This window comes from Nipponia nippon, unplaced genomic scaffold (assembly GCF_047370975.1).
Source record: "Nipponia nippon isolate SJK-2023a ecotype South Korea unplaced genomic scaffold, ASM4737097v1 scaffold_5, whole genome shotgun sequence".
In the NCBI taxonomy this organism is placed as follows: Eukaryota; Metazoa; Chordata; class Aves; order Pelecaniformes; family Threskiornithidae; genus Nipponia; species Nipponia nippon.
The window spans coordinates 33,969,777-34,258,134 of record NW_028262369.1 but is presented as its reverse complement, the minus strand read 5'-3'; the positions used below and the strand labels follow the sequence as shown (position 1 = coordinate 34,258,134).

The 288,358-nt window shown below is 37.9% G+C and overlaps 6 protein-coding genes and 1 long non-coding RNA gene across 50 annotated transcripts; 2 read left to right on the top strand and 5 right to left on the bottom strand.

Annotated features, from left to right (window-relative positions):
• Window positions 1-16,396: 16,396 nt before the first annotated feature.
• Window positions 16,397-35,340, bottom strand: LOC148052125 (uncharacterized). The gene is made up of 5 exons (XR_015699073.1): window positions 35,283-35,340; window positions 34,942-35,025; window positions 34,076-34,219; window positions 30,664-30,734; window positions 16,397-16,520 (listed from the first exon to the last, which is right to left on the bottom strand). It is a non-coding gene; the product is annotated as an uncharacterized LOC148052125 (long non-coding RNA).
• Window positions 35,341-79,392: 44,052 nt separating this feature from the next.
• GIPC2 (GIPC PDZ domain containing family member 2) lies at window positions 79,393-107,396 on the bottom strand. 2 transcript variants are annotated; one of them, XM_087734744.1, is made up of 7 exons: window positions 105,187-107,396; window positions 96,919-97,104; window positions 93,722-93,902; window positions 93,622-93,645; window positions 90,307-90,416; window positions 89,480-89,561; window positions 79,393-81,107 (listed from the first exon to the last, which is right to left on the bottom strand). In XM_087734744.1, exons 1-7 carry the CDS (start codon window positions 105,421-105,423, stop codon window positions 80,953-80,955), a joined length of 975 nt encoding a protein of 324 aa, XP_087590870.1. In that variant the 5' UTR covers window positions 105,424-107,396; the 3' UTR covers window positions 79,393-80,952. The 2 variants fall into 2 exon arrangements, with proteins under 2 accessions (XP_087590870.1, XP_087590871.1); XM_087734745.1 differs by lacking the exon at window positions 93,622-93,645 and having other exon boundaries at window positions 105,187-105,572.
• A 138-nt stretch (window positions 107,397-107,534) lies between these two features.
• Window positions 107,535-140,983, bottom strand: DNAJB4 (DnaJ heat shock protein family (Hsp40) member B4). 3 transcript variants are annotated; one of them, XM_087734743.1, is made up of 4 exons: window positions 140,881-140,983; window positions 121,524-121,810; window positions 118,058-118,632; window positions 107,535-116,441 (listed from the first exon to the last, which is right to left on the bottom strand). In XM_087734743.1, exons 2-4 carry the CDS (start codon window positions 121,732-121,734, stop codon window positions 116,208-116,210), a joined length of 1,020 nt encoding a protein of 339 aa, XP_087590869.1. In that variant the 5' UTR covers window positions 121,735-121,810; window positions 140,881-140,983; the 3' UTR covers window positions 107,535-116,207. The 3 variants fall into 3 exon arrangements, with proteins under 3 accessions (XP_087590869.1, XP_087590867.1, XP_087590868.1); XM_087734741.1 differs by lacking the exon at window positions 140,881-140,983 and adding an exon at window positions 140,642-140,781; XM_087734742.1 differs by lacking the exon at window positions 140,881-140,983 and adding an exon at window positions 121,963-122,090.
• A 35-nt stretch (window positions 140,984-141,018) lies between these two features.
• On the top strand, window positions 141,019-178,408 carry FUBP1 (far upstream element binding protein 1). Of its 18 annotated transcripts, none has more exons than XR_015699328.1 (23): window positions 141,019-141,263; window positions 142,474-142,564; window positions 143,554-143,616; window positions 144,464-144,502; window positions 144,853-144,892; window positions 145,714-145,763; window positions 145,856-145,927; window positions 146,211-146,268; window positions 147,851-148,013; window positions 148,093-148,191; window positions 148,275-148,376; window positions 149,038-149,140; window positions 149,223-149,323; window positions 149,938-150,079; window positions 151,332-151,492; window positions 152,346-152,500; window positions 152,588-152,667; window positions 155,555-155,683; window positions 156,363-156,437; window positions 161,931-162,076; window positions 164,586-165,673; window positions 166,967-167,053; window positions 177,288-178,408. XR_015699328.1 is itself a non-coding variant. In XM_087734733.1 (22 exons), exons 1-22 carry the CDS (start codon window positions 141,150-141,152, stop codon window positions 177,303-177,305), a joined length of 2,001 nt encoding a protein of 666 aa, XP_087590859.1. In that variant the 5' UTR covers window positions 141,019-141,149; the 3' UTR covers window positions 177,306-178,408. The 18 variants fall into 18 exon arrangements, 11 of the variants coding, with proteins under 11 accessions (XP_087590859.1, XP_087590853.1, XP_087590855.1 ...); XR_015699332.1 differs by lacking the exon at window positions 177,288-178,408 and adding an exon at window positions 163,615-163,712 and having other exon boundaries at window positions 164,586-164,633; window positions 165,534-167,182; XR_015699330.1 differs by lacking the exon at window positions 166,967-167,053.
• Window positions 168,048-191,066, bottom strand: NEXN (nexilin F-actin binding protein). Of its 14 annotated transcripts, none has more exons than XM_087734718.1 (14): window positions 190,815-191,066; window positions 183,274-183,351; window positions 181,885-182,076; window positions 181,662-181,743; window positions 181,427-181,575; window positions 179,997-180,038; window positions 178,674-178,868; window positions 178,421-178,594; window positions 176,577-176,762; window positions 172,236-172,436; window positions 170,800-171,021; window positions 169,470-169,655; window positions 168,646-169,006; window positions 168,048-168,540 (listed from the first exon to the last, which is right to left on the bottom strand). In XM_087734718.1, exons 2-14 carry the CDS (start codon window positions 183,298-183,300, stop codon window positions 168,527-168,529), a joined length of 2,031 nt encoding a protein of 676 aa, XP_087590844.1. In that variant the 5' UTR covers window positions 183,301-183,351; window positions 190,815-191,066; the 3' UTR covers window positions 168,048-168,526. The 14 variants fall into 14 exon arrangements, with proteins under 14 accessions (XP_087590844.1, XP_087590842.1, XP_087590845.1 ...); XM_087734716.1 differs by having other exon boundaries at window positions 183,274-183,355; window positions 190,815-191,065; XM_087734719.1 differs by having other exon boundaries at window positions 172,236-172,433; window positions 183,274-183,355; window positions 190,815-191,058.
• A 1,110-nt stretch (window positions 191,067-192,176) lies between these two features.
• Window positions 192,177-235,236, bottom strand: MIGA1 (mitoguardin 1). Of its 3 annotated transcripts, none has more exons than XM_087734738.1 (16): window positions 235,097-235,236; window positions 234,019-234,189; window positions 231,011-231,188; window positions 230,332-230,468; window positions 229,946-230,072; window positions 229,340-229,476; window positions 228,451-228,574; window positions 210,270-210,370; window positions 200,491-200,609; window positions 200,236-200,308; window positions 199,813-199,899; window positions 199,591-199,689; window positions 199,125-199,259; window positions 197,611-197,664; window positions 195,709-195,825; window positions 192,177-195,511 (listed from the first exon to the last, which is right to left on the bottom strand). In XM_087734738.1, the coding sequence occupies exons 2-16, from the start codon at window positions 234,115-234,117 to the stop codon at window positions 195,293-195,295; spliced, it is 1,806 nt and encodes a 601-aa protein (XP_087590864.1). In that variant the 5' UTR covers window positions 234,118-234,189; window positions 235,097-235,236; the 3' UTR covers window positions 192,177-195,292. The 3 variants fall into 3 exon arrangements, with proteins under 3 accessions (XP_087590864.1, XP_087590865.1, XP_087590866.1); XM_087734739.1 differs by having other exon boundaries at window positions 235,055-235,194; XM_087734740.1 differs by lacking the exon at window positions 199,125-199,259.
• Window positions 235,190-280,960, top strand: USP33 (ubiquitin specific peptidase 33). Of its 9 annotated transcripts, none has more exons than XM_087734709.1 (25): window positions 235,190-235,325; window positions 241,641-241,704; window positions 242,266-242,377; window positions 243,450-243,503; window positions 245,592-245,654; window positions 248,164-248,316; window positions 250,598-250,697; window positions 252,688-252,757; window positions 254,097-254,210; window positions 254,957-255,035; window positions 259,061-259,481; window positions 259,896-260,036; window positions 262,906-263,018; window positions 264,365-264,537; window positions 264,640-264,743; window positions 265,330-265,363; window positions 266,200-266,245; window positions 267,032-267,212; window positions 268,498-268,624; window positions 270,640-270,809; window positions 272,251-272,332; window positions 274,628-274,736; window positions 276,649-276,751; window positions 277,518-277,586; window positions 279,964-280,960. In XM_087734709.1, the coding sequence occupies exons 3-25, from the start codon at window positions 242,297-242,299 to the stop codon at window positions 280,119-280,121; spliced, it is 2,745 nt and encodes a 914-aa protein (XP_087590835.1). In that variant the 5' UTR covers window positions 235,190-235,325; window positions 241,641-241,704; window positions 242,266-242,296; the 3' UTR covers window positions 280,122-280,960. The 9 variants fall into 9 exon arrangements, 8 of the variants coding, with proteins under 8 accessions (XP_087590835.1, XP_087590833.1, XP_087590834.1 ...); XR_015699326.1 differs by lacking the exon at window positions 235,190-235,325 and adding an exon at window positions 235,388-235,691 and having other exon boundaries at window positions 241,623-241,704; window positions 274,628-274,744; window positions 279,964-280,032; XM_087734707.1 differs by lacking the exon at window positions 235,190-235,325 and adding an exon at window positions 235,389-235,691.
• The last annotated feature ends 7,398 nt before the right edge of the window (window positions 280,961-288,358 follow it).

Here is a 288,358-nt window from a genome sequence, read left to right as displayed (position 1 = left end):
AAACTTTTAAGAGACTCCAATATGAATTCAGTTTAAATTCAAGTGTATCAGAAAGAAAGAAATACATCTAAAACAGCAAAGTACCCTCTCTTCTCTATCCTGGTTGCTTCTCTGAGTTTGCTTTGATTTTGATCTTTAGCTTCACATTTCACATTGATTTTCATGTTCAAACAAAGGCATAATCTTACCAAGTTCCTCTGCAGATGATGTTAAAACAGAAACCATGTAAATAATTTAATTTTTTTCGTTCAGTAGCCAACAGAAAAAAAAAAAAAGTTAGTGGTTATTGTTTTGGATCCATCCCAAACTGAAATGTTTCCACATACTCAGCCAATTAAGACAGACCATTTGAGATTAAACAAAACATTTCATTCAAGCAGAAGCAAATCAGGCAGACTTAATAATGCCAGCAAGCCAGAGTCAGAAAGCAATCAAGAAAAAAACAAAAATTTCATGTCCCTGACCCTGTGTACCAAAGGTGGTGATCCTTTTGCTCTTGGATTGCAGATGACTTGCAAGCGGTCCAAGAACGGCTCCCATGCCAGGCCTGGGTATGTGAGGGAGCAGGGCTGGCTTTTGCGGGAATGTGCTGGCTGTGTCCTCCAAACCCTTCTCTAGGAGAAGAAAGGAGCCAGCTGTGACCAACACTGCTTGCCTGGATCAGTGACAAGTGACATGTTCAGCCTCAGGGAACTGTTGTCAGCTCCTGCCTGTGAACTTCTTTCAGAATTTCCTCTCCTCAGCTTTTCAGTTACAGAGTTTTGCTCCTTGATTATGTGAAATAAAGAACATAGCTCACAACAACGTTTCACCTTTTCTGTTGGAAAATCATCCAAAATATGGGTTACCTGAGCATTAACACTGCCCTGTTCACTCCAAGAAGAAGTTTTACTCTAGGTCTTCATCCCATGAGTAGACCAAAGCAGTAGGCCAGGACATTGTGAGACCAAACCCCGTTCAGCAGACTTTGGTTTTATGAATGGCATCCAAATCTCTTTGTTAATCAAATTCAGATATCAAATGTTTTTTGGAAATATTACAATCGTTTCCTGGGCCATATTTTTCTTTATCTTGTACTGTCTGAAATAGTACATTTTGAGAAGTAAATTCTTCACCAAAAAAACCAATGTTAGTTAGATATTTAAATTTCTAAATAATTTCATGCTTTTACTTTTTATGAAAAAAATTTGGATGATCATGTTGAACCTCCTTCTGAAAAAACAAAGTAAAACAGTCTTTAAGGTTAAGTATAACTATGGGACTGATCCTCATTTTTCCTCTTCCTATACAACTTTTTCTTGAGAAGAAAAGCCTTGAATTTTAACATATAAATTAATGACCACATAGACAAAAAGTAAACACAGTTAGTAAGACCGGTAATGGAACCACCATCCACATGAAGTGTACGTGTGTGAGCCACCAAAAAAAGAAAAAGGTTAGTACATCTGTTTTTTTAATACAATAAAAGACACCATTCTTTATTGGTCATTCCTTTCAGAAGTGCTTCTGACAGCCAAGTTTTGTCAAACTGTTGAATTTAATAAAAACAGGGGAAACTACATTTTTAAAGTTCACTTAACGCTCAAAGTGCAACGCAGATGTTTAACTCACCGCAAACATCAACATTTTGTTTATTTAACAAAGAGCTTGAGGAGTTCATGTGCCTCTTCTGGAGTCACGTCGTACGCTCCTTTCTGAGACTACTCCCACTGATGTCAAACTCTCCTGGCTTGTAAATTTGGCTTGACACTGACTGCACTGCACCAGCTGAGAGGAGGAGTGTGAGGCTGTAGGCCTGTGAATAAAACAAGGTATGCTTCCACATCCGCAGATAGCAGTTGCCTAAAAAATAACAGCAGGGAGATGAAGGAGAGAACTAGAATTTCTTCAGGAGGTTAAACCTTCTTTTGCTGGTACAAAGAATATATTCGTTTTTCCCCTTCTGAAATAAAATTCAGTAGCGATTCAGAGTTGTATAATTAGAATTATCCAATACCAGGGTAAGTCAAAAGGCACAAAAAAAGGTGACAGTTGTAAAAAAGGCAGGCAAATTTTCCATCGCGTTTCACCTATCAGAGTCTTTGTGAGCCTCTTCTCCTGTACCTTTTGTCTTAAAACTTTATGTAGGAAAAAGCAAGTCCTACTCACCCTGCTTCTTTTGGACAAACTGCTTCTGTTCTGAAGCCAAAAGTATATGCACAAGCACATTGTACTTGTTTCTTCTATTTATTCTCCAGGTCCATCTTCAGCCTGGAACCTTGAGCTACCAAAAATAATTAGTAAGTCAGAGGAAAATCCTAGTGGGATATTAATCATTTAAAATAAATGAATAAATGGTCCTTGATCAGGACAGCCTTCAACTGCCCAAAGTGTTTCTGCAGTGGTGTACCACACTGGTTGAATATCAGGCAGTAATCCCGCTGAAATATATGAAAAACATTAACAAGGTGATAACACCGCTTCACAACTGTGAAGATCAGTTACCAGGATTATGTTCCTAATTCAGATTCACCTTACAAAGGAGCTGAGAGGAAAGCAGCCTAAGAACAGACTCTTAGTTACGGCAGCAAGCGAATGCATGCTGGAACGCTACAAGCTTTTGGTTTTGCTTTGCACATAATGGAAATGTTGCTTCAGAGTTGTTGAGCAATCTCCTGTAAGGAAATTTGTGATTATGAGAAACCTTTTCCTAAGGGATTTTCGATGTTTTGGAAGATGTTATATGCTTTGATTTGTGAGGTGTTTGAACTTGAAAATGTTAGGGGGTGGGGGTAAAAGCTTTTTTGTTTGAGTGCTTGTTTATTTTGGTTTTGTTGTTTGGGAAATTTTCTGCACTGTAAGCCCAATAAACAGTTATTTCTCTAACTTTCCCCCCCCCCCAAGAGAGGTAGCTTCTGTTTTGCTATGGCCTCCTCGACTGCACTGATAATCCAAAACCCAGCATAAGATGCATAGCTGTACATCGCACAATTTCAGGCACTTTTGGGATGCCACCAGACTGCAGCTGATTCGGAAACAAATGAAGTCACTGGGAACCTTTTCCCTGACCTCAAAGGGCTTTGGGAAAGCCTGTGAAGATCATTTCATTAATCTAGTAATTTCTCTTTTGAACGTCACCAGGAAAGTTGAAGCACACAGGTATTAAGATCTCACACTAGAAATAATGACAGGTTCACTGTTAAAGGGTAAGGTAACATGCCTCAGTCAGTCTTTCTGGTCCCCTCTCCAGTTCCTCATGTTTTGGGAATCTTCTTTTTTGGGGCTCTGATTGTGTCTTTTTGTCACTATAGGGCGAAGTCCCATGTGGGAATTGTTCAGCATGAAAGTGTTTAAATGAACACACTTCTACTTGGTCTGACAAGTGCCTCCTCTCAATGTGGTTTATTCTCTGCTTGTGGTAGTGTCCAATTAATAGAGGACACTATATTGGACTACCAATAGAGGTAGTGTCCAATTAATAGCAATTTAATAAAAGTAAGTTTGCAGTTATGTTTACACAAAAATGGCAAAGTATTTTTTGCTTCTCAAATTGTTTTAATCACTTCCTTTCCAATAGGAAATAGGATCCATAGCATTCTTCCTTTCCAATAACACAGTAGAACTCATAAAACAGTAAATAAACTGTCTCTTGTCTACTTGGTAGAAAAAAAATATTGGACTGCTGCCATCTTTTGCTTACACTCTACAATAATTGCCATCAATTAGAGGTTGTTTTCTAAACCACACACAGGAATAAAGTATTCTCAAGACATTTATGAGTTTGTTGTGGTAAAGGGAATTCTCTAAATAAATACAAATCCAGGAACATTTTCTCTGTAGCCACTAAAGTTTCAGAATCAACTTTGGTGTATTTGTACAAAGATCTATAGGAAGACCTGCTTGAGGCAACAGAATCTCAGGACACTTGAAAACAAACAATAGATTTTAGATTTTTTTTAATTACAGACTCATCACTAGATAACTTGTGATCCTTGGTTTTGCATTTCATTCTTCACTTTGTAAAACTATTTTGTATTTCACCACTTCCATGAATATATAGCTGTATTGTCTGAAGTCTTTACCAATCTGTCCTTATGATGTTTGGGACTTAATATGTTCTCACAGACCTGAATTATCAGAAGCCTTGAATGCTGGCTTCTCTGATGCATCCAAGTTAAATGGCAACACGTGGGCAGAGTTAGAGACCATAGAGAGAGTAAGCACATGCTCCCCATTGGTTTTGCCTTTACGTCAGCCGATGAGCAATGACTAAAACTGCAAGCTTCTATCACTGGTCCAGCTTTCTCGGACTGGAAATACATTCAACAGCTGTTTCATTTAGGAGACCAGTACACAGTTAATGCAAGGAATACAGTTTACAAACAATTTAGCAGCTGAATGAGTATAGCTTGCAAATTATCATGTCAGCTGGAGAGTTTCAGAAAGTGTTCAGGAAGATGTATACAAAGCTACTTCTCTTAATTTCAGTGAGAAATCAAGATGAGAGCCTCCTACTTCTTGGCAGTCCTTTGATAAACAGCAGAAGAGATAAAAAAAGAAATTATTGCAACAAAGCTGTGGTTTCCTGAGATTCTGTGATAATTCCTCTAGTCCACACTATCTGCAGCTGGAATTTCACAATATAGGGACAGAACATGCCTTGTCACGCTCAAGGTGCAGAATATTTACCACTTAGCCTTTAGCAATATATAGTCTACCATGCACCCAGCAGGTATCTCCGATTCACCTAGAAAGATATGTGTATGTGGTACATATATCCTAGTTAGCTAGCCAAGACAGTATTGACCCCAGTTAAGTGTAGGCAGATGTGGACACCTGATACATCTTTTGCACTCAAAATCAGCAGGAGGACAAGTAAGTTAGCATCATTCAGTGCATGAAACCATTTATATATTATGGGGCAGCTGAAAAGAACTGATCAATGCCAAAAGCATTTCAAAGCTACTTTTTTAGTGTGCCTGGAATATGATGGGATTAGTTTTATTACTGTTATTAAATATACATGTTAAGTTAGTGCCCAAAAGTACTAATCTAATCAGTTGTGGAGATGCTTGTGCTTGGTAGTGCATAACCACAGGTTACCTATATCCTGCCAGGCTTACAGTCCATTTGATCAAGACATTTTTGTTTCATCCATGAAGCTATAAAATGCAGTATATTAACTAAACCCTTATGTCACTGATGAGGAACCTGTGGCACAGGTCAGAAATGACAAACGGTGCTACAGTCAATGGTACGCAAGCACAAATAAAATGGCCATAGCTGCGGAACAGCCTCTGGATGCCAAAAGAAGCAAAGGTACAGAGAGTGACCTGGAGGAATTAGGGTAAGAGGCAGGGGAATATTTTGCGCAGATGTAAAAAGTCTTATCCATCACCGATTAATTCTTTTCCATCTATCTGGAAGCTTTCCCAAAACTGACATTTAATTTCAAGGCTCAGAAAATATGTTTCTTTCTAGGTAATTACTTTCTCTAGTAATAAATTTAATAGTAATAAAGTTAAATACAGCAAAAAATCTTCAAATATCCCCCAAAATTAGTAGGAAGCAGGCTTTCATATATGGCTCTAGATACAAAGCACTGGCCTATCCCAGCCTGTATGGAGATACAGAACTCACTCAAAGATAGGTGTTGCACAGAAAATGCCAGCATGTCTTTAGGAAAACACAGATTGAAAATATCTGTAATATATATTGCAGTCCTATAATATGCCAGTTGTACTTATTTCAGTGTATATAAACTCACGTATTTAAAATATATAATCTACCTGACCCATTTGATGGCTGCACCAAGTACACATGCAACTTGCCCCAGCCAGACCAAGGCAGTTGTTGATGACACGCAAACAGGAGAGAATTCCAGATCCAGACGTCCGTGCCCAGTAGTGACACCAGCTGTTAGAAAATAACATCTTTACCCTTTTTGAACTGGGCAAAATATGTTGTATAACAATCAAGGACATGAAATACAGATATTTGCAGTGGAGTCTTCAGTGTCACTTCTCAGGGTATAACTGTGCTTTATATAGTTGAAGAGTTCTACCAGTGAAAGAACAGAAGTTTGATATAGCAGCTTGTGACTCTACAAAGGAATAAACAGTCTGCACTCGCCATCAAGCTGTGATATGTTATTATAACGCACTACATTCAAAGAGCAAAAAGCAGACTTGCTGTTAATTTCAAACCTAAAGAAGGACAAGATGAATTTCTCTCAATAAGGAATGAATGCTTTAATGATGATTTTCCTCTTTAATTTCAAGGTTCTGGGAAAGACTTCTATGAATTTTCATAGAAAACAGAAGAGGCCTTTTGATATGGGAGTGGCCCTTAATTTAAAGTATTTTTCAGTTTAAAGTATTACTCAGCCAGCACTGTAGAGACTACCTTTGCTTTAATCATAGAATCATAGAATCATTAAGGTTGGAAAAGACCCTTAAGATCATTGAGTCCAACTGTTAACCTAGCACTGCCAAGTCCACCACTATACCATGTCCTCGAGCACCACATCTACCCATCTTTTAAATACCGCCAGGGATGGACACTCAACCCCTTCCCTGGGCAGCCTGTTGCAATGCTTGACAACCCTTTCGGTGAAGAAGTTTTTCCTAATATCTAACCTAAACTTCCCCTGGCGCAGCTTGAGGCCGTTTCTTCTTGTCCTATCGCTTGTTACTAGGGAGAAGAGACCGACCCCCACCTCACTACAGCCTCCTTTCAGGTAGCTGGAGAGAGCAATAAGGTCCCCCCTCAGCCTCCTCTTCTCCAGACTAAACAACCCCAGCTCCCTCAGCCTCTCCTCATAAGACTTGTGCTCTAGACCCTTCACCAACTTCGTTGCCCTTCTCTGGACACTCTCCAGCACCTCGATGTCCTTCTTGTAGTGAGGGGCCCAAAGCTGAACACAGTACTTGAGGTGCGGCCTCACCAGTGCCGAGTACAGGGGCACTATCACCTCCCTGGTCCTGCTGGCCACACTATTCTTGATACAAGCCAGGATGCCATTGGCCCTCTTGGCCACCTGAGCACATTGCTGGCTCATGTTCAGGCGGCTGTCAGCCAACACCCCCAGGTCCTTTTCCGCCAGACAGCTCTCCAGCCACTCCTCCCCCAGCCTGTAGCGTTTTATGGGATTGTTGTGACCCAAGTGCAGGACCTGGCACTGAGCCTTGTTGAATCTCATGCAGCTGGCCCCGGCCCAATGATCCAGCCTGTCCAGGTCCCTCTGCAGGGCCTTCCTACCCCCCAGCAGATGAACACTTCCACCCAACTTGGTGTCATCTGCAAACTTACTGAGGGTGCACTCAATCCCCTCATCCAGATCATCAATGAAGATGTTGAACAGGACCAGCCCCAGTACTGAGCCCTGGGGAACACCACTCGTGACCAGCCGCCAACTGGATTTGACTCCGTTAACCACCACTCTCTGGGCTCGGCCGTCCAGCCAGTTTTTAACCCAGCGCAGAGTGCACTCATCCAAGCCGTGAGCAGCCAGCTTCTCCAGGAGAATGCTGTGGGAGACAGTGTCAAAGGCCTTACTAAAGTCCAAGTAGACAACATCCACAGCCTTCCCCTCATCCACTAAGCAGGTGACCTTGTCATAGAAGGAGACCAGGTTAGTGAAACAGGATCTCCCTTTCATAAACCCTTGCTGGCTGAGCCTGATCCCCCAGTTGTCCCACACTTGCTGCATAATGGCACTCAAGATGATTTGTTCCATGACCTTCCCTGGCACCGAGGTCAGGCTGACAGGCCTGTAGTTCCTCGGATCCTCCTTCCGACCTTTCTCGTAGAGGGGCGTCACATTTGTTAGCTTCTAGTCATCTGGGACCTCCCCTGTTGACCAGGACCGCTAATAAATGATGGAGAGAATATAAGACTCTGTGTGAATTTACCAGGTTGTGTTGTGGATTTCCTTGTAGTGCACACCCGCAAGGCTCACGCTGGCCATAACTGATGCAATGGACTATGCCTTCAGAGTGGACATGAGCTTGATATATGTTGAATACTAGAAATTAGACAGTTCATAATACAATTTACACTACTTCAGACTGTTCAAGTGGTGCCTACAATGTCTCTTCTCCATAGGTCTATAACCGGTCACTGAGCCGACAAAACAAAATGGCTTGGTGGCACATTTCTGAACATGGCAGTCTTAACCACTTTGTTTCAAGTCACCACAGCTGACATTGATGAACTGGCATTACTGCTGAGGAAAAGCTGCCCAGATGCACAGCTGCAGGAAACGCTTAACACAGCTTGGGATGAAATGGGGAAAACAAAAGAGCCATTTGCAGCTCTCAAATCTTTAATGTGGTCTACAGCGTGATTTGAAGTAGTGGCCACATTTCTCTCCCTTACCCACAGACCCCAACTGGGATGAGGAAAAATATGGTTTAGAGCAAATTATTTTTGTTATTATTGGGTTAACTACCTCTTGCCCCAACTGAGAGGACCTGTCAACTTTCCAAACATCAGTGGTACAGAAGGACTGACTGGGGCTCTCAAGCACATCTCAGGACTTTATAAAACAAACAAACAAAAGCAAAGAAAAATATACAAATACACAACATTACCCTTCTCAGTATCTCCCATATTCGTATCAGCTTGACCAAAAATAAAGATCTAGACACACATGCACTCTTGGAAGTAGACAGTGCTTTTTGGTCTACTGCTTCTCATGGTTTTCCTGCTAGTGACTGATCTAATATAGTCTGCTTAGCTGGTACATAAGCACTAGTTCAGCTCCTTCCTCACCTGCTTTCCTCCATCTACATCTACAATTCACAGATGCCCTTGAAGATTTTGACTCATTTGCCTGCATTTATAACAGAGCAAATACTAGTGTGCATCGGTTATATGTATTTCATATGAGAAGTTCTCTTGCAAAGGGCATTTGAACCTGTAAAGTTTGAGTTCCTAGTAGAAACTCTCTTCTTAGATAAAGGAAGTTCTAAGTAAGAACAAGGTTTGACTCTTTGTAGGTTAGGATACTGGAGACCGTTTCTTTCCGTTTTACTCTCTCCCACTGACCTGAGACAATTAAGAAGCAGGTTCAGAATCTAACCCAACCTGCAACAGTGTACAGCTGCAGAGCAAAACTGCTCATGTTGATTGGTGGCCAAGAATAAATAGGAAAATGGAAATAACTCCACCTATGTCCCTCAGAGTACTTAGTTTTTGTGGAAACCTTTTCCTATATGAGACACTTGCTTCTGCTGATTTACTGAGAGTAAACCACAAGCATTAGCAAAGTGATTTGTGCCATGCTATGAAATCACAGTGATATATAATGGTCTAGGAACAAAAAATTGTCTAGGAACAAAAAGCATTATACAAACTTCAGAGCTCTTTCTGACCACAAGTGAAAACCCACATTTCTTCCTGGTGACAGCAGTGTTATGCATCTGTACTTACAGAAATGTATAAGAAATAACTGTCAAATTTGGCTGACATTGAAGCAAACACCTCCAAATACAGGGGGTGGGAGAAAAGAGAGGGGAAGAACACCAAAACGTCTTTAACTGTTGAAAGTACCAAAAAACCTCAGTTCTACATCCTCCTGAAATATATGTCTGGTCTCAGTTGATATAAAAATGACAGGACATGGAGCTTGGGAAGACCACAAGCAGTCGTCCAGACCTTCACCCTGTGCACCGCCTCCATGCTGTCTTGGAGTGGTGTGTCTCATCTAGCAATGCTTTCCTAGCACATCCTAGAACAGATAGCTGCTTCCTAAAGATATCCCAGACATGACCTAATTAGTTCTGAGCTTCTTAATTCTAAGATATTTTTGACTGAATTATTGAGCTATAAAAAGCTGAATTGCAGCCATGAGCTGAATTATACCAACCTCCACCAAACAATTCTCTTCTTTTCAATCCTCCATCTTTCAAAGGATGAGGGCCTGCCAACCTCTGGAAACCAGTTATGTCAGAAAAAATAGGAATGAAGCCCCAAGAATACTAGTGAGCACAGCATGCAGCGCTTTCACAGAGCCAGGGTTGTTTCTTGCATCAACTTGAATGAACGAGAGGGGTTTTTAACATAATCTTGTAAGCAAATGATACAAATTCAAAATATCACAGAGAATGCCACTGAATCTAAAGGATACCATTAATACGGCACTATGAGAGTAAAGGAAAGAAAGAAAATTAAGAAATAAAACTGCAAAACAAACAACAAAAGAATATGGAAGAAAATTACTGTCAGAGGAGAAAGCATTTTGTATTAGTAGGTCACGTTCATTCCCACTTGCTTCTGGGCAAAGCAAGGTCTTCTGTGCTCTTTTCCAGTGGTGCCTGCAGAATTGCAATGCATCTGCCAAAGCCAGGCTCCTTGGAGTCGTTCAGTATTTTGAGTGGGAACACAACGCAGCAGAAGGCAAATGGGGGGATCACAGGAACTGACCAAGCATCCTGCACTACAGCAGTTCAAGGCCTCTGAGCAACCCCAGGCTGAGCCTTTGTCTAACTCAGATTAAAGGCTGCAGCAGCCTCTGGAGCAGAACAGAGACAGTCAGAAACACCACGATTTTATCGTTATAGCAAAGGATTATCCCACGTCTTCCAAAAGCACATTTGGGGATGCTGCTCCCTCACGCGCGCTTTCTCTCAGCACTCTGTAGCAGACCTTACTGGTAATGCACCGAGAAAGGAAACTGCTCCAAAGACAGAACATTGCACAACAACATTCCACTTATGTGGTATTGATCAGATGCCAATTATGTATCATGAAGTATTGTGTTTGGGTAGTAAATCGGGCAGACTCAGCTAAAATAACACAGCTTGTTTTACTAAGTCTTTATGTAAATAAAACTATTGTACTCTTCCTATTCCATACTTATTGCTTCTCCCTATGGGCCAGATTCTGCCTTTCCTCTACTCAGTAGAAACCAATTTCATAAGTTTTTCATTAGTTTCACAATGTACATTTCACAACATAAAATAGTCACAAATTTGACCTTTCTCCAGCCATTTTCTGCAAAACATCTCTCATTCTCTGCGAGATACAACCATTTCTTCATCACTTTCCCTGAAGGCAGAATAAAAAAGACACAGATCATATGTCATTTACTTCCAGATATACAAAATGTTTCCCCAGCTCCTAAATGCAATGCCATGACACATCAAGGATCCAGAAGGACTAGTGATGCTGTTGTGGTCTATCAAAGTGCAAATGCAGTCCAAAGTCAGTGCAAGCTGTAGATAAGTATACCAACCATCTTTGTAACTGAACAATTAGACATCAATGGTAAATGAAATCCAAATAAACTTAAATTAGGAAGTCACTCACTAGCAACTATTACCAAACCAAGAAGGTTCTCATACATTCCCCAAAAATCAACAGGCATGGATATCTAATGTCTGTACTAACCTCTTTCTCCAAATTGTGACTGAAAAAATGAGCATAGCTGGCTTTTTGGAGGGGCTGCCTTTATTTATACAGGTCAGTAGGTTGAATCAGTCAACCAAGCACAGAACATATCTTTTGACCAGGAGACTTACCTGTGCAGGTTTCAGTAAGTACTGCCAACAGCCAGTTAAGAAGGTGGGCATTATCTTGCAGAATTACGAAAGTCTTCAAGGAACACAGTGTAAAGAAACCTAATATCAACTGACTGCAAACACCATAACTCAAATCACATAGTTTGCACGCCCAATAACTGTGAAGAACCTGCAAGAGCAAATATTTCAAAAATATGTGTTGAAGAGACAGAGGAGAAATAAACAAACATTGGAGAAACTCTTTGTATCTGTCTTATAGCATACAGAGCATTACTGAACATGGTCCTACCTGGTGACTTTGTTAACTGTTCATTTGTGTGCACTGTTGTGACAATAGGTAATTAGCTTCTCACTGTATGGGCACTGCTTTCCAAAGTGAAAGTTTGCTTTAGGGAGTTTGGTGATGGAAATGAAGGAGACTGATCACGACACATACAGCAAAATCCTTCAGCCCAAGCATAAACTCAAAATTGCGAACAAAGCGACCACTCTAGGAAATGAATGGGACTTGGCAAGAGTGATATTTATAGCACTGACATAAAATTAGACCTCAGGCAGACTCTGCTTTATATCAAGAATCATTTGTCCCATTTGTCCACTGACAAAAATTGGAACATAAACATTGCATTAGACTCACTCATTCTACTCGTAAATCTCACGATATATGAAAAACTGAAACAATCACATTTAGTAAAAATACTTGCCATTTGAGAGGTATATTGAGGTGTCTTCAATACACTCTTGGATGTACTCTTCAAGCAGAAATGTGCATATACATCCTGTGTAAATATTGGTAGTGAACAGTAGTGGAATCCCCCAAAAAACAGCCAATACACAGAGTTGGTCAGACTCATTAGAGGTGCATGCAGAAAAGGAAAAGATGAAGAAAATAAATGTTCATATGCTTTAAAATACCTATTTCCAGATCATCGTGCATCAGTTCAGACTGACCATTACTGAGATGAAAGGTAAAGTTACTTTAACACCTATTTCCTCCTGTCTCTGTCTCGAACACTTCCTGATGACCAAATCTCCAGTTATTTCACTTTAAAGCTCCTCCATATAATTAATTTTCAATTCATTTTACATATATTTTTTTTACTTCTATTCACCACTAACCAGCCTTTGATTTCTTTTTTCCATGAACCTCCTTTGTTTTGTCTTCCGTTACAAAAGAATGTCACACTATGCCACTTGTAAGACAGTAAACACCTCTGCCAAATGCAACTTGAAAAAGAATTAAAAAATTCCAGCACATTTTAGAATTAAACTTTTGGACAAAACAATCTTTCCTGAGAATGCTTTGCATTATGAGTCAGGTCTTTAGGTCTCAGTCAAAGACCTAAAAACGTGTGACTCTCTTCAAGTCAAATTTATATCAAGCTAGGATCTTGCATCAGACTTGGGTGCACTTTGCTACATTTTTTGTATAGACAGCAATATTGACACAGGAAGTGTAATGATTCTCAATTTCACTCATGCTATGTCAGGTAAAGAGACTGTCTTCTGGACAGCTGCTCACAGTCCTAGAACAATTACAACAGTTCATAATGAGCAATAATTGTATTTCAAACTGTTCTTAGTGCCATTTGGCAGTTAGGAAATATTTCCAGGTCATTTCAGGGATTTCAGATAGACCCATTTAGTTCTGGGTTGCTGCTAGCGATTTCAGCGTATCCCATGCACAGATGTAGTATTTCTAGCAGAGATGATGAAAACCTTCCATTTTAAAATATGATATTTCCGCATTTTGGATATTACGTGGTAATCTGAACCACATTAAAGTAGAATATATGTTTTATACAGAATTTTATTGACATGCTTGTCTCAAGAAGGGTAAATACTCATACATCTTTTGAAATCTTTTCATGGACAATGAAGAAAATGGTTGTTCCAAACTGCAGGATGAAAAATGAGGAAAAAAAGGATGAAATAAAATAACAGAAAGGTCAAATTTAAATGTATCTAAAAAGAAGTCAAAAGAAACTTTTAGGAGCCATTTATGGCTACTAGATGTAAGTGATAAAGATGGCAAAGCATAGGATACATTGGTAGATGCTAGAGAATAATTTTTCCCTGTAAATACTCACCTGTATACAACTGGAATTACACTCGTTTCCTGACATAGCATTCTGAGCATCATCCTGAGTAGATATAGCAAATAGCTTCTATCTGAAGTTTAATCAAAAGCATGCTACATATTACCAAGGGTTAAACATCTGGAAATATCTGTTGTATCCCGTATGCAATATCACAAATTTTATTCCAGGAGCCTACAGAGCACTGGAGAAGTCACCTGAGAGCAGAGCCAACATTTGCTTCAGGTAGCTACAGTATTTCTATGGATCTTAGTGGGCACCACATCTGCTCGCAAAGAAGCCAGCTGCTGCTGGCTACATTGCTCAGAAACCTGTTAGCCAAGACTTTCTGGAGGTAGGAGCAGGGGTGAAGAAATAATGTTGGCAGCTTTATCTATAAGTTGGAGCTAATGGTACACACTGAGACTCACTATGAAGGAACTTGTGAAGACACATTGGCTGGTGGTGGTAAAACAGTTGAACTGGAAGGCAGTAAAAAAATTACAGGGCATTACTATATTGCCCAACTTCCAGAGAGTTTTACCGAGCTTCTGCAGTGGTTAAAAACTCTTATTGTAGACCTAGGCAAAGAACCCCGTTAGTGTTTGGAAAGAATATCTGTCCTTTAAATATGTTTTCATTTTGTTTGACAAATGTAATCCTCCTGCACTGTTTTGTTGTAATGCACAAATGAAACTGGTGAAGCAGAAGGAGACTTTTTTCATTAGGAAACATGGAAAAAAATTCAGCTGAAAACAGTCATTCAGACAGCATAGTCAAAACCCATATTCAAAGGACAAATAAAACCAAGAAACAGAAAAGGCTAAAGTGGAGTTAAAACCTAGCAGAAAAATTCAGCATCTCTACCTTTAGGACATGTATTAAATATAGATGATATTCAAATGCATTTTTTTTTAAATGGCTTATACTAACTGTATGTGGGGAAATTGTTTGGGGTTTTTTGTAGTGTGGAAGCATTTGTAAACAAAATCCCAGACTCAGCAAAAGCATCCATCTGGATCCCATGCTGCACAAAGCTGAAGCTGGATGTTCATGGTTGCGTAGGTTTGCGCAGAAGAGAAGACAGGGCCAGGCAACAATTGTATTCCTGAATTGGCCTTCTCAAATTAGACATTTGCTTCTAATCATAATTGTAAAGCTGTAATAAAAGGAGAAAAATAAGAACTTTTAAACAATGCAGTACAGCCATGTAAAAATTTTCTTTTACTTATAGAACCTTGCTCCCAAATCCTCCCAGGTAAGGAAAAAGAACTAGAACATCTAGAGTTTCTAGCTGCCTCTCAGAATGACCAGTTGTGCAATTTTTCTACCATGCAAATAATTTTTTTATTTTGTGCCTCTGTTCCAAAGTTGTAACATTCCCACATAATATTTGTGACAGATCTGATGGGTTTCATTAGCTTTGTGTTCTCATGCTCTGAAAAGTTTAGAGAGTTAGACTTGAACAACAGAGATAAGGCACAAGAGCAACAGGCTCTATCCATACCCAGCAAGAGCAGGATGCAGCAGTAAATGGAGCTCTTTTGCGGCCATGAAGAAGTACAGACCAATTAAAAGGAAATTGTAACTTCAAACTGAGCTACACTTTTCCTTTGCACATCTCTTGCCATGAAAAGAACGAGTGTAGCTTGGGACCTTGCCATTCTGTCACCCTCTAGGAAGAAAAAAAAAAGGCACAAAATTATGTAAAGGTAATTCAAATATCAGGTGCAGGACTGAGAAAGAGCATGGTGATATTCCAAAGAAAGGCACTTGTAGCAGAGGAGAAGCCAGACTGCAGATCATTTGCTTTGCCTTGTGCTGCTCAGTTGCATGGCTTGTAACGGTAGAAGAATTCATTCCACCAGGCACGTGTCCTAGTACACGCAACTTCTCACAATATCCTCACTGCACCCACCTGAGGAATAAGAAACAACTTACTTGAACATGGAACAATTGTAAATTAACATATAGTAGCCAAGCACAGCAGTAACACACTATCTGTTTCCCTGTCTCAGTTACAGAATTCCTGAGGGCAAGCAAAATAGCTTACAGCTGATGGAGGTCTGAAGGCTGCATATGAATCATTCCCTGTCTCTTGAGCGTCCTGAGTCATCTTCATTGTGAACAAAACAATGTTATTTATTTATTGCGCACCACTGTAGCATCTGGGTGCCATGCAGGGTCTAAAATCAATATGCTGGCAGGCAGAGCAGTACAGCACAGGCTCTAGACTATGTCAGATGGTTGTTAGATGTCATTGTTGTTAGCACCAGATTTTTTTGCTTTGCTTTGTCTTTTCCTTCTGCTGCTGTCACTCTGGCAGTTACAGTAAGTTGTTGAATTTGTCCTTGCTTTCCCATTGTTTGAGATTCTGGATGAAGTCGGTGACTATGCAGAGCTGAGAGCTCAGCCTTGCAGATAAGCAAAAAGCAAGAGCTGGGGAAAATGGTATGGGATTTGTTGGTAACATAGCTCCAAATGCTGTCATGTTATCAGCTACCATTTTCATAGCATCAAAGCCAGTTTCTAGTTTCTGTTGTTTCTAGTGTATCATTCACATGTATTTTAATGGAAAGTGAGTTTTCAGACAGTGATTTCCAATGCATTTACCTTTCACCAGATAAACCCGTTATGCATTTAGTCATTCACATGATTATGTGAGTAGTTAGAGAGCTGCTTTTTCTCTAAACAAATCTTTCTGCATTTCCTTTGGCAATGATTCTCTCCTCCATAAACAAAGAAAACCATGTAGAGAACATTTTACTTTACTAAAAAAGGGAACACACCATACCAAGAATGGATTTCAGGACTTTTTCCCAACTTGACATCTTATTAATTTTTATTTGTTGGATTTAATCTTCTCAGCCTTCAGATTTCAAGTCAGTTGAGATATATACTTCAAGGTAGAGATGTCTTTAAAAAACGTGCTAAGTATCTGTAAAAAACAGGCAGGACAGAACAATAGGACAGTAACCTTTACAACATTTCTAATAGTTCTTGCTTCTAGCAAGTCTGAAACTTAATAATCTCACCAACTTTCAGTAGCTCTCATACTTGGGATATCTGAATTTTGGAGTGCTCTACATGAATATTTACGATTTGTTTCCAGAACTGCTCAATCCTGCTGAGTTTAATGGAAATCCCTAAGTATTACATTCAAACATGTCAACAGATATCCCAGTTAATCACACATACACACATTAAAAAACTCAATACACTCCATACTGGAGGACACTCAAAAAATTTGGACATAAAATCATCCAGTCCTCAGAACAGACACTGACAACCCACAAGTATGAGGCCGTTGGAAATGCTATATATGCAAGTAATGATTCTCCACATAGAAAGTGCAAGAAATCTTACTGACTATTCTCTGTGATTTTGAAGCCTGGAAATCAAGCAACTATTTAAAATCGTTGAGCAAAACCAACATTTCAACAACAAAAGAAATAATCCTGTGAGATTCACAACGGGAATTTTTTGCATTTTTTCTTTTAATTTTCTTTTCTCCTTACTTCCTTGCTTTAAACAGCATGGCCCCCATTCTCATATGATTTATTACAAAAACCTAAGAGCCAAAGGGTTATTCTGGTTATCTTGGTTAAGAGCTTTAAAAGGGCACCCAGAAAAATCACAGCTGGAGGAGCCCTGAAATTCCTGTGGAGAAACGGCAGCAATTTGGAAAGGGACTGCATTGGCAGATAGCTCCACTAAATCTCTAATTTCTGTTCCCCCATGAATACATCATTGTTTAACTTCTCCCACAGAGGGGAGTACAGGGCCCTAGTTGTAGGATTTAATTATTTTAACAATGGCTTCTCTCTGCATTTAATTACATTAGCACACAAAATATACTATCACCTGAAGCAACTGTCACCTTATCTGTTGGTCCTAAAGGCAATGTAGGGATAACTGGTTGGAAATAAATTTTTCTGTAACAAGCTATTAGGCAAGGACGTGAGAGAGAGAGATTTCTCAAGAATACAGTTACATTATACAGTCTCTTCCATCCTTTCATCAATGTGTCTCACAGGAAGGTAAAATGATACATAGAAAGCACATCAAATGAATATAATTTCAGAAGAGCCTTCTGACTTACAACCAGCTATTTCACGCAGTGAGTTCTCACTTATTGACAGGTATCAAAGCAAGGGATACCACTGTGACCCTAATGCCAGATGAGTAATGTCAGCAAGAAGAGCTTTGTCAGTATGTCAAAAAATTAAGCCATTCAAACTTCCATCAAGGGAGATAGAGGGGAAAAAATTCTCTGATCTTGTTGCTTTAGATGCAACCACTCCATGTTCCTGCACTCCAAAGGTTGTCTAAGGAACTGGGGGAAATGGAACAAGTTAGAAAGCATGGTAACAGAATATGTATTTAAAGAAAGAATAAGCTACATTTTCCTTAATGATTCCCACCAACTCTATCAGCATTCCCTTTCTACACACAGCAGAGCATTGCTCCTCTGCACATCTCCATCCACCAGCTCCCCCCGGGTGCTTGCAACTTGGATCAGCAGTGACCAACACAGTTCAAGGGCTTCTCTGCAGCTGGTAGATCCAGTTCGCAGGGGGCTGCATGGATTGGTGCTACCACATCATCCAGTTTCAAAGTTCATTAAGGAGCTGTGCAGACACAAAATCCCTAGAATAATCTCACTTCTGCTGCTCTCTCATCCATTATATCTCAGGCTGAAGTGGGTCTAAACCACTCCTCCCCCAGTACAAAAAAAAAAAAAAAAAAATCAAACATGCTTAGGGTCCTTCTGCAGAATCTGACCGTTCCAAAATGACTACTTCATCATCTCCTTCAGCCTCTGTAGTGCTCCAAGGGAACATTATCCTCAAAATCCAAGTACATTAGATGATCCCACCAGAGGACTCTGCCTAGGCATGCACAGCTCACCATGGCTATGCCTTGCTGCCAGCCATTAACACTGGTAGCGCATACAACACAGCTGTAGTAAGGTTTAAGGTCAGTCCTTGAAACCTACCATGAAGACAGGATCCAAAATCAGCCAGCCATCCTGGGCAAACTTCAGCTCCTTGCATGTGGTGGGTAGATTGTCAGAGGCAAAGGAAAAGCTCAGGATGAACACCTAATATCTGAGCAGCAGTAAAGAATTACTTCCTGGATGACCTCTCATCCAGACCTCTCTCTGCAAGGGCTGCCCTCTGTGCTCCTGCAAAGTCAACTATTACCCACAGTTCAAGCCAGAGGCAAGAATTTACACAGCCAATTTCTTTGCAGCCTTTCAGCTATGATTCAATGCCTCCTAACTGAGACATATGCCCAATATATGCCTGATACTTTGGACCAAACAACAACTGGCCAGAAAGCTTTCTGACCACAATTCACAATTCAGTTTAAAGGCGGTCTTGCAATGGAAGTTTAACTTATAGCTATGCTTTGCCCTTTTAAATAGGAAGAAGACTGAATTCTCTCCCATTCAAACCACCAGCAAAATTCAGAAGAAATCTGACAGATTAGATATTGTTTGCTGGACTGCCATTTTTCTCCTCTTTAATACACCTTGAATTTTTTCTTGACTATTTTCACATCATATTTTGAGTATAAAAACACCACAGTGCACAGAAAAAATTTACAGATACTACAATTTAAATTTATCTTTTCAGTTATTATAGTTTCAGAGCTATATCACACTCTATTATACACACAGCAGCAGACAAAAATTGAACCCACTGATTCTGTGTAGTCTTCAGCCACCTAAAAAAAGTAGATGACTTGAACCAACAATTCAAAATTTATTTTCCATTTGGTTTCAAGTTCAGGTTAAGGAAACCTCCTTTTAGGAACATCGCAAAGTAAATTTTATTCTTTCTGGGAAAAGAACTTCCTGTGCATGTTAAAATATGCCAAACCTCTAGCAACTCATATATCCTGTTCCCACCATGTGGGAAAATTTTTCCTTACTGTCATTTAGGAAAGTATTTTCTTTCAATTGTTTAATTATATTCAGAGGAACCACATTTTGGCAATTTTAATTCCTTGATTTCTGGAGCAATTTCTCATAGGGCATACCAAAAAAATGAAAATTTAAAATACTGTAAAGCACACCATTACCTGACAGAAGTTAATGCATAATAAAGGGAAAGAATTGCTGCTGCGCATGCGTATAAGTGAACTCAACCAAAGGCACAGATAGGGAAGTTAATGTAATGAGACATTATTAAAAAAGGCAGATGATCCTCAAGAGCTTAAAGACAATTGGTGGCTCTTACTGATCTGAGGTGACTCTTCAAATGAAGCTTTCCAGGGCAGTTTCTTGGTGAAAAATTTCATATGGCCAGAGAAGGTAAGGCTTTCATGCCAATTGGTGGAGATAAATCAAAGATTGACCAGAAAAGTAATTTTGCAATCATACGAAACATGCTAAAGTATCCTAAGAAGAGACAAAACAATTATATTCTGCAGAACAGTATTTTAATGTTTTGGGTTGATCTAAAATTTTCAGTTTCGTTTTTATCTATTTATACTTGGTAATACATTCTATTCCTCTTAACTGACAAAAACAAATCTAGAATTTCCATTTCAAAAACGTTAAAAAAGGTGGCAAGCAGCTACATTTCAAACTGAGTGTGCCACTGGATTTTTAACTGAATGTAAATAAATGCAAAAATACCTCATTATCTGCATCTCTGAATAGAGCATGCAGTTTCTGGGATTGCATATGTATGGTAACTGCATGCAGAAATGATCAAAGAGCTAAACAGCTCTACAGTAGGGTGCTCAATTACTCACTGAAAAAGCGTGATGTAAATTGGGCTGCATGAGCCACAAGTGCCAAGAGCTTGGCTCAGACCACATCTCCTGTTCAGGCACTGTTTGTACTGAAACATAATTAGTTTGTTATATTGTTCATCTTCTAAACACTGTGTGTCCGTTACAGAGTTATGCCCTCTACACTCAATGTTCTCTTATCTGTTGTGCTCTTGTTCTTTATTACCGAGTCCTGAGCACTCTATTCCATCTGTCAACACCAAATATTATTTGTGTTATGTAAACCATAAAAGCAGGTTCAGTCCTTTCTGCATTCACTGTCTGTATTCACCTCGTGATCTATGGATCCACTCAGAAGTGAATTACTGCTGAATAGGTTAGTGGTTTGTGCTATAGCACCTATGCTACCTTTCAGGGTATCTGGATGGATATCTCAGTGTGTAATTTGCATATGTTATGACAAATTATGTAAGATAAATACTTTTCTTTAAAAAGAAATATAAAGGAAGGGTATTCAAATGAAAAAAAAAAGAATATAAACAGGCTATTTCTATTTTAGCCATTACTGGACAAATAAAAAAATTTAAGCATGTGGTTCTGAAAATGTTTTATACATACATAGAATTTTAGTATTTTATGTAAGATGTCATGTTATTATAGGATGTAACTTTAAATTGCTTAGAAAGTTTAAAACTTTTTTTAAAAAAAAATCACTGAGTAATTTCAATATTATTGTGCTTTGCTTTTATATGAAAAAGACAAAAAGTTTGACATAGTAACACATTAAAAACTTGATGGACAGCTTAGTAATGAGAAGGAAAGCATACTTAGGAGTTTGTAATTCTTCATCATCTTTAATACTATAGATCTGAAGGTGCCAGATCACCTAAAACAAAACCTCAGCAAACAAAATAGAGTAGTGCGTATGGAAAAAAAAGTAATGCAAGGTCACATTTCCACTTGATTTGTTCAGAACATCTTTAAAATCACTTGACTTCCAGTTAATAAGAGTAGGCGGTGTATGGTCAATTACTTGCACAGAAACTAAGTAGATTAACATTGGCAGTATTTGATTGTGAAATCAAATCATGAAATCAAGTCATGAATCAAGTCATGAAATAGCATTAACCCTTGTTATGTGTTCTTAAAGAAGAACAGTGGAAAAACAGATAGTTTAGAAACAATGCAAATGACAGACAGAACTCAGACAAAAATTTCAGTAGTGCACTATCAGCCTTTATAATACAAGGGCTGTGCTATCTGGGAAGAGTAACTAGTATTAGAAAGAAGCAGTAAGTTAACATATACATCCCTATATAAGGCTGTTCTGCAGCATCTGTTTAGATATCTGTAAACGAAAGCCAAATAGTCGTGAAAAGTTGCTGCAAGTATATTTACAAAGTTTGCCTGGAGCTGGTTCCTCAGTAACTGACGTGACAAAGGCAACTAAGAAAGCAATGAAAAAGGCAACGAATGCATTTAGAAAGTGTATTAAAATTATTAATTAAAAACCTGAGGCTTCGCTGTACATTTCCTAATTCAATCAGAAGAATTTATAATAAAGAGCAATTTTCTGTATTACCATTCCCTGGCAGTTAAATGTTGCAAATAACACTGTGATACTGTTGTCCATCCTCTGCTTCATTTTTCATTATTGTTTCGGTTTAAACACACAAGTCATTACTATATGCAGTAATAATAAAACGATGTCTCTAAATTGTAAGATAAGTTTTCCTTTAATAGAAAAATTCCATCTTCAATTCTAGCAAACCACACTACGAAGGCCAGCTGCCCTGCAGCACTGTCTCCAGCCAATCAGCACACTTGCTCTTACTCGTGCTTGGTGGTTATTGATTAAGCTTTTTTTTTAATCTGGTTAAAAGACTGCTCCAGCACTCAGCAGGCATCCCCCCAAACACACTTCTGTTAGAAGAAAGGGACCAAGCTTTGCTTTTTGTGCTAATCTTCTTCCACCACCATGTCACAGTGTCCAGGTTGTTCTAAGATCAGTGTGCACCAGTTCTCCCTCTCTCCACTGACGGAGGCTGCTGCACTGCACCACCAAGCCCTTTCTCAGGGCTAGCTCCCCAAATTCTGGCACTACCTTGGCACAAGTGAGTACAGCAAACCAGTGCTGACTACTACAGTGGCCAGAAAATTAGACACAGCCCAGATGAATATACCTGAGACGCCTGCAAAGATAGCTACATGCAGAAAAGAATAAATCTACAGCTGAGGACCCAGAGGACGACCTGTACTAACAGTATCCTGTGACTCCCAGCTCCCAGTACTGTTAGGACCAGTATGGTATATCTGACAGGATGCCTACATCATTATACTGCACTGCCGGCCACTCTCAATCTACAAGGACTTCTCCCTCACAAGTACCAACTCACAGCCAAACATTTTGATTTGGACAGATCTTCGAAAGGAATTAAATCCAGAGACTATGCAGGATGAACAATTACAGATTTCTTGGCTAGTCACACTATTCCACATCCAGGAATTCTCAGCAGGAATAGATGATTTAAAGCAGTGTTTTCATGAATAACACTGAACACAACAAGGAAAGCAAAACAAAACCATAAGATGGGTAGAAATCCTTTACTAGCTTAAAAATGCCTGTGTCCCCAATTGATCGGTTAAGGCTTCTTTTTCTTAGCTTCTGGTGTATTTTTAAATGACAAGACATCAGTCTTTGTGTCATAAGCAGGATTGTCAGCAGGAGAAGCCAACCTCAGATTCATTCTTTTAATCACTTTTGGACAGAGTACATTTCTGTAGCATGTTCTAACAGCTTTGAGTACAGCTGGGTAAATGCCAGGATGCTTGGTAATGAAAATTAATTTCATACTGTATTCTGTACTTATAGCGTCATTTCACTTGGAGAAAATGTTTTCAATGAAGATATCAACTTCTGCAGAATCTTTTCTAACACAATTTCAGCAACTGCATTTCAGTGGTTTGTTATGGGCTCGAGTTGTTCTTTCTTGACTTGAGGAGATATGATCTCTTCTAGCTTTCAGTGCTGGACTATGGAAAGTGCTCAGACCATTTTTTTCCAGAAAGGCGTAACTTCAGCCCAAATGAGCTAAGCAAATTGCGGACATAAATTTCTTCACTTGCACCAACTCATGCAGCACTTACCTCTAATCATGCCAGAGAAGAAAAGCAGTGCAAATGCAGAGAGCTGAGCAGCATAGTTGGCGCTGCACCAAACCATTATAGAATCAGCCTAGTGGAGAAGCTAAAGGTGGGCTTATACTTTATTTCAGATCCAGCCAGACCAGTATGAGAGACAATTACCCCAGCTGCCTGTTGGGGCACTGGGTTCTGCAGTGAAAGAGAAGCTTGCCTCCGGGTGCTCCGTGATTAGCGTCAAGCAAAATCAGCAGTGGTTAGAGTTATCTTGGCACGTTTGCTTTAAGAAGAGAGCAATCACATTACCTGTGTGACTGGCAGAGAAGTCGAATCAAGAATGATGAGTTAGGGGCCAGAGAGTTCTTTCATTGGCCCAGCTGGACCAAGAAAAGAAGATTGTCTTAAGCAGTAGAGATGCCCTTGATCCTTTCAGCAGTGTTCCTTTTGAGTTAGACGGATCATAAATCTCATTTAAACTCAACATTTACAACTTTACCACTATTCAAACTGAAGGATGAAATCCCCTGCCTGAAGTCAAGTAGCAGGCTGCACATGTATCACAAGGGGAACTAGGGTTCAACAAGCAGATGACGCTGTGTCAGCCCTGGAAATTGCATTTGTTCTACCTGTGACAAATATGGAATTAGTGAAGTAGCAATGGACAACCAACCATATATAAATACATTTATAATATATGTAAATATGTTACAAATATTTATGTGTGCACAGTTATTATTTTGATAACACATTTTTTTATCATAAATATCCTTTTTTAAAAATGTCTTTTGGGCCAACTTTCAAATACTGTTGTATGGTAAATAACTCATCATTTCTTTTTATCAACCATATTAATTTTAATTTATTTTTATAAATAGCTCTCTAATATATTACTAACTTACTATTTAGCTGGTAATAAGAAAACACTGTGTTCTGCAGCCCTTTCCCACAGAGTAAAATGGACTTTAAATATGAAAAAATAGTTGAAAATAGTGAATGCGAGCCAAGAAAAATATTACTGCTATGGAGAGAAATACAGACTTATCATTTTGCTTTTTAAAATCCTTTTTTTCAAACTTAAAATATATTGGAAAAAGGGAATATGCTAAACTAATCAAGAATTCACAGTGAGATACCAAATGACAGAAGCAATTCTTTCTATTCCCAGAAGGGACTGGTTATTAGACAAAACTGGATGTAGAAAGAAATTTAGGCGGGACATACAGCAGGAGAATTGATGTGCATTTAAAACAAAGTTTGGGGGTAGATTATATTTTCAAAAAGAGGAAGAATAATTCATCTTCTCATTTATTCTTTGCTAAGAATTAGGGTAATCTGAGTAATAGCTACACATTTTTAGTAAAAGCAAAGAATAGGTATTCTGTGCGAAAGGGACAATGTCCTAGAGACTTTTGTACCATGGGTGACAGCATTAAAAAAAATTGCCCAAGCCTGCGGTTGCAAAGCAAACTTCCAAAATGCAAATAATAATGCAGACCTGAAACAATGATCCAGGACCAGTTCCTCATATAAGTCTCAGAGAAATTATTTCTTTCTTGCGAGTAAAACATACATAAAAGGAGAGGAACAACCCCTTTATGTTTGTCTGTCCTGCCTACTGTGACTAGAATCCCACAGTGGTGTCAAGAGTAGAGAGAGCTCAGTCTGTTTGGAGCAGAAGAGTACCGTTGGTTTTACTATTTCAAAGTTGTTCCGTGGTCAGAGCAGTAGAAAATTGCATTGTCCCTACCTGTCATGTGTTTATAGGGAGTCTAGAACTGGGAATCAGGGGGGTTTTGGCCTAATACCTCAAATCACAAAAGCATAACCCTTTCAATTCAGTTGGTGACTTGTACCTTTTATCATGGCAAGTGAGTGCCTGTCTTTGCTTGAAACTTTAAGTGATAAACATAGTTTTAAGCATATTTCAAAATGGTAGAAACAAGATGGAGTGCTATGATGATTATGGAAAAAAGCCACTGACTGGATCTTCAGTGACACATTATAGCAAAAACGGGCATCACACAATCATTCCAAAATATTAGCATAAAACCCACACAGCAATGAAATATAATTCAAGCCATGTGAAATCACAGGAACAAACCACAATAGATCATACACCATATAAAAAAATTCAAACCATTCTATTGGCTTCATCACTACTCAGAAAAACATAGCTGACTTTCTTAGAGTTGCTCAACCTAACTGTCACGTCCCTGAAGATGTAGCCACAGACATCAACATGGGCTGGCAACTCTTAGACAACATAAGCTCTCCAAGAGTAGTGAATCCATAACCTCGGTACTGACACATGGCAAGACATGGGTTACCACATCTCTGCTCTTCTTTTGTAAGCCACGTTAATTAGATTAAACTACTTTGTGTACACAAAGTCCTTTTTACCTCACACCATTGTTTCACTGGGTGGACAGCTCCTCAGACCGATTATCTGTGGTTACACTGCTTGAAACAGTCACACCATTGGGTACTCCTTCCTTTTTGCCTGTAACAGATCCCAGGTATACTCCTGGTATTATTAACATTACCCCTGCTATCAACCACAAGGAGGACAGCGTTTGGAGGATGAGTAAGGACAGCGGAAAATGACCAAGTTGTTTACTGTTGTATCTTAACAAGGACTTGTTGGCTCTATTGTGGTTGTAAAAAAAGATAATTGCCTGGTCCAAACATGAGATGTCACTATTTTATTTTATTTTATGCACAAGCTGTGGATGCCAGCAAATCAAAAAGGTTTGCAGTCCCCAACCAGACCTACCATCTGATCAGAGCAGCCTAGTCCTTCTGGACAACTTCACAACACTTAGCACGAAGACAACAAAAGGAATTTACACGCCACATTTTGGTCATATTAACAGGTCTTTTAAGTACAGATTCAGCTTCCGCCTGCAAATGATATTCTGGAAATGGAACATGTGTAGTTTTACCACTTTATAATGTCTCTGGGAGAAGGATGATAATAGAGACATTTGCTTTGCACAGATGCCACCTCCTGTAACAGAAGGACAATGATGGGATGGGAATCACTAGGCTAATATATGTTCCATGAAGTCCATTAACAGCTAAACGGCTACCAGTGCAGGCATCTTTAGGAGGCACTGCACTGGTTTCTGGAATGGGTCCTAATGTCCACACATAGCTTTATTAACAAATGGAGCCACATATAAACTGTGGAGTGAGTTCAACAACTGAGAACACTGTCCCCAGAGTAACATGAAATATTATATACTTCAGCTTTCTAGCAATATCATTCAACATTTCTTACTTTCCTCACCTTTGCAGTTGATTCTTTTAATCTCCGGACAATTTGCCTGTCTAGGTAAAAACCAGATTACATCTCACTTCCACATTAGGTTCCCATCCCCTATCTGAAGGAAAGTATTCATCTCTAATTTGAAAACACAAATATTTCTCTTAGTATTTAAAACTTTTAGAGAAACATCTGCCTTTGATGCCTGAAAATTCATGTTATATAGCACAGTGCCCACCTTTTCCCAACAAAGATGAAGTTGTCCAAAAAGAAACCCTGCAAAACTGACGCTTAGAAAATACCCAATAATATTAACTTCTCCAGCAACTGGGTCAATGAGTTGCAGAAAAATAATGCTTTCTTAAGGTCATAAACTTCAGCACATTCCCAGCAATCACTCTGGGAGGCACTGTGACTCAGAGACGCGCCTAGGACACAAATCACTTCCTTGGCTTCCTTTTGCTCAGGCACGTGGCCATTTACTTTTAACCCATCACTGTAATCCTGCATTTTCTCAGTTCTTTGGTCCATGAATTAAAAAGCAGGGGTCAACTCAGATCACATCCTTGACAGGCAGCTGTGTTCTTTAGCCCACACATCATCACCTTATTAAAGAGTTAATAGTATAAATACTAAATCTTATCAAGAGCCCACTGAATTTAACAAGACTGTAGCTTTTGGTTTATCTGGATCTTGGGTGCAACTCCGAGATCTGTGGAACTCCCCAGTACAGTAACTCAGTACTACACGTGGGAAAATATAAAGTCAGTGCAATTACTGCGGGGTCCCAAAATCAATGAGTAAGTCCTTTCAGGAAGAAGCAATGCTATGGCAGCTGTTCCACAACCCAGGGTGGGATTGGTTCTGTAAGGCTAATAGAGGTTAAACACACTAAAAACCTCACTTGCTCATTAAAATAAGCATCTGTTACTGGGAACTCTAACAGCAAGTAGAAAAATCATGTATCGTTTCCACACAGAGACTTTTCAGAGCAGATGAAAAATCATGGAGTTCATACTCTTTCTACTTCTACTCTTACACAGCAGTACTCTACAATACTTTCCCATATCTGGGAAAATCCATACCTACTATAGCAACAGAGACATATCTTGTGATTCTTGCTGTCCTCATAGATTTTCTTTCTTTTGTCTCTGACAAAAGGCATTTTTTGACCAATATGAACAATGACTTAAATGATTCGGTCAGCTGATTTTCCACCATTTCAATTTCTTTCCTCATACCAGTGAATGAAAACTGGTGTTGTTCCTTTTCAGAGGTTCATACAATTTTTCTGTTTCCCAGTGTAAGTTAGGCAGTAGGTTATGTAACACGAATTCACATTTCAGAGAGAATACAGTCAGAAATTTGAAATGCAAGATAAGAACACCAGATCAAACTATAAGGTACTACACAGCTTTAGTGAGCTGTACACAGTTTAGATATGTACACAGCAAACCCTAAATAATTCTGAACTGGGTCCAGATTCATTTCCCTATTTTGCAAGCCAAGAAGATCTTTTCAACAATTGTGATCTGACTTTGGAGATAATTAAAAATGTCCACCTTCTTGCTTCATTAAAAACATTTTGACACAGATTTTCATACTAAAATATGAATAGTATTCTCATGTCATGTTAGACATTCAAGCCAGCATTAAAGTCTCCAACCAAAATCTCTGCATTCCCAACAGATTAAACTCCATTATGTTGCAAAGTCTTTGTAATGAAATTTTATTGAATAATTCTACTGTTTGCCAATTATCAGCATTTCCTGTAAGCATGTTGTTTGTGTCTACTGAAACTCCCTCAGTGTAGACCATATCCTGTAGCCAGGCATCTCCACCTGAAATTCCAGTTAGAAAAAAATAAAATAAAATAAAGAGTTTACAGATCTGGATTCTGACAGACCGAGGACAGAAACTGTGGGGACTCTGGAAAGTTTTTGACCAGCTGCTTTCTTTCTCAGACCAAGGAAGTTCCAAATCTCCATTTCCTGTTGTCAGTGGATCACTCCTGCCATTATTTCAATGAACACATCCTACGTGACTATTGGAAATACTGTATGCCAGGTTTCCTAAGTAATTCCTGAAGCTTCATTCTCATTTCTTCCTCAGTCCCTCCCTTTTCTCATAGTAAGGGAAGTGCTTAGCCTCTTTTGGGTTATGATTCATATTGCATGTTGCAATAACTTCTTTTTTTCTTTTTTCTAAATATAATGGCCCCTTGAATCCATAGTCAAAATATACCTTATCACTGGTCTAAAGCATTCCCCACAAAAGCCAAGTATGGTCTCTTACAACTTCCTACTACTGCATTTTGCCATCAAATTCATTAATGATTCAACAATGATTTCTGTGGCACTCCTTGAATTACGTCCTCTCCCCTCTTTTCTTCTTCAGAATGCCTCATTCTATGCAAAATTTAGAGACCCTACATTTCCCCCTCCTTGACACCTTTGATGCGGTGAACAATGGAAAAAGTCCTTTATGGAAGGCTTGTCACCGCTTGTATTTCATAGCTTGATCTTCTCTTGTTTCTGCTCTTCCTTTTGTTCCATCAATTCCTCTTTCCATAGATCTTTCATATTTCAGACCCTTTTGATTTGAGATCTTGGCAAATCATTCAAACTCCAAGCTGGTAACTTCTCTTCCCGCCTCCTGTCCTGCCCCCACCCCAATTCTGTGCTAACAGTAACAGCAGAATAAAGCAACCAGGTAACATGCTAATGTTAAGAATATAATTAAAAGCCATTAAGACGTTTTGGTTGGCTTTCTTCCCAGTTTTTAACAGTAAATCAGTACATTTTAAACATGAAAATAATATATTACCAGTTTTCAAGAGAAGTGCTTAGCTAAAATAAAACCATAGCCACAAGGATATTAGCACAACAATTTGACTATGCACAACATATTTGTTATTCACAAAATTGTCGTACCATAAAAGACACAGTGGATGAATAACACAAGAAATTCTAATATCTTCTGTATGGTAACACAGGTACTAAGAATTATTTGATCATTGTGTATAATAAAAGTATAATATATTACACATCTTTATTTTTTTTCTAAAGATTTTTTTTTAACTGTTGAAAAACTGACTTAGACTAGAAAATGAAGACAGCATCACATTAAGATGTAAGCACAGAGCATTCTTAGTTGTATTAATACTTATCATCTTACGACAGTGCTTTGAAACTTAAATTTTGGCAGAGCTCTCTGACTACTTTGATACCAATAAATAAACAGGTCAGGGAAGAGCATTAAGCCCTCACCCACAACCACTCATGCTGTTAAATTCCTAGCATGCCCCCTGGCAGAGTTTTGACCTTCACAAATTAACCCCTTCCCAGGCAGCGCCTGAGTGAAAGACCAGACACAGCCCATGTTGGGGACCACTCCCAAAATGCAATTTGGATGCTGCCACCCTGTTTTGAGAAGGAAGTCAAATTAAACACATGACATGATCTGTGCCACTCCAGTTGGTCTCAGAGAATGGCCTAATTTTCCTTTTTGGAAAGACAGTCTATTGTAGTAGGTAAGATACATGCATAGACCAAGAGACCACCAGGAGAGTTTACAACTTAAATACAGAAACCTCAGAATTAATTAGAAAGAAGCATAACCATCCATTTTAATGATCTCCTAATTTCTGGTCCAAGGTTTTAATGGCAGAGCCATCTTCTTTGATTTGTCTAATACTTCCCATTGTTTGCAACTCTGCCAACGTACAAGATTTTCCTATTTCTATGTTTGACTCGGACTTTTATATTATTTATGTATATCTACATGCCTATATACACACACATATGCATATATTTCCTTTATACATAATATATTTGTGCTTGATCCTACCAAGCACAAATAAAAAAAAAACAATCCATGAAATCAAGGTTATTGCAAAACATCATTGAAATAAATAGAGGTACGATACCTGGAACTAAATCTCATACTTCGTGTGAAATAGATTCAGCTGCGAGGGTTTGATTTTTGTTTTCTGTGCCACTGAAATACAAATAAAACAAAGTGCTGGAAATAGCTTCATCTCCTTTGATTGTACCTGTCATTAATACATTATTTAACAATTTTCAACTTTTTTTCAACATTAATGAGGACATCTTAGGTAAAAGGAGACAGGGAATACATAATCAGAAGACTCAACAGCTCCCCTCATATGAGATGAGCTGTAATTAAAGAATGTTATATACTAAATTGAACTAAATTTAAAGAGCAATATTCTATTGCCAAGACATTGATATACAAGGGATGGCTCTGAATTTGCAATTAGCCATTACCTTGCATATCTGCACAAGGAGAAACTCAGACACTAAGATCTATTTAATTTATTTTTGTAGGAAATTATTAAAATATGAATTTCCCTGTTGTTTAATCCACTCTAGGATATACCATTATTTAGATATGGCCCAGTTATTACCATGCCTGCCTCACAGCATCCCTTTTAAGTAATTTTTTAAGCTCACCAACCTTATATCATAGAATTATTTTAATGTGTGGTATTATTGTGGAAGTTTTGCCACGAAAAATAGCTATAATAGGACTGCTCTCCTCTATAGCCACAGAGGTAAACACATTTAGCAGAAGCCATGACCTTTAAACAGAAAAGCATAGCAATGGACATTTAACAAAACTAATCGTTAATTATTTAGCAACACAGGACTATCAAACTGAGTATGTAAATTTACACTATACTAATAGAGAATTATCAACATTTCAAATTTAGCAATACTATAAAAAAACCAATGTTATGAAAATAACTGATTTTTTTGTTCACTGGCTAAAGCAAAGAGAAAAAAGCTATTTTTCAGAATCAGTCTGATGATAAAAAATTATTTAGAGGTTAATCAAAACATTTAATTCTGTTCAGTGTTTCTTTTTCTTATGTTTAAGCCACTATTAAGCTTTGCAATTTTTCAAATAGTATGTCATTTCAAAAGTAATAAATACTGAAACATTTTGACACATCTTAGCTAGCGTTTCTTCCCACACACACTTGAAGAAAACTATTCATAACATTCAACCCCAAACCATAAATAACTGTGAAACTTACAAAACTGTGACAATTCAAAGAATCTGGGAAATTCCTGATAGGGCTGGAAAGTTAAATGGTGACATGGGTTTATTAACAGTGGAGAGTTTCAGAGAGAAGCTTCTAAATTGAAGGAGGCAGAGAAATTTTTAGGAGCAGTGACCTGTTCCTGTGTCTCCCACTACCAGGTGGTACCTTTACTACTAAACTATAATTTATGCTTCTTTGCTACATGAATCTCAATTTTTTTTTTTTTAAAATAGCTTATCTTTATAGAAAAACTAACTTTCTTAGAACTTTTTCCTCAGAAGCTGTTAGTTCAATTCCCTTTATTCAAGAGAAAGAACTAAACCTAGGTTTCTTATTTTTTTATTAGCTGCTTGGTGCTGTACTAAAGTACATTTTCAGTATCAGCAGTAGCAGGATGCACTGTACATACCCAGAAGAGGCAAGTCAGCAATTCAAACAGCATTTATATACTGTTTTTAAGGTAGCTGGCATTACAGAACAGCACTTTGTTGCAATCCTGCACAATCTTTGCATGCAGGATATTTTCAAACAAAGACTGTTATTAAGAAAGCCTCAGAAATTATGTTAGATTTCATCAGTTGAGAACTTCACTTGTATAGCTAGTTTATCTTGCATGATGTAATAATAATAGCCTTAAATTAAGTCAGAAGCAGGTTAAAGTGAAATATCAGACCATATGTGGAATATTGACAGAATATATTTATTACCACAGACTGGAATTCTATACAGCAGTATAGATTAAAATAGTACCTCTCTCAAAGATTAAAAATAACAGTGTGGTCATAAAACCTATGCAGGCAAGGAACAAGAGTCTTTGAATGAGTTACAGAAGGTAGCAACCGATGAATTTCACAGGAACTGCAAAAAAGTACACGATTTCAAACCACTATAATCACTGAAAGTAACGAAATAAAGAATTGCAACTATATTCTCTTCTAAAGCAAAATTGCCACATAGATCAGCGAAAACTTTCTCTAGGGAAAAACTTGAAGTACTGGAACAAATTGAGTACATATTTTTGAAAAGCTTGTTGAGAAAGCAAGAAGAAATTATTTGATATTTTCAAGGTACCAACAAAATCCTTACACAGAATTGTTTTGAAAGCTTCAAATTACTCCCCCCCCCCCCCTTTGCACAGTTCGCATAAGGACTTAGCAAAGTGAAGGCCATAATGACTAATTAAGTGAAGATGGAAGAATAAAAATAGGCCTCAAAAACCTTTTATTCCCCAGTCTAAATAGTATTTTAAATTAAGGAATCACATCCGAATTCAAGTGTTGTTAAGGTAAAGTGAGGGCATTCCCTTTAATAAGAGCTTTAAAATAAATTTGGCCCTGAAAAAGCATTGGGAAAGTAAATGGAATATTTCTGTGGAATCCAGGGTGCTGGAGTGTGAGTGCAGGGACAGCAGGCAGTCCTTTTATTTTCTTGATTCACAGGCAACTCCAGTGATGACTAACAAACACACTCATTTAGATTCTGTCCTAAAGAGTACAGTTATTTACATTGCTCTTTATCCACTCACTCCAACAAAAGCCATGGTAGAATTCCCACTTTAATACAGACAGACAGCTGCCCTGCATGTTGTCTCTCTTTTCCCTTTATGGCTTGACCTTCAAGAGAATCACTAGACTGCAAAAGGAGAGGCCAGCACAATAATTTGTAGTTAATAATTTTGTTCCAAATTCATATTCTTGACACAAAGCAGCAAAATGAAAGCTAAATGCCTGGCACTAATTTTCTGTTGAATACCCAGGAAATCTAACAAAGAAAAATGTAGTTCTCTGATATCTTGCTGACCTCTCCATATGTCTTCTCCAAGACTGAACCATTGCCACAAACCTGGGTAAATCCAAAGCTAAATAAGTGCAACCAATAATAAATTCAAGCAATAAAAGGGGACCATTCCCTCTCGATTCAACATGTATAGATATGAAAACAGGGGATTTACGTTTATGCGTTTGTTAAAGAAAAAACAAAAGAGAAAATCCTGCAAGGCTAAAACAAGGTGGTAGGATATGTAATGCAGAGAATCCACTTCTAACTTGCTGCTACTCATAGCCTAACCTCAAAATGAGCTCCAACTTTTATTTTACGCATGGCACAATTGTCTTGTGCAACTAATCTCTGTAAGGCATCATAAATATACAGAGATGAGTAAGGCACACCAGTACTTTAGTAAGGTACATGAAGTCAAAGTTTCAAGAACAGCCACTGCCAAAGAGAATAAAAAGATTTTCAAAGTCATCCCTAAGTCTTCAAGGCATACCTTGAATGAAATGTCCGATGTGCAGCTCTTGACTCTTACAGAATCTCAGCGTGATGAAACAATGATTCTTCATTTGCTTCAATAAGTCATTTTTTTTATTGAAGTCTCTCCTGCTTTTCCATTAAAATCCCCTTGGAAAAAAAACTGTAAGAGTGTTTACAAACTCACTTATCTTCAAGCTGTTAAAATCAGTTCCTTATATGCCTGAGGCTAAACACATACAAAATATTTGCAGGATTAGGGATTTAGAGAACTGCTGGATAGCTATAAAAATTGTTTTAGCACTTAGTGAAAAGTGAGCTTTAACAATAAGGTGAAAAGGAACATTCTAGATAATGGCTTGCTCTTTTGAAATAAGAGATGATAATTCCTACTATCATTTTATGAGGCAATGATCTGATTTTTGAGAGCATAGTCTTGACATTCTAAATCTGCATCATAAAGCCTCCCTGCTACAGCTGCGAATTTGCTTTCACTTCTTTTCCATTCCCGTGTTTTTTAAAAGAAAAGATTCTTACTTTACTGAAATGACTACAACATAAAAATGTTTAGCTATTAGACCATGCTACCAACAAGTCATTTTTTATCTTTTAATTTCTCCATGGAGCTGCAGTTTGATGGATGCAGAATTTTTCTCCTGGGACATTTCAGAAGTACCAGTGAAAAGAATTACTGAATTCTTCAGGGACTTAATAAACACTTTGTGAATTCAGTTTTTAAATGGTGACCTATCCAAACCATCTGCTCCAGCTGACACAAATGGCATCTTCTTGGTCTGGTTATGAACACTCAAAATTACATTTGAACTCATTATAATTGCCCAATATTTGAGCTGTAAAATTCATAGTCTCATCCTCATTACTTACCATGAACAAATTTTTCATCAATCCATTACTTTAAATGGATACAGCTCACATGCAGAGACATTTTAATCACGAACAGTTGTGAAACTATATACGCAGTAGACAAGTGCATAAATTAATAAAAGGTATTTGCACCAATTTAAAAAAAATAAATATCTGATAGCTTTGTATATACATTACATGCATATAGCTACAATTAAAACATACTTCTGTAGCCAATGCTTAAAAAAAAAAAAAAAAAAAAAACACACAACAAAAAAACAGTCAAGTATCTGTCTATGGAGCTAGTTAAAACAATTGAAGATATTTCCCCAAGCTAGTGTCCCAAGCTAGCACCTCCTGACCTGCAATAGCAGACTGGGTGAGCATTTCTTATCTGCTTCCCTGCAAAGACACCACAGCTTAAAAAACCTTCAGCTGAACTTTAAAGGCTGATGAAAGGAAATTTAAGCAAAGCCAACCAAATTGGTAACAGGTAACAGTAACAGGTGAGAAGCTTTCACATGATCCCCTTGTCGAGGTCCAGTTAATAAGTGTGGTGATCTCCATCTGGCCATTTTATACCACAGCAGATGCTTCTAAGCAATTGGTTTTTGTAGTTCCCCTTTACAAGCTTACATCAAAATACTGTAACTACAGCAGTTATAATTTACACATTCTATTTTCCCAATGGAAGTTTGCAGATAAAAATTTAGTTCAGGTTAACCTTTTCCAGTCCTTGTCCAGTTTAGTTTAGTACATTTAGTTTAGCACATTCGAAAAGTAAATTATTATAGGATCAGATAGTAAACACAAACTTAGCCCAAACCAAGAAAATGTATGAATAACTACTGAATACATTAATCTAGTAGAACTTTTTAAGGAGGACAATTACAAACTTGTAAGACAGTGATGATGAGAACAGCGAAACCAGCAACTGCTTCAAGATACCACCCTACCCCTTCTTCAGCCATTAATCTCCTTCTCTTGGAGTTCATCATCCCCACTGAAGATCTGCCAGACAAGGAGTGCTCACACAAAGCACCCTTCTTCAGTACAGCCAGTAAAATTAGATAGCTTAGGCTGATCATCTATTCCACTCTCAGCTATTGCTGCAGCAATCCTGCTTCTCCGGCTCACTTGGACAAATCTTAAGCTTTGCATATCATTCTTGCAAAAAGTCATTCTACACTGTAATGGTGCAAAGCAGTACAAAAATACCTACTTATTGAGTAATGTACTGAATCCATAGCTAGCACTAACTGCATGCAAAGCTAAGTATTAATATGTTATAATTATGTTCACTATCCCAGATAAGACACATACTAGGATCGCTGCCTTGTCAGCAAACACTGCCAGGTGGGGAAGAACAGGACACTGACTTTTCTTAGGACAGGCTGGTCCTCCGAGTTGCAGAATCATTGTTCTCATTCTCTGCTTTCTTCCTAAAAAGGAAGAAAGCAGAGAATTCTTCCTTTCTTCTTAAAAATAAGTTTTATTTCATTTTCATGTCAGACCTTTTCCTCTTGAATCCTTGACCTGCTATCTGTGATATGTCCAAAATTACACTTACAAATTTTTACTTTTCTTACTTTGTGTGGCTTTATCTCAAGTACTTTCTCACTCCTTAACAAGAATTTTCCCATTGTAACTCATCCAAGTTCCCACAGCTTAGCTGGACTAAAAAGCCTTGAATCCCAGCTGAACCCCAAGGATGAGGGTGGAGGAGCTGGGAAGCTGACCCACAAACCTTTCTAGGAGGCAGCCTAAAAGCTAGTCCAGATCTCTGAAATATTTATGTCCCTTGCTGGTATCACCTGTGACTTTAGCAAGACCTTTTCAGCTCCCCTAGCCTCTGTATCACAATGAATCAGTGTAACGATATTTAAGATCTTGAGCTGGAAAGCACAACTGAAGTCCTGTAACTGACATGTGCCACTCTTCACAACATGAGTTCAAAGTTTCCTGGAGTATCTCCATCTTCAAATATTTGTTTTTATACACACCAGTGAAAAATCCATTATATTACTTAAACTGAAAGCCTTGATGAACATAGGCATCACTGATCATCTCTGAGCTTTTTCAAGATCAAATGAACTTTTATTAGAAGAAAGTTCTTTCTCAGAACTGAAAAGTGCAATTATACTTGTAGGAAACAGGAGTTGTTTCAACATCATTCCCCTCCTCCTATCTGTTTGCAATACCAGATGGAGATTTATTGGAGCTGAAAGTATAGGGAGAGCGAGGGACAAGCTAAGGAGAAAGCAGGTAAAATTCAGTACATTTTTTAATACTGATAACATAGCTCCAGGCTGAACAGCTTATAGCAAACAACAGTATAGCAGTAGAAGTAGAATACAGTAGAAAAATAGGCAACATGCGTTTCTCCACATAACAGCTTTGCTGTTGAAAAGAAACTAAAAATGTTTCAGAAGAGTGTTTCCTCTCAATGGTGTTTAATTCAAACTTCCAGAATACACAGACCACAACTGCAGGCCTGATCCAGGCAGAAGTATGCAATTAATCATTGCAGTAATAACTGTATCATTGAATCTCCTTTACAGAGTTTATTAAGTTCTTAAAACTGGGGTCTGATAGTGTTTTAAATAATGCTAGTAATAAAACTTCTGCTTCATTTGTATTAACCATAGGCTAACTTTTTTCCTTACTCAACCTTATAGCCAAAAGACAAACAAAAAAACCCTAACAACTAATACTCTCACTGGTAGCAGTTGTACCTCTGACATCTTCCTGCCCATCCCAGCATTGTGAGGCTCTCATCATTTCACACTCAGCACCTGTGATAGCCAAGCTGTCTTTCTGTGGCTACAGAGGTATAGAAAGGCAGGGGACGGATGGCTTGATGTGCACCCAGAGTGTCCCTTAACACAGGGGCAGAGGCAAAATGGTGCCCACCCAAGCCAAGGAAATAAGTAAACACAGCAGATGGGGTGACCAAACCACATCTAACCATAGCTAATATGTGCTTTCACGGGCCTTTCTCCATCAAAGCATCAAGTATATATTCATTTTAACACACAGTCAAAAGTAATCATGATGCTTTGCTGAATTAAGTTCATAATACATAGAACAAGACTTTGGGACACTGTCCCCCAAGTTATTTGTCAAAGCTCCTTCCATAATCATGGAAAGAATTAAGCCCATCAGAGTGGATCCAAAACAACCAGCAAACTGTGAAACTGGCTTCTTGTGTAGCCAGGAGGAGTTCCAGGGAAGAGCCTCCAGAAAACCTCCCCACTCATGGGCTGGATAATAAAATCCATTCAAAGGAAAGGAATTCCTAGGAACTTATGGTATTAAGAGCTCAAAGACTCAGACCTTTGGAAAACAGAATAAGGAGATGCAGACGCATCCATCTCCTTTCAGAACGCCCCTATCTCTCCTCCAGCATTGTCGCTGAGGGCAAGGCATAACCAGGAGGGCTGTGTCAGGGCTCTGCGCAGGCAGTGACTGTGAGGGAATAAATTGTCTTGAGGAAGCAGAGACTGTCGCATGCTGGGGAGGACAAGAGGAACAGGAGGTGCAGCAGGTGAAGGCAGAGGTGGCTGCTGGTCTGAGAACAGCACATGAGGTGCATACTCCTTTTACGCAGACTCAATTTTCTGTCAGACATCAGCTTTGGTAAATTCTCCCAGAAGCTGCCCTAAATTAAATTCCAGGACACATCAGTAATGTCCTGCACTTCATGTAGCCAAGGTCCCTTGGAACCATGCCCTGAAGTTACTCCACATGTTATCTAACGTGTTTCATATCCTGGAGGAGAAACCGTGCTACTTTATCTGTGGCTAATCAAACAAATTGGTTCCAGAAATGATGGTCACCAGAAATGCATCTAGTACAGAGTGGCCGATGCCTCCTGTCTGATCAACAAACCTGTGAAAAGAGGAAATCAAAAGATGCAGATATAAACATCTGCAGGGTTCTGAAGTAAGCACCTAGATTCCACTTCAGTCCCATTTTAGGAAGACAAACCTCTGTGGGGACTCATCCGTATTCCCTAACAGATCATAAAATTTACATGATATTCCCCAGCACCAGCTGACTCAGTAGGAATGTTCAGTCAAGCTTCTCCCAGACAAAAGCCAGCCATCCTCATTTAGCAGGATGAAAACACTGAACACATTTGTGCAGACAGTCTTCCCTCCAAATCAGTACACTCCAGACCCAGGCAGCATGTGAACCTTGTCCAGATGTGTGAAAATGTTAGGTATTTGACACAACATCATCGTATTTCTGCATCCTAAACAATGCTTTATAAAAACACTGGTTTTATACATTTTCTTTCAGCAGAGCTTAGATATAAGCTGTACTGCAGCAGGACAACATGCATACTAACTTGGGACTTGTTTCCAATAGGCCATGAAATTACCATGATTATTCATCTCAAAGAAAGTGGAATCATGATCTTAAAACACTATTTTAAACTGAAAGTCTCTAGGGGAAAATTTTCCAGAAATGCTTTATTGAACCTTAAAGTTTTCCTGTGCAAACATACACAGGACTTTTAACATGGGCCATCTACAGCTTCTTGAAGTTAAACCCAGGCTCTCTCAGGCACTGGACCACAGCAGCGCTCTCTCTCTCACAATAGCTGTTGGACTAGATCAAGTTCCAGCAGTGCTGAGCTTCTCAGATTACAACATGGTGGCTAAGAAAATGCATCACTGTACCTCATTCCAGGAAGTCAGGGGTTGCCCCATTTAATTACTCAACATTTTGGCTAAACTGCTCTTCCCCAGACAACTTTAGTCTTTCCCTACCGCTCAGATATATTTATCACCTAAGATAGCATCTGGATTTTACATCAGGAATGTTGCAACATCACTGAGGTCATAGCTGACAGAAACCTCTGCTTGCTCATTGAAGTTCTCTATACTGGCTTGAAACAGTGTGTAAGTCCAGAAATGTATTTTAATCATGAATTTAAAATAATTTTACAAACACAAAGGTTGTTCTGAAAAAGCTACATCTCAAGAATAACTTGTCTGCCTTCATTCATCAATGTATTTTCTTTCTAAAGTAGACCTCCAGATTAAAGAAGTAATGCAGTAAAATCCAGTTGGGGGGGGGGGGGGGGAAGCAGGTTTTACTCAGGTTTTTTGCTAAGATCTGAAAAAGGAAAAAATGGAAAAATTCTCATCACAGTAATTTTAATAATCTACCTTGCTCAGAGGTACTGACATAGACCAGCCACCTCTGTTGTAACTCCTTTGTTGTGTGAAGCTTACTATTCAGTGACATGAAAATGGTATTTAACAACTGTTCTGGTAATGCAGTGACACAAATAGTCTTTCATTTTTCTGATTGCTAAACTTTGAATTTTACAGTGTTGTCTGTTTGCTGCTGTCTTTATTAGCTCCGCTGAACTGATTTTACATTCAGTTGTTAGAAATTTATTACGACTCATCTTATACATCTGTCCTGGTTTTGGCTGGGATAGAGTTAATTTTCTTTCTAGTAGGTGGTATAGTGCTGTGGTTTGGATTTAGGATGAGAATAACGTTGATAACACACAGATGTTTTAGTTGTTGCTAACTAGTGCTTACACTCGTCAAGGACTTTTCAGCTTCTCATGCTCTGCCTGGTGCACAAGAAGCTGGGAGGGGGCACAGCCAGGACAGCTGACCCAGACTGGCCAAAGGGCTATGCCATACCGTATGGTGTCATGCTCAGTATATAAACTGGGGGGAGTTGGCTGAGGGGGCAGTGATCGCTGCTTGGGGAAAGGCTGGGCATCAGTCAGCAGGTGGTGAGCAATTGCATTGCGCATCACTTGCTTTGTATATTATTATTATTATTATTATTATTATTATTATTATTATTATTATTATTATTTTCCCTTCCTTTTCTGTCCTATTAAACTGTCTTTATCTCAACCCACGAATTTTACTTTTTTTTTCCCGATTCTGATTAAGTAAATGCAGTTTCACATGGGCACCAGAAGAGAAGTCTTTTAAGTGACGTACTGTTCTTTCTGTACTATCTGAGGAAAAAAGCACCCCACCACGTTTAACAACATCACTCCAAAGAAATTCAAACTGTTGAACCACAGAGGCCTGGCGTTTACAAAACCAGATAGAAATCCAAATACATGTTTTGCAGAGCAGCTTTGCAGCACTGATCACTCACTAAGGGGTGAACAAGTCTTTCTTTCTTCTCCCTCTGAAATGCAAACATTCTTTTCCTTTTAGAGAGAGACACACCAATAAAAAAATAACAAACCCTCCATTTTTAAAAAAATATTTCCCTTTCTTATCAGCAGTATGTCAGCACTAGTTAGCTTTTGCCAGCTGTCATAGGTTGCCTTTGAAATAGGTACCTCCTCTCATGATGATTTGGAAATGCCAAAAGAGAATCCTAAATGTAAAACCCAACAAGAATATATATGAAACCAGAGGTAGCAGAATACCTGCTTTTCTACTGTATTTTTGTTCAAGAAAAAATATTAGTCTGCCATGACTAGGGAATTAGAAAAGCTCCATCTTCCAGTGATCACTAAAGAGATAGAAAGCCTCTTCCCTACAGAGATACTGGAGAATGAAGGGAATAATCCACCCATGAAGCTGCAGCACTGGCTTTACCATAGCCCTTAGCTCTGCTGATCCCTTCTTCAGCTCCTGCTGGCTAACCCACAGCCACAGGGAGGGCATTTCCTAAGCGCTGGACTCTGGCACACCTGAACATGAATACCAGAAAGCCTTTATCTCTGTTCTCTGTTACTCATCTCTGTCCTACAAGGGACTTCATTCTCTGGATGCAGACTAGGCCCCTAGAGGGTAAGAGGAAAAAATTTCCCTTGTGATTACACTTTCTGCAAGTTGTTATCTTGCTGAAAAATTTAAAGCTGAAAACATGCCCCTTCCTTCATTCTCAGATGCCTCAGATACACAATTTAATGAAAAAAGTCAACAACCTACTACATTTCATATTTGTGATCTGTTTTTTCTTAAAAGAAAGTAAAAGGCACATACTGCGGCTTTCAGGAACAAAGGAAGCTGTCAGTAATAACCATGCACGGTATTATATCCAAGGATTAGCCTATTTGAGGCTTTATCAGGAAACTACACGATAATTAATTGGCCACAACACTGAGTTTTGAAACAGAGGTTGAGTCATGTTACAAGAAGGAAAGCAGAGTTAGTTACTGCTCCAGAGAGCTCTTAAGTCAGTAGGAGACTTTAGATCCTTATCCCTTTAACATAAAACTGATTTCCCACAAGTTGTATATAAAGACTGTTCTGTGAAATTAGCGGTCAGACAGGATTTGTATGTCACCCTGATATTTTCCAGATGTAGACTTTGATATTACCAAGAAAAAAACTCAGCTGATTCAGGGGATCCTCAAACTAAACCTCAGTGCTGCTTATTTTCTAATGTCGTATTCCTTTTGGCAATACTAACTTAAACTCATAAACAATAGTGTTGTATCCCAGAGAATGCAGCATGCCCTCAACCACAACTGAAAGCAATAGGAGCAGAGCATGCTGAGCACCTGGCAGGAAAAGTCCTTAATTAGCACCATTTGGAAAGCTGTAATATGAGATCACTCACTCTTGGCTCTTAAGAAAGAACATGAGGTGGTCCAGAAGAGAAAATGTACCCAAATCAAACACATGTGTTGACATATACCATTACCTTGCTGATTTAAATAAAAAGGGTAAGAATTTATTCTTAAAACTATTCTAGAATTGTCCTGTATTTTAGGTATAATTCATGTTTACGCATTAACACAAGTTCTGTGCAAACTACTTGTGTTCTGTTGCATGGATTAGAACCATGATAAACGTTGGTAACTGTGTCTCATTTTAAAAAAGCCATACTTAATTTGACATGACTGTCCTTTTAAAGTTAATGGCACTGTTTATGCTCTTATGCGAATAAGAGCAAGAAATACAGAATCATTTGCAGAGTCACTCTTTGCATAAATGAAATGACCCTTTCTTGTTAAAAAGAGGAAAAACAATTTGAAAGGAAGAAACACTTTGAGGTAAACCATAAACAGACAATGGCTAGAATTTCTTCCTTGTAATCAGTTTGTAATTGAAAACTCCACGAACATGACAGGCTGCTTATATTCTGAAGAAACCTCCTTCTCCTCTCTAGTGCAAGGTATATAATTGAGTGAAAGAAAATACCTTCGACAGTCTCAGACCCTCTCTTCTACCATCTTTGATTGTATTTCATTTGCATTGAGTAACCACTTTCCATCCTTTTGCTGAGACCGTTTATCTCTCCTTTAGTCAGAGCTCAACTTCTTCCTCGGGAATGCAGCACACCACAGCACAGAAGTTACATGCAAGCATTCATCATGCCAGTTTAAGTGTCCAATGTTCAGTTCTGGCCAGGAAATTCCTACATTTCATTCAACTTATTAATGCATGTATGTTGTATGAAAAACAGTTAATATTTCTTCAAGGCTAAGAAAACTTACATGATTCTAAAATCAAGGAACAGAAATAAAACATGCTGTGATTGCCTATGGCTCTTTAAAAAATCGATCTGCAATACTTGTACTTAATAATACCTCTCACTGACATAAAAGAGGGGAGGTTTTTTAGAAAAAAGTTTCACATAGTTTTTTCAAATTACATTTTCTAAGAGGAAATAGAGGACAAAACAAAGCAACTCTAGTTGCAATTTTGTCTCCCTCAAACCTTCATACAACTATTCTCCTGTGCTATGTTCCTGATTTCTACGATGACCACCACCATCATGTGGATAATAAAACAATGTTACTTGAAGTAATATGGTAATTTTTTCAGTATGCTGCTTATTTTGACCAACAGACTGCAGTAGAGCCAGTTTCTCTATAGGCTAGGTGATGGCTGGTTTTGTGGGTTTTGTGCAATGATTAAATGATTCACTGGGTCTCTCCTCCTGAAGCAGTTAAATAAAAAAAAAAAGTTCATTTGCGAAAATAGATTTTTTTTTATGCCATATATTATGTTTCACATTACCAACTTAAGATTATAAATCTGGCAAAGGCCATTGGCCATCTTGTCTAGATGCAGCCAAATCCTCCTGCTTAGATATGTTCTCTTACAACTTCACATGCTGCAATGCAATCAGCAGACCCAACCTCACACCTAAGCTAGTATCAGTTCTTCTCATTAATGTTGCACAGTGTCCATTTTGAGGCTAATACTATGAAAAGACAATGTAAATGCACACAGGGTCATCTTTTAAAATAAAAATGCAAGTACAGATAAGTCAGTTCAGCAAAGCATAATTTCAAGGTATAAAATGTAACAATCTTAACAAGCAGCCTGCTCCTATAAAACCTGGAATCTATTCAACCTCCAGGACAATGCCACTAAAAAATGCCATCTTAAGGATCCCAACAAGAGGCTACACACTCCTATTTAGAGGGTTTTTTGTTTCATTTTGTGTTTGGTTTGGGTTTTTTTTTGAAGAAATGATCAATAATCAAATATGGTGTGATTCCAGTTCCAATCAGGAATACTGTTGTCATTGAATCCAATCTGGGAATGTATTTTTCATAAAAATACCTTCAACCTTATTTATCATTGCCTTACTCACTAACTCAGTTGACATCTATTGCATCAACTACTGCAAAAGCAAGAATAAAGCAGGACTCTCAATATCATCATCATCATCTTGGAAATCTCAATACTGCTTCATTGACTTACTACCATGAGCTAGCCACAGACCTACCTAAGAGTCAGCTAAATACTGAGCATCCTAGAGACAGCACTGACAAACCAGATTTAATTCTGAAGACTATGTAAGGATGAGTAAAAGGGGGAGAATGGTACATATCAAAACTTATGTCGTGAAAGAAAACAGTTACCAGATCTATAAAGTGGTCATACTGGACAAGCAGGGACACAATATATTCACTTGCTCTCTTCCACAGGAAGAGTATGGAGGAAACAGAGTAAATAATTGGTTTATAAGAATTCTTCACATCACTCTTGAAGTATGTGCTGGTTTTGGCTGGGGTAGAGTTAATTTTCTTCATAGTAGCTAGTATGGGGCTGTGTTTTGGATTTATGCTGGAAACAGTGTTGACAATACAGGGATGTTTTAGTTACTGCTGAGCAGTGCTTACACAAGAAGCTGGGAGGGGGCACAGCTGGGACAGCTGACCCCAACTGGCCAAAGGGATATTCCATATCATATGACGTCATGCTCAGCACAGAAAGCTGCGGGAAGAATAAGGAAGGGGGAGATGTTCGGAGTGATGGCGTTTGTCTTCCCAAGTAACTGTTATGTTTGATGGAGCCCTGCTTTCCTGGGGATGGCTGAACACCTGCCTGCCGATGGGAACTAGTGAATGAATTCCTTATTTTGCTTTGCTTGCATGCATGGCTTTTGCTTTATTTATTAAACTGTCTTTATCTTAACTCATGAATTTTCTCACTTTTACTCTTCCAAATCTCTTCCCTATCCCACCGGGGGGGATTGAGCGAGCGGCTGTGTGGTGCTTAGTTGCCAGCTTGCAAATAAATCATTTTCCTATATAAAACAAGGAGACAATTGTGCTTAGCACTGGGAAGACTAACACACACACACACGTTGGCTCTGTTAGTGTTTTAATTACATGACCCACATGATCCTGACATTACTGTCATGATAGAGCTCTATCAACCCCATACAAGGACCTCCCCAGATTGTTTCCACTCTCGCACTCATAGTATTCCGTTCTCAGTCATTGCAACGGGGCTTTTCCCAGTAGGGGAAGGGAGAATTATCGCACCATGAGATCATGGTAACACAGCCACAAAGCAATGCCAGTACTCCTCCACTGTTATGACATCTTAGGCTAGGATGGATATTTCAGATTTCAGAACTATGGACACTCAAGTCAACTGGCCAGATGTTTCATGACTCCTTTTGGATAAGCTCCCAGATCAAACCTAAGCAGCCTAAAAGAAGAAACTTTTTTTTTTTCTTTTTCTCTTTTTTTTCTTCTTTTTCTTTCTTTTTATTTTTTTTCAAGTGGAATGTCCTTTACCAGTGTATCCCTTTTCCTAATTGGCTTTCTAACTCTAAAAGTATTTGATCATAGTGCATATAAACTGGTTTAAAACATTCCCACTGTTTTAACCAAGTTGAACTTTGTGAGAGTTCTTTGCAAAGTTGACTTATATTTTTATTGACAAGGTAGTTATTGATCAGCCTTGTGTGTCAGAACACACATATTATGCTAAAAATTGAAACACTTGGAGCTCTAGCAAGAATGACAAGTTGCTGCACAACACCATTGTTGTAAAGTAAAACAGCCCACAAAGCCACAAGTAACTTGGAAGTTTGTAAGGATATGAAATCAAAGACATCAGAAAAATTCAATGTCAAAATAAACCTCCAGAGCTTGTTTTTGCTGAATGCAAAGGCAAAACTCGAAAATACAACTAAAAGGGTCATAAGAGAGAATACCTCAGATGGCACAGGATGGGCTTTTCTCTTAGCTGAGTGCAGACACAAAATACAGTGCACTGGAATCTGTAGATCAGACAGTTCTTGTCTCCAAAGAAAAAAGCAAGCAGAAGAGAACCAAAAACATCTCTAGAGTTTTACCCAAAAGGCAGCAGGAGCACATCTTGAATTTTCTGCTTCATTTGAATGATCTTTTCTTTAGTTTGAGAGAAAACACATTTGAGAGGTAACGTAATAGGAATAAACAGAACACTATTGCATGAATGCTAGAGAGGAGAAAAGATTCAAAGACCAATTTAAAACTAAATTAATTAGCAAAAATTTTCATCTTCAAACCTTCTTTCACTTAGTTCTTGACTCCATAAATATTTTTTTCATTTGATTATAAATAGACAAAGTTGTTATAGAGATAGAAATCAAGCAAATGCATCTTTTAGCACATTCATAACACTTTGAAAACCACATGCTTCAAAGTGAGAAAATTTTTGTCAGGAGCTGCCAGGTAAGCCTGAAATTATAGCAAACAGCACTGGCAAAAAAAAATATGCATAACCTAAGTGGAAAGGAAAATAATGGTTTTAGATGCTAAAATGTGAAATAATTCTGTGACTTCATATTTAATTTCCATCTACTGACCTTTTCCTATGAAGGGAATACAATCCAGTTTCTCTTTATCTCAAGAACTATCTTCAGACACTCTATTTTTAGTGTCTGTCTTGTAGAGATCTTTTCCAATTGGAATAATTTCATTAGCGAGGACATTCAGCTTATAGCCAGGAAACCAAGACACTACGCCTTAACTTTGGTTTGGTCTTTGGCAAATAATGAAAACTTGACAGCTTCAGTTATCCAGCTGTAAAAAAGAATTTTTTTGAGGCTTTAGAGGAGAAGTGCAAGACATTGATTGTGTATATTGATTTATATCATCTAAAAATAGGATTAGAACCTCTCCATTGAGCAAAATAACTTGTTTCCCCTACCTATTGAAAGGACAATTATCTCCTCTCCATCAGTTCTCTCTTTCCCTCATTTACCTCTTCATGATCTGGAGGACTCATCCTTTCTCAGTTTTGCTCATTCTTCTGCCTTCCTTTCTGTAACAGAGAATAGTGATGATGACGTTTGCCTCTTGAAATGAGGAGCAAAGGAAGGTGCCTGCTGGGAATAATCTAGTCCTTATCTGCATGCATAGTAGTTGTACCCTCAGGTTTCATCTGAAAATTATTTTGTCTGAAAACTCAGTCATCTTCCACGGGTGCTGCTGACATTTGTGCCTTCCTCCAGAGACGAAATAATTCTTTTCAAAATATTCAGACAATCTCATGAAACAAATTGGAACCTGCCATGTTTCATAACACAAGACAAATATACTTCCACTAACTATACTGGAATCTCTGCTTAAGGTGCTTGGAGTGAGCCTTCCTAAGACAAACGGAAGGTTCTGTGGAAAATTAACAAATTGACCTTTAAAATCGTATTTAGAAAACAAGACAGCTGTTGAAATAAATTCAGTCTAGTTACACTGTGATTTATTTAGCTGTATAACCTTGCAGTATTGCACTGTAACCACTAGAATTGTCTTTATCTTTTCAGATATAATTGATAGGCCTTTTCCTTCACTTTACTGATGAATGTCCACCTTACAGCAGCTTTGCACTAATACCTTATTGATATAAATTGGGTCTTCTTTCTTTGTCTTTATTAAAATTTCCAAATTCCAGACCACTTTTCTGTAAAAATAGCTGCAAAACAAAGCAACCTCTGCTGTTATACAAGTCATCTAACATGACTCAGGCTCTCTTGAGTCTTCAGGTCAACTTCCACGATCCATTCTCCCTAAGTCTGTTTGGCCTCATCCATTGTTTTCTCTGTGTCCAGAAATATACTGGACAGTCAGTAGACTGTCTATTGAAAAAATTTCACCAAGTTCACTTTACTCTCAAAACATTATACCACTTCTCTTTTCCTCCAGTCTCAGGCACAAAGCAGTGGGAGGAAGCACAACAGTGAAGCCTCCTTAACGGCACAGTGTAATTTGTTGTTCACACAGATTTTCTGCTGTCATTGTAAAGATGAGCAGGTGTCAGTCAAGAGAGCACGTGAAGAAAGGATGGAGCCTCAGAGAAGTGATGTTTTCCCCTTAAACCAAAGATCCTAGGGAAATCCTCAGGATCCATTTCTTTCTACTACTTGTGAAGTAAACTGAGAGATGCTGTGGCAGAAACCAGTCTTTCCAGGCTTCCTCCAGCTGTAAAGTATATGGTACTCAAACATCTTTGCAAGCAGCAAAGCATAGCAAATGATACAAAGAGAGAATTAATCTCCACCACTGCTAAAAATGTTGTGTCTTTGTTGCTATGGTTTTAATGCCTTAATAATGATGCCTCCTCATCTCCTCTAGTAACAGATTTGCCATTATGTATAGTACAGCACTTTTAGTTCTGAGTACAGACCACCTGATTCCTCCACAATACAGACATGATTTCCATACAACAGAGTTAGAGCTGCTGTATGACCTGGGCTGCAGCTGTGAGCTGGTATGCTGTGCAAAGCAAAACTTTCTTCCTAGGCATCCAACCACCATATCAACTCTTCCAAAATCATTGCATTAAGCTTCCCACAGTTTTTGACCTGGACAATATTGTCTATCAAACTTTTGCATATATGAACAGCAGAAAAACAACCTAATGACCTCATTAAAACTTCCATTGCTTTTAGAGAGCAAAAGACTGCGCACATGAGACAGAATAAGCACGTTTACAATAATATATTAAAATATAAGGTGTATTTCAGAATAGGACTAAAAATACAGATCAGTCAATAAGCTGCAAAACACCACAGACAGAAGAAATTCACAAAAAGTCAAGATCAATAATAATTGTAATACCTAGTATTTATAAGACTTTCCTCAAGATGTGCGAGCATTTTAAAATAAGAATTTACTTTTATTTAATATTGTTATTCCTAAGTGGCAGAGAAATAGGCACCATATAGATTATCAAATATGATATAATTTGCAGAGCTAGAAACCTAGTTCCATGCCTCAAAAACAAGCTTAGTGAAAACAGTTCACATAAAATTAAGTTTTTTCCCATAATCAAAACACATTTTACTTCTAACTCATAGGAAAGTTAAGTTTATTTCTGGATTATTTTAATTTTCTTCAGTCTTACTGACAGAGCCTTTGTGGTACCTGCTGTAAACAGATAATCACATAACAAAATCCTGTTCATGAATTCAAACTCTGTCTCCACAGCTGGTCCCCATATTCCTGCTCTGGAACCTCAGTCAATGTCTCATTGTTGATTACCTACCTCCCTGCGCCCAGGAGGAGGTTTCAGCCATCTTTTCCTGCATGGATTTTTTTTTTTATTTTGTTTCAGGTGTTCTCCCATCCTGGAACTGAAACTATTCTGAAATGTTTGAACAGAGCAGTCATATCTTCACTTTATCCTCACTTGCTATCTAAACAACTTGAAATCTTTTAGTATAACTCATCAAATATTATCTCTTTTCCTGTAATCCAGTCCCAGTTCAAATGAATCTTTCTTAAGCAACAATTATAAAAGCAGCAGATACCATTATTGTGTATTACCTGACATGTACAACAACTTGAATATTTCCTTGCCTTAATCAGCAATGCCTCCCTTGGTATTTCCAAGGAAGACTTTTGCTTTTTCATGGCTGTATTACATTCTTGGCTGAGTAACTTTGTGAGTGAGGAATAGTCAAGTTTTCCTTTTTGTCTGCCATGAGTGTGTCTGGCTATTCCCACTTTATAGAGGAAAATCAAGTACACAGACTTTTGCTTTGCTCTATTAGATTTCTTCCTGTCTTTATTATGCCCATGCTAAAGGACCACCAGTTCTTCTTTCATAATATTACTACTCTCTTATACATCTTTTATCTCTTTCTGACTTCCCTTGGCTTTCAAAAGTAATTTTAAATCATGCATTAAAATAACAGAAAAGTGTCAGTAGTTGTTTTAGGTACCTTCTAGCCTTCTAGACCATAGGTCATATCTTTGCTATATTTTAGCTCTAGTTTAGCAGATTTGTTTGAGAACCAGCAGATGTTCACCTTAACATGCCAGTTTTTCCTGTGTGCTGGGGAAGAGCTGGAATCACTATGCCTTTCCTATATGTGACCCTAAGGTTAGGGTTAGGAGAAAGAGACTATGTAGTTAGAAAGTACAACTCAAAGCAAACTAAGGGATGATGCTACTATTTCCTCTGAGCAGTATTTAATCTCTCAGCAGAATGCGGTCCCTGGCCTATAAATCACCTTGGAGTTCAGGCTGAAAACAAATGAAAGTCCAGAGCTACATTTGCAACTGGGAATGAAAATGTGCTGCAAAATGAAAGTGAGCTGCAAAAGTAATTCTGCAAAAAGAGACTGTCTGTTCGCTTTGAATACATTAGCTCTGTATATTAAATTTATACCTTGCTTCCAGCTGCAGCAGCATCTGTACTCTTATTTTTGTCTTTCTCAACAACCGCATTCACCCTTTCAGCAGGGCTAACATAACTATCCCATCTTTATGAATTATGACCATGCCTAAGTATTAAGTCCCTTAGTCACAACCTAAATGGATTCAAACAATGCAATTTACTTGGGCATAAAGCCATCACTGTTAGCAAACTCTAGCTAGTACAGGACACTCCAGCTGGTCTCCTCAACAACTGAAGCAATAGCAACCATTCTTCACAATCTACATTTATTTGTCATAGAACAGAGAGACAAATTCTAGACCTGAGCTCTTCTACTCCAGGCACTCGGTTTCCCAAAATAACATAATTAAAAGATCACTGAACATCTTTGAAAACATGTTTGAAAGATGGTACTCCAGCTCCTCATTTTAAGATATTCCTTAGAAATAAATGACCTTTTCCTAAGACCAGTCCATACCTGTAACCAAAAGATGTCACAAGCCTCACCGTTCCTTACTCCATTGCAAAGTATACATCTCCAGCTCACATTCTCTAAGAAATACTCAGTAAAGTTATATTAAAAAACTATAGATATTATCCCTCAAGAGGATGGCAGGAGAGAAAGATAAAAACTACACACCAGCTTAGCCATTTCATTTAACAGGATACTAGAAGTATTTGGTTACAGTGGTAGACACCTATTTAGTTACACAGCTGAAAAGAGTCATTGTTCTTCCTCAAAAGGATGTAGCCAAATTTAAGTGCGTACGCACAAAATTATCTTCACCTTTTTGAACTACGGTGGTCCAGTCCAAATTCTTTAAAGCCAATGGAAAGGCTCCCACTCACTTTAGTCAATTTAACTTGTCCCTGGACTTCTCTTCCACAGTTTGTAAGTGAGTGGAAAAGAAAAATAGATTAATACAAATCACATGCTTGTACTAAGTAGACTTCCAAGTCAAAATAAAAAGCTGTCTGTAATTAAAGAAAAACAAGAGATAAACTGGAACTTTCTTGGAGTCTAGAGGCTCCAAAATAGCAGGACAAAGATGCCTGGGGCATTAGAGAAAGAACAGCCTAAACAGACTTAGGGAAACTGTTCTTTCTGGACCAAGAATGCTAGATAGAGTTTATAAATCTGTCCAAGTCATTTTCTCATAGGACTACAAGTGCAGGCTAAGAGTTTTGGTTCAGTTGTGTTTTTCAACTGTAGGCAGATTAAGGAAAACCTTTCTCTCAATGTATTTTATTGAAGAAAAATTAAACAATTCTTCTTAACACACAAACTTATGGTATTTCAGAAACAAATGAGTAATTTTAGAAATACAATAAGAAATCTTAGTTCATATTACAAAAGTGCAGAGTAATAAAACTGTGCAGAAGTTCTAGGATATGGTCTTCATGAAGTGACTTGCTTTCAGAAGCAGCTCAACTTCGGTGATGTGCTGAATAGATTTTTGTCTCTGGAAACAATCTTGCATGACACAGGTTAAACCCATCCCTTGCCCTAACCCGTTTCCCCTTCTCATACTTCCGTGTATGACATTACTAATACAGCTACCAAACAACTGAGGCAAGGCAGTGCCCAAATGTTTTGTTTGGATTAGGCAATGGTAAGGTCTGAAAGTTCCCAATATCATGCACGTTCTCCACTGGTATTCACGTAAACCGTAACTTAAAAATGGACAGATAGCAATTTATCTGACTGAGAATTCAGACATGTTATTTTGCATTTAATCTTCAGAACATGTTTGTTAACAGAAACATCAAGACAGAAATTAGCATTGGAGGGAAATCAGCAAACACAAAGTATAGAAGTGAAAGAGGACAATATAGACACAAGCATTTTATGTTGGGTGTTATTGTAACTTAGTTCTTTACTTCAGTTAGATTTACTGGAAAGAACCCTGAACTTCATTCAGGATAAACATCTGTTGTACCATAATTACCTTCCTTGTTAGGTGACAACCGTAGATGAACTACACACAGAGAAAAAAACGACATTACTGAGGTTGCAAAGCCAAACTCTCAAAAGTTAAGAAATGCCAGATTTAAGGTTGCCTAATGCAGCTTCTGTATTATGATACAAGCTTTAACTATGCAATTGCATTTTTTTCCCAGACCTCATGCACTGCGCAGGAAGGATAGCTCTTCTGTCAGAATTTCTTCAATATTATGTTTTCTACATATTTTTTCTGACATCTTTCCTCATGACTTTACTTGATTATAAAGCCTTCAAATGTTTCATGAAATTACCATTACTGCACTCTAAAAAGAAAGATGCCATCTTACAATGACAGACACATTAAGAAAGGAAAGCAGAAAGGTTAAACAGCAAGAGCCAGACCTGCAAAGTGATTTCACTCATTTAAATAAATAGGAATTTAAGCACGTAAAGTAGGCAGCTCAAAATTAAATTAAGAAATTATTTATAAAAAAAACACCAACAACAACAAACCCCCAACTAACATCATAGGATTTGGGAACTTAAAAAATTAAAGTTGAAATCTATGCTATTACTTAAAGTTATTTATTCTAGCACATTTCTGGAAGAGAAACCATGTTATCTTGTTTTTAAAAGAGGTGTATAAGAACTGCTGTCCCAGCACGATTCAGTGCACAGGAGCAACATCATTAGTTTTGTCTGTGCCCTGCTTCTGAGGGCTGCTTCCCCTCTGTTTTGTCAGAAAAGTGACAGGTCTGAAGTATCAGGCAAGTTTAACAAGTGGTTTTCAGGCAGATCAAATGACCCTGCGATAGAATAGAAACCACGCTGCTTTTTAGTTGAGATTTTGAATTTCCTTTTTTTCTTTTTCCAATGGTCAAATGTAGCCATATCTTGAACAATAATTTGTACCTTTGACATTTAAATCTCTGTAGCCTTTAAAGACAAAGCCCAATGAGGCAGGAAGGAGTCAATATTAGCCATTTGTTGATCTAGTGCTTCTGACTGAGAACAGCCCAGCTGATCAAACGCTGCAGAAAGTGGAGCCAGAGTGAGTAAGGGTGAAGCAGAATGTGTTTGCCTCCTGAAAAAGCACATTAGACCCTGTCTCCATCCATCATTTTGAGACCCATCTTACTTTTCACTTAAAAAAGCTTAGCAGAAGCAATTAAATACTATGATGTTAAGTATTTACAGTGAAACAATAAGCCTTCAGAAAGTTACACCACCTGCCAAGTTCTGATCTTTTCACTGGTCATACAAGGTGAAATAATGAAAGAAGTCGGTGTTCTTGGGAAGGTAAACAGCCCATTTGCCTTTTGCACTAGACACTCCCAAGGTAACCATATCTGAATTTTTGCTCTCGGTTCTAAAAGCCTTACATCTTGTCAATAAATCAAGTGAAAGGAATAAAGCAAGAAAATGTAACTGGAAAAATTATAACTTGGAAGCATATCAGACAATAATTTGTGGGTATGCTCAGCTCTTGCAGGAATAAGATCAGAGGTAGTTCTGCCATTCCACTACTGCATGCATAGGGGAAAAAAATGAGAAAAATATCTTCTCCTGTTCTAAACAGTCAGCAGCTTTATTGGTTGCTGATCTGATATTGACTAATCAGTCCATTGACTGTAAATGAGAGCCAAAGGGGGCTAGAAGAATGCTGCAGCACTGTGCCTGCACATAGCAAGCAATGTACTTTTCAGTCAAGAGGTCACAAGGCAGGGCAGCAGGCAGTTGACAGCTTTTTACAGGGTCTGAAGTGTGGTGGGCTGTAATGACCACAGCTCCAAAGGGAAGGAAAAAGATCCACTAAGGCTGGGGATATTAAATGGCTGTTATACAAAGCATTCTTAAAGCATTCAGGTCCCACCATTTCTGCCAAGCTACTGAGATTTTTGAACTGGACTATGACCAGTCTGGATGGCAGAGGTCACTCTTCTTTCTCAAGACTGCCATATACAAGTGGTAGTAAAGTAAGATCTTTTTCTTCAACCCAATATTAAATATACTACTAAGCACCACGGCAAAAAGAAAGGCTATCTCAGCCTTCACTCTGCAGAGCTCCCCATCCATCCAAGCATACTCTGCGCCTTCTGAAGTTCAGCAACAAATTCTGCAATGTTGCTCAACTGCCTTATGCTGAAGAACTGGAAGAGAATTTCCTGAGGGTAATACGTCTCATTAAAGGTCCCACCTCGACACACACAGCCTCTTGAAGAGGGGGAGCTGGTGCTGATGGGGAGCTGGCAGGGTGAGCACACTCGGTGCTGCTCGCTAGGGTGGCCTGCAGCTGCAGCAACTCCTCCAGGATGCTGCGGGAGCAAAACACAGAAGTGTCATGAAGATAGCCAAATGGAGAACTTGGCTCTTCCAAGTAAATGAGTTAATCTCATGATAATGATTTCTTACTGTATCTGTATGGGTAAAGACAGATATGAAAAAAATAGCCTGCCAAGTCACATTTACACAGACAATGTTGCTTGTCAGTTCATACTGTTCAGAGGGCTAAATGTGACAGCCATTTAGCTTGACTAATTAGCAATGAGATCTTACCTGAGTACCAAGTTGGCCTTGCGCTTCCTTGGAAAAGTTTCAAAACCATATCTACATGAAATGAGATGATAGCCACCAGTGCAAAGATGATGCTTTTCATTTTTTCTTGTAGCAAAAATAATTTAAAACCACTGAAGCAATGAACGAAAATAATATGGCTTTGCCAAGTCTCAGCTAAAAAAACAAGAAATCCACTGATAAAAATCCCATTGAAGTAAAGCCCATCCAGTGAGGGCAAGAGGGCCTCACAGACCTATAAAACAAAATTTTATATCCCTCAATTTATATCCCTCCATTTAGAAATGTTCTTCCTGCTAATTGTAGTGAGTCAGCCTATCTGCCTCTCTGTGTCACTTTAATTATTTATATTATAATTAATTGTTTTCTTTGCTCTTCAGGTAAGTAAAGTATATTTGCACCCCTGACTAAAGAGGAAGGTCTGATTTATTGACTTTGTTGCTACATGAATATGTAGCAGCATTAGAAGAGGGAACGAAGAAAATGAAAAACAGAAGAGCTATAAGATGATCAAGGAAGTTTCAGAGATATAAGCAAGACCATATTCTTTATACTAGCAGATTTTGTGCTGTATTTAAAGGATGTGACACTATGATTCAATATCATTGCCAAATTGGAATGATTATGCCTGTGAATCACTCATTTCAAAACATAATTCCTACTTACCTTGAAATGCAAAGAATGGAAAATCTAAACAAATAAGGGCATGTGGTTTCCTGGTATTTTTCCATAACACGCAATGCATTGGCAATCAAAGACATGACAAAGCACAAGGGACACAGAATTTAACACCGCCAAGGAGAACTAAATTTCAAACGGGTGTGGAGGGTGCAGAGTCTGCCGGCTATAATGACTTAGGAGAACACATGTCCTTAACACAAGGCCTCTGAAACCCCCATATAATGGGATAACAACAAACTGTAAGAAAACTCTCTTGCTCTGCAAGAGAATAGGCTGTTGTTCAGAAGGCAGGAAAGGCTGTTCGTTGTGTCACTCAGAAGAGATGGACTAAGAGCTGGCAGAGGACTATTTTAAGGCAACACCTCAACAGATGAAAGAATTGTGGAAGCCACCCTGAAACTGTTTCTGCTTTTGCTAAGCAGAGCAAAAAATGTTGCTCAGCCTAGTGTTAAAAAAAATCTGCACAGCAGGAGTGGTTTGTTCATCATATATTTCCTGACTCTGCTTGGATATTTTTTAATTATTATTTTATCTACTGGATGTCCAATTTGAAATTTATAAATAGTCCCAGGAGATAAGCCAGGACTCCTACTTTTCCTTTGTCATCATCCCTAATCACTAGCGAACTAGACTCCTTTTTTTTCCTTAAAAGTTGAGAAAAAATTAATTCAACAATTGTTCTTCATAAAACAAGTCACCTCCTAACATAAAAAAGATTTCTTCACAAAAAAGAATCCACTAAAAAAATACATCGAGAGTAATTTTAAGAGGTTTGACTCTATTTTTAAAGACTAATTTCTGCATCTCCTTGATGCACCAGGGTGAGGTTCTTTTCCAAGGTTTTTTTTTCTCCCCACAGTTAAATTTCCATAAGTTACCCTTATATCTACTTGAAAATTCATTTTCAATGCCTTCATGTAATTCAAAATCAAAGTTGGGTTTGTTTTAAAAAAAAAAAAAACAAAAACAAAAACAACAAAACAAAAAGAGAACTGCATCTGGTGTCAGAAGGGAAATCTGCTCAAAACATTTATCATACCAAAATAAAAAAATTGCACAAAAATTATTTCTGCTAAATCTAAGCACAGCTGAATAAAGGCACAACATGAAGACAAATGAAAGTCAATAATGGTAAATGCAAAGAGCTGTAGGTGAGGAGGAATTCTCCCAATTACTTCTAAACGTTGTCAAGTTCTATACTGATCATAAGTGCATAGGCAGAAGATGAGGTAGTCACTGTGCACAGATTAGAGTATCTGCTCAGTTTATACCACATATAGAAAGCAAAAAAAAAGTAGGGTTCATAAGAAATGAGTTAGCAAATACTGGTTTTAATATTATAGTACTGTTATATAATCTTTATATTCGTTATATACACCACTATGTGAAATATTAGGAGGCATTGTCATCTAGCATCTAAGCTGGGTTGCTCAAATTAGATCAGGTTCTCTAAGTTCTCCGTGTGAAATGGGTCTTCATAAGGTCTAGAAAGAATAGATGTTTACCAAGAGCACAGGAACATACAGAGTAATATAAGACAGGATGGAAAACAGAAAAGATTATAACAATCCCTCACCTCTTGTTCAAATTGCAGTGAAACTAGTGAACAAATTTCTTTCATTTCAGTGACATTGTGATCAAGATGCAAAGCATAGATGAGTCACCACTAATTGACAGCAGATAGGAAGAACATCCCTGACTTCCCCCGAGCCCTGCCCAAAACCAAAGTCACCTGTTGTTCATTATTGGTTTCTTGTACAAAAGTTATGCATAGCTTTTAAAAAACAAACACAGGGCAAATTATGGTATTTGTCTGATCTGGTAAATCAATACTGTGTTTCGCATGACTGATTCCATCTACTGAGAAATAAAAACTTCAACCCGCATTCAAGACTAACACTTTTATTTGAGCTTGTGATTAACTAACCGCATTGTTCAGTCTGTCTCTATGTCCTGGGTCTACCCAGAAATAATCTACAGAAATGTTATAATAAAGCTTATCCCCATTGATTATCTTTAAATCTAGTTGATGGAAAATGCAATGTTCTAAGGGGGAAAAAAAAAAAACAAAAACCCTCTCTAGGGAATGCCATTTAAAGAATTTCAGTCAAATGTTGACTGCTGCTCCACTCCCCCAAAAGAAAGTACGTACCCAGGACACATTCACATAGCAGATCCTCTGCCAGTTTGGTCATGTCAGAAAGTTCCCTGGGAAAGATAGAGCATACATGGCCATACCACCTCCCTTAGTGAGCCAAAAATAAAAATCTGAATAACTGCAGCTCCAGCACAAGCATCAATAACAAAATATTTCCAACTGATCTTTTCAGTTCTGGACATTATCTGATTGCAGATTGAAATAATTTTTCAGTACTGTATAAACCTGCAATGAATATCCTGCAATTTTCTTCAAATTTTTGTTCTATCAATCAGACATATGAAGTCTGAAAAGGATCAATATGCAGGACTTCAATATTGTCACTGTCTGGCCTGCTCCACCTAGAAAAAACAAGCAAGCCCCAAATTTGTCAAATTAAATCTCCGCTCCAAATAAGAAAAAATTATAATCCGTAAGAAACATAAATGAAATCCAACATTCCTTGACAATGTGCGAACAAATTACTGGGAACAATTTTACTAAACTCTTTCATCTTCCCATGTTTTCTTTTGTTTGTCTTAATGTCTAACAGCTTTTATTAAATTCACCTCTAACTGCTGTGCTTTCCATGATAGCATTTGTTTTTACTTGAAGCTAGCTTAAATGAAATCAGCAAATATCAAGCATTTCTGACCAAACCACATGTATGACAATCACACTTACTAAGCAAAGGGCCAAGTGGCAGATCCTAGAGTCTGGTGCCATTAAAACCGTGACTCAGGCATGCTGATCCAGTCTAATACCAGAACATTTGGCTTTCTAAAATTAGTGATGTTAAATCCACGTTTCAGATATTGCCTCAACTCAGTAAGGAGGATACAATTATTTTTATTGACTATAAACCTTGCTAAAAGAGGTCAGAAATTGCTTTTTCCTTGTTATTGCCAGATATCTAAGTTAAGATGTATGTGCAACATTAAAAAACATTATTATCCATTGGATTTATGAACTAATTAGTATGAACCACAATTAAAATAAACTGAATATATTTCTAGAAATCTAAGTTAGGATTCCTGCTGCTTTTCATTATGAAAACTAGAGTCACAGTTTGAAGGTTCAAAAGATCCATATTAAAACTTACATACCTTATGTCTACTAAATAAACTATTTCGTAAGTAATACCAGAGACCAGTTGCAAAGCAATCTCTATAAAGGGACAAAAAGATGTCTCTGCACTTATTCTTGCTTGACCCAGAATATTTCTTTTAAAGCATCGGTTTTAAAATCCAATCTTGATTTTAAAATACAGAAGGGAGAATCCACCAATGTTTTTTATGTCATAAGTAGTTAATTAACCTCAAAACTGGCAAGATACATTTTTCTTTGAATCTGAATTGACTTTGATTAACTTTATCCTTCTCTCATTAAAAACTTTTTTGTATGTTTTATCAAAACTAGACTAGCAAATCTGTTTTCTTTGTGATCAAATTAAAGGGGTCTTCACTTCCTCTTTGATCTGCTGAGTAGGAGTTCCTAAACCTTTTAAACAGAGTAATGGAAGACAGACACTCTCTTCTCAGATATTTGCCAATCTCTAAAGTATTGAGAAAAGTAAACATGTAGTCCGTGAATAATTTAACATTCCTTTTCAAAAGGAGCTAAAGATTACCTAAATAGAAATAAATTATTCAATGAAAAATTTCTTATTGCCAGCAATTGCAAATACTGCAAACCTACAGCATGTGCATGCATTTGGTTCTTGGAAAACCTGTGAATTTATGGTAACATGAACAGTTAGGTCAAAACAGGCAGCATTATACTAAACTCATGAAAAACATACCTCTTCAGGCACTCACACTCTGTAGCCTTTATAGGTCATGGATTTACAAGCCACGATTTTATTGTTTATAAGAACGATATAAGAAATCTGTGTGCATTTCATATCAGATAAAATGGAAACAACTAGATCACTATCATGTTTTGTGTGATTCCAATATACACAGCAATTGCTTCTGCTGCTTGATTAGGACAGACAAAATTTAAGGGTCAGGTGGGTACTCCAGCATTGATAAAGGACATCCAGAAAAACTAGGCAGTTTCAATGTTAGACTGGACCTGACTTCACGGAACACCATAGGACTGATCTTTCAACCCAGTTCAAGAAAATGAAACTAAAAGAGACACTGGATGAAAAGCTAATGAAGAGTACAGTCATACAATCTGTCTAGGTATATCAGCACCCAGGGTTAGCAGTCTACCTCTTTATTGAGGGAGTACAGGCTCCGAGCTTTGGTGTGTACCAAAATTAGCTATGGAAAGCTGGTCAATCAAACCAATGACCTCATAAGGAGCAGGCATGAAATAGCTGGACTGTTATATATTCACATCTGAGATTATTCCTATATTCTTTACAAGAAGTTTACATTTAGGTCTAAATAAATGTTACAAAACAAAAGCGGCAGGTAGGCAATGTACCTAATCAAGGACAAAGCCTGTAGTCAGGAATAAAGAAACAGGGCATTTAGTTGCAATAAACCAGAAAGCAGCAGTATTTCCAGCAGCTGCAGAAAAAAGTAATCTTCATCTGAAGGAATTCAAGGGTGCAGAGAAGACAACAGTCTCCTGGTACTAAAACTGCAGAACAATGAGCAGGAAGGAAACTTTTCTTGAAGAAGAAATGAAGAGAATTCCCTCTAGTTGTGAAATGCCTGGCAGCATCGTCTCCTGCATGCTGAAACATGTCTAACTCAGAAAGTCTAGGAATACGCAAATGAGTGAGAGTCATTAAGATTAAGTATCAGTTCTTAAGGCAACATAGGATAATGCTAATCTTTAAGAATTGCACTATATTGCGCTTGGAGTATCAAATGGAAAATATTTCAAGTAACTAAATTATGTGGTTTTTTAACCATTAATTAACCTGTTCTAAATGACATTTCTCCACTTAAATTGTTTTTAACATTTATTTAGCATAACCATGTCTTTTCCAAATTTGCCATGGTTTTTTGAGGAAGTTTCTCTTAATATCATTTTCATTTGCAGTCTGCAATAGCATAGCTTTTTTGTAGTAGTGAACTAGTTTTGATATTCCAATAGAGCAGAGAAACCAAGCAGAGAGGAGCAGCAATGCATTAATGAAGGTTGAAATATTGTGTACATTTGCATTCTGCTAGATAACCCACGGCAGCAACCTATACTTTCCCTGTTACTTAGCAGTGTCTGGAGGTAGCTTGTTGTCCTGGTTTCAGCTGGGATAGAGTTGGTTTTCTGCCTAGTAGCTGGTATAGTGCTGTGGTTTGGATTTAGGATGAGAATAATGTTGATAACACACAGATGTTTTAGTTGTTGCTAACTAGTGCTTACACCAGTCAAGGACTTTTTAGCTTCCCATGCTCTGCCCGGTGCACAAGAAGCTGGGAGGGAGCACAGCCAGGACAGCTGACCCAGACTGGCCACAGGGCTATGCCATACCGTATGACGCCATGCTCAGTATATAACTGGGGGGGAGTTGGCCGAGGGGGCAGTGATCGCTGCTTGGGGAAAGGCTGGGCATCAGTCAGCAGGTGGTGAGCAATTGCATTGTGAATCACTGGCTTTGTATATTATTATTATTATTATTATTATTATTATTATTATTATTATTATTACTACTACTACTACTACTACTATTTTACTTTATTTTATTTCGGTTATTAAACTGTTTCTATCTCAACCCACGAGTTTTCTCACTTTTACTCTTCCGATTCTCTCCCCCATCCCACTGGGGCAGGGGGGAGTGAGCGAGTGGCTGTGTGGGGCTTAGTTGCTGGCTGGGGTTAAACCACGATGCTTGTGCAGGAAGAGTTCGCAGACCAGCAGTTACCATTACTCAGAAATCAGCTGTATGAAGCCACGTTTGTACTGCCTCAAGTCAAAAGCACACTAATCCCACCGACGTGGATTTTTGAAATTGCAAAACGAATCTAGTAATCGCCTTTTTCATTATTGCCTCATGCTGGTTCAAGGTATATGAGCAACATTAAACACATTATCAGCTCTTAGCCTTATTAACCAATTCAATGCAATAAAAACAAAAGAGTTAGGGCCACCATTCCTTTTAATAAAAAAGCTAGAATTGCAACAGAGAACTTGAGAGCTCTCTGTTAAATTGATATACTTTGCGTCTGCTAAAGAAATAATCCTTTCACATGACGAAAAGTGCACAGACCAACCACTGAGCAATTTTTTTCACAACAGAAGGATAGAATGGGCCATTATAATCTTCCAGTCTGACCTCCTGAATAAATTGGGCCATAAGACTTTTATGTATTCATCTTGTTTGAATTGGAGCATTTCCTTCAGAAAAGCATCCAGTTCAGGTTTTAAAACGTCCAATAAGGGGGAATTTATTACAGTCTTTATTAAATCATTCCACTGGCAAATCAGTCACACTGTTTAAGATGTGCCTGCTTGGAATCTAAATCACCTAGACTTAAATTTAATTGCACGGATCTCATTATACCTCTGCCAGCCAGACAGGAGAGCTGCTTGTATCAAATCTCTGCTTCACATACAGTCAAGCTGCTCCTTTATCTTCTCGTTAATAAACTTTGCTGGATCCCACTGCAACGTTTCCAAAAGAAACGTTTCCAAATCTCAGAGTTCCTCTCTTAGACCTCCCTGATTAATAAACTTCCAGACCTGCATGTGATATTCCAGTAACCATTGTACTGTGGGTAATTACAGGTTGAACAATTTCCTATTCCTCTGTTCAGACAGCAAAAAAATCACCTTTATAATGTTGCAGTGGAAGCTCCCTCTCCCCCAGAGGCCTTTTCTGAGTCATTGCTTCCCAAGACAGCCTTCCCTCATAGAAAAAACACTTTCCTGTTATGTTTCCAGCAGCATGATTTTAGTCTAACCATATCAAAACACGTATTGTTTGCCTATGCCCAGGGCAAAATGAAATCATTATGTGGTTGTGAGGTTGCAATAGGCTGTACAGACACTTACACATTACCTTATACCTGGGAGCACACGTCACATCGTGCTATGGAGAAGCTTCTCAGGGAAGCCTTGCAAGAATAAAGCCATGTCACCAAACAGACCACATCATCCCAAACACCCGCCTCTTCAGAATCCACCGTACTTTCAATCTTTGTGTAGCCTCTGTTCATTATTTGTAATGTTTTCTACCTAATCACTCCTGAAATGTTAGAACCAAGGACTAAGAAGCATCTTTGGACTCACACAGCCGCTCACTGGCAGTAACCCACTACCAAGCACACACTGAGAGCAACCAGCCAGCTCTTCATCTCCTAGTCCACGCTGTGCTGATTTCTCCTTTTGCTCCTACAGAAGGGGTGACCATATTATATCAGTTAGTTTTCCCTTGATCAGATTTAGAGATGTAAATCTGCTGCACAAGAAAAGCAAGGAATACACCAAAAATTACTTGAGAAGCACGTCCTCTGTTTGCTCATCCCACGCCAGGTCAGACCTGCAACTTCCTAACTCTGCACCCAGGGGCCCAGCAATGTGCTCGGGAGAAGAGAGGAGCTCCTGGGGAGCAGGGCAGGGGAGCAGGAGGGAGCAGGGAAGGCAGCAGGCTTTGACATGTTTATGGCTGTGGAAAACACACTTCTCCCAGTCCTTTCCCTAATGCTTTGGTGGAAACCCAGGAGAAGGGCAAGGGCAGAGGGTTGGAAATCTCCCTGATGAGTATAAAGAGCATATGAGTCTAATTCATGACTGGAAACAGTATCTTATAGAATTCTTGTATCTTATACAACAATTCCTAAGCAGAATTTATTGTCTTGACAATGTTGCACTGATACAAGATGATTTGGAAACAGCTGCAAAGCGTTTGCTAAGGATAAAGCCAAAACAAATAATTAACTAAAGCATGAGCTCACAAAGCTTTGTCTTCAGAATTACAACCTTTAAAATGTAGTAGTCAACTGCAAATATGGGAAAATTTATGGGGGCCTGAGAGGAAGAATTTAGAAAGAAATTGAAGTTTCTGCAGTACATACTGGCTGGCACTTTTGTTAGTTACTTACTAAATCTCAACTTAACTTACTTATTTCAGAGTTTCAAATGTGTTCTGATCAATGAATTAGCACAAAGAACATAGTCCTGGTGTATTTATGAAATAGCTAAGTACCCAGTCTTTCCATTTAATTAATGGTCAGTATACTTGCAGTTAAAGGTAAACCTGCACTGCATGTTAATGTATTTATATGTAGTTTTGCCTATGAACACATCTTCTAAAAAGAGGAGAAAAAAGACTGAAAATAGAAAATACAAGATTTATTGCCTTTAAACATAAAGGAGAGATATATAAAATGGGCTTAAGAAGTAACCAGAAATTTCTGCAGATTAAAATGCCTGAAACGTGGAGAGACTCTCACTCTCCACTACCATTTAAACTAGCTTTTATATGTATTCACTGTGTTGTAGATATCCATAACATAATTTTAATGCCTGACAAATACTGAGACCTAAAAGACCCTGCGTAAGTAATGGAAATCATTCTATGGAACAGAAATACGGCTCTAATAGTATTTTTAATATTCTTTAAATTCTTTAAGTGTTGATTCTGAGAGAAAATATTTAAAATATTTTAAAATATTTTAAATCTTCAGTCTTTCAAATAATTTTCAGCTTTTATATATATAATCTTGGGAAAAATTAACAAGGATATGCATATCTGAGTATTTCTGGTGAGGACAGGGAGGGGGGTTAATATCCATAGTAAACAGAACAGCTGTGGCCTTGAAACCATCATGTGAAAATATACATCAGGACATGCATCCTCCAGCAAAAGAGTCTCCAGATCGCAAGGAGGCTGTGCAATAACTAAGCAGCACTGTATTCCAGCATACGTCTTTCCAGCTCTCTGGACTCTCCCCGTACGCATCCCTCAGAGGCAGGGCACCGCTTTGACACTCCTGCTTTCCTCAGTGTTGGGGGAATAAAGGGAAACATTCAGAATGAGCATCAGTCATTTTTCCCCAAGTATAATCTCACAGCCAGCACAAGAGAAGATGAGATCCATTCGCTTCAACTCTCCAGAGAAATAAACCCCATTTTGCCAGAGAAATGTATTGACTAATGACAATAAACAAAGAAGATCTGAACTTATTCAAAGTAAACTGCTGTTTAGCCGCCACACCTGAATCAAGAGCTTCCTCGAAGAATCACTTGGCTGTTTTTCTTCTATTTTTTATTTAGATTTGGATTAGTACATCTGATCTGGTTTTATTTAAACAAGGCCAAGAACAAAGGGATGATATAACCATCACAGATTAAGTCAGAAACGTTCAGTTCACATATTCTGTTGAAAGCAGTTGTAGTTACACTTCTGGGATACAGGAACAAGTATACATAAATGTAAGGCACCAAAATAGAAGCACTATTACCTTTAAATCATGAGACTTACACCAGCTTACACAGGAAGAAGACATTTCTCATAATAGAAAGAGCCACAAGGAAGCTTATGGATAGGTCAAGAAATGGCACTTCTGTTGTTTGAGGTTTTTTTCTTTAACTGAAGAGAATTGACCCATTAAAGCACCTTACCTGGCAAAATAGTAGAGCCTTCATCTCCTGAAGCCCTTTATATCGCTATCCACACATTTCAGAGATATGCTAAGAGCTCAGACAGAAATTACGAGATGGATGCCAGAATTACCAGATCAGTACTAAGGTGTTATGCAAGAGGCTAGAATTGCCCAACTTTCAAAAATGACTGAAAGTCATTTTATTGCTCTGACTGGATCCTTGATAGTATTTCTGTTAAGCTGGCACATTCAATGAACCAAATTGGAAAAATGGACTTTTTTTCCATTTCTTTCTTTACATTTTGGCAAGCTCTCTGCTCTAATAAAAAACACACCTTTTTACAAACATTTTTCTCTCAGAGGCTAATAAAGATTACCTTGTATGGCAGTTGTTCAACTTATCCAGCCCTGCTATTAAATTTCTATGTGGTTCACTTTCACACATTTGGCAGATTGTCCTTTTTCCAGACCATATTTTTCTAATCGTCTTTTGTGCTTTTGATGCTTCATATCTTTCTAATCTTTCTCCTATTTTCCTTTTCCTTTGTCAATGGTTTGGGTCCCAGCCTTTGGCTGCAGCATGTTCCCAAAGCTGTTTCTCGGAAGATGTCCTGATATAATCCTGGGCTTTTGCCCACATAGTCTGCTCACATGGCTTCATAACAAGAGCTGGGTATGAAACTATGTCTAAAAAAAGAGAAAGAAAATAAAAATTTTAGGAGTATTTCTACTCTAAATTGAAACAACCCCAAGATCTTATCAGGGAGACAATTACATATTCTACCAACTTGCTGGGGGGTATTTGGCAGGGATATGACCAACCTGCCTCCGGACCCTCTTTTCAACAATTACAATTAGGGAATTGAACCTCATTTTTCCACTTCGGTTAAGTGCACGTCATTAGGCCTTCTAGGTAGATTGAGCTATTCTGCTTTTTACAAGTAATAAAATATTTATTTCATCTTCTTGACTGTGTGCCTTGCAATGAAGTGATTGGCTGTTCTCTGGCTGAAGGAGTGCATAACTCCCTGTATAAACAGAACATCTTCAGCTATCAAACTGAATCAAATGGTTTTAGAAAAAGTTTTGATTTTGACAAATCAGATTCTTCAGTTAAAAAAAAAAAAGTCTCTCAGACCAGATTTATCAAAAGAATAAATCTAGCTTACCCGTAACCATCTCAACCATTATCATTTCAGATAGGGTGCACTGCAGCCCTTAAGCATGTTTCAGATATCTTACTAAATAGGCATTGTCACTTAAGAATATGGGGAATTTCACTTACAGTACACAGTAGTTATCTGCATGCATTTTAAATATTCTGCTGCCTTCACATTTATAATCCATTATAACTCATTTTGTTTTCCTTTTTCTAGCAATATATTAACAATTTGGCAGTAAAAATTCCCGTCTTACCCACACAGAGTAAAATTGCCTTTTCCTCTGATTCAGTCTGATTGCCTCTGTGAGATTGTTACTAAGCCATTTACTCCATCACTGCCTCAGCTGCATGATGTGTAGAAAAATGATAGCGTATAGCAAGATTTACTATGGAAAAGGACTGTAAGATTTAATAGAGAAAACATTTTAGAGGGCAAATTGTACAGGGTATGAATTTACATAACCCGCTGTTAAATGATGCATTTGTATACAGCATGCAAAAGATTTGATTGATACTGCATTCATTCAATGATAAGAGAGGTGAATGAGAAAGCATTCCCCACCACACCAAAAAATGCTTTTTTGAACTTGAGTTGAAAAATCCCGTTCCTCTACTGCCAGAGAGCAGGCTGCACCAGAAGGGATTGACACGAAGAAGACAGGGAGTACCTCAGCCTTTCCCACATCCTCCATCAGCAGGCACTCCCTGCAGCCCTGTCCTCCCTCATGAGCAAGGTACCATCTTCTGGAGCTCACCATCACCACCACCTCCCTGAGGCGATCGGTCCCAAAGTGGTGCCCCTGGGTTCCCAGCATGCCTTTTCACATCAGTTGCTGCATTAGCTGCCTAGTCCCTGTTTGCACACCCCATGCACAGCTCTCTGGTGAACAGTAAGCCGGACCCAAGCCTCCTCTCTACCGGTCCCACACCCTGATTGCCTTCCCAGCTGGCTTTCGGTTCCCAGATGGAATACACCCACCACATGAATGGTGATTTGGCCGCACGCTCCTTTGTCCAACGCCATGCTCCAAGCAGGAAACCTAGGCAGAAGCCCCACACGGATGCAGAAGCCCAACATTCGCCCTGGTTTTGCCGTGTGAACATTTTCACTCAAAAACTTCAAGGAGAATCAAATATATTAAATATTTTTATCAGAAGCTGGCCCTCCTTGCCCCTCCTCTAAGATCCTTGCAAGAGAGACTGCTAGTATTGACCAAAACACAGGAGTCACTGAAAAACTTCAGAGTGCTGCTGGCTATACCCCATCTGCACAACAGCACCTTTCCTCAGGCACTCTGGACAAGGCCTTATAATGCTACCTCATGCTTTTCCGGCCACATGAGAGCTGAAACCACGTCATTTGGGAGTTTCCTTGTGGGGAAAAAAAAAAAAAAAAAAAAAAAGTACTCCAAAAGATCTCCATAGTGCAGATCAACCTAGTATAGAAGACTCGAGATTTTTTTTTTCCCCTCCAGAAAAACCGATGTCATCATTGTTTTTTCAGTTTCATCAGCCATAGTTAAAACAGATTCAGGCAAAGAGGTAAAAAAGTTTTACTCTTGTGAGCATGAACTCTTAAAGAAATAAGTAAATCCACAGAGAAACTAGAAGTAGGACTGATCTCTAGGAAAGGCAAGTAAGTACAAATCAGGACACCGTGGAAGACACTGATGCCTCTTGCACTGAGACTAAAGCTCAGAGGAAATATTCATACAGTGGCATACCTTATTTTAGCCATTTTTATACTTTGTCATATGGGCTTGTTGAAAAAAGAAAGGCCTACATTTTAAATTTTTTTATTTGCTTTTAATAATGTTGTTTTACTCTTGTGCTCTGCCTGGAAGCAAGACACGTATTCCACTGTGAAAAAAAGAGCATTAAAAAAAAAAAAAAAAAGAGGTGAGATACCAGATCAAGGTTAAAATAAATGAGGCCCAGTGGAGATATTAGCCAAGTGATAACTGCTCTAATGAGCTGAGATTTTTTCCTGCAGGGTATGAGTTACTCTGTGAGTCAAAGGAATATTTTTAAGTGACAAATAAAATGCCACAGAGGAATTAATTGTTGCATTGTTAACTACTGATTACTCATACATATCACAATATGTGGCTGAGTGATGTCATCTTTTAAACTCCCATCCCACAAGAACATAATGAGGAGGTAATTATAAGAAGCTGGCTGGAAGTAATCTGAGGGAAGAGGCATGAAGCAGAAACTGCTGAAAAGGTTGTTTTAATCTTGTCAGAGAAGGAAGTGTCCTTCCACATTTTCCAGGAGAAATTATCTTACCTGCATCTCCATGAACTCTGACAAAGCAGAGCTCATTTCTTTGTTCCCATATGTTTGTAAGTAAACATAATGCTTTTTTTCTTGTAAATCATACTGACTAAGAGCTGATCATACAGATCAACTGAGGGAAAACAGAGCCTAGGGGAAAAAACACTCAGGGTGAAGGCAGATCTGAGTCGTGCAGCTCACTCTGTCCAACATGTTCTGTGAGACACGGTCAAAATGTTGAAAATCCTCATTCCCTGAGGCATTTGGAAAAAATCTACTGTTAATCCCTAGTTTTCAGTTTCCTGGTTATATTGCATTATGCTTTTGTCTATACATAGCTAATCCTGGCTTAGATTAGATGCTTTTCAGGACAGATGCATCAAAGTAGATTAATGTACTTCCTCAGACAGTGGAAACCTGATATGAAAATCCAGGTTTACTACACTACAAACAATAACGAAGAATTCTTTTGCCAGAGAAAGTAAATATATTTCTGTTCCATAAATTGAAGTTTTTAAATAGAAATATTTTTTGCTGGTTACTTAACCCTGTCATCAATCATCACTCCCTTATAAACAATTCATGGTGATGGGCTGTAGAAAATAAACTTCTCAAATTCATAAAACCTGCATTGTCTGTCTACTTAAATGTATCACAGGACCTGTTTTCTGTCTGCACAGTGACAGTATCAGGTATAAATAATTTCAGTTTGTTTTTTAATGCTTTTGAGCCAGTTGCCATGGATTCTAAAGTACTTTCTGTGATGATTTTTGAGGGTAATATTTTGAGAAATGTTTATGACAGATGAGGATCTCTTGCAACAATTCGACACTCTAGTCTAGCTTAATTTTTTTGGCAATTTTTTCTACATGATGAGATTTAAGAAGATAACAATTTCAGAAGATACATAAAGAAACAGTATGAAATCCTAATTAACTAGAATAAACAAGTTTCTGATACCCACCTCTGTTTCTGTGTAAACTAGCAAACACCAATTTGGTAAACAGGAAAGCCAAGGGATCTTGGATGTGAGATCGTGGGAGATGGAGTGGCACTGGGAAGAAAGAAGATTGCAATCCTGCTATCAAGTTCACAGTCCAAATGGTTCAAGGTTATTCATTATTTTATTCATTCATTTATTCTAGTGCTCTCAGTAACAGAAGATTCAATTCTTTCTGCAGTAAAACAATTCAATAAAAGGAGTTTAGTGCTAAGAGTAAAATGGCTGAATTACAAGCATAACACTACCTGTCTCATATTAATCCTAGCTGGCTTTCTTGCTAACTATTAGGCCTTATTACTTACTCTGGATATGGAAGTGAAGATTTAATAAAACACTTCCCAGACTGCTACTTGCCTTAGAGCTGAAGCGTATAACGTGGCAGGATGGTAATTATTATTTTTTTAATCAGCCAACTTCCATGCTCCGATATTGAGATGACTTTTGCATTTGCATTTATTATGGTGGAAACATAATAGATACTAGGCAGTCTGTCATTCACATACAAGGAATAACAGACCTGTAAAAACAGTGTGATAAGACCATTCTTTCAGACTCAGGAACAGTGAGGCCTCAAATACAAGATATGGCTCGGAAGAATGGGAAAACGGGCTGTAGTGCAAAGCCTGACAAAGGCTAAGCTGGGTGGACAAAGAGGCTCCCTTATTGTTCAGTGTTGTTTGGCAAGCTTATAGGCACAAAGGAGAAGAATGAAAACTGTAAGCAAACAGAACTGTCAAAGGCATGATTCTGACATGGAGTGAAGATGAAGAAAATAAAGCATGTTGGAGAAAGCAGTTTGGAAACAATGAGCAAAGCAACTATCCCCCGCCCTCAAACCATTGAAATAAACCAGGAATTTATACGCTTCACTCGTGCCATCAATATTTCTCTTAAAAATAATGCAGCAAAGCTGTAAATACACATTCAAGCCCTTCTGTGAACATTAACCACCTTCTTATGAAAAACAGCAGTGACGACAGTTCTTGTTCATCAAGCTTATGAAGCCATATTTTTATGCAATGAAAATTGTTGTCATTAAGAAATATTGCAAAGTGATCAGGCTGATTATCACACATTCCACCTGCAAGTAATAAAGCAGCACACTTGCAACTCCACTTTCACATTTCCAAATGCCAGATAAATAAGACATAATAATGATTTGCAACAAATCTTGAAAAATATTCTCTTCCCTATAAATACTATTGAGACAGGCTATTTTCTTGCATATGTATTAATGCATTTAATTGAAAACCCAAGGCAGCTGTTACACTGCTATTCATTTTATTATGGCCATAAAAATAATGGATGTTCAACACAGAGCTGAATACAGATTACAGCCAAAGCTATTTACTAATTCCTTTTCCCCGATCACTCAGGAGACTAACCACAAATCTGAACGGCCAGAAATATAGGAGAAGAGCATACTGTAGTGAGTTTAGCAGGGTACAAATCTCAGACATTTTTGTATTTACTAGGGATTAGACATCTAGAAAATGGAGAAAACAGTGTCCCAAGCAACACTCTGCAGCATGACCAACGGACACTACATTGTCTGCGCCTTTTCTTCATTCAACCATAGCTAGATGCGAAGCAGAACTTGGCTCTTCCCCTTCATATGTCCTGGGCAATTCAGTGCTTACACCTGAATATTGCTGAAGACCAGAACTTCTCTCAGCTCTTCCTGGGGGTAGGATTAAACCTTGGCAGACTCCTTCTCTGCATTCAAAAGTGGTAGTGCTGGCTTTAAGCATAGGCCTAAGACAGGAAAGTTACTGAGGTGCCCATACAAAAATCAGGATCCAGCTGCTATGACCAAAGGAAAAGTCAATAATCCTTGGTGGAAGTGATCATCCCAAGCCACAGCAGGAGTAGCAAGCTTAACTCTCCAGAAGCATCTCCTTCCCTTCCCTGACACCTCTCCCCTTCTTTTGACACACAGTAGGAAAGCCTTGGCTTAGCCATCTCCCTTCACACCTTTGGAGCAGCAAAATCCAAAATCGCCTACCCTGCTGAGAGACCTCAAGAGGACTTTGGCATTGTACTTCAGCCAAAAAGGTAAGTTCCTTCACTCTTTATAATCTTATCAGACTTTTCAAAATCTGTGCATGTTTAAATGAGCCTGGGAAAGTTTGAAGCACCTGGTAATTCAACACAGTCAACGCAATTCTTGGGACTGGAAGGAATCTACTGGTGGATCACATCTTGTTTGCTGGTACTCCAGCAACTATATCATACAAACTCTCTTCATAAAGGTTGAAGTTCTGCCCTAAAACCAGCCTGGTTTTTGTCCCCAAGCAACCACTGTTCCATTTGTGGTTAGAAATCCTCCTTAGCGTTTCCAGACTGAAGGCAGTTCATGGCCACGTAATACACACATGTATTTTTGGCAATGCCGTTGGTTATCTCGAAGAACTCTTCCTTCTTCAAGATTTTTACCATCCTAACACACTTTTTTTATTGTTTTGACTGTGCCAAAGAATGCAGGTTCTTCAGTTTGATCTTTAAAGATTCTTGTGATCATCTTATTAGGCCTTTTTTCTAAATCTGTCCAATGTTTAAATAAAGAGGGGAAGCCTGCAGTGGGCACATTGTTGTGGATAAAAATCTCACCAATGGCCTGGATAACAACATTACCTCCCAGCTTCTTCTGGATTTCCTCCCTGTGATGCACACCACCGTCATTTTTTCCCCAGATGCAGCCCTCTAGTGGCTTACAGTCATTCTATGAATGACTAGTGCATCAAGATATTTTTCATCTGTCATCTCAAATGAAGAACTTCCCTCAGTTACTAGTCCCTGAAGTTATGACCTTTCATTTTAAACTATTAAAATTCTATTAGCCAAATTTTAAAGGCCATCTTCTTGGATAATATTCCACTATTCTTTTTAGTCATGTCGTCTTTCCCAGTTTGTGTCATCAGCAATCTCATTAACCTAAGCCTATTCTTTATATCAAGGTCTTTTTTTTTCTTCTTTTAAAAAAAAGAGGTCAGTCCCAAGATCAATTCTTGAGAAAGTCTTCTGGTAAACTTTCTAGCTCAATAGTTTGACCATCAGCACAACTCAAGAGAAGAGTTGTTTACCTCTCAGGCAATGCTTTAGCTGCCTTGGACCTTATGGAACAAACCATCAATCTGAGCTGAGTTTCATGAATCTTTCCTTAGTCACAATTCACTCCAGCCAAGAACCTTGCCAAGAAAGTCTCACATTCAATAGATAGTACACAGTTCACTATATTTGAACAGGTAAGTAACATTAAAGTTATATTCACTTATCTGTAATATTGAAAGGTAAGTATTACCTCATTCTTTACTAAATGAGAAAACATTTGTATTGGTATCATGTTTATCTAGAGCTTCACCCCGATTCACAATGCTTCTGGTCCTGGAAAGAAGTCATACTTGTAACTTTATAACATTTGTTTTGATCATAGTTGGTCCCTTTCTTTCCTGGTTCACTTTGTAGACAATGAAAACATATCAACCACGAAACATCCATTTTGTTTTGTTAACATAGGAAAGACAAGGTCAACCTCTAATTTTGTAGTCCTACAATTAGAATGTGTTCACTACCAAGTTTTTTCATGCTAATGACAAACATCCATTGGGCATTTCAGGTATTCTTACCAACAGAGTTGAAATTTATGTCATTCTGTGGATCAGTTTCTGTACCTGATAATTAAAACTTTAGCTTACCTAGAGATACTTCAAAAAAGGCTTACTGGTTTCAAAACTTAAGCTCAGCAATTAAAATTACCTGTAAAAATAATCATTGGAAACAAAATCCACATTGTGAAAATGTGGATGTTTGGAAACGATGTGTGAAGGGTCTTGATAGAGATTTCAATATTATGAATGCCTGGAGAATATGACTTGCAATGGATTTACCCTGCTTTCTTTCCTGTTTCAAGCCAGAGAGAGTTTATACGTATGAAGGACAAATTGGTGCCTTTACTGGAAGAGTTGTCAAGTGAAAGGATTAGACAAATTGTTGTTAGATCATCTGTGTTACAAGCACAACTTGTAACCGTAAGTCTGTAGTTAAAAGCTTTTTCCACTAAACTAAAAGTTTTCCTCCCTGGCTGTTCACCATTCTGTAAACTTTTTTCCTTATTAAAAGGACAAAGAAAAAGATTTGGGAATACTTAATAAAACAATCCTTTTAGTAAGCAGAAACTTGCATTCTTAGATATTGCCAAGTATTGTGGTGCAAGATGTTTCTCCAATTAGAGCTCATCTGAAATTCAAATACCTTATTTCTTTTAAGTTGTTAATTAATGCAGTTCATGCTCCAAAAAGAAACATTAATAATAAAATATTTAACTATTCATCCCAAAAGAAGACAGGAAAAAACAAGTCAATATAAAGCATATTTAGTAATCAAAAATTGGAATATTATAGTGAATCTTGTTTTCATGCTCCCTGCCTCCGTGAAAAGTTCGGACATGCAATGGTTAGAGAAACACAACAGAAAAGCTTTGGGGACTGTTGTTTGTAGCCTTTAGGTTCAGACAAACCTATCTCCCTCCAAAGGAAAAAAAATACAGTTAATTTCCAAGATAAAACACCCAGGCTTACAAAACTTATTAGGCATATAATTTATATGCTACAGTCATGAGCCCCCATTTCTAGTAAACATTAGCAGGGCAGGATAGCAGGTGCACCTTAGCAAGCAGTCAAGGAACCATAGAAGCAGGTCTGCTGACCAAAACCGCTGGGCAGAGTACCCAACATCCACGCTAATCCTGTGTCAGGGATTTACTTTGAACTAGCTCTAGTGTGACCTGATTAGTGGATCAGGAAAAGGCTGTGGATGTTGTCTACCTAGACTTTAGTAAAGCCTTTGACACCATTTCCCACAGCATTTTCCTGGAGAAACTGGCTGCTCATGGCTTTGACAGGCATACTCTTCACTGGGTAAAAAACTGGCTGGATGGCTGGGCCCAAAGAGTTGTCAATGGATTTGAATCCAATTGGTGGCCAGTCACAAGTGGTGTTGCCCAGGGTTCAGTATTGGGGCCAGTCCTGTTTAATATCTTTATCAACAATCAGGATGAGGGGATCGAGTGCACCCTCATTAAGTTTGTAGATAACACCAAGTTGGGTGGGAGTGTTGATCTGCCGGAGGGTAGGAAGGCCCTGCAGAGCGATCTGGACAGGCGGGAACAATGGGCCAAGGCCAATTGTATGAGGTTCAACAAGACTCAGTGCCGGGTCCTGCACTTCGGTCACAACAACCCCATAAAACGCTACAGGCTGGGGGAGGAGTGGCTGGAAAGCTGCCCAGTGGAAAAGAACCTGGGGGTGTTGGTCAACAGCTGGCTGAATAGGAGCCAGCAGTGTGCCCAGGTGGCCAAGAGGGCCAACGGCATCCTGGCCTGTATCAAGAATAGTGTGGCCAGCAGGACCAGGGAGGTGATAGTGCCCTTGTACTCGGCGCTGGTGAGGCTGCACCTCAAATACTGTGTTCAGCTTCGGGCCCTTCACTATAAGAAAGACATTGAGATGCTAGAGGGTGTCCAAAGAAGGGCAATGAAGCTGGTGAAGTGTCTAGAGCACAAGTCTTATGAGGAGAGGCTGAGGGAGCTGGGGTTGTTTAATCTGGAGACCTTATTGCTCTCTCCAACTACCTGAAAGGAGGCTGTGGCGAGGTGGGAGTCAGTCTCTTCTCCCAGGTAGCAGGCAACAGGATGAGAAGAAATGGCCTCAAGTTGTGCCAGGTGAGGTTTAGATTGGATATTAGGAAAAATTTCTTCAGCAAAAGGGTTGTCATGCATTGGAACAGGCTGCCCAGGGAAAGGGTTGAGTCCCCATCCCTGGAGGTATTTAAAAGATGGGTAGATGTGGTGCTTAGGGACATGGTTTAGCAATGGACTTGGCAGTGCTAGGGTAACAGTTGGACTTAATGATTGTAAAGGTCTTTTCCAACCTAAACAAAACAATTCTAGTCTGACCCATAGACCCAACCCCCCCTTAGCGGTTGGAAAGGTTAGAAGCTAAAGTATCCAGCCAGTGCTCTCCTATCTTTACTCATTGATTTATACCCCAGCCAGTCTGGTGGGTATGTTAGGAAACTGGGGAGAAGGAAGATAGGACCAGTTCCTCACATGTACCAACAAGTGATTCCCCTTATAAGTGCAATGGCATAGCACTTCATCCTATGCGAAGAAGCTCACTTTCCTTTTCTGATCCGCTGCCCTGTCTGCCCTTCTGTGAGCCCCTGTGCTTTGCACACAGTTTTATGTATCAGTTTTCAGAGACTACGCTCAGCAAACATGACTGGGACAGCAAGATTAAAGGAAGCGAGACAAGGATTTGGGAAGAAAGCTTTGGATTTGTTCCCGTGGTCAGTCATGTTCTTCATCTGAGCTCTTGGAAAACTTCTACCTTATGCCACAAGCTGGGGTTACCTGTTGAGCTTTGGAATAACAGTTACTCTTTTTTCCACAGTGATGGTTTCCTAATAACTTAAAAAGCATTATTACTACGTGGTGATTGTTTTGGCATGACTTTCAGACAAAAAATTTTACTAGATATCATCTTCTCTGTTACTCTTCAGCATCTACACACCGGTCACTGCAGCAGAAGTACTGCGGTAATGACTCTAAAAAGTGGAACTGCCAGATATACTTTCATTTCAAAGAAAAGTAGACATTTATTTCTCCCTGATTTTTTCCTCTTTCAAATACTATATAGTAAAATTAAGTTTATGACAACTTGAAAATCTGCATTAGTTCTCAGGGAACTGGGAGAACCCCACAGACTAATGAATAAGCTACAAAACCAACAGCTACATTTTTCTGAAAGTCCTCTGACATAGCAATAGAGATTTAGGTAAGGATTGCCATTATTTAAAGAAAACTGAAAAAGCTGTTCACAACCTCTCTGTTTACAAGCAACAAGAGTTGAGAGAAACGGCAGCCTAAACACATCGGGAGGTTGCTTCTGTTATCTACAGACCTTGTGGTGTTTTATTTAAAACCAGCGCATGTGTTTCAATGAGAGATGTATTTTCCTTACATTTATGCTGTCTCAATCTTTTTCTTCTTTTTAGTTGTCGTTCCCTGAATCTTACATATACCTTTTCTGAGGACAAAGTCTGTACTGCAGGCTGCATATTTTTTAATCAAAAGACTGTTACTATTTACAAGTATCTTCAAGAATTGCTGAGGATTTTCCCTATCTTTGACCTCCAAGCCTATAAATGTGTTCAGATTTTCATAAACTCAATCACAAATCTTTCAAAGTATAACAACATCTAAAGGCAAAATGCCTTACAAACATAGGGAGTCAGAGAACTGGAACAGAAAACAATACTGAATATAAATTTCACATTAAGCTCTTATTGCTAGAGTTGAGTTCTGAAGTTCCTGGCAAACATGCATTTGATTTCAAAAGGACAAATAGTCACCACCCTGACTTCTAATTGTTCTGAAATATCTCCTGGCAGAAAGAAAAGTAAGAGCAATATATCATTTTACTACAATATTCAGACTTTGGAATACAAATTCTCAGAGCTGTTTTCATGAAAAACGATATGCAATTTCAAAAGTAGCAGAAGTCCACATTAAAAAGCAGAAAAAAAATCTACAATTTGCTTTTTTGTCATCACAGATGGCACTTTAAAAACTTTATACCTTGCTTTACATCTTGCCTGATAGCATTTTCTTAACAAAATATTATAAATTAGGTTAACTTTAAGATTAATATTTCACTTTCAAATACAAAGAACAAGATTTTCAAAGCTTTGTCACATTTATCTAAAAAAAAAAAAGGAAATCGACAAATCGTGAAGAAAATCATATGCAGCAATAAGAATATATGCATTATTCAAATCAAGGTGCAAATCTGAATAGCGGACAAGATTTTCCCAAATACAGTGATTATATTAATAGCTATTTGAATAACAACTGTATTATGAGTAGGGTTGCATAAAATCAAATTTAACTGAAGCAACATCTGGCATACTAAAGGCGTCACAAAAGATATAGCTGTAATTTGCAAAATTATTTCCTTTATAAGTGTGAAATATTCATCGCTCATCATATTTCTAAGATTATGAGCTCAGAACTTTATGAACACCAGATTTCATTAAATCCCCTTGTTGCAGCTAAAGACTATTGCTTACAGAGAAATAGTGGTGTATTTTCCGTCATCTTGACTATAGCAGTAAGTCTGGAAGTAAAGGCACAAACAATTGCATGTATCTGCCAACTCCCTGCAAACTGTGCACTAAATTATAAGAAGAAGGAATCAGTTACTTTTAGAATAGCGTTCAGGCTGAGTTACTATCTCATTCCTCCTCAGATTTTGAGAGGACTATTCACCAACATTCACCTCCACCTGCAAAACGCACCAACAAGATGTTTATAGTCCTACTCTGATCAACATTTATATTAACTGGAACTAGTACTTCAAATGAATTTGGGAGATTTTTGTAGTGACATTTAATGACATTTTCACCCTACAAAGCATGCAAAGGCTTTAGTGTCATTATTGACTAGGTTTCAAAGGGATCTGCAGGCTGTATTTCCATAGTAAAACAACATTAATTTATTACACAAATCATTACAAAGAGCGAGGAGTATTTATCATACTTTATAAGGTAGTGTGATTTTCATGTGACAACTTATACATGCATAGCTGGAAAATGCAAATAATCTAGTGGAACCATTATATCTTGTGCTGGAAATAGTGCATGCATAAATAAGAAGGCAGAAAAATTATTAAGATATATCAACATACTTTATTGCAGTAAATGCTAGTAAAATTGCAATCACTATTTAAATCTCAGTTTAAAATTTAATCACATCCTTACAAAGTTTCTTTAATTTTATTTTCAAATTTTACTAAACTTCAAATTTTCTTATAGAAATTGATAATGATCTCACCTGTTTGAAGATACAGATAGATTTCATCCCACACTGGTGATATGAGGCACTAGTACAATTAAGAGAAATTTTGACATCTTTGAACTTCTTAAATACAATAAAATGTATGACCTCCATACCGCTCTGTACTACTCATTTCATAAAAAGGAATAGCTATATTATGTGAAAGTCTATCCTTAAATCAGATACAAGAGCAAAATATTCAGAACAGCATTTATAAAATTGGAGATTATCCCCACTGAAAGACCACTGAACAGTATTTATAAGACTTCATGCAATATTTCATAACAATAAAAAATATTCACTTATTGTAACATGGGCAAAAGACTGAAGTGGAGTTTAGGAGCCTTCCTAAATAACACAGTAAAGAGAATGAGGACCTGTTCTCTCAATGATACTTCAAATGTTATGGTTTTAGAAAAAAAAAAAAAATCATTGACATAGAACATGTAAAATTATTGGCATAGTCTTTATTTTACAGAGATCTCTGCAAGACCATGAAAGACATTTTCCTCAGAAGTAACTAGGTAGTGATTTAGAAAAAAACTTTTGTAATACCCATTATTTCATATGCTTCTGCAAATATAAAAATACTAAAAAGCTCTGACACATTCCCACATCAGGCCCCACGTTCTTGTTCAATTTCATTTTCAAGGACACTCATGGCATGTTATTTAGCTATAGTAATCACTTGAAAGTAGCTTTTTCTAAACATATGAGCAACTATCTGTCTTGATTAAAACAAAGCACGGTAAAAACAGATAAAGAATCTAGTTAAGAGTAAAAACAAAACTTATTGCATTGATTTTCACTAAATACAGTGCGAACAGGAGGATAAACGCAGGCATAGCAGACGTGTTAAAAGAGACAGTTCATTTTTAATAATCTGAGACTTATTAGTAAAATATTATCCATTAAAATAAATGTTTATGTACAATATAATTGGAAATCCTAACATCTAAAATTGGCTTAATGTATTTTTCAGGATTTAGGCATGCATTTTCACCCAAACTGTGATTGTTTGTGACTTTACAATACTATCTTCCAGATTTGAACACCTTCAATGTCTCTCCTTTGTTGCCATGTTGAAAAAAAACAGACAACAGGGGAACTCCTTAGGATCTCAACAAATCATTTAGCATATGCAAAGATCAGTTAAGCACTTAGTCATACACTACAGTCTCCAGTGCCAGATTTACAGATATTATTCAAATATATGACTAGTAATCAAAATTAACGTTTATTTCTTCCTATACGGTTCCTATTGCAATAATATGGCATACGAATAAAGCAGTAGCTTCCTGGTTTAAGCATTTCTACTATACTTACTCATCTCAGTAATACCCAGACAGCGTGTATTGTGACTCAAATGAAAGCAAGTCTTTTTCATTTGAAGATCTGAGTTCTCATGTTTCAGAAGAATATGTTTTTTTCCTGAACTCAGGTTCTTCAGAAACAGGGTAGCTTTTTCCCAGCTCTGTCTACAGAAAACACTACGTCCAGGCCAAACCGTAAGAAAACCTAAGGCTTCCGGTTTTCCACAGCTCTTTGTGTATGTGAATACATAAGGACAACAGAAGACCAGGGAACTGCAGCGTGTAGCTAGGTAGTTTTTCAACGAGTTTATAAACTTTTCTAAAGAAGAGATAAAATAATCCAAACTCTTTGTTGCATATGTCTAATACTCTTCAGAATATTGATATCGAAGTGTATGTACAATAAAAAATACCTAATTTTCATAAAATGTCTATATAAATATATCTCCTTGACACACCCTTCACAGTGATTTCTGCATGTAAATTAAATGTTTGTTTTAAATGTGTAGTTGTCAGAACTTTGGGTTTATCTTCACATTTCCATTAGAAAACTTCCTTTGCAAAAGAAAGTTGCAGATAACAATATTTATACAGAGCACCCTGGATTCATATCAATAAAAGTATTGAAATTCTGATGTACATATTTGAAAATCATTTTTTATTTTCAAATAGGAATTGATATACTGCACAGTTCTCATTCTAGGCGTCCTTGCTTAGCATCACCTATTGCTCCCCACACATCAAAGACAAACTCATCTGGAAATGCAAAGTCTCCAAGAGTTTCATCCAATGCCACTGCAAATTCATCTGGGTTTTTCTTGTCTCTTCCAGCTTCCACCATTGTTGCAGCTAAAAAGCAACAAAACAAAATAATGTAATTATCATGAAAGTGACATCTAACATATGGCCAAGATAGTTTTTGAATGTCTATTTTCAAAACCAGGTAAGGTCATCTTAGGGAGATGGTAAAGCTTACCTACTGAATTTAGAATTCAATAGGAATTATGTACTTAAATCCCCACACACTAGCTACATTCAGCTCTGATAAACAGGAGGGCTTCCTTGGAGTGCTCTTTATATATTCTTCTGTTTGTTTGGCAGAAGTTTAATTTTTAATTTAACGAACCTTCATTTTACTCTTATTAAATTGTATTCTGTATTCATTACTGGAGGCACATGAAGTATGGGTCTAAAAACAAGGTTAAGCACAACTCTTCTGCAATAACAAGACCCATGCCAGTTCATCACCAACAGTGAGTTTGATATGAGCTTGCTGATCTAAACCAGAAGATCAAAAGGCAAACCTGAATGTTCTTCTCCCCTAAACAATGAAGAAAAGATCTCAGCAAGTCAGAGTTTAAAGTGGCCACGTTTTTCATGGAAAGCCAAAAGGCATAGGGTTTGAACATGGAAAATAACATACAGCCTGCATAATAGATACATGCGACCAAGCTAGTATGGGTTTGCTAGCCACAACCCATGTTTTACGAGTTCACATGCTGAGCATGACCTGCATTTAGAAAGCAGTGATGATAAATGGGCCTAGAGAAAACACCTGAATACTCTACTTTAGAAAACAAGAATTCAAATACTAGGCTCAACTAATGTGCTGTGTAAAATACAGAGAAAAATAAAATCTGGTGGTGTTAGGTATTGGACACAGTAAGTTTGCAACTGCCTGAAAGAAATTGTGCTCTCAAAAAATTACCATATGACATCAAACAAATTTCTTTATTTTTTCAGCTTGATTTTATTTAATTTTAATTAACTTTAGCTTAACTTTTTAACCCAAAACACACCTCCAGGTAGTAAAGAGACTGAGTTTTCAGTGAAAAAGACACTGTTTTCAATACCATCCAAACTAAAGAGTAACTAATTTCAGTGCATGAGTGTGTTTCAGTTATTATTACCTCCACTCTGAAAAGCAAATCTTTAATTTATAGCACCCCCAAGGCTGGGAAAGTTTGTGCTTATGCCACTATGAAGTGAAAAAAATCAAAGATTTCTGGAAGTCTCAGCCAGGTGGTTTGAATTGTGCAAAAGCATGGGAAAGGCATTGCTGCTGTGCACAATAAACTGGAGCCACCAAAGACTAGGAACATCTTCGTAACCAGGAAAGTTAAAGCAGAGAGGTCTGATACAACAGAGTTAGACTCTTGATATCTTGTATACCCGTGCTGTACAGCATTTTCTCTTATTTAACACCCAAGTATCAGAATTTATCAAGTTTTAGACTTTACTTTGGAAATGGCTACACTGGAGTTGTTGCTTAGGGGGTCAGTCCTTAGCTGCTGTGCTCATCCCTCACCTTTAGCCACTGCGTAGCTTCTCAGATTCTAAAACAAATTACAAGTCTATCCCAAACAACACTGGATGCTGGCAACCCAAGGACATTAGAGCAAATGAAAACTGTGAGGGCTCAAACTTCTCTCAGTCATGGCACCTGCACCTCCCTGAAGGATGAAAAGTGTCAGCACAGGAGTTTCTCCTGGTTAAGCTAGGGCAGGGGAACTACTGGCAGCAGGCTATCATGGTTTGAGGGATGCAGAAGACTCTAAAACAGGCTCAGCACAAACAGCACTGCTGAATGCAGTTTATTTTCTGAGCTGTATCTCTGCTCCACTGCCTCTGTTCATATTCACAAGAAATTATGGTGTTGTACAATAGATGAAACCCTGAAAGTCTGCTTCATTTTGTGATTACTTTACACACCTGCCTTATTCTGCAAGGTGTCCTCCACTTTTGTTATACATCAAGTAACCACCACTTTCTTCATGAGCATATCAAATTCAAGTCTCACATTGAAGGATTTGACAGCTTCCAGCCTTTTCTCAAAGGGATATCTGAGCAGAAAACTTGTATTACAGTGCCTGAGAAAGGGAAGGAAGTTTTGAAGCCACAGCAGACCATCTTCACTGGAACAGTCTGCCATCTACTTCATGTACTGTGTTGTATCAACATGGCAAAATCTCTCTCAGATAGAAAGGAAAAGAAACTTCCCCTGCTCTGAAGGTTTACTAAACGTATTTAATATTATTTTGACTGAAACTCAGCTCAAGTTTATTGACAGTTATGAACTTCTGGCAAACAGTGTTTGCTGTTATGCAAACTTGTAACAAGCCGTGAGCAAACTTGAGCCATATTCCACATTGTAGACGTCAGCAACAGTAATTCAGAAGAAATTTGACGTTTTGGTTTTAACTATGTTCAGACATGAGGCTTTAAACTGAATCACAGCATGCCAAACTACACAAAACAGTCCAAGGAAAACTTACATAAAACTTGACAAATTAAATGCTGTGATTGAGACAGTTCAAGTGTAACCGAGCTTCCCAGGCACCACTAGTGGTTCTCAAGGACTCTCAAGACTCGTTTCACTGCCAGAAGAAACCTTATCCCTGTTGTGTTCATTCTTTCTGTGTCCCCTGTGAAGTTCATGGGACACTGACTCGGAGGAGTCTGGATGGGAAACAGGCATTAAACAGGGGACTCTTCCCAGCAAGCGAAAGACAAATATTTGTCCTGTCAACACCACCCTATATCCCCTGACACCATGGCATAAGAAGGTACTTACAGAGGAGCCACCCTGGAGGTAATGAGGTGAAGCGTGTCATTTAAATTTCACAGATTTCTGGATATGAACCAGGATATGAAGTTACTCTATATAGACACTGGGAGAGGGTTGGAGGGAGAAGAGCTGTGCAAGGTGACACAAGAGCAAACGTGTCTAGATATAGTTACTCAAGATACTAAACAAAAATTGCCATCAACAGAGTGAGGATCTAGACAAGCGTTCCAGCAGAACGAGTGGGATCAAGGAATTTAGCCAGTTTTAAGATAAATTGGTCAAGATATATGAAAGAGCCATAAGACACAGACAGCAGTGATAAAACAAGACAACACAGCATTATATTACAGTCCAACTGCCCTACTTGAAACCTCAGAATTACACAATAATAAACTGTCATTAACAGAAAATGTTACTTCAAACACAATTTTCTTTAAAGACTGAGCTGCCCACATTATGAAATAGAACCTTAAAAATAGTTTATTATAGATTTACCAAACTTGAAACCAAAATCTACTAAACTTAGATAGTCAAGACAACTTTTAACCCCGTCAAGCAGGAGTCAGAATGTCACCGCCATGCAAAAGCAGCAGCCTCAAATCAAAGTGTTTTCAACTGGATTGAGCAACTGTAATCAACACTACCAGGGTACATTTAATGTACTATATTTATGAAAGCACATTCCCCTTCGCAGATTCACCTGATGTAATGAAGTACCCTTCCTGGAGAGATTGCAGGATCCTGCCTGCTGGGGTGCATGTTTTCGATAGCTTGGTGCTGACCTCTAGTGTCAGCAGCCTTGTATTACCGTGCAGCAAATCCTAATGCAAGACGCCAGCCATCCTTCCCGAGTTTCACACACAAGTTGTACCACTGGTGTATACGAATGTGCAAAGCTGAACCCTGCTTCGCTAGTTTCATACACACAGGAACGCTACAGCTGACCAGTCTTCTCGATCACCCAGTGTACGTATTTTTATTTCCCCAGACAGTTAACACAGACATGGGATGGCATCCCCTGGTCAGCACAGCGGTGCAGAACACGCATGTTTACACAATGACATTTGCAATGCGTAATTCCCAAGGCAAATCAAAAACTACTGATTGCCAAGGCATTTAGCAGATACTTGCCAACTTGAAGAAAACTCTACTGGTTCTCGGAGGGTGACAGCTCCGTGCCAAATTGCTTTCATCCCCCTCCCTTACCCCCACTGCTTCTTGTAACAGCTGCACAATAAGCGATTACAAGAATTTTATTCCAATAGAATATTTTTCCACACTCCAGATAGCCCCAATTGTTTTCAGATTTTTTTTTTTTAAATCTCTCTTCAGGCGATGCTCAAACCTGAGAAATTTTTACATAAAATGTGAAAAGTTCAGCAAACTTAAAAGTGATGAAGTCTTCTCAACTTTAACTGAGAAGCCCAGTATCAGGCTTCCCAGAATATGAACAAAGAAGTATGTTGGCTTTTTAAACCTAGTCCCTTTAAAATAACTTCAAAGATCTTTCACAAAATCCTTATTTTCACTTTTGATAGACACATGCAGCACAAGCCATGAAAGCTACGATCTGCCTACCATTGTTATTATCCACCTAACATAGTGGTTTTGCTACCTATACCCTATCGTGTAACTTCTAAAAAAAACTTTTTCACAAGTCTTAACAGAAACTTGAATATTTATTTAGCTGTAATGCTATCAGAAGCTTTGCCTTCATCAAAAGCTATCAGTTATTATTATTCTGGCCTGACACTTTAAAAGAGCTAAAATTCACATTCAGCTTCCTTAAAACATGACAGAAAATGAAGCATGTCATTGCAGTTTCCAGTGTTTAACATTACTTGGATTTAGTTTCATGTTGAACATTGTCAGATCTGGCTCTCAAGGAACCATTAGAAATATCCTTTCTTCTTGTTTCTTTTTATTAAGCACTAATTCTTCTTGAAGTGGAGAAGTTTTCTAGTTTAACCAGACTTGCTACCTTTCCCTTTTTCACAAAACTCCCATTATTGTCTCAGAGTAAATGAACAGTCATAAACAATATACCCCAGAGTGTATACAATAAAATCCTTTGAGAAAGGAAGCCTGGCAACAGAAGGAGCAGAAAACAACAGATTTGGGGAGAATATCACTTTAGTCGAAGCATTTCAAGATAAAAACATCTATCCAATATTGCTGGGTTGGATTAGTGAGCCAAGAGAAGAAGCTTGGGTGACAAAAAGTTTAAACCTGTTAGGACACTTTGACTAGACGGTAAGTTTGAAAAATAAAGTAAAGAGTGCAGAAGTAGATTTGAAATTTTTCTAAACAGAGATGGAGAATATGCAAAGATGTGTAATGTCTGACAATATTATAGGGAACAACAAAAAGGAAATAATCATCCAAAAGCATAAAAATAGAACAAAATATCAGTGGAAGAAGAGCTAGCCAGAAGATGCTGAAAGAAAAAATTCGGATGGGAAGCCCTTTTTGCCATTATTTTTCCATCAGTAGCATTCTGGGGTTGGATCCCATAGATCCTGGCTTCTTCCCACCCAGAATCTTTGGGATCAACTACAGTTTGTAACAATTCAAGCCTCACTGATTTAAAAAATAAATGCCAGCAGTATTTTTCACTAACACTGCTTCCTGAACCCCTCCTATTAATCAACTGTTCACATTCCTTTACCAGAAAGCACTGACAGGGTTTAAAATAACCTGAATTATCTCTCAATGGCGCATTTATGTTATAAAGAAGGCTGAAGTCAAGCCTTGGCCCAATTTCTAATGTGCCCATAAAATAGCTGAGGAATATATTTCCAGAGCCAAGTGTCCCTTATGCAGATTAAGTCCAGTTTTCAGTAAAATAAAGAGGTAAAAAGGTAAAAGTGCATTCAAAAGGCAGGTATGTAAATCTCAACAGCATTTAGATCTCTGAAAATAAAAAACTGTGCCAAAAAAAAAGAAGTGTATGCATTTCCATTAAACGTTTTCCAAGCATTTTGCTCCAGCTTAGGGATTTGTGTGTAGATTTAGTCAGCCATTCTTGAATCTGTCAAGATACTCAACTATGCAAAAATTAAGGGCTTTATCTCATCTTTAATTCTGTCTGCAATTTTACATTATTTTTTCTTTCCTTTCTTTCTAACTGCTGGCTTAAAACTGGGGCACTGTCTTAGAATTCAATCACACCGTGGAAGTGTCATTTTAATGGAGATGAAAGAGCAATATTAACTGACATCCAAAGCTTCTGACAAACAGAACTGCATGGGAGCGAGCAATGATTGAGATCTTAATCACTTGTCGGCTGTCGCATTGTGATGACTTGCATTTTCAACTAATCTGGCTTGAGTAATGAGTGAAATTTCTAGCTGAGTGGTGATTGGCATTCTCTGAATGAATCCTTTCCTCATATTTCATTTTCATGGGTGACTGATCACTCCCAGTATATGAAAAACTGACATATGTTAATTGAACAGATTTGTGACGGGTGATTAGCTCTCCTTTCCTAAAGAGTCCTAGAGCTGTTTAATTGTTGAAAAGTGATAAAACTTTTTTTTTTTGTCACCACTGTTGGCCCTCGACTCCAAGATTTGAACTTTAGGAAATGGCTTCAAAGGTGCAAACTAAAGCTACGTGAACCCTGTAGTCTTTGATTTCTGACAGTTTCTCTTTGTTTCACTGCCTTTTTGGGAGGAAGAAAAGGAAGAGGTGAAGAGCAAAACAACAACCCAGTTGGGAAGAAGAGCCTGTCTTTGAGGACAAAGACCTCTTCCTTCTTTGAGTATTCTTTTAAGGCATTCTTCGAAACTTTCCAAACTACGTATTGAAAGATGAAGGACATTAGACCTTTGGGGGAGAAGGAAGGAAAAAAAAAAAAAAAACAAGGAATTCATGGGAAAACTCTACCAGGTGCTTGGCAATCAGCTCAGCCACATGTGCTGAAAGCTGAACTCCTCAGTCTGCTGTAGAAGAGCCATCCCGTTACAGTACTGAGAGCCAAAACCACAGGGAACACCAGTTCCCACAGGAACTTGGAACTTGCTTCCCTGTCCCAGAGCAGGACATAGCACACCTCAACATCCCAAGAAACCATGCTTTGGCCTAGGATCTCAGGGTTCTGGGCTATGGACACCAAAACTGGAACACCTATAGATGCTTATTCCTGTAGGGCCAGGAGCCTGGGGACCTTGGAGGTAACCTGCAAGGACAGGAGCCTCCAGAAGCACCAGCTTGAGCTGGGACTGCGATAACTGCAGGACAAAAACAGCTCCCCGAGGGACGGCTGGCACAAGACTTGGAACTTTGAACCCTGAGCCAGAGACGAACTGAGCGGCAGAGGCTGCAGAAGAGAGAAAGGACATGGGATCCTCCCTAACCTAAACAGAAGGTCATCATCACATAGGGCTCCTGGGAGCATATTACACGGCAGGGGTATCACATATTAGAGTTACCGGGAACAGAATTTTTGAGAATTTTTCATTTTCTGGGAACTGGAAAGTTTAGATATTATCTACAAAACAGAATTCACAAGTTTTGGGCAGCTCTGCTCTCTCTTCTATGCCAGGAAGCCCACCTCTACCTTAGGCTGGGGGACAAATAATACTTTACCCGCAATTTTTCCTGTGAGAAAACTAGTAGAAGCTGCCAATCAGATGCTTGCCGGTAGAGGCAGCCAACAAAGGGCTTTTGGCTATTCAGATAATCTCCTATTGTTCTCATTCCTCTGTGCTAACTGCTGCCTGTCCAACCCTCCTGCTTTGCCCTTAGCTTCATGCCAGACCTATTTTCTCTTCTCCATTGCCTCCTCTACTTCTCTCATAAAGCTTTCTTTTCAAGATCGCTTTCCCTTTAGCTTTATCCTTTCCTAATTCTTGGCTGATTTTTTTGGATATTACCATAACAATAAATACATTCCTCTTTGTCTCAGCAGTTCCACAAGATCGTATGAGGATTAAACCCAGCCACAGCTGGATACAGAGGCACTTCTTACTCAGCTACACTGCAGCTTCTTCCCATACAAACAGAAGTTCCTATTTAGTTGTTGTCAGATTAACAGAGAGAAGCAACAGCTGCAAGGACAAGTTTGGTGCAGTTTTAAGGAACTTATGACACCGGGATTTAATAGTTTCTTTCATTATATATTGACGATCATGATAGCTAGTAAATATTCTGGAAAATTTCCCATGTTCTTCAGAACACAGACTTCAGAGAATTTGATAAATTTGTGCAATTATTCTGTCAGTTCCCTTGCTATGATGAAGATTTCAGATTCAAACTTCAGTGATCAACTTTGATGTGTCTAAGCCAAGGGGCAGAGGAGCAAAAAAGCAAAATAGACATGCTTATCCTTAACAATCCTTAAATGTGGTACACACAAGCTCCACTAGAAAATATATGCCAGAAAGAATACAGTGATGACATTTAATGGCTAGCAGATAAATAATTTGTGCAATAGTGTATAAATAATGTGCAGGAAGAATAGAGGATTAATTAATTACATCATAAGGCTTGTAGTGAGAGATTCTTTTATCAGACACATACAGGCAAGTTTTTGAGACTGCATGCTGGACAAATTTTGCTTCGCTTACATTGAGAGACTAGTCAATAAATTTCAGACTACAGAAATGAGAAACGGTTTAATCTTGTAGTAATGTATCTATTAAAAACTCACCTAATTCAAGATCTCTTATCCCCATGTATGTTTCAAGAAGCTCATCCACTTTTTTAATTGCTTTTTCTTCAACTTCAGTTGGCTTCATTGAAATAAAGGGAGAAAAAGAGCAAAAGTATGATTATATCCATGCAGATTTCAAAATAACCAGCAATTCGCCACCGATTATCCTTACTCCCATCCTAGTCACCTAGACTTACAAAGCCTACCAGTAAAACACGTTATTCCACTCTCTTTCCCGCTTCTCACAAACCTGAGCCTTCCTCTTAATGTCAAGCCACACAGCTCTCACATTCAAACTAAACAAGGGCCTTACATCTCCTGACAATACAGATCTTCATCAAATCCTCATCAGCTTTAGAGGAACCCAGAATAAATAACATTTCTTCTTCCAAACCCTAGTCCTGGTTTTACACATATTCATGTCAACGTACGTTATTAGCCTCTCTTAATGACAGCCCTTACACCAGCCCAGTACACTTTGCAGCGTAGAGAAACAGAACCAACTCTTCAACCGTCCCCTCCTTTTTTTCCCCTCCTTCCCTCTTTTCAACACTCCTCCAGTCTAATCTACCTTCAATTCATCCATGTGATCAATGACATCTAAATATAAGCTCTCTGTTTCCAGATTGCTCAGCCCCATCCTATCCCTGCTGGTCTTCAACTTTATATAAGCATTTCTCCCTGCAGAAGGCTGTTGTCGTCTTAAGTCCCGCAAGCTTTGTAACATCTAGATTTCCCCTTCCTACTTTACCTTATCAACGTTGGGGAAGAATAAATCAGGTGCTAAATGATTGAACTATTGAAGGGCCTCAAGATAACCATACCATTTCCTCCACAGTAGCAGGGCCTTTGGTTCTCAGCCGAAGTGTTTCTCTCCCTCTGGAGATTTTAGCCTCTGGCAGAGTTCCACCTTTGGATCTTGGTTCCAACTTTTCTAAAGACAAAATAAACAACAACAACAACAAAAAGAAAAGAATACAAAACAAAACTAAGTATATGGTATGTCAGAATATGATGTATGTGCTTTGGCTATTACATTACCTTCACTTTTTATTCTAATCAAGATCTAGACATATGTAAAAATCTAATTATAAATTAACTGTATTCTAAGTATAGCTTTGCTGACAATTTCTTGTCTTCAAACTTTGATATCCACTTGACTGCACTGAAGCTAAGACTTCCATTAACCAACGTATCTATGCAGGCCTATTTCACTCAACTTCATATATGCTCTTTGTATAATTTTATTTCCCTATTCTACAGAAAAGTAGAGGTGTTTATTACCTAATATTAGATAATGGCTGAAGTCATCAGCCAAATGCTCATTTATCCTGGTCTTTACAGGTAGACTATGTAGCAGGTTTAGCATTGCAACATTTCCATCTGTGACTCATGCAATGGTGCAAACACCACTGCTAAACAGCTCATGATGAGCCACAAGAAGCTGAGCTAACAATTTGGTTGCTAACAGTTACATAAGTAAAATGTCCATAAGTAGATCCGCAGGAGTTTTTCCACTGGTTTCACCAAGGTCGTAATTTCACACCTGATAAATCTCTACCAAGAATATCTGGGTTTACCCAAAGTTTTCTTCACCTGAATTCAGCTTTCCTTCTTTAATCTTGGGTAATGGCACCTCAGTTAGTAAATGGAGTATGGAATCATTTAAGATTTGGCTTTCTTGTTCTAGGACATAATTTTACATTCAAAAGTGGAAAGATTTTAATTTACTTACTGACATGGGAGTTGCACAGTTAATCTGGAAAGTGCTAGAAGAGAGGAGATAATTTTGCAGAACTGTTTAACTGTGCCGTTTTCTCTACCAGATTATTCTCCCTCTTATCAGCAGGCCTTTCTCATAAGCTCTCCTTGAAGGCAAGACTTTAACATGCTATATTCATTTTGCCCAGGTAGATCCAACTCACCATTCTTGAAAAAGTAGTCAGAAATCCAGATTATTCTGCTGAACAACTCTTGAAAAGTAAATTTTAATTGTTTTTATTTTAACAAATAGATATGGCACACTCTCTTACACATATACTTAGGATCAACACTTCGTTAACCCTTTTATTGCTTCAAGGACAGTTTAAAACATCCTTAAGATTTTCATCATTTCTGCTACACTTGTTTCAAAAAGTCATTCCTAATACAACATACATCTTTTTCTACTTCTGTCACCATTAGTGTCCTAAAACCCATGATTTGGCATAACCTTTATTTGTAGTACTTCAGACCAAATCTCTCTGACCATGACAGAAACTATTTTTCATATTCACGTAATTTAAATTTAGAATTTGTGTTATGCTGCCTTGACTTTGTTTCTATTAATTTTTCACCAATTCATAGAGGGCTAGCTTGTGACTGGTAAGGACCAATCTTACTCAGACAAGTCTTTAATTCTGTGCTACACGCCTTGCCTAGAGTAGCTGAGGCAGCCTGTGTGCACATGGTAGAAAGATATCTAACCAGTAAATTATACTTATTTCACATTCTGCTGAGAGGAAGAAAAATAAAAGTTAGTAATTTCACACAGAGGCTTGTCTCTTATTTCTATAGCCTCACAAACTTGTGTTGAAACTAACAGGAATTCAGCCCCTACTTGTCCAGCAGGATCTGGATCTTGCTTGTCATCTCCTCTGGGACTATTCTCAGCATGCTGCAGCTTAAATGCTATCTTGAATAAATTTGTGCCTAAAGCCTTACTGCACCTAAGGCTAGAGGCAGGATATTCTAACCTACTGGGCACTGCAACTTGTAAAGTAATTTCTGTGGGGTAAAAAAAATAACATGCATCTTCCAAAAATCTGTCCAAAAAGCTCTGATTGCCTCTTAATTCAATGTCAGATAAAAGGTATTGCCATGGAATTAGCAGGTTTCCTCTGCTACATCACAGGCAGACTAAAAGGTATCTTAATCACCTGACTAAAGTAATTACTATTAAATAATGGCTGAAGTCATCAATCAAATTCTGATTTATCCTGGTCTTTACAAACAGACTATGTAACACATTCAGCATTGAATACAAATTATAGACCCATATTAAAAAGGTATTCCTATATTACTAATTGCTATACTATACATATGTAGTACTACTTTAGCGTAATGTATAACATACACATTTACTTAACAAGAGCATCAACTTATATCCAAATGCATTAGAGATTAACTCGCAACCCTCATTCTTCACAGAAGCACTAAAAGCCAAAAGAAACCTTCAAATTTCTCTCCTTTTCAATTTCTGCTGCTATTCTGACACCAAGTGTCAAGACTGGTGTATGACAGCAGTTGTAAGCTACTAACAGATAAAAAAAAGATTTGAAAAATAAACATTTCGTACTTTTGCTGCTGTGGTGAAGATGGTGATTTTGAACTTGCTGTTAGTGCAGATGTGCACAAGGACTCATACACACTTATAATTTAGCAGTATTTTGAAGTTTTTATTACAGAAAAATGCTACATGGTTCAGGGGGGCTTATAAAAAATTGAGAGAATAAAAATTAAAACTCAGTCTCTACTTTGACTCCTGAGCTAAACCTACCTTTTTTTTTTTTTTTTTTTTCAGTTTACCACATTGATAAAATTAATATACATAAGGATTAGCAGTAGGTATGCATTCCTCCTGTATAACTTTCTCATAGCATGCAGGTGGTAGGTACAGAGCTTTGCCATACTGCTTTCTTCCAATTCTGAGTATACCTGCTGTATGATTAGAGATCCACAAAAAAGTTGGAGACAGCAGGCAGGCATGCAGCAAAGGAGGTGCTCTAGGAAATCCCAGAGAGTGTTTTCGGCAGCAACCTTCTGCATTAGAAAGTGCAGTCCCCAGTAAAAGGTACAGAAATAGAAAAATCTGACACACAGATGAACAGGGATTATGTATCAACAGAGGAAAAGAGGAGGTTCAAGGATCAGCACATTAATGAAGTGATCCATGCTTTAAAACTGTGTCTATGAAACAACTCCTGTACTTATTTTGCATCATCATGTGGTGGCAAAGGAATCAAGCAACCGAGAGTCAGGCTGAGGCAGCCCACACCAGGATGACTGCTGGAGAAAGCAAGATGGAAGAAAATCCATTCGTAAATTTCCCACTTCAAAGAAAAAAACCCAAATGTACTTTCTTGTAGCAGTTATATTACCTTGGGTGGACACCTGGCTGCAATCTGAAAACAAACAAAGTGCAGTTCAATGTTGGGATTTCAATATCCCGTGAACAAGGTGGACAGTCAGGTCACTCACCAAATGCTTTCATAGGCTCTATCAACTCCAGCTTAAACATCTGACCTTTCTCCAAATCTTTTAGCATTTTGGCAACTTCGTAATGCCGACGATCTGACACATTTTTTCCATTTATAGTCTCTATGTGATCACCCACGCAGACCATTTTTGTTTGGTCCATAAGACTACCTTCTTTGATACGCTATTGTTGTTAAAAAAAAAAAAATTAGAAATATTTCTTTAAAAGGTAACAAGGTGACACCACAGAGTTTCAAGAATGTCAGTTAACAACATCAATAGCATTGAGCTTACTGTACCAGCAGTGCATTTTGTCGATAAGATTTTCATAAAACATATTTTGGAAAGCATTATTTTTCAAACAAATTATTTTAATAAGCATTGAATATAAAATCAACAGAAAAAAAAGAATGCAATCATACTTTAGAAATTCAGGCTTCTGAATAAGCTAACATTTTTGTGCTTTAAAATTGAACCCAAATGTGTCAACAATGTGAATGTTTAATTGAGTTTTGGGTTTTTTTTCTCTTCTCAAGTATGGTCCAGGGACATTAAAAAATGTCTCTAATATACTAAAAAATAACATACTATAAAGGGCTAGTCTTAACAAGACCCATCTATAGTGATAAAACTTCTACCATTTTCCTCATCAAGCTATACAGCTGCATATTAAAGTATTTCCTCTGAAATAACAATAAAGAAATTCTTCTAAATGCCATCTCATGGAATACAAATACAAATGGTCTAAAGGCCAGAAAATGTAACAGAAGTTAGTATTTATAGTTTTTGTGAAGTAGAATTTAAAAAATGAGGAAAAAACACCAATCTTTAAAAGATCTCTATGATATAGCACGTCAATTAACGGACACTTCAAATTTCAGTGATTCTGTTTATTGTTACTATATGCTGTCATATTTGTTTATCATGTGTCTAAGTCATGTAAGCCCTTATCTTACGGCTATTTAATAGAAAAGCTATAACATAGTAGAATATCTTGTATTTTGCAGAGGTATGAATTTCATTCTAATATCTTCCCGAACAACGTACTTTTCAATAAAGACTGATGTTGCTCAGGCTAACTTTGAGTGAGATAACATTGAGACAACGGAGATAAACATATTACCACCTACTACTATAACACCTAGCCTAGCTGCATAACTATCTCAGAAACCTGCTTCTAGTTTATGTGCGCACGTCTGAGCCCACATATGTGCCTCCATTTGAGAGAGTCAGTGGGAAGTGCGATAGTGCTCAATGTCCTATAATACACTGCAACAATTTTTAGCTTCAGGCTGAGTTTAACTCTTTCTAGCACTTTTTTCTTTAACCTAGATTAAAACCAAAAAGAAGCCTCATGGTGAATGAAGAGTGGGGTATCGTACACATGCCCAAAACCAGGTCCCAAATGCATTTCTGTTACCAGGTGCCAGGATTCAAACGCGTGCCCACCAGACTTCAACTAATGTTTAGTCTGTGTGCTGAATTCATTCTCATTTAGCTTTTCTTCTTCATTTGGAGTCTAACATCAATTACTACAGCCCACAACAGCTTTCAACAACCCACAAATAGGTAAATTTGATATTAATCATTAATTAATAATGGAACATAGCAACATTTTTTCAAGGGAAGTAAATATATAAACAAAAAATTCTGTCAAACTTTAGAGACATTATCTGCTTAGTCATTTACCCAGACATCCAAGTATAAAAAAGATTCAGCTTTTACTTTTGTGTATGTATTTTCTATGCTGTTTTAGAAAAATCCGTTAGCTAAATGTGCAACGGCAACAAAGCAAGCTCCTAGAAACTCCTTTAAACTGATGCATTCCCACGAAGACTGCACCGTATTCATTATACTGCTTATTAGCCTAGTACAAGGACAATGATATATTTGTGCAGACAAGTTTTATACAATTTACTGGAAATTACAGCTTGTCTTGCTAATGTGGTGGTTTCCAGTCTGCTCCAATTATGCAGTAGTCTATGTGATGGCTGTTCTCTCTCCCCATATTACCAACCAAGCACAGAGAGAGTAACGCTCTGTACAGTGCTGCACACGTGAACTTTAATCGCTGAAGCAGTGCTTTCGATGCCTTCTTTTAAAATAGCACATAAGCAGCAGCATGACTGAATGTTATGGGCTGCATGGATGCTACCACTAGAAATTCAGAGCTCTGTGTCTATAAACATAAAAATGAGGCTATGATTTTGCCAAACTGCTTGCTGAAACCTTCACTGCATCTCGACTTTCTCAAGCGTGATCTCAGTCACATTTTTCCACAACAAAGACAAGCATATCTATTTCTAAACCATGTCTTGTTTCATATCCATGGTAGCTAAGGAATGAATAGAGAATACAGCCTCTCCATACAAGAAGCTCTGTTTACAATAGCAGTAAGAACAGCAATGGGGACAGCAGTAATCGAAGATAATTGCCAGTGCCTCACTAATAATAGATAATTGGATTAAATTAGAGAAAAGCATCTAAAAAAAGCAAAAAATGTGACTAATACCTAGTCTAGCAAGAAGGGTAGCATCATTTCCTCAGCCTCTACTTGTCTCAAAACATCTGGAGGTCATATAGAAAATGAGGAGGAAAGCAATTATGATTAATATATTGTACATGTTACTGCCCATAGTTGCTACTCAAGTTAATTGTGGTAAATTGTGTTAATCCATATCCTTAGCACCTTTTAATTCATCTTACCTAAGGCAACAGTATCAGAAAGCTGAAAAAGCACTGTACTTACACCTATTCTTATACAGCACAAAGGCGTCTGCCCTGTGAACAGTCATAAAGACTGAAAGAACATGATCTCATTATCACATGAGTGACAGACGTTCTGTAAGCACCTAATCAATGACATCAGAAAATCACTTAAAAAAGGAGGGGGCAGAGGCAAGCCGTATCTAACACCTACCACCTCAGGGTAGGTTGGAAAACACAATGGTCACACTGTAAAGCTGATACACATTACAGAAGCAATGAACAAATGTACTAATTTTGAATGACATGCAGTACAGAAATAGCTGAACTAATTTTGAATGATGTACCTAAAGAAAAGCTACTTTATTTTTTTACTTACCATATATATGATGATAAAAGATTTTCTAGTTCTAAAGGATCATTAAAACAATAATTAAACTTATAGTAACAGAAGCTTCTATAGAACTAAGTATTTCACTGGTAATCAAATTTACCTTTATAAACGCACAGCCAGTTCCATTGTCTGTAATGGTAAGCCCAAGCACATCATCGGTTTTAAGAGTTTCCACTTCTTTTCGTTGTCCTTTTATGTGGGCAAATATGAAATCTTCAAGGCCAATTTGTGCACCTAAGAGCTTGTCCATATCAGCTTTATGAGTGTTCAAAGTGCAAAACATGATCTGTGCAGGAGGACAGCAAACAACATTAAGTTTAACAGTATATTAGGTTTGGTGAGCTTGATAGGAAGTTAAAAGGAGAGCATAGTTCTGGCCTCTTTGACAGATCCATAGCTGAAATGATGATAACTCTCCTTCTCCAGCTGCCCCAGGAGAGGTGACAGTCTCCATCCACGCACATGACAGGAAGCATCAATAGTTCAAACTCTGCAGATAAGAGCTGGCAGGGAGCAAAGGAGAGAGACGTATCTGTGTGAGCAGTCTCTCACGGCCTGTCCCAGCACACCAACTTTGATACAGGCATCTTGAGCTACAGCAGAACAGCTTGCTCCAGAGGTTAGAGTGAGCAAACTGAAGAGCCACCACCATGTTTTGCTTCATCGTTCACCCACCCCAAATTCCACAGGATTCAAACATCACCAGGGACTGCTTCAAAATATACCTGCTTGAAAGCAGTTTCATGGAAAAAAAAGGAGCTCATCAAAACAAGAATGTCAGGAGAGAGCACGAAATGTTTTATATTGCTCCACGTGTTCCACCATTAGCTCAGAGCACATTCTCTCCAACAAGCTTGCTTAGTTTCCCGCCCTTCCTCCAGCATAAGTGGGGGTCATCTCTGTTCCAGCTTAGTAAAAGCAAGAGTTAAGAAAAAGGGCAAATTTTTCCTTCATAAATCAGCCTTTCTGAGGGATTCCCCTTCAGCACTGGGTGTTAGGTACTTCTTTTTCTCCCTACACTTATAGTAGTGGTTCTTTGATTGGAAGGTTTATTGTCCTGGGCATAGGCAGGATGAGACTAACCCAGGAACAGAGATGGTGCTTTTGCCCACCACGGTGCTGCATGGAGGAATGTGGCCAGTCCAGGCAGGCTTTGGGCTTTCTGCTCTTTGAGTACGGGCTGTACTGAAAAGCCTAGCTAAAAAAGAAAAGAACAAACCCAATGCTCCTCCTCACAGCTAGAGTAACTATGCTTGCCCGACTCCTTTCCAAGCTGTAGCCAGAAAGGAGTGAGAGTTGAGAGAGGCCTTGCACGGCCTCCTCCTGGGCAGCACTGGAAAGCATAGGGCAGCAGCCAAAATAGAGAAACTGTGCTCCAAGAGAAACTTGGAGAATCCCTAAAATCTACTTCACTAAGGCAAAGAGCGTCCCTAAAGTCCATCTTTCACATGCAATGGAAGCATGAAGAGGAGGAAAGTTGCCATCCTATTTGGCCCTCCAGCACAGGTGGCAAAGCTACAGCTGCAAACCATCAGACAAAGACCCTGCTGCCAGCAGGATGCATGTGGCTCTGACAGGACAAGAGATAAAAGGAGATACTTTTCTACCCCCTGTCTATATCTGCTGGACATTATTTTCCTTCAGAGCACACCTTGGACCCTCCTGCAGCCACTGCCCACACCAGCTCCAAATTAGGAAATAGAAGAAGCAGTGCTTACACATGAAAAGAAGTACACAGTGGGAAGCCAGCCTAGCATTTGAGAAAAACAGCAGCAGGATGTCCCTTCAGTGTCCTTCATCTTTGCAGCCGCTCGAGCAGCCGTCCTTGGGGAGCAGCGGGCCAGCCCAGCTGCCCCAAAACCCAGGCACAGAGCTGTGCCCATGGCCTCCCAAACCCCCCAGTGCTTCGCTGGAAATGCAGGGTCTCCTACTGCCTTCCCGGCTTCCCTCACTACCCTTGTACAAGTTACGGGATTTTCTGCACCAGAACACTTCAAATGCCTTTTCTTTCCTTCTGGTATCACTGGATGACAGCAGAAAAATTGAAATGAAAGTCACCAACCTATTCAAATCTATTCCAGGTCAAATGAAGGGTGAATATTTTTCCTAATGCTTTCACAGAGAACATTCAAGTTTCTGAAGCTTTCTAGAACTTAGATTCTGTAACTGTGGGGGGTTTGGTTTTAAAACCTGAAAGTTTAGTAGTGAGATGGTGTTTCTTGATGAGGGGGTTCTTGTTTAGTTGTTGTTTAAAAAAAAAACAAACCCAAACTTCAAAGGCTAATTGCTTATCTCATGTAACTCATCAACCATCCACTGCAATCTAACATCTTACTTTCACAATGAGAGTCGTAACAGCACACCTTTAATAGACATTAGTTTTATTCTCTCAGGTAATGCAAAGTTTTTCAGTTAACTAATACACAAGCAATAACATCACCTAGAGAAATTCAGCTGGTTTTAAGTAGAAAATTAAATTTTATTTTATAAATACTAATAATCTCTAATCTTCAGCATTTTTTTTTAAACCAAGAAGGTTCAGTTCAAATAGACTATATGTAAGCTCACGTATACATTTTCAGCTGTCTCTCAAGCTACATAATAGCTTGGCCAGTTTACAACTGCAACTCAGTTCTTCTTCTTACAATGAACAACAAGCACTGTGTCTTTACATTATAGACCTTAGCATCCTTCATCTGACCTTGTCAAACAGACAATCATCTAGTAACTACTGTCACACCTTTGAATAGATAAAATTGGCAACAGAACAGAAATGTGATATTTAGAAACTCGATCCAGAGTTTCTCTTTTTAGACCTTCATCTGGATGGCATTCCTACTACAGCCTATAAGTCTGCAGAATTTTCTGTGAGTCAGTTCTGTGCTAACCACAAGGCTGAGAGAGCATCAGCCAGTCAAAAATAAAACTTAAATCATTCTTTATTCTCTTTAGCGAACAACTGCTTTTTCTCAGAACAGATATATGCAAAGAGTAATGTACTAAAGATGTATCTACCCAGGAAAATATAGTTACACCATCTCCCAGTTACAGCACAGCTTTATTTGTACATGACTGAGAGCTGTCAATTCAAAAATGATATTTTTTGTAGATTTTACATAAGTTTTTAGTATAGGTACCTAATAACAGCTTATATACTTAAATAATTAAACAGCAGCTACTATAGTACACCTTCCATTCACTGAAAGTTTGGTATATTTTTGACAATAATTTTCCTACCCAGAAAAGAAGCAAGAAAAAAACTGAATGTGCAATTTTCATTGTTAAGTCTTTTCTCTCTCTTCTTAACCTCAGCCTTCATATGCATTTGATCTTTAACTCAGCATACCAGTGCTGTGACATTTCATGCCAACTTTAGCAAGACATTATAAATCATAACTGTTACATCAGTCATGAAGTATCTAGGATACCTCCTTCACCGAGAGAGTTATCTTGTGCGGCACACAAAACAAGGAAATTCCATTCGGCTGGCAGGGACAGGGGGCTTATGCACAACCTTATAAAATAGATTTGTCAGATACGATTACTAAAAGATTGTTCCCTGCATCAGTATTTTCAATAGGAAGAGACAACATTAGCCAATAAAAACAGGGTTACACTGTGTGTTATATAAAGAAACTGTATTAGCTAAGAAAAGATGATTACGCTATGTGTTATATAAAGTATATATGCAATACCATATTGCATATCCTATATATTAATTACATTCTCATCTTCCGTATTAAGCCTACACCTTGAGAACTCAAAAATAAGTTGACTGATAGATGACACATTCAGAAGCTATTAAAAGCGCTTTTAAAATCAGTAGCTCTCAACTTCACAAAGGAGATCATAATCACTTTCTCTATTTAAGAGGTGGGGAAATGGGAATTCTACTTCTGAGCAAGATGTAACACCCACTGACACATTTCCCTATATACATAGGCGTCATTAGATCAGGCAATCACCAACACATTTTCTAGGTACCTTACTTACTTTATCCTCCCTGAGGAAAATGTGGGAGCCTTGACTAGCTGCAGTAACAGGAAGAGTAACGAAGTCCTCCGGTTCCAGTGTGCTTTTGCTACTCTATCAGGCATGCAACTTTGCCTCCCCAAATACATTCAAAGTACTACAAAATAAGCATTCAGTGTTTTGTTGTTCTTTTTCTAAACCCAGAGTGCACAAGAATTACAGTGTAAGTTCTGCTACACAGCTTAAAAGTATTTCGAAAACAGATCATCAACACAGCAAACATCACACCTAATACAGGTGTGAAATTTAAGCACTGCTTAGGGGAACAGCAAGTAAACATTGTTGCCATAGGTTGGGAGGTGGTTTGTTGGGAGTGTTAAGTTTGTTCATTTAAAGTCTTTAATCTGTAGGCAAGATTGTGAACAATTTGTTTCAACAGATAAGCATATACTCTAAAACTTCGAAGGGTTCGGTGATGAGGATTGCACAAGCTAACCCTTTTCTCTAACCTCCTAAAATCCACTTGAGATTTTTTCTTGTAATAAGGTCCCTTTTATTCAGAAACCTAAGTTTCAGCATAGTGGCTTATTTTTCAGTACTCTCTCAGAAAAGTTTAAATCGAACAGGTTTAAATCATACACTTCTATGAAAGTTTAACGCAGCACAGCCTCACAGTATACTTAACTGTTCAGCATGAGGAGGCAAGGCCCGTGGAACAACAGCCCAGACACAAGCTCAGCGGCTGAACTCTTGTTACTGGAAGAAACAGAGGGAGCTGCATTTCTGCCCTCGGTGCTACTGGGAAGGTCTCCCTTTTCCTGTATTCCCCTTAGGAAGCAAATTTCGTTCCACTGTGAAAGAAACCCCAGCCTCTATGGGCTCTTGACAGACACACCCGCTGAGCATTCAACTTACCTCACCAGCCCCACCATACTTCACCTTCCAAAGCAAACAAAATAATCAAAAGTGCAAATTATGACTACACAAACCAAAAGTCCATATAGCTTCTGGGGTTTACCATTCCCTCCTCATCTGATCAAGAAATAGCCCTGGTACACTTGGACTTTAATATCCACGTTCCCAGTGCCCGATTAGCTACTTTGAATACTTTAAAGCCCTACCATGTGCTCTCACAGGAGCACAGCACCACCAAAAGCTTTAACAGACCCACATTGTCCTTTGGTCAGTGCTCGTTTATTTAGCATACAGGCTGCACTTAGCACTTTCACCCTTACAGGGAACATAACATTTCCTGCCACATTTTCCGATAGTCACAGTGGAGTAGTAAACCTAAATGGCCAAGACCATACACAAATACTTTTTCCAACTGCTTTTCCTACTTCATCCTCTGAAGAAAAAATGGGGGAAGTATTTTTATTATTTACGCAAGTAGAAACATGCACTTAACTGTGGATGGGTTGTGTTGTTAGTTAAGAATTGCATCTATTTATATTTTTTAAATTAGGTTTGTGCTTCCTTGTTGAAACCCTGTTGAAGAAATCAAGTTAAAAGTTAAGAACAATGTGATCTACCTCAAACAGCGCTCATATTAATGATACAGGCAATCCATTGCTAGAAGCCATCTTCCTCCTCCCTGTGGAAAGAACATTCAGTTTGGACCAGGAAAAGAAGAAATGCTAGTCATGGTAAAAGTCAGAGAGGTAGGCAAAAATGCAGATATATATTCACCTAGGAAGATGGATGAAGAATAAAATACCTAAACAACAACAACAAAAAAAGATAATTACAGGAAAAGCCTCAGAAAGCTGTTATGGCTCACTCCTTCATAGATGCCTAGCAAACATCATAGGAGTGGAGGATTGTTCCCTTTGAAGTTATACCTGTCTTGTTCTGTCCCCATCCTACCCTATTCATGATCCAGGTCTGCACAGAAGTTTTTGTCAGTGTCTGTCCAACAAATACTGTGTTTTATACAAGCTTCGCTCTGTCAGTGTTGGCAGTCAGTTACAGATCCTTGAAAGGATCCTCCAGCAGAAGCTAAAGTCAGCTGGTCCTGCAAGATGTGACACAAAGAGGAACTGAGGTGCTGTAACCATGTGGAATCAAAAGAAGTGACAGATTACAAATATAGCTCATCCCAAACTGTACCAAAAACACTTAAGCAGGAACTTATCCAAGAATCCATACCCTTGCCTACACTGCAGTAAGCTCACATATCATATTGAATGTATTTACTTCTGCAATGGTTAGGCAAATGTTCTCTACACTGAGCTCTTCCTCATCCCCCCTCTCCCCCCCCCTCCATTTTCCACCTCAGTCACTGCAGGGCAGAGATCTCTGTGATAGTACCTGTTTCCGAAGGCATTCAGGTATCACCCTGCCCATAGGCTTCAGCATAGCTAGGTCACAGAAACTTTCCTACACAGATAACACCTACAAACGGCATTTGAGTACCTCAGCGTATTTCAGTTTGCTGAGGTATAGCTTCTAGCATTATTCTTTAAACCAGCCTGCCTGTCCAAAAGCATCTTTAATTAATAGATAAATACTATTTAAAATGTCTAGTCTTTCCTTACTCCCAGCAAGCTCAACAGTTGCTAATAAGTTCACGTTTCATGGCACCCCTTGCTATTCACTCATCTATCCTATTTTATCTTGGCCATCCAAAATTTTGTCGCAAGACTCTCAGGTTCAGGTTCTTCACTGTGCTGTGCTACCTTTATGCTTTATGCTTTTGATCACTATTTTCATTTTAGTTTTTTAAAGCCAACTGAATTTCTTGAATAAAAGTTTTTAAGTTCAGTGCCTCCAGCAACAACTCTCCATCCATTTTTACCAATAAACCACATTTAAAAAACAAACAAACAAACAACAGAACCAAATAGGAATGGGACAGTAGAGAAAAAAAGAGAAAAAAAGAGAAAAGAAGAAAGAAACTTCTCTGGTTTAGCACAAGGCTGGCAATAGATACCCATGAAACATTTGATGCTTCCTTTAAAACCTTTGGGGGTGTCGGATTATACATCTAGCAGGAGAAATGGGAGTGCACCATTCATACAAAATTGAATTTCCTGGTGAACGCTGTTCTTTCTCAAGTCGGTGGAGCCAAAAGATCAGTAGCAAAAGTTCAACAGTGAAAGGAAGAAAACTAAAATAGAAGATAATCTGGCAATTACGAGAACTTGAGAGTAAAAGGTATAACTGGAGATGGAACAGAACAAAAGGAGAACAGCAGCTCAGTATGGAAAGAAAACAGAGAAGCAGAAGGTCAGAAAGCAGCTGGGAAGGTCTGGGACATAGGTGCATTGGCTGACAACCGGTACTGGTACTTCTTAATTACTTAATGCAACAGTGACTGGTTAAACTGTATTCACTGCTACTGCCACTTTTCTTTTACAATTTACTGTTTGAAACGGTCCTAGGTTAGGCCACAGCAGACTCTCAGAACAAAGTCTGTAGTAATAGTCTTTACTACTTTAAAAGAGCCAGCTACAAATAAGAAAACAACTCAAGCTGTATAGCCACATGCAGGCATAAGGAAATGTTAGCACTTTGTTTCAATTTGCCACTCAGAGGTTAAGGTTCACAGAACCACGTAGGAAGAACTTGATATGGCCGCTACCTTTTAACTAAGAGAAAACAATGCATTTACAAACACAAATGAATCATTATCCAAACAACTCTTTAAAACTTGGCTCAGAAAAAAAGATCAAAAAGGCAGCAGAGTTAAAAAAAAAAATCCTGTTTCAGATTTAAACAGCCTCACTAATACAGTGGGCCTTTTAAAAGTAATTACCTGGCAAAGCAGAAAACTTTCCAAACATCACATTCAGTTGGAATTTTTAAATGTAGTCAGATTTAAAGCATTTATACCCCCTATTACCTTCATTCTGGGTATTTACCTTCATGGATCCATTGTTTGGGTTTTGGTTTGGGGTTTTTTTTGTTGTTTGTTTTGTTTTGTTTTTTTAAAACTGGAACGAATTGCTACAGTCAATAATTCCTGCACTGGAAATAATTATTCCACTCGACAGTAATACAAATGGTTTGACCTAGTACTTAAGAGTTGTGTTAAACAGCAGGCTGGCAACAGGTTAACTAGGATACTAGAGGTGTTTTACCTAAAAGCATCGTTGTTTTTTCCGTGTAAAAGTTAAATGCGGTTACGCTTGTATCCTTTCCCGTATGGTAGTGCTCATTTGGAAAGAGCAAATGGAATTTTTTCGCCCGCAAAATGGAAAACGCTCACGTCCACAGACATTTGCAAAACAATGCCCGCCGGCAGTTACCGCGCAGGTCCGCCCCCACCTCCTTTCCGCGCCTCTCCAGGCCCCGTTCCGCCCCGCAGAGCGCAGCGGCCCGGCGCCGGCGCCCGCCGCAGAGCCCCCGCTGCCCCGGGCGATCGATGCCCGGCTCCCGGCGGGGCGGGCCCTACCTCGGCGGGGTCGATGCCGAAAGCCTCGGCGATCTTGGCGTAGAGCTCCCGGGCGCTGCCGAAGCCCTCCACGCGGCCCGTGGGGCTGCCGTGCGCCAGCTGCGTGTGGAACTGCAGCCGCGACGCTCTCGCCGCCGGGACGGCCGCCGCCGCGGGGGCCGGGGCCGGCGCCTCGCTCTCCACCAGCTTGGAGGTCTCCTTGGACTTGCGCTTCTTGTTCCTCAGCCCCAGCGGCATCTTCCGCGCCTGTAGCGGGCTCCTGCCGCAGCCGCCGGCTCCCCACGCTGGACTCTGCCCCCGGCGCCGCCCCGGCCCCGCACGGCCATGTCGCCGCCAGGTGAGGCGCGGGCCCGGCCGCCGCCCCGCCCCGCCCCGGGAGCCGGCCCGGCCGCGGCGAGCTCCCGCCCGCCTGCCCCGCAGCCGCTGAGAGGAGGCGGCGGCCCGGCCGCGCCTCCTCCCCTGCCCGCTCGTTGCCCCGCTCCCCTGGCAGCTGGGGAGGGGAGCGGGCTCTGCCCCGCCTGTGCCCCCGGCCCCCCTTCAGCCCCGGCCGCAGCGGCGTCGCGCACCGAGGACCCCCACAGCCCCCCCGCCCCGGGGCACAACCGGCCGTAACTACCGCAGAGGAACACGGATTTTGAGCTCATATAACCAACCAACCCTTCCTGTCCGCGACATCGGTTAGAAGGGGTTTGAGTGTTTTGTTTCTTTTCTGAATGGAAGCCCAGGGCACTTTGAACTAACTGCACCAGGAACGCCGAGTTTGCCAAAGGCTGGTATGGTCCATTTTCTGGCCAAGGCAAAGACAGCTCTTCCGCTTTTTTCTAATTCTGTATTAATATAAAGTGTACACTGTAAAGCGTATTTATATACCTTTAATATACCTTTCCCTAAATTGTGCACAAAGCCAGATCATAAAAAGTTTATCATTTTTCCACTCACTAGTTCAGAATTTCTACTAATAATGACGTACTAAATATTGATCAGAATAGGTTTATATCCAGTATATAAAAGCAAACATGAAGTATACAAGGACTTCAGCCAACTCTTGCTTATTTACCACAACTGTACACAGCATACCTATAAACCTCTAAGGATTAATAAGGCAGTCGCCATATAAGCAAAGTTTAAGAGGCTTCCTATTAAACTGGACAACAGCTTTGAAATACTGACATTTAACATATAAATATCCGAAAAGGTGTATTTTCTAACATTTAGTAGGTTTAAAATGTTTCCTTCTCCACCGTGGAATAGAGAAATGTATTCTATAGAGTGAGTTAGATGTTCCCACGTTACAGAAGACATCTTCTGTGCTCCAATAGAAAACTACACTCACCTCAGTGGAATTTGCTCCATTTTCACTGGTGTACCGAATCCACTCAAGATGTGAAGAGTGGAAATTTCATGAGGCAACATCCAGCACTTCTAAAGGAATCTGCTATAAAGCTGCAAAGAGAAGCAGCATTGCCTTACCACATCTTCTGACTCTCAGAATAAAAAAGAAAAAACACTAGGGAGGGGAAGAAAAAAAAAAAAAAAAAAAAGGATTCTGGCACATTGAGTCAGACCAGGTGGGCACAGAGAGGTGGATTATGAGGAGGCAGCCCGGAGTCAAAAGTTCTTAGCGTAGCTAATCAGAGAGTACCGAGAGCATCTTAGAAAATACATACAACTTCTAAACTGCTCATGTTGTTGGGAAAAAACGGTTTGAAGCCAGTTCGATTTCAGTCTTTCCAGATAGCATATGGTAGACTTAACTGAACACTCAAAAATGCCTAGCTTTTATCCAATTCTAATCTAAAACAATTGGATTCGAGATTGTTATTTTCCAGTCATTTCCACCAATAAAGAAACCCCACCACAGAATAAACTTACCATCACACTTTAATAGTTGACTTTCCAGTCCAGTGTGAAACCAGAAAACAAACTGAAGATTTCTCTGAACCTGGAGAACTGTGTGTACTTTTTCCCATTACTGGAATGCAATTCAGACAGCATGTTGCCATAAATTGGATGAGATTGCAGTGAGATTAAATGAGATAGATTAAATAACAGTACCAAACTGTTCATGCTCATTCTGATATTTAGGGGTTTTTTCGCTGTTTTGCAATTTTAAATGGGCAATTTCTTTTAAAACATACCATCTTCCATTTGCTAAAATGTATTACAAAGGAATTGGTGACATTGACAAGTATTTATGTCTTGCCTCTACCGATCCTTATCTCTACCAACTCATTCCTTATCTTCTGAAAAGACACTTGAATCAATGTTAAAAAGAGTAAATACTGTTTACGGTCATTATTGATGTTAACAATTTAGTTAATGCGAATGAAGAGAGTCAAGTTTCCATATAGTGACATACAGAGGTTGTGCAGATTTGCTTTATTTTAAAAACTCATGGACATTGACATAGCCCTAATTTAGACAGCTGTTGCAAAACTTTCTGCAATGAAAAGTGTTAATGTTTCCATGTTTCATATGGAGATGGATGGAAAAAGACAGCTGAAGTTGTACAAGAACTATGTTGATCCTACTTACAGCTTGGAGCAACAGCGTCAGCTTTTAACTATGGAAAGAAAAAAATGATGAGACCAACAGAGTGGACCAAATAAACTGAAGATCACATCGTACTGTTTAATACAAACAGTGTGGAGTATGCATATGCTATCACTATTTACATGATGTAACAAGTGAAATTAAACCTTTTTGTTGTCGTTTAAATCAGAGGAAGATAACATTGCACATATGCTAAATTATTCTTGAAAGCCAAACCTAGGACAGCATCTACATGAAATTGTCATCGCAGCCCTCAGCTTTGGCAAGAAATTGTGAAGAAGTGTTCAGCTCTCAGTTTCACCCGTCCGTTACTGCTACATGCACTTATTTTTTGCTAAGTTGCAAATGCTATTTATTAGTATTGCTCTGATCATGGATTAGCAGTTTCAATCACTTAGATTTAACCAGCGTAACAGAGTATTGACTGAGTGTTCTGCAGAGCTAGAAATGAGTCAGACTGCTGAGAACCTCAAAGAATAAAAGCCTGTAATGGACACAAGATGTTTTCTCCAACTACAACCAGTCCTGCTCTCAGGCTTCCTTGAATGTGTACCCACTAGGGAAATATCTGCCAACATTAATTAACGCACATCAAAACTAAATCATTAATCCAAACAAGCCTCCAGCAATTCAGGATAGTTAGGATTCAAAAATTACTTAAATTTCACTGTTTGTAAGTGACATTGTCAGAGAGTTAACCATTTAAATAAAACTGTTAATAATCCATTATTAGCCTTGGTTTTAGAAGGGAAAATAAACCATGTATTAAAAAAAAAAAAGGGAAAAATGGGTTTCAGTCCTTTTATCCTATGAGTATATTGCAGACTGCAGTTTCTCACATTCTTCAGTTTCTCACCCATAGTACTTAGGATGTGAGAATCGTGGCATGCAACAGCCATAAAGTTTGTGGAGAAACTATGTGGAATAGAACAGTCATGTTACTGGATATGAAATGCCACAGTGCTATACTGCAAACTATCGGTATATAAAATTGTTTCACTACACGTAATATTCTCTCTCTCTCTCTCTCTGTGACTTAGGCAGTTCTTACCTGCAGTGTATTGTATGTTTCTGGTTATCCATGTTCCAAATGAAGCAACTGCTTAAAAGAATTACTGTTACGACCAGAGAACGAAGAACTTCTTTTAAGATATTTCAGGACCTTATCTTGTTTAGTCTAATGAAAATAAGACTGAGAAGAAACATAGCTGGTGTTTATAAGTATCTACGATAGCATTAAATTGATATAAATTATCGAAACAAAAGAATGTTGATAAAAATATAACTGAAATTTCCTACTTATAAATAATGTTAAAAACTATTTTTTTAAACCATCAGAGGATACTGCAAAACAAGGCCCTTCAATAAGATTGTATTTCCTCCTCTGTCTTAAGACAGGAGTTCAAATAGGACTGCCTGTGACAGCAGGGGACCGAATTCCATTACCAAAACTTATTGAGTTTGTCCATGCTACATTAAGTATTCATATTTTGGCTTTGACACGTGAAAAACATCAACTAGTAAAACAGAAAATAAAAATACATAGTTTTGCTGGATTGCTCTCAGAAGTAGTTCTAGGTCCTTATTACACTTGGACACAGCTTTTCTGGTAAGGGCTGCTTCTCATTGAACCCAGTTTATCAACCTTTCTTTGGATATAAATGCAAGCAGTTGAGCATGCCATAAAGTACTTATTCAGGGAAGTGCTATATGGTATTTGAGGAGCCTGCTGGGTAGGGATTTTGGTTTTTTAATTATGTAGGGCAGCAGGAGTGTGAAGACAATAATTTGTCCTTGATAAAGCAATCAGGCATGATTAACAAGATTGTTGTTGTATAGCTCCTCCCTTGGGTAAGCCAGTAATTCCAGGGGAACAAAATGAGCACAAGACAGTTATACCTTCCAGACCCAAGGGAAGTAACAGTAGACCTCTACTTTTACTCTTTAAATAATAGAACAATTAATTGGAGGAGCCTGAAGGAAACAAATCATGCCATCTAATAGTCCATTGCTGAGCAATTTGACAAATGAAGAGCTGAGATTCTGTATTTCATGAGGAGATTAGTATTGCCATTTGCCCAGTTTGCATGCCAAACAGTAAGTGAATACGTGAATACCCTGGTTCTACAGGATTTGTTCAGTAAGCAATATAGTAAGAACTATTAATGTCAGCTGCAAAGGAGGACTAGCGTTTACTGACTGGAAAAGGAAAGTTGTCTCTTAATGATATCTACAGTAGCATGGCCATGTTCTGTATTTTTTAAAGTCTAGCATATGAATTCAAGTGCACAGAATTTCATCCTGAATAAGCAAATTTCACTGGTGGGGCAAAACCTATTCTACTCCCAAAGCATGTTACCAGTGAGTCAGACTAGCACATAAGATGCGCATGCTAGAAAGGAATGGAGTGCATTTAGTTATTTCACTGACTTTAACTCATGAGCTGTCAGTTGTCTAGTGACCTCCAGACCTTCTTAGAAGCTTCATCAACTATACAAACTAATAAAGGGGGCCAGGAGAACCTGTCAGCGTGAGAGCTGCCATAACCACTACGACTTGGAGCTCCTCTGTAAGTGGATCCCTATGGGACCGATACTGCTGAAGTCAGGGGAAGTGACTCTGGATCTGGCAGGCAGTGCTTTTCAAATGCAAGACTGACCAGATCTTCACAAACATACTTCTGGTCTTCTCCACAGTAATCCGAGCTCAGCGTCTTTCCCTTCCACTGTGCGTTCCACTCTTTCTGCCATCTGATACTACAGATACCATTCAGTCACACACATCATTCTCTCAAACCCCTATCTATGAAGTACTTGCTACTGGATAATCCTGTCAGCCAGACACACAGGTCATCAAGTATGCAAGTGCCTAAAGCAGTGAAATAACAGTCTGCCACAACAGGATGGTAGACATTATGATTAATAAGCCTAGCACTTTTTAAAATCAGTCAGTTGTCCGTGAACAGAGCAAAGCCCTTACAAAGGCTACAGACTTCACTCCTTTAGCTCAGTCCACCCTAGATATACAGTTGCTAGAATCGCATTTTAAGACTGCATCATCACATTAGTGAGACCAAGTCACTGGGGAGTGGGAAAAGCATCTTAAGGGCTTAAAGATTTGGGGTGTTTTCTAGGACTAAAATATTTTGAAAGACTCAAGAGTTATAGGCTAAGAATAAAAAAAAAATGTAAATATGTCAAGGATCATACAGCCTTAACCAAAGGCCAAGGAAAACAAGGTTTGGAAACCACTATCGTTTTCCTCTCTCAACAAAAACTAAATGCCAGCCAGTTGCACTTAGTGGGTCTCAAAAAAAAAATTAACACAAAGCGTGACTCGTTAATAGGAGAAGATTTAGTTTATGCAAGCACAGGGCTAGTGGCACTTATCAAGAAGCAGAACTGATTTCTTAGCCAAATACAACTCCCTTTCCAGGCTGCTGATTTATTCTGGAACAGGCCCTCAAAAAAAAAAAAAAAAAATCCACAACTAACAGCAGATCATCCAGTCAAGACAATGGTCTCCTCCAGTCTCTAAGCAAAACTATGCAAGGTGGAAAATTTCATGGCACACTGATACCTGTGCACAGCTCAGCCAGGGTCTTTAAAACCAAGCCAGCTATAGACCTTTTTTTCACCCATGCTTTGGCTCTTTAGCACTAAAGGTACAACCGGTCCATGAGCTTGATTCATTTACTGCACTATGCATCAAACTGATGGATGTCTCCTCCCTATGCTTGGCTCTTTGGGAATCAGACATGGATACTGTTTTGAGCATCTACTAAAAATACTGGAACTATCACATCTGAGAATTAGAACACTGATAATCTCATTTGACTGATTATCATTATACATATTGCTCATCTTCAGCACTGTTTGTGAAGTTTGGACTGAAGATGACAGTGAAAACAGGGGTGAATACTAGAAGACGACATACAAATGAAGAGAATGAAGCTTCCATCCTATGAAAGGCATTTCACACAAAGTTCATCCTACGAAAACGAGCACACACAAAGTTACAAGATGACGGTGGTAAGAACAACATTGGAGACCCAACACCAGTTAGAGAGTCTGTTACTGCCATAACAAAGTAAACAGGTCCGGACTCAAAACCAACCCAAAACCACATCATTTGTTCAACACACCACAAATAAGCTTCAACAAGTTTTTAGCATAGGTAACACAAAAAAGGCTCAGTGGAAGAGTGGAATACTAATGTCCACATGACATCAGAAAGCCTGCTCTGGAGCAATCACAGAGTACCACTGCATGGCAGAAAGGAGAAACAGTTGTAATGTAGCTTGCCCTGCTCTTCAAACAGCCTGAAGTTATCCTAAAGCTTGATGTTGGGGAGATTTAAGAAGGTTCTGTAGAAGTACAGGTTTTCATAGACTTGTTGAATGAACTCCTCCAAAGTAACCAAAGGACTTTTACTTTCTGTGGCACCTAAGCAACCTTCAGGAGATCAAAATATCCTTCTTGTCCCAACTTCATGAATGTCCATTTTATTTTTGTGCATTTCAATAGTTAGAGATATAGTAGGTAACTGAGTATTTGCCTCCTTCTCCCAAGCAGCCTTTATTAAACAATCAAGTGGGTTTCGAAACAGAGCTTTTAAGCACATTTTTTTGATTAGAAAAATATTAATTTTTGTGAATCCTGGATTAAATAGATATTAATGTTCCCTCTCATATTTTGAAGTAATTCCACGTGCTATTTTCTGAAACATATGCTTTGTTACCTCTCCATAAGAAAAGAAATACAAGCATTTCATACCAGTCCTATAGTTCTGTATTTTGAGCATGAAAACAGTTGGAAAAGTTTAGTTTGCTATACATATATATATATATACTTTTAAATACACAAGATACTGCAATTCCTCAATTTAACACTATTCCTCTTACCTGAAGATGGTTACAAAAAATAGTCCTAGTTGCTGTAACTTTTTTTTTTTTTCTTACAAGTTGGACTATGGTTACAAGATCCTGGATTACAAAGTGCTCAATTCCATTAGCTTTTAAACTGACAAACAGGTATTTTAGGATGATATGCTTTTAAAGTCATGTAGCTTATAGCATCTGCCACCATAACAAAAGATAAGAGAAAGTTAAAAATCAACTTTACACTTTTTACTTAAAAACCACATAGGAAATGCAATACGGAACATACTGAAATGGGATTTTTTTGAACAAACAATATATAGTGTTAATGATATGTGTAAGCACTAAGCAGCAAATTTTCTTCCTTTGTGACACTGCTCCAGCAATTTAGTTCCCTGTAGATTTAGGACTACAACTAACTGACACTGTATGAAGAGATCTGCAGTTGAAATAATGATTTGAACAGTATCTCCCAGAAGTTCTATTCCTTTGACTAACAGAAATGGGATTCTTCTTGTGCTCATTAAGAAGTTATTGTAAATTAAATCCCAATTTCCGTATGATTTACTTTCCTGCAGAAAATCATGTATATGAAGATAACACTGCTATTTCTTAAGCTACCTAACAGAGCAGGTAACTACTAATTTCCACAGGCAAAAGGCTGACAGCAAATCTTACATATTTTCTTACGAAGAAAAAAAAAAAACAAAAAACAAACCAAAGGAAAAAAAAATTTAAAGTGTTGTTAAAGCACTGTATTATAGTTTTAAACTGAAGTGATAAAGCACGCCTGCAAGGCATTTCTTTCACCAAAATCATGCCACAATCAAGGGAACCAGCCCTATTACTGTATTATAAAACTAGACTATTATAGAGGGCTCTCCATTTCCCTATGCACCTTTTAACTCTAAAGACAAGTCACTCATATTTGTATACAAAAAAGACTCAATTCAAGCATACAAAAGTTTATGGGCAATCCCTATCCCACTTTGTGTCTGAAGCAAACTTTCCTTTAGCTAGGACCTGGGCTTTTCTGTCTTCTTCATGGGAGTAAATTTCAGCTTTTCAAAATAATGAACACTTGAGATCAGCATGATCTTTAAATACCTGCACTAGCCAAATGCTTTTACAGTGTTCTTTGTGCATCTTTCCACTCAAGCATAGACTTACTCCCTAGCGATTCAAGCTGTCACATCAGTACCACCCATCTTTGGGCTAAGGTTCATCTGCAGAACAGGGCCCTTAGCACTTTTCACTAGACAGTGCTAAGTCCAAGTTCACAGAATCATTTAGGTTGGAAGGAACCTCTTGGGATCATGTAGTCCAACATCCCTGCTCAAGCATGGTCAGCTAGAGCAGGCTGCCCAGGACCACATCCAGCCAGGTTTTGAGTATCTCCAGGGATGGTGACTTGTCAACCTCTCTGGGCAACCCATTCCAGTGTTTGACCATCCTCACAGTAAAAAGGTGTTTCCTTGTGTTCAGATGGAACCCTCTGTGTTTTAACTTGTGTCCACTGCCTCTTAGTCCTGTCACTGAGAGCTACTGAGAAGAGCCTGGCTCCGCCACCTTCATTCCCTCCCATCAGGTATTTATTTATATGCAGTGGTAAGATCCCCCACAAGCCTTTTCTTCCCCAGGCTGAAGAGCTCCAGCTTTCTCAGCCTCTCATACATGGCCCTGTGCTAGACCTGCTCCAGTAAGTTTGTATCTTTCTTGTACTGGGGAGCCCAGAACGGGACACAGTACTCCAGGTGCATCCTCATCAGTGCTGAGACTAGAGAGGAAGGATCATCTCCCTCAGCATGCCAGCAAAGCTTTGGCCTTTGTTGCCACAAGGGTGCATTGCTGGCTCACGGTCAGTTTGTTGTCCACCAGGACCCCAAGGTCTTTGTCAGCAAAGCTGCTTTCCAGCAGTCAGCTCCCAGGGCGTACTAGTGCCTTGGGTTGTTCCTCAGGGAGCAAGACTTTGCATTCGCCCGTGTTGAACTTAGTGAGAATCCTCTGTCCAGTCCTTCAGCCTGTAGAGGTCCCTTGGAAAGGCAGTACATCATCTGGTGTTACCAGCCACTCCTCCCAGTTTTATATGATTTACAAATTTGCTGAGGATGCACTCCATCCCATAAATCCAGGTCATTAATGAAGATGCTGAATAGTATTGGCCCCAGTATTGAGCCACAGGGTACACCACTACTGACTTGCCTCCAACTGGACTTTGTGCCAATGATTACAACCCCCTGTGCTCACGCATTTGGCCAGTTTTTAATCCACCTCACTTTCCACTTATCTAACCTATACTTTATCAGTCTGTCTACTAAAGTCAAGGTAAACAACATGGACTGTTCTCTCATCATCCACAAAGCTAGTCACCTCACTGTAGAAGGCAATGAGCTTGGTCAAGCACAATTTCCCCTTTGTAGATCCTGATCACCTTCTTGTCCTTCATGTGTTTGGAAATGCTTTCCAGGAGGATTTTCTCCATCACCTTCCCAAGAATTGAGGTGAAGCTGACTGGCCTGCAGCTCCCCAAATCTTCCTTCTTGTTTTCTTGAAGGAGTGATATTTGCTCTTTTCCAGCCTACTGGAACATCTCCTATTCTCCATGACCATTCAAAGATAATTAAGAGCTGCCTTGCAATGGCACTAGCCAGCTCCCTCAACGCTTAGGGGTGCAACCTGTCAGGCTCACGGACTTCCAGTTCAAGTGCACCCTAATCTGGTCCTCTACCACCAAGGTTCCTGACTTCCCCTCTGGTCTCAGGGGGCTGGAATTCCTGAAGGCTTGTTTTACTGGTAGAGACTGATGCAAAGAAGGCACTGAGTACCTCAGCCTTCTCCCTGTCATTTGTCACCAGCTTTGCTGCCCCATTCAACAGCAGGCCCACCATTTGCTGTTTATAGCATCCCTTGCAGAATCCCTTCTTGCTGTTCTGCCTGAAGGCTGAGGAACTACCCCATAGCAAATGGCTACTCTTGCTCCTCAAGCCACAATGCCCTTTGCTAGACCCGCAATGCAGTCCTCACACATTCTGGGGCAATAAAGAAAATGCTTTCATTCCACTGGAGGGTGGTTCAGGAGTCCAAGCTGATTTTCCCAGCCTATGCTTTGTGCAGTGGAAGGAAACATACCAAAATGAGATCTTTCATGTTTTGCTCTTTAAAATATTTATACATTTGTGTATTTCTACTACTATCTCCAATTTCTGTATAAATGGGTAATGTTATAGATAGGGTAGGGATATAAGAAATAAAGTACTTGGAGGCTCAAGTACTGCATCAGAAATATGCGCTGACTTTGTAAAAACTGACTACATTTTACATTAGGCAAAATAATGAATAAACTTTTCTGATTAGGAAGATGTAAAATAAAATGAGTGGTTTTCCCTGTAAATTTTACTGCAGAAGTCACCTGTATGACTTAACCCTTTTCTTCTCATGCAGCATTACATATTTCCCCCCACCCATCCCACAAAACAAAAAAAACAAATATTCCACTAGTTGTTACAGATTGCACTTTTAAAGCACAGACTTGCCAGTCTTCTGCATTTCCAGTGTCCTATTTAAACAGTTGACATACACAGTCTTCGTTTTATGAAACTGGAAGATTTCGCCTAAGTACTTCTTTTGATGCTGGAGAAATGTTATCTGGGAAAATTACTTCAAACTCTATAATTAAGTCTCCACGTTGGTCAGGATTTTTGGGAAACGGCAAACCATATCCTATAATTCTTCTTCTCATCCCAGGCTTTACAACTTCATTTACTGTCATGGGTATGGTTCTTCCTTCTATCGTTGGCACATTGATAGAGCTGCCACACAAAGCCTAAAGAAAGATTGTATCATGAGAAAAAGAAATTGGTCAGAACTTTATTTGTACCTACAACTGAATTTGGATTATTTAGAAAAGACTAGCATTCTAAACAGTATTTCCACTGTGCAATACTGAGATGTCAAAATTCAAATACAGTGTTCCTCTCTTAAAAAGGGAAGGCTTCAATTTGTCACTGAACATCACAGAATTTACCAATCTTACACAATGGCCACTGGAGGGTACGTGAACTTATATATCCTTCAAAGACTATCAAATAATAAGGTAGTTGAGCACAGAGTGAACTCTTCACTCATACTTCTCTAGAGATGTCCAGCTTCTCAGTTTCAATTGGAAATTTAGAGTCCTGTTCCATTTTTTGTTTGTTTACATTGCACAGGGGTTTACTCTAATACACTATCAACCTGTATTATATCAAATTGCGGAACATTTAAGTGTTTATAAGCAGAGGCATATCAAATTTCAGAGCCTTCTTAGGTGAGCATTTGTGATGCTTAAAGAAAAGCAAACAACTATTTTGGTGCACCAAAATCAAAACATCACAGACCTTCTCCTGCTTTATCCAATAGTTCGTTTTCATTACTAGGATCCCTGACAACAACATTTTGACTCCTCCAACTTCACCTGATTCAGCACACTTGCTGATAATGTCCAATTTAACATAACAATGCAATGAGTCTAAAGAGGCTTTATCTATGAAGGAACTATATTACCCACATCAACATTAAATATTGTCTTTTCTCCCTCCCTCATCCTATTTTAGGTGCTTCACCTCACTTCAGATGTATTTCTAGTTAAGAATCCTTTAAGAAGGGCATTCATAATGTACACAAAGAGCTTAAAATGCAAGCAAGAGTTTATTTCTCCACCTAATGCTAATTAAGAAGAAAAAAACCCCCTGCATCACACACACTCAGCTACATTATCTCTCAAATGACGACTGTGTTGAGGCTTCAGACCCTTAAGGACTCTGCTCAGTTGTCTTTCTGATTTTTCCTTTTGAAAGCCAATGTGTTTTGACTTGGAATGGAATTTTAAAAAGCTATACCATTTTTGTTGTTATATATAGCTCCTATACCACCTGTTCACAATAATTTATCCTCATGAAATCAATCTCTATGTACTTTGAAATCACACTGAAATAACTTATGACATAAAAAGGCAGACTTAGAATTTGTTGGCAGTGGAAATATTTAAGACATTTCTACTTTGTCCTACAGAAGTAGCAATCATATCAGCAGTAAGGAGCATACTATATTGGATGTATTTATTAATTGTATTTGTGTTTGTTACTTCAGCATAATATATATTTAGCTAGAAAGGCAGAGTATGAAGATTTAAAACATATCCACCTTTACTCTTACCCTTCCACCCTCATTCTCTCCATCTCTGTAGTAAACAGCTTGAAATAATACTCCATTTTTAAACAACTATTGGTTCCACTATAAATCACTGTGGTCTGCAGCCACACGTTGACTTTACAAGAGTGAAACTATTTAAAAAAAAAAAAACTAAAACTTTACTGCTGCCATACAGCTTCTGCAGCATAGCCGTTGTATCATATTGTAACAGGTTTAAACATTTAGAGTTCTACCAAAAGAGAAACTTACCTCCCTTAAGCTGATCTTAACAGGATAGATAATATTTGATCCATCTCTCTTGAAGTGAGAGTGAGGTTTATCTTTAATGATAAAAACAATATCAGCTGGAATTGTGTTAGGTGTTTCATCACCTTCTTTTGGAAAAGTGATTTTGGTGCCTTCTTTCCACCCTCTTTTTATCTCAATAGTAAGAATTTTGTCCTCTGTTCGGACACTTCTACCATCTGGGTTAAGCCTTTTACGTGAAATCCTCATCCTTTTTGTGCAGCCATGGTAGATCTCTTCCAATGACACTTTAAGTTCATGGATTACAGGGGGATCTTGTTTGCGACGTAATTGGCTACCAACTGTATTCCTTTCCCTTGGAAAACCATTCATACTAAAACTAGTGAAGGACCCAAATGGATCGCCATCCACCTCCATGTCTTCAGTGTCTCTGCCACCAGGCATCCTCCTTCCAAAGAAGATCTCAAAAGGATTTGTGCCACCAAAGAAAGCTGCAAATGTAGCATGTGGGTCACCATGGAAGGAGTACCGGAAGGTACCACCCTGTCCATCAGGTCCTCCAGCTCCTCCTTTCAGACCTAAATAAGACAAATAAGCAAAGTTAAAAACAAATTGAATATTTGTATAAGCTTTCCTATTGCAGAGTGTAACGATATCAGAACTGATGAATCTTTGCAGTAGAGTGAAAGGTCTCCTTTTCAATGAGGACTCACCATCAGACTATGCAGTACCAACTAGTAATTGAATAGCTTGAACAGCAACAAAGTTTCTGAAGCTCTACAATGACTTCTACTTCAGAAGAACAAGTATTCTGACACTGATAATTTTATTTGATATGATTAAAGCCAGTTATTCTAAGAATTAGCATCTTAAAACAGAAGACAGGTCTGCTTGACTTGATCTTTCTTGTTCTGCAAAGTCTGTTGGGAGTTGCATCCCTCTTCAAGATTACTTCTGGGGAAAATTATGCAGTATCATATGCAACATTTTCCATAGTCTCCATAGCTCAGCTTTAGCTCAGTGTTAATTAGCTTTACCTTGTTTTCCTGCAATTCAGTTTGAATAAAAGGTAACATGCCAATAGTCAAGCAGTCATATGCTTCCTCAATGTTTAATTTAGAATCCCAAACTTATCACAGCTTGCATTCCTATGATATAAGATAGGTAAGAAACCGGGGAACTCTTTTCAATGCAGCTGCAATAAAAATAGCTTGGAAGTTCCTAAGACCCATTGGGTACAAAAATCTTGCATATACTGTCACAGTGTCTGTGAAAAAATCAGAATGTTCTCAAACAGCTTTGTTCTTTCTCTTCTATCTTCCACAAGGAGAGATCTACAGCTCACTTCTTCCTGATAAGACTTCCCTTACAATTCTGACTGGAAAGTCCCTTGTACTTCCCGCTCTCTCATTCCAAACCCAGCTAAAATCATCATCTTAAATGCCTCTTTCCCAATAGGTGATCTCTAAGTATTTCCTCATAATAGTGCTCTCCTGCACTGACCATTTCAGGATACCTTCTCAAACCTTTAAGATAAAAGACTGAAAGTCTTCTTAGGAGACTTTTATTTCTAAACTTAGAATGTTTGGTTATTTTCTTTTATTTTTTCATGCTTACAGCAGCTCAGCCCTACAGCCCTATCCCACTTCCATAGCCATAAAAATGTGAAGGTTTACATTAATGAAGCATGCATTCCCTAAACTTGAAAGAGGGGGTTTGGGTTGGATTTTTTGGCTTAGTGTTTCAGACCTTTTACTTGTAAGCTTAATACTGGTTATCAACAGTAACCAAGACATTAGAAAGAGAACGCTTTCCCCATCTCAAGACCAGACCATATTAAAAGTAATTAGCAACACATAGTACATCCTTCTGTCACAGTACTGTTAATGTCAAACAAGCAGATCAGTGGATTCAATTTGTGATAGTAGAAGGACACCTCCTGGAATAGCTAGCCAAAAGTTACTGAAGGTACATCAAGTTCTTGGCTGTAAAAACACCGAGGTTTCCTCCTTCCTCCCACCCCACCCCCTGCCTTTCCCTCAAAACTACTAATTACACTCTCAGATGCAACTGAAGAGCTTAGAGAGCAACTGAGGAGGCATCAGAAGGTATTTCCAGATTCACCATTCTAAAAATGCATACTTTGGTTTAATATTATGCCCCAAACAAATAGAAATCTATGTTTTGAACATCTGTCTTCAAGTATGCAATACTCGGATGCCAAAGGCTGCATTGCTTTATATGCTTTAGTTCAAGCTCTTTGGTAAAAGTGACTAAAACGGTATTTTGGGAAAGTAGTTAGGATGAGTTGCTGCACAGGAACCTAAAATGCAAATGAATCAACAGAATAAAGAGGTTTATAATGACATACAGAAAAGAGGCAGGGGGTGAAAAGAAGTGCAAGAAGGCAAAAGATCCAAGAGGCAACAAAGGCCTCTGGCATCTACACTTTTTTCCTAGCATGTTTCAGTAACAGCACTAAAGCTTTGAACACATGCAATGGAACAAAAGACCAAAAAACCTGCATCCTCTGCAGAAGCTGAAGGTCTTCTACATGAATTTATGGATGTTAACAATTGTATTAAGTCCTACAGATGACAGAGGACCAAGTTTTATAACGTATTCATAAAAGCCCACAATTTTCCCCAAAGTACTGCTATTTAAGTGTCCTCCTTTATATCAGTAAAAAACATGGCCCTGAGTGAACGACAATGAGTGAGTGGACCTACTTGTCACAACGGAAGTAACTATTTCATGTGGAATTTCTGATGCCTTACATTTAAGGGGAGGGATGTTAATGACTTCCTCTGTTGCTCAATCATAAGACTGAAAGTCACGTTGGTAAAAAATAAAAAAAAAAGTCATCCTCTCCAGATAACCATTTTAGGATAAATATGACATTTCTGAGGCCTCATTCTCTTGGCATGTTATCACTGTTTACAATTAAAGCTAAAAAATTGTTCTGGTATTTCATGACATCAGCTAAATTCTTTCCTCTCCAGGCACGAAGCCAAGGACAACTACGGACTGGACACCTGGGCTTCTGCTCAGAAGGACTGCCCTGCCTAGATTAAGCAGACTGCCCTTCAGCAAAAATTTAAGAAAATACATCTCTCTCGAACTGCACCTCAAAAAGTGCTATGGCAGGGGATGACAGCAGTAAGAGATCCCAGCAAGCTATTTATGGGTCATACAAACTTTTTCAATTCAGCAACTTTTTGCCTGTTAAGTATTTGGTTTTTTTAAAAAAACATTAAAACACATTAAAATAAGAAGTTAAAACTAGATCAGCATTAAAACTCTGCAATACATTTTGCATTAAAAAAGCTGACGAGTCAAACTTCCAAGCAGTACAAATACATTGCCTAAAAATCAATACCTGCCATGTTTTCATGCATCATTTATGTTTATTTTGCTTCATTCAACATAATGAAAGTGACTGATCAAAGTATAACAGAGACATACATACCTTCCTCCCCAAACTGATCATAAATGTCTCTCTTTTTGGGATCGCTCAGCACTTCGTAAGCTTCTGCAACCTCTTTGAATTTTTCCTCTGCATGTGGAGATTTGTTCTTATCTGGATGCCATTTAAGCGCTTGTTTTCTGTAAGCCTTTTTGATATCCTCTTCAGAAGCCCCTTTTTCAATTCCCAGTATAGAATAATAATCTTTCCCCATCCTGAGTGCTGGAGGAATTCAGATTTTCCTTGCTAATAAAGAAAGCAGCGTCCAGTGTCTTAGCAACGCAGAGATGCTAGAGAAGGAAAAACAGAAATCGAATTTGGAATTGAAACAAACAGAACTATTACAAATCAACAAACTCTCCGATACGTTAAAGAAACACTAGACAGCTTCTCCGTATTTCATTCCTTCCCCTGTTGCTCATTTATAAATAATTATACACACCGGACAAGACACAGCCCTCTTTAGAGTCCTCCCATCTACAGTACGTGTCTCCGCTCTTTCTAGAACGACAAATAATACAGGACGTCACTTCCCCGACTGCCCCGGCTGAACGGTCTGCACAGCTTTCACTCTCTCTCTCACACGGACGCATGCGCGCGCGCACACGCACACACACAGAGAAAATGCTGAACTTCTATTTCCTCCCTTCTCAAGCAACTAGAAAGTTTAAAGGTTTAATAGTGTGAAGCCTTTCACCACCAGGGCTGAATCCAGTCAGCTCTAAAGCCATAACTGCCCCAACAGAAATGCAGTAGCCTGTATAAAGCAATTATAGCATTTTACTTCACAGTTTCTATAGAGACAGCTGTACATATAACTGTTTTCCAAATATATCAACGTGGATTTGTACCCTTTCCAGCAAAGACTACGAAGTATTTTACACCCAAGTTAACTACAAAGCTTCAGAAAGCATAACCTCATTTCTTTAAAAATAAAATTAAGCCACCCTCGACCACAGTTGACTACAGCCAGGTACTGTTAAGCAGTAAGAAACTGAATCTGAGCAAAAAATACCAGTTTACCACAACTCAAGCCACTCAGGTAAAGCAGACCAAAACTGTTACTCCCTGCCCTGGCCTCCTCCTACACAAAAGGCAATATCAAGACTATTATACAAGTATGGCAATATATCAAACAAATAGCTTTCATCTGATGAGATGTTAATAACAGAAAAATGTCTGGTTCCTACACATTTTACAATACATAGTACAAATTTTACTACTGAAGTATTTCTCATGCTCTGCAGAGGGAACGGCATGAAGTTGCAGCCTGCAAGATTTCTTTTGGATCTTAGTTAAGAGTTATAGATCAAGAAATTATCCCTACTTGTCAGTATGGCAATAAACATCAAGATTGATTAGCATAGCTTGAAAAATAATTCCTCCCTGGAACAAAGTATTAAAATACAACAGTTTTGGTCATATCTAGAAGTTATCTGTATGAAGACATTTCAAGGCTCAATTATGAAGTTACTTGTATGAAGACAATTAGGCTCGACTGCCTTCCTTCTAATGATAAAAAAAGTTTAAGGCAGGCAGCATACAGCAGCCAAGGGACAATCAAATTCAAGAGGAGAACATGAACCTTCTGATTCAGGGAGCATTATATTTGAAGGTTTTTTTCCAAAACCTGCTCTAACTTAAAAGGGGGCTGATCAGAAGAGACAGAAAATTTCTCCCTCACTGGAGAGTACTAGAAAAACATTCAGGACTTCCCTCCCCCTGCCCCCCCAACATGTGTCGCTCCCCCTATCCCTCACATCGTATCTATTCTTTTCCAATTTCTGCAATAGAATTTACTAGATTCCCTATCCAGGATTTGCTTAATACTTCTTTTTTTACATTCTCCTTGGAATAGGGGTGGGAAAGATGAAGACAGAAAAAAGATGAGATTTCATCACAGTCTTTGAGAAAGCAAGAACTTTTGCATATCTGTAGTTATTATTTCAAATGTAACAGAGGCCAAAGGGTACTGAAAGAAGGAATCAGCTCCCCTTGACACCAAATCTCTCAGGACTGACTTACATTTTTGGAACACTGAGAGCAACAAGGTTACAGAATCAATTATCTTTACAGCTGAAGAAGGTAGTTGTTCCCGAGCTCCACATGGAATAAAGCTAGTCTTTTACTAATCACCCTTTTCTTTTTATCTTTCTTTGAGAAGTGCTACTTTTGTTAATTTATGATTAGTATTTCAGATAAATTCTTGTAGACCCATATCCTAAATTCAGCATTTTCTCCACTATGGAGTTCTGAAAGCAGTAGGTACAATAGCTTGAATTAAAACAGGACTTCAGTTGATTTCGTGTAATATATAATACCGCTCCCTAAGAAGCTATTTACTTACATGTGTTTTAGTGGACGTTTTTAACCTTAGTACGCTCAAGGAATGGTTGCAAACATGACAAATCACCATCCAAACCCAGTAGTTACGATACTCTGAACTAGAACAGCAAACAAACTTCATCACTATTGACAGAACAAGATTTAGAGCAGCCTTAAAGTCTCTTGCAAAACCAGCAGTACAAGGAGTTGTTATGCTCAGCTGTGCTCCCATGGTATGGTTAGAGCAACCTCTGGTGGGGTCATAATTTACACCACTTGAAGTATTCTCACCAGTGAGTGTCCGAGAAGGACCCCATGATATTTGTGTCACTGTGTTGTCATAGAATAGAATTGTCAGAACAGCAATAGCTCAGACTAGTTTCAGGACTGTATTTTTCATTATGTTTTTCAAAACGTCTGGTCAATTGAAGTGACACTAGCTTAAAAAACAAAGTATAAGAAATTTTCCTCTTTGAGGATATTCCCCCATTTTGTAAAACATAGTAATTAATTTTCCCAGGTTTCATTAGAAGACCCAATAGTCAGGATTTCTTCTTAAGTCAAAAGTTTCTTCCCCTCGAATGTCAAAACTTACAGAGCAAATTCTGGTAACAACAAAAGTTACGCTGGAACTTTTTGCTGACAATCAGAGTGAGTAAGTGTTCAGGCATCCTTTCTCTCCCTACAGAGGGGAACATGCTATTCTGGCAAAAGTGCCAAGTTATACCCTAATTAGATAAGTTATTCCCTAAAAATGAAATTACTTAAGATTCTGAGCGAGATGTACAGCAATGACTACATTACTTCTACTTCCTGCCCTGCACGAGATCTTCATGCCAGAATGAATTTACAGTCTGGAATCTCATATCTTCTAAGAGCTGACAGGATAACTGGAGCACCTCCTTCCAGAAAGGATGTTCCTTCTTTTTCTTCATGCTGTGACCTTCCTTTTATCATATAATCAGAGATCTTTTGGAAATACAAGTAGGCTGCAGTTCCTCTCACATGCTTATCAAGTTCTTTAAACAATTTGTAAGATTGAGAGATATGACCCTCAGAATTAGTTAAAACTTTTTTATTATTATTATTAAAAGACTAGCATGCACAAGATGAACATCTAGTGACCATGCTAATGATCGTATCTAATCATACCAGCACTTCTTCAGACAGTGAAAGCCATCTGGTAAGTGTGGTAAGTGTCTACACCTTCCAGTCTTCTAGTATTAGAGCAGTTTCAAGGACAGATAATAAATCACAGCTGCTAGATTTTCCAGAACTCTGAATATCTGATCTTTGCAATTCTTTATTGTTTATTTTGTCATTTTATCCCACATTTGTCTTCAGTTATTAACAAAAGAAAAGAAAGGAAAATCCTTCATGTCCTCTCCACAACAAGGACTTCTGGCATTGTGGTCCCTTCAAGTAAGTACAGATAAACAGAAAACAAAACAGCTTTAAAAAAAAACCCCACATATTTAGTTTTACTGCTATAGTCCTATCTTTCCTGTTACCATATACACCTAGAAGTGGAAGTATTTAAAAAAACTCTTCTAGACTGTGAAAAGATTCCGCTTCCAATACGCTTGAATAAGATTTTTATTTTTTGTTTAAATGCCTGAATAAGTGTCCTTTACAAAAACAGATAGGCCATTACGTAGTGTGCGAAAGATGACCTCATTTATGGGATTATTTTGTTCTTTACAAGTTTCTGCATTTCTACCTTGCGGTCTTCCTCCTTCGTAGCAAAGCTTAGAAACATCACAGGGCATTTTGTCAGTAAACTCCTTTCCCAGAGTCCTTGCATTTCAGTCAGCTCATACTTCAGTGTCCAAGTACCATGAGGCACCTGCACTGTATGCACAGCTGCTCACGCACGGTTCTAACCGCAGCATACTGGGATGCGTGCTCTATTTGGACTTTTACCTTTTACTTAAAGGAGGGGTGGTTGCCGTGATTTGATTTGTTTAGGGAGCATTAACAGCAGACAACCCAATAGATCCTCTGTAGCCAAGGCTGGCCTCAACTATGACAAGCCAGAAGTAGCGCATCCTGCAACTTATTGAAACCTCCCAGAATCAAGCCACTAAACCATGTATCTATAAAATTAGTAAGGTCATAATTTAGGACTTTGATTAAGAGTGCTCCCGAATGAGTGCTAAGCAACTTCTTAGACATATAAATCCGGGAATGCACTTGGCTGTGACGCCACCTCAAAAACATAACAGATAAAAAACACACCATCAATTAGCTACTTTTCTTCCTCATTCTACCACATCAACATTTCTCTGACTGATATATCATATTATGAACCAATTAACCATCTATACCATCAGTTCTTTGTTTACACAGTCTCAAATACAATACCTGCATTCCATTTCAGGCATATAGAGGGAAAAGTTTTTCTCATCACTGTAGTATCGAATGGTTATCTATGAAGCTTTTGCTGATAGCGAATTCTGTAAGCCAATTTTCTGCAAAATTAGGCAATCTCAGATGTGTCTTCCTGTTTTTATAAGCTACTTTAGGGTATTCTTATTATGCACTGAGAAAGTTAGCAGCCTGTATTTGTTCAGCACTTCCTTACATCAGTGTTATTTGTTACACTCCAAATTAAAAAACAAATACATAAAATGGGAATTTCAGTTGAAGCTTTTTAAAGTTGACTGGGGGAAAAAAAACCGGTGCATCTTCAACTGCAACAAATTACTAAAAAGCCAGACAATTTATTAAAAAATGTTATTAATTCTCAGGAAGACTGAATAAAATTTTGAAATTATACAGAACTTGCCTAATATAAGCCCACTCCTATCTACAGAGGATTATCTATGTTCTTTGATCATAAACAAGAAAGTGACATTCACTTTTGCAATACAAGACTTCTTTTTCATCTAAAAATGTTTACAAAATATACACTAGAAAGCTGAAAATTGTTCCTTCAACAGTTCACCTTCACTTCTGAGACTGAGTTTGACTGCTCATATTCAGCATTCCACTTGAGTTAGTATTTCAGTGAAATAACTGTTGCTTTAAAATATCTTTCCCATTATTCTCTCTGAACAACCATAGTTTAACTCACATACCTACGGACAAGCACTACACATCCTAAGTTTGGCAGAACAGTGGGAGCAAGGTCATACCACTTCCAGGTCTTAAAACAGTTGCATTGATAATATTAACTTTGAATTAGTTGCTTTCTTTAAAGAAGCCTTCATAAGAACAACTGAAATAAATTAAGGAAACATTCAGAATAATAGTTACACTGAACTCAAATTCTAGATTAATCCTAAATTAGCACCAGTATAAGGTTATTTTAAGGAAAATCTTCTAAGCAGAACACTGTCATTATTCCCTGAAGTATCTGGAGTTGAATAAAAATCCTTATTATTTCCTTTAAATTAAGCCATTTCTTCTGCATTCCTCACCTATTAAACTTCAGAAACAAAACTGAAAAAGACAGGACTAGATCACAGAACAAGTTAAAGAGCAAACAAAACCACAAAGGCAAATTCCAGACAGATCACAACTATAAATACACATGTGCACGTAAATGTCAAGGCAGAGGAGCCAAATCCCTCCCCAGGAAAAGCTCTATCACAATTAAGTATCACAATATTTGCAAACCCACATTAATGAACAGAATAAACTGACATTTGTCTACAATGGTTTGAAGAAAGCACATCCATATACAATAGAAAAATTTCCTATAAGATCATCCATTATTTTCCCAGAGAAAAAAATTTTGACAATGACTTTTCTCCCCACCATCTTTAACTGTATGTAGCTGTTGATTGAGCTACGTTTATACTTTTGGACCGTGAATAAGACCTTGTACATGCAAACCCCAATCATTAATTCATTAGAGTTTCACTACAGAAATATTCAGCAGCTGGTCTCATACACAGAAATAAATTTTTGAGTTTACAACAGAAGCAACAAATAGATATAGGAAAAAAAAAATCAACTAACAGAAAATGCAAAGTGAAACCTTCAGAGTGTAACAGTTTTCTAATCAGCCAATGGCCCTAAAAGAAAAGCTTCATTGAGTCACGCACTTCATACTCAAGTAACTACCCAAATTTGTCAAACTTTTCCTTCAGTTCTCTGCAAAAACATGCTGCTACTGTGGTGGAAGTAAAAAGTTCATGGTACATAAGGATTCTGGGGCTGATTTCACATCTAAGTAAATAATCATAAAAGAAAGTGAAATACCACATAAGAGTAAAAGAAAATTAATAGAATTATAAAGTTGCAATAGACAGCAACATTAACTTTGTTAAACAGCATACTTGAGTAACTAGGCACGCTTATATTTTCATATTGCATACATTGTGTCTTTGAGACACTCTGCTTGTTAAAGATTCAAATTGAAATGCACCCCAAGGTATTTACCAGTTAGTGTACTACATACATCATAATTTCTTTCCTGAGGCACGTGCAATAGTGCAATTTAATGCAATTCACTGACAATTGAAGCTTACATTAAAAAGACTTGTTGACTTTTGATTTCCTCACAGATTAAAAGGGAAGAAATGTTGCGGGATAGGTATAGTCATGCTTTACAAAAACATCTGGCCTCTATTGGATATATCTAAGTCACCGTGAAACAGTACTTCATAGGACACATACCTACTATACTTTCTACATTTAAAAGTCCATAGTATTGTCTGAAAAGATCTGGTCTGATTATTTTTGGTTCATGAAGAGATATTAAATGAAAGTGCAAGATACAAAGTTATCCAAGACAATTAAATTCATTATATTTAAGTTATACCAGCCCTAGTATCAACAAAAATATTTTCTGTTTTATATTGGCAGTATCTGCTTCAAAATAATGTTTATAATATTACTAGAATATACATGAAGTTATGCTTCTGCCAACAGGCCAAAGGGCATGTTTTTAAGGTCTTCTGTGGGAAAGCTTCCTTTAAATATACATTTCAGAGTCGACATGAATTTACAGCTCAAGTTCAAATGTTAAATCTCAAAACACATACTGCTATCACCCAGAGATATACTGTTACCACTTCTGAACTTTCAAAATGAATTTTTAAGCCTGTGATTCAGGCAGCCTTCGATTTTATTTGGAAAATCTACACAACAAGACAGCAGGCACTGTTATCTTTTTTTTTAGTTAGTTTTATTTTTCTTGTTACTTTTGTAACAATAGACCAAAAGCTAGACATGCTATGCACAACTGAAAACGTCCCTCATATTTTCACATTAAAACTTACTATCGTTTATTATATATTAAGTTATAGGGTTGGGTTCTTCTCTTCAGAAAATGATTATTGCCACTATATACATTATGACTTACGTAGAAGTACATACAATACTAGAAAAAGAAAAAAAGAAAATAAACTGATCTAAACCTCAAGTAGATTTTATATTAAACATGGTTACAACTATCTTTAAAAACATGACTAGGACACTAGTAACACATGCAGACTGATCCTTCATCACAACATAGCAACCTTATATGTCATTAACATAAGGAATTGCTTTCTCATACCTGATTCCTGTCTACGAAGTCACAATCTCTACTATAGCTGAAGAATAAAAATACACTTGGAAGAATTTTCCAAATTTAACTTTCCACTGCTGAGAGGGAACAAACATCATCTTGCAAGTAGGCAAAGTTCTTAGGACTCAGCTATGATGTACTGCATTAAAGAAAATGCAACTAACTCCCCCTTACTTCACAATGGTGTGATTAACTACTTCAGCCAAGTACCAGACTGCACTTAGAAAACCAAAAGGAAACATACAAAGTATAGTCACACAAAGCAACACACACACAAAGTATTTTCATCTACAGATTAAGGTCTCCCTCTTCTGAAAGAATACAGATTCCACAAGTGCTTTTCAATTCCCACCCACATAAATTTTCTGTAAAAAAGCTTCTTCAAAAGAAGCTGATTGGTCAACCAGGAAAAATGCCAATCATGCAAAACATTTAACAGGTTCCCTCCCATTACTGACTACGCCTATTTACCACACTGGTACTACAAACTTCAAGTAGTTAATAACACTGTTGCCATATGTACTTTTGTAGACATCTATATAGAAAAGTGTACTGTCTTGGTAAGGTGACACATCTTCTCACTGTTGTTACAAAAAAAAAAATCAAATTCATAAGGAAGCTGAAGTTCTGTTTCCTCCAAGACAACGTTCTGTTTTGACAAGTTCTGCACAATTTACTATTAAGTTATCAGTTTGGGGCAAAGAAATCAGAAAAATATAGTAGTCAAAGTTCTTCCTTTCAGTTTTACATATAATAAGCCTGAATTTTTGTCCTAACTACTTTTAGCTCTGACTGCTATCACTCAGGAGTTTATCCAAGACTCAAGGAATTCTGTCCTGAAACAGCCCATATGCAAATGAAGCGTTAGACTTAATCACGCGTTTATCACACCGTACCAGTCAGGTTTCTCCCATGCCACCAACCTTCCCATGCTGGTTATATAACAAGTAAAGATGTTTAACATGATGAACAGTTTAAGGCTTCCTAATTGCTCACTGTTTCCCTCCAACGCTAGCTCCTTTTTATTTGATTGTATTAAAGTTTTATAGCCTTTCTGGTAATTGTTTTAAGAAACAACATACTGCTGCAACACAAGTCTTTCAGATTTTCAAATGCTAACATACTCGGACCCTGAATATGTTTTCAATATTGTCACATAGGAGTGTTTTACTGGTTATATATACGCTTTATACATATGCCATAGGCTTCCATGTTACACTTTTCTCAGCATGAATAGTATACCACATAACAAAATAGATATTGCTTAAAAAAAGGTAAAAGTAGTACTGATTAATACTGATTAGTGTCAAAAAGAATAGAAGATTGCTTGGTAGCCAGAAAAAAAAAAAAAAAAAGCAGATGAAGTGTTAGGAGTTACTAGGAAAGGAATAGAGAACAAAACAGAAAACATTATTATAGTATCATATGAACAGTACAGTACCAATAGTACATCTACACCATAACACTGTGCGGTTCTGTTCCCCTCAACTTCCCAAAACCAAGTATAATTTTTTTAAAATGTTCAGAGAAGGACCATAAAAGATGATCAAAGATATGAAAGTGCTTCCACATGAGAAACAACTGAGGAGGCTTGAGTTCTTCAGTTGCAAAAAAGACAGAAAGAAGTCACAGAGGTCTAAAAATGACAGAAAGGAGGTGGAGACATGAACAGTTCATGGTTTACTCCCATCGAAGCCAGAGCCACTATGTGAAACTAGAGGAAGCCCGTTTCAACAATAAAATTAAGAAGTTCTACAAGCGATAGAATTCCCTGCCAAAGGACACTGGAAACTCAAAAATGGTTTCAGTAGGACCCTGAAAAAAATACCATAGAAGAGATCCACTGCGAGTTCCTTGCCAGAGAAGCCAGAGCCGGAATTCCCTGAGCTGCAAATATTTGGAAGCTAGGAAGGTGGAAAAGAGGACCAAGCTTTGCTTTATTCCAACCTTCCCTGAAGCATCTACTTATGCCCACTTTCAAACACAAATTACTGGGCTAAACAGACCACTTAATGGACAACCAGTTCAGCATTCTCCAGATGAGCACCCTCATTAGATTAATAACAATCTCAATATAATGCAATTCACCAACTTCCATGTTCTAAAGAACGAACACTTTCTAACACAGAAGCTTAAAACGTGAGCATTGGCACTATGTAATCAACCCCAGTGACAGACAAATGCTGTCCAAATGTATGGGTTCAGCCAAGCGCTAGAGGTCTGCTCCAACTAACATATTAGAAGAAAAGTGTTTGGGTACTCTATTCTAGCATGCTTCCTTGCCATATAACTTGAGTATTGTTTCGTATATGTTTTCAAAAAAACATTCAACTCATTTATTAGTACTGCCAAGGAAGGTTGGTGGGAGCTTTTTTGTTTTGGGTTTTTGGGGTGTTGGTGTTTTGTTGTTGTTTTTTGGGGTTTTTTTAAACATACGCAGACTAGAGGCGTTTTACTTAAAACTGACTTTAAATTACAATCCAGGGTACCACTTGCAACCATGCTGCCTCCTCTTTCTCTCCTGCCACTTCTCCATCTGTTCCTGTGAAACAAAGTACCAGTTGCCTATAGGCTCTCAAACAATTCACATATTAAAAAAAAAATTTGAAAACGTGTAGACCTCTACTGTCGTTTTCCCACCTGCAGATGTGTTTATTATACAAACCTGGGAAAATGAATATTAAGCAATTAATATCGGTATTGTTTTCCATCCAAGTGAAATAAAGAGGGTTGTTGCTTAAAATAAACGGACTTTTTAAAAACAGGTATTTAGTAACACTTGTAAAGATGTTTCTAATATTCCTGTTTTCAATAAAACTGAGGCTTAATTTGACATTACCACTGGATGGATTCAGCCCCACTCTTGCAGCACAGAAGAGGCAGAAATCTCCCTACAAGTATAGACACAGAACAGCCAGCTCATATGCTACTCGTTCTGCAGTCTGGCATTCTCCACCCCACGGACCAGGGCCAGCTGGCACAAACCAAAGTAACATTTGCTCTGGGCTAGAGACTGGACGCAAGGCCAGCCAGCTCAGACCCTGGGAACTGTGATTGGCTCCCTACCAGTTCTTCCACCAAATGAATCCTGGTGTAGGAGAACTCCTGTGACCTAATAGTAGTGCTATGTACTGATTAACAGGAAAAGGACAATGGAAAAATAGTTCTAGTTTCCACAATAACCCTTGCTGACTTTCCTTCAAGAAATTGGAACAGAAAAAGATATTTTTAAAAGGCATTTTAAACGCATTTATTTCAATATCCTACATAAAGTTAGTTATCACAACTACCTTATCACCCAGGAAACATTAGGATGGGCAGACCGTTTCATTTTATATCTATTTCAACAGAAGTAGCATCCAACAGCTCCTCTTTTAGCCTTTCACCTGTAGAAAAGGGAGAGTATCTGCCACCTGTAACAACTTATTGGTGTTAACCTTAACTATGGCAGCAATTCCTTCATTCACAGCAAAATAATCCTAAGGGGTTTCTTCCACCAAACAATGTAATTAACAACCTTTTGTCTCGCCAAAGAGGCAGCAGCAGAGAATTCAGGACACTTGTAGAATAAAGACAGTGCTTACAGGTTAGCTCTTGCTAAAAATCTCTGGGAAGTTAGCACTGGCATGACTCAGATATGACCTGATCTGAACCTGAAGTCTTTCTTTCCAATGGTTCTCAGCCTATCACTTAAGTATTTGGATTCATTCTATTTAAAAAAAAAAAAACAGCCTCAACACACTGCCAGTTTGGAACATAACACATTATAGAAATATTTTCCTAATAGTGAATAGACTCTACAGCTTTGTACTGAAGACCAATAGGCACATCTAGAGTTGTACCACTACTTCAGTCATGTTCCATAATTAAGGAACAGACAGAAGTCATGTCTGCAAGTCATTTTTTCTTCTTGCAGAAGTATTAGATTTTTTTCTGGCAGTTAAAAAGCTATCAGTAAACAGAAGAGCTGAGAGAAAAAACTGAATAAACATGATCACAGTTATGGGTCACATTTTTTTTTTTTCCTGTAATAATGACAGAAATTAATAGTTTCCAGTAGAAAACAAACTATTTTCTCAACCCTGATGAAGAGAGGAACTGCAAAACAAATAAATCCACTTGGAAAAGCGACTCAGCTACCTTGTATTGTTTTTAATTGCCGTTATACTCAAACAGATGAGGGTTATTAATGCATTACCAAATTAGGAACTGCACACATTTTTGCTGTGGACATGTGATCACACTGTTCTTACATAAGCAAAAGGAGATGGTCACACTAGATGCTTTTTCCAGAGTGCGCTCGTCAAAATCCCACCCAGCTGCTCTGATTCACGCAGCTAGTTTTACATGCAAGGCTGAAAACACACGCACTGAACCGTTGTATAAAGACAGGAATTTGGTAACGACATGTCAGAACAACTCTGTTTAACCTGAAGGAACGTATGTCAGCGTACCTAAACGCACTTGATTTAAGTTGAAACAATAAGAATGTACTTCTGTTCACCTACAGAAGACAGAAATACAGGCAGCCCTAGTTACATTTACCAGAATCTGCTGTAATAAATGTCAAAACAGTTGCTCACTAGTCTGTCAAATGTTTCAAGCACATCCCACAGCTCAAATCAGGTTTCTTAGTTGTTTTTTTCCCCCCTTAGTCAACCTAGAAGACTTTTGGGAAAAGAAGATGGAAGAGGGGGTTTGCAACTACGTTACAGTTAATCACTTAAGCGCCTATTCCTCTAGATTAAATCATGCTAGGTAAAGAAGGTACAACACGGAAAGATGAACGAACAATTAAGCAGAAAAATGTCTAGGTGTTGTAAAGCAATAATGTTTTAAAACGATAGCCAATTTCAGCATCTATTCTACTAACATACTATAGAAATTCTATAGTTCCATGAAAATTTTCCCTCAAACTCATAATAAAAGTTCAAACTTTGCATGGTAGCAAGTCCTAGAAAGACATTTCACTGTAGAAAGTGACATATTTTCTTTTTAACCTTTTCTTTGTCCCTTCTGAAAAAATGCAGTACAAAGAACAGTGATGAATTAGAGGACAGCTGCAAATAAAATGTATCATTTCCATGACTATTTAATGGGAACATTACACAGAATCAGTTCACTCACAGGACATAATCCTAACAGACAATAACCTGTGCAAAGGAAGTAAAAGATCTCCTCTTTATATTCTCCGCAGAAAATACCAATCCATAGTCAAAAAGTTTACAGGTCTATGGTTTCTTGTTAAGCTAAACTTAGGGAACCTCCTGTTTTCTTGCTCTTCAGATCAAGTCGTATCATGACAACTACATCACTGATTTTTTGGAGTGATATCTGAGATTAACCCAGCAACATTCATCCCTTTCCAAGTCTATGCAGCGTTGTTACTGAGGGCTCATTTTTAAATACAACTGGGCTTTTGATGATTATGCCAAGATACTTTTAACCACCAATAGATAATGAAATGGCAGACTATGGCTTTCTCTTAAGAAGCCTCTGGATATTGATTTATTAAAGAAAAAATATGCTTACACATTCACAAACTTCACTGCAAACATTTATTTTTCCCAGAACATGCATGTAACCCTTACAATAAAGTTTAAGAGGATTTTCAGTTTGGATAAGCTTGTCATAATCATGGTATTATGGACTGAAGGGATTAGTCATTTAGAGCTTCTAAAGCATCTCTTCCATTTTGCCTTCCTCACCCTCAGAAAAGATTTTCCTTTCTATGCTAGTTTTTTTTTTTGACTCCGTGATAGATGCACAATTTGGTTAAAAATAAGGTCCTCTGACTCACAAATTAACAAATAAAGATGTTAGCTGTAATTAAACAGTATCAGAAAGAATATTACTAGGGATCAGGCCTACGTAACAGGGAAGTTCACCAATCCCTTTAAAGTAATCAAGCTTTTCCCACTTTGAGATGAGAATTCTGAACATTACTGCCTTCATTCAATAAAATATATATTTACACACTTATTAACAGGGCTTGAATGCACATTCTTCAGTGCTCTGCTGATAGAGGAATACAGTAGACACTTCTATCCCCTACAGCTACTATTGCAATAATTATTTGTTCTCCCTTTAAAAGTCCTTCAGTCCCCATCTCTGCCCTTCTTAACCCCCATTCATATGCAACTTCCATGCCTAGTTTCATCAACCAATTTATTTCAAACAAGGCCTTTCACACTTTTTTCTCCCCCATCTGGGAGGAGTTTTGCAGATACTAACAGCAAACAAATTCTCTAGGCTCTTGAAACTTTCCTTCCCATGACATTCACACAAAAGCATCCAACCCCCTTGACCAAGTAGGACGCTGAAGACTGATGACCACATTATCACGCTAATATTATCCAGCTGCCTTTTTGCACTACATTCATTCTATATGGTGAATCACTGTCTCACTGCATACTTCAGTTGTGTTTAAGGAAGAAGTGCATGTTCTCTGATTTATCCTTCTGTGTTTGTGACACACCTAACGCAATGGTGGCTTAATGCAATTTGATAGCCTTCTGTAAGCTAGTCAAAAGCTCAGAGGCTAGGTCATGTTAATCTTTTTACTGCTCAACTATCCTCAAGCCCAGAATCAAATTTTCCGGTAGACCTCAACAGAAACCTTTGGGCGAAGACCCCTTCTTCCCTTTTACATTTTACTATTAAATTTCCTTTCAGCAGCTTCAACCCACTTCTAGCTTTAAATCAAATACATATGAAATAAGATTCACAGGAGTAAAATGTGCAAGACAAGTGCTCTAAAGAATCTACAATATTTACACAGCTTTTCTTCACATACTTAATACAGTAAAAGATTTTTGCTAAGAAAAGCAGCATGACTAAATGTAAGCTAAAAACCCCAAAGATTTGGGGTTTTTTGAAGCTTACTATAATGAAGTTGGTACACAGGGGACCAGATAGGGGCTTACAGAGCAAATTCACTCTTGCCCTTCCCCCAGAAGCCAAGAGGAAAGCTGCATTATCATCACTGAGTGAAGGCAGATGTGACAGCAGCTGCAGCAGAGCAGGCTGCCCTTCCTCTTCAACACTCCCATCCCCTCCCACAAATACTTTTTCCTACCCCCTCCAATTCCTCAGTAGCAACCCATGCCTCTGCATTTGTCTGGAATGAAGCATAATACGAATACTTGCTGACTAGGAAGACACAGCTGGCCATCACTGGGATCATCCTGGGTGGGTGATTTCTGACAGGAATCTTACTATTTCATTCCTAAAAACTTCCCCTTGACCCTCATATCTCTTTCAAAAGAGAATGTAATTATGAGCATTGTATAGATTTTGTAGATAGTTTAAGCTATGCTTTAATATTACTGTTTTTCCACCAATACATTCTCTTTCAGATCTAAACTGTGGATCCAAAATTTGTAATTGCTACTTCAGTGCACATGTAGTAAATATGAAAGATCAGAACAGATCAACAGTTGCTTGGATATAGAGCACGTGCTGAATCTTCTCCCAGTAGTTACTTAAGGGAGTTTTCTATTGATAATGTTGTAGATCCTGGACACCCTTTGCCAGTGCAGGAGCACCAGCTGACAGTTGAGATCTCAATCAGTCGATCTAAATCTCCCAAAGTGATGAAATCATCAGAAACCAACTGCAAATTTCCCCACACCAGCAATGACTTGCAGAAAGCATAACAGGCAGATGTACAGCTATCACAATGCTTATGTTATGCTTCTCCGATAGTTAGAGACTGTAATCACTTTTCCTATGTAAGTGTTTAGTGTACTGAGGCAAAGCTAAACAAAACACAATACCCAGAAAGCTGGCAGAGGCAACTTTACAAGAAATGTAATCCTTTAGTTTATGACCCTGTTTGTAATACCAAACCACTTCTTTCAGGACTGCCTTACCCTTCAGTCTGGTCACCACAGATCAAAATTGAAGTCAATTGTTAAAGGGAAAAAAAACCCAAACAACCCAACAACAGAACAGAACTGAATGCAAGCATGCACTGAAGTGTCTTAGCTTATGCAAGGGATTTGGGTCAGTTCCACACTTTTGCCTCTATGCTTTCGCAACGCCTGAACTAGCTAATTTAGAAATACCCTGAGTACCTTTTGGTAGAAGTAAGGATTCCTTCATACATACAATATTTCATTAAAAAAAAAATAAATAATAAATAATAAAAAAAAACCCACAGAAATATGGTTTGTTTGTAGTTTTTTTTTTTCCCCCAGAACTCTCCATTACTTAAGTCTGTAACAATCCACACTATACATAAGAAGTTTTCTGACTTGTCAAGAGTTTTCATTTGAACTAGCTGTTTCTCAGTAATTACATCTACCAGAATGTTCTAGTTGTTGTTTTCAGTAATCATTAGACTATGGCCTGAAAACCATGAGAGATGTCATTATCTAATAAGTTTAGTTAAGGGAGACACTTTCCTCCAATCTCCAAAAGAAATACTGAAAGGCATTTTAAAGCTCCATATTCTCTTTTACCTCTTATGTTATCTACTATCTAATTATTAAAATTCTACAAGATAAGTGGTAGAAGGTTACTATACATCCTTTAGTAAGAATGAGTTACTGTAGAACTGAGGCTTATTTTACACAGCAAAATAAAAGTTTTCTTGCTCTAGCAGCACAGTGCAAATATTTGCTTACCAATCTACTACATTTAATTTCTTAGAAGGCAGATTTGAGAAAACAGGCAATGAGTAATTTTTGCAAGTGAGAAAGCAGAATAACCTGGCATATGCTGCTGTAACAAGTCAGTAAAGTATTTGAAAGAAAATTGCAGTTAGCACTGTTAAGGGGTTGCATCCTCACCCCACTCCATTAAGACATTAAGGAGAAGGAATTAATCCCATAGGGATAATTTTCTCAACAGAAGTATCATTTAATAAAGGGAAATGGAGATAGAGTGCTTAAGAGACAGGGGTTTCTAGCAGATAGGTTCTAAGTGCCATCATGGGAAATACAGATAGAAGCAACTCTTTAACTGTTGATAAAGGTCATTAGATCAATTTAGGAACAGTGAAAATAAGGGCGTAATGTTTATATAGTATATAATATTTAAGATTTTACTCCTCTGTAATTTGCTAAATTTCATGTTCTAACTATCTGAAAGGCCTAAGAAATACAGTGGCTTCAAGAATTTGGAAGATTGAGGAATCATATATACACTAAATTTCTTTCAAATGAAGTATCACCTCAAACAGTAGTAAAAAGCTGATAAAAATTCCAAAATTAACATTCACCTATCATTAGTTGTTTATGAATACAACTAGAACACTTACAGTACCAGACAGAGTGTTTTCATTAGCCCAAGGCATTATAACTGCTTAAAAATATCATCAGTGTTATATAGCTACTGGTTTGTCTCACAGAACTTAGCAAAGAATCATTATCCCATTTCGTAACAATAAAAAGTGAAGTCCGTAGACGCTTCACACCTTCTAATAAGCAAAGAGTCACGAAAGACATAGCCAGTAGCCAGTCTTCGCTTCAATGCATCATAGTCAACTACTATCACTCGACTTATTTGCATTGCATGGCTGGTATACATAGCTAAATTCTCAATAACAAAGGAAATGAAAAAAAAAAAGTTCAAGGTCAAATTATTGTTTAGAAATAGCAAAGAGTCAAGCATGAAAATGAAGTTCGCACTTTCCAAACCTATTTTTATTTCCCCCCTCCCCCGGTTAACACAGCTACATTAACAGAAAGTACATGCTAATTCTTCTGAAAAGGCTTTTTCAGCAGAAGTATCTCAGCAGCAAGTTTCACCTAGCTCTAATTATACACTGTAATCTGCCTAAAAGCATGTAGGAATTTTAATTTTGTGGAATATATTAATCTTAAAACGCTTTTGAACTATACTACTTCAAAAGTCTTACAGAAGGAGAAAAATCTAGCATGTTTTCAGCTTCCTTTGGTGGAGTTATCTGGACTGAAGATGCAGGATAATCTGACTTCAGCAGCAGCACTGTGTCTTAAGGTCTACTAGAATGAACCCATTTATAAACAGCCAGAACTGAAGGGACCAATAAGGAACCAGGAACTTCTTAAGGCAGCATGGAACTACACGGCTAGCCAAAAGAGAAGACAGCAATATGCACTTTATTATACGACTTCAACAGAGTTGCTCCCTCCCTGCATATAGCCCAAAACCAGCCAAAGTCCAAAACACCAGTTCCTTAATTAAAAGTACTGACAACAGAGAAGCACAGATTCATTTAGGCTGGAAGAAGCCTCCCACACTTCAGTTTAAAAGTACATACGTTTGAAAAAAGCATGATATTTGTGCAATCCAGGAGCCCATGAAGAAGCTATAGTTCAATGCATATAAATAAATTTTTTAAAATTGCAAAGCGTTGCCTCAGAACAGTACAGAAAACAGTTGTACAGCTTAGATTCCCTTCAGTATTATCTAGTCTCTACCGCTACGATAGCTAAGTAGATATTCTATGACCTTATCTAGATGTGAAGCCTTAGCAACACCGTCATCCATATTCAGCGTGACAGTTCATCCCCACCAGGTCACAGGACCTAAACAGGGCCCAGATTACAGCACTACTAGCTCCAATTTTTCATTAAAGCTTGTGCTTGCGCAGTCAGGAAAAAAGAACACCCCGCAACTGTAAAAACTGTACAATAGCAGCGATCATTTTCCACTAAGAAATAAACAATCGTGGACGCTGCAGGAGGAATCAAGCGAAGCTCCCTGAAAGGTGAGGGGAAAAGGCGCGGTGGAACAGCCGCAAAGCCGTCCAAAACAAGCGACGGGCCGCGCCCGGCAGTGCCGCCAGGAGCGCCGCACCGCCGGCTCTGTCCCCTCGGCTCAACTCCTCTGCCTCTCCGCGGGGCTCGGCAACGAGCCCGGCGAGGCACCCCTCGCCTCTCCAGCTACCGTAAAGCCCGCACCACCAGACGCCAAGGTTTCTCCCCCACGAACGGGGCTTGCATTATTTTCCCCAGCCGCCCCGCGTCACACGGCGGGCACGCCGACAGCGCCAGGCGGCCGCGCAACGCCAGGCACCGCGGCACGACGTTACGAGGAGCCCTTCCACAGGGCACCGCCGCGCTAAGGCGGGAAAAAGGCCCGGCTTCCTGCTCCGCTCAGGGCTTGGGACATCACCGCCGCTACCCTCACCGCCCGGTCCTCAGCCGGCCCGGGAACTGGGAAGAACGGAGCCACCAGAGCGCCAAACGCCACCCCAGGCGCAGCCTAACGCGGGCAGGCGGCCACGCCGCAGCGCTGCCGGTTGTCCCCGGGCCCCCTTCCCTTACCGCCCTCCTGCACTCACCCGCCTGACGCCGCCTCAGACGCCCCCCAAGCCAACCTCGCTCCCGGCAGCCTCCGCGCCTCAGGCGCGGCTCCCACTCGCACACCAACGGCTCGAAAACAAATCACGCGAGATCTGCCCCGCGGCGCCTCCGGCGCAGCGCTGCGCTGCACTCCCCCCCCCCCGCCCCCGGCCCTTCCCCTCGCACCACGTGACGCTCCCAGCCCTATCACCGCGTGTCTCTAACCCCCTCGCGCTACCATGGAAACATCGCGAGCTCGCCACCTCCCCCTCCCTCCGCGCGCGCTGGCCCCGCCGCTCGGGGCCTGGCGAAGCGCCGCGACGTTTCTTCGCCGTTCTCCGGCAGCCCTATGAAATCTCGCCCGAGGTCTCGCGAGGTTACGCTGCTTTCCCTCCCCCCCTCCCCGAGCACGATGCCGCGCAGGAATGTGAAAGGCTCCCGCCCGCCGCCATTTTCTTTCTTTCTTGGCAGGCAGCGAGTGGGGCAGGAAGCGGTGCCTGAGCGAGTATGGCGGACTATTCCACGGTGCCCCCTCCTGCTTCGGGCGCGCCCGGGGGAGGCGGCGGTGGAGGTGGAGGAGTGAACGATGCCTTTAAAGACGCGTTGCAGAGGGCTAGGCAGGTGCGTGCGTGCGTGTGTGTGCAACGTGGCTCTGCTAAATCAATGGGCCCTCGGGTCCCGGGGCCTGGAGGCAGCTGCTGACCAGGCCGCGGCGCCTGAGGCACGGGAGGAGTTAGCGGGCTGCGCCCTGACGACGCTGGGCCCTGGGGAGACCTGAGGAGGGGGCCCCTCCGCCAGTACGTGTCTGCGGGGGGGGGAGCTTTGTCCCGTCCCCTCGCCCCCCTCCGCGCACGCCGTGGGGAGCGCCCGCGCTGCCCGCCCGCCCTCCTCGGGCGGTGAAGGGTTTTTCCAGTCAGACCCCGGCTCCCTCCGCTCCGCCATTGCCCGCTGGCAGCCTGGGCGCCCGCAGTGCCCCGGCTCGGCCCGAGGTGATCCGCGCCATGGCGGGGCGGCGGGGGCGAGGGAAGCGGTGCTGCGGGGTTCCTGCCGCGAGGCAAAATCTCGGCCGGCGAGTAGCGGCCCGCCGCCTTATCGGGAGCCCGGCGCCTTGCCGGGCCGCTCGGGCGGTGGAGGAGCCGGAGGGAGGGCGGCTCCGCCGCTCGGCCCGTATTGTGTTCCTCGAGGCGCCCTGGGTGCCCGCTAACCTGCTCAGACCGGTTGGGGAGCGCTGCGGCCTGCGGAGCGAGGGCGGCGAGGGCTGTCTTTTCGGAAGTTCCTTATCCCGAAGTTTTATTTGTAGGTTTTGCACCACGGGCGATGTTTTCATTATTTCTTGGGCAAAATTTTCGCCTTGTCTGGCAATAACCCGTCGCGGTTTTGGCAATATTTGAAGACCCGGTGTAGTCGGGACTGCTGAGGTTTGGCATAGTTTTAGCGGTCAGGCCCTCCGTGAGATACCGCAGTGTTTCGTGAAGAATGGGTAGAAAAGGAAAAGCCCCTTTTAGAAAAAAGGTTTTGGTGTTTAAAGGGCAGGGGGCTTGGGGTTTGGTTTGGTTTGGTTTTTGTTGTTTTGTGTTTTTTTTTTTTCCCAACCAATGAAGAAAATATAGGAAGCTTTGCTGTTGAAGGATGAGCGCAAGTCTCCTTGAAGACATTAAAAAATAAGATTTCTGTGAGCAGAACTGTTTCTAGCGGCAACCTTTTATTTACTTATTTGGGGTAATGTTAATATGCATTGTCTAAATCGCTTAAAATCGTTTAGAAGACCGGGAATGAATGAGGGCTGACTGTTTTTTTTTTTTTTAACTCACAACATCTGCCTTTTGTTTAGATTGCAGCAAAAATTGGAGGAGATGCTGGCACATCAATGAATTCAAACGACTACGGTTATGGAGGACAAAAAAGACCTCTTGAGGATGGAGGTATGCACTCGTTACTGCTGCATTTATTTTTGTTGAGTACGACCAAGGTGCCAGAAAGATTGCAGGTGGTTTTTTTGTTTGTGTTTTTTTTTTTCCATAGCACAGCATAAAAACACTTTGTTCCCTGTATAGATCATGACATGCTTTTTCATTTTCAGTTTAATGGGGAAATGTGTTTTAAACCATTGTGCACTAACTTGAAGTGAATGTAAGCCTATTCTAAAATATTATAAATGTGGTTTAAATGCTGTAAAGAGGAAAATGTATGCCGGGGCGGGGGGCAGATAAATTCATGGTTGAGAAACTGTTACACAGGTATGTGATTTAAGTCTTCTGTTGTTATGTAGGACCGATTACAATTTCTAAACTACATTTAGAGTAGGAGGTGATCACTTCTTAAATTTGATTGTTTCATATACTTTATTATTGCACAGTTTCAAATAGAAGTATTAATGCATTTCATTGTAAAAGCATAGGACTTTAAAAAAAGACAGGAAAGTAATTTTTCTACCTTGTAGGCACTTCTGCTTAGTCTGGTATTTAAGCCTATAGCATGTGTGAACCCTGATAAGATCATATTTAAATCTTCTAACTTGTTGCAGCTTTTTGGATTTGCCTTATACTGCAGTAAAGTTTTCTCCTGAAATGTGTGTGTGTCGTCTTCTGTCTCTTACTAAGCAGCCAGTTTGAACTTAACAGGGTTTGATATGTTTAATATACACACAAAATCCTGGCTAAATTGTGGAAAGAAATCTCTTGAGCTTGTTGAAATGTTCTCATAGGTCTCACAAAAGAGCAATGCCTTTTTTTCCTTTACGAGGATTGAAACTCAGTCTACAGAATGTAACTAAAGCTTTATATCAGGAGTTCTTGTGTCCTGTAATAAAATATTTTTTTTTCTATTAACGGTGAGGTTTTTAGTATACAAAAAATGAGCTAATGATGCTTCAGATGATATATGTAATGTATTCTTTTTATTTTATGTGTAGATGGCTCTTGGACAAGTCCGAGCAGTACAACACACTGGGAGGGAATGCCCTCTCCTTTTAAAGGCAGGAATTTTTATTTATTACCTGTGTTTAGTATGTAAACATGACATAAACTAGTGGATCTTTCTGGATTGACACAAATATTTCTTGGAATATGTGTCTGAGTTTTTGCTGCACATAAATTATGGTGGTTCATATAACCTTTATTTTGGGGTGGGAAGGAAGCATCTGAAGTCTATCTTTTTGGATATAGGTTAATTATGCCTTTTATTCATTTACTGTACAGAAAGGATTTGGATGGTAGTGCTGTAGTTGCTTTGAATCTGCTTTTTTTTGAAGTTTTATGCTATGAAATGCTTGATATTTGGACAGGAATTTCAAATCGACATTCAGATTGAGGTTGCATTGCCATGTGATACTGTTGTATTTTCAGATGTTTGATCTAGATTTGTGGTCATTGTCAGATTTTTTTTTTCTTTAAATCATTGTTGATTTTTGTATGGATTTGATTTTTTTTTTTTTTTACTATAGAAGCATCATTAGCTTGAGCAACCAACAGAGCTAAACTTTGTTCCTTGTCTTAATTAAGTTTCAGTGACTGGGTATCTATGAGCAATCTACAGCGTGTTCTGAAAACTGCCTTTTGTTAAACTACTAATAGACAATATGGAAAAACCTAACACCTTTTCAGCTATACTAACCAAGTGCTGAGTGTTCGTGAGATTCTTTCTTTTATTCAGATGATCAACTCCCTGAAATTGGAGGAAAAAAAAAAGAAAGAAAAGGAAAAAAAAAGGAAAAAAAAGGAAAGGGGGACTAAAATACACTGGAAAGTTACAATTCACACTAAAAGGTGTAAACACTTCTTGAATTTCCTGGCAAAAAAATTTAAAAAATCTTAATTTTGCAGATCAACCAGATGCTAAGAAAGTTGCTCCTCAGAATGACTGTAAGTAATTTTTATTTTGTTGCCAAAAAAACCTAAACAAGTATAGCATTGTCAGAACAAGAATTTGAAACAGTGTTCTGGTAGGTGATACTTGAATCAGTAAGATCAAAAGAATGGCTGGGGGTTTATGTCTTATTTTCTTGAAGCAGTGCATGTTTGCTTTGTAAAACTGACAATGTTGTTAGCAACAGCTGAGAATCTTCTTAGTTGTTTTTAAACCTCTTGATAACACTTCTTAAAAAGTCAACTTGGGCAAAAGTTGATACAATTAAGTTTTATTATCAAAGGAGAAGCTTAGTTGTAAATGATACTATTTGTTTGAATTTAATTTTAATGATATTTGTTTATAGCTTTTGGAAATCAGCTACCACCGATGCATCAACAACAAAGGTAAGAGTAACACTGCATCTTATGTAGAGTTTTATTTTTTACTGAAAGAAAGCAGTTTCAAGAAACTTTTCTGAAAAAGTGGTATCAATGCATAAAGCAATTACTCTGTATGTGTGGTCTGTTGAAATTTCAGCAAGTCCCAAGCCAAACACTTAAAATGCATCTACATTGCAGTCTTTTTCTCTTCACAGCCTAGGCTGTGCGTCAAGCTTAGTAAAAGGAAAACGCGTTGCTGGTTTTTACTGCTTGAGCATAGGTAGCGTAATCAGAAGTTGGAAGCAGATCTGAAGGGGGAAGGGTTGACACTATCTTGTAAACAAAAAGGAAAGCTAATGGATTAAAAAAACCAACTCGGATTTAATACAGTGTATTGCTCAGTCAGCTGTCTTTGCTACAACTTAGTAGTTTTCTCCACTCATTTCTTCCCTAAACCACATGCAACTATTATTCTTATGCTTTGGCTGGTTTTGGTAGATGAGATCCTGAAATTTGTGTATTTTCAGCATACTTAGCTGCATATACAGATGAAACTTAAAATGCCACACTGGCCTTTTCTGTACCGCACATCTGTTAACAGTAAAGAAGAGGAAGGAAAACTTAAATCAATTTGTATTATACTTGAACTTTTTGTGGTCACTTTTGTATATTGTTAGTTTACGTAGTACTGTGCTTGCATAATGACTTCTGGAGAGAGGCGAGTAAGCCAGGGCAATAGTGGGGGCACTAGCTTTCTTTAGTTTAATGGGAGGACGTATATAAATTTAATGCCAGTTTGGTCTCTGAACGGTTGTTGTATTTGTTTGATTTAACGTTCTCTGTAGGTCTGTGATGACAGAGGAGTACAAAGTTCCAGATGGGATGGTTGGATTCAGTAAGTAGTATGGATGTGCTGGTGTAGTATAGTGAGGGATGTTAGCAGAAGCTGTTAATACAAATAATCTTTCTATATTTTCTTTTTCCAAGTAATTGGCAGAGGTGGAGAGCAGATCTCACGTATACAGCAGGAGTCTGGCTGTAAAATACAGATTGCACCTGGTAACTATTTGTGGGGTTTTTTTTCCTTGTTTATTTTGCTGGGTTTTTTGGTAGAAAGTTCAGAAGGCTGATCATTGCTTCTAATTGCCTGAACCTTCATTTAAGGTATAATTTAATGTTTTGTGCTAATTGCAATTATCACAGTCTAAAGAAATGCAAAATGCTGTAATACACTGATTATTATACTTCAATGACGTTCCAGTAGTTTGTATATTATGTTTCATTTCATAATCTCTTTCTGACTTAACATCACTGCTAAATTGGTTTTATTTTATGACTGTAGATAGTGGAGGTCTGCCTGAAAGATCATGTATGCTAACTGGAACACCAGAGTCTGTTCAGTAAGTAAAACAAATTCTGTGTGTTCATATTTAACTGTGTAATGCACTTCAGTTTTTAGATCTAAATATAATGGCTAGATAGCATGTCTATAATACTATGTTTTTCCTCTATTGAAAAGGCACTTTGGTGACAATTAAATGTATACATAAGAAAAAAGGCCCTGAACCTGCAGTCAGATCCCTCAACATACTTGGAGTTTTAAGACAAAAATACGGAACTTCAACTTTTCAAGTCCAAATCTTGTTGTAGATATTACTTACCTAAGCATGCACTGATTTCAGCTTGAGAAAGGTGTGCTAAAAAGAAACTCTTTAGTAAGCATAAATGGGAAGATCACAGGGAAAATGTGGAAAATCAGTAATGTGTGAGAGTAGGAGTTACTCAAAGCCCAGCCCATCAGAGTTCTTAAATGTCTTTGGTATAAATTAACGTATACCAGAAGTTAGGAAAGTGGTGTCTATGTAATACCTATCAGCAAAGTTAACTTTTGCCTTTCTGTGTTCAGGGAAGAGGATGATAGCAATTTTTTTTTTTTTTTACTGGCCTGGAGAATATATAACCACTTGAAGACTTGACTTGTCCTGGCTTTGCTAGGAAAGATCTTAAGTGTAGTAGTATATTTGGTATTACCTCATTTATGTTAGCTGCTCCCACTTCATGTTTGCAGGTAAGGCCTGCAGCTACATGTTTTCCTTTGGGAAAGTAGCGTGGCATTCTCCTCTTACGTGGCAGCCAAGCAGGCTGCTGTTAATGAAGTCATTCCTTTATGGGAATTTTCTTTCTAATTATAGTTTATTCTGCTCGCCTGTTAGAGGGAAGAGTTTTTAACTAATGTTAGTACTGTAATCATAATTTTACTCTGATGGCAACTGACTTACATCTGTGGTGAATATATACTTGCTTTGTCCACTGTTTTGGTAATGGTTAGAAGTATAAACGTCCTTACTTTGCATGCTGAATCAAGCAGCAGCTATCACAGTACTTGGTGTTAAAGCCAGGTTTATTTTGCCTTTTTATAAAACTTAACATAAAATAGATCTGCCTTAAGGTTGGCTGTTAGTAGGTTAAAGAAAAATTACTGTCAAATGAGAGGTTACCTAAATTACTACTGAAATTAAGGAAAGTTAGAAAAACCTTTCTGTCTGGTGATTTATTGTTTTTAATGCACTAAAAAAGGTAAATTGTAACAATTTCAAATCTTCTCATTAGCATGTATTTTTTCAATATTTTAAAGGACAAGTTTTCCATCTTTTGCTCTGAATTAAGGTTTGATCAATGTAACTATATTCAGGGATGATGGTCATGTTTGAGGAGGTGACTTACGTGTGTTTGGTAAAGAACCACCTTTTGTATTCTGACATTGGGGTGGGTTTAGGTCTACCACATTATCTTGCAATTAGTTTCTTAAGTTACTGTTACAGATTTACTGAGTTTGCCTCATATTTCTTAGTGGTAGTAATTATATTTCTTCTGCAGAAACTTTTCAAATTAAGAAAAGAAGAAATTTCCAAGCAGAATAGGTGTGGGCAGGTGATACTTGTAGGAATAAGTGTATTTATAAATGTATGTATCCCTCCACAGATCAGCAAAAAGATTACTTGATCAGATAGTTGAAAAGGGAAGACCTGCACCTGGCTTTCATCATGGTGATGGACCTGGAAATGCAGTCCAAGAAATTATGATTCCAGCAAGTAAAGCAGGATTAGTTATTGGAAAAGGTGGAGAGACAATTAAACAATTACAGGTACATGTGTGTCTTTTTTTAAATGTGATAGTATCGAACGTGGATTTGGGTGGGTATTGACCTTCCTTTTGTCAAATAGGAGCGAGCAGGTGTCAAAATGGTCATGATTCAAGATGGTCCACAGAACACTGGTGCAGACAAGCCCCTTAGGATAACCGGAGACCCTTATAAAGTTCAGGTATGGAGTCCTTCAGAATTCAGAGCATTTTAAAATCCATTCCAATGTTGCAGTACCTAAATGCACTTTCATTCTTCTTTTAGCAAGCCAAGGAAATGGTGCTGGAGTTAATTCGTGATCAAGGTGGCTTTAGAGAGGTGCGCAACGAATATGGGTCAAGAATAGGAGGAAATGAAGGGATAGACGTAAGCATGGTTGAAAAACTTGTTCACTGTATTTTGAGTTGTTAACATTAAAATGTTAAGCTGTGTAATACCACTGAAAAATCTTAAACAGATACCAGAAGTGGTTGTGGCATGTAAGTATTACTTGATCATTGCTGAAATTACGACTTTAGATGGCGTGCAGCATTCACTTTGCATTACCAGCAGTTCTGAACAGTTTCAGCTAGCTGGAGTTTTTTTATCAAATAAGCAAATGAGTTTTATGGCTAAGTATATAATGTCATTATAGAAATTGGAGTTTGGCCTTCACCGAAGAATATTTTAAGTCCACCTACTATGCAAGTCATGACCTTATAACTGTTCATCAGAGGTGAGGCTGAAAGTTTCATCTGCTAGAATCTGCATTTTAGGCCCATTAGAACTTTTGTTCTTTGATTGTGAGAAGCATAATATCCACTGGAATTGCTGCCACTATGAGAACTTGCAGTGCATAGGATCTCTTTCTTTTTGATGCTTTCGTCCAGTATTTGTTAGGCTCGATATTAAAAAATTCACACTTCAAAAAGCCTTAAGTGTCATAGGGCTGGCCCTAGTTTACCGTTCTAATATGTGACCCTTTAATTGTGTGAATTTGGTAGGAATATTTGTATCATTGACATCTTGACTTCTTTTTTTCTCTAAGGTTCCAATACCACGATTTGCTGTAGGTATTGTAATTGGAAGAAATGGAGAGATGATAAAAAAGATACAGAATGATGCTGGTGTTAGGATCCAGTTTAAGCCAGGTTGGTAGTATGTCCATAAGTTTCTGTGAATTGAGTAAATTTACTGGATTACATATACTAGAATAGTTCATTTTTATTCCAGATGATGGAACAACTCCAGATAGAATAGCCCAAATCACAGGGCCTCCTGACAGATGTCAGCATGCTGCAGAAATCATTACAGATCTCCTTCGAAGTGTTCAGGTTGGGTAATATGTTGTTTACCATTTAAACTCTCCTGCCAGACTTTTGGAAAGACTTAAAATTTTAAAAATGAGTGTGTAACTAAAGAAAATAATTGTGTTATTTGAATCTACTTCAAAGTTCAGTCTGGAATATGAATGTTTGCTTTTACAGTTACAGTTTTGCAAGTGTCAGGATGATCATGATAATACTGATTCAGAGTCATGGCAGTTCTTGATCTGGCTTGTTTTAGACCTGCTGCTTCTGTTGTCTTGTATTAATAGCTGATATGCTGTTACTTTTGGTTGTAATTGGTGTTTAAAAGACGGTTTAAATGCTTATTTTGACGTGAGCCCTACCACTGCATTTACAGAAGGCAGACAGAAATTACATCTTTGTACATGTGAAACTTTCTGCTTTCTTCTATATCCTTTCCTTCTTCATCTTTCATATGCAGAGTTGTACAGAACATATTTTAAAATGTAATTTAGGTCTTCTGGAAAAGAAACTATCGAAACTATTTGAGTAGTAAATCAGTTTTTTCTTAACAAATGATGTGATGTAACCAGCTGGCATTAATATTAAGTTTGCAGTAATTTTTATAAACATGCTAACTTGTTGCTTTTTGTTTTTAGGCTGGTAACCCTGGTGGACCAGGACCTGGTGGTCGAGGAAGGGGTAGAGGCCAAGGCAACTGGAACATGGGGCCTCCTGGTGGATTACAGGAATTCAATTTTATTGTTCCCACTGGCAAAACTGGATTAATCATTGGCAAAGGCAATATATCTTATATATACGTGTATCTATATGTAGTTAAAAAAACTCTCAGCTTTTCTATTTGTACAAATAGCCATACTAGAGACATGTTTCAAGAGAAGCCTTTGCAAATAGTTTCATGTACAGTGGAGCAACATAATACTGCTAAATTGTAACTATCCTAATATTCTTTTCAGATTTTCAGCACCAAAACACATACCCCAGTAGTTAAAATTCAAGAACCAATCAATTTATCTAACCCATTTTTTTTAAAGTAGTAAGTACTGAGTTACATTGGTAGTGTTTGGTGGATTCGTACATGATGTTAGCTTGCATTTGATACAGTTAGCTTGCATTTGATACCGCTTGATTAGCCTAGCGTTATTGCATGTGTAACTCACTCTTGAAACCAATTTTCACATATTCCAGTGAAGATCTTTTACAGTGGAGTCCTGTAACAATTTCTTATGTGTGTGTTTTTTAAAATAATTACTTCTCAAATAATTTTGTTTTAAAAATAATTTACTGTATGCTTCTAAATGAAACCCTTGAGTTATCTTAATCTTTTGTTTGTAACATGTTTTCCAAACACAACAAATAGGCTGACATAGTTCAGTTCTTGACCTGGAAGGTTGATTGTTGTTGGTGTGGGGTTTTTTTTTGGTTGTGGGTTTTTGGGGGTGTTGGTTGGTTGGTTGTTTTTTTAAATGCCAATTTACCCCTGTTTTGAAAACTTTATGCCTGCTAATGATACATGTGACTTCTCAGGATCCTATAAGAGGAGGAACTAGTTTAGGGAATTTAACTTTCTGATTTTAGTGCACTGCAAAAAATGTGGACTTTACCATCTGGTCAGCTTCTGGGCTTGGGGTTTTTTTTTTGTCATCTGTGCTTGCCTACTGCTCTATAGGGAGGTTAGGCTTTAAGGTTGTATTTACTGATAACCGTGGGTATTGGTTGTTATTCATGTCTAATCTTACATCTTTACATGAATGGAAAAAACCAGACAACATTGTAGGAATTCTCTGCTGTTCTTTCTGAGTGACAATATTGTGGTCTTTAATTTAAAAAATAATTGTATGACTAGTTTATTGCAATCAAAGCTCTATACTACACCAAAGAGGCTTTTTTTTTAGTTGTTAGAATGCTCTTGTATCGCTTATAAGAATAGGTGTCTCTTCACTTTTCTATCTTAAGCAATTGACTTTCTCTGACTTGAATCTTAGTATTTTCGCTTTAATGCTTGTCATAAAAGCTGTATGTTGCATTGTAGGTGGTGAAACTATTAAAAGCATAAGCCAGCAGTCTGGTGCTAGAATAGAACTTCAAAGAAATCCTCCACCTAATGCGGATCCAAACATGAAGATGTTTACTATCCGTGGAACACCCCAGCAAATAGATTATGCACGACAGCTTATAGAAGAAAAGATTGGAGTGAGTGTATAACTATTTTGGTTTGCTATTATAACAGAGTAGGAAGTGAGTCTCTTTTGTGGAGACTTTTCCTCTATTTCACTTCCAAATTACTTAAATAATAAATTGATAATAATAAATGGTAATCTGGATTTAAAGTACTATAAACATAATTTGATGCACCAAAAGAAGCAAAAATTTGAAATGGAAAGAAACGGTTGTTTTCTTCAATGTAAGATAGTGTATTTTTTAATTATGTATTCTTGGAAGATGCCCGCTTTGTGTGTAATGAAAAATTTGATGACTTCAAAGGTATTCTTGATGTTGTTAAAGCTACCAAACTGTGTGCTTAGTTTTCCAGTCTCAGTGTATTTACGTAGAGTTTTAATCCAAGTTCACGCTCTTTAAATTCACTGCACTTTTGTTTGCATGTGTATGCATGTAATCAAATTTACTACCTGTTTTTCCTACCTGATCTTACAAACAGATTTAATTAGCAAGATTGGGCAGATTTAGATGTATCAGTTTATTTTAAAACACTGATAGTCGTGTTTTAGTTTGTGGGGTTTTTAATACAACTTGTGGAAAAATCCATGTTTATTTGTAAAAGTCTTTGTTTCCTCAAGAAAGAACTAAAATAAATGTAGCTTTTTAGTTGCTATTACTGCCACAGCTGCTTTTAATTCTCTTCTTTAACTAGCCATAAACCTAGTTAATCTTCAAAATGACTGTTTTCTCCAGGGAAGTGTCTTAATTTAAAAACAACCAAACCTTTTAGATTATATTCTTAAAGTGTTCAGACTTGTGCTTCCAAACTGCTGAAAAATGGAGAACTTCAAGGTTTATTTTCATCTGTGTGCTCTTCTTGTTTCAGGGTCCAGTAAATCCATTGGGTCCACCTGTTCCTCATGGACCCCATGGTGTTGTTCCTGGCCCACATGGACCTCCTGGGCCACCTGGTCCTGGTGCTCCCATGGGACCATATAACCCAGCTCCTTATAATCCAGGGCCTCCTGGCCCTGCACCTCAGTAAGTACTGCTTCAGCTAGCTTCCTTTTTTGTAGGGTGACCCTGGAACTGGCTTTCACTGTATATGTATGACTTGATCTCTTATAGTGGTCCTCCAGCTCCGTATGCTCCGCAAGGATGGGGAAATGCTTATCCGCACTGGCAGCCACCAAATCCACCAGATCCAGGTAAGAAATGTCACAGTTGTGCTGTAGTGTGGATACACTTTGAGTACATGCATTTTGTCCTTACAAGTATATGTTCACAGTTCATTTGTGTCACACTGGTAAATCTGAAAAAGCTCCTGTTCTTCAGGCTTTTCCTTACCGATTGTCGGTTTACCTATGTCTTAAACTTCCCACGTGTTGCTTGTGAGATGTTGAAATTCAGTTGTTACAGTTGGAATGTTCTTTACTAAATGTTATTGACATTGCATCCCAATTTACAATACTTTTTGCAAGACTCTTGATTAACTGACTTTGTGCAAATCAGTTCATTTTTCTTAGAATGGATGTTTTTACATAAAGTTCTTTAATGAGGATGTTTTCTTTCCCTAGTAGTCAATGACTTTGTGTTTTATTTTAAACAGTGCCCCTTACAATCTCACTGATCCTGACTTTGCACAGTTTATGCTATATTATATATTTCTAGCTTTTGTTGACCTATATGAGGATTGCTTCTCAGAGTCTTACACAAATGTATTTTGTTCAGTCCTTTTTGAGGGATAAAACTTCTGTTGAACTGCTGTTAATACAGTAAAACTAGTTAGGATCATGTATTTTGAGCTTTTGCATATAATAGTTTTGTATTTTCTTCTGAAACCCATCTTTGTAGAATCTGTTTCTTCTATTTCTGTTTACCTTTGTGAAGACCGGGAGTTTTTACCTAATTACAGCTTCCCAAAGTTTTAGTATCCTGCTTTTCTTTAAGTTATATCCTTTGGTTGGACTAGAGCGTATGGGGAAACGGAACTCCAGTCACAGAAGGCATGGTAAGGCTAGATGCTTCAGTCACTCATACCTCATTTGTTTGAGGTAGAGCTTCTTCAGAACTTCAGCCAAAAGATCTCAATTTTATTTTTGTTATAAATGGAATAAATATTTTCTGATACTCACTGGTCCTGACACAAGTTCCTTTAGTGAAAAAGGGGAGGACTTTGGAGGATGTTACAATCTACGGAGAGTCCTATTCATGTTCAAGTCTTTCATATATCCTTTCTTGGCAAAGAACCACTTCTGGTTTCGTTTTCCTAACTCTTACAAAAGGTAGCTCTGCATGCATTCAGTTTAGTATTTAAAAATGCCTATTGTTGTTATCTAAAAGTAGAATGATTCACAGTGACTTGAAGTCTCAGCATACCAAAAGTATCATTTAATCCAAAACCACTGCCAACATGTTGCAGCCTTTTTCATGCCAACGTTTCATTTTTTATAGTCATTTATCTACTTAAAGATCTGTAAGAAAAATGGTAAATACTCACCTTGGTATCATCTTGATGATGATTTTATAACCATTGTTTGGATAAATACTCCTTAAAAATCTAATGAAGTTTTCCTGTGTGCAGTTGAAGTTGGTGTTTCTTTCAGCTAGCATTTATTTGGATGAGTTTTGTACCGTTGTCCACTTAGTTGCTCATTTCAGTGTAACAAATGGGTTATTTCAGTATTTTTTTTCAGAGGTGCTTTCTCCAGATCCATGCTTGCCTCTTGTCATGTGAAAGTGGAGCTAGTTACTACAGTCAGATTTCTTTGGAAATTTAATGAATCCTGCTCTGTTCTTCTATTCTAGAGAAGTAGCTACTAAGGGGAAGGAGGGGGGGAACCAAGCAATGGCTTATTTGATATTTGCAGGTAACCGTAGAATATAGTACATGTTAGTTTAAATCCACTATTGTTGATGGAAGCAGTGTAATTTAAAAAGGAAGCAGCATGTTAACATTGTTTTCTGTATGCTGATACTACTGTGTGCATTTTAAGTGGTTACATCTGGCTTTAATGCTAAATGAAATGCTGCAAGAAATTTGTTGTGTTGTGGATCTCTTCTCCCTGAATGCCTTTTTCAGGGGATCTCTTCTTTCTCTTCCATTAGCCGCTGCCTTACCTATTTTGTGTTTGGGGGGAAATATACTGCCATTTCCACGTGTAGTTATTCTAAAGTATCAGTTGTGTCAGTGTCTTTATTTGAAGTTCTTCCCTCAGCTGGCTGCATTTATTTGCAGATATTTTTATTCTTCAAGGATGCAAATAATGTTAAAGGATGCTGGTTGTGTTATAGAACATTACATTCTCTAACAGTAGATTTGCAGTTTTTGCGGCTTGCCAGTCTTGTAGTGTAATCAGTCTCTCTGATTCAGCAAGAATAAGCCATTCCTAAAGGCTATATGTGAAAAACAGAAATAAGGCTCTAGGAAGCAGCATCGTTGGCCTACCTACATATAGTTAAAAATAAGGGAAGCACAGAGAGAGCTGCGGAAGATGCAAGTGTTGCTATTATTTGTTATGCTAAAAAGCTGTAAGTAAACAGTGATGCTTTATAGCCATGTATGGGGACCCAGGTTCTTAAAATACTATGTGTTTCTGTATTTTACTGTTACCTTAAAGTTTAACTGACCAGCATTGCAAATGGATAGTAAAATTTGTATTCTTCTGTTTCAGAAATATGTGTTTGGCATGCCTCCTCTGCCAGTGTCATTAGTGTGAGGTTATAACAAAAGTAAAAACACTGAAATTTTTTGGTGCTAGAATGATTCATTGATGCTACCATTTAGTAACATGATTGTTTAAATAAACTTGAAAATCTGTTTCTATTTATCACATTTAAAAATTAGTAAGTGACATTGTAGTAGTAAGGGTTCTAGAATGATTTTATCTCATCAGTCCTATGAAAGTGTACTTTGTACAATACACTTGTCTGAAACCTGATCAAAAGTTTGTGCTAGAAAGAAAAGATACTTCCAGGATGTACATGGTTATTTGGTTTAGATGGATTTTCCCTTGGAGGAAAATATGACTGCTTAGGACAGGGTTAATTCTGTTCGTACTACTTTTTATAAATGCTTATGTTTTGTTTTCATAGGTAAGCCAGGAACAGATCCCAATTCAGCAGCGTGGGCAGCTTATTATGCTCACTACTATCAGCAGCAAGCACAGCCACCACCTGCAGCCCCTCCTGGTGGACCAGCTACAACCCAAACTAATGGACAAGGTAGCTGTTCAGTAAAATAGATAAATTTCTCATTGCTGGGGGTGTAGGTGCCCCATTATTTTTTATTGTTGTCCTCATATCTTGGGTAAATCGATTGTAAGGTAGCTGGTTTTCTTGGGAAACTCTTGCTTACAGCCTTCAACATTGCTTTTCTTAATTTCAGCAGTAATAAGGGTAATGTATTTATCTTGTAATGTACTCCAAAGAGAATTTTGCTGCTACTTGGGCTGACTTAATTGTGTATACATAGTGCAGTCAATTATAAAAATGGAACGAGGCAAACTGTCATTTGCTTAAACAGTTGCATCACTTCCCGTGGTTTAAGGACAATTACAATGGTAGTATTTAGTTGTATTAGTATAATTGTTGTGCCTGGATGAGGCTTACCACTTCAATTTTAAGTAGTATTTTGTACTGTGAGTGGTGTGCATTTCCCGAATCTTAAACTCGCCAAACACTTTAAACAATTTTTTGTTTCTTTGTGGTGTCTTTTACTAATTGTTTATATTTGTAGTAGCATGTACCACAGAGGTTTATAGTGTTAGATTTGAGTGATGTTATTTGGGATTGGTACTGAAAAATTCAGCTGATGATTTGTAAATTGTTCTATGTGTGAAACAAAACCCAGTACTTTTATATTGACTATACTTTTACATTGACTATTCTTAATGTAATTCAGGAGATCAGCCAAATCCAGCACCAGCAGGGCAGGTTGACTATACCAAGGCCTGGGAGGAATACTACAAAAAAATGGGTACGTGTGCTTGTTTTTTTCTGTTATTGCATAGTAGAATGTTTTAGGAGACTTGTGTATCTTTTTTGATGAGATGGGTTTTTTACTCCAAAAAAAAAAAAAATGCACAATCCGTATGTCTTCTGAACCATATACTGCTAGAGGGCCTGAACCCTGCAGAAAAACAGACTTAAAAATTTGTGTTGTGTTTAAGGCATTTATTTGTATTCATGCTAGTAATTAGCTTTGCAAAAGTACTTCATACCTAATGAGATGTCTATATTTGATCATTGGGAAACAACATATTTTAAATGCTTCAATCTGAGTATTTTTAAGTATATTTTTAAAGTATATTTCGTAAGTTTTGGAGTTCAACTTTGATCTATTTTATGAAGCTGTTGTTTGTCTTTTTTGGTAGCAGTTTCCTAATGCTCTTAAGATTACAGATTTTTTTTTTTTTTTTTTTTCTTGTAACTGGCTTTCTGTGTTCCAGGTTATTAGAGCATCATAACTAGCTTTCATTTATATCATGCCTTTTTATAAATAGTACTTGCTTTGCAGCACTTAAGAGCTGTGTTTAAACTGCAGGTTATATGTTGTTGCTGGCTTTTTCAAAATATATTGCTTGAGCTGACTTATAAAACTGAAATGTATTTCCTTGTTAAGTTGATGGTCTCATCATTTACTGAATAAGGAAAGAATGCGTGGTCTTGATGCATTGGCAGAAGCTGCTGTTATCTTTTAAATCATGGGAATGTCTTGCAGGTCAGTGCTTTGTCCACAGTGTCCTCCTGTGGATATTGTAGTTGATATAGATCTGTACGCTGAGGACTAGTGGGCTTATGAATGCCAGTGCTTTCCCTGGTATCTCTGTTTGACCAGATGTATAGCAGCATCTAGTGTGGATTTTCTGTTTGTTTGGGTGTGAGGGTTTGGTGAGTTATTTTGCCCTCTTCCAACTGCACCCCGTTTTCTCATGAAATATTAAAAGGTATTTGGAGTTAAGATTAATAGCATGTTTAATTCCTCTTAGCAGCCTTCTGCCAGGTTGATCTCAAATTATTTGCCAAGACATAACTACCTTTATTCTTCTTTATTTTGGCACAGCATAAGTGATGAAATGAAACAGAAAATAGGTAATGATGATTTACTTTAAGAACTGTGTATCAGACTAAGAAAATTGCAACACAACTCCCAAACGTGATTTTTAAGATATGATGGGCCTTTCCATTTTTCCTCTTCCTGTTTCACTGAACTACTTTTTTTCAATTTACTATCTCTGTTAGTTCAGCTCACATTCTGAAATGCCAAGTTATGGGTTTTTTTCATTGCCTTTTTAAGAGTAATGTAATTTGTTGGCAGGGGCTCTGCCATCTTTCTAATTTGCTATCTCTGGAAGGCGAAGTCTGGGTTGCACTAGGCTTGCATTTGCTCTAATTAAATAATAGCTAGTTATAAGGTGTTGGGATAGAGTCTCTGGGAGCAAGACCAAAGAGGAGTGTGAACCCAAAAAAGGTAGACATTGGGAGATTTAAAGAATTGCTCTTAAAATGCAAAATTAAAAAATCCCAAGGCAACAATCAAATAAGAGGAAAAACATGAGCAGTTCTGATCTTAATTTCTTTTTCTAGTTCAAATTGAGTTCTTTGCCTGAAGGAGAACTCTTGATGTCTGGATCTGTATAACTTGACTGTGTAAATTGTGAGAACTTTTTGCTTCTTCAGCGTGTTGAAAATTTTGATCTGGAAGATAACATTTGTCTTAAGATCCACTTAGAATAGAGGAAGAACTGACCAAGTGAGGTTGAAGGGCAGAGAATTCATGTAGAGTTGATTTAGTGCTAAATAGAGGTGTGTTTTCCCACCTCCTTAACAACAATGTTAAGAAGTAGTAGAAGATCTGATGAACAGGAAGCCTGTCCATCAGCAGGTTTGTGTGGTCTCTGGGCTCTCAAAATACAGCTGCTACTGTTTGTGCTTCCTACCGTACTGTAATGCTTCTGTCCCCATTAACTTGTGCAAAAGGGGGAAGGTAGGAATTAAAAGTCACTCACTCTTTGACTCCTTTTTCAGATTTTTCACAGCACAGATAATTACGCAAACAGCTGTTTTGGAGAACTGAACTGAAACTTGGGACTTGCTGAGCCCAAGCAGGTTTTTTTTTTTTGCTGCTGAAGAAAACTGCTTTGATAATTCATGTGGCAGGCTTAGGAGGGTGACAGTACTGAGCTGAACAAGTTGGATGTGATACTGCAGTTGGTGCTCTGGATTTTCTCATACTTTGTTAACTATGAGTGATCTGACAACTCTAAAAGCACCCCTGAATATTCCCATCAAAACCATTACACTTTTCCAAAGTGGCTTCCTACTGATGCAGTGTGACTCGACTAATCACAGAGAACACTTTCCAGTGTATAGAACAGTGACTTGAAAATAACCTTTTTTTCAACTTGCAAATATAGTGGCAAAGTCCATCTCCTTTTTCAGACTCTTGTCCTGGTCAGGGACTATTGCTTTGAGTAGCAAATACAATTAAAAATAAGACTGGAAAGCTAGTAAAATTACTCATGTGCACTGGTAAGTTACTGTACGTGGATCTTGTAGGTGACCCATACTATCTATTTGCTTGGTACCCTACTTCATAAATTCAGATAATTTGTTTCAAATTTCTGTTGAGTATTACGAGGTAATAAGACAGTAGTTTAGCTTTTGAAGGCACATAGATGCTGTTGTCTTGAATTGGGGACATAGGATTTTTATTTTGCCCTACAAGAGCTAAAATGAAGATTTGCATAGCTTGGCCCTAAAAATCTCCCATGGATAACAGTTCCCTCTAAACATGAAGTCATATTTTAGTAAGTGATCTATATGTCACTGTAGGAGTTTGTAAATTTATCATCTGAAGTCATTCTGCCGTACTGTGGGCTTGATTTATAGTTGAGGGATTCCATAATAAAATAGTGGAACTATTTCCTCAGCATTTTAGCAGGAAAGAGAACAAAGAACAGTTTTCTCCTATTAGAATCACCCTTGATTTGAGTAGTGGAAAAACTGTAGAATCATCTGGCATTTTCTTTCTTAGCCTTCCTTAGTGGGGAGGTGTTCTGTGTTTCTTGTATTTCCTTTGTATGTAGTTGATCTTGTTTGTTAGTGTTCTAAGTTGAATCTGGATATTAATGAGCATGTACTGTTTCAGTGCAGTTCCGTACACTGAAAGGAAATTTTGACTAAACTGCTGAATTCCATGTGTAGGTTCAGAATTATTTACAGTACTTGGTAGGAGAATGATGCAGCTAAAATACTTTGAACTTTTACTAACCCATTTCAGGACAGAAGTCCAGTCTTGACATCTTTGAGTAGATGTTAAGCTTCCTCTATTTGATTTATTATTTGAATTTCAACAGTGCCTTGGGATAGCTGGCTGAATGTCAGAAGATTCTTGGGTCATAATGCACAAAAAATGCCTTAGCTTTGACATTCAGCTGCACTGACAGCTATGACATAGCTAAATAATCTTTAAGTAGAATTATTATCTCATAAATTAATAGTGAACTTACAAAAAGCGTATCCTGGCATAATTTTTAACCATATTAAAAATCATTTTAATCAAAATAATTGATCAGAAGAATAACTTTCTAAGTTGTGGTAAATTGTAAGTTTAAATTGTAAAATGTGATTTCAGCTCTTGAGATTTGAAGAAATTTAAGTAAATTCTTCTAGGAAAACAATTGCTTTACTGTATAACCCAAAAAGTGATGGTGAGGTTTTTTTAATATATCTACAGTGTAAATGGAAAAACTGTGTAAGTTGTATGGAGGGTTGGAAAATGGAAGATTGTATTTTGAAGACGTTCAGTGTAGTGCTTTGCCAAATGTTCAGATTGCCTGCTCACACTTAATGTTCTTGAGAGGATTGGGAGAATACACTTACATGTAAGAGCAGTGTGGATAGCTAGTATTCTTCATGTGAATTTTCTGTGTAAAAGTATTTTAAAAAGAAACAAACAAAACCAACCTTCTGTCTGATACCCTAGAAAACTGTTCATTAGAATCTTTGATATTCGTGTTCCCCAGAAGGTTGCTCAGTGGTCTTGTATCCAAATAAAAGGTAAGGTGGTTTCAGGTAGGACTGAAAACTTTCACCCCTCTTTGTGTGGAAGCTGCCCCTTTTTCTTGATAGCAGAACAGAAGATTAGGTGCACCTGTAGGTGTACAGGGTGCAGGTTTGCATTTTCCTTGGATTTATTTGATGTAGTGTGATTGGATGTTGTGTTTTGGGTTGGGTTTTTTTTTTTCCTTCTAGTATCCTAGAAAAAACTTGGGGAGGTGGTGGTTTTTCAGTAGTATCCTAATTCTGACTGTAAAACTTTGATTTTTTTAAAGAAATAACTTTTTAAGAATGTAATCACAAAAATGTCATATCACAGTAGTAATAGTTCTGTTTTGGAAGTTCAAGAAACTTAAAATGAAGCATTCCATATAAAACCCTTTTGTCTGGGTGCATGTAAGTGTGAGGAGAGATGATTGGATAGAGAGTGGTGTTCTACTTAGATACATTCTGTAGTGGTAACTGCAAAAACACCTTTCAGACAAAAAGTGAAGATGATAGTGGTAGTAAGTGGAGTGTGTTTGATGTTTCTGAAATAAGAGAAGGGAAAAAGGAAGTAAAGATGTCTGCGACAAACCTTCCTTGGAAGAATGGCATGACTGAGGGGAAAAAGGAAGTAAAGATGTCTGCGACAAACCTTCCTTGGAAGAATGGCATGACTGAGGTCCTAAAAAGTTGGCTGTAATTTTTTTTTTTATACACTAAAGAGTCCTTGTGTATTAATCTATTGCCTTTATAGAGTGTTTAAACTGCAAGTTGATTTTGTTGGAAGGACTGGTAGTTCTCAGCTGTATGTCTAGGAGAGTGTGTGTGTGTGCACAGACATGTGTGTGCACACTGTTATTTATAGAGGATTGGAACTTAAGCGAAAGTTGGAAGGAGAAGTTTCAGGACCATATTCTGTAGTGGAGTAAATGTTTACAAAAATTAATGCTCTTTTTGAAAAATGTCATCTGCAATAACCTAGCAGTTGCATTAAGGAGGCCAGAATTGGGGGAGTGAACAAATTGGCATTTGGTGAATTAATCAGTGCAGTCTGTACCGTAAGATATCAGTCTAGGTGGATTATAAAACATAATCTCGCCTGTTGACCTGTATTTTAATTTAAATGCTACCGGGTGTTCAGGTCAGTTTGCATCAACTGTCTTTAAAGACTTTTTCTCTGGAACATGATTCAAGAGGCAGACAAAACTGTCCTTACAGTTCTTCAGTTTCGTTTTATATGGGAATCATTACATTAAAAGAACAGGATGAGTGGTTAGGTAAAAAAAAAAGGCAGCCACAAGATTACTCAAAAGCCTTGGAGGAATATTGCAAGAAGCTAGGTGACGTTTGTTAGGCAGAGAGATTTGGAAATGTTCTCATTTCTGTTGCAGCAACAAAGCTATATAATTTTAATTACTTGTAGGTCAAGCAGTTCCTGCCCCCGCTGGGGCTCCGCCAGGTGGTCAGCCAGATTACAGCGCAGCATGGGCTGAGTACTACAGGCAACAGGCAGCATATTACGCCCAGACAAGTCCACAGGGAATGCCACAACATCCTCCAGCACCACAGGTATAAAGTTTAAGTGTTTTTTGGCTGGCTTCCATTTCAGTGGTTATAGATATTTTTTTGCATGTCTCCTGCTTTGTTACCTTTGGAGTATGCATCTTTTTTTCTAGCGAAATAACTCACAATAATTAATAGATGACTTTGTTTACCTGATAACTTGAGTTCTCTATCTATCCATATGTTTGGTGATGATGTTTTTTTTTTAAAAAAAGAAGAAAAACTTTCTCCTCCCAGGGTTTTGAAAACCATGCAAGAAGCCACCACCATTTACATTAACCAATTTTTCTTTCTTAAAGGCTTCACTCCTGAGTTAGCTCGATTTAAAGGATTTTCTTTAACTTTTTGTGTATCTCTTATGTATCTCTTCTGCACAGGGCCAATAATAAGAAGTGGACAATACAGTATTTGCTTCATTGTGTGGGGGAAAAAACCTTTGTTAAATGTATGGATGCAGACGCCTTGATGAAGATCTTAATTTTGTTTGGTTAAAAAAATAGTGTTTTTGAAAATGTACAAAATATCTATCACTACTGATAGGAGGTAATATTTCTGTGTAGAAATGAAAAATGGTTTGTTTTTAGTATTAGTGTAGATGTACACATTCCAGCAAATGTATTTGCAATTATGTGGTCAATGCTTTGTGATATAAATGTACTTTTTCAATGTATACTTTATCACTTTTAAAATGCCTGTTTTGTGCTTTACAATAAATAATATGAAACCTCCTGTGTCGGTAAGTTGGATATGTGGGTATATAAAGAATTATAGGATTGATTTGCAACGCTGAATCAAGGTACCTGTACACAAATGAGTTTTTTGGTTTTTTTTTCTTTTCCCTCTCCCCCCATGAAACCTTGTTGAGTTTAAAAACTTGTTGTTAGCCTGTTTTTCCCCTCTTGCAGAATAGTTGTAGATGGAGGATCTTCCATTCATTGTATTTTGCTGCCTAGCACCAGTAATCTTGATTACCTTAATTTTCTTTCTATTTGATTAAAACTGCATGTGTTTAAGAAGGTGATCTTTTGGCATACTTCCATTGCATTAACAGTGAAATTTCCTTTTATACATGACCACTGTTTCAGACCTGTGCAGCTGCTATAACAGATAACTTTTGTTCTTAATTGAATACTTCAAAACTGTTCCTGCATAACTATTTTATGGATTTTTTCAGACTAGTTATAAAATTTATTTTAAGTGTAATGTGCTTAAGCCTTCAGTTTAAAGTAGTCCACTTCAAAATTCAGTGTAGAAAAGTCAATGTGGTATGCATAGTAGTTACAAAAATTGCATCTGTCCTTAAAACGCTGTTTTGTTTGAGTGGTGGGGAGTGGCTGAGAACTTCCTGCAGAGCAGAAAACTTCTGGTTTTGTAAATACTGAAGTATTTGAATCAATTGATTATTTTTTTTTATATTGCTCTAATGCTCATACTAAAAAGCTGATTCTCTTGAAATCCTATGTTTGCTCTTTGCATATTTATTGGCTCTTTGCATATATTAGACTACATGCAATACAGTCTGTCTTGCCATTGTCTTGTTGAAGTGCAGGTTTGATCCAGCCAGTATAGAACTAGCTCTATAGGGGTGAGGAGGACTGTGCTGTGTATCATCCTTGATTGTTCCTTCAAGGAGCATTGCACTGTAAGTACATCAGAATGACAAATTGATGAACTGCAACAGTATCTTTTTGTCAATGTTCCACATAATGAAAATGCCATACTTGTGTGACTATTATGTTGGAATACAGTGCTGATATCTTAGGAAATCATAATTGCTTCTTAATTGATAAACATAGGTTTGCGTATATATATATACATATACATAATATGAGCTTTGTGGGTAAGTATTCCTGAAACGTTTAGCAATAGCTAAAGAAAATCATGTTTCTGTTTATCTGAGTAATAGTGTTTTTCATTAGTACTCCTGAGACAGCTGTATCATTCAGTGTTTTAAAGTATGCATATCGTAACATTGAAGTCTTTGGAACCACTTGTTAGACAGAAGTTGTCTTTGTCTTCAGATAGTTTGCAGATATGTAGTGATGTAGGTATGTTTTAAATAATTCTATAACTGTTACTTGCTTTATCTTTTGGAACACCATACTGTTGCTTTGAGAATAAATTTTTTTAGGGTGGCTGCACAGAGAAGTAAAAGTTAAGGCTTGAAAATTGAAGTAGTTTATTCAGGTAATTAGCAATGTATGTATTGTGCTGTAGAAACAGAAGGAATTATTTTTATCCCTTTTAAAATTAGGATTTATTCTGATAGCTTAAAAAAGGCTAGGACAGTATTTGCTATCTTTTAGTGTAGGGTATGACGTTTAATAGTTCAGATATTTTGCATGGTATTTTGTAGATAACCTTATAGAATGGTGCATTTATTATGTAGTAAACTGAGCAAAATTAAATTCACTGGATTCTTTATCATTCACAAAATGGAGGCTGTTGATTTTGATTCATTTAAGGTATAAAATCTTTATTAATTGCAAACAGTGCAATTATTTATACTTCACAGTGCCTTCCCAGACCTTCCACCTTAGGTTCTGCTGCAAAAAAGCAACAGGTAAGCACAACCTAAGGAAGTATATAAATTAATATATTTCAGTACATTAATGTTGTCCCTGTGAGATCTTTGTGGTTGTGTATTGAAAAGCAATCTGCTGCTTCCCCAAATGCATTGTTACTCATGGTTCCATTTCAGTGGAAAGTCTTTTAAGTTTTTAAACAACTGTTTATATTTCTAGGTAAATATGTATCTTTTTTTTTAGAAAAGATGAGTAGATTGCGGTAATTAAACTTGATCAGAATAAGTAATTTTTGTTATTTTTCCTCAAATAGCTAATTGTTGCAATTAAAGAATCAAAACCTTTAAAAATATGCAGTAATTACTTTGGTTAGAAACTTCAACAGCCTTCACAAATGTTTTTTATAGTAGGGCACTATTCCCACTCAAACCAGTAAGACCTAAATATAAAGAATATGACTTCTTGTTGTTATCACTGAACTTGATAACTTGTCTTACAGTTATAGTGTGTTAGTGGAATTTTTAGATAACTTAGTTTGCTTATTCATACTTGACGTGATAGGAAAACAGATTCTGGAGTTTCAGCGATTAGTATGTTTTAACTGAAAAAGCATGTGCACCAATTAAATGTTGACAGTACAGCAAATAATATTTTATCTATATAGCAGTCAGTGTATCCTGTTTCTTGATACTTTAACTGAATTGCTGTATATTTTGATAGTTTAAAATGTTTGTATGTCTTATAGATGGTCTGGTACAGGTTTTTGTTTTCTGGTTTTTGTTGTTGGTTTTCTTTTTTTAGCTTAAAGTAAAGCAGCATCTATTTGGTTTTTTGTTGATTATTCTGTTTCTAAAATGTGCTGCTCCTCTTTCAAAGTCCTGCTTATCTGTACATCAAAGAAAAATATTCAAAAATACTGCCTTCATTTTCACACACAGTGCTGAAGATGCTGCAAGCACCAAATCATAGCTCATAGAATCAGGTCCTGAGATAGTTACTACCAGTAAAGAGGAATCCTTTGAGTGTATGCCATTGGTGAGCCGATGAGCATGGACCATAGAAGGGCTCCATGTAGAAGGTAAAATTGGCAAAAACATAACAGATTTGAAATGTATCCCATACATAATGGTGTAGGGTATAATTTTTGTTTTGATCACTTTTCATTCTTTAAAGTATTATTTGTTTGACCATAATGTTCCATAATCTGTTAAGTTTTTTAAACTGTGATTTAATAATATGAACCATCTATTTTAATTTATATTCTTCTAAACAGCCAAGCTTAGATATATTGAATTTTTGAACTAAATTAATAGTTGTGCTTTAGTTTTTCTCAAGCCACTTAATATTTCATCTGTAGTTTAATATGTAACTTCATTTTTGACGTCAGAAAAGGTTAGGCGTGTACCATTTGGATTTTGATACTGTGAATTTAGTGTTGGGGTGAGTCATTTGTTCACTTCCTTTTACATGATACTTTTGTCTTCAACTGTTGTTGCTAAAATATCTTAACAGTCTTTACAATTGTAAACTTAGCCAGGGGGAGGAGATAGAGAAGAAAAAGCCAGTTTATTGGAATGTTGCTAGTGTGTGGAAGACGAGATGTTCCTGTGTGTAGCATTTGAGGTGTATTGACTTCCAGCTTTCTCACTGCTGGGCTTACAGGCATGCTATTTTGTGCTAAGCATAGTGTTGATTTTTCAACTCTGTCTCCAAACTCATAGTTCTTAGGAGAACAGAAAATAGATTATTGGAGTTATCCTGATCCAAAAAGATAACTGGACTTGTTTAGAAATGTAATGAACTTGTCCAAAAGGTGTCTTTAAATGTTTCCTGCCCCCCCCTCCCCGACCCCCCTTAGAGTTCCACAAATTAAGTAGAATGTGAAGACTACAAAAAGTTTAAGAAGGAAGCATGATGTTCAAAGTAGGAAAAGCATTTTCATATCACTTTCTGCAGCCTATACTTTATAGGACATGAAATTAAATGTCAGGTGGATGATCTTCAGTCTAGCATGATCATAAGACCTCTATTTTAAGCTGTCCAGGCGGACAGGATCATTATTCACTTGCACAGCCTATCTTGAAATATTTCATCTTTTTACTAGTGGTGTTTTATTGGATGATAGAAACTGTTTCTCCCTTGTTCTCTTCCAAAGTAATTTTTAAGTTTTCCATTGCATGCTGAAAGCTTTTTGTTTTGCTTTTTTCTGGAAGTGGGGGGAGGAAGGGAGGACTGGGCTTTTCAGAAAGCATACAGTTGACAGGATTCCCTCTTCCCTAGTACTAGCTTATAAAACTCTTATGTATGCACAAATATTTCTCTTGCGTGCATGTGAAATGCCTTTTCGTCCTGAGAAAAGTGTTCTCTGCAGAAACTACCCGTGTGTAAAAAGAAGATTGGCTTTAAAAGGCAACTGTGATGGGAACAGTGTCTTAGGGAGATGCAGCTTGGACTTGAGGTAAATTGAATGCTTTACAAAAATGTGGTTTTGAGCTTGAGTTGACATTGTATGTAATATGGGTACACGTTAACTGTATAATGTTTTTTGTATGGTTTTTCTCAATAAATGTAAACTGATGGATAATAATAGCAATGTTTTTTGTCTTTTTTATGCTTGTATCCCTGCCTTCGTTAGTTTGAAATAACAGGTTCAGAGGAAAGATATTGCAGCAACTAGTACCTCTGTGAATGAACATCACCCACATGAAATGAAGTAAAATATATTTATATGGCTATTAGGATAAATACTCATTCAAAACATCATGCAGCTTATTGCTGGTTTTTTTTTTTCAAACTGTTTCTGAATTTGTAACTATTTTATTGAGGCAAAAGAGTGACTTCCAATGGGTAACTATACAAAGAGCAGTCCGCAGATTCAGCCGCAGGAAAACTTCACTTTGAAATGACTGCATAAATGTCGTTTGCTGCAGCTTACCTTGTCTTTATGTTAAGGCTTATAGACATGTTCTTTAATTTAAAATGTGACTGTTTGTAAAATTGTTCCTACAGAAGCGTAAGCTAAGCTGAACAATTCAGATGGTGTTAGCACAATGATATTAGTGTTGATATCAAGAGGTCTTAGAGAAGAATAGTACAGTAGCCTTAAGAAGTCAATGTTTAGTGATGCAGCAATAAATTTATTGCATTAAGAGAGAACAAAGATTGAGAAGTTAGGCACTTTCTGAAAATATTTTTCTTAAAGCTTGCTTCCTATCAACTTAGCTATGATGGGCTTATATTTTGTCACCAACTGTTCCTGTATCATTTAAGCAATGAAAAAATTAGAAGTTTTACAAGCAAATGTTGGTACTATAAAGACTACTATGAGCCTTACTGAGACTGTTTTTACTTTTGGATTATCAGCTGCATTGGTTGATAAGAGCATAACAGTTTAAATGCAAGCCCATTTTAAAACAAAAGAACTAAGGCTCTTTGAAACAAAACAACAGAAGTGAGCAGTTATGTCCTCTTTTATTCTTTAAAAATAGTACACTGGGGTTTTTGAAAATCATCAATAAGTATTTCCTTTGGCCAGTTCAATGCCTCTGGGATAAAGTAAAACAGCTTAAATATTCAGTGTTCATGCAAAATATACCAACAGATTTACACTACTACACAAGTTTCCAGATTGTGTATTTAGCGTTATAGTATTACACAACAGTTCGTCTTCAAATGTGGGAGCACTATTATAATTCAGCTTTTTCCTTTAGCTCATCTGTCCTACACTGATTCCTTCTTTTTAGCCTTTAATACTAATTTTTGTATTGAGCAAGGAACCTGGACACTCTCACAATTTGAAGGGTATTCTTATCTGATGCAGGAATGACAAATCAATCCATATCCTTGCTTGCTTTAGTTGGCCCCGTCAGAGAAAGAGATGATGCAGTAAGAAAGTTTTGAGGGGAAGAAAGATTCCAGCTAAAGTAGAGCATTAGTAGTCATCAGCTAGAAAATAAAAGGGTTAAAAGAAACAGACAGTTAGATTTTCATAATAGGAAAGATGCAAGAAGACTATTTGAGAATTAAGTGAATTAAAATGCTAACTCTTACTTTCAATGGTGAGAATACAGGTGCTAGCAGATGTGCCTCTGCTGTTGACTGCTTTGCACATATATTCCCCTTCATCTTCTGGGAAGGTTTCTGGCAAGTAAAGGCAATAGGTTTCTCCTCTTTCAATATACTGATAGTCCTCAGAGTCCTGCAACATTTCCCCCTCAAACCACCATGTAACTTCAGGTTTTGGTTCTCCAGTAATTTTAACTGTAAATCTCACTGGCTCGCCATCAACAACTGATGTGTTTTTCAGTGACTTCTTGAACCAGGGAGCTCCAGATCGAGCTTGGTCCTCCTCATCTTCGCAAGTAGAACCATTAATAATGCTTCCCTCTTCTTCTTCTTCCTCTTCCCTTTTCTGTTTTAAAATAAGTCGATTTAGAACATTTAAAGTGGCAATAGCAGTCTGACTGCTAATGATAGGTATTTGATTACAGAAAAGTTGCCACGTTTCTGAGAAGGGGAAATGCCACACCTGTCCTCGCTAGGTAACATAACGCACTGAATCTGGATATGGAACAGGCAGTAAAATGGATTTTAATGAGGCTGGAATCTTGGGGTAAAATACAGGCATGAATGTAGATTCCATGTTCAGACTATTCAAAGGATACGATGGACTTTCTTTGCAGTATCTCTCTCATACTCTTCGAGAATATGTGAAAACACCAAAAGCTATTTTACATTATTGCAGCAATTCACAGCAGCTGTTACAACAAGTATAATGTTCCTTTCATACCTCTGGCAGTGTTGCCATCAGTGGTAATCAGAAGCTAAGTTAAATGACACTTAAGGCTGAAGAAAAGGTACTTTGTAATTTATACCTTCTGTAATGCCGCGTCAATTTCTTTTTGTTCAAACTGCATGCGTAGTAATTTCTGTTCTTCAATTCTCCTCTGCTCCTCTTCTTCCCTGGCTCTTGCCATTTGCTCAAAACGGGCCTTCATGTTTACTTTATGAGTAAATGGAGCCTCAGATTTCTTGGCTGGTCTCACATCTACCTCATCATCCTTGGGGAAAAAAAAATTTAAAAATAGGACTTAACTCAGATCTATTACCTTTTAAATGCGTACGATAATAAAACTAGTTTTGTAGAGCAGTAGTTCTTAACTGAGCAAAGCCACTCAGAGTCCTGTTTTTCTCAGAGGTTTGTTTAATGTTGGGTTTAAGATCAAGTCTCATAATAGCTTATCCCAGGGGTAGGGCAAAATACTTGCAAAAGTAATCAAAAATGTTAGGTAGAAAGATACTTCTAAAGATTTATTGTCATATGGAAGTTGCATACTGTCTCGTGGCAATGGTAAATCCTTAGTGACTTGGCTTTCATCCATGATGGGTTGGTAGCTTCAACTTCTAACACAGGTTGACCTTATAGAAACATAATTACAGTGTCAGTCATTAAATTAAAAGTTCAAAAATAAACCATAGGCTTTGAGCTGATACTGAAGTGACTGACTGCTGCGGATAGGAACCTCAGAATGAGGCTCAGATCAGGCTTACTCCGGTTAAGTTTCCTGCATTGCCACGTGATTATGTCATGAAAGCTCACATTGGTGTTTTGGGTCACAGAGTGTAGTGTTGACGTATTGGTTAGACTGATAGCTTCATTTTTTTGTTCCTCCCTTCTGAAAAAATGTGAGAGGTTCTAGTCTGAAGCATAGATAAGTAGGCATCCTTCTCTGCTGTACCCTGAGAAATGAGCAAAGATCATAAAACGACTTGATCCTTGGTATTGTTTGGTTTTGGTGTGTGTTTGGGTTTTTTGTTTGTTTGTTTTTTAATTCATACAGTGGAGAATGAATTAGAGTTCAGAAGGAGAAGCAATTCATGTGGTGATTAATAGATTAATTCTCAAATATGAATGTTTCAAACCCTCAGGCTGGCAGGTTTCAGGTTCTTAAGATACTGAATTGAGGACTCGGAGCAGAAAAACAGATCTCTGCTTGACCAGATGACTGATAATAAACGGGTGCTGTTTCCTGTAGGGGTGCTGAGGCGAGACTTCCTCATGCATCCAAAGGAGGAAACGGGAAGGAAGGGAGAAAATCCTTGTGGAAACACAGCATACTTTGGTGAAAGCAGCAGCATTGTCTGCTCCTGGATCATTAGTGTGCTACTTAAGTATATCATTAACATATGCAGAATGCAACTTACCTCTTGAAATTTTTCAGCTTCCCTTTCTCTTATTTCTTCATCCATTGCTCTTCTCTTAGCTCGCTCTTCTTCAATCTTCCTCTGTATTTCTTCTTGAGACAATTGTCCTATTTTTTCAAACTTGCTTTTTAAGTTCTTTGCCTGAATAGAACCACTTCTTTTTAGCTTTATTAATTCTTCGTATTCTTTGCTTAGCTCAAAGGTTTCGGACTCTTCTTCCAGCTGTTTAGAAATTACAGAATGTGTAAGATGGAAAATGCCTGAGTTACTTTTACTACCTGTTCTCCCCACAGATAGGTGTAACTTACTACACTTGAGCAGTTCTCTTAGTTATTTGAAATCAGCACGAGACCTTTTCCCTCTAATTTCTTTTTTTTTTTCTCCTCACTGTTCTCAGGATTACTGCATTTGTATCACATCTAAACTAGATACAGATTTTAAAATATTTTGCTGGAATGTACCCTTTGTTCAAGGATTGCTGTCAACAAACCACCCTTCACTGACTCAGAAAACCAGACACCTAGCAATGCAAAATACTTAGTTGTCCTGGATTCTTAATTTACCTCTCTAACTTACTTGCAGTATGATAGGAAATAATTTTCTAAAATACAGCTACTTTGTTAAACAGAAAATTATTACTTTTTTAATTTGGTAAAAAGCAAATGAGATTTCAGCATGTCATAGCTGGAAAAGAAATGGCAGTTCTGGATCCCATCGTCAGACCATGTCTGAGGCTGTAATTGTTGATATTTTACTCCCTCCTTTTACGACCTCTGACTGACAGTAAAGATGGATGGGCATTTCAGTTGGATGTCCCTGTCCCTCCCTTCTTCCCCAGGACGTAATACAAAATTTACTTGAACAGTTCGCAATCTAGAGCCTTTATTATTCACTCTAGCTTTGCTTAACAAAACTAAATGAATAAATAAATGTAGTCCTCTAACATTCAAAAGGGAATTGCCACCCACAACCAAATCAAATCGAAGTGTAAAGTTCATGAACATGATGTTTTAGACATCTGGTATGCAAAGCAAATTTCATGTGTGATTTTTAAAATCAACTGTGACAGTCTTCAAACCCTTGATACGCTGATTAGAAATAAGTTGAAGCCACTGTAATTCTTTCCTAATTCGTTAACACAGCATTCCCTTGAGGAAAAGCAAGAATTTTGCTATTTCCTACTTTCTTGTAACTATTACACAGTTGTTTCAGTAATACTGTAGACTTTTCAGAAGTGACTGTAAAATAAAATTACAAATTTGAAATTGTGTTTTTACTTTTTAAGGGTGGCAAGGGATAAAAGCATTTTCTTGGTAGATTAGTGATAAAAAAATATGTATCTTATTATATACAATGTTACAGATTTTAGTAATTAACTGAAATGATGTTATATTTTTATTCAGAGCATGCTTTAACATATCCTTTGATATACAAACCTCTCCCATTTCTTGTCTCAGCTGTTTAAATTCTTGCTTTTCCATTTCCAACTTTTGCCTACGCTCTTCTTCTGTGCGTCTCTTTTCTTCTTCCATTTTTTGTCTCAGCAACTCCTCAAAATTAATTTCCAGTTTACCAGGGATGAGAGATTCTTGAGAAACTGTTTTAAACATTTCTGGCGATTCATCATCCAGCACCTGCTGGAAATTCAGAGCATTAAAGATACATCCTGACCCTACCTGTGATGAAATCGCAGCGTTGCTCAGGCGCTTCTAGTTCATAAAGATAACCAAGTATTTTGCCACATCTGCCACAGTACAGGAAGGTGCAATTGCGAATGTGGGTAGTCCTCTAATGTTTTGGGAGGGAGCGTGTTTGCGGGGGGTTGTATTTGACTTTAGCTCTTTATTACTACAATGCTAAACTTTTATAATGAAGATGAAGGTGTTTATTAAAATGCGGTCTTTTTTGCAAGGTGATGGGGAGGATGTCCTCTAAATGCAGCTTTGGGACCCGAAACAATTCATTCCTGTTTCCTTCACAGGCTAGCATTAGGCAAAGTGCTTGTCTTTAAATGTCATTGCTCTTAATGCTGCAGTGCATATATCTGTAATCTAAGCAAACTGAATTACATTCCTGTTCTTAAGCAGTATTAGTATTCCCAGTAAGGGTAACTGAACGGAATTTTCTACAAGAAACTCCTCCTGTGCGCAAATTGATTATACTAAGTTATGTTGCCAGTTCATTGCTTTGTCCAACCCAACAGCGAGGGTTTCCTCCTTTCCCTGTCCTTTTCTCAGGCTTCAGAGTAGGGTTGGGCTTTGACGGTCATTCATCAGCAGTTTGCTTATTTTGTAGACTAATTCATCAGAAGATGGTAGGGCCTAGGAAAGGCGATTTTCATTACTTCCAAAAGCAGGAAGTGTAAGAACAAATATTTTATCAGACTGAATTTGTTGAAGCAAAGCATTACTAAAATATGAAGCTGTATGCTACAAAAATGGCCAGGTAGCATGACATAAGTTACGCAGGAAGATATTTTAAAATAACTTCTTGATAAAACCTATATAAATGTAAGTTTGTGCATGTAACCATCTAAACTTGTTAACGGAGATTGTCTCAGCAGGGACATTCTGTAGATGAATGTGTGAGATGAGGTCAGATACCGATTTTAGAACCGTGTGGTGATGTGGCTTTAGGCACTATTTAATCAGCGCATGTTTGAAAAGCCTTGTGGCAAACATCGAAGAGCCCAACGTGCCTTATATTGTAGGCATTCCCAACAGGAGTAATCAGTCAAACGCTAGAAAGAATTAAAGGAGCAAAACTTTCATTTGAGAAAGTGTTTTGACTAGCTTTATAAAGAAACAGAAAAGAAACATATTTTTTAAAAGATTCTTCAGCACTCCCTTTTCTGTTTATGGCTACTTACTGCCATTGTAACTTTCACTGCTGTTTGTGCCATCGTAGTTCATACCGCTGTCTTGACCGCTTTCCCCATATCCTTTTTATTTGTCGCAGCTCTTTCAATCGTTTTTTTGGCCCAATCCCACTCAAATACTGCTACCCACTATAGATTTCCTTCAGATTTTCTCTCTGAGTAAACTTACAGCTGGACTTCAGCCCCACCATTCCTTCCATTCTTCATTCGTTTTGCATAATGAGAGCATATTTGTTGAAATTGTGTTATGGAGAAGTGGAGTCAAAAAACAAAGCTGTAAACTATTTCCTGTAATGAAAACAATGCATAGCCACATAGTTTTCAGAGGCTAACCACAGCTAAATTAGCAAAGAAATGTGAAAGTCTCTGGCTTGTGATGCATTAGTTCATATGCTCATCGCTTCAAGAAGATACAGAACAGTGAATAAAAGAAGCATTAGCTCAAAATTTACCAATGCATGTATGTATAAACTTTAAAAGCTGTGCATATGAGCAGAGACTAGCAGCTGTCTGTTCTGTATTTTTGCATCAATGAGTTATGAAAAGACAGTAAGCCAACTTATTCCTGATAAAAAAACACAGGGAAAAAATATCAGCTGAATTGTGTGATGCACAAAACCCTTGTGGTTAGTTCAGTAAATATTTTGGCCATATTTTGTGAACTGAGACCATACTTTTGTTTCTGCAAAGTGGGAGCAGATGGTAGTGAGAAACAGTCCTGTAATAACCACGGTTTGCAGCACAGTCAACCAGTTTTCAGTGGGCAAACAGTGACTGATAGGAAGTAGAACTTTTTTTTTATTCATGCTAAGACAGGTTCTTTATGCAGTCCCTAATGGATGTGAGAGGAATGCTTCAGTCTGAAAGCGCTCATGTTGATGGTGGGAAGCACGGAAGTATAAATGTAGCACAAGTAAATGTGAAATAGGGAGATCCTTCCAAAAGGAGGTGGCATTTGTGTTTTCCAGCAACAGTATTACTAATTCTGTGTGTATACTTTCAAAACTAAATTAAAATGAATAAACATGGAAAAAGGTTCTGAAATAACTACTTAACTTAAATACTTAAATAAAAATGGAATGTGAGGCTTTATTACTTCTGAAAGAGATGACTAATGTGTTCTTCAAATGTTTAAAAGCACACCTGCATTACTGCTACATTGTGTAGCTGTGGAAAATAGGGAAAGCACGGGCTTATATTTTCTGTTACAAGTAACAGAAAATGTGGTCTTCATATTCAGGTTGCTAATTAACAGAAAATTTTTCAAACAAACACGTGTATGCTGAAACTACATTTTCAGTTAATTTTTTAAATTACTGAATGTCTTCACTGCTGTTACAGTGCAATCGTAGACTCTGTGCTGCATCTAATGGATTAAACCCTGTTTAATCAGTGAGATTTTTCTTGCTCAGACACTTGAGCTTAGGTTCTTGCTACACTGAGGCAGAAAAAAGACATTCTCAAGAAAGCACGAAAAAACAGAAGACAGCACGTACTTTCTTTGCTTTCCTTTAGTTGTCTGCTGGCTTTTCATAAAAATTGTAATGGCAGAAGTCCAGCAGCACTTTTTTTTTTTTTTTTTTTTTTCCTAGTGGCTTTAGCTTCTATTTTCTGTCTTTGGAGGTATGGACAGACACTATTTTCCATAATTGCTTACCGGTGCAATATCAAATATAAATTTACGTTTTAGTTTCTCTGGGTATTCCTTCAGTGTAGAGATGCTGTCTTTGGCCCAATTTTCAGGCAGAGGGAGCACTGCTAGCAATATTAGTAGTCATACAAAGCTTTAAGTTGTCTCAAAAACATTGCTTTTGAGTGATGAAGAAAATTTTATTAGGCATGCAGTTGCTCTTTCCCAATAAAACCGCGGAGGGGAATGTAGGAAGACACTGCCAGGTGGGCGGGTTATTCCACAGTTCTGTATAGCATGTCTTTCCCTTCCTTTTGAAACAAACAATACTTAGTTGTAGTTGGTAGTTGTGCAATTTAATACTGTATTTCCTAACGTCCACTAATAAGCAACTGGCTTGTACCCAAAAGCTTGCTGAAACTTAAAGTTGTTGGAATAAGCATGAAGAATACAGTGAAAAGCTCCATGCTAGTTATTTTTTTATAAATAACATTGTTGCCACCCTCTGAAATCGGGCATCTTTCTCTGCTTTCAGGTAGCAGCAGTGTGTCAGTCCTAGGTCCGTGAAAATTTGTCTAAAATATAACCTTAAATCAAATTTTATAAGTCATTGTGTATCACGGAGATCTGTATTTGTCTAAGGAAGTTCCATATTATGACTTATTCTAATGGTAAAAGCCACAAGTTACTTTTTCTATTTCTCTGAACAAGCAATGGAATACAATAAAAACATCAATTAGCTGGGTTCAGCCGCCTTAGTGTTTCCTTCCTAAGGGGCCACAGATGACTACAAAATTTGTACTTGCAGTGAGCAATGTTCTAGTATGCCATTAATTATTCTTTAGCTGGTAAGGGCTGATTGTTGAACACCCTGTAAAGGTAGGGAGATAAACTTGGAGAAGTAAAATGAATTGCTCTGCCCCCGCAAAAAAAACCAACAATCCTTCCTCGTGAAAACATTTTGCTTTCCAAGTTTGTTGCATCTAGCATAATAATACCCATTGGGCACAATATCTGGTTTTGACTTAATTATTTGAAATGCTCTCTAGGCTTGCTGTGAGGAGGGATTGTTCTGTGATGATTTCTGGTAAACGAGCTTGCTTGGTTTACCCCCTACCTTTCAATAAGTAGTGAGGTGACCTAATTAATGAAGGAGTGGAAGCATGCATTCCTAACTGTAATTAAAGCTTTTTCCCAGAGCTGCTTTCTAGTTCATCAGACAGACACTTAGGTAAAAATTAAACTATATACTGAACAAAAATGCCATACCATGTTCTTCCTTGCTTCAGCAAATGCTCTCTTCTCCTCTTCTATGCGTCGTCTTGCATCTTCTTCTGCTTTCCTCTTCTCCTCTTCTCTCCTCTGTCTTTCTATCTCCTCAAAACTGAGTCTGAGCTTACCAGGACGGAATTCTTTAACAGAATTTTCAGATTCTTCATCGTCACCTTCATTTATCTTCAGAGAAGAGGAAAAAATAGAAAGGACTTACCCAAACATAAAAATATTCTTTATAGCAAATAAATATGAATTCCTTTCTGATTTTTTTTTGTTTTTTTTTCTCCTGGGGAAAAAAACATATCAAGAGTTTGGTTCCTATAAGAAACATTTTAGTCTTGGTTTTAGCCAGGGGAGGGAGAAAAGAAACGTATTTCAGTATCCTATATGTAGCTTCTATAGTTTTTGAAAATCTGTTGAGTGTGTAATTGGAAGAACACTGTGTTATCAGGAAAAGGCAGAACAATTAAGTACATATTTTATGGTTTCAGGGTTGGATCCTTTACTGTAAATCGCTCCCTATTCACTTTCTTTACATCACTTTCATAGACCTTTATACCATCAAGTCTTTTTGTTTGCATATAAATTGTTTACACCAATGCACTTAACCAGTTAAAAAAAAGCTGTAGAGTTTTATAGCAAAACTAAATCAATTAACATTTTGCTATTACTCCAGACTGAGATTTTTGTTTCTTTTCTTTTTAGACATTTAATCATCACTGAAGAAAGGGAACTGAGATACTCTGATCTCTTCACTGTCGCTTGTCTCCAGCGAACACTTACCTGCTAAGAGAAGCCTGTGCTTTGCAAACTGCAATCAAGAACAAAAGAACAAACGATCTTCAGAAGACATCTCCGAGTACTTTATTCGTTAATGGAGGAAACTGACTGGGAACTGTCAGAGTATTGATATTCCAGATTTCTGTACACTGCAAGCAGCCCTGGGACTGGTATGTGGGGTAGCCAGTTCAGGGAATTACAGAAATCTTTTATTTGGAATTCATAGGGAAAAAAGAAAGAATTGAAGGAAATTAACTACTGAACTCTTCCTTTAAGAAAAATTTTGACTTCAAATTTTGACAACCACTGGTATCAGATAAAGCTCCATGTTAGAAAATTTCTTTTGAAACAGAGAATTTGTAAATTACTTTATATTACTTGGTTAATAAATGCATACACATAAGGGTGGGAGATGTGAACAAAACCTCAGTTAGAATGGCTAGTGACTTCATGAAGTCACATATGGAGGCAGTTTTGCAAGTAATAGGAATTGTGAGCTACATTTCTGACAATTTGGGGCTTAATTTAGTAATTTCTAGTATCTTGTTGTTTACAATACATACAAGAGAGCTGACCTGTCTTTTTTTCCCTTTCCTCGTGGGAGGAAAGTTGCAATTGATGTATTTATAAATAAATATGGGAATAAGAAATAGCATTCTGTTACTACAGAATGTTTTCATCAAAAACTGATTACTGAAACATCTGAAGCACTATTTAAGAATAAAATGGACAACTAATTATCTTCCTGAGAACTTACAGCTTAAGGTACTACAAAGTTTAGCTCTAAAACCTGCTAAGATTGCTGGCAAATTTAACACACATAAATTTCCTGGTTTTCCTAAAAGAATATCTAAAGCATTATGCCAGTGTGGTTACTGAGTTAGAACTAAGGTCAAAAATATGTCTTTCAAAAATTAATGGTGATAGAATATTCAGACTCTTAACAGCTTGAAATATGATTAAGGAATAAGAAAAAAGAAGAATCCGATACAGGAAAGAATGTAAAAGCACATCCTATGTGAAAATTCTGTAACAACATGAACAAAACATGTAGTTACCATTCGCTGTCTAGCTTCTTCAAAGGCACGTTTCTCCTCTTCTAAACGCTGTCTTGCTTCTTCCTCTGCCTGCCGCCTTTGATTTTCCTGTCTTTGTCTTTCAAGTTCTTCAAATGTTACTTTCAGCTTACCAGGAGACACAGGCTCTTGTGTTTCATGGTCTTCATTTTCACCCTGCGAAAGAAAAATGAAATAGTTATATCTTAAATAATAGATATTTATTTCTTAGATATTTTTAGATGAGTGGATTTACCATGACAAATGAAAGGCACTTGGTTTCCTTAAGGAATTGTTTTTGTTCCTCAGATTTTAGCTTCATTTCTTCAGCTTGTTTTTCTCTGTGTTCTGCTCTCTCCTTTGCTGTGTTCTCAAAGTTTATATTCATCTTCCCAGGTGTTTTGGTGGGTTTTACAGGCACTACTGTAACTAGCAGTGAATCATCCCCTTCCTGTCCAAAAAGATATTTATTATATTTTCATAAAGCTTGACTTCTAGATGGACTCATTTCTTAATGAAACTGTTTTTTACCTTTGTGCACCAAAGCCTCGAAAAGAATTACTTGTATTAACAACAAGAATAAACCCATCTGCCTGAGGCAGTCACTAGTTTTCTTGTAATATCTGAAGAGCATCAAGGCTGAATTACATTTTAAACATAACTGCTGGCAAACTCCTTGATTTCTTTACATATTTTCAGTAACTGTTAGTTATAAATATTCATGGTCTGGAGAAGAACAGGTGAAACTTTGAATACATAGCAACTGCAGCCACACTCTAGTTCCAGTCTTGCATTTAGTAAGTAAAAGATACACTGTGGTTGGAATAAGCTAGTAGTTCTAGAGAGCAATGTGTAATTTGTCAGGCAGAGTAATTTTTTTGAAGGATGTTGCAGCTTCAAAACTATTTTCACAACTTGCCAAAATATATTTTACCCAGTTTTTTTTTTCACAAAATAACACGATTAACAGGGATACTGTCAAATAACTTAAAACTAATGTTTTTGGGGGGTTTTTTTGTTCGTTTGTCTTTCCAAAACTGTAGTAGGAATGTGATTTTTCTTGTGTTAGTGAAAGACAATAGGACCTTTGGACCTAGGTTTCTGAAATTAAACATTTATTTGCAAGACTTATAATCCAAACCCATATGGTAAATTAGTCAATTTCAAAAAAAAAAAAAAGATAACCGAGTAAGGTGTTCAAACCTCTGTATATTGACAGAATCCCCTTTTAATTCCAGGTTTAAGGCAAAGAGCATTTAAGATGATACTTTCCAAAGCAAGAGGACTTAGAGTATCATTGCCAGTATACCTCAAATTATTCTGGTGGCTTTGAATATTTACATTTTAGATGTTTTTAACTAACCACACAGTATTCACAGTAAGACTATTTCAAACTTAAACAAACTCACTTCAAGTACAGACATAGAGTTCCATATACTTAAAAAACTTGTTAGCTTCTTGGTTGAATTTTAATTAGGTATTTGTGTGCCCTTTTCTAAGTTTTCCCAGCCCAAATTACAATAATAAAACAAAGTGAATAAAAATGTAGGTGAACATTTCTTTAAAAAAATCTGATTACCTCTGCTGCTGATTCAGTTCCCGTATTGTTAAAGTCATCAATCTATTAAATGAGAATTTCATATGATTACATTACTTTGGCTCTTTGCCTTAGATTTGCAAACATAGAACTGGAAATTCTTTTTGTATCGGTGATATGTATGTAGCACTTAAATTCACAGAGATGGTGATGATTGAACCTTCGTTGGAATACTTCAGATAGGTTAGCTTGTTGAGGAACAGGGAACATGACATAAAACATCACACAGAAAGTATGCTAAGATATTCTTAACACTTCAGTGATGAACTGAGAAGGGTACTTTAGATTTCCATTCTTCATTTAAGCATTCCAGAATTGTGTAAAAAGAAAAAAAGCTAAAGCAAGCTCATCATTGATTATTTCTGATTCAAGTGACATTGTCTTCCCCTCAACTCCTGCAAAAAGCCTATTGCTGTATTTGCTTCATATGGTGTCTTTATATGTTACTGGCTAAAACTAATGTACTTTCTAAAATTCTATGTGGTATGTATTTCTGCCTTTCAGAATAGATTAAATATATGCTAGACGCATTTCCAGTTAAAAGTCCAGTTTTAACAATATTAAAAGTCTTAGTAGAAAACACTATCCAAGTCCTTGTTGAACACTGACTCCTCCTATAGCACTGTTGAACACTGACTCCTCCTATAGCACTGTTTTTCTTTTCTTGCAAGAAAAACAAACTATCGTTTGGTTAAATAAAAATTTCCTTATGGCTCTAGTCTGTCATTTAGATATTCACTCTCACTGCAGTATTTGCAGCACTGAAGAAAACTTTAAAAAGGAGTTAAATATGATACCCCAATGCAAAATTCTGCAAAAGACAAAATTTGCTTTATTGGCATCAACAAAAGTTGGAGTCTGTTCACATATCTATGCAATAAAGATTCACAAAGCGGCAAAGGAATAAAACATGATCTGAACCTTCATGATTTATGATTTTTACTGCATTAGTATCTTCTCATTTTTGCCTGCCAATGGCATGTTCCTATTTCTTCTTGCTTGCCTTAGTTCATCTGTCACTGAACTGTATTCGCTCATGTATAAGCCAAAATTGTCTAAGGTAAGGGTTGGTAAAATACAAGAAACATTTTAAAATTAGTTTAGTAAATTCTATAAACTCTTGTGTACACATGACACCAAAATTTGTGTCTGATTCACATTCCTACCAGGTTTATGCCTGCCTGGTTTCATCTGTAACTCAAGTTTAGTGCTTAAAAAAATTGTTACCATAAAGAAGGGAAGATGAAGGTTCTCCGAACATTATTGCCCACTTCCGTCCCACTGAGCATCTCCCATGTAAACCACCACTATCAGAAATCTTAAGACCAAATCTTTCTGATCAATACAAAACTTTTTTTCTTGTGTTGATTGTTTACAATTATATCCTGACGACTGTGATCAGATGAACATACCTCCTGTGCTTTTTTTGCTAATTCTCTTTGAATTTTTCTTTTCTCAATCATGTCTTGTTCAATTCTCCGCTTTCTTTCTTCTTCCATTCTTTTTCTTTCTTCTTCTTGCCTTTGCTTCTCCATTTCTGCAAACTTGCCTTTAACAGTTCCTGTGAATATGAAATACACGGTTCAGTAGTTACATCTAATACTTATCCAGTGAATTATGTGGCCTTTAAAATCGGGCCTCTCTTACCTATTAGCTTTGGAACATAACCTTTTTCTATTTTGGATGATTTTGCATCATCGTCTTCATCAGATCCAAGCAGTTCTTTCATCTAGTTGATGAAACACAGAAAGTAAACTGTCTTTATATCTTAAATAAAATTCCAATATTATTGTCTTAAAATAATGCGAAAAGATTTTCACATCTCATATTGAATATTAAAATAACACAAAATATTTGCAAAGAAAATAACCTCCTGCTTTCTCCTGTTCCATTCTCTCTCTCTAACATATTGTTCTTTTCTTCTTTGCTTTTCATCTCTAGATCTCCTTTGATTTCTTTCTTCCCTTGCTTTCTGCATAGCTTCGAATTTATCCTTTACATCACCCTTGTGAAGCTTGGGCACATAGGATTTTTGGACGGGTTTAGATGAAGAAAGCAGAATCTTGGTGAAGAAATAGAAGAAATGAAGATAAGAAAAAGAAAGTTGAAACAGATGGGACAGAAATATTCTGATAGATTGGATTAGAAAGAATGTGAGAACATAAAACAGAAGTACATTTGGGATTATGAACTTTGTGCCACTAGCCATCGTCTATTAAGCATCATTGTATTTGTTCATAAATAGTAATAAGTACTAAAATATCCAAAACAACATTTAGCATTGTATTAAACTTAGGCTATAAGTAATTGTAATGAATAGCTACGTAACTAAGTATATTAACTATGTGAATGTACATTTTCAATTACTATGGCTTTAAAAATTAGATACGGGTTTATATTGTTGCTTTGAATCATAAGCAGTCACCAAAGAGCCTCTCTACCCCTAACATTTAAAACGGATATAAAGACACAGACATCTAATACAATATGTGTGTTTTCTTCTGCAACACTTCAACAGCCGTATATGGTTTTTAAATAAATAGTATTATTTGTTCATTTAAAACTTCCAATACATTATATACTCACTTTTTTAATATTTAGAGAAACTCAGAAGTCCAGTGATTTTATGTTATAAAGTGTCGAGATCGCTGGACTTGCAGGACTCTGATATTGACCCAGCTACTGGACACTTCTTTGCCAATGCTTAGTCTGTGCGTGTCCAAACAGCAAGAGAAGTTCCCACTTTTCAGAACTACTGTGAAGTTTTCTCTCTTTTTACTGTAATGACTACAGGAATGCTCTCAGTACAGTAATGCTGAGAAAACTGGCTGAAAACATTCCATGTTGCCTATCTTCCACCTAAGCCCATAGTTTTTGTTCCTGCTTTTGTTCCTGTTGTTCAGTCAGCCTATGTGGAAGAAGAAATATTTGCAGTAGCCTAATATTTACATTTTAGAATTAGATGTGGATGTTGCCCTGAATTTCCCCCCAACATTTGAAGTTTCTTCATATTTTGTTACCTTTATTTTGCCTGTTTTTTTTTTTTAATAACACTGAGAGCATATTTCACAGATTCCATCAAATCAGACTGTTTCCTTAAGCCACTCTGAAGTGCCCTTCAATTGTCTTAAAACACCAGCAATACCAGCAGACTTCCAGTATAATTGTTTGTCTTTTACAATCGTTTGTTATTACTCTTTTTGCAAGCATCAGCTGTAAATTACTACATTACTTTGATTACTTTAAAATTGGTACATACCTCAGTTTTCTGTGCAATGTCATTCATGGCTACTGTATTGTGCTGTGCACCTCGTACGTTTAAGATTGCTTTCAGTTTCTACCTGAAAGAAACAGTTGTCGTTATATTCCTTTTTTTTTCTTTTTTAAATGGTGCTTTAACCATCTTCCTGTAAATAAGTTTGCGTAGGCTGAAATCGATGTATCACAATTTCATTTGGTCCTTTGAGGCTTTTGAAGACATGAATAGGTTCCAAGTATGCAACGGTAATTGAAAGAACAAGCTTACGATTCACTATTCATGCTCATAACCCCTCTATGTAGTCCTAGATATTGGTAGACATTGGGTTTTAATTTCCATTTAAAAAAAAAAAAAAAAAAAAGAAAAAATAACTTGGAGCCAAGCTCTGGCTGGTGTGTTACGAAACTGTTTTTCTCAATACTCATGCTAGCAGAAAGGAATGTGCTCTGCACCTCCGCCGCTCCGCCTCAGCCTGATGGATGAGCCAGTGAGCTCAGGTTGCGTGAAGTTTACAGAGCGCTCAGGCCAAAACTCCGCAGCCTCCTGGAGACGCTGCTTCGCCTTCATACGGCTGAGAGGAGGAAAGATGGCCCAGTGGCTGGGGGGACCTACCTGCGTTGCAGAGATGCAGCTGGATCTCCTGCCTGGGTGAATGCTCCGCCTGAGTCTCAGCCAGGCTGGCAACTCTCTCAGCTCTTCACCCAATATGGGAATACAAAATAATGCTTTCCTTTCTCCTAGGGCTATCCTAGGGAAAACTAGCCCTAAAAACTATGAAATGAGTTAGGTAAGCCCCTCATACATACCTTAGAGAAAGTATTTATATCATTTAATTGTGGGCTGGCAATTGCACTGCATTTTTAAAGAGAGAAGTGTTTCAAATTTTAAATTATGCTGTACTTATTAGGAGCCTAACAGAAAGGCGCTTCAAGTTCAGGACAAGCCTTTTCCTTTTTTTTCCTCCCCTTTTTTTAAAATCATCAGGTCTGTCAGAGCTTGTGGGAGGAAGGAACTTATGACATGACTCCAGTGGCATTTCTGTCTGTACTGTACCATGCCCTGAGTCCCAGGCAAGCCTAAAAACTCAGTGTGCCAAACATGGTGCAAACAAACGGACTCAAAGGCTCAAAGTGAAAAGGCTAGAAAAGTAGCTTACTACTGCAAGGGACTTCTCACTTGTGGTTTAGAGGAACTGAAGTCGAGGTACTTCATGATATGGAAAGTTAAGTTTTTAATAGTTCTTAGCCTTTACATTCTCTAATTCTTAATTACAAACAGATTATATACATGGGAATTTTACATGGTGTTAAAAATAATGAACATTAAGAGTTGCTGTTATATCAGCTCTTCGAAAATACACCAACGTCATCAGTGCTCATTGGTGCTGCTGTAGCTATACAGATCGGATGAGATTCTTAGGTATCTTGGGATGTTCTTCCAAAGGAAAGCAATCACAACATATGAAACGAGCATTTAGCTACCAATCCCTGCCCTGATTTACAAATTCCAAACTCTTCAAATTCAGCTTCAACAGAGGCGTCCTGGAGAACACTTGAGTGTTCCTTTTCAACAAATGAGTATGGAAAGTCATTCCCCCCCCCCAAACCAGAGCTGACAAATACCTCATTTGTAGACTGATAGGAATCCAAGGCATTTCAGTTTGTCACTTGTGAACACATGAACATAAAAGTACTAAGTTAGTTCCTATTTAGACTGTTTCGGATCAGCAACAGCGTGTTAAAATTCTGTTGTGTCTAGAAAGGCAGATAACTTCACTAGTATTCTTGTGGTCTCAAGGTCCCCATACGCTTTAATATGCATTTGCGTATTATGCAGTTGGGTTTGCACCTCTTTGTAAGCTTTAGCTTACTTCATGCATGTAAGTAAAATCCCCATTGTGATCAGTATAACCTTAAAACTAGTTAAAATCCTTTGACTTCCTCATTCTTCTAAGCAGGTCTTAAAGTTCTTCTCTGTTCTCTTCTTCTGCTTCTCTGCTTTGTTAATTTCTTCTTCCCTACTCACGGCCGATAGCCTTGTACTTAAATACAGAAGCTGAATACAAGTTTTAGTGCGGGAGCCCATCAGAAAACAAAGGAACATCACGCACTGGTACAATTCATGCACTGAAGCAGCCTAGGACATAAAGACCTTCTAGCCTTCGTACAGGGCTGGAGCAGAAAAGTAAGTCGCAAAGGCGATCTTTCACACGGAATTCCATTTCACCTGAACACCTCCAGTGAAGGTCACGGCTAACCTTCACTACAGCAACATACCCTATCTATATGGCTCCCTCTGAAAGTCATTTGAAAACGGACTATTCCAAAGTCTGATTTGCTTATTATATGCAATTAATTGTAGGATGAAGATTATGTTTCCAAGTCTAAGAACACAATTTAGCTTTTGAACTTTCGGATCGACTTTGACTTGAACCTTTCTGATAGCTCTAATTACCTGCACCCCTTGACAGTGTCACTAAGATTGCTGACAGCAGTGAGACCTTCACTCAAATAACCAATCTGAAATTTTCTTTAACAGTGCAAATGTTGGAAGAAATTTTCTTTGCAAATTCCTGCTGCCTAAACTTCCAAAAATGTGCCAGTCCCACAGGTTGTGGGCCCTCAAGATGGCAGCTACGTTTCTGCCATTTGGATTACTGCCATATCTGCTATTACTTTAGGCTGCTTTCCAGTTCTCTGGCATCACTAACTCTTAATATGCTTGAAGGTTAGCCAGCTGGCTCTAAGACATTTTGCATCTGCAAGTCATCCTACCTCCACCTTTGATGCTAAAAGATAGGGATATAAAGCAGTAGGGCATTACTACACATGATACCACCCATGTTCGCACTTTCATCTCTCTCCGTGGCAGTTAAACCTTGAGCAGGAACAGCAGCAGGACCCCACCCCAGGCACCCCTCAAGGCAGATGAGTAATTTCCAATAAAGACAATCCAGGACCTTTAAGAAAAAAAGCAGCACTCCTTGACTTTTGGCTTGGGTCCGTGAGGCAGTGACCACTGCTTCAGGAACAACAGTGGATTGAAGCTCCTTCGTATCTGCCTTGTCATTAGGAGAGGATCCACACAGTCAATGTTGCTTAGAAAACCAAAGTGGCTAAGAAGTACTGACACCTCCAAATCGTGGAAGAACAGTGCCTTCATCATCTGCCAATAGCTTTGCACAAAGTATGAGGTAATAAATTGTCCAACACAAGAAACTGATGTATTTTATTTTCTAACAATAGCTACTTTTAAATAAGGTATCTTCCTACCAATTCCCTTTTGAGAGGAACTAGGTATATATTGAAGTTGTATATAAATCCTTGTTTTCTAATAAGAATTTTCCCACAGAGTTCATCTAATACAAGTCATGCTTATTCTTTGAGGCAACAAGAGTCTACTTGTATATGTACTTACTTTGGAAGAGATTTGTCTTCCTATTATGAAGCTGTCCAATCTTAAGATTCAGTTTCATCCTCTCTTTTATTATATCTTACATTTTCTTTTATTTCCTGAGATCGTGTTTCCTCCAATATGTCTTGATTTGTTACGATCATAGCACTTTTTCAACTTTTCACGCAGACTCCCTAAAACCTTACTTCAGGCAAAATAATCGAAGTGAACGAAGAAAACTCTTAAGGTCCCCTTAAGAGGACGCAGAAGGTTTGGTGGCTCACAAGTCCCAAAATCCACCTCCTTAAATTTAATTAATTTCCATTTCTGAAAGGAGGTCAGGCTCCACGATTGATCAAAAAATGTTGTGAAGCTTTAACCAAATAAAAAACCCTCCCATAAATAATAAAAATCCCCCTTCATTAGAAAACATCATAGAAGTTCTTGACTTCCAGTGGAGTGATTAACATCTTCACACGAGATGCAGAAAAATACCAGCGTTTTCCTGAACTGAATACTACTCTTTACAACAGGAGTACAAAGCTGGGACTTAAAAAAAAAAAAAAAAAAGTCTAGTTCCTCTGTGATTTCTCCTTTCGGGAGGCCCCCCTGCTGTCCTATGGCTACTGTGAGTTATAAATAAGCCCTTCACAGCACAGCCCAAGTTACGTTCACCATCTGTCTCCTCTTTGTGATCTACTTGCAGGGAAGACTCCATTATATAAGAAAAACATATTGTGAGAGTTGGAAATTCACTACTTGCAGCCAAAGCACTTCGGAGAGGAAAACGCAGTCCACAATGTTAAAATATTTAATGAAATATTACATCGAGCTGGAAAGAGGAGGGGAAAGAGCGATGTTCAGCATTTATATCCTTACTGTAACTAGTCTGGAATGACACTACCAGTTGTTGTACTAAATTACAGACACGAAAGTAGATACTAAAATTATCGTGCATAGGGGAAGATCCTGAACTGGCACAAACCATCAGCTCCACTGAAGCCAATGAGTTATGACAATTAACACCAGCTGTCTAAACTTCACATTTTGTAAAATACAAAACTACTTCCACTCGCTTGCAGTTCCTTCATTAAGTCTTTATAATTAAAGACTAGAATGCTTACCGACAATTGACCCAGATAATTCGATTTCATACACAATCTTTTCCTCAATCTTTGAATTTATCGCACTTCAACATTTATTGAGTCTCATATTATAGTAGAATAGTCCTTGCAGATATGATGTTTTTTATAAAAACGTATTTATTATAAAGGATTTTGTCTATGTCTGTTTATGTAACTATAAATACTCTTATCGTGACAGTGCCATGCAGTCCAACTGCTGTGTTAAAAAAATAAAATCACCCTTCCCTGTAGAAAAGGTCTGTCTGTTAATTCCTTACTCTCTTCAGGTACTATTATGGGGTACAGAGGCTCCAGAGCAAACGTAGCGGGGGGCTGAGAGACTGCTCTGTTACGGGGGAAGCCCTGCTGAGATCTTCTGGCCCATGATTTCATGTTCCAAGATATCTGCTGGTCCTAATCATGGGTGGCAGTAAAATGTGAACTGAGGTCCCAAAGAGAAAAATCAGCGTATTTTCCCCCATGCCATAGTTCCTCCATCCCCCGCTGTGTCACAGCAGCTGAAGAGAAACAGTATGATTTGAGCTCATCTCTTGTTGACTTCACTGACAGGACTTCAGAGATCAGGGTACTGAAGTGTGGGATAAAATACTGGACATGCAGCACTACTGCAATTCGCTGCTTCTCTTCTCAGATGCCAGGGCACAGCCTATCTGCCTCTTCTCTGAAATCCTCATGGTCGACTCGGACTGAACACGGAGCGGTGGTCACTGTGCCTGTGCTATGCCTCTGCCGCAAAGGAGAGGTCTCCTGGCATCCTGGAGATAAGCTGCTGACCAACTCTACTCTGCCGGTAGCGCCGATGCCCACAAAAACCAGACCATGTGCTACACCTTCATCTGAGGGGGTACGGCTGCCTTCCGTGCTCAGTAAAGGGTCGCTCCTATTGCTGCCTGAACTGCTCTTCCGCCGTCCTTAACCTGCAGCTCCGTTCCCCCACAGCTAGCTTCCAGAGGGCTCGGCCGCCGCACCGCTCCTTGTTAAAGGAGTTTCAAAGCTGAATGTCCAAGTACAGTAAATGACAGATTGTCTGACTTCTTTCACTGAAGAAACTACTCATTTAAAATATTCCAAATGCAGTCAGAAAAGGTATTTCTTAGGCACGTCTTAAACCATCTAACCAGCTCCTCTACTTCACCAGACTTCTACATGTATTAGACATCCTCTCATACTTCCATGTGTTCCTTAATACACTTGGCCCTCTTATTAGACTAATTATTATTTTACAATTCCATTTCATTGCACGTTTTTCTAAGAGATCCAAGGTCTCTTAAGACCTGAAATCTAAGGTTAAGAGTTCTATGTTTTCTAGCATGCCACTACTTGCTAATTAGTTTTCGAAATACTAATACATTTCATTAAACACGCTTTTTTCGCAGCTGTTTTTTGTCTTAGCAGAAGCTCTTATTTACTTAAAAGAAACGCTATAATAAATAGTTTGTAAGCTGTCACGGAAGCCCAATATTTTCTGCCAAGGCACACTGTCTTACCGCCATCACCTTAGGATGAAGCAGAACCTAGAAATGCACTCAGTACGCCCTTGCTGCTGAAGACCACGCCAACAAAACCGAACTCCTCTTTACGTAGACACATGCGGTTTATGAACATACGGGATTTCCAAGGAACTTTTATTAAACACACATCACGGAGAGGCAGACTTACAACGGGGACCGCACCGCGCGTCCCCGCGGGCTCGGCGCGTCCCGCCAGCCGAAAGGCGCCCGGCCGCCGCCCGGGCTCCCCGCTTGCCCTGGGCCGCCTTGTGCGGGGCGCGGGGAAGCGCCAGCTCCGGCGGGATTCCCCGGCGGACACAACCCCGACCTGCAGTAATTTCATTTCAAGTCAGCTACGAGTCGCAGCCGCGGCGGGCGCAGCGCCGTGCCGAGTCCCGGCGCCCGGGCCCCGAGGGGTCCCCCCCGCCCCGCCGCCCCCGGGGAGCCCTCGCCGGCGGCCGCCGCCAGCCGCGCTCGGCACATCCCGTTATCCCTTCCCGCGGGGCCGCGGCGTGCCGCCCCAACCGAGGGGGCCCTGGCGGCCCTCCCCGCCCGGGCCGCGGTGCGAAGGGGGTCGCTTCTCCCGACAGACCTCCGGGCTGCCGCTCCGGCCGGCCGCCCCCGCGGGGAAGCGGCCGCCGGGGCTGTGAGGGGGCTCCCTGGCGGCGGGGCCGTGAGGCGGCGGAAGGAGCCGCCGCGCCCGCAGCCGGTCGGGCCGAGGGGCACCGGGGGGCGGCCAGCCCGGGCCCCGCCGCAGGACGAGGAGCGGGGCAGCAGAGCGCGGGGCGGGCCGGGCCGGGCTGTGCGCGGCAGGGAGCGACGCGGGGCGGGGGAGCCCGCCCGAGCCCTCTCTCCCACCCGCGGCCGGCGGAGCCGCTCTTACCTGTGAGCGCTGCCCCGCCGCTGCGGCTCGGCGCGGTCCCGGCGGGCGGGCTGGCGGCTGCGGAGCGCCCCTTGGCTGCGGCCGCCGCTCCGGCGCTGCAAGTTTCCATAAAAGTCGCGACGCGCGGCCGGCGCCCGCATTCCAGGCGAGCCCCGCGCCGCGGCAGCTGTCCCGGCCCGGCCCGCCTCGGCCCCGGCCCCGGCCCCGGCCCTGCGGCGCGGCTCGGCACGCCATGCCCGGCCCCTCGCCGCGGCGGGGGGCGCAGCCCGGCCGCCCCGCCAGGCCCCCCCCGCCCCGCCGCGGACAGCCGCCCGGGCCAACAGGCTTATTTTGGGCTGGAAGCACCAGGGAGCTATAAATAACCGGGGGAGGGAGGCCGCTGCTCGGCGTGCGCCTTCCTGGCCGCGCCGTCCCTGCCGCAGGGCAGCGGGCGAGCGGCGGGCGAGGGCTCCGCGGGCGGTGCCGGTGGAGGGGACGGGGCGCCGCAGCCTCCGCCGCCCGCCCGCTGTGACCTGCCCGCGGCTGAGGCGGCGGCAGCCCGGCTGCTTCAGGGCCACATCCCCAGAGCTCAGTGCCTCGGGTAACGGCAGGGTCCCGTCACCCAGCAGCTAATTACCACCGCGTACTTACAACTACCGCAGCCCCGGCGAACCGCCGCCCTCAGCTGCCGGCCCCGGAGCGGAGCCGGCGGGGAAGCGCGGGGCTGGCAGAGAGCGCTCCGCCGCCGCTAGTTCGTGCCCCGGCAGCGGGGAGGCTTTATACCGACCGCGGGCAGGTCCTGGGCCGTCGTAAGGCACATGGAGAGCAATCGACTAATAATAGTAATGTGACAGCTAGCTGATGGAGCGGAGAGGAATCGAGCTAGCGCCAGACCTGTGAGATGGAGAGCGCGCTGGGTTTAAAGCAGCGCCCTTCTCTGGAAACTTTACAAAGCAGAGGCAGAAACGTGATTTTATTACAACTGAACACATTCCTTTTCCTGCTTAGAGACGACTCGTTTCCTACATGTTCAATAGCAAAGTCTCCAGTCCAGAACTTTCTTCTTCCTATCTCACTTGTACTGCGTCTGCGACACCGGAGCCTAACTTTCAGCTGGATTATAAATACAAGGACGATCACCACAGGACCTTAGGCTTTGCGAATCTCAACAACGGCCATCCAAGTGAAAACACAAAACGTGTTTGTCTTCTGAAGGCCCGCGCAGGAACTTTCCCCCAGTGCCACCCTCAGAATAGCTGCACTCCTATTTCTGAAGCAAAGGCACAAGGTTTCAGTTAAGGTAGGGCTTTCGACTCTCAGTAAAATAACAGTTTTCAGCAGACGAACACATATAACACATTAAACAAATCTGGGTGGATCAAAGCGTATGTACATTGCCCTTCTACAGCAGTAAGGATTAAACACTTTATGTTCTTCATTTCGTTATTTATATTACCCCACAAAGGAAGTCTTATTCCATGACTGGAGCTGGCTATAGCAGTTTGGTTTGGAAATAATCCTGGAAAAACTCATCTCCTAAAACCAAGGAAAGAGGCAACAGCTTGGCATAGAGAGATGAATGCAATTAAACCATTTGCTTCATGCGATAGGCAGGGATCTCGCCAGCTGAGCAACCACCGCCCGGGTCGCACCGCTTGAATCTGCCTCGCCTGCATCATGTCCGCAAGCCACGATGGCCATCCTTAGGTTGGGGGTTTCTTCATTTATTAAGGTGTCTGGCCGAATCACCTTTTGACTTCCAAGACTAGAAACACCAATATTTGGCTTTTTGATGGATCACTGGCCTATGTGTTGAAAATTTGTCAATGCTGTGGACCATTTAATAGAAGCAAAATTAAACAGGTCAACAAAATCAGTTTAAACTGGAGAGCTCAAAAGCTGTTTCCATTCTGTTTCTTTTTCATGTATATTATAAATTTTGTAATAGTTGTTTTCTGTCAGATTTCAGGGAGCAAACTCAAGTTTTAGATACAGTTACAGGAGCAACAGTCATTTCACTGAATTATTTTATTTAATATACACAACTGCAGTTCATTTAGGCAATAGAAAGTTCACAAATACACTTACTCTCACGCTTGATTTGACATGTTTAGTTTGATAGAAACCAAAGACTACAAAAGTGAAGTATAATAATAATTAAGAACACATTAAAAGTGAGATTATTATTACAACTAAATTACAAATGATATAAATATTTGATTCTTGTATAATCCCTACACATTCAACATTTCTGATCTTAGGAGTACAGTTACGGCAGAAGAGGATGGCTTTTAAATTTAGCTTGTTCTTATTAGCGTTGGAAAGTAGCATTCAAAACTATGTAAAAATTTAGAGATTATAAACTAAATTCTGATTTTGCTTATGAATTCACTAAAGCAGAATTGCACCACGCTATGGTTGCTTTGGTGCAGCTCTGGCACTTGTGTTTCCAAAGATGGCGGACTTTTGAAATTCTTAAGCCATATGGCTGGTTATCAACAGATATTCTTTATACGCCTTCTTAGCTAAGGTGCATAAACCTTCGGTTGTAACCGAACCGATCCCAGTTCTGTGTTACAAGGAGACAGCTATCTCCCATTTAAATTCATAGCTCTGTCTCTGGAGTTAGGAAGGACAGAACAGATGAATGCTTTTTGGGAAAAGGTGCAGAGAGACCCAGAGGAGATCAAAAGCCTACCCGCACGTACCCGCGCATTTCCCTCCTCCCCTCTCTTTTTTTCCCTTCCCCTCTCTCTCTCTTTCTTTCTTCCTTTCTTAACTGTTTCTGAATCAAATAATTGTTGGTGATATCTTACAGCACCCAGATACTGTAACTCTTATTTTGGATGGAAAATACATCTGTCCAATTTCCAACCCGATTCTATGGACTTTTGAGACCTCTATGAGTGCATGGAAGTGCTCCTAATTTAAAGGGAGACATTTGTTTAAGCCAGATATTATCAGGTTCTTACCCATTTTCTAAATATTTTGGGTTTCATTAGACCTTTTTCATTCTTCTGTTTAAAAAATAATCCTTTCAGTTTCAACAGAAGATCGACTTTTAAATTATCTGGAAACATTTATAATCTCATGTGCAACGCTGTTGCACTTTCTCCAAGAGCTTTTTATAAATAATATGAAAAATGCTCACTTAAATATACATTTACTTCTGTGAAAAAGTGTGTTTCGGTTTTTCTGTGATGAATATTAAGGTGTCATTTTCTTCATATCATTTTATTAGACCAGACAAATCACAGCAGACAGTTTCCTTTGACACATTGCAACCTCCAGGTCGTACGTTTGCTGTGGAACACGCCACTTTGTTCCTGCTTTTTCCAGCTATTCCTATTGATTCGGAACCCAATGAGACACCTTACTGTTCCATCCAGTTCCATTCATAGACTTGCAAAAAGCTGCCAACATACAGATGCTTCTGAGCAGTGTGATCGGGGGAGATAAGTATGTTTAACCTAAGTGAGATGGGTGAAAAAACCTTCACATTCTGTGGTACTGAAGACATACTTTGCGGAGAAAAAAGTATAGGATGGAGCATGGTGCCAGGTTCAGCAACTTGAATGGTGGAAATAGGCCAACAGCAGCATTTGGAATTTCTGTTTTATTACACGTAGAAGCATACTTTTTTTTTTTTTTTTAATAAACTGTAATCAGTTGGCATTTCACACAAGTCATATGACACATTTTCATCACTGTTATATTTATCAAATGAGTACAACAAAGGAGGAATATGTCAGCTTCAGTAAAATCTATGGAATTACACAGATCTTCCTTTTCAAATATCATTGGTTTGGGTGGTGTTTGCAACAAAAGTTGAAATGTTTCTAATCGATGTTTGTTTCAATATGCTAGATTTTAACAACATGCTTCTCAAGTATCTGAATATTTAGAATTACTCTGTAATTACTTACTCTGTATTACTTGACACAGCATAGATTCTTGCGGGCTGGCTTTGTGTGGCAAAGCATATGTAAGTGTAGTTTAAAAGCCTAAGCTAACTATGAAACGTTGTTTCAGTTTACAGAAATTCAAAGATTACAGATCATCATTATTTATTACCTCTAGCACAGGAAAAAAACATTACTGCAAGTTCCCTCATGCCTCCTTACTGTGCTCTGCTCCTATCTAAAGCTCAGGGTTCCATATCCTGAGCCACAGTTTTGCATTGCACTTAGACGGCCACAATTCCTTACATCTCCTCTTAAATAGACACGAGACTTCCTAACAAGGAAGGGAGGAAGACGGAAATGCTTTTAATCATAAAACACAGCCTTCGATTCTGTTTCATGATTAACAAATCTCATCATACATCCTTATTTAAAAATATATTTTGAAATGCTACATATGAACTGAGAATGGTACTAGTTTATTTACCACCACCATATAAAGTAGTAACAGTTTTAGAAAAAGGAAAAGTTTTGAATTAATTGATGAAGCTAGCATAGCTTTTTGAATATAAATAAGTGCTCTCAAACACCTTCATGATTTTTAAACAAAGTAAAAAATGCATACTGGAAGTCATTCCTACTCAAATGGTGCCTGCATTTCCTGCATCACTCTATTACACGGTAGTACAAAATGACTGCTTACACCCACACAAATGTAATTTCAGGGCAGTGGCAACATGTTCAGTTTTGTGAGTGTGATTACTTTATTGCACGTGTCACATGAATCAGAGACTGCATATACCCCAGTCGAAACACCTTCTAGATCTAGACACACAATGATTGGGAGACTCTGTAATGAACATTTTGCACTATAAGCCTTTAAAGGAAACAACTCCATCAGCTTCACTTACAAATTATCTGTGCAAAAGTACAGCATTTAATAAATAAACTTTACCCAAATATTACAGAAAAAAGCTTTGGGATACATTAAGTATCAATACAGTGACAGCTGAGCTGCAAATTTAATTTAGGTATATACAATAATATGGTCACCAGTTCTTTTTGCAGATGTACATTTAACCTCCCTGAGTCCTTTTCCATACTTAGCGACATGATACATTTTCAGATGCTTGCTCAGTAACAGCAATGATAGCTTCGGCGTTAGAGAGAAAGGTGGGAAGGAGTACATCAAAGTGCGCTCCATTTCATTTGCCATGGATTTTAAGCTTACTGTACTTTTGCTTCTAAGAGCCCGCTGGTCATGACATGCCCGTGACCGCTTACACAAGAACTGACATGTCTTAGCGAATCTGCTCCAAGATAGGCCATTAAAAGTTCAGTGTGTCGGATTAATAATTGCATAAGATCTTCAGCCAAACTCTCCATAGTTGAGTATCTCACCTTTTCAAAATCAAAAATGTCTTTGAGGAAGAAAAGCACTTGATCCTAGTGGGGAAAAAGAAGGAAAAAAAACTTGTATTCACTTACAAGACGGAAAAAAGTACGCAACGCTAGCTATTTCTTTTACACGTTTCCTAAAAACATCCATTTTTATCCTCTAAATAAGATCCTCATTTCTTTTAATCTGGAAGATTTAAAAAAAAAAAATTAAGATAAGTGGTAATTAAAAAAAAGTTGCAAACCTTGAAGAAGCAGCATAGGTCATAAAGGGAATTTCTAGGGCCCAAAAAGCCCCACGCCAGAACAGGGCTGATATGTTCGCATATAGCATAGAAATGTGCAAAAAATCCATCAGGCACCTAGTGATGTAAAAATTGTAGACAAAAGTTACACACTAAATTTAGTACAAATCTCTATTATATAAAATTAAATCTTCAGAAAAGCCTGAAACACCTACTACTTCAGGGCTGCGGTAACTTGAACTCCTTTAAGTTATAGGGCAACTGTACCAAACAATTGTCATGATTTTTTTTAGAAAAGGTTCTTACTTCAGTGGTACTTTGTATTTTAAATATTTTAAAGATTAATCGGCATAAGCTCCAAAAGATCATGAACAATCTACTCTGACTCCCATATGACAGATCAGATAACTTTATTCAGTTATTCTTGTTTGAGCCCCTATACATTATGTATAGCTGAAACTTGCAAAAAAGTAAGCAAACTGCAGTTTTGAATGGAAAAAAATTACACCTTACAAGAATCTATCTTTAAATCTAAAGAAAAACATAAAATATCTGTGAATGTCCATCCTGTTGTTACTTTTACAACCTACAGGCACTCATAAAATATAATATAGTATAAATTTATGTATCATATATGAATGTACAGTTTAGTTTATATACCCATATATTTATCATTTTACAACATCAGTTAATTTATAAAATCATAAAAATAGAAATTAATCATAAATTAAAACATAAAATACCACATAAAGAACTATCTGTAAGTAAATTTAAGTTCATCAAACTCCTTGTGGTAGTTAGTCTCTCCCTTACAAAAACTGCCATGGTGCTTAACTTTATCCACTTCCGAAAGACTGCAGCAGCGCTGATGAAAGTAGTCCCAACGAGTAAAGTTACTCACACATTTACAAACATATAAATATTTGGACTTCAGTATACAGAGGAACTACAGAGTAAGGTAGTTGTGCATTGAACTAGACATGAAAATAATAGGTTACTATAACATCTATTTTGGAAATATAATCCTTTTATATAAATAGATCTTTTCTACACTAGTTTTATATAAAATTTCCAACCATATTGACACAGGGATGTAACATCTCAAATCTTAAGACACGAGGACCTTTTGCAAAATACCAACTTACATTGCAAGCTACTTTTTTTGCGATGAAATATGTCTTTAGCAGTTAGCAGTCGCGTAAATAGCTATTCTTAGAATCAGAGAAAGGTGTCAGTGCCAATCACTTCAGCAGAGATTCCTCACCTGCGGTATGCAAAACCACTTCTAATGGCTATGGATGTCCTGCAGCAAGCCTCAACTCTGCTTTTGGACTGGCTGTTACCGAGATTGGGCATTTGCCTCCTATGTCTAATAAAAGTCTCCAAAGGTGGAAGTAAGGAGCTGCTGGCACAGAGGAGTTCTACTTTGAAATCTGCAGAGAGGTCAGGATGCAGAAGGAGGCTGCAAGAGTTCCTGCTGCTGGCGAGGAAGATGGCACTTCAGGTAGGTAAAGGGACAGGACTGAATTTTATTTAGCTGTGGAGATGATGCAGGGAGATGGGGTTGAGAATCCTAGTGTAAGCAGGTGAGGTACAAGACTAATAAGTCTGCAAAAAGCTGAGGTACATGTGTGGGGCCGTAAGTCAGAGAAATTACTGTCACCACTGTTGACTGGACCCAAACTAGGTTGAAAATCTTTCAGCTAAGACTTTTTGCTAAAAAACTGATATTAGGGCACCATAAGCAAAACTTACACAATTGGCAGCCTCTTGTCTAAACTAACATGTCTACAGGATTAAGGGCTCATCTGTAATTTATTTTGCCAAAGCTACAGGACAGAACTTCAAATTCTTAGGAGCTGATCAGTAACTTTGGTCCACATAATTTGCAAGGCAACTTACCTTCATTTGCTGTCTTTTCTGCTTCAGTACTGACCAACAGCTTGAAGCCACAGCCTAAACGTAAAAAAAAAAAACAAAAAAAGCCCAAAACCCTGTGTAACTTCATTGTAAGAGAAATTATCTTTCATCTCAAAAGAAGTGATCTGCAGAATACTATATTTCTGTATTTTGGGGATTTGTATTTTCTTCAGTTTCAATCTTGTGATAACACAAATTTTAAAACTATAAAACATCAGCTGATACAAATAACTAATTTTATATGTAGTTCATAGTTGTGATTTTCAGATCTCACTTTGCAACATTTTCTTTAGTTTAATTCAACTGTAATTTGGCAACCTTGACTGATTTTACAGTTGCAACAGTTAGCAACATTCACTGGGTTTAACTGAGGACCAGTCTCTCATGCACCAAAGTGCGTGCTCAGACATAAGTAACTATTTTAGATATTAAATAGCATGTGAACACATTGAAATGTCCTTTTTCATTTTAGCAAACACATTCTTGCAATAGCTTCAGATTCAGCTAAAGAATTTTGTCCAAATATGGACCTGTGAAATACAATACACCGATATCAGTACTAGGCTTATTCCCCTCATAGCTTGTAACTATCCTCATCTGATTCTCCTCCAGTACTGCAAAATAATTTACTACTCACAAAACACAATGTTATCACATAACTGCAAAAATAAATACATGCATGTTACCTTTTTCTTTCCTCTAGAGGGAATATTTAAATTGAAAGAGAAAAATAAAGGGAAAACTAGCAGTTTATAGATATAAATGGATGAAATGACTGTAGTATCTCTACCAGCTGACCACAGCAGCAGCCTGTATGTCTGTAGCAGAGGGATGAGATCTATCTAACAAATAAACAGGCACATCTGAAAAAGCATGAAAGGTTATCAACATTTGAATGCCTGTATTGAATTAATTTACTTTTGTTTGCTTGCACTTTTGTGCCTTATGGCTGAATCTCTGGTATACGAACCAAAACATGTATCTAATATCTAAGATGCGGCTAACAAACTTCCCTTCTAAAATTCTACTTCCTCAGAGAAAACTCCTTTTTACAGGACAAATTAAAGTATTTCCTCCAATACTTTCAATCATTCTACATATTTTGGGCCCAGACTTGTAGCTTTTAAATTGCTATTATGAAAAACCTGATAATACAATCTGTTTATTTTTTCTGATGATTATTTCAGGTACATATTCAATTATATAGGAAGCTGAATTAGACTTTACAGTGAGGAAGGATGATGTAGTTTCTTTCCTTCAAAATTAATGCTATTATCAAGACTATATACACAGTCTTTATCCTGCAGTTGTTGTATTTATTCTCGTTTTTACATTGTGCTCTAAAAACATAAAGCACAGATCGCCAGAAGAACAGTTTCGGCATATACAGCCATTTTATATCAGAATGCTCACACCAATGTTATATTGATCATACCATCTACTTATTGCAATGTACTACAGAATAATGATTATGTGAATTACATATAAATACTTACTGTTTCTTTAAAAGAGGAATTTAGCCAGCGGTTATTTACTACATTCTGTATAGATATTGGTGGATTTTCTAAATCTTCAAATGAATCCATTAATATGAAGTCCAGAACAACATCATAAAAATTCAGGTTTTTCACCTATATTAAATCAGAACATGATCTAAGTAACCTAGTTTCTCTTTCAGTAGTGGAATTCAGCATGCATCGTATTTTAACTGTATATTAACATGCAGATTTGTAATTGTTTTTAATGAATATTAAAGATACTCTGTCAGTAAAGGAGAAGTTAAAAAAAAATATTATGTGCTTTCTGGTACTAAACTGCAGCGGTGGATGCCATTTCTCTAAATCAGCAATGTAAACGAAAAAGAGTTGCCTTTCCCACAATTCTGAACGGTAAAAATTTATTTTTAGATGCTACGGTTTGCATAATTAAGGGTAAAAGCACTTTTCAGAAATCCAGACTCACTCCTCTAGCAGCAAGTTCCATTTCAGTATTATCCCAGTGATCTGTTTGTTCCAAAAAATGTATCATTTCATCAAAGACATCTTCAAATTTCTTTGGATTCTGTAAAGTAAAAGCAAGGAGTATCAAGCAAACTTAACATGAGAGATGGTTTATTTACACTGGAAAGTGAATTCTGGTACAAGTCACTTTAATAATAAAACATTAGTTAAAAAAGGCTTTTACCTTTCGTGCTCTCACAATTAAAGCAGACAAAATTTTTCTTCCACTTTCAGCAAGAAATATTCTGTTTGCTGTTTCTGAAAGAATTATCTAGAAAAGATTTCAGAAAATATAGACATATTCATTCACAGGTTATACTAAGTGACCTTAAACATCAATCAAATTTAATATAATTATAACCACGAGTATAGTAGGCCAGTTTTTAATAAGCCTTTGGTGCAAAGGTTCCAAAGCTAATCACAAAACTGGGACTCCTCTGCAAATACGTCCCATTTTAGAATTATAGAAATGTAAAAGCAACAAGAAAATATTTAATTACAGAATATGTTATAACAATGCTTGTACAGGTAGTGCATTGATAGTTTCAATGCCATGTACTTCAAGCTTAACAAGATAGACAGAAAAATCATTCTCCTTACTATTTACCTGAAAAGCTTGTCGAATACAATGAAGCTTAGCAAGGAAGTCACTGTCTCCTAGACATTCAAACATTTCGGTCCTATATAAAATAGAAAAGTTTTCAAAGACCATTAAAAAAAGAAGCACAAGAAAATTCAACTAAGTCTAATTCCTAGAAAAAATACCTAGTACAAGTAACTTCTAAAAAATGAGTTCTATATAGAATATTTAACTTTAATTCTTGCTTTTCTTGGAAATAATTAAGTAGACATAAATCAATACCTTAACACTCGTGAATAAATTTTGCCTTCTTCTGCTAAGTGCATAGCTTCTTCATACAATGGGCAATGGCAAAGGGAATCTAGACCATATGTATTGCGAATCTCTCTGTGCTCTGTAAGCTGAAAAAAAATTTTTTTGAAGTTCATTAAAGAGATATATCTTTACAAAAATTATGTTAGCAAACAAATTAAAGAAGTTTTCCTGATATTCTAGTGAAAGATGTATCCTTTTCCACATCTGCTTAAAACAAAGGGTCAACACTCAACTAGTAAACAGAAGAGAAACACCACACTGTTAACAAGACTGTTACTTTGTAACTTTTAAAATCTGAACTCTAGAGTTTCAGGCTTCAAGTTTCAAAAGTTTAATTATTAAAATGCAGGCAGCTTAGTTTTGTTTTTAATTTGCCTAGTAAAGTTTTTAATTTCCCTAGTTAAATCTAATGGATCTCAAAGCTGTTTAAAAAAAAATTGTCAGAACGCAAAGTAGAGATGATTGCATCATGCAAATCTTTAGGAAGCTGGAAATAGTAACGTCCTCCCACCCCTGTTTTTGTTTCACTGGTAAATATGTCTGCTAGTTACCAAAGCATATCGTATGAAGCATAAGAATCCAGCATTTTACTACAGGCTCCCAAAAAGGTTTTCATTATTGGCGGTTTTAATTTTGTAGTTATCACATACATTAACATCAACTCATAGACATTTTCAGAGCAAGAAAAACCAAAATCAGATTAAGAAATCGAAGCACATAAATACTAGAGAACTCCTGTTTACAGGATATCATATTTAATCCACAAAACAATAGCTAGCTACAATTTCCACTACAAACATTACCTCATATTATTAATGATTCCAAAAAAATCAGAGGCTTACACATCCTTCAGTTTAGTTAATTACTACAAAATGAATTCTAACTATTTTTTTTAATCCTTTTTTTTTTTTTAATATCCTGCATGAGGGAAACAAACCTGTGCTTCTAGGCTATAAAAACAGAGCTTAGAAACATCTTTAAAAAATAATTCTCACAATAATTGAACTATATAAAAACAGTTACCCTATATCTTAGCAAGATTAAAAAAATCAGATTAAAATGTAACTTTATGTTAAACTGTCATTAAAATTTTCAAAGAAATATATGCTGAAAAGTTTTTCCTATCACTGAGGACATACAGGCAAGTGCTGGCATGAGACTTCATAAAGACATTAAGAAGTATGCTTCCAGTGTGTCTTCTCCACACACTTTAGTTGAGCCAATTACAGCAACAACAGTTTGGCCAAGTAGGCTTGCCTGCTAAAGGGAAGAATATTAGCACGTGCTAATACTTATTTTTGTCCATGTAAACATTTAAGCCCATGAATAAGTTACAGAAATTTCAGTACAGAGTTGGTGTTCTGACAAGCGTCACACATTGTTAGATGATATGTATTTGCTGGAACTTACACTGATGTTTTGAATCACTCATACCAGCATCTTTTTACTGTAAGCAAATACATACAATTCCTTTCACAAAATTGTCAGGTTCCATTTTAAATTGACTTGTTTGAGTAAAAAGAAAAAATAAAATCTGTATTCCTATACAGCTTTCTATAGAGTTCTTGAGACTCAAGTGCTGGGATGATAGCTAGGGAATAAGTGAAGGAATAAGGTCAACAAAATGTTATACTTAAATGAGTAATGTACACTTTCAGCTTGAAAGTATTTCCATTTTAGAAGTATGTATTTGTTTATCAGTTGTTTTGCTTGGAAGAACAGAGTAGAATAAGTTGACTTCCTAAAAAAGATCTACAGCTATTAAGGCCAAAGATTTTATTCCAATTTAACAATATTAATCATAGCACCAAATTGTGGTTTGGATTCGCTAATTCAAAACGCCCACCTGAAAATTTATGTTCTTATTAAACAAAGGAAGCCACACAGCTTTTAATGGAAAATATATGTGAAAATATATAGGAAGGAATAATTTAACCAACTGGAAGAAACAGAAATATATTGATTTCTTTCAGATATAAGAAATCAATATACATACAGACACACACACACACACATACACGTGTATATATAGTGTAATAGTTAGAACAGGTATAAACAAGAACAAGTGAGAAATCTTTACTCCAGAATTTGTTTTTCTACATTATGGTTAAGAAAGTATTAACTGTGGAACAATACATACATATTTTCCAAAATAAAGACCAAAACAGAACATAAATAAGTACACTAATTTATTTCTTACCTGATCCAGCTATTACTGAAGCCATAAAACATTCCATTTACTTTATTTCATTTGCAAAGCATGAGAAGAAATAGGTTGTGAACACATATGCACTTTGTAAACAGCTGTCCCTCTCTTGGAGGTTATCATTTCTGTGGTAAAAGGGATTATATTAGTTTTCTCTAGTGAACTTCAGGCAAATCTCCTTCTTCAGATATTTAAGCAAATTGACTGACTGTGACTGAATTAGGACTCGTGATCTCTACAGTTAGATGCAGGTAATCTCCATTTGCTGCCAGCAAGCCTGAGATGTTATCATCTTCAGCCCATGAAGATGCCTGATCATAGCCATTGTGGTTACAGATTAGCATAGAATCTGATACCTGAGAGTCTGGTGAGGCCTTTGATTATATTTAGCTTTTTTTTTTTCTTTAAACTTCCTCTCATGCTAGCAGATGAAATAAAATAGCTGTGTTACTGTTGTAATGCGTATTATTGAGCTCAAACAAAGCAAGCAGTTAAATCAACCAGCTACTAAGCAGAACGGTATAACTATTCTTCTGCTGAGAAGATGGTTTTGATTACAGATTGAAGTTAGTCCCAACCAAGAACATTTGGAAAGGGGGTGCAAATTCCTCTATCACTGACTTCTCTTAGCATGCAAAAAGAGGAGAGGAGAAAAAAAACAAAATAAACTGAAAACCAGAAACTAAAACGACCTCTAAGTTTAACTAGAAAAGGTGATTTCCAGACAATCGTAATGCTCCTGGCATCATCATGGATTTTCTTTTGATGCTGTCTAGTATTTAAAAATATATTTATATACAAATATTTTATACGTAGATACAAACAATGTATATATATGTAACATAAAGTATTATATTTTAAACGGTCTTGCAAACATTCAGTAATGGCCATTCTTTTTGAGATGAAATAAGGTGAAAGCTTGCCTATATAAACATCCTGCTTCAAAATAAAATTAGTTGAAGATGCTCCAAACACACATGCACATTTCTAACATAGCAGAGTTCAGCTATTAGAAGAATGGACAAATGATATACAATGTTTAACAACATGCAGAGCATACAACATTTTCTAGATAAGAACTTCTCAAACTGACATCAAAAGGAAAATTAACTCTTTCTTGTAAAAGTCTCCAAGGACTTGTTATGTTTGAGGAAAATGGTGGAGAGAAAGGTTAGTTTTAAATGAGATGGTTCACTATAACTACCTTATATTAATTGGCATGCATTCGTGATATGCATTCAGGTACCTGCTTTTTACCGCACTATGTGCCCCTTTGCACTGCATAACTTTCCTCAACATTGGTTCAGTATTTATCAAAAATTAGCAGAAAGCCCCAGCATCCCACATCTTGTCATCACAGTAAGTTGGACTCTTGAAGCTCCTTGAGTCCTTTCTTGCCACTCTGTAGTGAACCCTTCTTTGCACAGTTACTGCCATTCTGAAACTCTTAATGCACCACTAACAATGAAAACGTCGTCCATGCACAGCTACCGAAAGTGCTGGTAGTTGTGAGTAACACGGAGGCTTGTGACGATGGACCTGACGTGCCAGCCTCTAAACATCTGCTATTTCCTCAGTGCCATGTGGGTTACATGAAGAAGAATATGAAAATGCAGACAAAGAAGAGTTGAAAAGATGTATCACCCTATAGCAGCAATCTAATCTTGTAATGCTTTACTTCTACCCATTCAAGACTCAAAAGAGTAGTTGGTGACCACTGCACAGGACATTTATGATGACCTGCAGTGGATACCTAACTTCATTATGTTGAAATAATATGTACGTCTTCAAAACTCCAAAGCTTGGAGTGATAACTTGTGTCTCTACACACAGTGCTGCAAAGCAGCCTCTGAAGATTACAACATGGATTGTTTTTGTTCAGATGCTAATCAGTTTTCTCTGGACAGTTCCGCTTTAAGGCTGCATCTGCCAGTAAAGAGATGCTGAAACCATTTTTGTAAAGCATCAAACCTCTGGAACTTGCAGTAGTTTTTCAGCCTGGGGTTCCCTGACTGCTCTGGTCTAATAAACACACTCCGTACTCTTATCTGACACCCACAAGTTGTTTCTTAATAAGTAGAAAAAAATTCTCAGCTGTGCATCAAGACCTTATTGACTACAAAAATAACCACCTACATGAATGTAACAAAAATAAACAATGCTAGACCTTTTAGGAATTCTTGCTTGCTCCCCCTAATAAAAAGGTCAATTTACTGGCACAGTCAACATTCCTTACATTCTGAGAAACTATGCTTATCCTATATTAAAAAGGATGATGATGATGATCTCTTTCTCTGGGTATCTTTTAAAAGAAGATTTTAAAAAAAAAAAAAACATCAGCAGCTGCAGGATGAGTGTGAAACGTTTTGGGAGTTGGAAGGTGTGATGGTGGTTACTAACCAGAACATTTGAGAAGGTACTTTAATAAACTGAAATGATAAAGTGGTGCATTCTTCCTAATATCTGGCAGAGAACAGGAAGGAAGTTCATGTAGTTTCAGGAGCTCCTTCTATACTTACTTGTATATATTACAAGACATCTTATACATTTTCTTTGAGGAAAACACATTCAGAACATGATTTTATCTGAATTATTGCTGCAACTTTATTAATTTTAAGCATAATGAAGAACGTGAATTCACTATGTTGTGTGCATCAGTGGTAGTACTACTCCTTGCCAGGCAGAATAATCCTAGGCTATGTGCTGTGTCTGGTACATAGGCTTTTCCCTACATAATATCTACATGGAGGTATTACGGTACAAAAATTAGTTCAGTGCTAATATATGGGATTTGTTACAAAAATTATTTCCCAAGAATTAAAAACTGTATAGTATGAGCAGTCAGCGTATAGGAACACACGGGCTATTACATGAAACTCCTCTTTGTCCTAGAAGTGAAAACATTTAATATACTAGGCAAATACCACACATAGCTAAGGTTTCTGTCAGAGGACAAGGATCAACTCCAGATTTTTTTATTTTATTATTATTTTTAAAGCTTTTAGAGCACGATTTAATGACTTGTTGGCCTAAGTTCTCCTATTCATAGCCATGCAGCAAGCAACGACAGTTGTCCTTGGAGGGAATCAAAGGAATCCGGTTCTCGTTGACCACTCTTCATTGCCACATGGAAAACCTTTCCCCACAATGCAATCTTTTTAACTGGGACTACATCTATTAGGACGCAGGAGACAAAGAATGGAGAAAAAAAACCCAAAACAAAACAGCACGAAGCATGAAGTTCGAGAAATTTGTTAGAAAGGACATAGGAATGGGAGGTGTTTCCCAGAGTTGAACAGAACTTTTCTGTTGCCTACACCACCACCGACATTTATTGGGAGGTGGAAAGCTTCTCATGATGATATGAATAGACAACCTTTATTACTGGATATCATGCTTCACTGGACACCACGAAATCTTTTGAGTTTGCCCAGAGTAGCAGGCAGTGGTTAGTGGCGCTTCAGGTACAGGTTCTTCAAAGAAATAGTATTACTGTTAGCAGAATGAAAGACTACAGGGATTAATTCTTTCCTCTCTTTCTGCATGTGTTTTAAGACTATAAATACGAGGCACCTCCATACCTCATTAAAGTTGTTAGAATAGGGAGCTCCTTACAAGCTGCTACCCAGGGCATGCTAGACTGCATGACTGCTGTACTACATTTGTTTCTGAGGTAAGACAATAACCCACATCAAATTTGACAGATGACATGAACGTGGAGGAAGCGACCAGGATGAGAAGATCAGATTAGTGATTGTGGTCACACTTCTGAAGGCAGTCAGAATACAGGAGGGCATGTCTCTGATTTTTGTGATGAAACAGGAGAAAACCAAACTAAACACTTCACTTATAAATGCTATAGGAATGCACCTTACTATTACTTGCCAACATTATTCCCTCTGGTATTCCCTATTTCAGGAAAGGAATAAAACATCTATCTGGACACCAGGAAAAAGGTAATGCTACCTTTCAGTAGGTAGGCAGGGCTCTTTTTGAGCACTTTCTGAATCTAAAATTCAATTTCAGTCACTTTGAAGGCTTTGGTGCCATATACAAATAATTACAGGCATACAAAGACTGATGTTCTTTCCCTGTTATCAAAGCCTGCTGCTTCCTGCACTGTTTTGTTTTAATAGATTTCAACTGAGAAAGAGACAACCTTAGTAAAGGAATTACTGATAAAAAAAGAGCAGCTAAGGCTTTATTCACAAGTCTAAAAAAAAAAAATCTCCTAAGCTTTGGATTGAGTTAACATTTTAATAAAGAAAGCAAAGCTTTTTTGGTAATAGAACTACAGATTCAGCTCTAGTCAAGATATGAAAATAAGACATGATAAATGCATGTGCACTGACAATGGAGAGGCAGCAACAAAGCTCACTGTCAGGGAGAGCAGGAAAGAACTTCTATAGGAAAGATGGAAAAGAAGCCAAGAAAAAGAGGGTAGAGACCTTCATCTGGCACACTCACTGCTGTATTCTTGCCAAAGGTGGCAGCTATTTTGATCACACAGTAGGTGAGACAGCAAGAATATTAAAAGGATACTAACCCTCATAATCACAAATTGATGAGAGATGGTCTCAAATAGGGAAGAAAATACCATTATTTATCACAGTACATAGTATCGATAACTTAATTAGGGCAAATGGTTGTGCTTACCATCCCTTCTGCAGTGCTTCTGAGAGCCTATGTGTGTTTAGGAATGGAAGTCTGTCTGGGCTTGGGGATGGCAACTGTCTGTCTAAATCCTTTATAAGGATTCGGGCACTTGTGTATTGTAGGCACAATTCTGTATGAGAAGTCATCAAGTGCATGGTCCTCAGCATCCTCTTGACTATCAGCCACAGCCAAGATGAAGTTTTGGCATACCCTACTGCTATCCTGTAGAGCTCATCAAAACGGCATGTGATTTAAACTCTGCCAACTGTCCCAGTTTTGTACAGTTCTTTTCTTGAAAGCCATCTTCCTATGTTTTGTCCTAATACAACACAGCACAACATTCTTGTTGCCTCCTAAGCAGTATCCCTATCAATTTCCATCAAAACATCTACCTTTGTCTTGTTTTAGGATTCCCTGTGTCTTTGCTGTTCTCTCTCCTGAGGGCAGTGAACTAAATTTGACTTGACTGTGTGTCAGCACTGAACATGGGAATAGCTTCCTGTCTTTAAAACCAGCGTCACACTGCTCCTTGGGACAGGGTGCAATGTAGAAGGAAGATGAGTAACTGTGAACATACAGTTCGTAGTATGATGTGAGCACAAAAAATGCTGCTACTTTGTAATTTCCCAGAAGGTGAAATTACTAATGATTCCAGTAGGGCAAAATCTCACAGCACTATACACACTTACATGAATTTCAGGTTTAAAAACTTTGCTAAAAATTTCTATCAGCACACAGACTGTAGGATAGTTACTAAAATTGTAACTGCAATCAGGGAGCACAGGACAAAAGAAAAACTGCCTATTTGCCCATTAGCTGAGACATATCCAAAGCTGGAAAAGCCTCAAACCTCTTAGCCTGAAACATTCCACTTTTTTGCAAGTGCAAGAATAACAAAATGAAAGAAGCAGATAAGCAAGAAGAAGCTACCTGACACCATCATGTCTAGAATAAAAAAATCTGTTACGTCAATTCTAATCCAGTTACATCAACGTAATCACTGTTCTCTACTAATAGCTGAAATACACTAAGTAGTAGTTATTACTCCTTCTCATTGCCATAGTTATTTGCAGTACTAATTTAAAGCATTTTTCCCCCCAGAGGACAGACAAAACTTTACATCAAGGTAACACTATATTCATAAGAGAAGACCAATTCACAGCTTTATTTTACCTGCACCACACAGCGATGCCCCAGTAGCTACTATTAGAGAGCTAACTGGCCCTGTAATTTAAGCCTAGTGGCTCATATTTAATCCAGAATTTTGATGGTGTTCTGGTTTGAACACCACACTTCAAGTTGTTTATGGCTTTGTTAATCTTCAGGACTCCTTCTATCAGCTCGGAATTTTAATAGGTTCTTCAATAAAATCTGAGAAAGGAGATCAGAGAGCTTGTTCTATCGGCAAAGGTTAGAACAGCTGGAAAGGAAGAGAAAATCTTCGTAACTTTGTTCTGGAAGAAAGAGTTGACAGAAGTGGCTCTAAAGTATCAAAATCTGGAGAATATTTTCAGAATATGTTAAGACAATTCCATTGCCAATTTTGACTCAAACATTTCTGTAGCAAATACTGAGACAATTTAGCTTCAGGATAAGACGGTTATTCCACTGAGGTGATACATCCTGGGGTTTTCAGGGTTTTTTGAGGTTTTTTTGTTTGTTTTTAAGCCAAGGAACACAAATAAGCATAATGGTTTATTCCCATCTCCACATACTTGCAAAAACACTAGGAAAGTTCATAAAAAAAAAAACCAAACCCACCAAAAAAACAGATACAAAGTGTAAAAACTATAATGGTTTACAGCTCCTCTCAAAAGCAGGTAAGAGTTGAAGCAAGCTTGAATTTTGGTCTTGTCCAAATGACAGGAAAGAGTAACCAGTCTCTGTAGACACACTCTTAGTTAGGAATAAATGCTAGGCATACCATCACAACTTAATGTGAATTACTAAATCAAGACAATCACAGTTTAATGTGAATTACTAAATCAAGGTAATTTGTGTCATGGAAAAACAAACCATACAATAGACAGTCAAAAGATAATTGCAAAGAACGTGTATGCAATTTTCTCTTTTTTTATAACTGTCTGAGTTTAGTAGCTTAGTTGTAGTGCATACATAATAGCAATATCTAACACAGAATGTATGTATTGAGACCAACTGCCTTTCCTGTAATTTGGAGAAGAGTGCTATTCAAGATCACTTCAGCTCCTGAGAGGCTATAAAAGGAGATATTCCTCATTCATTTGTGTGTTGCTGTATATAAAATTCTTTCAAATACTTCAAGGGAGCTGGAGCAGATTTCAGCTAATAGACAATGCCCTGCTATCCAAAGTTATTTCTTTATGTATCCTTTGTGGTCATATCCAAGAAGATTGAGGAAAGTTAGATGAAGTATATTATATTGTGCATGGAACGTACTAAAATAGGTAGCTGTCAATTTCTAATAATTTCCTCTCAAAAAAAAATGAAGTCCAAAAAAAGACAAAGCCTTCTTCGTACATCTTTATATTATGGTAAGGGAATAGGAAAAACAAAAAAGAGAATAGAAAAATGCAATTCATGGTGAAAGGAACTACTATAGCCTCAATTGATTGTACTTCTTCACTCATGAAAATCTGATATATTTTTCAAAAGCAACTTCTTTCTAGAAGTTGAAGAAACATTCTGCCAGTGAACAAAAAAAAAAGATAATAAGTAAATTGATCCCAACTTCATTACTTGAACTGCTAGGAAGCTGGTTACAACTAGGCAAGGAAAGCTTCTTTTTTTTCCCCATAAGAAAAATGCACTTTGCTTACAATAATTAGCAAAAAGTTAAGATTCTTCTGTTCACTGTTCAAATAGATGAATGAATCTTTAAAGAAGCAATCTTTGAGAGTCTTACCTCAGCTGTGGAAACAAAGGAGTCGGTTGATGCAATGCTTAATGTATCTCGAAGGCAGAAGTCATCTGTATTATCCTTTACAGTAATGTCTGTATTTTTATCTTTAAAATAAAAAAAAAAAAATCAACCTGATTATTAGACTATCAGAAAATTCCATTTAAGTCTTGAAAGTGTGTTTCATGTATACTTTAATGTAATACTTCATTTGGAAGGCACAACATTGTACTACTTTGAGAGTAAATTCTCCTATGACCTGCTAACATGTATAAAGGTGACTGTATTTTTCCATCTTTAAAGTGGACTTAAAAACATCATCCGCAATGAAGAGAAAAGAAAAAAATATTTCCCCAGGGGTTTTGCCTTTCCTTTGATAGACTTCTGAAGATCTCTCTATCTAAAGATATTACTTTGCTATATTGATCTAAATGCTCTGTTAAGTTTTTAACTTGGCTGTGTCATATAACAAATGCTCAGCGTTTTAGTAACCAAGAAATACTGTTCTAAATAAAAGCTATTAATAAAAAACAGGTTTCAGCTTCACTTGAATTCGTTTCATTTTCTACTTCTCATGCCTTTTTTCACTTGCTGGTTCTTCAGGAGAGCAAGTGAAGTTTTTAATCTCTGTATCCTCTTTCCCCAACAAGCTTTTCCATTGAAATAACACCTCCAGAAGCATTTCCTATAGTACTTGAATTCTTTACGCCTTTAAAATAACTGGTATTTTGTGCTTAAAATCATCTGCAATGCAGTTTCTCTCAGTTTTCCTTTATTTTATTCTCAGATTTCAACTGTTGCACATATTACTAGCATACATGGTTTTGTTTTCACCGTACAGACACACTTTCACATAAGGCAGCAAGGCAGACTTCGGCTTGATGTGCTCCATATTACATTCTCAGTAGAGCACAGGACTTATTTTGGGTTACTTTACCTTCAGACATTACACATGTGTTGCTAAAAGTCTGTTTTATTTCTAACAGTCAGCAGCAACCAGCTACCCAATGTCATCCAGATCTGTTGCTACAGCAATACTTCATAAAAAACACTGTTACATAGTGAAGTGGCCAAATGCCAATATACTGGAATGGTTTACTCATCAATTGAAATGCTACAAATCCACATAACTTAACTATTATTTCAGTGGTTGTTATGGTTTTATTAGTTAGGACTTGGAATGACAGCTCAAAAATTGCACATAATAATAAATATCTGTCTTTGAGACTATTCACTGAGGGGAAAAAATTATTAAAAGTTTGGACAAAGATTTTACTAGATTGAGTTAGGCAGATTCCAACTTGTAATCACAACTTCACCAATATTCATATGAAAGTCTCTGATTTTTTCAGTCATTCTTAACAGTTTGTTCTTTTTTCTGATCTCTTAAAACCAAGAGGAAAAGTACAGCAGCATTCAAGTTGGTTGAGAAACAATCACATACTGGAATTTGAAAAGCTGGAACAGCAAATCAAACTGTGGTTTGTAAAGCATTTGCTTGAGGTCTGGTAAGAGCAGACAAGTAACATGATGTTTCCTTCTTATTGCTAGCTCATAATTTACATTAATCCCCCTCTAATATTACATTAAATGCTTTTCTATTATCACTCTTTCACATAAGCAGTTGCTGAAATGGCAATAATACTGTTAAACATAGGGTACTACAGAGATGTATAGCCTGGGTGCAGATTTTTCCATTGAACCCCTCCTTTTGGCTACGTTGTTTTCCATAATAAATTTGCAATTAAAACAAAAGTTTCTACATCTTACAGTTAGAAAAGCCCTCTAGCACCTGATTCAAGTGCAATCCAAAGAAATATTATTTCCCTGGTCCTCCCAGTCTGTAGGCAACATGCAACACTTACTTCATGAGAAATTAACAGCTACATTCATAAGTAGCAATGCAAATTACAAACTCCCACAACAGTAAAGCGTGGACCATACTGATAAAGATCTTACTGGTGGCTTTAATGAAGATGTTAAGGTAAGGACCCAACTCTTAGGTACACAAAGTGCAGCTGTCAAGTAGCCTCATATATCAACTTATTCACAATCCTAGAATGTCTCCACCACCCTCATAAGGAAGTCTCAACTATGCCATGGACTGAAGCCTCAAGCCTTTGGATATTGTCTGACAATTACTGTGCTGTTGCTGTTAAATGAGAGTTTATAGCCCAATGGCAACCTATCCCCAAACTGACACGCAAGTATTTAACACTAGGCTATGTGATTGATTATATATCAATGAGAATAAGGCTATTTAACTAAAATTTATTCTGCATATATGTAAAAAAATAATTGGTGCAAATGAAGGAACCACAGAGTTTCCAGCCCAGAATACCACAGCATGAGAGGTTCTTCTGTAAAGTTTGCATCCAGCCTGCTACAGATTACATGAAGCTCTTTTGAATACATCTATATTTGCTGAAAAGTCATAATTCCAAGTTTTCTAATATGGGCCTAAAACTGTCACCTAGCCAGTATGTTTTTCACATGTTAGTTGAATATGGAATATCTGCGTTTTCACTCAAAGAAAACTCTCCCTACTACAAAAAAGGCAAAAAATTTGCATGTTATGACAAAAAAAAGGATTAAAAAAGAAGGTTGGTAATGCTGAGTGAAATAATACCTTTGGCAAGTGATATGTGCATACAAAGCACAGCCTCCCCAAAGAAAACAAAACAGCTTTGTCAGCTATTTCTGACTTTCTGGCCACCACCACCCTAATACCTTAAAATACCCTTAGCCAAGCAGCTGCTTATCAATACCCACCCTGTGCAGAGAGCACACTATTATGAAAACGTTAGGGTGAAAATTAAATTACAGCTGGAGCACATACCATGCAAGTACCAGGAGAACATTCTTAGACACCAGAACATGAAAAAAAAGAGACAGCAGCACAATGAGACTCCGGGAATGAACAGCTGCAGGAGGTACCCACCCACCAGCGGCTGCAACTGCTCGTACAGTCATCCCTAGTTCTTATGTAGCCTAATACCTTCAGGAAAGGAATACTAGCGAGTATGTGAGCTTCAAATATACTTTACTTATTTGAGAAGCCACGGAGTTATTTTGGGTTCATTTATATTTGTAAAGAGGATGAAGTAGAGTTTCAGACATGACACTGACAACAGCAATTGCCATACAGACTCTTGGTTGCAGTGCCTTAAAATGCATACGTGGTTCTAAAGTTAAATTAAGTGTACTAAAAAATGTTAAGAATATGGAGTATTGCTAAAGCTTGTGAAATGAATCCTAGCTTTATAAGATTTTGCAAACAACTATCTATTTGAAACTAAGCAGGCTGAAAAAAAAAAAAACCCAAAACCCATAAAAAAAACTGAACAAAGCTACTTTCACATCTATTCACAGAGTACTTACTAATCTAGAATATTTGTCTTTGCTCTGGTACGTTCATGTGGTAAGACAGACCACAAAACTAACCCTCCAAACTCTCAGAGCAATCTGACCTTAGAGGTGGAACTGCACACAAATTAACTTTTAAGAATTCAATTAGGAAGTATTCACCTTAACATAATGTTTTTAAATCCTGAAAACTGTTTATATGTTATCTTCCCTCCAACCCTGGATGAAACATGGCATGAGTTCGCAAGTGAGTTTGGCACTTGCATGCAGCAGTTAAAAAAGGAAAGCAGTTACCCACTGGCAAAGAACTCACTGGGGGTTAAGGAATTTAGTTCTCACTGTCACTTTTAGAGCCATGGCTCCCTGTTCTCCCCAGCCCTCCCGCTTCAGTGGCACATCAGTGCAGTTATACATCACAAGCAGGAAAACAAGATGAGAGAGACTTGATAGACTCTGAAGATGAGAAAACCTTACAAAGGAATCCACTTAGGAGAAGTCAGGATACCCCAAGAGCAGGGTCCCAGTATTCTGCCAGGCTACTGCACGGTCAGCCACTGTGGTGTGTGCTAGTCAGGCCCCTTAGATGTGTGGCTTCATGCCTAGACAAAGCAATTACAATAATCAAGTTCAGAGAGCACAGAAGCATGAATTACTACATAATTCAGTTTCAAGAGAATGTGTCACAGTCTTCTAGCTAGTCACAAGCGGCACAGTGGTTTGTCACCACTGTTGCTGAAGCATCCAAAAGCAGCTTTATTTATGTTTATAAATAATCATAACTCAGAGTGTTGACTGAATATTCATTAAAAAAATCATCAGTCCTACCAAGTAGTCACTAATGTATTACATGAAGTCTTACAGGATGCACCTAGAAAGCAGTGACTTTTACTTTATGTCGTAGTTATAAAAAGAAAACAATCCCAACCTTCAGATGGCACCTTCTGACGATGGGGTCGTATAGCAACAGGTTAAAAAAGACAAGCCAAGAATAGAGCAGGGTGCCCACACAGACCATTATGGATTTAACAGTTATTGTTAAATTATGTGTTTACATTCTCCAGCAACACAAATACCTGGGTTCAAGAAAGCGCCTATAGCTGGAGGCATCTCACCTCACTGTGTATAAACAAAGCTGTTACTGATGTCAGCATAAAAATATATTTCAGGTCAGGGTCTTTTAAAAATATCTGACCAAATCTTGTACTCTACCAGTACATCAGTATGTATCACGAGTTAAACATGTCTCATGGTTCTTTCTTGGGACTGCTCTGATGCAAACTGAAGTGACAGATTCCTTTAAAAAAAACCCAAAACAACAGTCCTCCCACCCCTACAAACCCACAAAAAAAACACTCCACTGCTGTACCATCATCCAGCCTGGCTGTCAGTATGTGCTCACACCTCCAGTAGGCCCCTGTTGTGAACACACAGCTTCTGCTCACCAGTATTTAACGAGGAATTCAGCAACCGAAGCAGTGGTCTAATGGAAAGGAACAACTGGGGAAAATGGAGTATGGGACAGCACCAAGTACTCAATATTTGCAATTTCACCTTCCTTCTAGTACTCACAGACTTTTTCAAGGTAAGCTTTGGCTGAGCTAACTGCTGAGGCTTCAAATTATATCCTTAACAAATACCTTAGTAGTTTTCATGCAGAGAATAATCTTCTGGTTTTGTGCAAACAGAAGGCCAAATCTTACTCCTCAGTAAAAGTTGACTCAACAGAGCCTTCATAATTGTTTCCAAGTACAGCTATAATCTTCAAGGTCCACATAAAAGCCTTCCACTACAATACTCTCACACAGTTATAAAAAGGCCCATTCTCCAAGACACTGGATGCTCACCTAATTATCATTATGCAAAACACAAGATGTTCCTCATTCACACTGTGTTCTGTATTTATTACTTTGATGTTACTCTTAAGACAAAAACAGTCCAGATGATTAAAAGCTGAATTAAAAGCATGTGTATAGATGACAGTAATGGATTCTTCATGCTTAAATATAAATAAGTAGAGAATGCATATAAAAATTGAGTAGCACAATCCATTAAGTTTACATACATAAGCAATAAAATCCACCTGAAAACTGAAATGTACTGATTCGCAATATTTGTCATTTGGAAAAAGATGCAACTTGCCTAAAATAACCTTACAGTCTTCAAGAGATTTTCCACATACTTTGGAAAGAAATAATAGCAATTTCTGGGATGTTTATAATAATTTGGTTATTTTCAGACCTTGGAGATACTGACTTTGTCCATAAAGTTATATTATCTGCTGAGCACCACATGTTTAATGATGTATAAAACAAAACAACATGGCTACTGCTCTTATATTCTAAAACAGTAAAATCAAGCACCTTGAATGCTCTCACCTAGCAAAGGTAACGACAGCACAAAATGCTTGTGCATAAGTAATCATTTTAGTCTCTCTAAGTAAAAATCAAATATACCTAAGAAAGGAATTTAAGTATAATTTATTCCCTGTAATCCATAGACACAGGTACATTAAATAACTCAAGAGTATTAAGAAATATTATATAGCTTTGATATTCTGGAATGGTGATAAATCAAATGATTCTTTCAAGATTTAAATCTGCTAAACAACCCTTTCATAAATTTGATAACTGAATTGGAATATTTTCTGATAGTTGCAGTTTTTTTAAGCAAACAAATTATCAAAAGGCTAGAAATGTTATTTTGTTATAGAGAATGTGACCTGTGAAAGCTGTCCCTGCATCACTGTGGCATGCTTTATCGTAAAGCCAAAACCTCAAAATAGAAAGACCTCACCATGAGGAACTCTGCCGTTCAAATCTCAAGGAAGAGACAGAATAAACACATGTGGTGCTAGATGGCTGAAATCTGAATTTGAAGAAAATAAAGCAGTATCTAATGTGTATTTTCTAACCTGAACGAACACATCATATATGCTGACAGCTGAGAAATCAGCTTAGCAAACACAAAATAAATGTATGCATATGTTCACTTCTCTGCTTTACTGCTCTCACTCTGCTTGATATAGACATCTGATTCGGAAACAGATTTGAGATGTATATCCTGTGTAAACTACGTGTCACTGTTAGGTGTCTCCCTATCATACAGCTTTTTGTTTCTTTGAAAATGTAAACTTACTCGTAACTGCACATTATAAGGTTCTACATTTACACAGGGTTACAATTTTCTGCAGCTTCTTTTCTTTACCCTGAAGCTAAAAATCAGTGGATCTTCCCTGATTTTAAGGTTTAAATCCCTATGCTTTACAGAAGAATTTGATTTCTGACCACCCTCCTGTTTTCAAGTCTAATAGTTTAGATAACAGTTTCTGTACTTGTATTTGATTTGACAGAGAAGATTTGGCAATCAAGTTTGCTCAGCTGTCTATTCTGGACAGAGTCTATTTAGATGGATGTGCAACACAAAGTTGTCACTGTTTCCTCTTCATAGGGGTACTCCATTCTCCTGTAGAACAGAAAGCATCACGTCTGTTTTGTCCACGGCAAAGTCTAGTTTGAACTCCAGTGCTGCTTATTTTAAAATGTAGGCTGTCCACTGGGGATTTATAGCACAGCACTGTGAAGACTGCCAGATACCTTAGTCATCAGATTTGAACGTCACTGCCTTTTCTTAGTTCTTCACATCCTAAAAACAAGCACAACCTACCACTATTTTTGGACAGACACTTTCTAGTGATGATGGAATGGTCTGTTCTACCACATTCAGTGTGATAGTACGTTAACTCATTGTGATGCAGAACAGATTCAAAATGCAATGTCATATTTACAGGAGAAGGAAGTACAAGGTTAACTTTGAGGCTTACACATCTAGAATTAGCTCCTTTCATACCCTTCCTATGTTAGAAGCCTCCATAAGCAGGTTAGGTAGAAAAGTCTTCTCACCAGACTTGAGAGGAGTCTCAAAAGTAAGTGAACTTGTCCCTTTGGCCTCAGTTCTACTACACCTGTGTAAATTTATTTAAATCAGTGGGTACTTAAAGCAAGATGTTTACACAAGTGCATTACTAACAGTATTCCTTGCTTCTTTCCAAGGCAGTTCACTGCCACCTTCTTGGCTTTCCCACCATGCATCTCTTCATCAAAGAGCAGATAGTAGCACACACAGTGATGAAAAAGGGCAAGAATAACCAGCAACTGTTGCTCAGCTCCTGAAACATGTTGCTTTATAAAGTTTCCTGATTTGTTATATAAGAAAAGAGTAAACAATTTATTATGCTAGCATATAGACTATTTTGCTGGACACAGCACAAGGGTATGGGACCATCCAACATGTTCTCTTCAAAGTACGATTTTAAACACAAGATTGCTGAAAGGTTTTTCTTTAGCCAGTATATTACGCTTCAGGGATGCTGACATTTCAAAGTAAGTGAGGCAGACTGACAAAAGGAACCCACCACATATTCATTTGTTCTTCCTTTTAAAAGAAAAATACACTGTCTAGCAGTTGGTAATTCCGCTTACATGTATGAAGACAGTATCAGAAAAGAAAGATTGATACCTTTCTATCCCCAGAATTGACAGAAAGATAGAAAGACAGAAGCAACTATATAACTGGTGATCCTCAGTGAAATTAACACCAAAAGATGCAAATATATGTATTTGATTTGGACTAACATTTGGATTCTGTATTCAGAATGGAGACTCTAGCACATGTGACACAGGCAAACTCTGCAGGGACAGCATAATAATCCTAGTCTTCACTTGAATTTCAGGGCAGAACTGTCTTACAGAATTCTGCAGACTCCAGTGAAGCTGCTCGGGAATGTGACTGGCTTCTGCAAACCCAGCTGCACACAGCATACAGTTTAAGAACCTAAATTAGCAAGACCCATGCTTAATTTTAAACAATAAGACTTAAAGGATATCTTAAGTGCCCTACTGATTGGGGCCTGCTTGCATTCCACTTGCCCCCGAGAGTAGGAAAGAATGAGATAAGAATCCTTAAAAAGTTGTACTGAATGAAGAGTTCTTCCTCTGGACCTTTAGTTTACTAAATAGCGCCAGTTACCAAACGTAAAGTAAAAAAAAAAATTAATAACACTATAAGGTTACTAATGCATTAGTAACAACATATTAATACTTGAATTATAGTGTAAGTAATGATTAGTGCAACCTGACCCTGGAAGATAACTTGACACTGGATTAGTAGCTACTCAAACAGATGTAGTTGAAACTGCTATCTAGTGAATGTATTAGTTATCTGTGGTAAATTAAAGTAAAACAAAGCAAAGCTTGAATAATAAAGAATATATGTAATTTAAGCTACCTGGAAATATGTATATGTTTACCTTTAAATACTTGCAGCATATCTGCACATGGAACAAGGGCAGCTTTAAACAGCAGTAGAGAGAATACAGCCTGATGTGATCGACATGTGCTCTTGAATCAGCTACACTACAGCACTTTGCTACAAACTGGATTATTAGGTAGGGTGGGACATAGTGCACAGACCAGATATCCCACAAAGAATTAGAGAATTGCCAGTAATTTGTTAAAAAAAAAAAAGTTTATCTTGAGCCACCAGAAGGGAAATAAACCACATCTCAAACAATTTTTTTGTAACAGTTTTAATAGTTACATGTGTGAGAGAAAAATGACACATAAATAATAAATTTTACTCCCTCTGTTGTTATTGTTCACAGAACCTTTTGCTGTAACTTTCCACAGAAACAGATTTACTGTCACATATAGGTTCAACTTTGAAATGTTTCAAGCTGAAACAAAAGTTTAGGAAAATTGCAAGATATAAAAAGGCCTTTAGGAACGAAATGCTTACACGAGCTACGTGAGCCTCCCAGCTATGGGGTTTTTTTTTAATTGTTTACCCTAAACTATATGCCTGGTAAATAAATGTGTATTGCTGTAGCGGTGGGGTATGGCTAGTGCTAAATAACAAGCCCAGTAAACAGCAGTCGTTGAAGACTCTGCTATGTGCATATGCTACAACCATTTATGCCAGGCTGATGGGTCAGAGCCTTTGACTTAAACAGCAACAAGATTTAAACATAGTAGACACATCAGTTAAGAAAAGTTGTTAGCTTTTGCACATGTGCACACAGACACAGTGTTTTCATTTTAAGGCCTTGAAAATATATTGCAGTCAGAAGTTTATCTATTTTAGTCCTAACTGAACTATTGAATTAATAAAGGAACTATAGTGCAGAGAGCTACATTTGCTGATTGTATACGATTCTGTCAATATTCCATTTTGATACTGTGCTCAAAAGCAATCAGAAAAGCTCAAAATGTTGTTTCTGCACTTTCAAGATTAAGCTACCAAGCTAAGAGACCTGATTACCTCTTAAGTCTTTTCAAACTCTAAACTATCATGGTCTGTATCTCCCCCAGCCCATTCTGGCTCTCCTTCCTTCTTTTTGCTCAAGAATGTTTCAGACAAGCCTCTCAAAAATAGACTTTAATGCAAGAATAAATTGTTTTAGTAGAAGTTCTAAAACAGGAATTAGCCTTATGGGCCAAAACATGTTCTCAATCATCAGTTTATATAACCTCACACTGCGATACGTCAGCCAGAAAAATAAACACTTATCCTGCTCCACTACTTGAGGTCTGTCTGGTATGATTTTTCCTGCCTCTGGAACATTTATACTCACAATGTATATAAACACATAGAAGTTAAGTGTATATACATCCTTTTTAATAAGAAAAAGAATTTGTAAACTCTAACTTGTTAAGAATATACCACAAGAACATGTGAGGGTGGGCAGGGGGGGGAAAGCAACTTCTGCCTTTGGAAGGCTGTTTCCACTTATTCCATACACCACTTTCCAAAAGTGTTCAAAATGAAGGCAAGTGGTTATTAAATCAGGCCCTTATGTGTGGGGAAAATGATCACTTTTCTTTACACAAAGTTAACTATGTGCACTTTTTTTAAAAGGTTTAAAAAAATGGAGAAGCTATTGACTAACTAAGCCCTAGAATGGCCAACAAAAAAGATGCAAAAGGAACACTCAAAAAATATGCCTTTAAAGTAGCGTTAGGCATGTGTGTTTGCTGTTGTGGGGTAAGTGATAAACACACAGATAACACAGCATGGGTTAACTAGTCCTGCTTGAGTGATATTGTGGGGCACTAACTGCATAAACCACTGTACAAACGTTCCTTACTCATGTAAAGAACTGGAACAGCTTCATTGTATTTCCCCCTTTTTATCAGGGATTTAGAATTGATGGGCAGAGAAGAAAGGAAAAAGAGAGAGAAAGTAATTAGAGTTTGCCCGGGTAACTATGTGGAACCAGAAAGCTCATGCTCAGAAGAGATCCGCGGAAAGAGATGATTGCAGCTGCTCACATGTTGTAAGGCACAAGCAGGAACAGTTGAGAAATAGCAGACGGATTTTGTGTTAGGAGGACTGAGCAGGGAAGCACAGGAACAGCTAACTGAAAAAAGATTGGGAAATTAAATCAGGTAGGTGGATTGTGGCTCAATTATGAGCAGCCTTTAGAGTTAGAAGGGGGATTAGCTTGTATTTCATTTGAAGAGAAGCTCCTGAGGGAGGGAGCTTAAGTGAAAGGAATAATCTGGTCAGAAAAACAAGCAAGGGTGATTTTTATAAACAACAGTTAAGTCCATGTGATAGAAGCAAGTTTTAAATGGACAAGGCAAGACACGAGAACATGGCAGGAGTCAAGAAGTGAGAGAGACAAGGGCTTAAACAGGAGTTTTGGTGTGGACAGAAAGAAGACAGGTTTCAAAGACGCCATTTAAGGAAAAGCAACAAGGTGTATAAATAGCCTGCATGGCTGGATCTAAGAGCAAAGCTGCTGGGCAAATGGTAACCAGCGTCCTCAAAAATCAGAAACAGACTCTCTTTCTGATCTTATTGGGAGTGTTTTTGGAAATTTCTATCCATATCACCCCCCAGCTAACATACAATAAGTGACCTTGAGTTCTCCAGCTCAGTTGAGTGTGCAGTAAAATAGACTATCTTGAGCCAATGCTGAAAAGACTTCAGCTAATCTGTTTTACTATGCAATGAAATGGCATCTAAGCTTTAGCTTCTAAGATAAACACAAACATACACTCCAAGTGATCAAATACTAACATAAAGATACAGACTATCAAATACTAATCCTTTTCAGTACCAGTAACTTCACTGCAAGTCCACGCAAAGCTATTTTGCATTTTTAGTATAGTACTGCCAAAATTAAGAGTATTGCTGAGAAAGCCAAGCATTACAATCTTTTCATAGACACAACATTTGCAGAAATATTTTTGTTTACAGCTTTAAGTTGAACTTTTAACTACCAATCTTAATCTACTATTTAACATTCTGTGCTTAGGTGCTTTCCGGTAAAGAATTTTGCTGAAGGCAATTTAGAAAGAAAGCATTATTAATATTGGACAAATATGCCTTTAAAGGAAAGTCTTAAATATTATTGATAGCAAAAGACATACTATCCAAGTAAAACATCTGCCCTTTGAGTATCTATTGCGAGTCAGAAATAAGGAGTTGCAGCAATAAGTTGCAATACTAGACCTCACAGTAAAATGCAGTAAGCTTCAGCAGTTACTGAAGTTCCCCAAACTGTAATAGCAAAATTATGTTCAAAATATGCATTTTTTTTTTAAATAGGATTGAAATAACTTTTCTGAGCTTTTTCTCAGACTTAGTAATATTATTTTCTTTCCTTTGTAAGAGCATTTCTTGGGATGAATATATTTCCACACTTAAAGAAAAAGCTATTGTTTTCTTTTGTTTCAATTTGAATTCTGTTTCATCCACTAGAAAAAGGTATTGTCCTTCTCCAAGAAATGAAAAGATCATTTAACGTAAATTTATCTTCAAGCAACACAAAGCAAAAGTTTTCAAGCAATCATAAAAAGTTACACTACTTCAAAATTATTTTATAGTATGTACCACTAGAGCACACCTAAGTGAATTCATACAAATTGCTCCCCTCCTCATTGGAGCCCGAAAATTAAAAACATTTCTTGTGCATAACCAAATAAAACATAATACTCTCAAACTAAAATTTTTCCATTAACATTTCAGAGGCAGGAAGGAAAATATAGGCCCTAGATATTCATCCATGGACAGTAAAACATTATAGAAGTCTGTGTTAATAAAATAAATAAAAATAAGCTTTCAACAGCTTCATTGATTATGCAAAGATTTTTTTGTTTGTTTTAAGAGCAGCTGAAGAAAAGGTTTCTAATATGTAAATATGTTCTCCAAAGAGTTTTGTCACTAGGTTAAAGGCTGCACTCATTCTCTCCAAAATGCCAGGCATATCTTTGAGTGTGAGAAGAAAATTAAAAAAAGAAACAGACAAACCTTCCAACAAAACCATCCAACAACACAGACCTTTGTGAGAGATCTTTTACTGCAGTAGCTCAAACAATTCATTTGTTTTAAATTGTATAATTAACATAAAATAAAAAGTAAATATTTTTAAAATAAAAATGTAATCAATGCATAAGTTTTAATATTATTATCAAAAAGTTTAGGGGCCAGTGTACACAAGTCACCATTAGTTTGAGTGCCAGCATTCCTTTTTACAGTAGAAATCAAAATAATAATATGAAGTATTAGGAATTCAGTACTGACAAGGAGCCCTACAATTTGAGAATTTTCCCCTCTGACCTGCAATTCTGCTCGTTAAGTACAGCTATTGTTTCTCTCCTAACTCTTTGCATTCCTCTCAAGTTAGCTCGACTAACATTTCAGTCTGCTAGAAAAGACCTAAAAAGAAAAAAAAAAGGAAAAAAAAAAAAAAGCACTTTCTTGAAGGACAGACTACAGAAAGTATTGGAAGCTTTTAACCCTCTACCCCCTCACATTCACCGCTCAGAAATAACATGATGAATATTTTGTTTCACAGTTTTCTGCCAATTGCCTCCTTCCTGATTCAGTGCAGCTTATGCCTGCCTCAGGAAAGCCTGTTTCTAGGCTTCTCATGTTGTTCCACAGTCCTAACAGGATCAGCATAAAAATAACAGCAGTTTAGCCCAACATATTTGTTTTAACTTCATGTCCAGAAATATATCTGCGATAGAAATCCTATTTTAGCTTGCTGGTTTATATGATAATTCTGAAAGTCCAGCAGAGAATGTAACAACAATGAACATAACTGCATTCCATTATTTCTTCTATTTAAAATGCAAGTCTCTTCCAGGGCTGTATTCGTTGTTTATAACTCAACAATAGCTTACAGAGTTGAAAATGATTATTTGCAATTATTATTATTATTGTTACTATTCATAGAATTTTACCCACTGGGAGAAAAGGTATTTACACCTGTATCTGCTGCACTGCTAAAAGTTGAATATTTAGAAATATCTGGAAGAGAAAATATATAATTTACATATAACTAGGAAAAAACACCCCAACATTTATAGATGCTAATTTACACAACAAGAACCAAACAGAAGGCAATTAGACTACAGCATGCAACCACTTCAAGTGATGATTGCCTGCTCTGACAAGTCACCTTTTACCTGTCATGGCAAACGGAAGAGAAGCACTTCAGGCCACATCAAGAGAGACAGTGGTTGCAGTGACAAGCTATTGTATTCCAGCAGGGTCTCGGGTAACTCATTCCTGAGTATCCCGTGTAGCATGTTACCATAGTCTCCTCCAGAAAGCTGTTTCCCAAAGCTGGTTGGCAAATTGTTTATCATGCCAAGCAACTTCAACTAGTAAGTGGGATCACAAAATGAAAAGCAAGTCTGTGGTATGATCGATCAATGGCAGCAAGAAGATCTTAATTTCATTAGGTAGAGGGAAATGATGACCTGGGAAGAATATCATTTAAGAATTCTGGGAAGGAGCAACATCTGTGACTAGTAGACAAGTAGGGTAGAGAGTGGTTTCAGGAGCCCCATAAGTTTGACAGAGACAGCTGAAAACCAGAAACTGATGGAAACTTTTACCTTTGTAAGTTTCCTTCCTGACCAAATTTGGAGCTCATTATAACCCAGGGTTTCTGAATAAGAAGTGCTAGTCAGATATTTATGTAGCAAGTCTTTTGATAACGCTTGATAGCATTTGTCCAACTGTCAGAGCCCTGTCTCCAGCTGTGGCTAATCACACGTGCTTCAGACAGAGAAAATGGAAGAAAAATCCACAAACTATATCTAACCATGATGTGTATCAGAGAAAAAACAAAGCAAAACATTTTCTGATTACAGTTGTGGGTCAACAGTTGAAACTCGGAAGCATAAGATCTGGTTATAAGCATTCTAACGACAAGCTGCAAGTGTTAGGAACCTATTAAGGACAACGAAGGCTTTTTCGTGTTCACTCCAAGGCTCATGAAAGAAGAAAAAAATCGTGGTAGTAAGGGGAAACACTTGAATGCCAGAAAGACCACAATGACCATTTACCCCTAAGTCCATCCCTTCCTCTCAAAGAGGAATAAAAACATCCCTCAAAACAGCACTAAAAAAACCAAAACAAACAATTTTTTGTCTAAAACACTGAAATACCCTCAACATGCTTTAGAGGCAACTTCAGAACTTAACTGGTTTCACTTGAACAACCAGAAATGGGATCTAGTTATGACTTCGATAACAAGGTCTACAAATCCCCCAGCACCACATACCTTCTTCATGTGTAAGTAGCTATTCAGAACAAGTAAGTCACCTCTCAGTATTTTCTTCATTAAGGAGCTGGACATATGCAACTGAAGCCACATATTAGCTTGTTTTTCCAAAACATGGATCATTTTTATGGCTTGTTTTGAACTGTCTAGTATTTCCATATCTTCTGAAATATGAACAACAGAACTGGACACAGTATACTAAAACCATACAAACCCAAGATCATATCTCTGCCTCTATGCTGATGCTGTCCTTTTCACATAGCCAGAGATTAGCGATGGTCTTATTTTCTACAGCACTGTGCTGAGAACTTACACTGACTGTGATGCATAATTTTCCTAATGCATGCCAAGAGTTTCTTTATTATTTTTCTTTTAAAATCTCCCATCTATATGTACAATCCATACTTGCCTGGATTCAAATGTAATTTGTTACATTGTAACCATTTAAACAGATAATTCAGATCAGTATTACTAATCTTTCCTTTTCATTAATTCAATGCTTTTAATGCCCTAAATGACCATTTTTTATCAACTTCCAGCTCTACGAATCATTTTATCATCAACTACATAGTTGATAAAATTACAGCATTTGACCAAACAACTTCCCTAGAGAGCAAACCTTTCCCTTAACAGCGGACAGAAGTATAAACAAACGTTCATGTCAGTGAGCTCATTATTATCATCTAATGTATGCTGTATCAATCCCCCAACTGCAGATCTCTCAAAAACCTACAGTCCAAGAAAAGCTAGCTACCATGAAACCATACAAACTGGCACTAATTACACCTTTTATTATGTTGTCTGTGGTAATAGAACTGCAAATTAGCAACTCAATTATTTTACAGGCATGACTCTTAACTTGGGTGTTGGAGTTTTGGGGTTGTTTGTTTGTTTGTTTAAGATTTGGAACTAAACATTTCCCAATCATTTGGAATATTTTTCACTTTCCAAGATTAGTGAATAGCAAAATATGGATTAGTGTGCTTTCTTTATCTAGCTTCTTTAAGAAGTTTTGGGTATAAATCATCCAGGACTACTGATTCAGATTTATCAGATACTGCCTCTTTCACCACAAACGATACACATTCCTATCAGTGTCAAAGATGTATACACATTCCAGATGCATTTCAAGTACAGAGCAAAAGCACCTTTATTTCTGTTTCTTTTTTTGGAGTAGGATATTATTCTTATTCTTAGTAGTGTAAATAATGCTATACTATCCTTCTTTCTTTCGGCCACTGGGATTTAATGACTTTCTTGGACTTGCCTATTGTTGTTGGTCTTGAACCCTTCCATTCCTGTTGTTCTTAATATAGGCACATGCGCACGCAGACACACACACACAAAAAGGAAAAAAGTGATCAATGTTTATACTAGCACACTTCCTAAAGAAGTAATACGAAGTTTGAACAGAAATGAAACAAAGTAAGTATTACATGTTAACATGCACATTTTGGGGTAGGTAAAGGAAAGTTTGTTGACAGCAGCTTTCCTTCTCTTTCACTAGATTACCAAATACAAAAAAAAAAGGGAAAAAAACAAAGGAAAAAACCAAACCTGTAAGAGAACCTCTAGGATTCTCCCAAACATACTTTTCTGTCTCTCCCCGCAGAAGTTACCAAAAAATGTCAATCTCAAAAACATCCTATTTCAAACATTTATACACTACACTCAGTGTCATATCCTACAGGAAAATAAATGATCTAAGAAATTTTGAGAATTAAATGTTTTTAGATCAAATATTGAACAAAACCATCCTCTATATTAAATCTTCCAAGGGCCACAGTGTTTGAGATGTTGTTGTTCTGTTTATATTCTAAAACAGCATTCTGAAAAAGTGAAGCATTTTCTAATATATTACTTGCTGTTCAAGCCACAAATTCAAGATAATGTTGAAAAAGCCCCAAATCCTGAACAGTGAAAACACTACTCACTAAACTACTTCATTACTTGTTTTCCTCACTCATCTGGGTCAGCACAAATAAAATTCATAATAAAGTAACAGATATTTACTCAAGAGATCACAAATGATTTCTACAAAGGACATTTGAAAGGAATTCAATTTTCAGAACATTCTTGGTAAACAAGAATCAAGTCATCACATCTAAAAAATAAAATATCAATTTAAAATACTTCCAGGGTAACTAAGCAAAACAATAACTAAACACATTAAACATCACACTGAGTCCTTTGAATACCGTTTTATTAATTTTGCCTGAAGACAGAAATTACAAATAAACTTCTAATTTAATAATGGATATACACTGCCACTTTATTTAGGGCTTATGGTTTCAGACACCAAGATAAAACATCCAAATGCTTTTCTGCTTTAAGAATTACATTAACAGGTGTACGCAGATATGTCAGAAAGCCAACTCTGACCTAAATTTACTTCCCGCCTTACTCAGAGCTGTATTTAGTAGTTGCAGGGTAACACAAGAGATGAGAGTACTGCCACCTCGTGCCAGTCAAGCTGAAGCCTAACAAACAAGACTACAGACTAATACTAATCCCAGAACATGTTCTGCATTTAAAATGTGACAGTTATTTGAGACCAAATGCTTGATCTTAAATTATGAAAAAGCATGATAGTATCAGTCTTTAAGAACATCTTAAACCAATTCTTTAAAGAAAAATAATCAAACTATCTGTATTTAATCAACATGTCTGGCAGCAACGACTCTTATATTTGCCATTATAACATCCTCGTTTTAGTCAGTCATAACTGTGATAAATTTCAATCACCAGGGATAAGAGCTTTGGTAACGGACACCTGTTTCAGGCTAAGTCCTTCTGGTTTGGTTTTGTTTTATTGTGAATTTTTTTTCAATTATGGCAGGCAAAAAACCCACAGTACATGCATACACAATTTGACCGTTCAAAAGACATATAAAACTTCTTTTGAAATGCTCTAATACACCCATGCTATAAAAAGGGTCATATATTCTTACTGCATAAATATTTAAATACCCAAGTTAACATAAACTTTAGAAAGCAGAGAAAAGTATTATGAAAATTCTGAAGTATACTGACAAGCCACAAGGAAAAAAAAATTCCTCTCAGTCCATTCTTACCTAAAATACAAGCACTACATCAAACATTACATAATAATGTAAAGAACTTGAATTTTTTTCTGCTTATTTACTGATAAATATAATTCTGCTCAGTTGATATTTCAGTGACTTCCCCGCACAAGAGTCATTATTATAAGCAATAAAAATGTAAAATAGGAGTACTCACCAATATCATTAGCTAGAGAAGCAGGATCAGAGGCCCCAAGGGTGGCCTCAAACTCCTCCTGAAGACGATAAGCTCTTTGAAGAAGGGATTCAAGCTTATGAATGAATTCAGCACTAATGATATCCTGCAAGAAGAAAGACATCAGAAGATTTTCTATTTGTTTACAGTCTGTAAGATTCCTTTGTAAAATCTAAGAATATTAAGCCTTCAAAGAACTCACTGTGCCACATAAATTTCCTACAAACCACACAAGGACACTGTCAGATGAATATTTCAACATCCAAAATATATACACTTTTCTAAACATAGACATAGTTTATTTACTATAATAAAAATAAAATCTAAGTTTTAAAATACTTTAAAGTTATCTGTGATGTTTACTACACTAGAAATAATGAAAGCCATACAGGTGTATGTTTATTTCAAAATATTATTAGCATTTATTTCATAAGAACAAAGGAATATTAATAAAGTTCAAGCACATTATTTGTGAATATTCATAAATTCATCATCTTTCCCCAGATCTTTATCTTTGCTAAGCAGATATCCTCTCACGTAGTAATAAAAGAAAGGGATGACCCAAGAGATTTTGTGCAGGGAACTAGAATGCTTGGTAGCTTGATAATACCATCCAGAAGCAAACACTGATGCAACAGCAATTGCCAAAAAAATAAACAAACCTAATTCTCCCTCCTCCACCCTCCTCTAAACAACCAACAACAACAACAAAAAAAAAATCAAAAGGAACAAAGTTAGATGCCCTTTAAAACTGGAACTTTGAATTAATTCTCAGTTTTGGTAATTGAATTAGAAATTGAAAAGATTAAGGTAACAAAACACAATGAATTGTTAGGGCACCAACAGCAGATTACAGATTGAATATACTCACTTCTACACTTTCTTCTGCAATTGCATCTCCTGCTCCCAGCTTAATGGAACCACAACTTGCTTCATCTTCAACTTGCCTGTTACGGAAAGTTAGCGCCTGCTCCCATCGACGCAGTGCTTCTTCGAAAAGCTCCATACCTAGGGGAGATCAGGAATACCTCCATTCCACCCAGTTCACAGTTTCCATATGTATTCACATTTTAGAGTCATAGGAAACTATGCAGCTAATAAGTACGATTATAGCAGAGATGCAAGTTTTTAAAACAATAGCAATTCCCAGTCTAAAAAAAAAAAAAATCTGCCTTTTTAATAAGATAAAGAAGTTCGTAATACGATTAAAGCAACAATGCTCAGTGTATTTTTCCTATTTACTTTCTAAAATAATTCCATGGCTTACTACTACAAATATAGGAATAAAAAATTATGTATTTTAAAAAACTAACTCCAGATCAAGTAAGATTTCATTATTTTATGGAAATATTCTTAGACATGTGCCCACTGTGAAAGAACACCACAATAATATTGTGCAAGTGTCACTTTGCCCCAAAACCAAGAAATTATTTACATTCATTGTTGGTAGATGCTGAATATTCTTATCATGACCTACCCATCAAATATAAATTTTCAGGTGTGGTCACTGGAATATTGACAAGTTTAATATCATCTTCATCTGCTTTATCCCAGGAATTAGAATTGGCACAAGCACAACTGTGACAAGAGGTGGCACTCTGAACCTTAAAAAAAAATAAACAATTTTTTAAGTGTTGTTATATAGAGTATCCTTAAAACTACATTCCTGCCAGAGTACATTACATCCAAGTTATCTATCTAGAAACTATTTTTACTATGTAGTAAGTACTACATAGCCTTCTTAGCATCTCTAACCATCTGTGCAACTTGTTCAGGGAAGTTGTTCCAGCTCAGTGAAACCATTAGGTGCATATGCAGTGCAAGTTAACAGACATTCAAGAGCCTTAAAACACTTTCACTTACCGAGGCCAGACTCTGAACTGAACCGGAGTATTTACTGAAAAGTCCTCCATTTGCATAGATACAAGGCTGAGATCCCTTTTCCTTGGCAGAGCTCAGAGAAAGAGTCAAGTTTTGCCGACTACTGGAACAACTAGAACCTAAAAGATATAATGTTTTGAGTTTGCAGCAGCTTTAAAAATCAGTGTATCTTCTGTTAGCAAGATCTATCAAGAATTGCATTTACTCTTTTAAATAACATTCAGTTTAGAAGCAAACAACAATTATTCTTTTATCTTCAGTTCTATATGAGAAACTGCAAATTAGAACAGTCAATATCTATAACAATAAACATGCATTTGAGAATTATTTTCCCATCCTATAAAAATTTAAATCTGCTTTTCTCAGTATTGAGACATGTCCACAAGAACTGCAAACCCCATTGTTAATATTCTACTGATAAAAAAAAAATTTAATCCAAATTCATGATTAAAACTTCAGCTTTGAGAACAAGACCAGCTTATTTATAAAACATTGTAATTATGTTCCTAATTTGCACAATTTCTACTTTAACAATTCAAACCTACTCAGCATTAAAGGAAAATAGTTTTACTACTACACACTGTTACGCACACCCACCCCCTCACACCCCTTTTCTTCCCCTCCAAGAAAACAAAAAAAACTTGGGGGTTCCTTCATGTACCTTTTTCTGATGCAGCTGCTTTGGTACACTCTAATACTAGATGACTTGGTTCCCATGGTGGCACTTTCTTGTTTTTCTTTCCACGTCTTCTTTTAAAATGATGGGCCAGAAAAATAACAGATATTGCACTCACTGCTGTTACTGTGAACAGCTTCTTTAACCCAGGGGAAAGCTTTATCTGAAAATAAAAGAGCGTGACTTCTTTGGAAATATATGCTCCTTAACTCCCACCTTTCCTCCTACCCTCCTTTTGGTGTGTTCAACCTAGGCTATAGCTTGTCTGAGGGAGACAAGAGATGCTGCTCTCACATAGCCTCAGAAACAACCAGCTCTGAGTAAGGACATAGACTAACTATTTCTCAAAATTTGCAATGGCCAGTAGGTGAGAGAGTTTACAAAGGGACTGGTGCGATAAAGCGAGTGGCTGCACTGAGACAAATATTGCAGCACCAAGAACTATAAGGTATATTGCAAATCCACAAACTATGGGGATCTAAGTAAATGACTTCCAGACAAACTACTTTTTTTTATTATTATTTCTTTTTAATGCCAGGACAATGCAGGGTTTCAATTAATTCTCTAATAGCAAAAAAATACTGAGAAGAAACTCACCCTTTACAACTAGACTATTTTCTTGCACTGTAAAAGAGTGGAGAATCCAAAAGCTAACATTTGCATGGTGTTTCAATTTGGGAAGACCATGTATTTAAACATATTTCTGTAAATAAACCAGGGGGTTTTTTAATTGTTATGTTTTATTTTGGATATAGATCAGTCATAGGTTTACAAATGTTTAAATTAGCAAATAAGAACCATATATACAAGCAGCTGGAATTAAAAGCCATTAACAAAGTTTATAAAATCCAAAGTGACAAGATATACAAGGAAGAAAAGACCCATTTAAAGGGAAACTAGGGTCCACATTCACAAAATCTTTAGGAGACCTATGCTGCTTGAGAAACAGACTGCTGGGAGAAAACCAGATCTGCAGTCCTTGGGGCTAATATGGTGTTTCTGTAATATGTTTCCTCATATGAGAGAGAATTGGCCACACAGACTACCACTGCACTCTGGCAGTCCCTGGTTGCTGTGCAATTGGTTAATACTACCCGAGTTGTGTAATTTAAAGAAGCATTGAAAGCTTTGCTCTGCAGTGAGTTTGCAATCAACAAGTCAAACACCTTTGACTTGAGAACCCTGTCCTTAGTGGTACTGTATCTTGACTGAGGCCGAAAACCTAGCACTGTACTCTGCAAGAAAAAGGAGATCCCTGAAACACAGCACAAACACATACTTGCATAAGACTGTTGTATTTAACAGAAAAGTGTTCATAACCAAATAACCGAGATTAAAACATTGAAGCTCACAGAATTAAATGCTAGAACTAAAGCTTCAAAGAACTGTAAGTGGATTTTTTTAAATTTGTCTGTGCCTACAAGCATGATCATAAATAATTCAACAGTGAAATGAAAGCCTCTAAGGAGGGGAAAGTTAATAATTGTACATAATGGAGTTGCACATGGTATTTAAAAAGGATATGAATATGCTGCAATGTAAAAAAGTAATCGGTGATCTTGCAGTGAGAATTTTCAAGTATTGTAAATACAGAAAAAATGTGAAAGTAATCAGATGCAGCTAAGACTGAGAATATATGCAGTAAAACTTTGAAAAGCATTTTCACACAAATATGAAAAATGACATAGCTTTTACTGACAAGCATCTAATTGAATAAAAATAAAATACAGTCATATTAAAGACATGGGTTTTAAAAGCAGAACTTTATTAGGACCTGCTAATATGTATTTTTTAAAAGAATATTATTGGCATTCCTAATTATAAACATTTTTTTTTCTTTTAGTTATCCTTGTCAATGATTCAGCATACACAGAATGGTAAAAACTGCTGGACCATATTTTGTACAGCCAACTAGAAACCATTTTTTTTCCCCCTGTGTATTATGGCATCAGAATATGGCTCACTCTTCAAGAAATTTATTCTCTAAGGGATACCACCAAAACCTTAATATTTTCTCAGGTAATTCTGACTTATGTCGCTCTATCATTTATCACATATGTAGTTATAGGCAACTAACACCTCTCTTCTCTGAATTGCTAACACACTTACACCTCGCCTCCCTGTCTTTGACTTGAAGGTACTCTAGGGACAAATCTTATGATTCCCTGCAGACAAGGAGTATCAGCTTCACAACACTTCCAGCTTTTGTCAACCTGAAAACTAAGATCATAATGTACTCTTTGCCCTGATTTGAGTGACTGCTATCCATATTGCTATTTATATAGTGAAAACTAGCCTATAACAATGAAAGGAAATAAAAATAAATCACTCCAGGGCCATCTATAAAAGGAAATACTGTGATTAATAAAGCCTTAAGGTTTTCTTTGAAGATCTTTCTGTAAGTAAAACACACAAACAAAACCAGCAAAAAGAACTGAGCAGGTTTAAAAAACTGCCTGTTTTTAAAGAATCACTGCCTTGTTTTAGTCACATGCCACTTATTTAATCAAACAGAAGTGACTGGAAAACTAGAACAACAGATTCTTGATTTGCATTAATTATCATTCAGATTGCCAGTACCAGTTGCCAAATTAATCTAGAAATTATTTCAGACCACACTTAATACTATTATTCAAAATTTAATTACAGTTACGTTTTGTTTTTAAATACCTAAAAAAATCTACAAGAAAAAAAGACAACTTGAGGATTTTAATATTTGAGCTGATGAGAATCATCGTGCTGTTGCAAAATGAAGACATATAGACATTGCAGATAAAGCAATCCTTCAGTCAGATGCACGATGATGCACTAAGCGTTTATCAGCAGAAAAAGACAAAAAAACCCGCTTTAGTTCAGTGTTCTAAATAAACTAAAAATTAAGATATTCTGTACAAATTTAATTCATATTAAGCTCAGAAGAGCAAGTACAACATTGCAATTAAACTTCTAAACATACATCAAAAGTGACAATATTCAGATAATGTATACATTACCTGGTTAAGAGAATAATACCAAGAAAGGGGAAGATGAAATACCCGTAAAGCTACCGTCTTCAGAGAAAATCGTGCCTCAGTAACAGCTTCTTCTGACATGGCTAATTCTCTCCCATAACCTCATTAAGTGGAACTATCTTGAATACAGTCACAGATGGTCTCTGGAATACTCTGTCAAATGAAGGATACACACTAAATTACGCAATAGAAGCCCAGGACAGCTTTCTTTTGCAAGCTCAAGTCTTTTACATAATGGGTACATGACTTGTTTGATGGGTGTTTCTGAGTAGAGTCAAGGCTTGTGCTTAACAAGAAGAGAGCAAATTTGCTGGCTCGGCTGGGGCCTCATTCATTCCAACTGCTCTGAGCAGAGACCCGTACATGTACCACCAGGACCTACAGAGGACTCAGTCTGCTTTTATTAGCTGCCAGTTCACTTGTCATATCCTCTAAATCATACGTGGAAACAACCCTGTTTCTAAGATCACTGCTGTTGGAAGAACAGCTAAAAGAGTTAAAAGATTTAAGAACAGCCAGAAAAAGTTTCTCTCATTCAGAGCTTCGACTTTTTTGCAGACAGATGACGAGGAATAAATACTATAGCCTGACGTAATCTCCCCCGTTAAAAGGCACACCCCCCTTACTCCCTGATGCCAAGCACCAGGCGAAGCCCCCGACGTCCACGACCGCAACCGCGGCACGGCGTGAGGTGAAAGAAAAGGGCGGGCCCCCAGCCGCGAGAGCGGTCAGCTGTCACCACCGGCTGTTCTCCCCCGCCGACGCCTCCGGCCACAGGCCGGCTGCCCTGCCCTGCCCTGGAGGCGTTTCCTCAGGGCAGGAGCCTCTCCCCGCCGCGGGACACGGAGCGGGGCCCGTAGCCGGCCCCCTGGGAGGCAGAAGCCACCTCCCTCCGGCCCTGGCGAGCCCTCCCAGGCGAAGCAGCCCCGGTATCCGGTCGGGGGTGCCCAAGCGCCTCGGGCGGGCGACGGACCCTCAGCCCCCATCCCCGCCGCCGCCCAGGCAAAGGCGGGCGCACCTCTCCCCGGGCCCGGGCCGGCTCCCGCTGCGCCTCGGTTACCTGCCGGGGGCCGGGGCAGGCGCCACGGGCAGCAGCCACGGCCCCTCGCGGGCGGCTCCCTTCCCGCACCGGCAGCGGCTAGGAGACCGGCCAGGGATCTGCTTCCGGGCCAGCGATAAGCGGCCGGGGTCGGCCGGGAGGCAGCCCCTGTCACTGCCACGTGAGGGTGACCCGCTCCGTTAGGAGTCCGCGTCGGCCATCTTTACACAGGGCAGCCGCCTTCTGCAAGGTGAGGTGAGGGGCTGGCGCCGCCATCTTTGTGCGGGGCAGCGCTCACGTGAGCGGCGAAGACGCTCCGCGCCGCCATCTTTGTGCGGGGCGCGTCCGGCGGCCGGTGCTGCCGCAGCCGCGGGCGGTGGGCGTCTGGCCGTGTGAGGAGGCGCCGGCGGAGCCCCGGCCGCGGCCTGGGCGCGCCCCTTCTCCGCCACGGCGGCCTTCTGCACCGCGGCGTCCCGGGCGGGGGAGCGCTGCCCGCCCGCCTGCCAGGGCCGCTGTCCCCGGAGGGTGAGGTTCGCCATCGGTGTGAGTCGCGGGACTCGCCGCGGCCCGGCTTAGCTCCGGGCCCCGCGCACGGCACATCCTCCCGGCTGCTCCGGTAAGACGGGGAGAGTCCCGCCGGCGGCGGGGAAGGCGGGTCGAGTCTGGCGTCCCTGAGGGGGGCCAGGAGCGCGGCGGGCCGTGTCTCCGGCCGGTCTCAAAGTCCAGGGCGGCTGGGCCCGCTGGGCGTGTTGGCAGGCTGATGGCCGCCGCCGCCGGTGGTGGCCGTCTCGGCGGCCGGGTCGCCGCGCTCCCGGAGGGCTGGGCGGGGGCCGGGGGCGGCGTGCGGCCTGCCCGCCTGCCTGCCTCCCCCGCCGGGCCGCTCGGCTGAGCTGCGGGGCGATGGGTCGGCGGTGCCCGGGCCGCCCGCTCCGAGTCATCGGGGCGCCGTGCGGGGCGGTCGGCAGGCGGGGTGGGTACGGCTGCCCGCCCGCTGGAAGCGGCCAGGGAGGATTGAATCGACCTCCGCAAATACCGTCTAAAGTTGAAGCGATGCGGCGACGGTATTGTAGATACGATGCAATTCCTTAAAACAGTAGTTTACCTATGAATTACTCTGTTCGTTCCCAGAGGTATCTGCACGCTTAGATCCTTGTGTACGAGGGATGAAATAGACTGGAGAAAAAAGTCTGGTGTAGCACCGAGTGGAAAATCACTGTAGACTTCTCCTGTGCGCAGGCAAAGCTTGAGTTAGGAAAATCCTCTTAGAAACATAAAGGTCAGCTAATGGGTTTCAGAGTTAGGATTTAAAGTGGTGGAAGAAAGAAATTAATTGACAGTCTATATACCTTAAAAGGCAATCTAAAATGAAAAATGGCTAACCCTCTAAAAGGATATACCCTCAACTCAATTTTTTTTTTTTTTCAATGACCTTTCTCTTTGGAAACAATACTTCATGACAAAAAAAAAATCTAGTGAAAGTGACTTAAAAAATTGTGTCTTTCTTGAATGGATAGTTCTTGGTGCCTGAAGAGAAGGACCAGGTATCTTTCGTCAGGTTACTGAGTATGCTTCTGTCATTTACTGGGAAAATAGCAGGTTTTATTCTAAATAGATAAAGTAAATTTTCTACCAGAGTTAGTACTGGTGGTGTCTTTCTTTCCAAGAAAGTGGGATGCTCATGTTTAGAGTTGATAGATTTAAAAAGGTAGAAATAGGGAGGGATGGGAGATGAAAATCACAACCACCTACTGATTAATAGAATATAAAGGAACTTAGTGCATGAAATTAATCTTAATCTTCCCTATTTCTTGACCTAAAAAGACTATTCTTAAGTTTAGTAACAATATTATTCACATACATTGTTATACTGAAGTAATTTCTGTAATAATTGTTTAAAAATCCAGTGGAGTTTTTAAAGAGCGACACAGTTCTTTAGAAAACTGATAGAAAAAATGTACATCTTAAAAATCTGAATACGTATGTCTAAGTCTGTAGTTTCAATGGCCATGTATAGTTTGGAGTGAATGCTGGCAGCTTTTTTCTGAAATGTGAAGAATATCTATATGACAAGTAATTACTGAAGTTCCAGATCTCTTTAGTATTTTAAGTAATTAAATGTTCAGATACAAAATTGCACCCCTGTGTCACTCTTATTTTGTTGTCATAAAATGAAAAAAAATGTTAAATGTGATTGTTTCAGTGCATCGCAATAACTGTGAGTGCAAATAAGAAGCCTGAACTTAGATCTTACTGGTTTGATATGTGGTTCAGAGCTGTACAGGCAAAATAATAAAAGCCTATAATGAAGATAGAATTACTGCTTCGGGTAATTGCTGTATTCAGAATAATCCTTTTATTCTTAAAATCTTCTACCAGCATTCCCTAACTGAACCCTGTAAAATGATCTGATAAAATGGCTGCATATTTAGGGACATCAATGGATTAAAGATATATATTTGTTTATTTCAGCATCTGTTGAAGTGTTAACTACTGTAACTAGGCAGATGAAAACATTAACTTTAATTCAAAATTTTTTTGAGAGAATTTAAAATCTGTTATGTTTCTTTAGGGAATATTAGGCTCCCTGCGTGAGCCTAAGATAATTTTCAAGATCAGTTGAATTCTCTTAGTGTTTGATGGGATTTTTCTGTGTGTGTGATAGTCCTTCTATGGTAGGCACCACACAAGTCTGTGATGCCATGGAATTCTGCTGAATAATAAATAGGTTGCTGGTCATGATGCTTTAAATTGTGGTTCATGTTTCTCTGATGGCTCACGTGAGCAAATGTTTTTTTCTTAGTGAACGCAAAGAATAAAAAGGAACAAAAAAAAGACTGGTGTTCAATATAAGTGTTACAGGCTTTTTTTTTTTAAGTATGACTTGCTATGCATGCACTAAGCAAAAATGTGTTAAGTCCTTTTTTTGAAAATTAAATTATTCAATTAGTTGAATGATGTAGTATGATGCATTGAGATAGGTGGGCTGAAACAAACCTTTTCAGTGGAAACAATGGAGACGGCTAGGGGAGAACAAGGGAGACACTGCAAAGTTCTCTCCCAGATATATGGGAAGCATTTTATGAGAAGCTTATTGCGTGAATATTATCATGAACAGTTAGTGGGAAAATTTGAGTTCTATTCCCAGTTAAGTTTTACTTCATTCTTAACCTCATAGTGAAACGAAGATGCTTCTTGTATCCCTTGTATGTATGTCCATGGTTTTCAGCTTACTTTTGAAGGGTCCATGAAACAGTCCAGAAATAGTCTTGTTACCACTGGACACATGATTGTTGTCTAAGAATTCCTGTCTTGATAACAACTTTTTAGAGCTCTTCAACCTGAGGAAGGCTGAAATTACTGATATAGATTCTTTCGAGAGCCTTTCTCTGTCTTCCTAATACATAAACTTTTGATTCAGGAAGCCCCAGAGCTGGAAAGGATTCGGGGAAGCTATATGTTCTTGTGATATTTTTATTCTTCTGTGGATGTCGTCCTTTGGTCAGTGGTGGAAACAGGATACTGGGCTAAACCAACCTTTCATCTGACCCAGTAGAGCTCTTCCTATGAGATCACAGAATCATAGAATCATTAACGTTGCAAAAGACCTCTGAGATCATTGAGTCCAACCGTTAACCGAATTGTCAGGTCCACCTGTAAACCATGTCCCTAAGCACCACATCCACACGTTTTTTGAACACTTCCAGGGACTGTGATTGCACCACTTCCCTGGGCAGTCTGTTCCTATGCCTAACCACTCTCTCTGTGAAGAAATTTTTCCTAATATCTAATCTAAATCTCCTCTGGCACAACTTGAGGCCATTTCTTCTCATCCTATTGCCTGCTACCTGGGAGAAGAGACTGACCTCCACCTCGCTACAGCCTCCTTTCTGGTAGTTGGAGAGAGCAATAAGGTCTCCCCTCAGCCTTATCTTCTTCAAACTAAACAACCCCAGCTCCCTCAGCTGCTCCTCATACGACTTGTGCTCCAGACCCTTCACCAGCTTTGTTGCCCTTCTCTGGACACTCTCCAGCACCTCGATGTCCTTCTTGTAGTGAGGGGCCCAAAGCTGAACACAGTACTCGAGGTGCGGCCTCGCCAGTGCCGAGTACAGGCGCACTATCACCTCCCTGGTCCTGCTGGCCACACTATTCCTGATACAAGCCAGGATGCCGTTGGCCCTTTTGGCCACCTGAGCATGCTGCTGTGTGCTCAGGTGGCCAAGAGGGCAAATACCTAGATATTTAGGTACTTTCCCAGTACAAACTATCACATATTGCTGGGGGGCATGAAATGGCGATATACTCTAGTTCAGAACAGGAGTGTAAAATGGAATGTAAGAGGAACTACAAAAGTAGATTTTTTTTTTTTTTTTTTTTTAATTACTGAAAATGCAAAGAAGTGACTTTTGGATGAGGTCAATGCAATGCAGAAGCTTGGGAAAAAGAAGAAGTGATAATGAGATACATCAGTAGAGGAAGATAAGCAATTTTTTTGGATAGAGTAGGAAGTGGTGAACTGGAGGAAGGTTAGTGAGCGAAGGAGGGGCTACCCTGGGCTTGCTAGGACTTAGAGATGAAGGATGAATCATGGTTTGGAAATTAATTTTACAGTTTCAGACTTTAACATAAAATTTTACAAAATGTGGTACCGCAGCTAGGTGTATTAAGCTACTGAGGTTATGGCAGTACAGTGAGTTATCATGGTTGCTACAGGATGGAAGGAGGTGTGTGAGAATTTTGTTAACAAAAGGTGAGAGAAAGGCCATTCAGCTCTGCCTATATAATAACGTATAAGGAATCTATAACATGAACTAGACATAACAAGGGATGCTCTCCATATGGACAGGAATAGGGACCACATCCATAGGGACATGAGTTTCAACATGCTTTGGTCTTTCTGATCATTACTATGAGGAGATGCAAACTGCACCAAGAAACAGAATCTGGCCTGAGCAGAACTCCTGGGTTTGGGTTTGTTCAGGACCGCAGGTTTGGATTTTGCGGTTCCAGGTGTGAAAAGTAGCTATTAAATACAAATCTGGTAGCATGAGGTGAAGTGTCCACTTCATTCATTGCTTTGTATTACTTGGAATAATGCATTCAAAAAGCTTCTTCCATAAAAAAATTAGGCCTAAAGCTTCACTAATCCATTATACCAGTCTTTCTAAAGCATTTGTGTTAAATCAGCATTAATTCACACTGATTTTTTTTTTTTTTTAAGGTTGTCAGGGCTTTATTTGAAACTCACTTGTCCATTTTTAAGGTTTCAACAGACCTTGCAAAATGTGCAAGATGAAACATACATTCATGTTTCCATTTCTGTTCTGAAAAGGAGCTTTACAGTTCAAAGCAGAATTGCTAATGTGACTGAAGTTGAGGAGGTTTGGCCTGAAAAACTGTTGTTTTCATATTTGAAGTGTCTTTCAGGAATACTGCACATACATTTCAAATAGACACTGAACTGAGGAAATACTTCTCCAGCTTCAGCTTATATTTGAGAGTTATGATTTTTAAATGTCATGCCATTGGTCCAGGAAGAGAGTTTAGACCTCATCTTGAAAAAAATCCTGAATTACTAATTTGCTGTAGTATTTCCAGTCTTGAGATAGGTTCTTAAATGTTTTATTGAACAGCTGTTAACATGACATTCAAAAAGACTGAGAGATACACACACATACTTGAGTATATGTATACATGTTATATGTATAATAAATAACTTGTGTGTTATTTATATATAAACAATTGTTTATACATAAACAAAATATATTTCAGTATATATGTAGGTATATACATGTATATAATAAATTATATAAACTATTATATTCTGATACAAATAATATATAATACTTTAATATTATTTGTATAGCAATGTTTGTAGGAATAATATAGACTATTTATACACATACACACATATATAAAAAAAACCCTTTGATAATCAAAGGGAACTGAAATGACTTTTGATTCAAAGGGATCTTATTGCAAGGCAATAGAAGTAAAGACCAAGTCAAAGATAATAAACTGAAAATTTACTAGGAAGTGTGTCCGAGATGGCTACTAGGCAAGGTTTGTTTTCCCCCACGCTGTCAAAGCTGTAGGTTACTTAATACTCAAAGGAGTGATTGGTTGTGTAGCGGAAGGAACAGACCTAAAGCTGCCAAAGCAAGCAGGCAAAGTGGAAAGAGATGTTGATAGTGGTGCTAAAGGCTGCAAACAGATCAAGGAGTGTGCATCACTGAGTTAGAAATGAATTTTAGTTGCAAGTCTTGATAAGGGAATGCTAGATTGGACAGATAATAATTGGGCAAAGAAAGCTTAAGATTTCTTGGGCTTTAGAGAGATTGAGGCATCAATAGTAATTGTTTAAGTGACAAAACTGGAACAGAGTTCTTGGATGGTTCTTATCTGCATGACTCAATTGGAGTATTTATATAAAGAGAACATTACTGAGTTCATTATTTTCTTTCTGTAAAACATCATAGCGTTCTGTGCAACCTTCAAAATAATAATGACAAAGTGATTGTATTCAGCATTCTTTATTTCTTATAAGTTTCTGTGTCTGCATCAGAGACCTTGGATGGACAGAGAGAACTCAAACAAGAGAAGAGCTTGCTGAGTGTTCAGTACCACATGTGAGTTACAAGTTGCAGTTTGCTTTTGATATATAATATGCCTGATTGTAGAATGTGTCTTTGTAAATAAATAAAAGCAAGATAAAGTTTCCTTCTCCTTTGACAAGCAAGTCATGTGCTCCTGCATTTTAGCCTTCACGGCTTCAGCACTCTTCAGCAGTGTTGCGTAAGATCTCTTTCCAGAATATACAGTAAAAGCCACCATCAGTTCTGGGTAGGATTAAAAACTGTAATTTTTATGTCATTGGGGTGCCATGGTAGAGGCCAGGAAGTTAAATAATTAATCCAAACCAGCTCTGTTCCACTCAGGGTTCTGTTAGTTTATGCCCTAAAAGTCAGAGGATTTCCTTTTAGAAGTCAGCTGTGTTTAATTTGGACTATTGGATTCTCTTGCTGTTAATAAAGTTATTTATACTAACTTGCTTTTAAAAGGCACATTCTTTTAAAAGTTATGTATATGTTGCATATTAGATATCTAATACTGCTGCCTACTATAAGGAATTGGATTTTACTCATTCTTACTTCTGTTGACAAGTGATTCCCTGGTCTTGAAAATCCCAGCTACAGGATCTCAGAAAATAGAGCTTCTGAAATGTCATCTCCCGGCAGCAATTGCCCACACTTGGAATCAGTTGGTGAGATAACAAAAGAGGAATTGATACAGAAATCTCACGTGAGTTGTAGCAGCTTACTTTCTTCCTATCACAGTTAACTCTGGTCACGTATTTTAGCTACATACCTTGTCATGTATAATTAGTTTTAAGATGCATTTAAGTGTTAAGCATGGGTAAAATCTTCTGTACTGGAATAGTGAGGTTTAAATGAAGTATGGGAAGAATTATGGACTTGATAAAACTGAAAAACTGTTTTTCAGTACTTAACACTTACAGAGTACCTTTCCCAGCAGTGTTTTCCAAAGCAAGTGATATTTTAATGGAAATATTAGTTAAAGGAACTAGCATAACACCAATCTGAACTTTATTTTCAGACACTGCCATTATAGCAGTTAGTTATTTGGAATGTTAACCTAATATAGTATAACTGACTTGACTTCAAGTAGAAACTGTAACAAAGAAATTTATGCTTAAGTTTTTCTTGGATAACAGTTCACTTTTTGATGGAGGAGCCACAGTTTGAGAAACTGCCCCTACCTGAACTCTTGGTTTCCAGCTAGTATTAATAAATGGAACCAAGAAGGATCTTGTAACCCATTATAGTAGCTGTGAGGTGATGAAAAGCCAAACCTTTTCTGTCCATGGTGCTAAATTTCTTTATCTGAAAAGCGTAACAGTTAATTTGCTGCTGAGGCGTATAGCATTTCTCTAGTGTTGCATCTTTTTTGTAAACCTTTGCAGGTAGTATTTACTGTCTGCAAATAGGAATATGTAGTTATAAGTTCTATCACTTTCATTTCTTTTTATGTTAAATTGATAGGAAAGACCAATTCTGAGGATTTTTATAATAATGTAATGTGATATATATGTGTATGCTTTATTTAGAAGAACAATTTCTGGTTTAAGATGAAAACTCAGAGAGAGATTTAAGGTTTTACTAGAAAAATATGCTGATCTTAAGATTATGTGAAGCAAAACAAAAATTGAATTGGTTTTCAACACATCCTTTTTTCTGTCTTAAAATTATTCAGTTGATACTGAGCTTTACAGTATTTTTTTCTCATTTTGTCTCAAAGTTGTGGTTTACTGGTGAAAGTAAATGAAATACTACTTTGCTTGTGTGTTTAATAGGGCACTTGTCAGGACTGTAAAGTCAGAGGACCCAACCTTTGGGCATGCTTAGAGGTAAGTTGTTCTGTTGTTCCATAATAGGGTCTTTTTCTAGTAATCTGTAGATTGGTAGTTGGTAGTATTTTTTTGAAGGAACAACTATAATGAAGTTCTTTAAATTAGTTTCTTTAAGTTATTATTTAAAAGCAAAACCTCTTGTGCAGTTTTCTATTTTTAAAATTATTTACCTTTTATCAGGTACATATTTCTTGTAATTTAAGAATACTGTGTTCAAAATGAGATTATTTTTTTTTTAATAAGAAAGTAGCATATCAAGTTTCTTGTTGAGTTATGGGGGTTTTTTTAGCTCTTAAGATTTTTTTTTTTTTATATTTTCCCCAGGTCTGTAGATCTGAAAAATAATATATTATTCCTGAATTAAGTTACTTTTTATAAGCCCCTCTTGGGATTTGTAGTAATAACATCTAGCAATAAATGCTAAATTTTTACAGCACAAAAATATGTAGACTTTTTTATTCTTAAGCAAAACAAAGAAAAAACTCATTTTGAAACTTGTAGAAGCATATATAAACATTCTTCAAACTTTGTATGAGTTTTGTACAGTCTTTACCCTGTATATAGTTCTTAAATATGCTTTTGCCTTACTCCTCCTCTTGCAGTCTACAAAAAACATAATTTTCAGTCTGTTTAAAACAAAAAGCTCTGAAAATGTTGCTTCTGATTGATCTATGATACCAACAGGAAAGTATGTAGCTAGTTTAGTTTTTCAAATGTCTTGTGAGTTCTTCAGACACACAGCTGTTTCCAGAGATTGAAATTTTGCTCTATAGGCTTGACTTCATCTCTTAGCAACATTTATCTAAGTCCTGTCAGGAAGATATCTAGGCTGAGATGCCAACCTTTAGGTGTTTTTAAAAATGTACTTCATTAGTTTCCTTTTAAGTGGATTATGGTAACAGTTAAGACATCAGATTATTTTGCTCCTTCTGTCAATAAGAGAGAGAAACAAAGGGGGAAAGAAACAGTGTTTAATGTCTTTTTGTTAGATGGCTTGAAGTTTAATTACATATAAAAACCTTCTTGGGAGTAGGAAGTGGCGTTCAGGGATGTGTCAACCTGGCAGGTGGGGAAATGCTGTGAAGCTTAAAGCAGGTTTTTTATTTCTCACTTAGAGCTCTTAAACTGTAACTGAAAAACTTAATTTCATACCAACATTTCCATAGGAGAGTTTTCTAATTGCAGTAGGACACTTAGTGTCATGCTGTGATATATCTCCTCTTGGATGAATTGGCATCTTGCCTTCACCTTTTTCAGTAGAAAAACATGGTGAGATCCCAGCATGTTAACTCTCTGTAACTTAACCAATATCTGTGATTATTTAATACAGAAAATTGACTTGTGTTCAGCTGCTATTTGATTGTATAAATTAACGTGCTTAGAGTTATACACATAACATTCTCTACCCCCTTATGTGATTGTCTTGACTCATGCAAATGAGGAATTAATGCAAATTGCTTGAAGATTGGCAGCTGCAAGATTCCACACTCAACTCAGCCAAATATGTTTTGCAATTAGCACAATTAAAATCAACAATTATTTTGCACGTTATAACTAGAATGTAGTAAGTACTTAACCATATAGTGCTGGAACCTCTTATTTAAAGATGAAAAAATAATGAATTGTGAAGTAATACTCTGATAAATAGGCACTGAAATAGGGGCATACAGGCATTTTTTCTATCAGTGTGTCATGTTCCGAGACTGTTGCAATTCAGTGTTTTAGACACTGGGCTAACTTCATGTTTTCTGTAACAATCTCTACCAAATCATGAATTGTAAAAATACATGTTGACCTTAATCTGAACAAATATATCAAAATGGTCAAAAAACTATATTCCAAACGCATTAAACGTCTAACACTGCCCACCGGTGAGAAGAGTTGAGTTAAATCTTGCAGCATTCTTATTTGCTTTAGGTGATATTTATTTTAACACTCAATTGTGCATGTCTCTTGGTTTGTGTAGGACTCTGCAAGTTTGAAATTTAGGTGAATGTTAAAGGGACTGGCAGTATATTCTTATTCTGTAAGCCTGTTTGACACCCCTTTTTAATTCTGTATGCTTCTTCATATCTTGCTCAACAGAACAGGTGTACATATGTTGGCTGTGGTGAATCCCATGTTGATCATAGTACCACCCATTCCCAGGTATGTGTATTTGCTAGTAATACAGTTACTTGAAGCAGTGAAGTAGAATTAGAGAACTTTTTTTACTCATTTTAGTGAAGTCAATAACCTGTGTTAGCATAACTGTTTGGAAGTTTGATAAGCTATGATTGTTTTTCATCTGTAGAAGCAGATCTTACTAATTTAGCAGTATGTGAGTTTACAGTCTTTGTGCATCTGCATAATTATGTAATTCTGACATTATTGTGCTCCTTATAAGAACATGGTGAAAATTAAAAAAAGAACAACAACTACTGGTGATTTTCAAGATGCGTGGACAAAAGAATTCTTGAGTATTTCAGCTTATATGTAGTACTTCACTACTTCAGTCTAATGTTCTAGGATTGTGGCTGCCTGATGGATAAGGGGAGGGAAGTTGGATTAATGAAGATGACAGCTGAACAGGTGTAAGATAGGAAGTATAAATTACCAGAAACAGGTGCTTTGTTTCTGCATTATGCTCCCTGTTCCAGTGGCTACAGATGAAGAACCTGTAGACTGAGATGAGCATATCCTTTCGTGTTATGTCCTGATTTTGGATCGAGCTCGGTAGGAGCAGTGGTGTGTGTGCACTGTGTTCCCCAGCATGCCAAGTTCTGGCAAGGTTGGACAGCTTCTGAGTGCATCTGTTTGGGTCTTAAACTCACTGTCTGTTCTGTGCACACTTGCCAAAATGAAGCAAATGAGATATGTCATTCTCTCTTAACAAATGTACTGGGGATGGAGGGATGGCAGTTTTATTAACCTGTCATTTCAGAATTGCTGACTTTCCGATTAAATTAAATTCTTGCCATCAGTTTACAGATTGTTTGTCAGAAAATACATCTAAGGTTCCACGCTGAGCAATTTTTTGTCCTTAAAAATACTAAAAAACCCCAAAACCCTGGTGAATATTAAAATGAACAAATAGTATATACCAGGTTTTTACAAGAAGTACGCTTTATGACTGCATTTTACCACCACTCCTGATTTTTTTTTTTTTTTGAAGCAGGGCCTTGAGAGGAGCACATATTTATACAAATCAATAGTGCATTAATATAAGTCTATTTAAATACATTTTTTTTTGCCAGCTATTTAAGCTGAATCACAGTTCTAAAGCCTTTACAATAGATATATAAATGAGCGGCTTGTAGTGCAATTCAGGAACAGATGGTCCCTGAATTCCTTGCTTACAATTTTATACATCTTGGCTTTCTACAGTAGTTTATTCCCGATTTACATGCTGTTTTAGCGATGTTATGTACTTGCCAGGTAAGAGAAAGGGAATGGATAGTTTGCTTGCTGTCAGTGACATCCTTGTCTTGATTTTCTCATTACTGAATTTTAATTTCTGGATAGTAAGGCCTCTTCTGGATTTTTTTTCCCTGTGAAAATCGCAATAAACTCACTAAAATGAGAGGAACAAGGTTGACATGAATCAGTTTATTTCTGCTTACTCCAGTTTCTACCAGCAAGACTCCCTGTACTGCAAATAATCATGTTCATTGTGTCCACTTCAAGAAAATTAATAAGCTGTTGCTCTGGAGATTTGTAATTATTTATGCAGCTGAAGCTGCAGAATCAAGCATATTCTCATGATTAAAATTGTCTGAGATACTTATATAATCTGATGGTTTTTAGTAGGAGGAGGGCTATTTAATGAAATTGTAGCCCACATCATATATGAAAAATGTTGTTCTTGTACAAGGCCTTGTTCAACGAGGGGAGGAGGGACTTGGGCATCCTGCAGTAGTTGTAGTATTTCCCTAATTTCTGGCAAATCCCTCATTGTCTATAAACCTGGCTGGTGCTGACATACAAGGAAGAAATACAGGAAGGATTGGTGGAAATATTTGGAGGATGATAGCAGCTGTGTACACAATCTTGCAGTAAGCAAAGAGGTTAAAAAAAGAAAGATGACGATTAGAACAGTAAAAGTATTCTCCATCTGTCAAATTTTTATATTGCTTCACAGTATGAAGCTGTCAGCAAGAGAACTGATTGAGTCTAGAACGTTTGTTTTGATATGAGCACCTCTTGCTGTACCTGAACTAAAAATCTTCTCTTACTCTTCTGATTGATTGTTAAATAGCTTGAATTTCCTACTGCAAACCAGTAGAAATAAACACTGTCCTTACTGTAGAGGAGGTGGCTGCCACTATGACCAATAGCAGACCTTCCTGGAAAATTGGTTTGTTGTGAATTGTAACACTTCTGCCAACAGGCTTTCTTCTTATTTCTGTAACTACACAGAGGCATGTCAGATATGACAATGGCTTAGGTTCTGATTGTACCTCGTTGCTAATTTGAGTAACTTGTACTAAAAATGAGTGTTGTATAGTTCGTGCTAAAATTCCAGTAATTGAATTGCTATTTTTTAATATTCTAACATACATATTTGTTTCATTGTTGAAAGATTTAGAATTTTAATACTTTTGTTCTAGCTTGCATGTAGCAGTATTTCATTATTCCAAATTTCTGAATCACACTTTTGCTTTTTCTTCTGTTTTAGGAGACAAAACACTGTCTAACTGTCAACCTTACTACACTCCGTGTTTGGTGTTATGCCTGTAGTAAGGAAGTATTCCTGGATAGAAAATTAGGATCTCATTCTCCCCTACCAAATGCAAGACTGTCTCACCAAGCACAAGAAAATAGTGTGCAGGTATTTTTTAATCCAATGAAACAAAGGCAGCTGTAGCTTTGCAGTAAACATTGTGTCTTATCTCAAGTGAGAGACTGACTTTTCCTCCTTTCTTGTGCTGAACTTTCTATTAATTTCTCTCTATTTTTATAAAATTTCTTCAAAAAGACAATGTCCAGCTTCTGTGTTCTGTCCGTGTACTGCGTGCTTCCTAAGAATGCCTTTTTTCATCTTATTGTCTAATTGTTTGTAATCTACAATAAACTGTAAAGTACAGAAAAAGCACAGGGTTAAATTTAAGGTTACAAGATTGGAATAGTTCACCTGTGCTTCCCCATTCTGTCAGCTCTTGAAAAAGTTATTTACAGAACTCATTACGGTAATTGCTGGCTAACTTACAGGGAATGGCAGGATGCTTTAGTATGTGTTTCTGAATACTTGCCTGAGATACAAATTCATTCATACAAGCACAGTACTTTTAGAGAAATATATGCTAATTGTTAACCTCATTCAGCTAGTAATATAAGACACTTAAAGGTATTCCTATAACTTAGTTTCTGATGTTTAAACATGTCTAGTTTTCAGTTTTGATAAACGATTGAAAAGGTCTTGATTTTTGTGTATGTATATGTGTGTGAGAAAATTTTTACAGTGGAGTGGCATACACACAAACCCTCCCGAATAGTTAAGAATTTAACTACTATGCAGACATTTACTAAGAATGCAGTAGTAACGTGTGTGTATTCTATATATGTGTTTAATTTTGGTGTAGAATGACAAATAAATTGTGTTAGATTCATGTAGAAAAATATGTATGAAACTAGAAATCAGGAGAATGCTAATAGCGTTCTGTGGCAGTTCTATGCCAAGGAGTATAAATATGCCAAGGAGAAAAATACAGCCAGTATCTGGGAAGTTGATGTTAGTCGAGTAAAACACAGGCTTGAGATTGTAGTGTTTTATATGATTATGGCATCAAAGACAAGATTTTATAAAAGTGCTTAGCTGTTCCTAACTCCACATTTATTAGCAATTAACATAGTAGCTGAGGAGTAAGATAATGAATAAAGTATTAGCTAGTATTAGAGACAAGTTAGAGGGAGAAAATGAGCAAAGCAGATGTTACACAGAGAATTTTGAAATATACTATTTGCTTGTCTTGTTGGTCTGCAATTTCAGCAAGGTTTGTGTAGGTTTGGTTTGTTGTTTTGTTCTCTTCTCCTGGTTACATTAGTCTTCACTGGCATCAGTACTGTTCACTCTGATAATACCTTTTCTAGATAAGTGTTGTCTTGGAGAAAGTTATTTTGCAATTTCTTAAGTATAATTGGCATAATGCATGTATCTGAAAAAAGGTGTTATTTGTTTATTGCATATTTAATGTACTTATATAAAAATGACAAGTAGCTCAGTTAAAACTGCCACAAGTACAAGTACGGTATTTCTAAAATTGTTTCGCTTGAGGCATAGAGCTGTGCAAGAGATACTCTGATGCGCAGGTTGGACAGAAAGATGGGTAAAACTATCCTTTAATATTTTCACTTCAAAGTTTAGTATTTAATATGGACGTAATCTGATCATTTTGTCATAAAATACCAGCAGCTCAATTGGAATAGTACCATTGGAATATTTTTTTAAATTTCCATTGTCCAGAAATTCTGGTGACTTGATATAAAACTGAGTTCAGACTTCTGAACTTCCATTCTATTATATTTAATCCGGTTTAATCTTCCAAGGAAATGTGTATAATATACAGAAAAATCAGTAGAACTTACAAAGTCTGTCAGTTTGTTTAGAACTTTTATTTATATGCTCACAAAAAGAGCTTGTCATGCAATAGAAGTCTGCCTGCCTAATACTGTCTCTATTTGCACATTTTGCTTCCAACGGTTTAATTTGTCTTGGTTAAATGTAGTGAGCCATCTGGTGGCATATCAAAAACATATACACTAAGTTTTATGTGGTGACTACTGTGTTAGCTTCTCACTGCTGGCTTACTGTTTGTTATCCAAGGGAAAGAAATACTATAACTTGCTTTGTTTTGATTCTTCAGCTGTTGTCATAAAATCATGCAATGTTGTTACTGCTAATCTGAAAACAAAAACGTGGGGTTTTTCTTAGTAAACTTTATCAGGGTAGCTGTGGAATCCTATTATTCTCATTTTAGCTGCAGCGAGATTTCAAAATACATTCACATAATTTTCAGTTCCTAGATTTGTTGGTGAAATTATACGTAAGCTCAACTAAGAGGAAAATTGATAAATAAAAGTAAATATACTTTTTTTCTTTTTCTCCTTGTAAGGATTTTAAAATACCTAGTAATCCCACACTGAAGATTCCGCTAGCAGCTGTATTTGATGACTTAGATATAGAAGTGGAAGAAGATGAGTTAAAGACTAGAGGTAATAAAAGCAAAATCCAGTGCTTTATTGCCCTTTATCGCATGTGTATGTCTCCAAGCCTGTTCTCCAGCTGTATACTAGTTCTCTTCTAAGTGGAACTGTTTCCTATTCTGCTCCAGCTAAGTTCTTTAGTTGTATTTTCACCTTTATTGCAGCAATCTTTACTTACCTTCAGAGCAGAGGATGTGGTGATAAACGTAGTGTACCCGTGCAAGCAGCAACAAAAATAAGAAAGCATGTTGGAGTAAAGTTTAGTGTAGCTGGTGTTCTAGCCACTCTGGTAAAAGTAGTTTTTTATAAAATCTGTTCTAATGTTTTCTCCTGTCCTAAAAGGTTCCTGGTTTGAATGCTTTCCTGCATTTTGGGTAACCCTTTTCTGAGCCTGTAGTATCCTAGTACGGGTTTTTGGTTTTTTGTTTTCTCCTTTTCAGTAATGGATTTCATGTACTGCCAAACTTTCTGGTATAAAAGGTTACCCCACCCTAATATTAAACTATTGTAAAGATAAAAATGAGAGTGGATGAAACCCCAGTGAAGCCTTAATTTCTCATTTCATAAGAGAAAATAATAATTATTGTTTCTTACAAGTCTCAAATTGGTATTGATCATTTTAAAAAGGATATGTGTATTTGTTAGTAAACGAAATATTTCTAACTACCATTTTCTCAGAAAAATCTGACCAGCAGGTTGTTAAGAGATTGTTTTTGAGATGCTAATGCATAAGTCAAGGTAGTTTGTTTTCCATCAGTGATGATAAAAGAGTTATTCTAATTTATGGATCTCATTTCTCCTTTACTCATCTACTACCACCTTTCCCTCTCCTAAGTCTGCTGGCATTGGCCAGAAGACCTACTTTTCCCCTTCTGTTGTCTGGCACGATCTTTCCGGATATGTCACTACCCTACTAATTTGCCATCTGCCCTTAAATCATTAAACCATGTGTTGTATTTCCAGTTAGTTTCTCCTACCAATGTGTGTATTTGTGTATCTTCTTGTCCTGTTAATATTTTTGGGAATGTAACTTGCATAGCAGTAATATACAAGTAGAATTGCATGAAAGTTCCCAGTAATATTGATGTGACTGTGTTAATACATTTCTCAAATTTAAAGGAAAAAACTTCTTTAGCTTCATTTTAACTTAGTTCTTAAAATTTCTTTTGAAATGCTTTTGATGAAGCTAACATTAGAATATATCTTTGCAAGAAAAGTCTATTGCAAAACTTTACTTGCAACACTGCAGGCTGGAAAACTGCAGTGAGAGTATCTTCCTGATATATCTTCTGCTGTTAAAAAAATAAAATGAAAAAAAAAAATTAAAAATCCTATGACTGTTGGTACTTTCTAATTTCAGTAAGAATGACTGTCCTTTTTTGTAGCAGAATCTGGGCTTGAAAGTAAATTCTGTGGGGAAGTCTAAACTGAGCAGTCTGTGTATAAAAATAAGGGTATATAATTGGCATAGAAAAAGCCTGATCGTAGGTAATTATAATTCTGATTCTGGGATAATCACATGCTGAGTAGGTTTTGAATGTTTAGTGTAATCTGACTACTAGTATGAACTTGAGACAGAAGAATGAAATCTTCCTTGAGAAGCTTTTGGTAATATGATTAACTGTTACGAACACAGCATAGCAACAATTTAACTGAACAGGTAAATTGTTAAGTTCAAGTAAAACTTAAATACTGATAAACATATTTTAAATTACGATCTGCAGCTGTCATAAAACATAAAAAGTTAGTAAGATGAAATATAGTCTACTTGTCTGAAGTGTTTTAGTTAGCCAAAATCAAAACACTTAATTACTTCTTCTAGTTAGATTAGTATTCCTTTAGGAGTCCTATGTTTCTTTTAGTTACAACTCTGCATTATAATTGGCATCAGAAGTGTTACATGAGTATTTTAATTAGTATATACTTTCTAGGAAGTATTTTCCTTAATACGTCCTGTATTGGATTAACAGACTTGCTGAATATTCATTCTGTTTTTCAGGTCTAACAGGATTAAAAAATATTGGAAACACTTGTTACATGAATGCAGCTTTACAAGCTCTTTCCAACTGGTAAGGAAAATGATTGTAAATGTAATTCTATCTTTGCTTATACATGCATTTTTCTCAAGATGGACTTAAGGATTTTGAAGGGCTGCACTATCATGGAAGGAGACGTGTATTTGTTAAATCTCAGTCTTGCATACTACAAACAGTTGTGTCACTGATAGGAAAAAAAAGTATTGTGGTGTATGGGGACTCAGCTTTTTCCCTGTTCCATTCTAATTCCTCGCTGTCCTAAATAAAAATACACACAGTTCTAGAAATTAGAAGAAAATCTGATAAAAGCTATTAAATTTGTGGGTTGGTTTTTTTTTCTGCTACAGAAGAAATCAAAGGAAATGCATAAGAATAAACACTAATTAAAAAAGAGACATGTTAAGATCAAAAGGTCCAAATTCCGTCCTTACAAGCAATGTATCTGGGACATTCTATGCTAAATCATCCTAGGAATGGCTAGAACACAAAATCTTCTCATCCCATGGGGATACCAGACAAGTTCACAAAGGAGAAATCTACAAAAGCTGAAGAGATAATAACACTATCCAACTCTGAAGTTTCTTGCACTCAAAATCGTTAGGAGGGGACAGTACTTGAACATATATCATATATGCTTAACTGTATGCATCTGCTTTTGGCTGCAATCCAAGGCAGGATACAAGGCCAGATAGACCTCACTGACATCCTTTGTTGAGGCAGAGGAGAACTGAGGCAAATCTCTAGAAGGTGAAGTGGACAAGGCATCTAATCATGAGAAAATGATTCTGTTGACATATGCCAAATTTTGCAAGTATGCTGGGATATCTCCTTTCTTGGATAAAAATAGGTCCAATCTGTATGAGGGATTGTGACTTCAAAAGGGGGGTTGAAGGGAGAAAAGTGAAGGAGTGTGTGAGTTGGTAACACTGCATGAAGTAAACAGGTAAATAATCATTTAAGTGAAAATTATTTACCTACAAACGTCATGGGGCATTATTAGATTCTAGAGAAAAGAAGATTTGTTTAAGATGCTGTTTGTGGAGTAGGCTTATGGTCATTGTTGCTGTAGTGGTACACATGTACTTTGGTGATGGCTAGTAGGAATTGCTTTGAATTTGAATCCCATTAGGCAATTCTGTTGCTTTAACAAATGTCAGAATATGTTTGAGGAGCAATGTTGCTGTACTGCTTAAGTCCTACTAGGAAATGTTTGGTTGCAGCATTTAAGGATGTAGGAAATGGAATTGTTCAATTACATAATAGTATTACTCTTTTTTTGTTTGTAATAATCTGGTATGAAATGCATATTTCCTTGTGTTTTAACAACCTGAAACAAGCTGAAAAAAATGCTATTTTTTTTCTTTTTAATCAGCCCACCTTTGACGCACTTTTTTCTTGACTGTGGAGGCTTAGCCCAAACAGATAAGAAACCGGCAATTTGTAAAAGTTACCTCAAGCTGATGACGGAACTCTGGCACAAAAGCAGGTAATACATCATTTTGGTGATGAAATGATTATAAATAAACTCCAGAGTCATGAAGGATGTATTAATCTGTCCTAGGTTTCTAATTTTTATTTTGTGTGTATCACAGAATTCCTCTTACAAATGAAGGAAGGAAAGACTAACTTGCAGGATTTAAACACTCGTTATAACGTGTTCTTTTCCATATCTACCAAAGACAGGACAAATAATTGATGTAAATTGTAGTAAGGAAGATCTGACAAGAAATAAGATGATAAACACTATACAAAGTAGCATTAAGATTTTAAAAATAAGTTTATATCTGCCAGAAATACACCTAAAATGTTTAACTACTTTATCCTCTCTGTGTCCTTCATTCTGTATCAATGTTTTATCAATTTGTCTTATTTCTTTATATGGAATTTCTGTTATCTCTAAGAAAATACTTCAAAATATAAGTATAAAGGTAAAGAAACAGTAATTGTGCATAGTGTCAAGAGTATGTTGGATTTGTCATGTGATTCTCTGACAAGAAATGTGGCATAAAAGTCCTGATACAGTCTCTATTTCTGCTGAATGACAGATTTATGAAAAATTGTATTGTTAATTATTCAAGACCAATATTATGTTTGGTTAAGATTAATATTATTGGTGTTAGACATGTTATAGTTCAGTTGCAGATAAAATTATGATCCCAATAAAGATAGAAAATTCCACTTAAATGCTTGCTTTTTTATGTATATTTATATATTTGAAACTTTTCTTTTCAGGCCTGGTTCTGTTGTTCCTACTGGTTTATTTCAAGGAATTAAAACTCTTAATCCAACATTTCGAGGCTACTCGCAACAGGTAAAACTTTCTGATGTCTTTTAAGTCTGCCTAAGCCATAAAGTTATCTCTTATTTTTAAATTTAGTACTTAAGATACCATGCTTCCTATATTTGTTTAAAGCAAATGCAACATAAACTTTAGTTTATATGCTTCAAATGTAGATCATCTGAAACTGAACCATCAACAGTTAAGTCAGGTTTTATAGAACCATAGAATTGTTAAGGTTGGAAAAGACCCTTAAGATCGAGTCCAACCGTTAACCTATCACTGCCAAGTCCATCACTATACCATGTCCTCGAGCACCATGTCTACCCGTCTTTTAAATACCTCCAGGGATGGAGACTCAACCACTTCCCTGGGCAGCCTGTTCCAATGCCCAACTACCCTTTCGGTGAAGAAGTTTTTCTTAATATCCAACCTAAACTTCCCCTGGCGCAGCTTGAGGCCGTTTCCTCTCGTCCTGTCACTTGTTACTAGGGAGAAGAGACCGACCTCCACCTGGCTACAGCCTCCTTTCAGGTAGTTGGAGAGAGCAATAAGTTCTCCCCTCAGCCTCCTCTTCTCCAGGCTAAACAACCCCAGCTCCCTCAGCTGCTCCTTATAAGACTTGTGCTCTAGACCCTTCACCAGCTTTGTTGCCCTCCTTTGGACGCTCTCCAGCACCTCGATGTCCTTCTTGTTGTGAGGGGCCCAAAACTGAACACAGTACTTGAGGTGCGGCCTCACCAGTGCCGAGTGCAGGGGCACTATCACCTCCCTGGTCCTTCTGGCCACACTATTCCTGATACAAGCCAGGATGCCGTTGGCCCTCTTGGCCACCTGAGCACACTGCTGGCTCATGTTCAGGCGGCTGTCAGCCAACACCCCCAGGTCCTTTTCCGCCAGACAGCTCTCCAGCCACTCCTCCCTTAGCCTGTAGCGTTGCATGGGGTTGTTGTGACCCAAGTGCAGGACCTGGCACTGAGCCTTGTTGAATCTCATACGGTTGGTCCCAGCCCAATGATCCAGCCTGTCCAGGTCCCTCTGCAGGGCCTTCCTACCCTCCAGCAGATCAACACTTCCACCCAACTTGGTGTCATCTGCAAACTTACTGAGGGTGCACTCAATCCCCTCATCCAGATCATCAATAAAGATGTTGAACAGGACCAGCCCCAGTACTGAGCCCTGGGGAACACCACTCGTGACCAGCCGCCAACTGGATTTGACTCCATTCACCGCCGCTTTCTGGGCTCGGCCGTCCAGCCAGTTTTTAACCCAGCGCAGAGTGCACTCATCCAAGCCGTGAGCAGCCAGCTTCTCCAGGAGAATGCTGTGGGAAACAGTGTCAAAGGCCTTACTAAAGTCCAAGTAGACAACATCCACAGCCTTCCCCTCATCCACTAAGCGGGTCACCTTGTCATAGAAGGAGACCAGGTTAGTGAAGCAGGACCTTCCTTTCATAAACCCATGCTGGCTGAGCGTGATCCCCCGGTTGTGCCACACATGCCGCGTAATGGCACTCAAGATGATTTGTTCCATGACCTTCCCTGGCACCGAGGTCAGGCTGACAGGCCTGTAGTTCCCCGGATCCTCCTTCCGACCCTTCTTGTAGATGGGTGTCACATTTACTAACTTCCAGTCATCTGGGACCTCCCTGGTTGACCAGGACTGCTGATAAATGATGGAGGGTGGCTTTGCAAGCTCCTCTGCCAGCTCCCTCAGTATCCTTGGGTGGATCCTGTCTGGCCCCATGGACTTGTGGGCACTCAGGTGGAGGAGCAGGTCGGTGACTGCCACTTCTTCGACAACTGGGGCTTCATTCTGCATCCTATCTCCATCTCCCAGCTCAGGGGCCTGAAAACCCCAAGGATGACCAGTCTGACTATGAAAGACTGAGGCAAAGAAGGCATTAAGTATCTCAGCCTTCTCCTCATCCTTCGTGGCAATGTTTCCCTCTGCATCCAACAAAGGGTGGAGATTCTCCTTGGCCCTCCTTTTGTCGCTGATATATTTGTAAAAACATTTTTTGTTATCTTTAACTGCTTTATGTTTGTTTATATCAAATTCTTGAAAGGCCTTCAACTTCTAAGAATAACTCCTTTTCCCTTTTTTTCAGGAAAATTAAAATAACAGGTAACTAAAACTTTTCCTTTGTGTGAAATAATGCTGCTAATATTTGAGCAGTCCCAGAAAAAATAAAAGTGTTCAAAAATAAAAAATAATAGAATGGATTTTTTATATTCATCTACCAGTTACATGTTTTAAAAATTAAATATACAGTATCCACTTTTCATTTAATATCTTTGGGGGAAAAAGAAAAAAAAAAAAAACAAAAAACCAAAAACCACCGCTGTGTGTTTTGTAAGCAGTACTGTGGGAACTGTGAGTTGGTAACTTGTTAAGGAGTCATGGATTATTATATAGTAAAGGCATTCTTCAGTTGATCCTTCATACAGTATCTTGCTGCATTCATACAGTTTGCAGTACTTTATTAAAAGCTTTTGGGCTAGAGGAAAAATTTAAACCCTGTAATTAGAAAAGCTTACTAATATCTTCCAGGAATCTGCTGCTGTGCAAAGGAATTTTGCTGTTTCAATTAGCATGTTTCATATTTGTGGAGTGGAGGATTAGAACACATGTTTTATTGTTCAAATGCTGCATGTAGCTGTAAAGTAAATGTTTAAATAGTAATCTCAATGTTTTTTAATTTACTCATTTATTTATTAAGAGCCACATGAATTTCTGGAAAAGTAGAAAGTTGATCTTGATAACTGAAAAGGAACTATACGGAAACTTGATTCTTACAGCTTTGAACACTGATGAGAATGTCTTTTTCCATGCAGAGCAACACTTAATAAGAACCTTTTTGGGTTCTGCCTGGATCACACTTCAGTTGTATGTTTAGTGGGTTTCATGGCAACAATTAAAACAAAGCAGGTTTTTCATGACCAACGCTCTCCTATTGCCCAGCCTCACAAGTTGGGCAGCCAAGTGGGGAGCCATGTCCAATATTCAGGGAGAAAAAGGAATTCTTTTGCTCAATAGGGAATGTTTATCAGTTAATCTTTGTCTCAAGGTTTGAGTTGTCTTTTTTTTTTTTTTTTTAAAAAAGATTATCAGCAAATAGGCATATTGGATTCTTTCCATTACCCAAATTCAAAACACAAATCTGATAGTTGTAGTTTTTAAGAAAAAGAATGTTTTCTAGTCAGCAGTTGTGAGCTTAATAAGTAATTGCTATGATGGATGGGAATGTTGAGCAGCAAAAATTATTGTTATGAACAACCAAAATACGAAAAGGAAAACAGAGGAAAACAGAAGCAGTGGTAGTTGCCAAGAAGAGGCTATTGTTTTCTCCTATGCTTGCTTTATTAGATATTCTCTATTGCCAGGAACCAAGCTGCTGCATGGATTGTTGAAATTTGATGGCTTTTAAGATATTTCCAAACACAGATTAGACTTGTAGTAATACTTGATAGCTCTTTGTGGAAACACTGATAGTTCAGGATTCTTGTCCAGGCTTGAGAAGAATAATTAAGGTCTTGTTGACAGTATGATGCAATTGGAAAGACAGGCTAAGTAAGTACATCATAATACTTTTTAATAAAGTACTTCCATGCCCAGTGACAGCAAGGCTCTGACTGCTTTGCTGAAGATGCTGCATAAGGTTTTAAAAAACTGTCCCTAAAACATTCCATTACCAGCAAAGCTAGAGTCTGACCACACTGTTGGTAGTTGCTTGAGTTGCATTTATAGTTCGTGTAAGCTATGGCAGTATTTTTGTTAAAGTTGTTGAAATAGGCTTTTAGGGAATTGAAGTATTTTGGAGGAAACTGTTGTGTTAAGATTACTTGTGACATGCAAGAAATGGATGCAGGAAATAAATACGTGGTCTGAAAATGAAATTTCATTTTAACATTAGACCTGAGACAGAGGAATTTACCTTATTCTTCTTTAACAGCCAGCTGTAGCTTTCATTTTAGTGATCTGTATCTTTTCCTGATATGACTTTAATATCTTCCAAATAAAATGGAATAATATTGTAAAATTGTTTAAAATCCTAGGATGCACAAGAATTTTTGCGTTGTCTAATGGATTTGCTTCACGAAGAACTTAAAGAACCAGTTGTAGAATTGGAAGATGCCCAGCCTATGAGTGTTGAAGACAGTATGGAAGAAGACAAGAGCCAGTCAGATGTAGGCTTTCAGCCCTGTGAATCCTGTGGTACCTGTGATAAAACAGAAAATGATGCTATTTTCAAACCTGTCTTAGAGGATCCTGCAGAGACAACCATGTTAATTCAGGATGATGATAACAACTCAATCACATCCAAAGACTGGCAGAAAGAAAAAATATCAAGCAACAAGCTTAAACGGTCAAATTCTATGGAGGACTTGGAAAAAGACACAAACACTGCTTCAGAGACCACTGAATTTTTAAATAATCAAGGAACTGTTAAAGTACAGATACACAGCAGATTCTCAGGTAATGCATTACTAGTGTGCAATTGAAATAGTCAAATTCTTAGCCACAATATCTGTGTGAGTGGAAATGAGTTGAATACAGTAGAGAAGTATAGGTCAAATAGGGTAGGTGGATTTGCTTGTAAACAATACGCCTTCTTAATTTATTTTTTCAGTTTAGGTGTTCTGAATTCAACTTGAATTCCCTTGGAAAGCCTAATATTTGTAAATTGTAAGGTTTCAGATAACCCAGCAGAGTGGGGTTTTTTGGTTTTGTTCTTAACTTAAAGGTATATGAATTGAGATGGTGCTCCATTCCTAAATGTTCAGTGACTTGACAGTGTGGTTAAATAAATTACATAACTATTGTGTTTGTTCATTCTGCAGTACAGATTTTTTGGTAGAATTTATTAAATAATGCAAATATTAATTCCAGAGTACATCAGTGATGTCCACATGAATGATATGTCTGCAGCCCAAACCCCATCATCAAATGAAGGGATGAACACACGCTTATCAAACAGTCCTCCAAAATCATTCTCATCATGCTCTTCACTGGCACCAGTCCACAAAAAAGGTATAGGTCATTTATTTTCTCCCTCCTGGTGCTGAATTGCTCTGTATTACAGTTTTCATTTTGTTGTGTCTTGCGTAGCAATACAGTGTAGTTCTTAGGGTTTTGTTTTTGTTTTTTTTTTTAAACCCCGATCCCCAGTGGGGAGAAGGAGCGTTATGTAAGCTGGACATACAGTAAGAATCCCTTTTCTTCTGTAAAATTCTGATTCTTTTGAAGCATGAATGGTATTTGCCTCTACTTTCGGAGGATGGAATAATACTTTTAGACAGCTTTCTCAGTTGGACTGGTTTGGAGAGAGGGAAAATGTGGGAGAAGTTAGTACCCACAGAAAGGTAATGCTTTACAGAGAACATGTGCGTTGGTTCTTCAGCAGAAGTTCAATAAGGCAACATTTTAGTTTATTAAGGTTTAAGGAGCCATGTGTACCTATACTGTAGATAGACTTGTAAATGCTAGCTGCTTTCTGGTTGTTACTGTCTTTGCGGTGTAGACTATTTCTTTTGGCATTTTCCACAGTATGATGTGTTTATCAGCATCCACAATGTTGAGATTTTTATTGCCTTTAGATACAAGACAGTGCAGCTTTAGGGCACAAGGAACGATATATGACATTTTTTTTGCCCTTATTTGTCTAACGGTAGACTATTTTAATAAAAGCTTGTCTTTTGGAACATGCTTTTAAGGCTAGTATTAAACCAAACCAAACCAAACCAAAAAACTCCCACAACTTTAATATTGTGATCCTCTTTCATTCAACAGGCTGTCCAGGATAAGTTCTGAAAACGTTCATGTCGTCCTTGTAATGCTTTAGCATTGATGTTGAATGACAGTGATTTAATGGACTTAAATCATTGACCTCCTTCGTTCATTTGTTCAGCAATTTTGACAGTGCATCTGTACTACTCTCTGCAGTTTTGGCTTTGCCGTTACAGAAGGGTTTTAGACAAACTGAAGCGAGTCTGTCAGAAGAGGTACTAGGTGGCTGGAGCCTGTCATGTACATGGAGAGGCTGGGAGAGCTGGGTTTGTTCAGCCTGGAGAAGGAAAGGCTGAAGGGGAACTGTTGCTGTCATCAGCATAATGGGTGGTTATAGAGAAGGCAGAGCCAGACTGTTCTTGAAGTCGTGCAGCAAATAGAAATGGAAGCAAGCTGCAGAAAGGAAAATTTTTATTAGATGGAAGGAAAAAAAAAAATCTTTCCATGGAGTGGCTGAATACTGGAACAGAGGTGGGAGCCTAGAGGTACCTTGAGGTTCTTGGAGATGGATATTCCAAAGTTCAACTAGAGCTGCTTTGAACAGAGACTGTACCAGATGATATCCAAAGGTCGTCTCTTCCAATCTAGACTACTGATTTTTGTCGCTTCCTGATAATTTAACTTTTGGTCGTCTTTATTGAGTATTGAGGGAACAGATACGTGTGCAGTAGAACTGACTAGAGGTGTAGTGTGGCAGCTGTTTGCAAGCTTACGAGGTGGGTTGTTTGGGTTTTTTTTAATTCCCCATAGTGACAGGGGAATTCCCTAGTGTGCCAGGACTTGTGTCTGGGGGCTAATACCTAATTACAATACACCTATTCCCTCCTCTTCCCTTTCCCCCTTGCTGAAAGCATGTGGTATCTGTTGGGTGCCACAATTCTAAGATGCCCCTGCTTGTCATTGTCTTGCATTTATTTCTGCTGTTTGTTAGTGTGTATAAATGCAGCACATCCTCCACATCACTGATAAATGAAGAGTTTGGAACGATCTTGAAGCAGTTTAGTGGCAAAATAAGTGATTGAAAGGAACCTTAGAGAGTTCTGGGCAAAAGGCTGTATAAGGCAGTTTGTGTCCATGATAAATAAAATACCTCTGATGCATTGTGGAAAAGAGGGTTTTTCAGATTACTTCTAGTGGCTGTTCTTTCTGCTGCAGATACTTTTAAATTCAGACTTTTCTATTATTTTGGACGTCTTTCTAGGTATGGGATGATACAGAGACAATGTATAATTCTGCTGGACAGTAAAGAGACAAGAGTACTTGCTTGTGGGCAAACTCTTTATGTACAAAGGAGCCTTGGGAGGTTGTGTTCTATGTGAAGGATTTATTGGAGCAATTCAGTTTCTTTTTCACTGTAATTATTTCCATGTTTCACTGCCTATCTTGTTACTGGCTGTCAGCATTTTGGCAGAGTTTGCCTTTGACTTCTGCAAGACTTTTGAGTGGTCTCTTGGGTAAGGTACTGACTCCAGAAGAGGTTTTGTGATCTTCATTTTAGCCTATTATTCCAGTAATCTGTAGAGCCCAAGAGACTGCTCTGGTGTGTTTACCTAATTAGTAGTGGATTTGGGTGGGGTGCATACGTTATTGGCTTGGAGTTTTACTTTATTTTTTTTAATAAGCTGCTGTTAGGCTGGACTCTAGGAGTAAATTTAGTCTACTTCAACCCACTGCCATCAGTGATACAATAAACTTGTGTGTGAGCTCTTCAGCCCAACATGGTTAAAACTTCCTGGAAAGACGTGATCGGATTAAATGTCAGATAGAATGTGCATTTTTAAGTTTATACCTTGGAGGATTCCTGCCAAGACAAATCTTGTAGCAGCAGGCTGTAGATTTCAAGACTGGCAGTTTGAGTTTTACTTAAGCAGAGGCAAAATTTTCTGGTGTTTGTCCCCCATAAACTGCTTGAGGAACCTATGTGAATTGCCTGGTACTAGCAGTTACCAAGTTGTGTCATTTCTAAGAAATATTTTGTACATATAAAACAGGGCTTGGCTCATAATTTAATCCTAAATAGGTGTGATCTCTAATTAATTATGCCAAGTTGAAGGAAATCAGAATCCACTGTATCTTGATTTACTTTCAGCATTTTATTTTTGTTATTTTATAGTTTCAACTATATCATCACCAAAAAGGAAGAAGCGCAAGAAGTACAGGAGTGTTATCTCTGATATATTTGATGGGACTATAATAAGCTCAGTACAGTGCTTGACTTGTGATCGGGTGAGTAAAGAGGGGAAGTTCTAGCTTTTAATATGTTTTTTTTTTTCCTCAATACAAATACTTAGTTTTACAAATACGGTCATTCTCTGGTAACTTTATTCTTTTGTGGCAGATTTCCTCAGAAGGTTAGGTTGTTCCATACTTGTTCACTCAAATAGTAATAGCAGCTACTACCAGCACTTTGTGTTTAAACTAGCTTGCTTTCATTGAGCTGGATATTTACTCAGAGCTGAAAAATAACATTTTGAGAATTGGCTTACAGCAAGGATGGAGAAAGAAGCTTGCTCTTCAACTTCGCTTAGGTATGATTAGTTTCTAGTACTGTTCTGAATATCCTAATGCATATCTGCTACTGTCGTAAGTTCTCAGGTACATAATGTTACAAAGAAAAGTAAAAGACAGTAGTCCAATCATACTGCTATAACAATCTTACCAGGTAGATTGAGGCTAAGAAAATTCATGTCTTTCAAAAAATCCAGGTAAAGACACTTACTTTTACAGGTTATATGAATCATTAACTGCTTTCTGAAGTTGTCCTCTACTGCAACATGTGGTGCAGTATAGGAACAGTTGATTTTTTTCTCTACTATTTGCTCATAGAATTACTTAGAACAGCACACATGATCATTTTAAAAAAGTCAATTACCTAAACATGTCTAGTGGACCACTTTAGTTTCAAAGCAATTGTATCCAGTATTGGATATACAAATCTTTGCACTGGGGACAAGTTTGTCAACATAAAGTTTAAACCTGACCCCCATGCAGTTGCATGCCCTTACTGCTTCCCTCGCTTTAGATCTAAGAATACCGAGACCTCAGGGTAATCTGGTGAGCAAGTTCAAAAAAAAAAAAAAGAATTTTTAAAGTTTGCTTGATGTTTTACTCTGTGACTATGTGATCACTAAATCCAGCATGGGACAAAGAAAATGCACAGCTGGGTCTTTTTTGCAGTGGGTCCAGTTATATCAGGTCAAGATAATGTCAAAGGAAAGTACTGTCAAAACAATGGGCTGAAGCTTTCTGAAACTAGCTTGTATAACAGGAGCCTGAGGTAAAAATCATAGTGCTTTGTATGACTAGTAGGAAGACAAGTAATTAATAACGACTTAAAAAAAAGTTTCAGTGACAACAATGTGCATGTTCACTCTGAAATGTTATTTTTTCTTCCTCTTTTTTTTTTTTAGAAAATGAATTCTTACGTATCCTTATTTATAATTAATTTGCTACCTAGTGGAATTTTCAACTAGACAGTGACTTAGTAGTTACTGGTGAACCTTACAGAATTCAATTTAATTGCTGTTTCTCTTCAAGCTTAACTATTTTGTTTCATTTGTTTTCTTCTTTAGCTGTCTGTAACCCTGGAGACCTTTCAGGATCTGTCCTTGCCTATTCCAGGTAAGGAGGATCTTGCTAAACTCCATTCTGCAAGTCATCAGACATCTCTAGTCAAGGCAGGGTCATGTGGAGAAGCATATGCCCCCCAGGGATGGATAGCTTTTTTTATGGAATATTTCAAAAGGTAAATAATATTTACCCTGTTTTATTTATTTATCTATTTTAAAATTCCAGTTTCTGCTCTTCTGGCAGAACATTTGTTGGTTTTCTTTCTTTTCTGTCAATGATGTTTCAGGTTTGTTGTCTCATGTGTTCCTAGCTGGTTTTGGGGTCCAGTTGTAACCTTACAAGATTGTCTTGCTGCCTTTTTCGCCAGAGATGAGCTCAAGGGTAAGAGGTTAATTACATGAACATGTTTCTTCTGGGTTTCTTTCCTCCTGTCACAATAAGATGATTAATATCTTCTTAGCATCACGCAATTAAGCAAAGGCCACCTGCTAGACTGTAATACAGTCGTTCCTTGCTCTTATGGGATCATTCATTTCAAAAAGGTAAGCTTCTCAGTCAACTAAATATTTGAGGCAAGAAATGCCCATGAAAGCTGCTTTAGAAATGTCAGATAACTCTGAATTTGGTTTAATGACATGGTATCGACTGAAGGTTCATAAAAATTTCAAAAAACACTATATTAATACTCATTCTCGTAACCTTAATTTGGACTTAGTAAATTATTTCCCTTGTAAATTATATAGCATTGTCTCTTCAGATTATGCTGTACTGCCTCATGGTTGAAAGCATAAAGCCTAAGAACCTTTCTGTTTAGTTGCTATGTCAACACTCTTATGACTGTTAAATATTGAATGCAACCTAAAGATAAATTCCCTTGAAACTTTTACATACCAAATGTATGCTCTTGAAGGGTAACTATTTGGATTTAGAAAATAATGGCTGTTTGTCTTCTCCCTGATATTTGCAGGTGATAACATGTACAGCTGTGGAAGGTGTAAAAAGTAAGCTGGCTTTTACCTTTGTTTGTTTTAACTTGTCTCAATTTGAGTGCTTTAATGCTTCTGTTAGTCAAGAGGCATTTATTTCTGTTGGATATGTCGCAGTGCTATTAATCTTTTGATACTACCTTATGTTCTGGCTGTCAGAAACTTAGTATTACAAAGGTGCAGGAGTCACGAAGCACTGACTCGCTGTACCATATTGCAAGCCAAATGCGCTTAATTCTTTTTCATGTTCCTTACAATTTTAGACCTTTCTAAATTGTTTTTGATAAAATAAAAGCTTTCAGCCCTCTATATTACTAGCAGGTTTTCATTGATATGCAGTAGGTCACTTCAGTGAAAGCTAAAACTTTTAACTTCAGTTAAAAATAAAGAAATATACTATGGCTTTAAATACTAAAGAACCAAGAAACCAAAGTGGTCTGAAGACTGCTCAAAGCCCTTTATGGAAAAGGAGTGTTATTCCTTGCTATATAACTGGTGATCTGCTGTAGGTAATTTCTTAAATAAACTTAGTTGGTTTCTTTTTTCTCTTTTGCTGAATAATCAGCTTTAGTGAAGCTTTAAAGTTCTTTCCTTTGTGCTAAGACAAACTGTTAGCTAGATGGAACTTGATTATCTGTACTTGCTGCTTCGAATTTTTCAGCAGTACAGATTGTCTTCTGAAGTGTCATTGTTTGTATCATTTTGGCTACTCCATGTCTAGTCTACATTCCAGAAATATTTTGGGTTTACTAGTGTAATGTTCAGCTTAGACTTTTCCTGATCTAGCACAGTAAATTAAAACCTTTTCAGAACTAAGTATTGGTTGTTTTGTTTTGTTTTTCTTTGCTTAGGTTAAGAAATGGAGTGAAATTCTGCAAAGTGCAAAAATTTCCTGAGGTACTGTTACTACATGCACTTTAAAGCACTTTTTCTGCATGATTAGGAATGTGGTAAGACTAATGAGTTGCATGGAGTAAATTGTGTTTATAATGTTATATGATGAAAGTGCATCTTCATACTGGCATTTGTTTTAAGAATGTGAGCAATGTTTGATTATTCATCGTGTAAGAAAGTAAACCTTGTACATGAAAAGCAAAGTTAGAAGAATGGGGTTTTTCTGTGTTGTTATTGTCAGCCTGCAGAACTTATTTATACTGTAGATCATAGAATTAAACACCACAGCCAGACTGGAAATCTTTTCTATAAGTAATGCTTGTAACTTTACATTTTAAAAGTAATCCAATCTTACACTTCAAAACATGAGTTGATGGCTGCAATAATCAGGAAGAATTAATGTCCCTTGTGACCAGATTGTGCATTAGGTGCATTGAGGAAGAGAAAAGGTATGTTGTTCATTGCTGCATCAGTGTTAGTAACTGTTCAGGACTGTGGGCATTTTTGTTTGGTGTTTTTTTTGTTGTTGTTGTTGTTTGTTTGGGTTTTTTTATACTGTTGGTAAGATGTCTTCGAGAATTACAAATTCATTTCTAACTCCTTGAGCTGCAATTGATTTAAAAAAAAAAAAATTGTGGAACACAGAGCTTGTGATAGTTGCCTCAGGCCATAGAGAAAAGTGATCCTTTTGGGATGATAAAAGGAAAAGATGGCATGCACAGTGTAGTTATTATATATCAAATAGTAGAATGTATAGTTCTTGAGTGAATCTGTCGATCCTTCTTACAGATATTGTGCATTCATCTCAAAAGATTTAGACATGAACTAATGTTTTCCACAAAAATTGGGACCCATGTGTCCTTTCCCTTGGAAGGCCTTGATCTTCAGCCTTTCCTTGCAAAGGACAGTCCAGCTCAAATAGTGACTTATGATCTCCTATCTGTCATCTGCCATCATGGAACTGCCAGCAGTAAGTATGAGGTTGATTGTTTGGTCTTTGCAGTTGATATTCACATCAGCATTTCTGTTTAAGGATTATATCCATATACTGAAGGGTAAATAGATAAGCATTGGTAGTTATAATGTGAAAGATAAATGCTGTGATTTTTGCCTTGAGCCATAAGATGGCTTGCTCATAAAGAGTTGACACATCTTTGAAATTGTATGATATACCTAAATAAAATTGTAGGTGGAAAAACGTTAATAGATCCTGGAATATTAAGTAAAAAACCTACATGCACTATTGAAAGTGAACAGTATAAATATACAAATAATGTTACATGCCAGCAGATGACCAGGTGATCGGCTGTTCTACAACTGTTGTTTGTCTAGAGTTTTGATGCTTTGTATGCCTTACTTTTTTGGAAGGAATTCACAAAGCACCACAAAGATGCCAGTAATTTTTTTCAAAGATGTTCTTTTGGGTGATCGCTGCCAGTTAACCCCAAAACAGGCAGTAACTGCTATTTATGGGTAGTGATGAGTAGCTGAATAAATGTCTTACTGCTATATGTTAAGCTCATTCCTGCCCAAGTGCTTTCAGTATTTATAAGATTTGGAAAATAGGAGAACGAGAAGTTTGAAGCCAGAAACTTCATGGATTTTTACAGAAGTTACCCACCCCCTCCTACTCCCCAAACTTGAGGTATCCATTGTTTCGATTTTTGTTTCCATTTTTTCTGGATGCTTTTTCATCTTCCCATTTAGTGCTTGCTGAATGATGCTTTTCGTAATCAGTTTAGTAGATATTTTGATTACTTAATTATTGACAGTTGAAAATGCATTTAAAAATAGTAATAATTTAAAATATATTCTGAATAGTCTTCAAAACACAGTTAAGTATGGTCTTGATATCATGTAGCTGTTACACATCTATGCTAACTTCTATTATAAAGCATACAAAGATTTGAAAAGAGTTCACTGTGGAAACTGATAAGGGTAAATTGTTCAGACAGTCTTAGTCTTGATTTGAATATCATGGTTCAGGAGTGCATTCACTAGACAACAAGCTGTTTGAAGTGTTCAAGAATATGCTGAAAGTGGTGTTCAACTTTCTACTGGCTGATAGAAAATCAGAAAAAAAAAGCTGATCCTGAGTTTGAGAGAATTTAATATCCAGGTCCTGTCTGCTAATGATTTAATGTTTCTCCCATTTAAGACTTGGTTTTTTTGGACTTAGTGTGCAATACATGAAAAGGAAGTAAAATGGGCAGCTCTGGACACTTTTTTAATAACTCTTGCTTCTAACACTCTAGGTGGACATTATATAGCTTATTGTCGCAACAATTTAAATAATTTGTGGTATGAATTTGATGACCAGAGCGTCACAGAAGTATCAGAATCCACAGTGCAAAATGCAGAAGCCTATGTTCTCTTCTACAGGTAAGAAATTAAAAGTACAATCATACTCATATTAGTCAGGTATGTAAATAACTTTTTAAGCAGTTGGGCAGCTTTCAGAAATTAGCTGCCCCACAAGAATTATAATGAACGAATCTGACAAACCAGAAAAGCCTATGCTGGAGAGAGATTTAATCCTTCAGTTATGTCACTTGCTTTGTCACTGCTAAAACATGTATAGAAGTTAAAATGAAAATGAAATCTGAATAAATAAAGTATAGTAAGATGACTAGAAAGAGAACTTTAAGCAACTGTTAGAACTGGCCACTAATTACCTTCTTTTCAATTAGAGGAAAGGAATTCTGCGCATGGGGAGGTTTTGCACACAGACTCCAACTGTTAAAGCTCTAAAGGGTATTGTGGAAAGTCTTTAGCAGATGGGATGTGAACAATAGAGGTTTTACTGTGGTGTAATTTAATTTCAGGGAATTTATAGGCTCCTCTTTTCCTGAAAGTTGAAATGAAACATGAGAAGTCATGTTATCATCTTCAGTCTAAGGAATTTTTGTACTTGAAATAATAAAAGCAACTTAACTCAATTTTCAAATTCTAGATTTCTGATACTCAGATCAAATTTCCACTAGAAGTTGACTGCTAAATAGATTGTGTCAGAGTTGCACAAGAAATGATATGTGTTCTGAGAATGTTTAAACTTTCATTAGGAGCACTTGTACCTGTCACTGTCTGAGCGAAGCCTGTAGGTCTGAGTCAGTAGGTCTTTTAAAAGGAATGTGGAAGTCATGCTGTATTGCCAAGAAAGAACACTGTACCTCATTGTGGGCAAACATATTAAAATAAATGATAAAAGAATAGCATTCATAAAATTTGGTTTTAAAAAAGAATATACCCACAAAACACTACCACACACACAAAACAGATGTTCTTTCAGCGCATTTTAGAAAGCTTAGTGGACATATGTATGCATTTTTATATTACAGCTGGAAAGTGAACTTAGCTACTTCAATTTCATTTCCAGACTTTTAAGGTTTTTGTTAAACAATTTTGATCTGAATTTAAACAGGTAATGTATTTTAATTGGGTTCATAGCATTTGGGTTTTTTCCTACTCTCTTAGTCTTGTTTTGCTATACTACAAATAGCCTTGTTGCTATAGCCGTTAGGTCTACCTGAAGCTTTTCTATCAGCTATTTGAGTCAAATTCGTCTCCGTAAATTAACTGAGGTGGCCCAGTTTTTGTGTGATGCTGAGTGAAGTTTCAGGTGAGGGTTTTGGAGGATGGAATGTATGGTTCAAACCTGCTTTCGGAGAAGAGATATTCTATTCAATCTAAAAATAGAGGAGCAGAGGTACTTCAGTTGGACAGCAGTAACAGCCTCAATAAGAACAGCAGGGGGATACAGGAGAAGTAGGGGAATTACCTGATCTACTTGCTGTTCAACCTTACTTTTGAACGTAAGTAAGGAACATCTGCCCAAGGCATACAGCTTGCAAAGCTTTAGCTCAAAAGATGCATAGAGGAAATGGGCAGGTGGGCAGAGCCTTTTCTTCTCCTGTGGTAGTAATCACCTCTGTGGTATCGTCTGCTGTCTCTGTTGCAGTCCAACTATTTGCTTTAGATTGAATGGAAACTGTCAGGGGTCTTTGAGCTGTTGAATTAAGCAGGCCAAAGTTTTCTCGTAAGCGTGATAACACCTGTGCCATGGCTTATCAGAACTAAGGACAAGCATAGGTTTAACAGACCAAGTAGTCTTTGCTGCCCTTCCCACTCTGTACTAACTGTACTGACTCTTGTGACACACAGTTCTGTAATGTGACGGTCTAGGTTCCTCCCACACATTTAGGTGGTGGCTCTGGCTGCGCATTAAAGGTGCAAGTTTTTTCACGTGCTAAGTCGACTACTTCATGCTAGTGGAACTTTGAAGTATAGACAAGGCCCAGATAACTTACTTGAAAGTACAATTTTCTTTTCACAAAGTAAATTATCTGCGCTGTACACAAGGATATATATTTGTTTAATGATTTCTATTTCGGTAATAGAAAGAGCAGTGAAGAAGCACAGAGAGAGAGACGGAGGATATCAGGTCTACTGAATATGATGGAACCGAGTCTTCTGCAGTTTTATGTTTCCAGACAGTGGTTAAATAAATTCAAGACTTTTGCAGAGCCAGGACCAATTTCAAATAATGACTTTCTCTGTATGCATGGAGGTGAGACTGTAACTGAGTATCATTTAAAAAGAATTTGTCTGTCGACTTGCAGCTATACAGGGATGTACACTTGTTTTAATTAAAGGAATTATGAATATAGTAAGTTCATATTATAACCTCTGTAATTTCTTAGGTAAATTAGAACTATAACTTCTAAGTAAATGATTTCTCTCGTTTTAGTAGCTGACTAGTTGGAAATGATACTGTGTGAAGTTCTAATTTTTTTTCTTTTCTCTGCACATTTGATTTTGTTTATAAGCTTTCTTGATTCTTAAAGAGGAACAGTTTGGCTTATCTGCTTGCTTCCTAAACATGTATGTTCTCATTTTTAAAAATCCGGTCACTTTATCATCATCCTTAATACTTTGGTCTGCCAATCTAAATCTTTTTCTCAGCTACGTGCTAGAAGCAACAAGAAGGTTTGAAAGCTGCGGAACAAGAAATTGGTCTGGTGCGAAGTATCCAGTGCATAGCAGTGTGGAAACAGAGTAGTAATTTTGTATATTTTGTATAGGAGCATAAAAATTTTCTTTGTGCTAAATGTTAATAAAAATGAGAGAATTACATTAAGAAAAACATATTTGGGTAAATATCCATATTTGAGTGCTAACATCCCAAGAAATCTATGTGGTGTTCCACACCAACATCCCACACACTGTGTGGTGTTCTTTTACCTATTTTCTAATAAAAAATACAGCTGTATTAGATTAGCAGTTAAAGGTGCTGCCCCTGTTGCTGAACCAAACTTTTAGCATAGGAATATTGTGCCCCTGTAGCAATTTGCAGAGTGTGTACATGTGAGCCCTTGTGGCCGTGCCTTTCCTTTCGCAGGGTTACAGCAGATGACTCTTGTTGTACGGGTGGTCGAACTACTAAATTTGCCCTATTCAAAAGAATTCCTGCATAGCACATTGCTGCTTACCATGTGCTTCAACTCAATGCTTCTAATTCTGCAAGCTCCTCTATTTCTGCCTCCCTCAAAATTTCACTACTTTCAAGCATTCATGATGTTTGAAGTAATTCAAAAAGGTCTACAGCAAATAAGTGAATTTTGAATAGACAGTTTGCTAATGTGTTTACATGCATAAACAAAATATTTAATCACTCTAACATTTTAATTGTATACCTTAAGAAGCGTTTTTGCAATCAGTATCTAAAAAGGATTCTAGCCCTTTAATTTTAATCTTTCATGTAGTTTGCTTCTGCTTTTTATAAACTTTTCAGCCTCATAAAAGATTAAAATTAGAGTAGTCTCTTTAAATACAGTAACAGATTATACTGTGGTAAAACTTGTTTCACATGATTTCTCTGAATTCATTGAAAGGTTGTGGTTTGGTGTTTTGTTTTCTTTTATTTAGAGACCTCTAACATAGTCTCTGCCCTCCTCTCCCAATAAAATCCACAAGTTGTTTTGTTTTTTTTTTTTCCCCTGCTTCTGCAGGTGTTCCTCCACACAAAGCTAGCTTCATAGAGGACCTAGTTGTAATGCTACCTCAAAATATATGGGATAATCTGTATAGCAGGTAAGTTCTGTACTGTAACTGGAAAAAACCCAGTGATATGGTTTGAGAGCAAACATGTGCCAAGCAGCAACCACAGACTTCAGAATTAGTGGCTCAGAAAAATTATATATATACACTCTAGGCACAAAGCTAAGTGAAGGGATTGCAAATGGCCGATTTATATAATTTGCTTGTGCAAAGTAATGCTAAAAGCCTACGTAAAGCAGTGTGTTACTGGGATAATACTTGAGTATTAAAGCAATAAACATATATGGTATGTGCATTGTGATACAAAGTAGGTCAGCAGAAGTAGGCTTTGCAAGAGGTATTTTTAAAGAGCTCTCTGTATCAGCTTCCTGTTCTCTTGTTGGACGGAGACAGCTTTTCTTTTATGTTGGCTTTGAATCCATAGCCTCAGCTGCCAGTACTGCTTCAAAATAACTTATATCTAAGCATTCCGTATAACTATTCCACACTTTTTAATGTAGGTCAGGTTTAAGTGCTTGCTTATAAAGGAGGGATTCTTACAAGAGGTATCTCCTTTTAAAGTAATGAAAAGCTGCAGAAGAGCTTTGCTGATGACCTTAAGGACTCAGTATTGCACTTGCATTAAATATTTTTAACTGTTAATTTCCTGCCACCTAAGCACTATAACTGAAGGCTTGAGGTTTTTTTGGTTTAGTTTCAATGGACACAAGAGAAAAATAGAAACAATACTATTTCCAGCTTATTTCCACTTTCCTAGATGTACTGAATTTTTCTTCCAACCAACAAAGGCATTATCTCTTTTCTGTACGCAGAAATATTTGCTAAATCTGAACGAAAATGTTTTTAAACTTCTCATTAATTTACCTTCTCTATAAACTTTTTTAACAAGATGTCAAACGTCAGTCATTTGATAGAGAGGTAGAAGTCCCAGAGATGGCAGGGTCCTCCAGATTTTGAGAGTAATCTACTAGGTAGAAAAGAGGTATGAATTGTTACTGCTAACATTTGTCTGTTCTGTCTGGCTTCCTGACTGGCGCATGCACCCTGCAACACAGAGTAGCTCTGAAGCAACCACGTTTTGCTTTTTTTCTTGCTGTTATCTGGGAATTATGGGAGAGTACCATGGCTGCAGTGGGTGAGAATTTAGGGTGAGGAAGTCAACTATGGTGGAAGTTGATTTCTACTGAGATAGTATTAAGGAAAAGGAGATATTCGTCTAGGATGCCAATTGCCAATCTGTGTCCCAAACACATTTATTTTGCTGCTCACGTGGCACTACTGTTCAATTCCCAATACTTTGGGGTCAGAGTTGCTTCGATATAACATAGTATAATCCATACTTGACCTATTTCAGTTAAAAACTTGTGAAATGACACGTGCAGTCTAAAGACAAAATGTCATCTTCAGAGGTGCGATTTAAGTGGTAGGTGAGAGGTGCTCCGTCCCTCTGATCATTTTTGCGGCCCTCCTCTGGACCTGCTCCAACAGGTCCGTGTCCTTCTTGTACTGAGGACCCCAGAGCTGGAGGCAGTACTCCAGGTGGGGTCTCACCAGAGCAGAGTAGAGGGGGAGAACCTCCTCCCTTGACCTGCTGGCCACACTTCTTTTGATGCAGCCCGGGATATGGTTGGCTTTCTGGGTTGCGAGAGCGCATTGCCGACTCATGTCCAGCTTTTCATCTACCAGTACCCCCAAGTCCTTCTCCTCAGGGCTGCTCTCACTGTGTGTGTGTGTATATATATATATCTCCTGCGCTTCTCAGTAACAGTGCCCCTGAAGACTTCCATGTATGCAGTTTCACACAAGGAAAATAAGGAGAGAAGGGTCATGGAGAATAACTTTTTAAGAACAAAGCAACAAACAAGTTTAGAGGCTGGTGTCAGGGAGGTAGCAAACTGATGAAGAGCCTGCAATGGAATGGAGGAACATGGTTAAGATAGAACTGGCTGGAACATTTCCATAAGCTGTTCCTTAGAGGCCTTTAATAAAATCACACATGGTGTATACATAACAGAATACTTGCTCACTGACATGTTCTTCCCATAGTAATGCCTTTTGAAGTATGTGATACTGCAGAAGTTGAGATGGTTTGTACTGGCTTTAGGCAGTCAGAACTTACAAAAATGGTTATATCTTAGGATGGATTACAAAATATTACTAGGAAAATAGACTATGGCATTTGTGGATCAGTGTGACTGGCATGTATCAGATTTCTGTGACATACTATAAGAAGCTGACGTTTGCGATGTCTATAGGTGCATGATCTTTTTACGTGGTATTTTCCACAAGGTTAATGTTGTGTTTTTTTTTTTTTTACTTTTACTGCAGGTATGGAGGAGGACCAGCTGTTAACCATCTGTATGTTTGTCACACCTGCCAAATAGAGTCTGAAAGAATTGAAAAAAGAAGGAAAAATGAATTGGAAATGTTTATTCGGGTAAAAAAGTAAACACTTATTCATTCTGCTTTTTGACATCAGCTGATATTCATGACTTAACCCAAGGGGTGACCAGAAGTGCATAGGTGATGCCTGTAGCAAATGGACTTTATTAAATATCTGTATACGTATGTGGAATCTCTTTGCTGTTGGCAACAGTAACATTCTTGTGATATCCCAGATAACTGTTGATATGGAAATGTACTTATAGAAAATATTTAATTTGTTTCTTAAATTGCTTTTTTTATAGTATGGAAACAGAGTGCAGCCACATGAGCAGTTGTTCTTTATACACTGCCAGTGATCTGTTCTGTGCAATCCGATAAGGTTTAAGTGCAATAATACTGTGCCAGCAGAAAGTTAATCATAATCTTTATCTCCAGTTCTAATTTTAAAAATATCATTAGAGGCATAAACAAACATAAATAACTCGGTGTGAAGGAAATACCTTAGTATTGTAATGGATCTGTAAAATTAATATCGAGCAGCTACTATATGTTCCATGAGTTAGATTATGTGCGTGAGTCTGGTAAAAAAACTAGTAGTAATAATTTTGTAATTCTTAAACTAAAAATGTGTTTTGAAGTTTTCAGTGAAAATAAATGCAGAGATATTGGAGTCCCATTTCTGCTACCTTAATTCACGAGAGAGAGGAAAATAGAATTGCAGCTGTTGTTTCAGTTCTGTCTGTGCTTGAATCACACTTCAGAGATTGTGTCAGCTTTTCCATATTTTAACTGCTATTTGAACTTTTTAGTAATTGATTTTTCTTTAGTCTCGGTTACCACTGGATAGTAATTATTATTAACAACATTGAGTCAACCTCATTTGCTTTAGCGATGAGTATTTTTCCAGTATGAACAATGATTATACGTGCAGTGTTGTGCAAGTATTGTTACTGGTTAGCAGACAGAAAATTCTGTTATCGTCTATAAAGATTGCTTTAGGGAGTGATTGCAAAACATATTCTATCTGAAACCTTAAGAAGTTGTGTTGATGCTTTAGGTTCATGGCTTCAAGGGGGAAGTATAGCTATATTATTACAGAGCTAAAAGATAATGGTTTTAAAGGTTTAAGTGACTTTTTGCATGTTTCTTAATAACATTGTGAAAAGATCTGTAGTCTCTGAAAAAGAATAAAATGTTAAAATTCCTGAAATCTTAATTATAAAAAAAAATTTTTTTACAATGATAGAAACAAATTTAGTTAAATGCAACTGAGACTTTACTTAGCTGGTTTTTGTAATTTATACAGTCACGTTGCCTTGCAACAGAAACTCAGAAAACCAGGATGTGAATTTTTTTTTTTTTTTTTAAATTTTAAAATAGTAGGAACAAAAAATATTTGTGTGTTTTAAATCGAAGCAAAGAAGAGTCATAAAAAGTCCCAGTGTTTTAGGTCACCGTGCGTTGCTTGGAATCGTACTGGCATCTGTTCAAAGTATTAGGGGAAAAACAAACATAGATGAAGATATATAGCTCATCACACAAAGAACCTTCCATAAAATTATGGGGCAAACCTTTCAAAACATTGTTTTATTTTATTTTACAAACATAAGTTTTCTGCTTTCTTTTGCTACTTGAAAGTTCAGCCTTCACAGTAATTATCCAGTAGTGTTTGATGGGTAAGCACTTGTGCTTAAGAACAACTTTTTGCTGTTTTCAGGAAAATAAATAAATAATTAAATTCTCAAGTAAAGAATAAATCATCTTTTAATATGAAGGCTACCACTACATCAAAATCTCACCTTGGTAATTTCCCAGGTGTTTACTGTTCTGATGGTCAGTAGTTTTTTAAAATGTTTGTAGCAGTGTCGTATTATGCTGTTAATAATTCCAGTGGTTAAAAGAATTCAGTAATTTAAAGAAAAAAAAAAAAAGGGCAGAAAAACACTGATTCTTTTTCCTTTCAGCTTAATAGAGCATTCCAAGAAGAAGAATCTCCATCAACGTTTTACTGCATTAGTATGCAATGGTTCAGAGAATGGGAAGGATTTGTAAAGGGTAAAGACAGTGGTAAGTTGTGCTCCATTTCAAAATATGGCTAATTTTTTCTTTTTTGTTGTCATGCAGTGGTGCTGTTTAAATTGTTTCTGCTTTTATAGAAGGCTGTAAGAAGAACCAGATAGAGAAGGCAACAAAAGCTCTTAAAACAAACATCTAAGACACAGGTTTTATAGGTTACAAATAATCCAGGAACAAAATTACAGAACATAGTCAAATAATTCACAAGAATGGATAATGGGATAGTTGTGGAAAGAATGTTGCTTGTTTGCAGGGGGTTTTCTGTTAGCAGCAGCAGGAAAATTGGATCTAAGTACAAGGGAGGATGGATTTTGTGCAAACTGATAGATAATGCTACAGCTTCTGGGGGAAAGGTGACCTCACTGTCACAACCTAAACTCATAGATAAGTGAGTAACAACTATGATAATATCACTTTAGCCTACTTTAGGTGCCTCTGAAGTTTTGAAATGGAAACACTGATAAAATGTTCTACAGTCTTGTCCGAGTCTGCTCTAGGACAACTTTTCTAGGGTTAGGAATTAGGATTAGTTTGTGTTTTGCGTTGCTTCAAGACTTATTGTAATCATGAATGCTTTAAAAAACTTGCTCTTAATTAAAATTATGATTAGCTTTTAACAACTTAGAACGTACTGTTAAGCAGTACAAGAACAAGCAGTAATCAAACAAGCTATTTCTCCTTCCATGTGAAAATAGCACCTCCAACCTGCCGTTTGTTCTCAGCTCTCCCAATTTTAATCATCTTTCTGTTACACTAGATCCTCCTGGTCCTATTGATAATGCTAAGATTGCAGTAACAAAATGTGGAAATGCTGTGCTAAAACAAGGTAGGTGTCCACTATTCCTGCAGCTTTGGGCTCCTTATGATATATTTGCTAAAGTTTGGAAAATTTATTATGAATTTTTTTTTTAACTGTTATCATAAAATGGCATTTCCTAGTGAATCTGTGTTGTGCCCATTTTGGGGGGAGCAGCTTATGCTTAAAATAGAGAATTAGTATCTGTAATAGACTAATCCAAGTACAGATGAGAGTGTAGAAGGAGGTGCAGAGTAACTTTAAAATGGTGAAAGTGTGCCTTGGCTTTGTATCGCTTGGTTTAATATGAGTTTTCTTAATGTAAATTGGGAGATGCTTGGCTTTTAGACTGTGTCAAATATCTGTATGTAGTTATTTGAATCTTGAAACCTAATTTGAATTGAGAGCTACTTCTGACACAGGGAAATAAACTGCAGTAAATGCTGTTGCTCATTTTTTTGCAAGTTATTTGCTACTGTACATTGCAAAAACTTCTTTAGCACGCAAAGATACAGATTCTTAGTTATTCTTCACAGTCAGATGCTTAATACCATTTATTTGAAATTTGTAGGTACAGAGAAAAAAATTCTAATATGGCCTGCTTTATGAAGACTTCAGATTTCCTATGAATATTTAAATTCATTATAGCTCAGCTTAAAAAAAAAAAAATTGCAGCATTAAGATTAACCTTTATTTAACTGGATTTTTTCCTGATTTAACTTAATGCCGCAGCATACAATGGACCTACCAATGGCAGTTCACTGGGGGCCACTAGGCCCTGCATAAACCTCACCAGTTGTAAAATGTCAAGAGCGTATTTAAAAAAGAATGAGTTCTTGCATTCATGAGTTTTGCAGTACGTTTTAATGATTTAAGCACTAATCTAGAATTCAAATAAAAGCATCTGACTGATGTGTAGCAAAAAAAAAAAAGTCTTTTAGAATCAATAAGTGATAGTAGATTAGCCAGTTGTTGACTTAACTTCAGCTACATTGATTCAGATTAGAACTTGGGTAGAAATGAAGACGAATAGGCTGTGGAAAATTTGTCTTTTAAGTCATGAGAGAAGAGGTGGGAGCGCAACTAAATAGTGTACAGTATTACATATTTCTGTGATCCAGTGGTCCCGATCCCAGTGCTTAGTTCACTGTGCCTGTTCAGTTAAACCCGACCGTTAGAAAGGCTGGAATCTGGATAAGAGAGTGAAGATCTGCTTCTGTGCCTGCAGAGATGGAGTTGGTTTTTTTGAGTACCTGAACCTAAATAAGTAAAACTGAGGCATAACGTCATTAGTACTGGCATAGGATCTGCGTCATGACTTCCAGATGAAGCTTTGCATGGTTGAGTTAGTGTAGGTAAACAAATGTGCAGCTCTTTGTACGCTTCCTTTTTGGAAACTTTTTATACGTAAAGCACAGTAGTAGGCAGGCTGGAGCAGGTGATGAGGACAGAAAAGTATAGGAGAAGTCCTCTTGTTACAGCATGCTTTTTTTTTTAAGTAGGAGGGTGCTGAAATTAGGCTTAACAAGACAAATTAATAGTATATAATAAGGATATTGGAGGAAAGTTGCTGCAGGGCAGGTTTTTAATGAGTTGCTTAAAGAAGGGGTTTATTCAGATAGAATAGAAATTTGTCATCTCTGCCTATGTTAGTGTGAAGAAATCACTTCAACTATATCAGAGAGGATCCTTGTGTTAAAACCTAGAGGGGTAATGTGCTGGTACTTCCTTGCCCTTTGCCACTAGAAAAGGTTATGGAAAGTCAGAAATTATTATTGGATGCTGACCTGAGACAGGAGAAGGACCTCTAGCCAGAGGAATAGAATCATAAACAAAGACTTTAATCAGTGAACAAAAAGCAATCAGGCTGACCCATCAGTGCTACATACAAGGAGCATTAGTGGGGCTGTTAATGTCCTAATCGTGGTTTCTCTCTGGGGTTCTGAGAATTTCACTGTGGTTCTCGCACTTCTATTCTTTACTATCAATATGAATGTCTTTGATGAAACAAGAATCTCGAGTCCTTGAACTTTACTGTGTAATTGATGGGACTGCAGATCGTTACATTAATATGAATCGTCGTTTCCTGTGTACCAAGAGGTACCAGTTGTCAGCTTGATTGATAAGTATCAGATAATGTGTTTATCATAGAACCTTCATGTGTTTTATGCTTGAGGTGTGTTAAGTACTTGGATAGTTTAGAGCAGGTAGTTGTAAGAATCAAGAAGTATAAAGTTAACACAAAATAATGTCATTGGGTTTTGTAGTTGGTGCGAGATAAAGCACAAATTCAGATTCAGGTTTTAAATTTGAATATATTTTTTTGTTTTTGTATCTGTTATGGACTTCAAAGAAATAATGAAAGAATTATTCTAAATAGTAATTAAAATTTTAAAAATGTTTTCAGGTGCAGATTCTGGACAAATATCTGAAGAAACGTGGAATTTTCTTCAGTCAATCTATGGTGGAGGTCCAGAGGTTATACTCAGACCACCTGTTCCTCCAGTAGAACCTGATATCTTGCAAACAGAGGAGAAGATTGAATTAGAAACTCATGGTCTGTAGCTATTGAGAAAAAGATGACCTTGTAAGGAATCCAGCTTCCTTACAAAATGCCCAAAATACATTCCTGAAAGTTTTATTCTCTTATGTCTGTTGGAGGCACAGCTCACTGGGCATTACATTAACTACAGAATAGTAAGTTGAAATATGTGTTACAATTTGTTTAAATAGAGGCTGTTTCTCTGTTTTGGAAGGCATGTGGTTTGTACATTTTGGAGTGTTTGGTCAATGGGAAAAAAAAAGTAATTTCTGAACTTTTTGGTATAAGTCAAAATCCTGTTATATCCTTAGACTTGAAAAATGGGGACAAATTTAGAAATGTTCAATAACCCTTCTGATTCCTGATTGGGCTTCTGATATCTACAAACTTTTGCCTGTCTTAATTGTACAGTCTTGACAAGCCTAGGTATATGGGGAGTATATTTTAAATGGATTGCAATCAATGACAAAGAAAAAGGATTTTAATTTCCTAAATGCTCAGGAAAAAAATTCTCACTTATTTTGCACTGTAAGTATATGAAATGGTTAGTATATAACATCCAAATACTTACTGTATTTGAATGGATCAAACATTAGTGTAGATTGAATATTGTTTTAGTCAGCAAATGTCATAACTTATTACCTACTAAATTCTACATCTTATTGTAGTCTTCTGTAACTCTATAAACCTGGCTAGTGTCTTTAATAGTATATGTGACAAAAAGATTTAGTCTTCTCTAAGGTAATGTTTGAGAGCATGAAGTGTGAAATGTAAAATGATTATGGACATGAGTGATATAAATTTCAGAAATTAAATTGTCTGGTCTCTTGAATTACGTTCATAAACAGTTCCATTTTAAGGATTTTATTGTATTCTTAAAAATTTCCGTTGGCATGATGACCTATAATGTCAGAAGCTGGATAAAATGTATATATTGCAAAACTTTACTGAATGATTCATACTGGAATGCAGAATGGCACTTGCTCTTGTTTTTGCCTGATACTGTTACCAAATGAGCAGAATTATTCAAGGCTGGATCAATAAAAAAAAAAAAAAAAAAAATGAACTGTGGAGGGGGGGGAGGGAGCTTTCTTAAACATTTTACATTTATTACATTCATATAAAAGCTTTTGAAGTAATGCTGTGGTACTGCTCTCACACCCACATAACGGTATTTCTTGACTACTTTATGTTCAGGCAATGATGTTGACAGTTCTAGCTCCAAAGTAAGAAAATGCTGACATAGCATTCTTCTGGATAGTTTTATATCTGGTATAAAATCAAACTGGTTTTGACTTTGTACAGCACTTAAAGCCATTTTGGTTAAAAAGCCGCCTATAAAGAGTCCTAGAGAATGTGTCCTCTAGCCTTAAGTACTCGCTAATGTGCCACGTAGGAGTAGTCAGTTCTGTCTGAGTATAAATCCCAGTATTTTCCTCAGCCTACCTGAGAAGAACTAGAGCTAAAAACACAGCAGTGCAAATAAGAGGGGTAAATGGACAGCAGTGTGAAGCCAATAATTATATGGCTGGTATATAAGGAAAACATTTTTCAATTTTAAACGGTATCACAGGTAACTCTTGGGCAGCCTGTTAAGTTTCTGAACTTGTATGTAAGTGTTCTTTAAATTCCAGAGGAGGTCATGGGGCACCAGCAGCTGAGAAGCCTTGCACGTAGATAGGTGTAAATGTAAAGAAGCAGTGAGCACAGACTTTTAATGTCCAACGATGCATTTGGACAATTTTATATTAGTAGATAAGGCAACTTGAAGTTAACGTCAACTTACCTATGTACTTACTTACTATGTACTTACTTATGTACAAGGTAAACAAACACCTCAGTTACTACTACAGACTTGTCTTACTGATTAAGGTAAAGTTCACTTGATTATGAACAGTCAATAGTAACTTGCTGATCTTGGCCTGTGGAAGGCTGTTCTAATGTCCCACCACCATTTTTTTGTCCTTTTTTTCATATTAGGGTGACTAAACTAAACCTGGATTTATACTGCCTTATTTTAACTTTTTTTTTTTTGCTAAGGTTTTATCTCATTTAAGCTATTCTTAAGGTTCTCTAACATACTAAAACTAAATAACAATGAATAGGTCTGCTTAATTTAGGAAGAATTTTTCCTACATGGTGTTCTTAATTGGAAACTTGGGAAATACTTTCTTGGTTAAATCACTGTATGGTGATCAGGTTTACCAATTTATTCAGTGTTTTCGTTAATAATCTGGATGGTGGAACAGACTGCCCCTGTAAAGCTTGCAAGAGAAAAATGGATTGAGTGTTAGGGACATCAGCTTGTTGGGGTAATGAAGCAGTTCTATACTAAGTATTCTGGGTATTCTAGCAGATCAGACTAAGAGTTAAAATCCAGTGACACCAAAACAAAACCTGTTCTGGGTAATAGTAACAAAAGCATCAGATGTGAGGCACAGGAGGTAATTATTCTGCTCTACTTGGTGCTGTACTTGTTGTGAGATCTCATCTATACTGTTCCCAATTTTGGATGCTATATGATGATAAATACAAGTTGGGGAGAGGCTATTTCAGAGAAGAGCAACAAGACTCAGCATTGAAAACAGTTGTTTTCTCACTTAAAAGAATGCTGAAGATGCAAGACTTCCAATGTGGAAAGAGTTGCTGGATAATAGTGAACAATTTCTCTTAGATGAGTAGGAATATTTGCCTCAGCTTTAGCAATGGTGACTTGTGCTGGGTTTAGGTAGCCTATTAGAAATCTAGAAATCTAGCAGTTTTGTCAATCTCTTCCACTGGGTGTCTAGGAATCCATAGTCAAACATAATCTTAAACTGTGATGCACGTAGACCAATAATGAGACACTTTAAACTAGCAGAGTTTGTGAAATGCCTCTGTCACCACAGTAAAAGGCATCTTCAAACTACAACTGTTTGTCGTGCTTTAAAAAAAAAGAAATCCTGAGTTTGCAGAGATAAAATAGATGTGTTTGTGTTCGTGTTCAAGACAGTTCCAAAGGGATGTCGGTCTTGCTTTTAGCCCTTTGAGAGCTCTACAAAGGATTTTATACCACAGAAATGGAAGCGGCCTTTTAAAGTAAGGGAGAACTCCAGATGGATGGCTTCTGTGTGCTGGAGGGAAGGCAACACTTCAGAGTATAGGTAAAGGAGAAGCCTTTACTATGAAGAGCTGTCTGATTCACAGCAAAGAAAGAATGCATCTCAGGAAGGGGCTGTGGAAATTATTTTTTTTTTCCATAAGCCTTTCACCAGACTACTTGGATTCTTTGTTCATTTGTTTCCAGTTGAGGAAATGCAGCAATGTGTTTGGGTGCCAGGGAAGCTGTCATTTCAAGAAGAGAAAAATCCAGTGGAGTCCTTGTTTTAGGCCTGGGAATCTAGATTTGAGCTGTTAAAAGCCTGCTGTTCAGTCTGGTAACTTTAATCCTCTCTTCTGGAGAAAACTCTAAATTGTTAAAGTTTTTTTGCAAGTAATTTGCTAATTGTTTGTCTGAACCCCAAACGTTGAGGAGAGTGCTTCAGATACTGTGTGATGTAGCTGAACAGTATAATTGGAGGGGAAAAAGATTAGCAGAAGAGCTATTGAGTTGCTTAGTAGTAAAATAAGGCACTTTTATAATACACTTAAGAGGTGAGAGCTAAGTAGTCCGTCTGCTTAATTAATAAAGCAAATAAAAATGACCTGCTTGTTAGATGTAAAATTATCCCATGTTATATTTTTACTGACTTAAAGGCCGGTCTCTTCTGTGACTGGAACATTAGGAAATGAAGGAAATTCTGAAGACAATTCTGTGATGCAAATTCATTGTTTAACTTGTGTAGTCCAGAAAGCTGTTTCTGCAAGTATAATCTAAATTAGTCTTGTGTCTAGGGATAGATATATATAGAGATATATAAACGCACATAATCTGTTTCTCCAGTCTTTTAATTGAACTGTGGCTAGAGCCACTACAGTAACTACTTTTGGTTCTATGTTGGCATAGTGATCTTGAGTAGATACATCCGATAAAGGTGGTTGTTTTTTTTCCAAATAGATAAATGACACTCAATTGGCTGCTGTAATGGGTGTCAGCCTTCCCATCAGTAATGGCCTGAAAGTTGGCTAGGCAAGTTAGAGACTTCGTACGCTGTTCAAAAGCTTTATCAAGATAAGATGAAAAAGGGCAAAAGCTATTTTTATTAATTCATATCAGACAAACTCAGAACCATTTTGATAACTCTGCATATTTTATTTGCACACTGTTGTCATTGTCAGCTGTTGAGCTGCCTGAATGCAGCAAAAACACGTTTTAAGGTATCCTCTAATATCTGTTTGACAAAAACTGCTGTAGCATAAGCTCTCTGTGCTGAGACACTACAAACCTGCCAAATCTGAATTCAAGGGAGAACAGCCACACCCATTGTTGCTACATGTCCCTGGCCGTGGTAAAGAGATCTTGCATTTTAATTTTACTGCTCTGTCTAGATATCGTACTATGACTTGCAAACCTACTATATGCAGCTGGGTCAATGTAAGCTAATTTATTTAGGTTTTTTTTTTTATTTAATTAATCTGTTTCTTCTCCCTGACAATATCATACTTGATGTCAAAGTTCTAGTCTGTTTAGCTTTGCTTGGGAGTCACATAGTTATGTGGGAATGCTTACCGTTCTATCGACAGAGCTATGCTGATAGAAATTAACTTCTGACCAAGCTATCAAAGTAGAGATGTCAGAAGATTGGAGCTAACTAGTAGTAGTGTGTTAGTCCCTACTCTGGATGCTAGATGATGATGTACTCTTAGAAGAAATCTGTCCTTCCACCAGAGTGCAACACTCAGTGACATCTGAAAGAATTTATGTTTAGAGCCTTTTGTAAATTTGTATGGTCCCGTATTTTGGTAAAGAGAGCCCCAGAGCAGGGTACTTTCATGTAAGTAACTGTTGACTTAGCGGTATGTCCCACTGACAGTGGGGTATCAGCATAAAGTGTTAGAAATACGTTTGGCTATAAAATATATTATGTGGATGAAGCAGTTTTCACTTGTGGAGCAAAAGTTAAATATGCCCATCTAGGCCTGAATTTTTCTTTTGAAATCTGGTGTAATTTGATGTGCCATGCTAATGCATTATGTAAGAATCCTGCTTCTCAGATTCAAAACTCATGTAGTGATTGGCTTCTTCTAACACAAGATATCCTAGGTTTTCTTAAAAGGACTAAAGCCAAGAAGTTTTTTTTCAAGCTAGCATTATAGGCATTTATTTATAATGATACTGCTAACATTTGATTTTTTTTTTTTTTGATTGATAGATTATCCAGTTATTCATCATTTAAGTTCATTTGGAAAAGCAAACCTGAGATTTGGAAAATTTACAGGAAAACTTACAGATTATCTGCTTAAAGGGGCAAGTGGTTTCTTCATATTTGCCATACAACCATTCTATACTGAACTAAGAAAATTCTGTTCCATTTATTCCTTTTGAATTCCCTATATACATCTGGCTTAGTGCAGTCTAAGCAGTTTTCTCACTGAAAACCTTTCAGCTCTTCATTTTGCCCAGGAAATGAGTACAACAACTAGGCTTTTTCATTCTTCCAAACAGATGGCTTTTCTGGCTTCCCTCTATACTTAAGCTATCCAGAGCTGACAATTAGTAGCAGGAAGCAAAATAAGAGTTCTAGATTTCTGAAGTGTCGCAAAGAAAGACAAATCACTTTCAGTGTTATTTCGCAGAAGTGATCTGGTTGCAAACAAACTTGGTTTATATTAGCCTTCAAAATCTTAGCAGATTAGAAAATAGCCTTGTTCAGTAAGAAACTTCCAAAGGGCTATTCTCACTAACACTGAAAAATATAACTTGTTTTCTTGAATATATCCTAGAATGTATATGTAGCTGTTTAAAACATGTCACTTAAATTAAGAATAGCTTGAGCCTAGCTTTCAGCCATTCAACAAGGTGACAAGGCTGTTTCCCCAATAAAAAACAGTGTGAACACTACTACACAGTAAGAGGAAACGTCATCTGTTTATAATACATTTAATTACAGATGTTTACGTATAATAGCGGAGTCATGTTTTCCATAGAAAGCTGGTATTATTTACTCTATCACAAAACTTTTCTCAAGGTGTGTCAGCTGAGACATGCAGCTAGAAAAAGAAGGTCCATTTGCGAGAAACATATCACTGATGTGTCTGATAGGTTTTATGGATTCTTAGTGATACTACATGCCAAGTCGCTCCATGACAAGTTTCCTTATAAGGGTCATAGATGGGTATATGTGTGGACTTAAGAAAATGCAGTAGGAACTTGATCACTCAAATAGGATGCTTATAAGATGAATAAGCAAGAAATTTCATTTTCTGACTTGTTCAAGATTGAGTTGATTAGCTAAAAGGGTAAAATTCTGGTTGTTGAAGTGACTGAGCATGAGGAAATACAGTTGACATTTGACTTATTGATTACATACCATTATGAAATGAACTGTCAGTAAAAAAGTAAAGTTGGAGTAATAGGAATATACTGGTTATTTATGCAGTTCTGATACGCCTTTATGCAATGCTAGTGAAACTCAAATCACTTATTTTTCTTACTAGTCATTTGTTCAGCAGCATGGGAGGTGCAAAAATAAAGCAGTCGCCATCCACAAATTGTTTTCATAATATAAATGAAGTTGAGAAGATTTCACTTCCAGATACGTTCATCCTTTCTCACTTGGAACTCACAAAGAACTTACTATACATTTTGAACTTTAAAATCTATTTTTGGAATAACTTACAACATGAGAAAGTAACTCTTAAAAGTACTTTGAGAAGAATGAAGAGGGCAGAGGAGAGGAGGCATTCAGTTCTTGCAAGCAAGAAAAAACTTAGCTCAAAATAAATTGTCAGCTGTCAAAAATGAAAAATAGCATTTTTTGTCTTCTCACAGAACAATGCCAAGACCTTTTTGTCTTCGTTGTTCGTGAATAGTTTTGCCTAGAAATGAATATTTTTCTAGGTGACTAATTTTGTTCTGTCCTGTGTGGTTTTTAATGTACATGCTAAAACAAGATGTCCTGGTTACCATGGTGATACATTGCTTCCCCGCCCCCCCTCCCCTTCCCCCGGGTGTCTGTTAAAATGCCAAACCCAAATGAGCAGAGATGCAGCACTTGCTCGTGCTGTGAAGGCATATTTATTTCCAGCAATGTGCACACCTTCTCTTTAGGACCAGAAGTAAGATTACTTCGAGATTTTCTGCTGTAACAAAAGAAATGCACTCATACATGCCAAAATGCTAATTGATTGGCAGCTATTAATTCAGTTAGACAATATTTTCAATTAAACTTCTAGTCTAGTACTGAGGTTTTTATATTTAGAATGACTTTACTATTTAACTGTAGAAGCAAGAACTATTACATTTATTTAACTATGAACTCTTCTTTGGTGTCCCATCTTCTGAATAACTTTCAGTAAGGGAAATGTACTCTGTCTTACCTTGTTTGTTTGTAGTAATTTGCTTTCGAACCAATCAGGGTAGTGGAGGTAATTTGTCTCTTAAACTAGATCAGTAGCAATCTGAACTTCATGTATGACCTTGACGCTCAAGTGCAGAGGCTAGTCTTCCTGGGCTCTTTCTGTAGATATTGAAAAAGACAGAGGCAATGGAGGCACGTTCTGGGCTTCTGCTCTGCAAGCCTCCTCCAGAAGATGTTAAGCTTCCTGGTGGCACTGTTAATTTAAATCTGAAAAGTGCCTACCCTCCACTCTGGATTTGAGCCCTGAACAGGGGTTTCTCCTTTTTAAACTATCAGTGGTGCTGGTGTCCACTCCTGTGTGATGGCAATTAGGTGTAAATAAATATTCAGTCTTTCATATCCTGTATGAGAGGGCTCTATCACAGGTTAGGCTAGTCTTTAAAAAACTTTTCTGTTTGGAAAAAAAAAAAAAAAGTGCCTAAAGGCTTGGCAGAAATGTGCCAGGTCATATTTTTTTGGATTTAGACACCTACATCTTACTTGAAAACTTCTCATGTGTGTTTTTCTGGTTTACATTGGAGATACTACATGCTGTTCAGTTTGCATAACAATAGAGCCCTTTATTGTGGTCTAGGAGCTGAAGGATTATGCAAGCTAGTCAAAACAGTAAGAGGGATATTCCATGACCTGGCACATCTTTATGTAGGTTGTACATAATTGAAAGTATTAATGTGGAACCACTAATACCTGAGAGTGCTCCATACATGTAACAAAGGGAAGTTTCTAAAGGACAGGGGAAAGATAAAAGTTTGGATAGGCGT

Excerpts from the sequence above, each read along its gene's own strand:
- NEXN (XM_087734713.1), bottom strand. The coding sequence starts at position 182,223 with ATGGCTAGTGGCACAAAGTTCATAATCCCAAATGTACTTCTGTTTTAT. Across the intron at positions 178,869-179,996 it reads GAACTGAATCAGCAGCAGAG|GAAGGGGATGATTCACTGCT; the intron begins GTAATCAGATTT and ends CTTTTTGGACAG. Across the intron at positions 171,022-172,235 it reads TGAGACAAGAAATGGGAGAG|CTGGAAGAAGAGTCCGAAAC; the intron begins GTTTGTATATCA and ends ATTTCTAAACAG.
- GIPC2 (XM_087734744.1), bottom strand. The coding sequence starts at position 105,423 with ATGCCGCTGGGGCTGAGGAACAAGAAGCGCAAGTCCAAGGAGACCTCC. Across the intron at positions 97,105-105,186 it reads TCGGCATCGACCCCGCCGAG|ATCATGTTTTGCACTTTGAA; the intron begins GTAGGGCCCGCC and ends CCTCCTGCACAG. Across the intron at positions 93,646-93,721 it reads AGAGCCTATGAAAGCATTTG|ATTGCAGCCAGGTGTCCACC; the intron begins GTGAGTGACCTG and ends GTTTGTTTTCAG.
- MIGA1 (XM_087734738.1), bottom strand. The coding sequence starts at position 234,117 with ATGTCAGAAGAAGCTGTTACTGAGGCACGATTTTCTCTGAAGACGGTA. Across the intron at positions 231,189-234,018 it reads GGTATTATTCTCTTAACCAG|ATAAAGCTTTCCCCTGGGTT; the intron begins GTAATGTATACA and ends TTTTATTTTCAG. Across the intron at positions 195,512-195,708 it reads ACCTATGCTGCTTCTTCAAG|GATCAAGTGCTTTTCTTCCT; the intron begins GTTTGCAACTTT and ends TTTCCCCACTAG.
- FUBP1 (XM_087734727.1), top strand. The coding sequence starts at position 141,150 with ATGGCGGACTATTCCACGGTGCCCCCTCCTGCTTCGGGCGCGCCCGGG. Across the intron at positions 142,565-143,553 it reads AAGACCTCTTGAGGATGGAG|ATGGCTCTTGGACAAGTCCG; the intron begins GTATGCACTCGT and ends TTTTATGTGTAG. Across the intron at positions 155,684-156,362 it reads AACCCAAACTAATGGACAAG|GAGATCAGCCAAATCCAGCA; the intron begins GTAGCTGTTCAG and ends AATGTAATTCAG.
- DNAJB4 (XM_087734743.1), bottom strand. The coding sequence starts at position 121,734 with ATGGGGAAAGATTATTATTCTATACTGGGAATTGAAAAAGGGGCTTCT. Across the intron at positions 118,633-121,523 it reads TGATCAGTTTGGGGAGGAAG|GTCTGAAAGGAGGAGCTGGA; the intron begins GTATGTATGTCT and ends TGTCTTATTTAG. Across the intron at positions 116,442-118,057 it reads TTAAGATCAGCTTAAGGGAG|GCTTTGTGTGGCAGCTCTAT; the intron begins GTAAGTTTCTCT and ends ATCTTTCTTTAG.
- USP33 (XM_087734709.1), top strand. The coding sequence starts at position 242,297 with ATGTCATCTCCCGGCAGCAATTGCCCACACTTGGAATCAGTTGGTGAG. Across the intron at positions 260,037-262,905 it reads GGCACCAGTCCACAAAAAAG|TTTCAACTATATCATCACCA; the intron begins GTATAGGTCATT and ends GTTATTTTATAG. Across the intron at positions 266,246-267,031 it reads AAGTGCAAAAATTTCCTGAG|ATATTGTGCATTCATCTCAA; the intron begins GTACTGTTACTA and ends TCCTTCTTACAG.